This window comes from Drosophila persimilis, unplaced genomic scaffold (assembly GCF_003286085.1).
Source record: "Drosophila persimilis strain 14011-0111.01,24,50 unplaced genomic scaffold, DperRS2 tig00000124-arrow-pilon, whole genome shotgun sequence".
NCBI classification, from domain to species: domain Eukaryota; kingdom Metazoa; phylum Arthropoda; class Insecta; order Diptera; family Drosophilidae; genus Drosophila; species Drosophila persimilis.
Genome location: NW_020825294.1, coordinates 9471618 through 9728170, shown reverse-complemented (window position 1 = coordinate 9728170; position 256553 = coordinate 9471618). Strand labels below are relative to the sequence as shown.

At 41.9% G+C, this 256553-nt stretch overlaps 23 protein-coding genes, 2 long non-coding RNA genes and 2 other non-coding genes across 42 annotated transcripts in view; 14 read left to right on the top strand and 13 right to left on the bottom strand.

The window, feature by feature from the left end:
* Window positions 1–17085: 17085 nt before the first annotated feature.
* Window positions 17086–29008, bottom strand: LOC6596600 (activating transcription factor of chaperone). 2 transcript variants are annotated; one of them, XM_026987975.1, is made up of 5 exons: window positions 28899–29008; window positions 27472–27774; window positions 27300–27410; window positions 18306–18601; window positions 17086–18243 (listed from the first exon to the last, which is right to left on the bottom strand). In XM_026987975.1, exons 2-5 carry the CDS (start codon window positions 27644–27646, stop codon window positions 17644–17646), a joined length of 1182 nt encoding a protein of 393 aa, XP_026843776.1. In that variant the 5' UTR covers window positions 27647–27774; window positions 28899–29008; the 3' UTR covers window positions 17086–17643. The 2 variants fall into 2 exon arrangements, with proteins under 2 accessions (XP_026843776.1, XP_002021715.1); XM_002021679.2 differs by lacking the exons at window positions 27300–27410; window positions 27472–27774; window positions 28899–29008 and adding an exon at window positions 22118–22258.
* Window positions 29009–31412: 2404 nt separating this feature from the next.
* LOC6596596 (putative uncharacterized protein DDB_G0291608) lies at window positions 31413–54446 on the top strand. 3 transcript variants are annotated; one of them, XM_026987997.1, is made up of 12 exons: window positions 31413–31532; window positions 32894–33736; window positions 36593–36699; window positions 39364–39437; window positions 41861–41977; window positions 51164–51293; window positions 51353–51439; window positions 51500–52957; window positions 53021–53624; window positions 53685–53808; window positions 53870–53999; window positions 54064–54446. In XM_026987997.1, exons 2-12 carry the CDS (start codon window positions 33186–33188, stop codon window positions 54195–54197), a joined length of 3516 nt encoding a protein of 1171 aa, XP_026843798.1. In that variant the 5' UTR covers window positions 31413–31532; window positions 32894–33185; the 3' UTR covers window positions 54198–54446. The 3 variants fall into 3 exon arrangements, with proteins under 3 accessions (XP_026843798.1, XP_026843799.1, XP_026843800.1); XM_026987998.1 differs by lacking the exon at window positions 31413–31532 and adding an exon at window positions 31939–32252; XM_026987999.1 differs by lacking the exons at window positions 31413–31532; window positions 32894–33736; window positions 36593–36699; window positions 39364–39437 and adding an exon at window positions 41632–41655.
* LOC6596598 (gustatory and pheromone receptor 39a) lies at window positions 41986–46870 on the bottom strand. Of its 2 annotated transcripts, none has more exons than XM_026988001.1 (4): window positions 45898–46870; window positions 42301–42363; window positions 42142–42231; window positions 41986–42072 (listed from the first exon to the last, which is right to left on the bottom strand). In XM_026988001.1, exons 1-4 carry the CDS (start codon window positions 46804–46806, stop codon window positions 41986–41988), a joined length of 1149 nt encoding a protein of 382 aa, XP_026843802.1. In that variant the 5' UTR covers window positions 46807–46870. The 2 variants fall into 2 exon arrangements, with proteins under 2 accessions (XP_026843802.1, XP_026843801.1); XM_026988000.1 differs by lacking the exon at window positions 45898–46870 and adding an exon at window positions 42440–43395.
* LOC113565404 (gustatory and pheromone receptor 39a-like) lies at window positions 43467–44872 on the bottom strand. The gene has a single exon (XM_026987291.1). The coding sequence runs from the start codon at window positions 44421–44423 to the stop codon at window positions 43467–43469; it is 957 nt and encodes a 318-aa protein (XP_026843092.1). The 5' UTR covers window positions 44424–44872.
* Window positions 46862–47850, bottom strand: LOC113565403 (gustatory and pheromone receptor 39a-like). The gene has a single exon (XM_026987290.1). It carries the CDS (start codon window positions 47848–47850, stop codon window positions 46951–46953), a length of 900 nt encoding a protein of 299 aa, XP_026843091.1. The 3' UTR covers window positions 46862–46950.
* Window positions 54447–55862: 1416 nt separating the features above from the next.
* On the top strand, window positions 55863–59197 carry LOC6596595 (probable cytochrome P450 6t1). 2 transcript variants are annotated; one of them, XM_026987907.1, is made up of 3 exons: window positions 55863–57286; window positions 57350–57637; window positions 59183–59197. In XM_026987907.1, the coding sequence occupies exons 1-2, from the start codon at window positions 55967–55969 to the stop codon at window positions 57629–57631; spliced, it is 1602 nt and encodes a 533-aa protein (XP_026843708.1). In that variant the 5' UTR covers window positions 55863–55966; the 3' UTR covers window positions 57632–57637; window positions 59183–59197. The 2 variants fall into 2 exon arrangements, with proteins under 2 accessions (XP_026843708.1, XP_002021710.1); XM_002021674.2 differs by lacking the exon at window positions 59183–59197 and having other exon boundaries at window positions 55864–57286; window positions 57350–57816.
* Window positions 57996–114258, bottom strand: LOC6596594 (protein FAM102A). 7 transcript variants are annotated; one of them, XM_026987906.1, is made up of 12 exons: window positions 114032–114258; window positions 112943–113029; window positions 75616–75664; window positions 67531–68065; window positions 67156–67467; window positions 66853–67082; window positions 66503–66792; window positions 66348–66430; window positions 62718–63920; window positions 60361–60996; window positions 59376–59581; window positions 57996–59309 (listed from the first exon to the last, which is right to left on the bottom strand). In XM_026987906.1, exons 4-12 carry the CDS (start codon window positions 67704–67706, stop codon window positions 59191–59193), a joined length of 3255 nt encoding a protein of 1084 aa, XP_026843707.1. In that variant the 5' UTR covers window positions 67707–68065; window positions 75616–75664; window positions 112943–113029; window positions 114032–114258; the 3' UTR covers window positions 57996–59190. The 7 variants fall into 7 exon arrangements, with proteins under 7 accessions (XP_026843707.1, XP_026843702.1, XP_026843703.1 ...); XM_026987901.1 differs by lacking the exon at window positions 60361–60996; XM_026987902.1 differs by lacking the exon at window positions 60361–60996 and having other exon boundaries at window positions 62718–63911.
* On the top strand, window positions 94839–95515 carry LOC6596593 (proteasome subunit beta type-3). The gene has a single exon (XM_002021672.2). It carries the CDS (start codon window positions 94873–94875, stop codon window positions 95485–95487), a length of 615 nt encoding a protein of 204 aa, XP_002021708.1. The 5' UTR covers window positions 94839–94872; the 3' UTR covers window positions 95488–95515.
* A 4951-nt stretch (window positions 114259–119209) lies between the features above and the next one.
* On the bottom strand, window positions 119210–119479 carry LOC6596592. The gene is made up of 3 exons (XR_003408684.1): window positions 119461–119479; window positions 119295–119392; window positions 119210–119235 (listed from the first exon to the last, which is right to left on the bottom strand). It is a non-coding gene; the product is annotated as an uncharacterized LOC6596592 (long non-coding RNA).
* Window positions 119480–122731: 3252 nt separating this feature from the next.
* Window positions 122732–123851, top strand: LOC6596589 (ATP synthase mitochondrial F1 complex assembly factor 2). Its single transcript, XM_002021668.2, has 4 exons — window positions 122732–122875; window positions 122960–123267; window positions 123322–123502; window positions 123565–123851. The coding sequence occupies exons 1-4, from the start codon at window positions 122779–122781 to the stop codon at window positions 123813–123815; spliced, it is 837 nt and encodes a 278-aa protein (XP_002021704.1). The 5' UTR covers window positions 122732–122778; the 3' UTR covers window positions 123816–123851.
* Window positions 123852–123895: 44 nt separating this feature from the next.
* Window positions 123896–126494, top strand: LOC6596348. The gene is made up of 3 exons (XM_002021667.2): window positions 123896–124461; window positions 124518–125955; window positions 126014–126494. Exons 1-3 carry the CDS (start codon window positions 123933–123935, stop codon window positions 126066–126068), a joined length of 2022 nt encoding a protein of 673 aa, XP_002021703.2. The 5' UTR covers window positions 123896–123932; the 3' UTR covers window positions 126069–126494.
* Window positions 126495–128313: 1819 nt separating this feature from the next.
* Window positions 128314–132463, bottom strand: LOC6596347 (nuclear hormone receptor FTZ-F1 beta). Its single transcript, XM_026987854.1, has 6 exons — window positions 130601–132463; window positions 130191–130535; window positions 129983–130132; window positions 129135–129237; window positions 128921–129075; window positions 128314–128857 (listed from the first exon to the last, which is right to left on the bottom strand). The coding sequence occupies exons 1-6, from the start codon at window positions 132344–132346 to the stop codon at window positions 128774–128776; spliced, it is 2583 nt and encodes an 860-aa protein (XP_026843655.1). The 5' UTR covers window positions 132347–132463; the 3' UTR covers window positions 128314–128773.
* Window positions 132464–132472: 9 nt separating this feature from the next.
* Window positions 132473–165701, bottom strand: LOC113565544. Of its 2 annotated transcripts, none has more exons than XR_003408663.1 (3): window positions 165635–165701; window positions 164098–164447; window positions 132473–132503 (listed from the first exon to the last, which is right to left on the bottom strand). It is a non-coding gene; the product is annotated as an uncharacterized LOC113565544 (long non-coding RNA). The 2 variants fall into 2 exon arrangements; XR_003408662.1 differs by lacking the exon at window positions 165635–165701 and adding an exon at window positions 165088–165429.
* Window positions 165702–171304: 5603 nt separating this feature from the next.
* Window positions 171305–172375, top strand: LOC113565443 (leucine-rich repeat extensin-like protein 3). Its single transcript, XM_026987424.1, has 2 exons — window positions 171305–171347; window positions 171437–172375. Exons 1-2 carry the CDS (start codon window positions 171345–171347, stop codon window positions 172373–172375), a joined length of 942 nt encoding a protein of 313 aa, XP_026843225.1. The 5' UTR covers window positions 171305–171344.
* A 2963-nt stretch (window positions 172376–175338) lies between these two features.
* On the bottom strand, window positions 175339–186209 carry LOC6596346 (microtubule-associated protein futsch). Its single transcript, XM_026988004.1, has 6 exons — window positions 185923–186209; window positions 185250–185431; window positions 184699–185190; window positions 176728–184634; window positions 176561–176667; window positions 175339–176498 (listed from the first exon to the last, which is right to left on the bottom strand). The coding sequence occupies exons 1-6, from the start codon at window positions 186146–186148 to the stop codon at window positions 176029–176031; spliced, it is 9384 nt and encodes a 3127-aa protein (XP_026843805.1). The 5' UTR covers window positions 186149–186209; the 3' UTR covers window positions 175339–176028.
* A 2120-nt stretch (window positions 186210–188329) lies between these two features.
* LOC6596343 (WD repeat domain phosphoinositide-interacting protein 2) lies at window positions 188330–196197 on the top strand. Its single transcript, XM_026987476.1, has 4 exons — window positions 188330–188599; window positions 194540–195270; window positions 195329–195871; window positions 195931–196197. The coding sequence occupies exons 1-4, from the start codon at window positions 188562–188564 to the stop codon at window positions 196029–196031; spliced, it is 1413 nt and encodes a 470-aa protein (XP_026843277.1). The 5' UTR covers window positions 188330–188561; the 3' UTR covers window positions 196032–196197.
* LOC6596345 lies at window positions 191201–193603 on the top strand. The gene has a single exon (XM_002021664.2). The coding sequence runs from the start codon at window positions 191313–191315 to the stop codon at window positions 193452–193454; it is 2142 nt and encodes a 713-aa protein (XP_002021700.1). The 5' UTR covers window positions 191201–191312; the 3' UTR covers window positions 193455–193603.
* LOC6596344 lies at window positions 194323–194462 on the top strand. Its single transcript, XR_048082.2, has one exon. It is a non-coding gene; the product is annotated as a U4 spliceosomal RNA (small nuclear RNA).
* Window positions 196198–197309: 1112 nt separating the features above from the next.
* Window positions 197310–201245, bottom strand: LOC6596342 (glutamate receptor ionotropic, kainate 2). Of its 3 annotated transcripts, none has more exons than XM_002021662.2 (11): window positions 201170–201245; window positions 200957–201103; window positions 200841–200903; window positions 200574–200777; window positions 200308–200519; window positions 199909–200250; window positions 199415–199846; window positions 199009–199367; window positions 198525–198955; window positions 198198–198466; window positions 197310–198132 (listed from the first exon to the last, which is right to left on the bottom strand). In XM_002021662.2, the coding sequence occupies exons 1-11, from the start codon at window positions 201243–201245 to the stop codon at window positions 197605–197607; spliced, it is 3063 nt and encodes a 1020-aa protein (XP_002021698.2). In that variant the 3' UTR covers window positions 197310–197604. The 3 variants fall into 3 exon arrangements, with proteins under 3 accessions (XP_002021698.2, XP_026843288.1, XP_026843289.1); XM_026987487.1 differs by having other exon boundaries at window positions 200841–200882; window positions 201170–201221; XM_026987488.1 differs by having other exon boundaries at window positions 200841–200873; window positions 201170–201221.
* A 338-nt stretch (window positions 201246–201583) lies between these two features.
* On the bottom strand, window positions 201584–202598 carry LOC6596341 (cilia- and flagella-associated protein 299). Its single transcript, XM_002021661.2, has 2 exons — window positions 202245–202598; window positions 201584–202184 (listed from the first exon to the last, which is right to left on the bottom strand). Exons 1-2 carry the CDS (start codon window positions 202566–202568, stop codon window positions 201792–201794), a joined length of 717 nt encoding a protein of 238 aa, XP_002021697.1. The 5' UTR covers window positions 202569–202598; the 3' UTR covers window positions 201584–201791.
* A 702-nt stretch (window positions 202599–203300) lies between these two features.
* On the top strand, window positions 203301–204477 carry LOC6596340 (cilia- and flagella-associated protein 299). Its single transcript, XM_002021660.2, has 2 exons — window positions 203301–203987; window positions 204051–204477. The coding sequence occupies exons 1-2, from the start codon at window positions 203319–203321 to the stop codon at window positions 204438–204440; spliced, it is 1059 nt and encodes a 352-aa protein (XP_002021696.2). The 5' UTR covers window positions 203301–203318; the 3' UTR covers window positions 204441–204477.
* A 447-nt stretch (window positions 204478–204924) lies between these two features.
* On the top strand, window positions 204925–208619 carry LOC6596339 (glutamate receptor ionotropic, kainate 2). Its single transcript, XM_002021659.2, has 12 exons — window positions 204925–205130; window positions 205187–205336; window positions 205402–205464; window positions 205541–205747; window positions 205804–206021; window positions 206080–206229; window positions 206443–206879; window positions 206940–207117; window positions 207175–207398; window positions 207456–207593; window positions 207657–208087; window positions 208152–208619. Exons 1-12 carry the CDS (start codon window positions 205040–205042, stop codon window positions 208559–208561), a joined length of 2697 nt encoding a protein of 898 aa, XP_002021695.1. The 5' UTR covers window positions 204925–205039; the 3' UTR covers window positions 208562–208619.
* A 786-nt stretch (window positions 208620–209405) lies between these two features.
* Window positions 209406–213588, top strand: LOC6596338 (glutamate receptor ionotropic, kainate 2). Its single transcript, XM_002021658.1, has 13 exons — window positions 209406–209487; window positions 209550–209696; window positions 209754–209816; window positions 210304–210513; window positions 210864–211075; window positions 211136–211294; window positions 211355–211513; window positions 211569–211849; window positions 211909–212098; window positions 212164–212525; window positions 212586–213016; window positions 213087–213343; window positions 213403–213588. The coding sequence occupies exons 1-13, from the start codon at window positions 209406–209408 to the stop codon at window positions 213586–213588; spliced, it is 2739 nt and encodes a 912-aa protein (XP_002021694.1).
* A 1336-nt stretch (window positions 213589–214924) lies between these two features.
* Window positions 214925–215074, top strand: LOC6596337. Its single transcript, XR_048081.2, has one exon. It is a non-coding gene; the product is annotated as a U4 spliceosomal RNA (small nuclear RNA).
* A 19838-nt stretch (window positions 215075–234912) lies between these two features.
* LOC6596336 (coiled-coil domain-containing protein 34) lies at window positions 234913–236286 on the bottom strand. The gene is made up of 2 exons (XM_002021657.2): window positions 236221–236286; window positions 234913–236158 (listed from the first exon to the last, which is right to left on the bottom strand). Exon 2 carries the CDS (start codon window positions 236152–236154, stop codon window positions 235066–235068), a length of 1089 nt encoding a protein of 362 aa, XP_002021693.1. The 5' UTR covers window positions 236155–236158; window positions 236221–236286; the 3' UTR covers window positions 234913–235065.
* Window positions 236287–245268: 8982 nt separating this feature from the next.
* LOC6596335 (vitellogenin-1) lies at window positions 245269–249456 on the bottom strand. 2 transcript variants are annotated; one of them, XM_026987623.1, is made up of 3 exons: window positions 249394–249456; window positions 245893–247219; window positions 245269–245842 (listed from the first exon to the last, which is right to left on the bottom strand). In XM_026987623.1, the coding sequence occupies exons 2-3, from the start codon at window positions 247198–247200 to the stop codon at window positions 245279–245281; spliced, it is 1872 nt and encodes a 623-aa protein (XP_026843424.1). In that variant the 5' UTR covers window positions 247201–247219; window positions 249394–249456; the 3' UTR covers window positions 245269–245278. The 2 variants fall into 2 exon arrangements, with proteins under 2 accessions (XP_026843424.1, XP_002021692.1); XM_002021656.2 differs by having other exon boundaries at window positions 245269–245839.
* Window positions 249457–255435: 5979 nt separating this feature from the next.
* The window catches only part of LOC6596554 (stress response protein nst1), a 4172-nt gene continuing 3054 nt past the window's right edge, over window positions 255436–256553 (top strand). The window contains exon 1 of the mRNA XM_026987654.1: window positions 255436–255494. The gene's annotated coding sequence lies outside the window, so the exon portion shown is untranslated. The remainder of the gene's footprint in view (window positions 255495–256553) is intronic.

Here is a 256553-nt window from a genome sequence, read left to right as displayed (position 1 = left end):
ACGGACTTTGTTGTAATAGAAAACGCGCACTTTGCGGTGCATTTTTCTTCGCTTCTCCTACACTGAGGCGCTGAGTGAAACAAAAGTGTCGCTATTATTTAACGACAACAGCTCCTTGGGCTCTCTCTCTTGGACTCATTGACTATGGACTCTTTGGCGGGTCTTTAAAAGAAATGTTAAGAGAAATGACTACAATGCAATGCATATCACAGCGGTGGTCGTCGCTTGGTGAAGGCAGCGTTAAGTGAGGAGCTGTGTACCGATACTTGCTAACGATAGTTGAAGAACGTTTTTATGAAATATCTTTCAATTTCAAAATATATTTCTATAGAGAAACGTTCTCCATTAACTAATACAAAAAATCGTAAAAAAATAACAGACCAAATCTACTTCGTAACACCGAATTTTTTAAGAAGATAAATTCTCAGGATAATCCTTACAAAAATTGTTCTTAAAGTTATCCTACAGTTTATTTTGAACCTTTTCTCTCCTGTTTAATAGAAGATATTTGTAAAAAGAGAACAGAAAATATTACATACACATTCCATTAAAAGTCTACTTCAAATGTGACGATCTTTAGGAAGCTTTTTTTTTCGCTACAGTTCTTTCGATAGTTTCTTCAAAATTATACCTTTAATCATTGTAATTCGAGCACTCGTGATATATAAAGAATATTCTGTATTCAATCCACTCCCCACAATCGTATTGCTCCCCGTCCATCTCTAGCGCCTTATGGTGGAGCCCCAACCTTCAGCCGCATATAAGGTTATAGGGTTACACTGATGTTATATAATGGCTTTCGGTTATAAAAAGACTTGGGGAAAGGGCAACAGTTTGTCCAATGAGTCGCCGATTTGTCGCCATCGAGCGGGTGGATGGGGATATGGCTTTAAATGCAGATGCCTGCAACATGTTGCTTGCCCCTGCAGTTGACACTGAAAATGCAGCTTCCTTTGTCTGGAGGTACGGTTGACGTGGTCTGCGTTCCAGGGTCTACAGCTCTGGGGGTCTGAGGTCCTTAGCAATGCAACAGCAGCAGGAGCAGCCAGCCAAGCCAGTCAGTCAGCACCTGGTCTTGTATAATATTTATTATGCTTTCTAGTAAATAAAGCATACTTTTGCGCGCCTTTGTGCGTCCCTTCTTGTGCGTTCTTCTTGGCTTGTTGTGTGCCGGGAATGGGGGTGGTCATGGTCTATGGGTTCATGGGGCTCTTAGGTTGCAAGCAGCGTTCGGAACTGCATTTGACAGTGGTTATGTGTCATTGAATTAGATCTGTTGCGAGCCGGCTGGCGGCGGATGGTTTGAGTGACATTTTTCCAGTCTTAAATTTGGGCTAAGACGTTCTGAGGCGTTCAGGTTGATAGATTGACAGGTTGTTTGGTGCAGAATGGGGAAAAAATGGTGGGAAAAATGCCGGCAAGAATGTTGTTTGGATTTCAGTTACATTTTTGTTATCAATAAAATTGGGAAATATTTTTCTGGAGACTGGAGAAATGATCAAAAATACGATATGGTTTGATCTTATTGCTTATTTTCAGTAAATAAGTAGTAGTATGGTAATATTAGTATGATCTTGTCAAACAAAAATATATCTTTTATAGAACATTCAAAATATTATTCTTTATTTTCTTATTATATTATTATTATTATTATTCTCTTTATTATTTCTTTGTTTAAAATTATGAAAATATGAAAATCTTGAAAATTATGGAACTTGAAGAATTTTAACGTCGAACTGCTGACAAATCAACAAATCGTACGAGACCTTTAGGAGGGTCCCGTGGCACGTAATGGGTTAATTTCATGGCAATGATATAATTTATTTCTTGTTTTTTTTTTCTTAGTGAAAAGTTCATAGAATATTCCTTCCAACTATGTAAATAAATATTCGAATTGTAAACTTACATTCACTCAAAATGTATGACACTAGTTATATACTTGGAAGATCCTCAACTTTTCGCACAAGATCTTTCAAAAATATCTCTTCACACTTTTCGCTTTAATAGGGGGCATTTTTTAAACCACATATTTCACACACACGCACATGCGAGTTTTATTCCTTTTTCTTTTTTTTTTAATTTCATTTGATTTTTAATTTATTATTTGTAAATATCAGGAGTGAATATTCCGAGCGATGAACAAATTGCGTTGAACCATAGACCGAAACTGAACGAAACGCACGCCGTGGAGTACCGGAAACGCGGAAGCGATGAGGATGACGGCCACTTGTGGAATGGCTGCAACAGAGAGGCGTCTCTGCCTCTGCCTCGTCGACAGGCGACAGGCGACCCGAGCGCCACGGCCAAAGGCGAATCACAAGCCTCGGCCGAACATTCGTTCCCGAAGTCACGCAACAAGTCGAATGGTTCGGCATGAGGGGGCTGGGGCTGCTCGAGTGCCCGAAGCGAAGCGAACTGGCGAATGGAGACCATTTCAAAAGGCTCAAAGAATGAGTCCACGATTCTGAGTGAGTTTTAATGCGTCGCTTGTGTTTTGTTATTATTTTTCTAAGCAATCGAGTCGGGGGCGGGAGCCTCCACAGGAGAGACCTACGATTGGGGTGGGTTCGTACCAGGGATACCTGGTAATTAGTATTGTGAGATTAACTAAATTCGAACCAAAATAAAATACAAGAACATATCTTTTGGTGGTGGATGAATGTTTCGTTAGCTCAAACTTAGTTTTCAAGTGTTTGAAAAACCACAAGTTTTCGGTTGAATTCATTACCTTTTATCCAGAAAAATCACCATTTTAATGCCTTAATTTTAGATTTAAGCTTCGTATTCTCAGCAATTCCTTTTCCTGCATTTACTAGAACGTCATGCAGAAGTGTTCCTCGGTCGGTTGACATTTCGAACTGGGATCGGCTTAAAAGCTATATAGTTAGTTCTTGTTTAATAAGGGGATTCCTCTCTATTATAAAATAAATGGGTATATTTTAGGCTATTGGAAGTTTATAAAAAAATTATTTTTGTACATTTTATTATATTATTTTTGTTTAGTTTCTAATTTTAATCGTCTCTAACCACATATGAATCGGGAATGCACCTTTGCACTTATGTCATATGTAGGGTATTCCCACGCTGCCCCTTATCACATTACACGTTATCCCAGAGTGAGAGCCAGAGAACGGTGCCCAGACCCAACCCTCACTCGCCCAACGGGGTGGCTTGTGTTTTGGAGTTTCTAGACATGTCATACACCACGTGCTGGGCCCCACAACTCCAGACGCAGGGGGTAGCGGCACAGATCTGCAGGGAGTGTGGGCTGCGTGGTGGGGAGTAGGAAAAGGAATGTGGGTGCCTGATTAGTCCCGCTGACGCATGTTGCCCCATAGCTCGCTCACTGCATTCGACTTGGACCGGCCCGGCCCAGCTCCTTCCTTCCTTTGTTACCAACTCCGATTGAGCGCCCCCGAGTTGTATACTGTTATTATTATTATCGTCTGTTTGTCTACAGCCCTGTTGCTGTTGCTGTTGCTGTTATCACAGTGCTTACGTCCTTATCGGCCGGGTTTTATCTCATCTCATGATAAACTACGAGTATTGTCGACAGATAATATAAAATGTTGCCGAAGCAAAGTTCTTTTGCTTTGCGTTGCTTTGCTTTTCGGAAAGTTGCATGCATGTGCTGCCTGCCTTCCTGCCTGCCCGCCCTTTTTCTATAGAATTTTGTGTGGTTTTTCATATATGGAATATTCTCTTTCGTTTGTTTGATGTGGCTCAAAGGGTTTTTTTCAATATGTAATTGCTGGAATATATAGTAGGGTAACAGGAAGCGATATAGACAGGAAATTTATGGATAGTAAAGGGAGAATGATAGAGAGAAAAGTTATGGATAATAAAAAGAGAATGGAGTGGAATAGAAGCGTTGGAGTATACCAGTTATGGATAGTAAAAGAGAAGAATGGAAGGGAACTGGGATGAAGGATGTTAGTCATTAATAATTACTAAGATAAAATTTTGTACAATCAAAGTACGGAATAATACTGAAATTTAAATAGATAAGAAAAGGACTTATTGATAAATAATAAACAATCTTAAATAACACTGAAATATTACTAGACAAAAAAAAGTTTTTTGGTATTTGATTGAATTCTTTGAGATAATTACATTAAAAACCAAACAAGTTCCATTCTTTATTCTCTAAAACTGAATATTAAATAACACATTAAAATACTGAAACTGTACTTGATAAGAACGAGTATTTTGGTATTTTATTGAAGTCTTAAAGGTTTTAATATTGAATAACGCAGAAAGAAATAAAAGGAGATATCAGTAATTTCCTATAATATTTTTTGTTTAATAAACGTGTACATTCCTACAGTTATACTCTATCTTTGAAGGATAAATCTTTTTATAAGAACCTCTTCCGCTTTATTCCTTAATTTCCGAAGATATCTGAACTCTTAAACTCCCAAGCTAATGTTAGCTCTAGAGGAAGTATTTTTCCATCCCCACCATCCACTTTGGGGGCATAAAAATAAGTCGACTTCAGCCTCAAGTGCAGCACTCCCAATGCAGCAGCACCCCTGCTCCTGTGGCCTATGTACCAGTCCTGCCCGCAAATCCTCTTCAGCCAAGTGTTGCCAAATACAAATTGACAGTTAATATTTTTAAACTGGCAAGTCGATGCAGCACCGACAGAAGCGACAGCAGCGGGTGTAGGGGCAGCGGAACACTGTCGACAAGGACATTATGTAAATCACACGACGGCAAGAGCGCGAGCGTTGGCGTACTCTAGCCCCCAGCAGCAGCCCCCAACAGTAGAGATGTGGAAATAATAAACAGGAAAGAAGAAAAAACAAAAGGAAAGGCTTTCCCAATGAGAGTCGAAGCTGTAGATACTCCTAAAGATGGATTATATCCACGGTAGATATAAGAAAGAAAATGTTCTTTTTGGTATGTAAAATCATAAACGGAAATTTCTTAAGTTCTCTATGGCTTTCTCTGTAAACAAAAAGGCGTACCCACCCATAGTATAAGAAGATCTAATAATAATTCAGATCAAGAGTATATATACTTTTTAGAGACATAAAACCAACCTTATCTGCTTTCCAAACCTCTCCCGAAAGGCATCATACTCTCTCGTTAAAGGTCATACAAAAATATAGAATATAGACAGAGCAGAGTCTCGGAGCCGAAGCACCGAAGGCCGAGGCTGCTGCAGCAATTGCGTGGGCGGTTGCTGCTGCTTACAGTCCTCCTCCACGGGCATAGAGCCTTTTGATTATTTCCCATCCAACAGAAGTTGGATGCAGGCTCTTGTTGTTTCTGGTTCCTCCGCCTCCGCCTCCATCTCCGCCTGCGCCTGCCGCCTGCCTCCTTGTGGCTGTGTCCTGTCCCAGAGTTTTGTCTGCTGCCCTGCCCCATCAACAGTTGGTTCAGGGTCTGCGTTCGGTGTTCGGAGTTCAGGGTCTGCGTTCTGGTTCGGTGTTTCCATCCCCCTTAACATATTAAACCGATCATTGTACTCGACATTGGCATCTCAACACACAAAAAGCCCAAGCAAACAAAATGCTCTAATAAATATTGTATTGAAAGAGTCACATTTAAGAAGTGGCTGGAGAAAGTTCTATAAAGAAGGGTCTGGGATTGTAAAAAAATTTACTAGCAATGGAAAGAGACTTGGAGCAAGCGAAGAAACCTCTTCCTAACTCCCAGAAAATACCCCCCAGAAATACCTATTAAAATAACATACTTACACATTTTCCATACTCCATACACCAATTTATTTCATAATCTCTAATGCCCTGCCATCAGTCCTGGCAACCGCAAATTTTGATTCAATCCCATCCTCCGGGGGGGCCAACGCCTTTAATGCAATCAGAAAAGAGGTCTCTCTACCGAAACACACGACTGGCATATTTAAGCAGCCGGGCAAGAATCTACAGGATCGACTTTAACACGTTTAAGACACAAATTTAATCATGACAAGTCCCGCCCTTCCAAGTAGGTTGCGGGATTTGGGGGAATCGCACCCGCGGTTATTTAAAAAATGCTAAAAACAACGAGAGAAAATATTATAAGGCAATAATAGAATAGAAGGGGGAGCAACTGCTGGTGGGGCTAGACTTATACTCGGAACTGTGCCTGCCCTCTGGGTCTGAGGCCCACCCACGCGGCCTGTCAAATGTCAATAGCAAAAAAGCGCCCTCGACAGCTGCTCCAAGCATCCAAGTCCTGATCACCGCAACACCCCCACACTCCTCTCTCTTTCTCTGGCTTTCGTGGGGGGACTGGCCCAAGGAGAGGTTGGTCATTCAGTTGGCATATTTACATTTATTATGGAGTCCTCCAGCCTGAAGATTGACGTTGTACCCGTACCGCCTGCAATAAATAAGTATTTTCCAACATAATCGGCCGCTGTAATATTTACTCTTCACGAAGGTCCTTTTGGCGGCAGGCAGGAGGGTGTCAATGGGGATATGTTTTGCTGTAAATTGGGGTCAAATTCGGCTGAGGAATGGGCCTGAATTTCGATGATTTTTCGATGGTTTCCAAAGTGATTTCCTGTTGACTTGAAATATGGTATGAGATTTGGGATAAACATATATTTTGATGCGTATTTGTATAGAAAAGATCAGACAACTGTTTTTAAAGGATTTTTTAAATATCAATTATTTGAATTTTGATATAAATCTAGCTTTAAATAAAGATTAATTGGGTAACAATAAATATAATACTTAAGGTATCCGAAAATCCTTAATCTACATATCTCCACATTTTCTTCAATGTTCTCGACATCTTTCCATAAATTCCGTAAATCTACAAAACGGATTGAAAACCCTTTAAATCTCTGTCCAAAGTACGTCCCAAAGGAGTTTCTTTCGGAGGGACTTGAATGCTTGTTAAGTCTCTCCGTCACTCACTGGAAAACGGGGTGGAAAAACAACAAAAAATTGTATAAATAATTATTATTTACACACAGCGTGGCTCTTCTTCTGTAGAGTTCTGGCTCTGTGGCGGGGAAACGAGCGTTTTTATGGCACGCATTTTGATTTAACGAGCCAGAAAGGCATCAGGCAACAGGCAACGGGCAACAGGCAGCAGAACATGTGAAAGGAAGGCTTTTAGTGGGAAGGCTTCTACTGGCACAGTCCCTCCTTTCTGTATGCATCAGTGGCTCTCTGCAGTTGCTAATTGGTGTCATTAAAAAGATGAAGGCGAGTCTTTTAAAAATATACATACATACATATCCATGTATCTTTCCACAAGCAAGAACGTGGCGCATACGTCATGGGGCACCGCCATCGGTGGAAACTGCTTTACAATGTTAATGTAATCAAAGTTGAACTTCCGCCTGATTTGTGATTATGAAAATCATAAACTTTTGCTAAACAAAATACAGAAATTCATTGCAGGTGCACCTTGACAAAAAAGAGCAAACAATTTATGTAAAAAGGTTACTTTACTTGGTAAAAAATTAGCATTTAAATTACGGGAGCAGGGTTCAATGAAGCGCTATTAATTGGAATGTTCTAGCCAGGCGGGAGTCGTCGATGACGTCTGGGGAGCCTGCCTTTGATGGCCTCGCGATTTGCACCTGGGCAAAAAGTGACACAACGGATAATTGTTATTGATGGCGCATTACGAGTCCTTGCCTCCCTCCGTCCCTCCGTCCCTGCGTTCCTGCTTTGGGGCCTGTTGCAGTCGATAAAAGTTTGTGTGTGCTTCAGCCATGGAAATGAATGGCAAATGAGGCTGTTATGTGGCCCTGGACTGTCATGTCTGTCTGTCAGTGGCACACTGTCGACTGGCGGAGAGCGGCACGACCTTAGGCCTGTTAATGAGCGAGAGTCTGCCCAGGATTTATATAATCTGTCTTTTATTAGAATGGAAAAGCTTAAAAATATATCTTGATTATAAGTTTTGGTTGGATTTGTGTTCTTAACATTAAAGAAAATTGACAAAAATGTAGAATACTTCGGTTTTGAAGGTTTTTCAGCTATTTAAGATAGGGTGGGAGCTATATTTTAGTAGTCGTAGATACCTTTAGATACTTTTTAAATCCTTTTCTTCATTTTTAACATCATTGGTTCTTACTTTCAGAATTATGGCTCTAACCTATGTATTTTTAGAATATTATTTTAGAATTTAGGGAGCTATTAGCCAAAGAGCTAGAAATAGAACCGTAGGATTTTCTCTAATAATTTCTCAAGGAGTATGAACATGTAACTAAAGGCTGATTAAAGTTGTAAAGGTTCGGTCTAAGCATCTTCTAGAATTTTTAGAATCTCGTGAATACCTTCTGAAATATCTTTCATATTTTCAACACAATTTCCATATAGAAATATTTATTTTTCAACTTATTTGACGACTGGGAAAAGGCGATTGATTGCTTGATAAATATTTTTCCCTGGATTTCGTCTAATATTTTTTTTTAAAAGACCATTGTTCCCTATTTTATGAAACCACTTTTAAATTATTAGTATGTTTTGATGACCATAGTAATTCATAAATATGTATTCTATAACAGTACTACAGGCCCCATTATTGATCTGCAAAGACTTTTATGCCTGGTATTTTATGGTGCACCAAAAACCATTACCATTCAATCGTGAAAGCCAAAAATTTGACTTCTAATCCACAGGAATAATATGGTATTACGATTTGTCTGCCAGAGATAAGATTCCATTTGTCCTGGCTTACCTTTTCACTCACACACACACACACTGTGACAATGCGTCAAGGCCATCACGCACACATAAACAGATGCCACACACATAATACTTACATAATACACTTAAATCTTTTCAGAGTGGGAGAGGGAGAAGGCAAAGGCAAACAGCAATGCATATTTTAATTTTCGCACACGACAAGGATGACAATGGAGACGAGGCTTGAGAGCAGAGAAAGGGGAAGATGGAGAAATAGTGTTGGAGTTGGAGAGAAAGCGAGAAAGCGGAAATAGAGGAAGAGTGTGTGGGAGAGGCAAGGGAAATACAGAGAGAGATTCAGTTTGCTTGGTGGGGCGGTCGTCTGACTGGCGCCGCTTTGACCAGGCCGCAAATGAGCGACGCCCCTGGCATCACCCCCTCTGGCCAGACGCCCTTTAATCACCCAATCGACACACAACCACACACACACACATACACAACGAAAGAGAGACAGACACACACATATGCACACACAAATGGAGAACAATCTATTTACATTTACACCAAATGTACAAATTTATTTATCGGTGAGGGAAACGAGTGAAAAAAGAGGCGAAGAAAGGGGAGTGCGGCAGAAGAGGGAAGTGTGGAAAGGCAGAGTGGTGGGGCGATAAGCTTGAGGGGGGGCTAAAAGAATGAAAACGCCAAACGACGTCACGCAAAAACTTGTTTGCGTTGGCGACCCAAGCGCGCAAAAGTAGGCAACGTTATCTGCTCTTTTGCGGTGTGTGTGTGTGTGTGTGTTAGAGCACGTGTGTGTGGGTGTAATGTGGGGAAATGGAACATATTTACACACACAAACAGACACACTAGGGTACCGTGTGTTTGCGAGCGTGTGTGGCATGCTGATGAGTTCTGTTTTGTTGTTTTTCTTGAGCAAACTTTAATTGTTTTTGATTTTTCTAAGGATTCAAGTGACGCGAGTTTTATTTCCTTTCCCATACACTTGCGGTAAGAGCGGTTAATATGATTTTGAAGAGATGTTTGCTAAGCAAAGAAAGAAGGAAATGCAAAACCCATAAAGCCTACATATATTGTCTGTGTTTGTTATAAGCTAAGTGTCTACGATTCAAGAGATCGGAGTACTATTTTATATAGATTTCATAGGAAAAGAGAGTCATAAAATTGTTGCCTTTGCAGAGATAATCGAAAGAAACCTAAGGAATTGCCGTTTGAAATATTACTTCCAACACCCGTTACATAACTCAACAAAACCGCATCAAAATCGGACGACTATATCGCATAGTTCCCATAGAAACAATGGCTCTTTAAGAGTATCAAATTCTTCGCTCCCGAAGATGATGTAAGGATATCAAACATATCATCCCATGGATAGGGGGATTGCGTGTCCTTTTTTTTCGTTGAAGCCTTTTCAAATGTTCCAGTTGACAAACAAATCATGTCATAGCGAATCAGAAGAAGAAGGGAGTGATTCAAATGAAATGCTTCTTGCTCTTGGCTAATTAAATGTACATTTGTGGAGCTTCGCCCGAGGGAAAGGGCGGAAAGGGAGGGACGAGTAGGAGGGGAGTACAAAGAGAGAGGAATGTCAAGAGTAGACCCAAACTCTGTCAATTGCAAGGACAAGATTCTTTTGTACAGTACGCAATGCACTGAGAGACAAGCTTCGGGGCAGTACAATCTGCGTCTCCGGTTTCTACGGTCTTTTTCCCCATTTTCAAGCATCTATAAAAATTGTTTGCTGTCCAATATAAGCTGAAAATATAGAGGTCCTATTCGGTTTCGTTATATATATCATCATCATCCTAATGGGATAACTTTTATAGTCAGAAATACGACAATTCGTTGGCAGTGAAATGTTCTTTCACTTTCAGAGTGTTTTTGTTGAATGCCTCTCAGTGTAGCCCGAGCCATGTATGCAATGCACCACTTTCCAGCGCTTACCACTTGAATATGTCCAAACAGCCAATTGCCCAAATGTCACGTACGCGGAGGCACAGGCACAGGTAAAGGTACAGGAGATTCGTGTAAATGTCAAAGATGCGCCCAGCCAGCGAGAGGCACCGCTAATTGTTGCACATGTTGCACACTTCACGGCGTTCTCCCGTTCCCCCGCCATCTATGTACTGTACGACTGCTGTATGCAGTCGGCTTAAAGCCTGCATTTGGTGCATGCCACGGTTCCGGCTCCGGCTCCGGCTCCGACTCCAGCTCCTCTTTGTTTTGTGGCTCATCTGCGTGGCAAATTGAAAATTGCGCTCATTTATTTCATTATTGGAAAAAAGCAGTGGGGAAACGGTTTTGTTTCCCATCCAAATAGCCGTGAAATTGCATTTGATTTTGTCTGTGACCAAAGGGGAGAACGAACGGTACACAGACGATAAGGAAAGTGTTTGAAAAGTGTTGCAATTTTCCCATTGAATCGTTGGTTAAAGTTGATTGGCATTTAAATCATTGATTGATTTGGAATTCAAGGAAAAACGCTAGGAAATGAAGGTTTTTTAGATAGAAAGTATCATATACGGTAGGAAAATGAGATGCTTTAATCTGGTATAGAGGACTATATATGTATACTTTTATCTAGAAACTGCTTAATGGATTTTCCATACTTTAAAACCTTAAAGGCATCATCATTAATAGAGCATTAGCTAATGAAAAGTTATATATCTTTGTTTGAAAGCATCGGATCGGAAATGCATTAAAAAATGCTTAAAATGATGGTTAATAATAGACTTATAATGATTTTTACTGATAACCGATAAAAACATGACCGCAAACACGTCTATTAATGAAGTTAGGACTACATACGATACGTGATAGCTGTTTTTCTTTGATTTTTAATGCAGAATATTTAAATATCTTGGGTATACAAAGATTATTTCTCATACACAATTTTAGTCTATCCAAAAAATATACCCTTGTCCAGCCATTTTGCTCCTCTTACCCCTTTTACCTTTCCCCAAAATTTAAGCCAAAGTAAGGCTGTAACCTTTGCTCAACTCTGATTTCTATAAATATCACATAAACACAAGAAATAATGTGTATTACCACTTGTTTGAATAGTTTTCCCCTCGCCGGGGGAAGAACCCACCCCTGCCATAGCGATGCTACCCCATACCAAGAATTCCATTTGCCGGGGCATAAACATTCCAATTGAATTGAAATTGGCCCGCATTCGTAGCCCGCTTGCCTCTCAACATTGTTTACATACTATTTAACTTTATTTTTACGGGCCACTGAGAGCACGCGAAAGGTGTGTAAACGGGGGAAAAAGGGAACGGAAAATGTGTGAAAATTGGGTGGCGTGCGGGTGGGCAGATAAGCGGCTAAAATAACATTTTCGCACTCTATGCGATTAGATAAGCGCAAAAAATGGGGAAAAAACGAAAATCAAACAATTGCTGGGGTCTCATAAAATTTTCTTGTAATGGAAAGTGGAAATTTGTTATAAACAAAGAAGGAAAAGGAATATCAAATGGAAAGCCAAATGAAATTGCTTCAAATTGAATCTGGCACGGGAGTTCTCTTCCTGCAGCAGCCACTCCACACTCGCAGTGAAACTCCTCCGGGTACTCTGTAATTATGAACATCTAAAGGGAAGCTTTTGTCCCGTGCTGAAAGATAAACCAATTTCTGTTTTGTTTGTTTTTGTGTGTGTGATAATTACATGAGTAATACACATCCTACATCCTACATCCTACTCTGCAAGTGTATTTCTGGGAGTGTATATGTTTTATACCCTTGTAGAGGGTGTTATGATGTTGAATAGTGATTTGTTATGCTGAAAGGGAAGCTTTAAATATTAAATATTGAAATAAATAGACTGATTGCGCGTTATGCAGAAGCGCTCATCAGTCGGATAGGGCTATGTATGCTGCTGTTTCTATAGACACTCGTAATCTAAACAAAACAAATTTGGTGTATGTATTATATTCATGTCATTCTCTCAAAGACTGGCTCAGAAAAATTTCATCAAAATCGGAAACACCTATAATATAGGTCTACCAATCGGCAAACCCCCTGCACACTCGCTTAGCTCTCTCAAGCAATATAAACCTTTTTTCTTTATAATAGAGAGCTATCATAGGAGTAATGTTCCTAAAAAGTGTACTTAATTCTTCGGCCTTTCGAGGCAACCCATTTCTCTCTTATTTCTCTGTAGTTTCTTGCTCAGTTCTATAATGGAATTTATACTAATGGATGCCTAATACGGTTAGCTCATGACCCATGACTCACTCAAGCAATTACATAAGCCACAGCCACTGCCACTGCCACCGAATCCTCCTGCTCCTGTTCCTCCTCCTCCCCGTCCGCACATGCATGAGATTATCTTTTAGAATCGACCGAAAAATAAAAAGCTATGCAAAAAAAGCGTAAATTTATTCCTCACATCATCTCATTAACATGCGCCAAGGGTTAAGCTTCCAATCACCCCCGAAGGATACCAGGCCACGCACAATGCCCGCTCTATGCCACACAATTCCCGTTCTATGCCTCATTATAATTTTGTTAAATGTTATGTAAAGGAGAGTGTCATGTTCCACCTCTCTGGCACACACTTTCTCTCTTGGCGCCTCATTGGCGGACTCTCCAGGGTCCTTGGGGGATTGCCCACTGGCTTCCATTTACAACACACACCCAGGCCAAACCAAGGCACTGACGTTTTGACTTTTAATTGTGTTTTAAAGTGTTAAGGCCACCCACCCAACCCCTCCTGGGGGGGCTAAGGCTTGGGAGGGCGAGATGGGTGATGGGTGACGATGGCTCTTGCACTTGGGTCGCTTTCAGGCCATTTGGCTTTTGATTTAGTTCTCTTGGGCCGTTTGGTCATTTGATGCCTAATTAAATTTAACGATGACGTTGATTTCTCTCTCTCTCTCTCTCGCCCCTCTCCCTCTCTTTATTCCTCCGCCAGCGAATTCTCTGGGGAGACATTGGAACTGGAATACCAGTGGTTTAATATTACAATTCCACTCGAAACCGATTCGGTCGCTAAACGAATGTGCCTGTGTGTGTGAAATTGATATGTAAACCGCAGAAGGGATTTCTGGTAAAGCAGGGAAACTCAATAAAGGAAATTAATGGCAAGATTGATTTTGTGATTGAACATTTCTGGAGTATTTCAATTCTATCGTTAGTGGGATCACTCCTGGTCGTCGATTATCTGGTCAGCCGATTATCTGCCGTCAGCAGCAATATTTTGAATAAAGAAGGATCCCATCGCGCCAATCCCATGCCCCCAATGTAGCGGACGGGATATTCCCGGAAGCTGACAATCATGGGTCGTATACCCGCTTCCTGTGATGAACGACGAACCACCTCCCTACAGTGTATTTTATTGTATGTAATATTGTATTGTATGTTTCATATGTAAGCGTAAGTACGATCTCCTTTGTCAAACTAATGGTTTTAAGGTAGAATAGCACATTGCCTGCTAAATACCATGCGTTCCCACTTTGGGGCAAAGATATGCTGGTAGGGTAGTTTCTTTTCAATGCTCATCCCGAAGATGGCTCCAGTTAGTTTTTCCGTCTCGACGTTGCTTGAGAGAACTCTCACATTCAGAAAATCTTCAAAATTAAGTCTCGACAGACGTATGTGGGGTGGGAGAGCACCGACTTGATGCCTATGATCGGGTTGTGGCATTTTTCCATAGATCTAAAGATGGCCACCTCGTGGGCATAGAACGTCTCTGTTGCAGTATTTCCTCAAGTGTTTCCTTCGCCAGAGCTAGAAATGTCATGTGCTCTTTTAGATGTCGATGAACTGGAGTCGATCTTTGGCTAGGTCGTTCAGATCGTATGCCTTACATTGAGGACGATGAACACGTAGTCCATGGTTAGCTTCTCCTTCAGATGTTGGGCTGTGGCCGGCTCGAGTACTGGGAAGTCGAAAAAATGTACGAAAAATAGAACACCCATTATGCCAGCCACGTCCAGTGTGCCAGTGTTCCCAATAATCAGTTTAAATGGATCCAGAGGCACCTCCATTCGAATCTGACAGGCCTTTGAGCCTTTTGCCGTGGCCCTGCTGAGCGTGGCTTGGAAGTACATACTCCTTGCGGACAAAACAAATCGATGGGCCGGCAGACGCCGATCCTCCACCAGAAATTCCACATCCGAGTACAGTTCGTTCAGGTGAAGACGGCCCATGTCCGCCGACAGGCCTTTGCGGAGGTCGATATTCTTCTTGCACTTCTGTGTATTGGAAACAATTGATAATCTTACGATTTATTCTTCGCTTTTTTCCTCTCTTTATCTCGCTTCAAAGCGTAGACATATAGTCCTTAAAAAGAATACTTTCAATCCTTTCATTAGATATGAAATTTTTGTGGACCCTTGTGGCCCTTTTTGTGGCCACTTCTGACTCTACTTATCTCTCCCAAGGGGAAATCACGAAAGACTTTCTTTCTTTGTTTTTTTGTATGGCATCTAAGAATTTGTATGTTTTCCTGGATTAACAGGTACAAATTTCCCAAAAATTTAATACCCTTCTAAAAGTGGAGTTTTCTTGCAAGGAATTGCTCCTACTTCTATATGTATTCCGAATAGTTACATTTTAATAAGAATCCCAATTTGCCCGCAAATAAATATACAAATAATAGGAAATTCCACCCGAAATAAAGAAAGAAAGAAAGCTCAAACATAACCCTTAACCGCCCATGCCCGCCCATGCTATGTTTGAGTAGGGGTGGAACGAGTTGAAGGACCTGAAACATTCATCAAAAAAATCTCAGTCCCGCCGCCAAACGCGACTCCCAGTCCTGCCCCCAATCCCGTGCGGGAGCGTGTGTGTTTGGCTGTGTGTGTGGGGGAATAGAAAGGATTCCTGGGAGCAGAACGGAGAGCTAATAACAGGATTAACACAATGGAGGAAAATTGAATTTTATGCCAATATACTTACCCGGCGAACGCTTAAAGAGTCACCATCATCCATGGGCTCTACGGAAGATGAAGTATATTCCGTAGAAGGCGACGGCGCGCCGAGCAAACACAAAGTCCCAAACGTAATTTTCACGAATTCATTGAACTGCGTGGAGTGTGAAAAATAACAATTTAGATAAACATTGCGACGGCGACCTCCATGGGCGTCATCGCCGTAGTCGTCGTCGTCGTCGTCTTCGTCGTCGTTCTTGTCGCTGCCACCGCACCGTACACGACGGGGGAGTCGCCACCGATGCGACAACGATGGGGAGAAGAGCAGAGCTCTAGACGACGGCAAACGCATCGACCGTTGACACAGAAATCATATTAATATAAATTAACGATGTGGAAAATTTAGTTTAGTAGTGAAAATGGCGAAAGAGAAGCCCAAAGAAGCTGCCGAGTTGTTTCCTTTCTTGTGTGTTGTGTGTGGCTCTCACGTCGTCGACTCATCAGTCAAAATGTCCAGGGCGCTGCAAATCCCAGAGAGAAGCGAAACCTTCATTCGAATACCCATCCCACACACCCCCACACGAATTTCAATCCCAATCTCAATGCCAGGCATTGAGAAATCGTTTTGTTTTGATTCTATTCTGGCTGCCCGGTGTACAGCATTTTCGAGTGCATCAATCTCCATCTTCAGGCATTTTTCACGTTAATTGGCATTCTCTTGATTTAATTTCAATGCATTTTCCCCTTCCTAAACTCGATTTGAAGCTAATAACTCCCGCATAGACATCGACATCGACGGCGACGGCGACGGCGACAACGACATCGATATAATCATAATCCGATTATGCCCACGTCATCAACGGCATCCACATCCACATGTGGGAGTGCGAGTGCCACGCTCGAGTGGGTAGGAGTTTCGCTGCAAAACTTGTTGATTGCAAATTGATTAAGCAAAGTTCTTTCGATAGCAGAGCTAATGCGCCCTAAAGCCGGCTACAGCTGGAGGGATGTCTTTCGACGGTTTTTCAGGTTGAGTTTTACAGGAAAACTGGAGTGCAGGACATTGAATCTGTAGCTCAAAAGACAAGAGTCCATTATGCACAAGAACAATAAAAAGTGGTTCTATTTGGTATTAGTTGTTGTTGGAGCAAGTTTTAGATTTCTAGCTGAACATTTTTTATGTCATTTCTGGTAGTGTTTGGTCTATGCAGCCGGGAAACTCTAAGCTCTGTAGAACGTGCTGTAATTTTATGGGGAAATAATTTTCCAGTTGTGATGTGTGCCAGAAATCACTCTCATTCTCTTCGCTTAGACCTAAACCTTAGATACAGGGAAGAGCAACGACAAAACAGCTTACAATCTGAATCGTTTCCTTATATTCCATTGCCTATGAAGATATCTTTAAAATAAGCCTTTAAACCAATAAACATAGGCACCTCTAAGAAGTTTCAAGACAAATTTCTATACTTAAAATTAAAATTCTGCTAGAATTCCATTCCATTATTTTCCTTCTTTGTAAGGACTCGTAAAATACTCCCAAAAACATTGATAATGGTTTTGTTTTTTCTTTCTTTTGAAAACCCTTTTGATTTATTGCTGATATATATATTGTATAATATTCTGCATACAGGTATTTATTTGTTAAAAAAAATAAGAAAGATATCTGTTACATTTGTCAAGAAAATGTCCAAGAAAAACGAAAGGAAAACTAATCAAACGAGTACATGCACAGCAGCCACAGCACAGGGGGTTGGCATATACTTTCTTAGGAGACTACACAAAAAGGTTTTCATTTGGGGTGCATTTTTTTCGGTGCAAATTCTTGGTGCCACTGGAAGGCGACACATTGGCCTGTGCTGCTGGGGGATCTTGTTTTGTCGTTGGCGGCCGCACTGGCAGGAGGGGTTTCGGAGTCCACGGGGACTCGTCATGAGTGCCAAAAGGTGCGGGCCAAGACAGACTGCTGGTACTCCTACTACTATTGGGCGTGGGGCTTGGACATTGGATGATTGCTGGTTGTACATAGAAAGTTGTTTGTTTTGTGGTGTTTCGTTCTGGTAATGAGGATGCTTGGTTTTGTGTAACATTTTATAACGATAACTTTGCAAAGGACATTTAAAACTTAGATGGGAGGGATGCCGCCATGCCTAACGTTTGCGCTCCTGGTAGAATTCGCGTATCAACTGCCGCAAGTAGCGCATCTCGCTGCGACGCTCCCTCAGGGTGCGACGCAGACCCTCGTTCTCTTGGGTCAGCTCGTGCTCTTCGCCCAGCACGCTCTCCATTTCGATCTTCTTCTTCTGGCGATAGCGTGTGGCGGCATTCTTGTTCTGCTCTTTCTTCCTGATCTTGCGATCCTCCACGCCGCGTCCGTAGGTGCGAGTGCGTTTCTTGGGAGCAGCCATCGAGGTGTTCTCCATGGAGGTGTAAGCAGGGGATGAGCTGCTGCTGCTTGTCTGCTCTGGCAGCCAGTCATCATCCACATCGGCAATGCTGCCGCTCACTCTGCTGCTGCTGCTGCTGCTGCTACTGCTGCAACCCATCGAAGACGAGGCCTGAGATTCGCAGTCATCGTTCAGCTGCTGCCAGTTGGGGGGCAGCTCCAGCTCCTGCGCTCTCATGTTGACAATGTCATCGATCAACTGGTTCTCCCGGGCAATCTCGCTGCCCGCCACCCAGTGTCCAGCGTTGAAGCTGAACGGCGTGGCCGGTGCAACGGCCGGAATAGCATCAGTGGCATAGTATGGCTATAAAAAGGAGCAAACTTTAGTAAGACTCTCCTGAAGCGTGAATCTATTTTTCAACTTACCTTCTGCTCGACCTTGACGAGTACCGGTGCTGGCGACAGTTCGGGTTGTTGTTTGTATCCATCGAACTGAGGCGGCGACTGTGGCGGCGATTGCGGTGGCGTCAACTGCAGGATCGATGAGGGATCCACGGGCTGGTACTCCTCATCAGCAGCCACAGGCGAAGCTATAGCAGCAGCAAAGTGTGCTTTGGTTGTGGGTATTATCGGCTGTCCGACTGCATCGACTACATTTGGGATGTAGGTGTTTGTCTCATAATCAATGCAGTTCAGATGGGCCTTTTGGTCCAGGAGGCATTCTATAAAAAGATTTGAAGAAACAGATTAGAATATTGTTGTTTTTCTATGAGATTAAGTACCAATTTATGGTAGAACAATTTCCATTTAATTGAATCCGTGTCTCCCTTTGATAACTTGTTTGGAATTCTAATGGTTTGAAGTCTTAATTTAGTATATTCTCCTGCAAATTGGTTTAGTCTTGTTATATACTATATTATTCATATCAATATTCATCAGGTTTCAGTAACAACTTAATTTGTTCTTATTGCACAGAAGATTCTTAGAGATAGTCGTAGATTTTTTGTATTCTACACATTATTCCGATCTTGTTTAACTTTTGTTGATTTTTTGTAAAGACCTATAATCGGTGCAACGTGTAGCCAAACGTGATGAGCGTAATACAGCAGCGCCACTCGGTTGCTTTGGGATCCGTGCCTCTTAATAGTACAGTCAATGATACGTATCTATTATATAAAACACTTTTGGGCGCGGTAGATCGAAACGAGTGAGTCGGGGGTTGGCGCAGCGGGGTTTCCCCTTAGTATAAGGTAATGAAATATGTTCTAAAAGACTAGTGCATCTTAAGGAACACTAGAGAAGAAGTCTAGTTAAATCTTAACGAATCGTTCATTAATCAAGAAACTTCCTTTCCATCTATCTCCTCCTCCGCCCTGGACTGCACTTAAAGAACAACAACTACGTCTTATTTCCCCTTTAAAGAATTGTTGTTTTTCTATAATATTTTTCCATACCCAATTGATGAAACTTATTTCCATTGAAGTGAAGGACGCCAGCGTTCGCTCGTGTCGTTCGGAGCGAACTCTAGTCAACATTTACATATTGATTGTGGCATATTTTCCTTCTCTATGCGTTTGATTGTTTTTATTGATTCCAACTTGAGATGAAGGAAAGATACGACAGGGAGACGTCAAATATTGAACCTAGTTCGACGACATCGTTTTTCATTGTCTGATGACGGCGGAAATTCCAAGTGAGAGTAAGAGTTTTCCAGCGAATAGAGATAGACCTTCGAGAAACTTCAGGGCAACACCTGTTTTGACAAATTGACCGACAGACAGACACCTTGGGCGCCATTCACCTCTCCCTAGACCAGGCATTAGCATAACACGTTTCCCCCATCATCGATCCACAACCGATCTATCTATCTACCTATAGAGCTATCTCCCCCCGTCGGGTGAACAGCTGCGCTTGAATACCTGAAAACCAGAGCAAAAACTGCAACTGCATTAAGAATGCATTTACATAAAAATCTCGTTTTAATTTACAATGCCAGAGCCAGAGACAGAGCCAGAGCAGAGACTCTCGAACTCTCGATTGTGTGGCCACGCCTTGGCTGATTTGAATTTTCATTTCTATTATACGATTTTCTATATGAAAAACATGGGAAATACAAAAACACCCATTGTTGGACCGAAACACGTGGATACTAAGTGCTTCCTTCCATATGGTTAATGGTTCAAATGTCCATAAATAGTTGTTTATGAGAATTGGAAAACAGTATCATAATTGCTTGTCGACTTATAACGCCTTGCTTTCTCAATTAATTAACGAGATTTTCAAATGTTTAAGACACGATCTCGGCCTCGGCCACTGCTCGGTGTGGTATGCAAAAAAAGTTGATTAAAAGCAATAAATATACTAGATAAGTAATTATTTCTATGGCTATTATTTAAATGATCTTTGACGATAAGAGAACTATCAAATCGAGTTTCTAGAACTTAGTTATTATAAATAGGCTACCCAAAAGTATGCTTCATAATCTTACCTAAGGAAGAGACCAATGAAAAACGTTTTTATCGAGGCACACACATGAGTTCTCCGACATTTCCCCGCAACATTACTCTCCTACAACGATCCATGATAATAGTGTGCCCAAGAATAGTTTCTACATCTTCTGCCTCTACATTATTTTCCATTGTTCTGATTGCTACGCCATTTGTTCACAGCTCGTATTTAATAGATAGCTTACTTATATTCTTACTTATAGAGCGATTAGGTCCCGACTACAATGTTGCCATTTGCGGAATATCAAGTAGAACAACGACAGCGGGAGGCAGAGAGACAACTACAATGCCAGTTTTCCCCGACAATCGTTACGAAAAGAATATATATAATAAATTATATACGAACAAATATTAATATTTAATGGGAACGTGATTAGCAAACGTACAACCTTGACGCACAAAAATGCCTTTTGTCTACACAAATAACAAATAAGCCTCTTGGGGAAAACAATATTGGGGGGAAAAATAATGCTAAAATTCCCAGAGAAACTTAGCATTCCCCAAGAGTGAAAATGGAACACCTTTAAGTCTGAAGTCGCTTCCGTGATGATTTTCATACTTTCCCAAATCCTAAATTCGCTTAGTAGGTCAAGGTTATTCGCAAGTTCATAAAGGTTCTGATTGGGGTTATCTCTACGAAAATAAAAGCAGGATTTGTCTAGTTTCGGATGTGAGTCTTGAATGTTTGTCGAGCCCCGAAAACCAAACAAAAAGCCCAAGTGTACACCAGCCTCAATCCCCAATCCCCAAGTCCAGTCATAATATGCAAATGGGTTTTATAAATATTAAACTGAAAGCGTTCGCCGCAGAGAGCGAGAGAGAGAATAAAACAATGAAATGAAGTGCAAAACGAAGCAAGTTGTTGGCGTTAAACCCGCTTGACCGGAAAGTCGTCTCAAAGAGAAGCAGCAGCCTGGAGATGGAGATGGAGCTGTAGCTGGAGCAACCGCTCCAGACTTTGGAGTTGACACCAGAGACAAAGGGGAGTCTGTAAGTCCATCATCGAGAAGAAAGATGTGAAAACACTCTACAGCTCATCTTCATTTCGTAATCGTATCTCTTCGATGTGTCTCCGTCTCCTCCACAAGAGAGATAGTGATGCGAGACGTGGGGTGACAATAATTTTTGATAAGAGCAAGTGCAGCAGTGGGTCAGACTTATGATGAGACCTGAGGCTGAATACGAGTATATGCAAAAATGCCGTCGGCAAGTGGAAGAATGTCTCACGAATGTGCATTAAAACAGGAACTAAGAGCATGAATATGGCAGATCGTTCTGAGGTGAATTTAAAGTGGTATTTGAAGAGCCTTGTGGGATGGAAAGGTGCTTATAAAAAATGTTCCTTATGTACATACCCCATAAGATCTTTTACTGACAGTGATGAATATATAAGATTTCATTCCACATGATCTACAACTTATAACATCTTGTAGTGGTAATTTTATACGAGTAATCGGAAAAGTTCAAACATCGCTATAGTGCGGAGAGATCCCTTACAACATGATACTCCTCTAATTTTAGCGCATTTTATAAAGCATAACCCGCTCTATTTTTATCAGTTTTAAGAAGTATGGAGAAAGACAAATATTGTCGAATGGCAAGTGTTTTCTTGAGCCTGTTTTCCCTTGTATTTGCTTATAGATAATATGCCTATAATAATAAATAGAATAGCACATTCTTTGAGGCATACACATATCATATCATATCAGGGATAGTCTATCAGATACTAACCATAGGCTTGCATAAATATATATGTACTCATCTTCGCGGCAGCAGTGAATCGTTGAGGAAGTGGGGCGTGTGGTGGTGGTGGTGGTGTATTGTGTGGCGTGTCTCAAGTTTCAGTGCAGTACAAAAGTATCAGGCAGTAAAAGAGTAGATAAAAAGTAGCGCAAGAAACGCCTAAAAATGTGGGATGTCTTAGAGCCTAAACTAAACTCAAAATAAATCGATGAAAACCTAAACTAAAATATCAAACAAGTTAGAAAACGAAACCTAAGTTCTAATATTAACGAGAAATGCTGTTTTTATCAGAATGATATTTCGTAATTATCTATTATTTGTATATTTAAATATTTGCAACAGAAAAGGGGGTAGAAAAAATCACAGTGTCAATTTTGAATGTTCAAATCCAAAGTGTTGTCGCAGCACTTAGGCCAGTGTAAATAATATAACGAAAACAGAAAATATATAAAACAAATTTACAAAAAGATCAAGAACTGAAAACACACAAAAAACACGTGGAAAAAAAAATTAAACGTATCTCGAGTGGAGACTGAGTGCTTTTTTCCTATAAGGAATGTCTATCGTCTGTGGATCTGTCGTGTCGTGTCGTCTGGTCTTTTGGTCTCGATTTCCCTTAGGATCCAACTGCTGCCGCAAGATGTGTGTGTGGCTGGATACTCTCGTGGGATCGAATCCTCGTTTTTAGCGTCGCTTCACCAACTTTTGCGAATTGATCACAATTTCACGGTTCCACATGTAGCGGTATCCACAGTGTGGTATCATGCTCACAAAGTCCTTGATTCTCACACTCGAATGGTCAGAGGTTCGGGTCACTCTTCGGGTTCGGGTTCTATACAATCCTGGAGATCAGGCTACATATAGTTGGCTCTGATCGAAGATCCCCTCAAGCGGACACGTTTCGTTTTGTTTGGCGCCGTTTTTGCGGTACCGAATCGATTCACTGTGCTCTCAGATATTTGCTCTGATTTATTCCCGAAATGGAATTCAATTTAAATCAATTTTTCAGATTGTTTTCTCGTCTGTCTGTCTTTTGCGCGTTTTCGAAACGCCAAGACGTGTGCTTTTTGTTGTTATTTTTATGCTTATTCGCTGTTGTTGTTGTTGTTATTATTGTTATTGTCTTTAGGCAGTTTCTTTGTGTGTTGTTTCTCTGTTGTGGTTTTAGGTGGCAGGGGGTGGGTGGGGGCGTGGCTGAATCTGAATCCAAAGCCAAAAGCCGAGAGTTTCGTATTCGGAACGCACGCCGTCTGAGTAACGATTTTCAACTGAACGGCGTTTGCAAAGTGTGCAAGGTTTTGCTTTGGCCAAAGTCGAGACTTCACAGAGAGAGCGAACGAGAGAGAACGATCGAGAAAGAGAGACCCCAAAGAGAGAGAGAGAAATCAGACTGCGGGGAGACAGAGAGCAGAGCCCTGCAATAAGATCAATCTCTGGCTTGTTGTTTTGAGCACGAGATGCTATCAGCGGCAGCAACAGCACCACCACAGGGGCAACCGCTTGTTCACAGCACGAGCCCCAGAGTTTAAGCCTCAGTGGAAGCCGAGGCGATACGATGATGATACGAGGCGAGCCAATGGACTGTGGGACACAGTGGTGCGGGAGTGCACAGAAACTGCTGCCAGCTGGAAGCCCAAAAGACAAGTGAAAGTTGGCGGAGATCTTGTATTATGGCTTTGAATGGTATGCATTTATTCGTTTTCTGGCTGTAAAAAGCGTTAGAACGTGATCATTTACCTCTCAGCATTATATCTGGAGATATGTGAGAGTCAGAACTATTAAAGATTAGTTTTCGGGACCAAATATCGAGTAGAAAATATTTTAAGCTTTAGGAATTTTCTTTACAGGATTTACATATATAAACTTGTTACCTAAAAGCCATATATTTATGTATATGAAAAATCGGACAAGTTCCATTCTGATCAGGATGTTGTGTAATTAACAGATTTCAAGACACTGCAATCTGGCAGCTAAATAGATCAGGATCATTTTTATAGGTTATAAAATCCTTCGTTCTGTCGTTTAAGTTGAAAATCTGGAACATTTCTTCTATAGGATATTGGTCATAGCTTGGAATAAACTTGTTTACAAAAGTCTAAACTTCAAATCTTATATCTCAAAACCTTAAAGTTTTCAAGATTCAATTTACATTTGACCTCTACGAATACCTCTGGACAGTAACTAAAGTAACTTTTTTAGGTCGAGTCGATAAACCAGTTTTCCAGACACTTAATTAAAATGGGTGTGTTTCCATTAGTAAAATGACTACAATGTATAATTCAAATTACTCGGATACTACAGACAAAGTAACCATAAATTAATTAAATCAATTTCTAATTGATCTTAAAAACTGTTTGTTCTCTCAAAGTACTATTAAAATGTTCATTTGTCATTAAATGATACCTATGGAAAGCTATAGAATGATGTATATTTATTTCAAGAATAGAAAGGCTGAACTGAAACGTAATGAAATATCTGTTAAATATAATTTTCTCTTTAGATCCACTTTCAACCACTGTCCATCGACTGGAGGCTCTGTACAGCAATGCATATTATATTATATTACATTATATATGTATGTATGTACGTGTATAGTAAGTACAATATTATTTTGCACATCATTATCAATAATTTACGAGTATAATATACGATCGAAATTCAGTCACCCCTCTTCCGCACAGTCGCCCCCGCTGTACCGTTTAAGAAATCAAATCTATTTGTTTGCCCTACAATTTGAGACCTCACTTCAGGTGGTGGTTGTGTGACGTGCATTGAACTCTGTTTAACCCCCAAGTGCAAGGCAGATAGAGCAGATAGAGGTGCGCTACGAGTGTCTGTTGCCAATGGCAAAAAGTGTTTTATAATATGTTTGAACTTGGAGGAGGTAGATGGAAACGAACAGTGCATTTTGTGTAGCATGAGGAAAGAGGTTTCGCTTCATGTAAATGATGATGTATATGATATATGTCCAAAGTTCAATGACGTTCGGACCTCTCTTTAGCACATGATATCTCTCCCTTCCTTAAGAATGTTATTTATAGGAGCTCCGACCAGGCCAATCCCCAAATAAAGAACACCCTACCCGAAATGGGGGGCACGTCCTCCAGTTAAATGTAAATTTTGCTTAAAACAAAGAAGTTTACTGCTTAAAAATATCATTATTATAATGAGAAAAACCCTCAAAATTTCCATAAGCAAATGTTACAAACAAAAAAATGTATGTACATATATGCGTCAATTGGTTCATTGATCGGGGAGGCTGATAAATCCTTGAACCTCTCGAGAAGTTGTGTTTCTGGTTTGCCAGAAGAATGTTTCAACCTTCAATCCAGCACATTTTTCGAATGGCTTGATGTTGTTTGAACGAAAGAGAGCAAAACGCCCAACAGAATGGTATGCTAGTAGGAAATAGATTATAAATAAATGTAGATTCCTTCCAAAATACATTTTAAGAGCAAAAGAGATCGGATCGAAAAAGAGCGAAAAGTGATCGTCGCAAAGAGTGTACGGAAGAGAGAGCGCGCTCAAGCGATCACTCGCTCAATGCGTGATCGAGCGACACAAAAGCTGATTGCCTCTCTCGCATTGCAGTTGTGGCCATTACAGAGCCCTGGCCCGAGCTTGTGGGCCACGTTTATAAACAATAATTACGATCATGTTAAAAACAACAAAAACCGAGACATACACATATAAGAGTAAAAGCTGACTGGGGCGAAAACCCGATCCGGTTCCACAACTTCACTTGGAACAGAAAAATATCACCTCAGAAATATTTGAAATCTTAATACCATTCGGGGGGAAGATTGCGATTGGCGGGCCCCCGTTTATGTGTGTGCCCTGCCAATGGAATTCAAGAGGCGAAAAGGTATTATATAATATTACATTAAAAACTAAATTAAATATTCAAATTTGTGCATTCAAAATGTGTGCCGTGCCTGTTGGGGGGCCTTGTGTCTACCATTTCTGCAGACAGACGTTCAAAGTTCAACTGAATTTATAATTTGTTTGGATTTTTTGTTTGTTTTTGTTTTGCTATTTTTATACATGTATTATGGATTTCTGTTTCTGTTCAATTTCGATTATTTTATGGTTTCATAATTGCTTTTGGGTTGATAAGACGAGATTCGAGGAAGCTTTCATTAAATGTCCAGCTTGGGAAAATAACAACAAAATATCAATAAATAGTTGAACTATGGGGTATATCTATTATATTTCTGTACTAAAATTATCTGATGGATTTTGTTGTTTCAACATATAAAAGTCGGAAAAGACTCCTTCCTCCGATAAGAGGAGCTTGAATAGCTCGAATTTCTTTGCATTGAGGCTATCAGTATTTTGAGTCTTAATAAATAAATAAAGTATGGGAGAATCCCCGTAATCCAAGACGCTCTTTCGTTGGCGAATTGAATGCTTTTTACGATGAAAGACATTCCAGGGTTATTCAACCTGAAATAAAACCGTTTGTTTGAGTTAAAGGTAAAACAATCCAACTGTTTTCAATATTAGAATGATCTTTGTTTGGCTTAAATTGTTTCTTCCATTTAAGATACGGAAATCTTCCACATACGGACGTGACTTATACGAGAAAATTCAATTCTATTCAATAGAGGTATTCTTTCAAGAAACTACATCTAAAGTCTATGGAGAATCGGCAACAACAGAGTTCCTTATTTAAACTGAATACGAAAAGAATCTACAATTCATGAAAAACAATTTCTTTCAAAATCATACGATTTTTTTTTACCGAATATAAACATCTATGACTTTCTTTAACTTGAACTTCGAAGAAAAAACAATATATTCTATAAATAAACACAGTTGAACTTCTTTAACTTTAGCTTTAACAATTTTGATTTACTTTACCGAATCTATGAAGGGATAGGCTCAAACTTAACCTAAAATCGATTATAATTATAGATACTTAAAATAATATTCAATAGAGATTTCTTAGTACATTATACATCAAGGACTATAATATTCGAAACACATACAAGAGCTCTGTGGGTATTAAATTATAATCTTTGGCAGTAACCTCACAAAAGTACTTAAAATTGCTAAGAAATATTCGACATTCATCAGCAATGAACTTTGATAAGACATTAGTTGCCTTATCAATCCTCTGAAATTCTAATCGATTGCCTTGCAACTTTTTTGCATTTTAAAGACTTGCCTTCATCCTTCAGGTCCAAAAACTCCACAATCAACTCCTCGTTGCCCAATAGATCCAATGAGGCTTCTTCATCCAGCGCCAGACCCTCCTCATCTCCTATCAGTGAAATGCCTAAAAATGCATAAACAGTATTAGGGAGCCGATATTATTGCAGGGTAGAAGAGCAGCGGACCATTTGCAAAGTTGTCATCATAGAGCCACACTCCGTCTGCTGACTCAGTGAGCGCAAACAGATCGGAGGCTTCCGCAGCCGATGTTGGCGACTGGGGCTCCATTTTGTGATCCCAGTACAGCTCCCGCGGTAGATCCAAACTCTCCATTGTCAGGTGAAATGATGATGTGTCCATATTCAGTGTCAAAATCAGATGTCAAACTCGATATACAAATAGATGTTGAATAGATGCAATCCGGTCCGTAGAATGCGAATGGTTGTTGTATCTGTGATTCTTGTTGTTGTGAGGATGCCATGGTGGCGCTGCAATAATATACATTCAATAGATTCAATAATTAGTAAATTTATTTAATGATTTGGCACTAAATGTATGACCTGCACTGTTCAGTGCGCGCGAAACTGATTAAACACCCTTTTAGAACTCATAATCCCTGATTTCGCACTAAAGGTATGATGATGACCCGCACTGTACGAGTGATAAGACCGCCAGACGCTGTAGCACCTCAGAACCCTTTCAGACGAAATAAATAGTTTTCCAAACAGACGCTGACGTCTGAATGCGTAGTCACGCTGATAAGCAGGCGTCGACCCCCCCTCTTGAGTTGCGGTCTGGTCGTCCAAATCTTCGCAATTTCCATGAAATAATGTGAAAATCAAACCTGAACTTAAACTTCAGATTGCACATCATACCTTATCTTGTTGTTTAGGGGACATGTGGAGGGTGAGTAAGTGGTCGGGAAGCCTGCCCTAAGAAGCTGTCTAGAGGGAGTGCTACTGAAAGCGTGCTTGGAGGGAAGGCATTCTTTCAGCGAAAGCCATTTCTGCACTTGTTTGGCAGAGAATTTGAGATTCAGTTCATGCAACCGTGAAAACTGGTTCAGAGGGAAAGTTCCTTGAACAGCAACAATTACAGATAACGAATTCCTTCAATAGAGAGAAATTGCAACAGAGAAAACTTGTTTACGGCGAGAGCTCCTATAACAGCTGGAAAATGTAAACAAAAAAGGAATACAAAAATGCGGAAATAACAAAACTTCCTTATCTTTGAAACCTCATCTCGTATAGCCAATTCCCACTGTAGATGTGACTCATATTTTTGGAGGCTTGTTCACCCCTCGCCTCAAACGCACGTGTTGCAGCAGGATGCAACGCGCGGGGGTGACGGTGACTCAATTCCAGCCAGCGATTGCGTCAGCCAATCTTTTGGCCACTCCATGTGTGTGTGTGTTGCATGCCCCAATGCAATTCCATTGGGCTTTTTGCCACGTCTCTGGCGAAAACAAGAAACCATACAAGCCACACACACAGCGGCAGTAACAACAATATAAATGTGCAAAACCTGTGCGGCAGTGTGTGTGCAGATTTCGGGAAATTGCGAAATGGGTTATGGTTGGATGGATGGGACTTTGATTTTTTGGCGCACTTACGCTTGCTTTTTATACGTTTCCATGTTGTTCTTGTGTTGAGGCACCTAGGTGCTTGTTGTTGTTGCTTGCGCACAAACTATAAAGCCATTTTTACGTCAATATAAATGCTGAGAACTTTTGGAGGAAAAACTGTATCTTTTTGCGTTTCATTGGAACGATAATGACAGATTTAAAGGTGGGAGCGCATCGATATTGGACTTATCGATAAGGCCCTCAGAAATATACCGAAACATACCGCCTCATTTTCAAAATATACCGTAAATATACTGACGAATTCAAGTTCTATTTTACATTCCTCGTTTTTGATATTCCGTCGAATATTACTAGCTATATAGAACATTTAGCCATGCCCACATAATTGTATCCAATTAATGAACCTATTTTCTAATTCACTGGTTTATTTTAAATACTCGCTTTTATTGCATTTTGCGTAAAAAGAGGTTTTAGCGAAATATGTAAGTCAAACAAAAAACAAGTATCGAAATAGGTCAATCAAAACAAACGAAAAAGGAATTGCTTAAGGCTTAATTTTGATATTCCATTGAATAATGCTGACTAACTAAATCTCTCAGCACGGCCCACATAGTTTTATCCCATTGAAGAATCAATTTTCTACAAGATTGGATAGTTTTTAATCCTTGCTTTTATTGCATTTATTGTAAAAAAAGGTTTAAACGAAAAAGTTCAACAAAAAAAGAGTCGCTATATTTCGTGTAAGCCGTAGTATAGGCCTTTGTATACCCTATTTTGTTAATTTTATATGAAAGTATAAATATTAATATGAAGTTAAAACGTAACTAATAAAGACCTTTTCTCAAATTGACATTTTTTAGACATATTCATGTATATGATGAGTGTTTTGTATACATATCTCGATCCTGATACCTATTCTTGGTCTCTTCAAGAAGACAATAAGCTTTAAAATATCGTTGAAATATTGAAAATAATATTAAATAATATTAAAATATATTGAAAATAAATTGTTTTTGCCTGGGATGACAAACATATTCACAATTCTATAACATCCATTTCCCCCAGGGTATGTGTGCATGGAATGAGACTCATTGTTGTCAATCGGGTAAAAGAGGTCCTTACCCGATTCAAGTTCGGTTATCGATACTATCGACTGGTTACGAGTGATGCGCGCCAAATATAACTTTTTTGAATGTGAGCGACAAGGATTTAAATGTTGTCAACCGGGCCATTACCGATTCAACAAATACGACGATTCCCTCAATTTCGATCTTCCGTCGAATATCAGCTATATGGAAGATTTAGCCATGCCCACATAATTGTATCCAATTAATGAACCTTTTTTTCTAATTGACTGGTTTATTTTAAATACTCGCTTTTATTGGATTTGGCGTAAAAAGAGGTTTTAGCGAAAATGGATATTCGACTTATCGATAAGGCCCTCAGAAATATACTGTCTCATTTTCAAAATATACCAAAAATATACTGACGAATTAAAGTTATATTTTACATATTCCTCAATTTTGATATTCCATCGAATAATTCTGGCTAACTAAAACCCTTAGTTTTCAAGATTCAACAAAAAAAAAACCAGTCGCAATGGTTGCCCATCCTGCGTCCATGTTGCGGGACATGCTACAGCAGCATTTATTGAAACGTTTTTTTGAAACGATTTGATACATACATACATATATCGTCTTGAAGAACATTTTTGCGATTTCCATTAGTTCAAAAGAAAATCCCTTGATTCCGTTTCAAAACCGTTTTAGTTACCACAACTGTTTTGATGTATTTGAACCTTTGGAAAAGGGTAGCCAACCACATGAAAAAAAGGTTTATATGGCAATATATCCAATCATATCAACCACCTTCAATTCGTTGACGATCTGTTCGCCTGGTATCGAGTTTCAAAATTTAATTAATTTCTTAATTTCCGCCAGCTTTAGCGATTAACAAAAATGTAGTGCATACTTTTGGGAGCTATGCAAATTGGGGAAAAATAAAAACAATATTAAAAAGGATACTAGATAGTACATACTGTATAGTATTTATCTTAATGCGACTTTATTATATACATATATATACATATGTAATATTAAATGAAAATTATTCCAATGTGATATCATGTATGAAATATATTATGTATAACATTTCTTCTTAGAGTACGGCAAAAGTCTTCAAAAACTGTCAGCCCCAAAAGTAATACACAATAAATTAAAATAAAGGAAATTGTCCACAAATGCCAGCAATCCGAAACTTATACATGAAAAATTTAATAATAAATGTGCACCCATGGATTAAAATCCGCAGGAACCATGTTTGCGACATGTTCGGTGTATATGGTTAGTGACATATGTAAGTCAGAAACCAGAAAATGCAACGCACGATTATTCGCTGCCATCTCTAGCTCACATTTGCGTTTTTGTCATTATTTGGTATTTTTTAGCACATTACTATGCTGTTTATAAGCGCAATCCCAAAACTTGCAGCCCTGGTGGGAGGGCGAGGGCTCGCTCCTCGCATTTTAATTAAATATGTGTTAAATTGCAATTAAACTACGTAATACGTAGAGAGCTTCATTGAGAAACGTGTGCGCCGCGTCATTGCGTGTTCGTCGTGTGTGTGCGTTGTGCGGCTGAGCCCCCAAGTGTTTGCTGAACGGTAGTGCCCGCCCCCAAAACGCTGTGTGCGTGTGTGTGATTGAATATGAAAAACGGAGGCAGAGACAGAGGTCAAAAGTGCACGTTGGCCAAACAAAAAGCTCCTTGTCCCAAAAAAAACAACGCAGTGCACCATTTGTGGGGCAAGGTCATATCGATGGATCAAATCGATCTGAAAATTAAAGTCCGTCAATCGATTTGTTGCATAGAGGAGGAGGAAAGGGAAAACATTTCTGTTAAGGCATTTGTATTGGTGCTGTCCGCTGCCGACGCTGGCGCCCGCAAATATGCTGCCTGCCTGCTCTGTCTCTCACTCGCTCTCTCTGGCAGCACATTCCTATGCTGATAAGACGCGCGTGTGCGAACGAGAGGGAAGTGCGTCAGCTGTTCAATGTTTTGATTGTGTGCAATCGCACAGGTTTGGTTTCCAGAGGCAGCTTCAAACGGTTCTTGCGGGCTGCTCTGCCGCTGCCGTGATCAGTTCTGTTCGTTGTTCGTGAAATGGAAAAGCCCCCATTGCTCCAGCAAGAGCTTCATACGCGATTCATTTGTTAAAATTCGTTGGGCGCGTGCTGACGGGAGAGTTATTCCGCGGAGAACCACAAGCAGCAGCGGAGGTAGAGAAAGAAGCAGAAGCAATTGAAAATTTTCATTATCGGCAATTGCCGCGCGTTGGCGCTACTGACGTTCGTGCTATCCCCTCCACCTCGACTGGTTTATAGTGAGTGTGTTTGTGTGTGTATGATTATTGCTATTATTATTGTGCTTTGTGACGCATATAACGGCAAAAAGCGGGGCGTGTTTACCATTAGAACGTGTATAACAGAGCCAGAGAGAGAGGAAAGCAGTGTTAGGTGTGAAAGCGAGCAAGAAGACAAGTAAGCAGTATCAGGAAGAAAGATGCTGAAGCAGTGTAGAAAGAGGAGTTAACAAGTGTTTATGATACAAGCAGTGTGAAATGAAGAACGTATGTAGAAGTTTGAAAGAAATAAAGCAGTGATAGGAGCTTCGTAGGGGGTAGTTAAGAAGACAAAAAGGCAGAAACCAGAAGAGCAAGCAGTTTGAAAGAGCGTAAATGGAGTAAAGAGTGTAAACAGTGTTAAATATGCTATCTATTAAAAAAGTGTTAAAGTGTCAATCAAATACACGCTTAAAAATAGCAAACAAATCAATGACTTAATCGGAAATTGTTTATAAACCAAAAAGAGCGTTAATTAGCCTTAAAAACAAGAACTAAGAAATATAAATAAAATATAAAAGTGCTAATAAACAAATGAAAATGCGCAGAATATATGAATATAGTATACCCAAGATAAAAACCCATCTATTGCCATCTCTAACCATCTCTTAAACCATTTATAGAGCTATGGAAAGTCCCCAAAACTACGAGCGAGAACCGTTAATTGCTATGAGAAACATTAAAAAACGATTAAGTGTGCCCAAACACAAGCAGTAGAGTCCCAGACAGACACGTTCCACACTAGCCAAAAGAGTGACCAGGACACAGGTTCCACAGCACCGAAAAGTGTACCCAGGTCACAGGCTCCACAGCTAAAAGTCAACCGTGTACCCCCGTTCCACAACATCCACAAACTATAAAAACAGTAAAAGAGAAAGGCTATACCATACCCTCCTCCTGCACTTTTTGCTGAAGATGATGCTGAATAAATACGAGAGCTATCAACGCACAAACCAAATGTTTCCGCATCAACAGCAGCAGCATCAGCTGCAACAACAGATGCAACAACAGATGCAACAACAGCTGCAGCAGCAACAGCAGCAGCAACAGTTGCAGATGCAACAGCAACAGTCGCTGTTTCCACACCTTCAATATGGACCAGGACCCACAGGATGCTCCCCAACCTCAGCGGATCTCACGGCGGCCGCCATACTGAAAGCCGAACGGGAATCGATCCACTCGGGCCAGTTTATGGTCTCACACTTCGAGGCCGAGGAGGCGCAAGATGATCTCGAAGACGACGGCGAGGTGAAGATGCTGGATCCAGAGGATCCCAGCTTGGACAAGCCCGGCTCCCCGGCCAACACCTGTCGCGACGTTCAGCTCTACGTGCCCCAGACAGTGGGCCACCATTTCAATAGCATGGACCAGGAGTGCGATGAGAACAGCATGAGCATGATCACCTCACATCTGGAGATCGAAACTTCACTCACCAAGCTCTTCAAGTGCATGAATCTGGCCTACAGGTGAGTCTTGTCGCCAGGTCTAGACTAGACATTCAATTTTCCCCTCCCACCAACAACACGTGCCACTGGCATAAAAAAAAATCAACGAAATATAGTTTCCCGCTCTGTTGTTTGGTTTCACGCGTACGCCGCGTGATAAAAAAATTGGGCAAAAAAAAACCACGAAAAAAAGCTGTGACAGCTTTGGTCGCATAATCGCGGGACAGCAGCGCTACCGGTGAATGCTCGGGTTACTTTTGGACCCAACTTCGCCTTAATCGCGTTTGTCCGCCGATCCGTCGTCTTCCCAGGTTCGAGGTTCTCCCATTACTGCAGACGTCAACGCAATAATTGCTAAAATACGAGTAATATCACAATAATACGATATCAAAAGTGATACGTAGCACAACAAAGTAATACAGAAACAGAAACCGATCTCACCCCAAAACTGATTCGAGTCGCAGTCAATGTACTCTTGCCACATAACCGCTGAGAACTTCTGGCAGGTGAAAATCCAATGAATGAAAGAAATTCTGAATACGGATATAGAATGGGATTGTAGGTGAGACCATCATTAATTTTAATGGAATAATGTACAACTTCTTTTAAAGAAACTCCTTGGGATGTGTTCTTCTTTTATTCGATTATCTTATTCTTAGTGACAAATATTAGAGGAGATTGTTCAACAAGTATCTGTAACATTTATAAAATTGAATGCTTTTTATACGCAATGCAACATATTGGTAAAAGATATCATTTCAATTCCAATCACCTTTTACGGGTATACAAAGAGTTCTTATAAAATTGAATTAGTTCTCAGTTGCTTTTCCCTTGCATAGTGTATTCGATCCGAATAAGTATAGAATTTCTGTGTCTGGCGACACAGAATGCCGTATCATTTTTGAAATTCCAACGCTTGGGTACACCGTAGAATATTTCTGGTTCATTCAGACCTTTAGTCATCCTCAAACATCGTACGTTCCACCGTCTGTTGGACCTATTTTTAACCCCATGTCCCGCCAAAGTCCCATATTTCGGGTTTCTTTAGCATTGTGTTTGTTTTTTTGTCTGCCATTTGGCATACGAGTATTTTATAGGGCCCTACGTCTCTTATCAGGCAGATAGTACGAATATTGAGCTATAGCGGGGCTTATCAGCAGCGTCCCAGCATTTGCACAGGACTTTTATTCAGGTTTACTTTTGTTTTATTTCGAAACAAACTGCGCTGTGGGGCAATACATTAGATAATGCGCAAAAAAATAAATAAAACTCTTACGCGGGTTGAAAGTATAGTTATTCGAGGGAAACATCGGGAACGGGCCTCCCCAATCGGATAGATTAGTAAACTATAGCCCGTAGGAATCACGGAATCAATGGCTAAGACTGCAGCAGATTAGAGGAGAATCGTAGAAAGACTTAATTAGCATTATGGTGGCCCAAAGAATTCCATATCACAGCCGCTAAATGCTTCAATTAAACGTACGCTCTCAACAGGTTTATTTTTACTAAACGGGGAAGCACGCCAAGTGGCACCAACTGGTGGTTCCACTCCGGGAGTAACTCCAAATATATTTGGTGGTTTTACGAGGCAATTCCATGGCTAGGAGTATCACAAAAACCAGTTCGGAGTGAGGAATGGAAGAGCTTTATTTGAAATTTCACAGGGAATATGGGATGCTCTTTCCTTTTAGTAGGAGAATAATCCATGGATAGTGGTATTAGATCTTTTAATAAATAGTAAATATAAATAGCAAATTAACAGTATCCAAGGAGATATCTTTAACACAATTTTAATCGGTTGAAGTCTGTTATTTGCCATAGAGCAACCAGAGATCTTAGCAGCATCTTGCCCGCACCATGTTTTTGGTGGCTCGAAAACTCGTTTGGCTTTCGGCCCAGACACAACAAAATTTACAATTTCATTAACCCAAAATTAAGTACCCATTCCCCAAAAAAAGGAAAAAAAACAAGTTCAAAGATTTATGTTTTAAAGAGCAGCAGACTGAACAAGAGGGAATATTCGGCTGCTCATCATTCAGGTCGATGACGCAGCATAGACAGTGGAATGGAATTTCCCTCATCACCGAAAACTGGATGTGTGCCAATGCTCTGTGGTTATATCATGTGCTCTCGTACAATACAGGAAGCAACGTCACTAGATAGTGCCGATAGATACAGATACTCGTATCAGAGAGTGGTGTGTCCGTCCCCCACAATGGGTGGTCGGAATGCAGGCTAGCAATTGTTGGGGGTAGAGAACCACTGCAGCTGATGTTTGTTTATTAACTCCTACTGAATGGATGAATCAGCGGCAGCAATAATAATCATAAACAAGCACTCGCAAGTGTCGTATTGATTAGAGGTTGTTTATTAAATTGATATCGATATGTATCCATTAATTGTTTTTCCTCTAGATTAACCTAAAGGCAGGGGTAAATCTTGATTAGAGCAGCGGATTTATGATACTTTTTGCATACTCGTACATACATGTACATATATGCGGAATTGTATAGATAGATTTCGCTTAGATTACAGGGGTTAGGGGTGCATCTATTCATAGACGGCAGTCTTTTTATTTCTATATTATTTATAAACAAATCGATTTGTTTATTGCAAACTGATTATTCAGACAGATATTGAAACCAAAAAGGAAGTGTTTGTTTTATTATTGTTGAAACAGATATCAAAGAGAGAGAGGAAGTTTTGTTTTGTTCCCGATGCAACCACATGTCGTATGAGTAATTTAACCCATTTTTCGATTGGGTTTAACCCAATATTCTGAAGTGTCTCTATCTATTTTGATTGCTGTCAGTGGTTATCAACGATTGTTATTTGCTTTTCTCGAGAATTTTTCTAATCATTTTCCTCTCTTTTCAGTCAAAAACTCACTTCTCCCAAATGGAATCACTTCAAGGGTGTGCGACTCCGTTGGAAGGACAAAATTCGCCTAAACAACGTCATCTGGCGCTGCTGGCATATGCAATGTGAGTAATTTATATTTAGATTTACATATACTTAAGTTAGGAAATATATTTTCAATGTGGAACGAATTTGCGTGGGCTTTGGGCTTTGACGGGGAGAAATAGCAGAAAAAATTAGCCCATAAATAATAAAAAATTGTTTTTAGAATCGGGGGAATCGTGTATAATAAAAGTGTGAAATGCTCAAATAGGGAATTTATTTTTGGATAAATTAGAATGTTTTATTGCTTGAAAATGAAAGCAACAACATTTTAGTTTTACATACCTTTTTCGAAGTTCCCTAAAATTCTATTTCAACACATCCGATCAGTAATCCATATAACATAGTATCATATCAGGAAATTAAAGACCATTTGTAGCCACTGTATGAATAGCTCCCATCCCTTTTTCCTTATCTGCTGCTCTTGATAGTACTCTTGGAAATGTTTTCCTCCAATTACATGGGCTGCGGCCCTCCCCCTTTGACCGCAGTCGACATTGGTAAAATTTTCCAAAATTAATTCTAAACCATTTTAATGTTTGTTTCCTTGAGCAGCACGACACGTGCCAAAAGTTACAACAGCAACAGACAAAAACAAAGCAGTGGAGAGCGAAGCGAAGCAAAGCAGACCAAAGCTAATCAGAGAGGGAGAGCATAGGCGAATGAAGCTTTCAAAGCACAAAGCGATCGCTCTTTATATTGCTCTCTCGTTTCGGCCCACACAATCCAGAGGGCGATGCCTGACAGGGACAGGGATAGGGACAGACATATGAATTACTTTATTTTGTTTGTTTTTTGTTTCGTTGCTGTCTGGAGAGTAGAGTTATCAACTGGTTTAGGGCAGAATCCCACTCCCCAGGCCAGACCAGACCAGACATCATCATTTATTGTCCAAGTACAAGTAGCGTTGCCAGGCGGCGGCCGACCGACCGCCACTGCGTTATCGGGGCCTTGGTCCCGTTATCAAAGTCTGGTCTCTCTTCCCCTCTCGTTTTTGTTGTCATTCCATTTAAATTCTAGTCGTATTTGGCCACTGCTTGATTTGGATCAGCAAAAAACATATGATTCCCGCGCTGATGTCTGGAGCACACTCTGGTCTGGCAATACTCTCAAAGTTTTTCCCGCTTTAGTCAGTCTGAAGTGTGGCGCAGACTACGGCGCTGCCAACGGTGCCGCCCCGTGCCCCGAGCTCTCAAGTGTCTCATTGATTAGCACCTCTGTTGTGCATACAATACATTCCCAACAAACCAAGAAGCCAAACCAAGAAACATTCATAGCAAATATCAGTATTCAGTATCAAAAGTTTACAAGTTCTCAAAAACAGAGCAAAGTCATCTTCGATTTGATTTTCGAAAATTTTCCGTTACATCATTGGAAGTGCGAGCGAGTGAGAGGTGGGCAGCGCGGCTTTACAACCCACAATTGAGAAGAGGGCGACCGATTATCTCTATCGTCGAACCCCAGATGTCGACGACAACGGAACGACAATCGACAGCGACAACGACAGCGACAGCGACGACAAAGGCAAATGGAAAATTTTATGTTTATTTATAAGAAACAACAACCTACAACAAGCCCAGCAACAGATATCATTTAGTACTTGATTCTATATAATTTTCAACCTATAATCTTTATGCTTCATAGCACTAGCAACCGCCAAATTGGGTGACATTGTATTTTCGGTGGAAAGACTTCCGAATTCCCTTTTATTATTTTTTTCAAAATATTCTGATCAGTTTTTCATTGGTTATCTCCCGTTTTACCTAACATTCAGCACATCCAACATTTCATTGACTTACTTCTCGTGACTATAGCTCTTGTGAATATCTTTTAAGTGACTTGACACGATTCCACACACCACAACTCCGGTTAATTTGCAACCTTCTTAAAAGATTTTGCTGGCCAAAAATTAATCTTTTCCCCTAATTTTTGTGTGGCTTTCATAACTGACAAGCCCCACTCTTAGATGTTGTTCTTGTTGCCTTTAAATTTACTGAAACTTGCACTCAGATACGTCAAAGAACTCTAGACATATCATTTAGGAAACACCATTATCTTTGTGGAAAAATTTCTGCTTTTAATAGGGTATCTTTTCTCAGAGATCTAAAAATAAATATAAGTAAAATACTATCACAATGTTTGTTTGGGGTATAAAAATAAAGACAAAATGCCTAAATGATATGTACAATAATTACTGATTATTATGTATGAATATAATCTTAGACAGGAGTAGTTTTTGGGGTTTATTATACATATGCCCTCAGAGATTCCACATATCCAAACCCTTTTAATCATAGCAGGTATCTACAGACTTGGAGCATTCTACGTTCGCTCTTTGCATCTTTTCTACCAAAAATGGGACTGTAAAACTGTTCAGGCCTGTATCTCGTTGATTTAACTTAGTGAATGATATAGATTTAATTGCTGTTTGCTCTGTTGTGAAATGCTTAGATACGTCACATGCCTCCATCCCCCAAAAATACAGAAAGAAGCACCAGAGATACAGATACTCGCGCACACGTTTTGGTGACAGCTTTTTGTCATCATCTCCGGGGGGAATATTCACTATCTCTCCGTAGAATCTTATCAACCTTTTTGTTACATTTGTACTTGTATTGTATTTCATTTTTTCTTTTTTTTTCAATGTATCTCCTGTACTAAACTGTGTTTTTGTGTGTTTTTTGCAGTCATACAAAAGCGTAGAACACCGGTGTGTCAATTCGCATCGCCGCTGGACGTTGACATACATAGTAATCCTCAAGTAAGTAATAGTCATAGTGACATCTGTGGACAGGTGGAGAGTGGATGTTAGTGTCCACAAAACAAGTTGGGGCATGTGTGCAGAATATCAGGTAATCGATAAGGTAAATGGGAGCAAAAAAAACCATAGTGATTGCAAAGAGAGACAGAAGAGAGAAAAAATGTTGCGACTTGTTTTAGTGCTACTTCCAGTACTGTTATTATCCTTAAGAAGGATTGTTCTATTAGGACTTTTATAAATGTGCGATAACTCCAACTTCAAGTGCCCCAATCGACCGCTTAGGAGGTGTTTCCACGTTTTGCACTGCTCTACTTCATGCACTCTTGAGTCCATTCCTTATCACAATCACCCTTAACAGTTTTACTATAGACTACGGCACAATATTTTTCTGTACCGAAGGGCACTTCCGCATGACGCGTCGAACTACTCCTGTCTTCTTCTATTCATATATTTTAGAGCGGTTTCCGGATCCTACTTTTGCCCCTCTCCTGATAATAATATCCCTAAACACTCGTATGGCTTAAATCGCAATATTTTTCTCGACTAATCATTATTAGTTAGCATCTACTGATTATTTTCTTGATTTCTGTTCAAAGCCACGCCGTTTCCTTTGCGCCACAATATTTATAGAAGTAGAGTAAAAGTCGTACGGGCAAGGTCGCACATACAGAAAGTAGAATAAACCAAAAAAATCCAATAGCAAACGAGGAATTTTGAGTTGCGTCCAGCGAAAGTAGCCAAAACGATAAGTACCCGCTGAGCGAAGATTGTACTCGTACACGTACTTTCGGGGGGTACTTATAATGAATCTCAGCCTATAAATAAAAGTGCCTGCCCCGCCGATAGGTTAACGATAGCTAAAAATACATCCCCAATAGCGTACCGCACTGACACTCTTATCACGTGCTGCTGTAGAGAGGGTCCCGGGGGATGGATGGTGGTAGGATGGTTGACTGTTGCTGACGTTGGGGTCCCGGGTCCCAGCTATATCTCTAACCATATCTCTCTCCCAGTCAATGGCGCACGACAATCGTACGACGATCACGCATCAGTCGAGTGATGTCCTCCTATCCTACCCTCGCTGGGGGTCGTGGTTTTGCGATAACTAAATGAGGAGATCCCGAAAGCAGAAATCACCATCCAAAGTCGTGTGCCTGATCAACGTCAGCATTTAGGGGTATTTATGACTGCGGATGATTGGCTTTTGACTGCTAGGAATTTTCAATTTATGATGGATATTATGCCACAGAAACGATCTATTGCGCTTAAATACTTGAGAGCTATATAAAGCGTCGGATTAACGTGAAATCGAGTATTCTGAAGTTTTGATCGACCGAGGAGCTCTGCTCCATGACGCGGGATAGGCATACAAGTTCAAAGTATACGAAATCTAAGGTGTTTAACAAGAACAAAGGATAATCCTACTGCCTCAACAAAAAAGGTTACGATTGGTTGTTTATCTTTTCTTATAACTATCATAGCATTAACCCTTGTTAGACATCCTTCAGATATACCATGAAAACCAACAGCAGTGTTGATCGAGCATTAACTTCCTCGTAGATCAAGAAAACGAGCAGTGCACGAGTATCAGTTTCTTTGCACAGTGTCCCCTCCATTTGTATAATTAGTAGAGATATTGCAAGAGCACCGCACACAAGCCCCTTACAACTGTGTGTAGTAGTATCTGCTAATTAGCTTATCAACACGAGCGTTTCTCTGTTTCGGTTTGGGTTTCGAGTGGGTTACTGCACTCGAAGGCACTGTGCTCTAGAGAGAGGGGCAAAGCCTCGCCGAACACACCCATTTTATAATAACAATTCCCATTGCTGTGATTTCTCGCTGTCGTTGTGTACCTGATACTCGACGATGTTGAACAACATGCAACCTCCTCCCGTACACCTGCCTCCGGTAGTCTTCCCTGGGGTATGTACTTCTCTCTCTGGGCGCGACTTTACCCTGTACCCCCAGTAAAAGATTTATCTTATCTTTGGTTTACAAGCTGTTTTCATTTGGCCAAGTTAGCGAAGAGTTAATAAAACAACGAAAACGTTCGTCAAGAAAGCTCGGCAGTTGAGAATTTTGTGACTGCTTTATGCTGGGGGCTTATTTTCTGTTTGCTTTCTGACAAAACAAATCAGTTTGCAAAAGTACACCTACCTGGGGAGTAGTCAGAATCAGAATCCGAATTGGAATCGAAATTGTTGGGACAATGTGCAAGGTATGTGGGGATTTATTACTTCCATCTTCCGCTCTCTCTCTCTCGCTGTGTCTCTACCTGCGGTTATCTCTGAGACGCTCGCAGATTAGCTTTAATCATTATTAAGTTTAGTACATACGTATTTGACATTTACTTTTGATTAGAAAATTAACAACACATCTATCTTTCTGTCTGTACCCCAAAAAACACACAAACCCGCACACAGACCGTTGTGCTTGAAGGCAAATACTGGAAACGTCATTCGGCCGTAATCAAAGCTGAATACAGAAAATGGCGCAAGAACTATAGATCGAAGGCAACGGGATGCTTAACCTATGATTCGGTAAGTTCTCAGAATTTGTTGATGGACTTTGTGGAGTTTTCCATTTCCTTGAACTGAACGAGTATGACCATGTACGTGAAGATTGCCGTGAAGAGCTGTAATCAATGGAGTACAAATTGTCCATTAACCTCTGGAATAATATTTTTATTGATGCACGAGTGTACCTTGAACAAAGTGCTCTTATCTAGAGCAAAGAATCCATAGGCTGTGAGAATGGGCTGCTGTCGTAGGTTTTTGAGTAAAAACTTTTCAATCTACGAGTGTATTTAGATAAAAGGAAAAAAGTTTACGGAAGAATGTTCCTTATTGCGCTTTGTTCTTACCATTCTATCCAATCCTGTCCCAGTTCTTGGTACCTTGGCCAATATCTTTGCCGTTTTGTTTGCCTGAAAGAAGAGGAATGGAAAATGTATTAGATTTAATGGACTATTCTATAAGAAAGCCTTTAGTTTTAAGTCTCACTTCCACCGTGATGCCGTTTGTGCGCAACATTAGGAACAATATTATCATCCAGGGTACATCCCAAAAGATGGATGTTAAGGCCATTAGTATGTACTGTTGGGGGCCATATTTGCCCTCCAGCACAGTGCTTATAAGAAAGAATGGACCCGCGGGGGAGAGGAGCAGCACCAGCGCCACAATGGGCAGCATAAGGAGACCGAAGCACTCGTTGAGTTCCCCCTCGCACAACGCCAGAAGCTGCTGTCTGCCACGAAGAGCAGAAATCTGTTGCCTGCCATGGAGTGAAAGAATCTGCTGTCTGCCACAGAAAATAGTTGCCACATCTAAGGAGGCTATTCCTTGGCGCAGCTCCTCGTTGTAGTGCGTCAATCCTGCTGCCATGATCTGCTTGAGGCACACAAAAAACACGAGCAGCAGGCAGAGAACCAGGAAGGCATACGTATAGAGCACAACATTTAATGTGAGGGCAATGGAATCCAGCCCCGCATGTCTATAACCATTGATGTGGTTCCCAAAAATGAGACCCGACAGAGCTCCATAGAGTACGAAGTTGTTGCGGAACTTCCGATCCACACTGCCGGCCAAGCACGTCCGATTAATGGTGAGCAGAGACTGCACCAACTCCATATGCCGATGACGCCTGAGGTAGAGGCACACGTAGAGCAACCACAGGACAACGCAGGAGCATCGAAAGATGACCGCCTCATAGAAGTTTCCCGTGCGATTGTAGACCTTCATACGAAAGCGTTCGGGCTGCAGATGCGCATACGCGAGGGCACCCGTTGTCCCAGAGAGAACTACTACGGTATAGACCTGAGCATAGCGCTCACACTCGGGAGTGGCCTGGAGCAGACACCGTTCCGTTTCGAACTGCCAGCACATCATGCCGAGGAATTTCAGGGCCCGGAGATACAGGCGCAGGTCCCGACACACAGACATTTCGCAACAAACTAAAGTAATCAAGGTAGTGGATATAACATTTCAGTGTGGTCTGTCTCGCCATCAAATGTCAATACCTTTGGATTAATTAATTAGCTAGATATGCGTACTGATTCGAGATTAATGGGTGGGGGAGGCACCTTCTACTCACCTCCCTTTGGACATTTGTAGTACCCATCGCGAGCACCAGCAGGGTCACCCAAGGCATGCTCCAGAATACACAAGTCAAAAACATAAAGGCAAAGCGCCATGGCGTACGAAAGAGGCCCTCGAAAAGCGTCGAAATCAGATAGAAAGGACCCGATGGTGTGGTCACTAGCACATATCCGGTTATGGGGAGCAGCAGGAGACCAAAGCAGTCGTGGATGTCCTCATGGCAGAGTCTTATAATCTGATTGTAATCACGGAAATCCTCATAGAACTCACGGCACTCGCGGGACAGCTGGCGACTTCCCAACAACTTTCGATTGTAGCACCTCAAACTGGAGAGGAGTATCCTTTGAAAGCTGACAAACAGGACCACCAGCTGTCCCATGAGCATGTATGAGAATCCATACTGGAAAAGGTAGATGGGAATGGACGTCGGCCGGACCTGCGCCCGCCAGTAGCCATGGCCATAGTTGATCATGCAGAGCACAAAGAGTGTCAGATGGATGCCGTACAAGGAGGATGACTGCGGATCCCTGAAGGCCCGGTTGAGGCGCAGCATTGTCTCCAAGAGACGAGCATAGCGACAGCGTCTCACGTAGAGCATTGTGTAGATCAGAGCTGTGGTCACGTTGCACGTCCGTATGTTGATCAAAGAATAGCAATTCCCCGTTGCATTGTAATTGACCATGAAAAAGTGTTGTGGCATGTAGGTGCAGTACGTTTGGATATTAAGCAGGATCCACAAGACTCCCCACAGATAGAAACGTGCCACGCGCTCTTCCGAAGGCGTCGAGGAGACAACGCATTTGTCGTAGTCGATGTGGAATCGAAAAACTCCCAGCAACCGAAGGGTTCGCAGGTGAGTCCGCAGATCCCCGAACGAGTGCATCCTCATCGAAGTGTGGCAATCAACTGATGAGCAGAGCCAGGAAAGGACTTTACTGTTTTCATTGGATAACTTACTCCAGGGATTGAGTGAATTGAATGAATAATGAATGTGTGTGGAGGGATGATTGAAGTGCACTCACTCAACCTTGAAAATGGAAGGCGAACCTCTTGGGGAAATGTTTGTTTAGTCATGGGCTGAGTCGATTCATTGCATGTGGATATTATTAAGTAAATTAAGAATTCACCTCTTTGCCCACCAAATCAGTGCGTAATGTCATCAGGAGGGCCACCACAATGGGTAGATTCCACAGGAGTGTGACTGCCAGAGGAATCAACAGATGACGCATCCCCACCAGCCTCGCATCGATCTCAAAGACAATCGTTACCATGAAGAACGGTGCTGCTGGTGCAGAGAACAGCAGGAATGCGATAATTATCGTCAGGACAAGTCCAAAGTCAGAGGTCAAACGTTGCTGGCAGACCCAAAGAAGGCGATTCCGTTGCAGCAAGCGGAGGCGACACAAGGTGGTGGGTAGCGGAGCACGCGAATGTACGGCAGCAGTCAGGTCTCGATTGTAGAGGCGCACAAGGCTGGCCACGATCTGCACCAGGCAAGTGTAGAACGCAATAACCAGCGCGATCAGCATATAGCTGAAGGACAGGAAAAAGAACAGCAGAAACGAGTGCAATGGATCGTTGTTACAGTAAAGCATTATCATCATCTGCAGCAGGCCCGTGAGCAGGACCTGGCTCACGAATAGGATGTACAGTCGAAGGAACTGTCTCGAATGGCAGTTCCCCAAGTCCACTCGATTATGGTAGAGCAACACCGACACCAGCGACAGGAAACTTCGACGTCTTAGGTAAAAATATGCGTAGAACAGGGACACCGTTAGGCAGGTGAGTCCATAGTTGGCCACATAATACACATTCCCCACATTAGTGTAGAGGGGGAGCTCGTACACCCGGGGTTGAACAATGGCATGGCCCAGGGCCAGTAGAGCAATGCATTGCGAGCATACAAGTCCTGCCAGTGCCAGGGTTTCATCAGTCCTCGAGGCATGTGTTCTGTATTCACTGTCGTGGGGCTCATGGGTAATGCAGAGGAGACCGAGGCACTTGAGACTGGACAAATACACGCGCAACTCGACACCGAGGGACATGACGGTACATAACGAACTGGCAACACAGGAGGTGCAGGTCCTTCTATGAATAAGGACCCCACAGAACAATCAATAAATAGATTGATCTTGATTTAGCTGCCATTAGTTTTGTGAGCATTCATGACGGTGAAATATTTACCCATTAAATAATTAAGGAATATGGGAGAGGCTCAATAGAAAGCCTCTCTGTGCAGACAGAAAAGGAAAAACTACAAAAACTTCTTCGACAATCGATGCCAACCAGACGCACATGCGAAGAGTGCGAAAGAGAAAACAAAATACATGTCGTGTGCATGCAGTTTTCCCAACAAAACATACCTGTAGAGCCACGCGATTGCTCATGAAGCTGGCGCCACAGGTCATCAATGAGGGAGTCAGCCACACCAGATAGCCCACTATCTGTACACATGGATTTCTGAGGGATGGCACCACCATGGCCAGATATATCACACCAGTCACGTCGAGAGAGGCAAACATCCAAGATAGCCAGGCAATGAAGCCATACACGAGACTGATCTCCACGTTGCACAGCAGGACCAAGCGATCGTGCATGTCCAGGCAGCCGCGAAGTCTCAGGACGTTCGCGGAGCCGAGCTTGGGATCCTGTATCTGTGAGATTATGAGGGAAATCTGCGACTGATTGGAGAGCAGGAGATGCCGCATCAGGTGGACCATGCAGCAGTAGGTGCCCATCGTGAAGCTGGTAACCAAATAGCGGATGGGGAATCCCAGGGCAGTGATCACGAACAGGCGCGTGGCATCCGACAGCCACTCAAGGACGCAGATCTTGACGAAGTTGTACAGGTAGAGCATATTGGAGATGATGATTATCCAGAGGAGACGTTTGGGTAGCTGGAACCGGAGATGTTGCAAGTGTTTCCTGCGATAGAACTCCAGCTTGCGAACGATGCGCAGATGGGGGGCCTGCAGCCAAATGAGCCAGGCATTCTGCACCAGAAGCATTCCCAGGGCCAAGAGCATCACCAGGCGATCAAAGTGATTCCCGGTCTGGGTCATTTCTTCCTTGAAGGCGTGATTCCAGTAGAGCACCATTATGGCGATGCAGCCGATGAGATACGTCTGCACGGCAAAGTGCACCACATAGCAGATGAGGCTGCGACGCAGCCAAAATCTCTGCTTTGAGAGGTTGTAGTCGATGCAGAAGATGCCCAAGTAGCGGCAGATCTTGTAATACACACAAAGTTCCCCAGACGGAGGGTCCTCCATGACGAAGGACGACTGACTAAAGACTGAACGTGGTCGAAGGAGTAGGCCGATGGATAGACCCTAACATTACCTAACATTACCCAAATTGTGTTTTCTTTGGACTGTTTTGATTTCCTGAAAGCCGCAAAGTCAATAGACTGTCAGTCAGGGAAGCGTAGCCCCCCAAGGACTCACCTGATTGGACAAATCGTTAATCATCAATGGGAGGATGAGGTAGACGAGCATTGGCGAGATCCAACAGACAATCCTTGCCAGCTCCTGCATCGAACGAAAGCCCTCCAAGGTGCTCACATAGGCTATCAAAACGCATTCCATGACTTGGTACAAAAAGAGGAACAGCAGCACGCCGCCGTACACTTGCACGAATTCCCCTTGGGACAGCATCAATATCTCATCGTGGAGCCGCAGACACCGAGCCAGGGCTCCTCGAGAGATGCCAGATGGATCCCCCAGGAGCACCTGCAGAAGTTCCCCCTGAACAGCTAGGAGTCTCTGCAGGACACACACCATGCTGCTGTACAAAGTGAACTGAAAATTGGCGCACAACAAACGCAAAGCAAAGGCCAGGAGAGTTAGGATATGGGAGAGCTTCATGCCGGAGAGCCAAATGTTGGAGCCAAATGACCCGATCATCATGGCGTACCAAAGGCACACCGCAACCCACAGGCGGTACACCCATCGAGGCTGTCCCAAGGCGAGAGTGCTCACTTTTAGAAGCCGCATCACCTTGGAGAGTCGACGCAGGAGAGTCACTTGGGCTTGTTGGTGCGCACGGAACCACAGATTGGCCAGGAGTTGGGTAACCGAAACAGTCAGTATCACCGCGTGATCGTAGATGTTTCCCGTCAACGAATTCGTTTGCATGTAGTTCACGGATTCAGCCAATGCTGACACAAAAGCAGACACAAATATCACTGCCACAACGAACTGCAGCCCGTAGGAAACGCAGGTGCCATGAAGCGTATATCTCTGTTGGTGTTGGGAGTAATCCAAGTTTGAGAGGCCCAGATAGCGTTGATAATGGAGGAACTTTAGCAGTTTCATTGTGCTTAATGCGTTAGTTCAACTGCAAGACTGAAAACACCATCCTGCAAGTCCTTAAACTGAAAATTCTACTCGAAAAGAGGCCATTCGCCAGCAATATCTTGTATTGCACATCAGTAAAGCAATTAGTTAATACATCTAGGATATGTGTTGGTATTTCTAATTAATTAAAGAGTTATTGTGGTGGTTTCTCTCTCTCTCTATTATGAAAGGATGGGGTAAGGTGTGCAGAGTGGACGCAAGAGTTCCTGGAGGACTCACCTGATTGCTCACATCGTTGACCATCAATGGCAGGATGAGATACAGGAGCATTGGCGACAGCCAACCGGACATCGTTAATGTCGTCCTAAGGTTAAGGGACCCCTTCAAAGTGCTGACATAAAATATCAAAACACATTGCATCACTTGATATAAAAAGAGGAACAGCAGGACGCCGCCGTAGACTTGCACAAACTCCCTTTGACCGAGCATCAGGATCTCATCGTGGACACGCAAACTTTTGGCCAATGCCTCCAAAGGAATGGGATGTGTGTCCACCAGATTCTGCAGTTCTTCCGCCTGGGCACGGAGCAGTCTCTGCAGGAGACACACCATGCCGCTGTAGCAAGTATATTGGAAATTGGCGGACATGACGCGTAGACCGAAGCCCAGGAGGGTCAAGGCATGGCTGAGCTTTGGCTTTGCTAGCCAAAAACTGGCCGCAAAACTACCCACCATGTAGCCATAGAAAAACCAAGTGCCGACCCACAGGCGGTACATCCGTCGGGGAGTGGAAAGGGCTACGGTATCCACCTGCAGATGCTCCTTAACTTTCGACAGTCGCTGGAGCAGTGCCACTTGGGTCTGCTGCTGCGAACGGAACCACAGATTGGCCAGAAGCTGCGTCACGGAGGCAGTCATCATCACTGCATTATCGAATATATTGCCCGTCATCGAGCCCGTGTTTATGTAGTACAGGGGTTCCGATAAAGCTGCCACCAGGGCGGAAAAGAACGTTCCTGCCACCAGGAACTGTGCGGCATAGGAATACCAGGTGGCATGCAGCCAATAGCCGCGCCCCGCCTCGGAGTAATCGAGGTCCGAGAGCCCCAAGTAGCGTTGGTAGTGCAGAAAGGTCAGCAGAAGCTTCTGCCCCATGGTGACGCGTGTTTTAGGCCTCAATTCGAGCGAAGGACTGAATACTTTTTCGTGGTATGAAGCCACGACAGGCCTGTTTCGAACATCATTAATATCACAAATATTGATTCCAATTCAATAATAACCAAGAGATTTCTATCAGCTACACCTTTGTGGCTTGGATTAATGAGATTTTCTTGGGCTTTTATCAGAGTATAGAGAACCATATCGACTGAAACCGAGTTCTAGTTGGATATCTATATGAGTTACTCAGTGTTTTGATTGCCAAATGAATTAAAACGCCATTTCCTGATAAGTAGTCTATCAGCTTAAGGCATTTCAAAGTTAATTTAACTTTTATCGCCAGGGCTTTAAATGGCGCAAACATTTGGTAAATCCCTAGACAAGCATTTCTATCATTTGAGGAAAGTATATGTGACATTTGAGCAATGGTTATAAGAGCAAGAACCTGTACAGCACTCACCTCTTCGTTCAATGGAGTCACAGATGCACAAACATTGAGTCACGACCTTGATGTGTCCAAAGGTGATGCAGCAGGAGAGTAAAGACAAAAACGACACTTAGATGGAGTTTAAACAGCAAAACGATCTCATCACGGACCTTTAGATGATGGGAGATGATTCTTCTGAGGTTATTTGTGTTTTGTTTGAGAAGTTCCTTTGTCAACTCCCGATTAAACCTCAAAATACAAATAATTCGATATACGAGTGCCAAATAGGGGATTCTAAGAAAGTTACAGATAACTTTATAGATGCAATACGTGCTCCATGTGGAGATTGGTAATCAAAAACTGAAGGTAGCCAGGAGATGGGCAGCCAAGAGGGAACATGTACCTCTGGAGAGACGTTGCACCTCAATTAGGTGGCTCATCTGAGTGTCCTGCATCCCCGTCCTCGAGAAGAACGGCAACAACAGAGTGGCTAGCCTCTGGCAGCTCCATGAAACCACTGAACTTTGATTCTACCAATCGGCAAACAAAATGGAATTGCAAACCCAGAATCTGCCAACGACCTCACAGAATCGATTGTCTATTCTTTGGACATTTATTGCTATTGCCACTGAGAGGTTTCGATAGACAGGAGATCTTTTGTGGGGCAATATATAGATAAACCCTTGATGTTGAACCCTGAAATTAATTTTAAAAAATAAAGGACGTTTTGCACTCACCTCCACCTGCAGTCGAATGCTCCATGCGGGCATTGCAGAGTAAAACATGGTGGGAAATATGCATAGCACAATTGCACCGCATGTCAACAGCTCAAACCACTCCAATGACAATATATAACCAAAGGAGGCTGTGCTCAGCACGATGTAGAGCATCTGCAAGGCCAGGGATCCACCAAAAATGTAGTTGATATCCGTTTCGCAGAGCAAATGGATCTCATCGATCGCGCAGAGACTGCGAGCTAGCTCCCTTTTATTGTTAGACCTTAAAGAACGCTCAATGCGACGACGGTGGGCCATTAGGATCTGTTCCATTCCAAAGATGATGGCCGTGAAGAAGGTGATTAGATAGTTGTAGTACGTGTGTCGCAGGATGAAGGTCCCATAAGGTACCAGACTGACTAATTCTAAGCCCGTAAGTGTGCAGGCATACAACAAACACGACAAGACGATGCCCACGCTGGAGATCAACCACAAGCGGAGGAGCCAGCGTGGGATGGTCACCACTTGATGGCACACTCTGGCCATTTCCTGGAGTCGATTTAGAAGCCGCACCTGGCGACCCTCATGCAGTCTCATCCACACGAGCAACCAAGATATAGACAGGGGCTCCAGGACCTCCAGAACATGGGCAAAGTGGTTGGCCACTCCCGTGTGGGTTGCCTCAAATTTGTGGTCCCAAAAGATGATGAAGACTCTGCAGGTGAACACAACGACGCCTTGCAGTAGCCAAAACTGGAAGAAAGTGCCCCAGTTGGGTCTCAGTTTGCAGCAGTTTCCATTCTGGTCTTCAGTGTCAACGGTTGTAAGGCCCAGGCGACGCTGATACTTCAGCAAGTCGTGCAACGCGTCCCGCATGTGTGTGTGGCAGGATGTCGCACATCAGACTGACGGAACGTCGACAGAAATTATTTATAAAATTAAAGTACACTGGCATATCTCCCAATATCTCTATTGAAACATCAGCTAATTAGTCTGCGGTCTCCTTCCTTTTTTTATCGTTATTTTGTAGAAGAGCGAATTGGACTTTCTGGAATGGTCACCGCTAAACGATAGGAACTTGATGCCCGACGACTGGACTACGGATACATTGTTCTCGGCCATAAATGTACCATTTCCCTTTCCGGACTCAAGAGAAATTGGTAAGACATTAGCCCAGAAATTTATGAATAAATTGTAGCAAATGTCTCATTCTTTCCAGCACGTGGAGCAGGCATTGCGGACTTTATTCAACCCAGTTTGGGGCCATTGCAACCGAATTTAGATGACATCGACATTACCTTCTCAGGTGAGTCGCTGGCTGTTTCTATAAGGAGTATATTTCATGGTTATCCCTTCATTCACTTAGATCTGCTACCCACCACACGCTTGCCACCCGTTCCGGAGGAGGGAACCGATGCGGAGATGCTCAAGAACGATGACTACTGCCTGCCAGCGATTGTGGGTGCACCGCATACCCTCTACTCCCACGTCAGCCTGATGGATGGCGGTGGTGGGGGCGGCGGCGGAGGCGGCGGCAATGTGGATGCCAATATGCTGGAGCTGAACACCCCCATCAATACGATGTCCTACAATGAGTTGGAGCACCGTTTCACGGCTTCACGACAGACGCAACAACAGTCGGCCAACGACTCTCAGTTGATGGGAGACACTTCTGGCTCCGTGTCGGGTCGGATGGTGCATGGTGGCAAGCACTTTGGAGTCCTCAACAGCAACAACGATGGCAGCAATCGGTGCGTGATCAATGGACGCGTGGCCAAGAGCACACAGCGTCCGTTCCGCAGAGAGCCGCACAACTATGACAAGGCTCAGCCGACGCTTCATCAGACTACAATCTATCAGCAGATGCTGGCCGAGCAGCAGAAGAACCAGCAGCATCTTGGTGCAGGCGTTGTGTTGCAGGCGGCCACATATCAGGCAGGGCAACAACAGCAGCAGCAACAACAACAACAACAGCAGCAGCAACAACAACATTTTCCTACGCAACAGCCAAACGCTTTCAACAATCAGAGTTTCCTGAGCAGCTACACGGACAACTACCAACAGCAGCCGCATCAGCAGCAGATCAGCGTGAAGGCGGAACCTCTGCAGACGGATGTGATGTCATTGCTGAACGATGGCGGCGGCGGCGGCGGCTACAACTCGATCGGCTACAAGCCCTATCCTCAGTTCAAGAAGTCCGCCTCGGCAGGGTCATTTCTCAATGTACCGCGACTGCCACAACAACAGCAGCAGCAGCAACAGGGATATCTGCAACAGGACCAGCAGCAGCAAATGCATCAGCAGCAGTCGCTTCCTTTGGGTCTGCAGCTTCTGCAGTTGACTCGCCAACAGCAAGTGAACAACAACCAACAGCAGCAGCAGCAGCAGCAATCCACTGTGGCAAGTTTGTTGCAACAACAGCACCAACAGCAGCAGCAGCAACAACAACAACAGCAACAACAACAGCAGCAACCTCCTGCTGTCAGCACCGCCACATGGGTGACTCCCAACACCGTCTTGCCCAAGGAGATCCATCGCTCCAATAGCCTGCCATTGAATGTGTCGCTAAACAAACTACACGATGCCCGCATCCAGCAGCTCACAGTCCACGAACAGCCCTTTGCCGTGCCCAAATATCACGCCAAGGGAAAGTCCCGTGTGCGCAGCAATTCGATGCACCAGCAGTCGGTGGTGGCTGCTGCCGGAGCAGGTAGCTCGCCTGCCAGCGCCCACAGTTGCAGCAATCTGCTCGTTACACAGCAAATGCAACAAGCCACCAGCGATCCCATGCTCAACAGCACTCTGGCACAGCTCCTGACATCGAGTAAGTGGCCCACAACAAAACGCAGATCCCGTCATTTGCTAATCTGTTTACCCCTGTCTTTAGATACACGCCTGCAGTCAGCGGTGGCAAACAGCTCGCAACAGTCAAGTTCTTCTTCCGGCAGTGCCATAGCCACGACCAGCAACAACAGCTGCACCAACGTGTCGCCGGCTCATTATGCTGCCGCCTCGACGCCATTGTCAGTGCCCGTGCCCGTGCCAGCGCAGCAACACTCACCAAAGAAGTCCGCCTCATTGCCCATGGTGATAGCAGCGCATCCTGCCCAGCACAGTCCTCCGGGTGGCCTCGGTAAAATTCACGGTTTTGGCGGATCCAGCAACCTGAGTCTATCGCCAGACTCGCCGTTTCACGAGTCGCAGGGCTCCCCGCTCTCGCCATCGGCAAAGTATCAGCCAAGGGACACACAGCGCCGTGCCGGCCACATACATGCAGAGCAGAAGCGACGCTATAACATCAAGAATGGCTTCGACACGCTGCATGCGCTCATACCACAGCTGCAGCAGAACCCCAATGCCAAGCTGAGTAAAGCGGCCATGCTGCAGAAGGGAGCGGACCACATAAAGCAGCTGCGACAGGAGCGCAATGTCCTCAAGGACAAGATCGAGGCGCTGCGAATGGAGAGAGATGAGCTGAACAACTCCCTAACGTAAGAAACATCTTGTTTCTATTTTAAATTTAACTAACGATTTCAATTGTATATCTGCAGGCACCTCCACTCGATTCTTCCTGCAAATGGAGCGCCTGTGACCCGGCAGGGCACAGAGCACGTTCGCCAACTCTATGAGATCTATGTGCGATACAATACGATGAACGATTGGAAGTTCTGGATCGTAAGTAGATGGCATGCCTATGCCTATGAATACCTATTTAAATATTCGCTTTCCTTTTTAGTTGGGTCTCATTTTGGAGCCACTGCTTGCCTCATACACCTCAACCGTCTCGAGTGCCAGTCTCGATGAGCTGCGTCGCACCGCCTTCCTCTGGGTGGATCAGCACTGCTCACTTATTGATCTGCGACCCGGTATGCATGTCGCCTCCATCTCTGGCCAAAGAAATCACTGACACATTTATTCCTCCTCTGTTAGCTGTTACGAACAAATTGAAGTACCTATCCATGCACACGGACATTGTGTCGGAGCCGCCCAGCACGTTGCAGGAGGAGGTGGCAAAAGCCCTACAGAACTCAAGTGGCCAGCATCCCAATCTGCATGGCTCCTAACCGTTCCTGCTGCTGCCCGTGATATGAATTTATTTAATTCGGTCTTTTATTTTAAACAAAGAACTTTAACAAATTGTTCGGCTTATTTGCTAGCCAAAGTGCAGCATGCATGAATTGTACAAAATGCGAATTAGGCAGATTTTTATACGAGAGTTTCGGCAGCCAGCGGCAGTTGACGCAGTGCAGCAAATAGTGCCTACAATCTATGACTTAAGAGTAAAATAAACAAACGATTTTACAAGTTTTTGACATGAGCTGTGTTATTATTATATTATTATTATTATCCTGCAAGGATATTTTTTCCGATCCCAGATAGACTCTATCAAATAAGGGATATTTTTCCGAACACAAGAAGCCGTGGCACGCCTAAATTGGCCCAAAAATAGCCGAGAAATCGAAATGGGAATGTTAGAGTCCTTTTCCGAGGATCAAAGATATTTTTCTGAATACATTAAGTCATGGCACGCCCAGATTGTCCCACAAATAAGGGAGAACAAAAGATATATATGACTGGAAGCAATATCCTTGACTCTTGGTCCTTGATAAGGACTCTATAAAATTAGGGACTTTCTTTCGATTACAGAAAGCCATGGCACGTCCTGATTGGCCAACAAATATAGGAGAACAAAATAAATATATGATTGGTGAGGTATAAAATCGAGGATTTTCTTCCGATCACAGGAAGCCGTAGCATGCCAGGATCGGACGACAAATAAAGGGTAAAATAACAATACAAAACTGGCTTTTTGTTGTAATTTACTGTTGTTGTTGTTCTCCATTGTTGTACTACAACAACCCTGAATTTGCGAATGCTCAAATGGCAGAAAATTACAAATTTCAGATCTGGGATACCAGGCGAACAGAAAACAGCAGAAAGCTACTTTAGCGAATGTAAAATGTGTTGCATACTTTTGAGGTATACAAAAAGCTGAGTTGCTTTCTACTGATTTCTGTCGGCCTGGTACCGAGTTTCGAAATTTCCTCGTTGAAGTCCGATTTTATCTGCGTTTTTTCTTTGGCTATATCTCGAGTATTTATGGGCCGATCTGGACGGGTCATGCCTTTTCGTGATCGGGAGGATCCTGCCAACCGATCGGCATCAGAAAAGGACATACATTTTTTCACGATTCTCGTGAAGTCTATTATATGTATCTCGGCTATTTGGCATTCGATCTGGGCGTAGAACGCCTCCCTCCTCTTGATCGGAAGAATGTCCGCCATCGTTTGAACCCTGATTGAGATGAAGGACAATAAGGATATTGCCTTTTTAACGTTGCTTTGTAATACATTTATAGTTAAATCGATATACATAGCTCCACTATTTCTTGTCCGATCTGGATGTGCCACGCCTCCTTGTAACAGGGAGAGTGTCCGCCATCGTTTGGTAGAAAGTAAAATAAGGATATTGCTCTTTCAACGTTATTTCCGCTATACATTTGGGAGAATTTCCTTGATCATCTATAGTCAATAAACTGTAAAACGCATTTCGGTTTTTTGTATGAATTTATTTATACATATATAGTATATGTAGTTGACATTGTCTTTAGCTTGTCAGATAGTGGTGGACTATCAATGCAACTGGAATTAATCTTAGTGCACTTTAGCAGGCGAACACAGTCGCATTTCTGTTCATGTAACACTCGTTATCGTAATCGGCCTGTTGTTGATTGCCGCGGCTGTTGCTGCTATCAAATCAGCTGCAATAAAGCTCCGTTCACTTTAGCGGACGAACACGACCGCAGTTCTGTTCAGCCGTTCCTCACGTCATCATGATACTCGTGATTGGTGTATTGTTCATTGCAGCGGCTGTTGCTGCTATTGGATTACTATTTTTTGTGGTTTTTCCATTGGTGCTTGCTGCTGGTCTGATCATCTTCGGGATCATTTGGCTGTGGCAGCGGCATCACTTCTGCCACTGGCTGCGTCTTGGTGTTCCATACATTCGGGCCACACCCTTTGTGGGGAATGTCTGGAAATTACTGCGCGGTAGCTGCTGCTTCGGTGATCAGTTTCGACAGCTGTATGAGAGCAAAGAAGCTGCTGGCCACGCCTATGTGGGCATACACGTGCTGCACAACCATGCCTTGCTGCTGCGCGACCCGGCTCTGATAAAGCGAATTCTGGTTGAGGACTTTTCCCAGTTCTCGAGCCGTTTCGAGACCACAGACCCTATAGGGGACACGATGGGGGCCCAAAATCTGTTCTTCTCCAAGCACGAGACTTGGCGGGAGACGCACAAGATCTTTGCGCCCTTCTTTGCGGTGAGCAAGGTGCGTCAGATGTACGGTTTGCTGGAGCACATTGGCCAACAACTGGAGGAACACATGGAGGATCAGCTGAATGGGAAATCTGAAATAGAACTGGAAGTAAAGCAGCTGTGTGCTCTCTTCACCACGGACATCATAGCCTCGCTGGCCTTTGGTCTGGAGGCGCACAGCCTGCAAAAGCCCGACGCAGAGTTTCGCCGAATGTGCGTCGAGGTCAACGATCCGCGCCCCAAGCGCCTGCTACATCTGTTTACAATGTTCTTCTTCCCGCGTTTATCGCGAATGGTTCGTACACATCTATACTCCGATGAGTACGAGCGCTTCATGCGCCAGTCAATGGACTTTGTACTGGCCCAACGCGAGAAGAGTGGGGAAAAACGTCACGATTTGATTGACATATTTCTGCAGTTGAAGCGCACCGAGCCGCCGACGAGCATAATTCATCGCCCCGACTTCTTTGTCGCACAGGCTTCGTTTCTACTACTGGCTGGCTTCGATACCTCCTCATCGACGATCACCTTTGCCCTGTACGAGCTAGCCAAGGCGCCAGCGATTCAGAAACGACTGAGGGACGAGCTCAGTGATGCGCTTAGGACAAACCGGCATCAGCCGCTGAACTTCGATTCGGTGAATGGTTTGTCCTACCTTCGACAGGTGGTAGATGAGGTACTGCGGCTGTATCCTCCCACTGCATTCTTGGATCGATGCTGCAATGACGAAAATGGTTATGATCTGTCTGCTTGGAACTGTGGTAGAGCTTTGAAGTTACCTGCAGGCGCACCTGTGTACATCTCAGTGCTGGGACTCCATCGGGATCCAGTGGTACGCTAACTATTAAGCGATCAAAGGATTTGTTTCTATATGCCTAACATAATGCATTTCCAGCACTGGCCAAATCCGAATCAATTCGATCCGGAACACTTCTCGCCGGAGCAACGCGAGCAGCACCATCCAATGACGTATTTGCCCTTTGGTGCCGGTCCCAGGGGCTGCATTGGCACCCTCCTGGGGCAGCTGGAGATTAAAGTGGGACTGCTGCACATCCTCAAGAACTTTCGGGTGGAGCTGTGCGAGAGGACACTGCCGGAGATGGTGTTCGATCCAAAGGCTTTCGTCCTAACCGCAAAGGGGGGAACCTACCTGCGCTTTGTGAAGGATACTCTTTGAATTGAAGTGAATATATATCGTTTTAGTACATTTTTCACTATATTCATTTTTATTATTGGTAATTGAATTTTTTCACATGTTTTTCTGTTCAAACTTTCCGCAAGTTTAGCTCAAAAATGTTCACAAAAATTTGTCAGTTGGGTTGGCCAATGGCTGTTGAGTAAAAGGTACTTTCCACGAGCTAATCTTTGATCTTTAATTAGTATAAGAGATGACGATACCTCTTGAAAATAATGAATATTCAGATTATCAGTTGGGGCGACAGTAAAACTGAGTGTTTTACATTTCCGGGGGCTACATTAAAGAGATATTTTGGGAGGTTCAACAACAACAATTGGCCAACTCAAAATATTCGACAATCATCAACCATGGATTTTGTATTTATTTCTCTGTTGTTTGTACAATTTAAAAAACTAACTCTCGAGGGTTTCGATATCTCGCTTCACTTTTTACAAATTATCAAAAATAACTAAAGCAATTTTACACAGACATTTTTTTGTATCAACATAAACTACAGGCTAACAACTAATTGCATTTTTGTTTTCTCTCCAACCGGAGCCCTTTTTTTGCTCACTATCATACAAAATATGAAACAAAAGAATTCTCTGATCGAAACACGCGGATACTTATACGGATTCAATGACGCAATTTTCTTAATTTAAAATGCTAACTACACGCTAAGAATACCAGTTAGCAAATGTACAACAATTACATATTTCAGGGGTGTGAAAGTAGGGTAAAACTTTGTGAATTATTGTAAAAAAGAATACATACATTCATGTTTGTGTGTGTGTGTGTGTGTGTGTGTCAAAACAAAATGCAAATTAATTTTGTGAAACATTTCACGTATGGAAACTGCTATCATTTTGTTTGATTCGATGATTGATTATTACAATTTGGGATTACACTTTGAAGGTATTTCAATATTATTGTATGTAGACGTGTGTATGGCATGTAGTATGTTTTAGCGGATTACGATTTTAGTTGTTTTGCATTTGAATATACTCTTATATCGAGACTGGATGTCTCTTATGGAAGCAATAAATCAAAAGTTGAATTCATAATTTAGCAAATGAATTAGTTGGATTCTGGATCTCTCCGCTACGTGAATAATTCTGCATGCATATACTCGTATGTAATATATATGTATATGTAAGGTGCAAGCAGCTGTGGTATTTCATTTGATTTTTGGTTTTCCTAATTCTGCCACAACTTTTTGAAACGTGTGTGTGGGCTGGACACTCCACTCGTACCGTACCGTATCGTGTATCGTATATCGAATCGTATATATAGGCATACACAGACACATATACTATATATAGTAGCTATAGATAATTACATTCAATAGTAGTGTAGTGTTTCGACATCATATACCCACATACTGCCCATACATAGCGTATATAGCGTATATATTGTATATATATTATTCTCACTTTTAGGTTGCAAGTAAACGTATTTTGCACACACCTTAAACTAGTACATTTAGTCATGCTTTACTTTACTTTACTTTCTGCTTGCTTAGTTAGTCTTCTAATACATTTTACAAAACAGGGACGCTACTATCTTCTATCCTGCATGACCACCTGCTTGAGGGCGCCCGCCCGGACACTGGACTTCACCTCGTGTCCGCCCAGTGAGGCGGTGCCGTCCCGCGCGATATACAGCTGAAGGCCGGAGGCTGCAGAGGCAACAAATAAAAGAACACATTAGTACCAGCCGCTAGTCTTTCGATTTATCTACTCACTCTCTGCCGACTCCTCCAGCTGATCCAGTTTCGTATCCTTCAATATCTCATCGATTAATGAGTCGGGATTGACGCGCGTCTCCTCCACACGATCCGAAACGCGGGGTCCATCGTCCAGTGCCCCCTTCTTGCGCTTCTCGCCGCTACTTTTCGAGCGATCTAGAGATCCTGTTTCACTTATAACTAACGAGCCGGAACTGGGATTCCTGCAGGAACAAAGCGAAAGATAGTAGAGGTTAATTTGGGTAAATCAAAAGAGCAAGCTTAATTGTAAATAACTAAAATTCGGTGCTCTATTTGGCATTTTGCGGGGAGTAAACAGAACAACAGGCAGAACAGGGTCGTCATACATATGCTTGAAAATATATACATATATCTTTTCTATTGCTGAATATCATAAAACGAAAGTGCCAACAAATGAAGCAGCATTCAATCAAAATAACTGAAAGGTACTCGCATATCATACAGAACGAATAATGAGTTGAGCAAGGCCTAAGAATGTTGGTGAAAAATGGATGTCGGGGGAACAAAACTGTTGGGAAAAGTAGGAAATCATAAAAACGATGAATATTATTGCAGTTAATGGTTTAAATGGATTTGAACATATACTACATGTGCAAAAACATCTAGTTGAACATTTAACAATATATTTTGAGGAATTCTTAAATTATAAATAACCTTTGAAATGAAAATTACATCTAAAATGCACAAAAATATCGGGGATCTATATAGTAATCGTAGCGGAACTTAAACAATTAGCATAGACATATAAAAAGGGAATAATTGGATCTTATGCCAGCACATTTTCCACACACACACACACATCATATCCTTGGTAGAAAGATATCGTAGCATCTAGTGTGGAAAATGCACTGGTTTTTTGGGGCGGGAGAGTAGGAGTGGGAGAAGGAGAGGGATTTGACACCAACTTAAAAGCTAACTTTATGCAAAGGCAATAAAAGCCATAGATCGAATGGGAACCCACATCATGGTGATGCTGGGGCGGCGTATGATCTGTGTGGTGGCCAGCGGCGATAGCGTTGCTCCCGACATGGACATCGTGGTGGCCGAGGACATGGCGGACGCCTCGGCAGCCGCCGCGGAGGTGGACAGCAGCAGGGAGGCCGCTGACGGATTGGAGCGTATGCTGCACGCGTCTGTGGGACTGGCGGCCAGCGAACTGAGGGCATCCGCCGACATGACGTTGCCCAGACGGGGACTGCTGCCATGTCCATTGGGGGATCCCACGCTCATCTGTTGCTGCTGGTGCTGCTGCTGGGGGGAGTAGGAGGCCGGGCCGTCCACAGTGTCCTGGCCGCAGCTCGAGTTGCACTGGAAGGTGATGACTGCCCCGCTGCTGCTGCTGTTGCTGTTGCTTCCGTTCGACGAGGAGGCCGAGTGATTCGAGTGTATGCTCGCGAGGGTGCCGCACGGAGAACAACTGGATCCCAGGACATAGCAACTGGTGGTATTGGCTCCTCCTCCTGCCTGCTGCTGCTGCTGCCTGGTGCTGCCACTCCCCGAACCGGTGGCAATGTTGTTGCTGTTCTGGCAATTGTTGCCGCTGCTGCTGTTGCTGTTGTTGCCGTCGAAGAGGCGACGAGGAACTCCACTGAAGCTTCTGCATTCGTTCGAATATTCGTTTTAGACACACATTTAACATAAAATCATCTTTGCAAACCAAAAGCATGTATTTTCTTGGGCAAAACTTAAACAAACTTAAGAAATCAACCAAATTATTGGCCGATTTGTAATATTTTCTGTATATTTAAGAAGCTTTTGAATTTGATATATGCGTTTTATATATGATAAGAGCGTATTTTTGGCGGGGTATTCGATATATGTAAGTATGTGTATCAGATTTAGTTGTGGCTGTGTTTGTGTTCGGATTCATATTTATTGGAAATTAAATCGAAAAGAAAATTCAAATAAATTCCTTTAAACAGAAATAAGGCCAAGAGATCTCTTACATCAAGTTTAATGCTTTAGAAACTAATATAAATCCATGGTTTCCCATCAATTACATTATTTATATCAACCATTACGACATGAAACCCAAGCGGACACGCGCCAGCAGCATGCCCCACACAGACGCCAGTGCCACACACCAGTCTATCTCTCATTGATATAACCCTGACCTGTCGCCCCTGAATGCTGGTGCCCCCTCAAAATGTCGTACCCAGCATTTAATGCCCCGCCCTGACAATTTACAAGCACTATCCCACATCCCTGTCTGCTCTACGCTCTACGCTCTGCGCTCCACGCTCTGCTTTAAGCTCTGGAGCTGATTCTCTATGCAAATTTATCTGAGATTCGCCTCAAATTGAATTTTAAATTGGGAAAATCTAAGAGCAGAGCAGAGGGTCGCACAAAATTCATACAAATTTCATACAAATAGCCAGCAGAGCAGACCAGAGCAGAGCAGAGCACAGAGGGGGCGTTCAGGTGGCCCTGCACTTGGGCCACATCCTTGTCCCAGATTTCATTTCACTCTGGCTCTGCTGCTGGTGACCTCAAGGGCTTGTCCATGTTCTTGTGGGTGTGGCTGTGGCTGGGGCTGGGGCAGGGGGGTAGAAGAAGGCCATTTCACAGGTAAGGCTAACTAGTTTACACACCATTTAATTGCTTAATGGCAAAGGGAGCAAATGCTTTTTATTTGAATGGTCACTCAAAAGCCTTTTAGTGCAATTTCTTTATGGAATCATAGTTATTAGGGTGAACCGTTTGTATTTTATATCCTGAGCTGTTAGGGTCTTGGGGTTTCTTTTGTTTTTGTGTTGATTAGATCATTAATATCACCGAGGGGCACCAAGGTAAGGGAGGAGTGTGCTTAGAAACCGATTCTCCATAAAAATACAAAATAATTTACAAGTTTTAAGGAATCTGCAGTGTCCCAAAACATGTTATAATCGTTACATCTAACTTAAGTCTAACTTAAAGCCCTTAAGAAGTACTTGAGACCCATAGAAGTATTCTCTGATGATTAGTATAGACGATTGAACGAAACGAAACAAAACAGAACAAAAACAAAACGAAGAAAAAGAGTAACGAGTAAAGAAATAAGAGAGTAACGAGTAACGTAAAAATATGTGAATAATCGCATGTTAAATGGAAACGAGAACAAACGGCTGTGTGCAGAGGGGGCAATACCAAGGACCAGGACGAGGGACAATGACGCTAGAGAAGCATTCTTCTGAGAATTTTTCTAAATTTGTCTCTAGAAATCTAACGAGTAACGAGTAACGATTAACTTTCAACGAGTAACGAGTAACTCATCTGTCTTGCTAGTTTTATGATGTTTTTTTTTCTGATTGTTGATATGAAAATAAAAGCGCGACGAACCTCATTAGCTCGTAGGCAGCATTCGTGGAATGTGGCCGAACGATGTAGGTCTCCTGCGTGGCCAGAGGGGTCGAGGAAGTGCCCTGCAGGATGTTACGCCGATAGGCTCGCTCGAAGGGTGTGCGCGACATAAAGGACACGGAGTTGGCCAACAGTTCCGCTGGGGAATCCACCACGTCGTAGTTGAGCAGACGATTCACATAGCCCAGGGCTGGCTTCTCGGCCGACTGTATCAAGCGCGGGAAAGTTGGCTTCCGTTCGGTGGTGGGCGTGAGGAAGGGATCCGCTTCGATGCGCTCGCTCACAACATCCGGAATGGTGCCCATCGATCGCATCTTCTGTATGGGATAATGCGGGCTCTGCGGACTGTCGTAGCCATCTTGTCCGATGAACTTGGCGTTGCCCACCTTTATGTGATGGCTCTGGTGGGTCTGGTGCTTCACGTACAGCTTCCCCGAGGAGCCATTCGAGGTGGTGGAGTTCTTGCGCAGCCCCGGGCCGAAGTGGTGATGCTGCTGGAAGCGCAGTCGCTCCTCCATCGACTGGTCGTGGATGCGCTGGAACTCCTCGCGGACATCCTGCTCCGAGTAGTCGTCGAAGCAGAGATTATTCAGCGACTTCATCTTGGGTATCTTGGCGTGCTCGGCCAGCTGCTTGAGCCGTCGCGGCGAGTTCCGATCCAGCTCCATGGAGGCCTTGTGGAACTCCATTTCCAGTATCGACAGATTCTCCATGGACTTGATTTTGGCCACCCGCGGTGTGTGGTAGTTCTCCTCCAGCCCCGAGTCATTGTCCCCCGAGTCCTCGTTCATGTACTCGTCCGTGTCGCTGGCCTCTCCGCTGTCGTAATACTGTGTGGTATGTGTGGTGGGTGCTGTCGAGTGGAACTGTGGCTCCACAGGTATCTCTGCCATCGGCGTGTGAAAGTCCTCCAGCTGCAGGGTATTCCCCGTGTTCATAGTGGCATTCGGCGTCGAGTACAGCTGCTCCTCGCTCACATACTCAATGGTGGTGGTGAGGCTCAGGTGTGTCGTGTGATGGTGGTGGCTCGCCGGGGGCACAAGGCCAACCACTGGTGGCTGTTGGTCCTTCTGCTGCCGCTCCTTTTCGTGACCTTTCCGACATTGTGGTATATTCAATTTCATGGCATTTACTGCCCTCTGATTGAGTCTATTGAGTAGAGAAACGGATTTTCTAAAACGACTATAGTTTGTTGTTGATTTTTTCATTTGATTTTGGACGATGATTCGTTGATTCGATTTTTTTTTTTAATTTGTTTTACAAAAATGTTATTTTTTAAGGTATTTATTGCGTTTTGTTAGTTGTTTTTTTTTTTGTTTGTTTGCCATTTACCCCATATTTGTTATTATATACAAATTATATATAGTATTTTTTGGTTAAGAAAAAGAAAGAAAAACAAAAATTGGTGTTAAAACAATTTAGCCAACAAATAATTAAAAATTAAATTAAATTAGTTCCACTAAATAAATAAGTAAATAAATTATAAAAGCTACCATAAAACCAGATTAGAGCGGGGAAAAAACGCCAAGGGATTCAATGTATGACCTTAACCATTATTACCGAATGAATTCAAGTTAATTTTCTTAGAACTAAGTTAGGGATTTCCTATTAAAATTATTACAGAATTAACCAGAGACCTGAAGGTGCCAATGGAATGGGATGAGCGACCACTAAAAGTAGGCTGAATAAAATGCGGTTTTGGGTTAACTTTCCACAACATTTCACGGCAAAGAATCTCCGGATCTCCCACAGTTTTCAAAAACTTTTCTTCACTCAAGGCTGTGGGGCACACAACTTTTTTTTGCAAAGGCCAAAAACCACAAATCTCGGGGGCAAGGCCCACACAGTTGATGAAGTCATCAGAGCTTCATATTCTAGCGAAAAACATTTCTTTGGCTCAACAATTTTCATATTGTGTGCCCTGCCCTCCCTCCCCCCCGGCCAACCCCACCCAAGCCGAACGCTAATCACAGACAACATGCAGCATTTTTGAAATGCAGCCAACATGCATTCTCTGTGCCACACGAGCCACAGTGGCAGTGGCAGTGGCAGCCAGCAGCCAACCAGTCTGGTCACGGAAGCACAAAGGATATTAGAACGCCTCTGCCATGCCACACACGAGTTTGCATGCACTTGCCGTCGTTTGACCTTAAACTTTTGCCATGGGAAATTTGTAGCATGTTGTTGTTTTTGTTTGTGCAGCAGCAGCAGCATCCCGCATCCCCAGCACATTTGCTGGTGGCGGCACATTTACTAACTAGAAATTTGCATAACATAATTGAAGGAAATATCTTCAGACGGAAGAGGCAGAGAGAGAGAGAGAGAGCCCGCAGCTGCAGAGTGGAGTGCAGATGGCCTCCAGTCTATAATGGAACTGTCAGTTAGGATCGCTTCTGTGAAGGTGTGCCCTCAGTGTTGCGGTTAAGCGAAGGGGATAAAGGCATCCGAGAAGAGATTTGGTTACTTCCAGTAGATCTTTTTAGGGAAAATACTATTTATAAAGAGTGCTTATGCAGGAAATGCATAGAAATTCTGTTGATAATAAGAGCTAAGATGATTTCTAAGAAGTTTTAATCAATGAACTAAAGAAAGATAGAAAATACTCTCCTTAGGAGGTAATTAAGCAAAAACTAAGTACTTTTACCCAGAAGGGGTATGTTTTTTGAAGGATTTATTGTTTGAATCTATGAGATATGCCTTGAAAATGCCAAAGGAAGGTGCTATTTGCCTGTAGGAGAAGATATTCTGATATCAGGAGTTGTTTCTGCGCCATTTCTATATATTTTATATCAGATTTTCAATATCTGACAACAGTTAAGGGGTATTCAAAGCACTCCATTACATTACACATTACTTTATCTCTATAGAACTTTATCTTTGACAGCATGAACGATTGATAGATGGACTAAAACAAAATCAAACCAGTCGAAACGTTTTTCGTGGCCCATGAGCCTTGATGATGGATTATGCATAAATTTTGAAGGCTCAAGGGATAACCTTTAACATAATCTATTCTATAAATATCAGTATAATTTTTAGAACTCGAAAAGTACAGTTGATAGCAGTCCTAACATAACTTAACGATAAGAGATTCTAATAACTATTCAATAATCAATAATAAATAAAGAAAAACTCTTGTAAATATAAATACTAGACTAAAAACTAAAGTAAAAGTTACTTTTAATTTGGAAAAATTCAACTAAAATAATATCCTAGTTCAAGTATAGGTGTGTGTATGTGTTTGTGTGGTGGTGTGTGTGTGTGTGTTAAATTTGTTGGAGCTTGTTGTTCCAATAGGTTTTTGGTTTTAGTACACATTTAACGTGCAATTTGGTTAGAGTTAGAGACTCAAAGGTCAAGTCCACAGACTTGTCGCTTGGGTTAAATGGGGTTTTGTTTTTAGACACAGGTTTGTACAGAGAGAGAGAGAGAGATTTAGCTGTAGGCTTTAGCATTTATATAGCGCATAGTTTATATAGTTTACAGATTAGAGAGCAGATTTGGTAGAATCGAAGGCAAAAAAAAAGGAATACAATGAAAAGAAGTCGTAGGCCTTTATACACTTTGTAGCAGAATGTTTGAGAATGGGTTCAGAGTTGATAAACTTACCTAGCGTGCCCCGAGTCGCCCTCGGAACTTTGCCTCGAATGTTGACTGTGCGAAAAACTACTATAACCCGAACCTTTCGACATCTGGACGGAGGGAGGGGCAAGAGCGGATTAGTTAATGGTCCCACTGGTTAATGGTGCAACAGGTACACTCACTTGACTAGTATTACTGGAATTCCTCGAATGACCCATTTCCATGAGGGCGGCAGTGTTGACCGCGTTGCCGCCGACGCCGCCCACTCCCGAGACTCCTGTGGTGCCATAATTATTGCTACCAATGATCCCCAGTCCGCTGAGGGCGTGGGGCAGCGGTGTGATGGCATTTGAGGCAGCGGCGGCGGCATGCTGCTGCAGATTATCCGTGGTAAGCGTCACCGCCGACTCCGAGGACTCCGACAGGCCAGAGTCCGTCACGACGGCCGCAATCAGAGACTGTGGGTCGAGATCTGCAAGAGAATAGTCCCAATATTGATCCGCGATCTGGCATCGTTGGAGGGAGCTCTTACCCTCCTCCTTTGTGGATGAAACGGGTCGCGTTCCCGGCAGCGACTGGTTGCTGGAGACGCCTCCCAGTGTGGCGCCACTGCCGCCCAGGGGAATGGCATTGCCTCCGCTACCACTGCCGATGCTGGGCATCGCCGTGGCCGTTGGCGTTTGCAGACCCACTCCGGTGGCGGCATTCGTCAGATCATCCATGGAGGGCTTCGTCTGTTTGCTCTTCAGACTCGGTGTGGGTCTGCACATAAGGAAAATCAATTAGAAAACCAAGTCCAGGGTGTTTCAGAGCGTCCCAGTGGTGCTGTACTTACGCCTTGAAGAGTATATCACCGCTTAGCATGTGCATTTTGATGCTTACTCTCAGCATGGAGTTGTCGAGACGATGCCGCGAGTCATAGCCCTCGAGGAGGAAGCGACGCGATGTGAGGCCGGCGCCGGCAAATTCGGCAAGATTGAGGTCGATAAAACCTAGCTTATAGTAACTGCGACCGCCCCGTATTTCCTTTCGAATGGAGATGCGCATCAGGCAGGGATCCAGCACGCCCGTCGAGGCATTCGCGCTCATTTTGCAGGGAAACTCGAAGCTGCGGTTCCATTCCACGCGATGGTTTATCACCTCCTCTCTACACAAAGAGGGAAAATTAGTTTAAAGCACGACCTAGATCGAGAGGCTGTGCAGATCTTACCGACTGCTGTACTCCTGAAATGAACCGCCATCCAGCAGACGTATCTTGGCGAAGAGCACCTCATTGACGAGGGCCACCTCGACTAAATCCTGCAGCTGCACTTCCACATTGAACTTGTACTTCTTCTTTTTCATCATAAAGGCCATGCCAGGGGCGCTAGGCCCGAGTAGTGTCATTCAGTTCCCTTCCAATAATCCGTGGCCGTTCACTGCTGCGCCTCCGAATGGATGAAGATGGAAAGCCTTTCGGGCGGCTGCCAAGCACCGCCTCTGGATACCTCTGGGTACTCGGGTTTTGCTCTAAGGATGCCTCCGTTCTTCTTGTTTTCCTCAGAAACTTTTCTTTATCTCTCTGTGTTCTTTGGTGAGTTTTTTTTAGTTTGCTTTGCTTTTAGTTTCCTCTCTTTTTTGTTTACTATTTTTCAATTTCCTTATCCGTGTTTTTCCCTTTTTTCTGGATGCTTACATGCCTGCCATTCTTAGGGTTGCCGGTGGGTGGAGTTGGTGGTGTGGTGGCGCTACTGCTGGGCTCCCAACTGCAGGCAAAAATAACCCAAAAACGAAAGAAAAGCAGTTGTGTAAGCGAGCAGATGTGTGTGTATGTGTGTAGTATGTAGTATATTTTGATTATAAACTCCAGCAACATAACCCATTTTTCATATATTTCTCTGGTACAAGTTATTTTGGTGACCCCAAAAGAGAGTAAAATATCATTTACTTAAATTTAAAAGTTTATTAATACTAAAAGGTAATTTACGGCTGGTTTTCACTGGTGAAGATTCTATGTGGATTGTTGACCAAAAAAGCTAAATTTTAAGCAAAAGTTATGTTGGTGACCCCGACCGAACCTCGAATTAGAGTCTAATTATATTTCTTTGAAGAATTTAAAGTATTGAGTATTTTTAAGTATTGAGTGCCATTTGGTGACCCCGATCGCTCCCTCTTCTAATCATTATTACGTATAAGTTATTTTGTTGACACCCAACTATTGTTAGGCCTAGTTTTTTATGCAAATATTTTGCCAAGAGTCAATACGATATGTAAATCCCGCTGCTCTTTGCCATCCCTCGCTGGAATGCCACTTTGATCATTTAACAAATTGACTGAAATCGTTTAAAGAATGAAACCAACCTGATTGCATATATTTAATTGAGAACTGTGAATATATTGAGAGACAATCTGAGTTCCCAGAATCACACAGAAACAGCCCAGCAGATTAGTCATCAATCTAAAAGAGAACGAAATTCGCAAACTTGAGATGAAACAGAATGCAAACAGCGAAAAGTCGAAACCAGAAAGATGGTGTGGTATCTAGAAATAATCGCACAGACAAAAAGACAAAGAAAAGCCCATGGGTGAGTAATGCGTCACCGATTTGCGTGTATAAATCAAGCGAAACGCTTCTTGAAATCCATTCTGTATTGTATAGCAAATTATACAGCAAATATTTACGCCTAGGGGCAAAGAAATTGAATGGAAATGGAGGTCCTTCCATGCGATTTCCTCCCATTGCGTGTGTTGGTCTTTTTAATTATTTAAGTGTTGTCGCAGCTCAAATATACTATGCATTCCGTATATTTACATGAGTATAGCGATAAAATGATTGACTTTATATTATGGCCTGATATATTCTGATTAAGCGGCCTGAAAAATGTCCAAATGCCGTCATGCGGCATATTTTTAGGCGCCTGCCACAGCAGGAGGAAAATGGATAAAAAATTGAATGTTCGAGGAGTGATTTATGGCTTTTGATGGCTGCCATGATACGAGTGGGGGAACCGTCATGAGCGTCACAAATTCAATGAACCATTTTAGGAGGCATTTGGTGATGTGGTGGGGCTCTGAGGCTCTGGAAATACCTTTAAAGAAAGGTTTTCCCATGAAAGAACACTCCACTTACAGAAGCTTCAGTCCTTGCCATCTTGAATATCAATAATCTCTCCAAACACTCCCTGCTTTCCTTCATTTAGTGCCAGATTTCCTAAGTGATTTGTCATAAACACACTTTCCATAATGCACACCCAGACAGAGGCAGAGACACAGGAAAATCCCCGTCACGCCAATTATGTCCATTACCCACATTAGCCGCACCAATGGCCAACACAAATATGGCCAGAACCAATCAGAAAACACACACAGAAAACCATTAACCCACTTATGCCCTCGGGGGGATTATGCCACTGGACACTGGCCACTGGCCACTGGATACCGTACGAAAAGAAGCAGACAAATCACTGGAAATGTTATTCTAGTAGATTTTCGCCCCTTCTGGGGGCGGCTGGTTTGCCGCCCCAAAAACCGCACCCAAAAGTAATCCCCAGTTTAAACCGAAACTAACAGTTGAGGCAGGGATGGACATGCGGTTGAACGGAGGGCGGACGGACTCGAGGAACATTTCCGCGTGCAGCCAAAAAGCCAAAAGGGATTGCTCGCTGACACGTAAAGCCACTGACTGACCCACTTACCGACTAACAGACTTACAATCGGAGTCCTTTCCTTTGGGAACGGACTTGCAATCCCCTTTCGGCCACGAGAGAAGTGGATTTCGAGCAACTTTTCGCCCAGAGGACACTCCCTGGGAGAACTACGCTTAAAACTTGCAACTTTGTTAAGCGTCTCCTCTTAATGTCCTTTTCATTAAGGCCAAGTGCGTGGGGGGCGATGGGGATGCCTTTTTAATGAGTTCTCTCTGTTGATTTTCCCCGAGGGACTCTTTTCTCTGATGATGAGAAAAGTTTCGACTACGTTAATTGCCAAATTGTTCGTCAATCAAATTTGATTAGACCTTTGTCCAAATGCCAATTAGAGTACACACGAGTGTGCGTGGGGGGAACACAATATGTAAATTAATAAAAGAAAGAAGAAAAAGTAAACAATTTTGATTATGTCACATTGACCTTTACCTTGCCACAGCGCACCCGATTTTAGGGGACAAGGTGGCAGCAGTTGTGGCGGTAATTTATTTATTAACAATGACGCAGCACCAAAACTACTATATAAACATTTATAGGGAAAGAAAAATAGAGAGAGAGGGAGACGTAGAGAGGGCAGAGAGAGAAATTAACAAATATTTTCTTGCAAAATATGCAACAAATGCAAATACGAAAAACATCTTGGGTGCGAGGCTCTTGGCATCGCATTGCAAAACTTGGCAAAAGAACAAAAAACAACAACAATAAAACGGGAAAAAAACAACAAACAGCTGGCGCCAGTCGATGACAAGCGGACTATAAACAAAATGCTCCGATGAAAACATTTTCAATCAGTTCTCCGATCACACTGCAAAGCCATATCTTTATGGCAATTGTAATTAGGAAAACGAAGAGCTCGGTGAGTCGTGCAAGTCCTGGGGGAAAAACTTGTTCAATTAGCAAGAAGGAACTAGAAATAAATTCCAAGAAGTGCCATTTTATGAGAAGCAGACAAATAAAAGCACGGACTCTTAGTGATTTTTGAAAAGGTAGTACAACTAATTAATAATTTAATAATAGTAACATGCATATTCTAGGTATTTTTTAATAATAAGAAAAGCTGTAACTTTCTTTGATATTAAGAAACGGTATAAACTTCTTTAATCTTTTGTTTATATATTAATAATACCCGCTATTACACATTTCTTGCCATTTTCGAATCATCAGAAAAGCTTCAGATTAAATTCTTTAAATTTCTTTGCCACAATTACTTTTAAATAAATTCCACGAAAGGACATTTTACGAGAAATTTTCCTTAAGCAGACAAATAAAACAGCGTACTCCCACCGATTTTTAAAAGGTAAACGATAATATTTAGATAAATATTTTAGGTATCTTTGTGAAGTCCTTTTAATTCTTTTATTATTTTAATAATAAGAAAAAGCTTTAAGTTACTTTGCATTTCAGAAAAGGTATAAACTTCTTTAATAAAACCCGCTATTACACATTTCTTGCCGTTTTCGAATCATCAGAAAACCTTGAGATTTCTTTGAAATGACTCTTAAATAAATTCCAAGAAATGTGCAGAATCTATTAAGTAATCTTGTGCCACTAACCGTAAATGCCAGTCGTGTACATAAATACAGTTACTGCCACTAATTAGACCTTTCCCATAATGATTTTCCCCTGGCCCAATGACTCGGCAGAGTTCAGTGCAATGCTTTCCCATAGAGAGATCCCTTAATTGCCAACTATCTGTGGCACTTGCCATTACAGCATATGTATCTATGTATCTACGTACGCACACATGTGTGTGCGGAGTATCTTTGGCATTTGCCTGGCAATTATATTGCATTGTAGTGCGCTTTTCCTCTATTTGCTTTTCATTTTGCCCCCAGCTAATGCTCAGAGCGAGTGAGTCGCGCTCGTGCCACATTCTGCGTGTGTGGGGGCGTACCGTTGCCTGGAGACGTCTGCCTCTGCTTGGAGGCCAAGTCCATGAACAGCACGGCGGCAATTCTCACAATTAATTCCATCAGATGCATAATGTAATGTGGAGCTACGCTTTAAGTCCACAGCTCCAGACAATGGTGGTGTCTGTGGCACTAATCAGTCCCGTCCCCCGTTAGATGCGACAATCTGATAAGCAGACATCTGACATCTGAAATTGTCAAGCAGCCGGCGACAAAGAAGCAAAATGGGGGTTCACCGAGGGCTGGCAGCGGAATTTACTTAGTTATCTTTTAATTTTTTACTCTGATAAGTCTACAGGTCTGCAATCATCAATAACATTTAATAAATTTAGTCGCAATAAATATTGACAAGTTAAAGGCTTCTTATCGGGGTGCATATATCGATCAAGTTAAGGTTTTGTACTTGTGGGGTTCAAGATTTCGCTGAATGAAGTATTTTCCCACTTTTAGCAGTCGTAAAAAAAGCTGTGGTGTTCCCAGTTTTCCGTGGAGTTAAAATTATAGGAAATATCTAGCTATTTACCAAAATTCATACAAATCGGATAACTTTTAGTGACAATAATAGTAATTTCTTTTAGATCATTCCTATAATTCCCATCCCACCATTCCACAACAAAGTCGTCCAAGTAGCAGGTGTCCCAGAGTTGTTCACACTTGTTCCCGTCCTCATCTTCTCGCACTTCCACTCCCCACACTCCTCATCCCACCCTCGCCCGCCCCTTCATCTCGTATGAGTAGTGTTTCCGTTACCCGATTCCCGAGCTGCAGCTGTTGCACACATGTCGCAATGCTTTTGCATACACGAGGAGCACACACACTCGCTCTGCCCATCGCTGGCTCTCTCTGATCCCCCGAAAGCCTCCTCGCGCATCGCCCTCAAAAATATTCAAGCTCTAATGATGTGTAAAAGTCCAAACAAATAACGGGGATTCTGATCGTATCAGACCGAACAGAGAGAGAGAGAGAGCGATTGCCTTCGGGTGGAGGCAGCACGTAGCATATGGCACAGCATATGCCAAGAGCCACGAGGTCACTCTCCCACTCTCCCGACGGCCGCTCGCCCGACGCCCGACGCCCGATTGCCCGACCAAAGTGTCGGTTGAGTGAGTGAACGAGTGAGAGGGACTGAGTGACTGCGTCCATAAAGATAAGCGCTGTAGGGGGGCGCCTACAGAACCGCACAGCCGATGAGCTAGGGGCCTGGGGGTGGGGGTAGGGGTAGGCCTCCGATGCTCCATCAATGCAAAGTGCAAACATAATCGTATCGTAAATTGGCAAACAAATGAAGTGCCAGATGAAACGGAATACATGTATGTAGAGGGATTCTTTAAAAAGCAGGAAATGGGAATGGAATTCCCATATTTTGTGGCTAAGACTTTTGTTTATTGTTTGAAAAATAAGCTTAATTATTGGAAAATATTTTCAAAACCATTACAGTTTTACCGCGTAGTTTTTTTAATGTTTTGAATGGAGCATAAATAATATTCTTTTAAGATTTAAGCATTCGAAATTAAATCCTGTACGATTTCATGCCACTCTTTTAGTGCTTCCTGGTATAAGAATTCTTTAAATTTATAAGCTTTACATCTAAAAATCTTTCATTTACATCAAACCTATACAAATACACATTTTTAAACATTACCAAAAGTAGAACGAACCGTTAGAGCCCTATAAAGACCCTAACACCCCCCTTAGCTCTTCTATAACACCATTCGTTATATTATTATTTCTCCCCCAAATCATTTATCACTTTCAAACGTATGAATCCTCGAATAGCATCCGAAATAATTATCAAATAATCCTGAAATTCCTCCAAAATAATCTTCAAATAATCATCGAAACTTCCACAAAATAAGCCTCCCTAAAGTATTGTTCTTGCCACAAAATAAACCTCCGTCAATCCGTGAACTTCTGCGAACTGGTTCCACCTCGCAATTCCCTCACTTTGTCAGGCTGTTAAATTCCGATTCCGAAATCCAGTCCACGCCACAGCACAGCAGAAGTTCAAGCCAAAGGCCAACCCGACCACGTGTCTTGATTGAAAAACGGGCGGCGTTGAGTGATTTCTTCGTTCATCTGTGGGACAAAGCGTACGCGATGATAGCAGACACCGCAAAGAGGAGCCCAAAGAGACAGAGAGAGAGAGGGAGAGACGAAAACGAGACGAGACTTGAGTCCCAAGCTGTCACGAGACATTGACCTTGAAGCCAAGTGTTGTAGAAGCCAAGCAGAAGGCAGAAGGCAGCAGGCAGGCAGTGTTAATGGAAACAACCCATTTTAAAGGGAAGTTTTACTTCACACACAAAAATACGAGAGCAGAGAGAGAGAGAGAGAAAAAGCTGTCAATGCAGTTGGAACACCCACTCCTACTCCCACTTTCGCTCGCTCCCTTAACTTTTCGACATTTTTTGTTAGCATGAGAGCTTTGCACGTCACGACCTTTTCTCCCGTGGGAGGTTATATCAATAAACCTATGGCCTTTCGGGGAGCCGAGCCAGGCAATAATATTATATTATTTTTACATGCCAGCGTCCACTCCGAAGAAAAGGTTACGAAAATACCCTTGAATGTAGGCAATGGAACTTTAACGAGCTGTGGCTCCTATTGCACTTCAGGGTCAACTGTACTTCCAATTAAGAGAGAGTGTGCGAAGAGATAGAGAGAGGGGAGAGAGCCATGCACATGGTTTCGAAAGTTTATCCTCATGGACGGATGGACGCCTTCATCTTTCATTTGATTATATAACTTTGTGGCCATTAGACGACAGCATAGCCCACCCACAGGCCGCCTACTCATTAGGGCTGTTCTGCAACGGCCATAAACTACATACCTGCCTCCATCACTCGCCCACAGGAGCCCCCACCCACGCAGCAGCACAGCCACGGACTCACTCCATCACTCACACGTGGCTCTCGCGGCAGACAGCAGCTTGTTGTCGTCGTCGTCGTCGTCGTCATTAAGAGTGCAAACTTAATTTCCCCCACAACTTTTTATACCCTTCAAAAGAGGGCATTATTCTGGGTTTCTGTGTGGCTTTTCAACACAAAGTAGCAACAAAAGGCATTTCCTTGGGTTTGTTTCAATGGAAATTAGTTTCAGTGTATAATTTGCAACTCCAAAGCTCATCTACAGTTTCTTTAACCTTATTCAGTCCAAAAAAGTGTTTACTTCTCAAGATATACCCATCCAAAGCTGTAGATTCATGGATCAATCGAATTCTATCGAAATTAGATGACTATAATACACAGAAACCATAAAAACGAATAGAAGAATCACTTGTTGGCGTAATATTTAGCCTTAACGCGATGTCACGCGTCATGCAGCATAGCCCCTCGGTCGGTCGTGTCATTTGGGACACTTGCACCTTATAATTCAACGAAACTCAACATATTTTAATATCATAATCATAAGAGCAATCCATTTTCAGGGTATTAATCCCTTCGTTCTCAAAGCATGGCCTCCGTTCCCCCCTGATTATATTTCTATCTCTGTTTCTGTTTCTGCTTCTGTTTTTCCCCTACATCTACCATCTCTGATGGAGAAGGATGTGTGTGTGTGTCGCTGAAGTGTTAATGAGGTTACGCCTCCAGAGTGCCATTGCACCTGGTGGCGCTTGGCGCCTGGCGCCTGGCTCCTGGCACCTGGCACCTGGCACCTGGCACTGGGACTGTACCGAGAGTACGGGTAATTGTGTCAACTTACCCGCATTATCAGGCCCCACTAAAAGTCAGTCCTCAGCACGAAAGGCCGCCTGCAAAGAGAATCAGAGGTTGCACGTTAAGTTAGTGTCATCATTAAAAATTGCCGTTGCTCAGAAATGCAAAAAAGCAAAAACCTCAAAGCCCTTTTAAACGTAGGCAAAAATATCAAAGGCTGCAGCTAAGTCCTGACCTACTTTGTACCCCAAAAGTAAAGTGGAGCAAAAACTTGAGTCGAGTACAAAATTGCGCAACAAATGACCCAAGGAGCAGGGCATAAAAAATTGTTGCGCCACCGCCCAAAAGCAAGCTATAAAAACTGTGCAACTCCTTTTATGTGGATTTCTCATTTTGATTTAAGGCCCCGTCGTGGAAACGGCTTTTGGCAGAGGAAAGAGCCTGCCATTGCACATTTTTAACAGCCGGTTGTTATGTTTTCCGAGAGGGGCACAAGAGGGGCCCCGGCAGAGGAAGCCACTCTTTCAGGAAACTATCTTTTTCCTATGCATAAATGTGTAGCCTTTTGTTGAGCTATTAAATTGTTTAGGAGGGAGAAATACTTTAAAAAATATGTATAAATGTGGAGATAATCCCGACATAATTCTAAACAAAAATCCCTTCAAAAACTCCCAAAACAATTGGCTTTACTTGGAGATTTAAACACTTTGCAAAATAGTCAGATGGCAATATTTATGTCTCTAAATTGGCACCAAAAATTTCAGATATTTAAAAACCATTGAAAGAGATTTTAAGAACACCATTTTGTTTTTCTTTTGGGCTGTTTGTAGATTCAGGAACACGCTCCGAATTAAAAGCTAAAGAGCCTATAAGCCCATAAATATTTTGCGCATTCCATTGCCTTTCCGCCTTTTACAGAAGTCACTTTACAAACAAGTGAATGAATGAATGAATGAATGAAACAAGTCGTGTTGCCGCTTCTAATGGCAAAAGCAAACTGAAGCTCCCGGCTTCCCCGCAATAACTTATCAGAAATGTAATAAATGAGTTTCCATTGTACATACATATAATATATAATATATATGGTCGCGTGTATGCGTATATCTGTAACGTAACACACACCCATGGGCCCCCCCGCCCTGCCCACCATACTTTCAAGCTATCGCCAATGTCCAAAAGCAATGTCGACGTCGCGTTTGTTGGCAGGCGACACATCCAACATTCACAACAACGAAAGCATTTAAAACGAAAGTGTTTCACTGTCAAATGTCAGTTTTAGCTTCAGCTTCAGCTCCGGAGACGATAAAAAGAGAGCCAAACGAGAAGTAAAGCTGACAATTTCCACGTAATGTTACAGTGCTAGTGGCAGTGGAGCAGAGAGGAAGTGAAATGTGATGACGATGACATCATAGGAGACACGGAGGCGGGAGAGCCAGAGATTGGAGACCCACAGAAGGGAGACCCGGAGACCCGGAGACCCACAGACGGGAGACCCAGAGACTCACCCCAAGCGTGACTTATGCCTGGGGTTGAAGGCGGGTTCTTTTTATTAGGTATATCACAATGTTATTATCATCTCTCGGGGGAGATATGTATCTAGAGGTGAGCTGTAGATCCAAACTCATCTGATGAACTCAGCTGCGGGTCTCACCTGACACAGGCACAGCCATTGTTCGCCCGATCAGTGACTATATATTTTCCATACCAAAAAAAACACCCAACCACCCACACAAAACAAAAACCACACAACGAAGGCAAACGGCAATAATCGTGTATTTTTATAGTGTGAAAAATTCCAGCAAATCGAACGAATCAAATCGAAACGAATCGAAATGTTTATTGTTTTGCACTAGAGGAGTCGTATCTGATGGATACAACGACTGATAGATAGATAGATAGTTGGATGGATGGATGGATGGATAGATTCCGCTGACGCCATAGGGGCGCTGACATGCAGATATCCAACAGATAAAGATACTATATACTATATACTATATAGATAAATAGCGACAGCTGCTGACAACGTCATTGCTCTCTTGCGAAATGGCTCTGCCTCTGCCCCTGAGCCTCTGACGGAGTAAACAAATGCTGAAGCGAGCTGCTAAACAAATTTATGACGTGGCTCTCCACTGCCAACATTTATTTTTTTGGCCAAAAACCGATGGGGTGTCCGCCGAGTGCTGAAATTAATGTTTATGTTTTTTTTTTCGCAAATTAAGCTCAAAATGAATGGTGGGGGGGGGAATAGTTGGGGAAAAAACCCCCCCCCCCCGGCACACCCCACCCCACCCCGGTGCACTGGCTGTGCGGCAGGTATTTCCAGTGGCACTTGAAAGAGATCTTTTTTGTTGTTGCCTGAATTTCCATGGCAAAAAACGAGAGAAGCAAAAAATCAATGAAATCATGGCCGAGCAAACGATTTTCATGTTTATACGTAATTTGTCAATAATTGGGGGTTTTTTCTCTCTGAATCAGTGGAGGGGAAATGGGGGGCGGGCCTTGGGGCTTTTGAGAATGAAATTGTGTGGAAAAGCAGGATGTTCTTTCAGACGATAATTGGAAAGAAGCTTAGAATGTGGAGAGACGAGAGCATGTCCCCAGCTCTTATTCTCAATCAGCGATCTATAAACGAGGGGATATTGCATTTTCCATTTGAAGATGCATCTGGATCTCAGAGATTATAGGTGATATAGCATTAAACTTAACTTCCACAGAGATATTGGGGATTATAGAGAACGTTACCATCTAAATTTGATGAGAATTTTGTATCTAACATCAGGTTTGATTAAATAGAACCATGGGGTAGTAAAAATCTATCTTTTACTCATATCCGCGCGCTTAAGCGAAGCGAGTGAGCAGGGGGTAGGCGCATAATCGAGGCGAGTGTGCAGGGGGCTTTCCGCCTAGTGTTTCCATAATCATTGCAATCGTGTTAAGATTTTGTAGAGAACTATTTTCTACCCCTACTCTCTACCCCATATACCATTTCCATAGTCGGGATCATGCTCTTTTTTTATAGCAAAAATGAAGTAATAATTCACTCCTCTTCAATATCCAACAAAATCCCACAGAATCGAATAGTTTTTTAGACTTCTTTAAACTGGCAAACTTTTATTCGATTTCTTGCGATTACTTTATATTTCGCCATTACTTTTTTACTCAATTTCAATATAAATTCAATCACTTTCCATCACATTTTCCAATGAAGCTTCAACCCCTTTCAGTTCCTTCGTTTTACATACTTTTTGGGACTGTTTTTCTTTGGAAAATGACTTTGTTTTTCGCTCTGGCGTCGTCATCGGCTGTGGCCCAGTGACACAGACCAGGCCATTTGTGCGCTGGCATTGGGCCAAAACAAAAGCCAGAGCAAAAAAGAAACAGACCCCAAAAAACTTTTAGCCCTAAAAAACAAAAAAAAAAAAAACTGCAGTTGATTACGAGTCGAGGCAGTAGGTAAAAATATTCGTCGTGATGGCTAGCAGGGGAATTTGCATTTATTACAGGCATTCGTACGCCGTATTCTGTGGCAAGATATCTAAAGGTCATCCTGTTTGGGGCAGGGGCAACCCTGAAGCCGCATACATTTTAGCACAATTTCTGTTTTTATTTTTGTTTAAGGCTGCCACTGGTTTTTATTCCTTTTTAATGCATTACAAAATCAGCGAAAAAACAAAGTTACTAAACGCGTTAAGTAGTCGAACAAAAAGCCATAAAAAATCTGGTGCGCAATTTTCATGATGACGCAATGCAGCCCCCCGCTGATGAGAGGCGGGATGGATGGACAGCGCGACAGAGACAGACAGACAGAGAGACAGACAGACAGTGGGCTTCCGTTGACCCTGGTCAATAAACTACAGCCACATGTTCGGAGAATAAACGGAAAAACACTAAAGTGTCAATAATGTGGGCCAAGCGGAAAATCGCCAAAACGGAAACTCGTAGAAAGTATCATAAATATATATCTAAGGATATACGATACACGAGCGCAAATTAATGATTGAAAGCCATCATTGAAGTGACAAAAGAACCTTCGAAAGTGTCCTATATTTCCGAGAAATATATGTACAGGCCATGTCCATGGCTGGAAAGAGTTCGTTCTGCCGCCGAAGAGTAAAGAAAACAGTTCAAGGAAGTTCTTTTGTTTGCCAATTTGTTTTAGTGGAAAACTTGATAAGATACGAGGGCACTAGTCGCCTCAAAGCGAGTGCAATGCTTCTTAGAACAGGAACAAGCCAGTGGGAAAGCAATCAATTACTCATGATATATTCGTTTACCCAAGAGCAAATTACTGTCAGTTATGTGTGTCTATATGTAGATTCATTATCTAGATTTATTACACAGTAGTTTCATTGGTTTTTGGGTGTGGAAAAATGGTAAATAAGTCATCAATGTCCTGGGGGAAGTTATTGCCGTAGGGACCTCCGCCTTTAACCCATTAAATATGGTCGCGCACTATTATGCCCTAAATATGCTATACTTCAAAGCAAAAATATACATAAAATATACCATAATAAAAAACAAAAACAAACTGAAAATATACTAAAAATATTTTAAGAATAATCTAGATAATATAATAATAAATAACAAACTTATAAATACTAAATAATATACTAAGTAATGACAAATATTATACTAATAAATACTAAATAATAGACTAATAAATACTACGCAATACACTAATAAATTTTAAATAATAAACTAATAAATAAAAAATAATATAATAATAAATACAAAATAATACACTAATAAATACTAAAAAATGTACTGATAATTACTAAATAATGCACAAATAAATACTAAATGATATAATAATTAATATAATAATTGATATAATAATTAATATAATAGTTGATATAATAATTAATATAATAATTGATATAATAATTAATATAATAATTGATATAACAAGTAATATAATAATTGATATAATAATTAATATAATAATTAATATACAAATAAGTAGTAAATTATATACTTATAGATACTAAACAATGTATGAAAAAATACCAAGACAATAAACAAAAAAATATACAAAAATAGCACTAAAAATATGCTCAAGGAATAAACTTAAAAAAAATACTAAACATATGCCAAAACAAAACTCGAAATAAATTTAAAAAAAAAATTACCAAAACAACACAAAAAATATAGAAATATAATTCTTTTAAATAAACTATTTGGAATACACACTCGTTTAAGGTAAAAAATATGTAAACATATGGTTTTCCGCCCATGTACTTTCGTTTCGTCAATAAACCAAAAGATCAACGTACCCCAAAAAAAGAGGAAAAAAAAAAACTAAAATCAATCAGATACGAGACTAACGTTAAATGCCGTCTAGTTCCGTCATTGATAACCCCGAAATCTATTTGTATAAACACTTATTATGCCAGATTGTGCCTGCCGACTATAATTAAAGCCCAATAAAATCCCCGGCTCCAAGAGTGTGGCTCTTATCAGCCCTTAGCACACACAGACAAGTCGGTCAGAGGAGCGAATGCCCAGGGCTTTGAGCTTTTATCAGTGGAAGAGACAGATGACAGGGGAAATAGTATTTTCCTATAGGCTTAATCTCTAAAGTTCAGGCGAGCGATCCACTAATGTAAACAAAGTTCTGTGATATCAAAAAAAATTCCGCGTGCGAATAACCATCGCTCAAGTGGCGGTAATACGGGGAGAAATCTCCTGCAAAGGTGCCTCTTAAATTGAAAAACCTTTCAAGCCCGTACTTTGACAAATCCCGCCATTCCACAGTCGCCATTCGCCATTCGCCTGACTAATGCCTATTAAATCCCTGTGCAACGGAAGGTCGTTACATCCGACAGCAGGATTACGTGGAGGAGCTTTGAGTAAACACGACCTTCGAGGCGAAGTCCGGTGCAAAATTACAGTAGAATTAATAGAAATTGCATCGTGCAGAACATCAAAGAGAACCCGGAGCCAAAGCCAAAGCCCAAGCCAAAACAGGCGATAAAAAATACCCTCTCTTTAACGATATGCCATATACACAGGCGGGTTTATTGTTCAGATTTGCCAGCTATAAAAATGTTTTGATATTTGTAGAAAATTAAAACTTATTTCGTAAGCAATAAAATCAAGTGCAGAAATTATATGATCCGCAATATGAAAGGAACTGAACTCTTGGGCGTATTATTCCGTAAAATGGGAACTTGCGAAATACATTTATGATCGGAATGATACACCAGATATCCGGAATAGGAATAAGGAAAGTGGAATTTTTCGGGTTTATTTTTCATATTCAAATTTTGTATAATTATTATTTTTTGTATTTTATTTATTTTACTTTTTATTTTATTATATTTCTATTATTTTTTTATTTTATTATATTTCTATTATTTTTTTATTTTATTATATATTTTTTATTTTGTTTTATTTATTTTATTTTTTTCATAATCATAATCATAATCATTTCAAATATTGATTATTATTAAATAAATGCTGTTCTCTGGACACAAAGTATTAGTTTATACGATTTACTTGACAGTTTACAATCTACAATCCAAAAGAAGCCCTAAAAATGTTACTCTTTGAATCAAAAAAGATCTCAAATCTAAGATATTCTGTTGTCAAAATCGTCTTTCTATTCCCTGAACCTCTTGATAGGGTATTCTGCTGTTTCAAAAACGAGTTAAAAAGGTGCCGTCTGACATTTCTTTTAATGCATTATTTATGCCCCCCATCCGTGCTGAGTGTCCTGTTGTGCAAGCTTCTGTTTCTATTTGTGTTCCATCCATCCGACTGATGTCCTGAAGGGGGAGCAGTTCTTGGGGGTGGAGTTCAGGAGCTGTCTGTTGTCTTTGCGGAGGAGTTCTAGTGCTCTGCACGGGGGGATGGGATGTTTTAGGGGCTGTGGGGCTCTTTTTTTTCTATATAAAGACCTTGCACCTTTGCGTGTCTATGAGCACGGCGTGCGACCCTGCACTAACTGCATTTTAATTGTGCCCTGAAACTGATTGTCGGCGCTAATGACGCTGAGAACATGAGAGACCAGCGAAACAGGGAAAATCGTAACAGAAAGCCACTGCGGGAAAGGAAAAATCAATGAAAAATAGAGAGGAGAGGACAGAAGAGAAGAGTGAAGAGGAGTAATATTACGGATGAATGGGCAAACACACGCCACACACAATTTCACTTTCAATTTTCAGGCTATTTTCAAGGCAATTTCCGTTTTAGATTGCGCCCCGCCCCCGTCTCCGGGCTCCACAAAAAAGGTCACAAATATCATTGAAAAAATAAGCAACTACAAATCCAAATCGAAATTTGCATAAACATCCGCCTGGGCGACTTTTGTCAGAGGTCTAGCTGTAGCATGCAACCGAATTAATTTTCGAAATCTAAAACTAAGCTTTTCTATTGTATGGAGGGGCGGATCCAGGTATAGAGGGGTATAGGGGTGTACGGGGTGTACGGGGGGGTTCTTGGACTCCTCGTAATTATTACTTTTATTCTCTTGTTTTTACTGTTTTTTACTGCCGCTGTTGCCGTCGGACGTGACTGGAATTGTAAATTGAAATGCTTTTGATTTTGCTTTTTGTGTGTGTTGAATTGCAGTCCGAAAAAACAGCAAGGCACGTCTGCAATTTAATGCGAGAAGCTCTTGCCCCCCAGCCAGCCAGCAGTGGAATGTTGTCGTCTGTTGAATGCCCCTCAGGAGAGGCACACGGCGGAGTGGACTCTGTCCACAGCTTCTGTTTGTAAATGGATTCTAAGGGGACACATATGTGCACGGAGGCACAATTTATGTGAAAGGATTGCCACATTCCTGTGTCCGTTCTTTGTGCGTGGGCTCCACACGCGCTCCTGGTGGGTGTTTTCTGTGTTTTCTGTGTGTATCCCGCATGAAAAGCGAAAATCTAGAGCAGCACTGAGGAAGTGGAAATGGAAGTGGAAGTGCCTCGTAAAGTCAAAGTCGAATGCACGTATTGAAAGAAATACCTTATGGAATAAAGAGCTGCTGCTGCTGCTGCAGCACATGGAAGTGCATAATGTTGCCAGAAGGGGAATGCATGAAAGGAGTTCAGTAAACCCAATGAAAGCGACAATCCATAAAGGAAAGTACCAGCCAGACGAGAGATGGAATGAATGGAGAGTGTTTAGGGAGGGGAGATCCAAGAAAGGTTACGCGTGGGACTTGCAGACAAAGAAGGGATTGCTCAAGGAGGACTATTAAAGGTAATATGCAACAAAGACGGGTGTCTTCATCGTCTGAAACATGTTCCAACTACTTTTATGAATAGTTTTGCACAGGAAATAACCCCCAAACAGGAAATATTTTTTAATTCACATTTTTCGCATCACTTTTCACATTTAAATCTACCCTAAAATCCCCCAAAACTCATTCTATTAATCTCTTTTTAAAACTATCTCCTTACACCATTTATATTTTGTCGTACACGAGCTCCGTACACAAAAAACTTCTGCAAATACCACAGGGAAACAAACAATTTACCATTTCATGGGCCTTTCATCTCTGCCAGCCCCCAGCCCTCAGCCCCCAGCCCCCAGCCCCCAGCTCCCAAGTGGCGACAGCACCTGTCCCTTGTCCCTTGTCCCCAGCGGCGAACGGGAAACTTTTTTCCTGCCTCACAAAACAAATTGTTTAACTTGTGCAAATATTTTTCTCGTGTCTGACAAGAAGATGGCATTCTCCGAGCGAGCAATGCAATTGCCAGGCCACCAGACTAGAGAAAACTATGGTTCCCTGGGGTTTCCTAAGGCATTGACTCTTACAGATATTTCGGGACTAATTACTGACCTCAAAACAATAATTAACAATTGCCAGAAAACAATAATAAACTCTTGTGTGGTGTGTGCATATCATTAGCAAATGCCAAGCGGAGCGTGAAGGTTTTCACTCCAAAAATAAACAGCAAGAAAGTATGGGTAGAAGAGACTGCTTCTAGGGAATAGAATGTACGATATAGCTATCATATCTGGGATTTCCAATGTTCTTTTTAGGGATTACAGGGAATACATACCTTAGCTATTGTGTCCACCATTCTTTGACTTCCCTTTTAGCCGAAAGACAGCCCTTACAGACTCTGATTGAATGCTGATCAAAAATACAGACATAATACTTCGAAGAGGCTTTCCGTTTCCCCCCTTAAGCATCTGTAAAAATCATAATACCCTCCCTCAAAGGGTATTTACACATGTCTCAAGTGTAGTACATTTTTTTTACGACTCCCACAATTTTCGGCAAAAAGTCTTTGTGTGAATTATGGCCTGGCAACAAAAGTAGCAAAAAAGTAAAACAAAAGGTCGACTCATGCACCGGAACGGTGTCTGCACCCCGTGCCACCCACCTGCCGCCTACTCACAGAGACATAGATACAGATATTTTATGTATTTGTTTTTGTATTATTAATTAGTCTCTCGAATGAGTCACGTAAGCGATATGATTATCGTGTACTAAAAATGAAATTTGTTCTGTGTGAAACGCGATAATAAAAGCAAAAGCGAAATTTTTTCGATGGTTCTGTGTCTCTTTTGCCCAGATAAAAAATGGTGCTAAAAATGAGGAAATGTCAAATAAATTGGTACTTCCATGACTCATTCCGGGGTCGCTTGATAAAGAAATTGTGTACGAAACAATTATCTACACGTGTCGCTGTGTAATATTGCCTCCCCAGAGATTCCCTGGCATTCCTCTAGAGATTAATTGAGAAGAGAAGACAGCTTCCTTCCTGCTTAGATGCTTTGAGCTTTGGAGAATTATCTGTAGAGATTCTTGTGGTTTTGCACTTCCTCCCCAAAGGTTCAATTGAACTCAATGGAAATCATTAGAAATTAAAGGGGTTTACCTTTCCGTAATTAAATTTTCAACTCGTTTTTGGCGTGTTCCAATATTTGGAATCGCTTTTTTCCAGCATTAAACCACCAAAAAAAAGGTCATATAACCCTGATCCCTCTTTTTATCTCGATCCCAAGTTTTGTATTCATTTTTCATTGGAACACAACTTTAAAAAGAAAAATAGTTACTCAAAAAAGAGTTTTTTTAAAGAATCTTTTCATTAAAATTCCAATCAAAGAATCTTTCTATTACAACTATTTCCATTGCTCCTTTTGGTAATACCATTTGCGATTAAACAGTGAATCACATCACTGTAAGTCATTTGCTTAGCAAGACCAATGCTCCACATTATGTGGCATGGTTCCCCCGCCCCCATCGCGATGCCATCGCGGGGCAATCTTCGTCATCAGTCAACTATTTTCCAAGTGCCCCACCACCAGCTCTAATCTGGGCGTTCAAGTGCGAACGGAGCGCGTATTATGATTCAGATTAAAAACAAGCGATCGATCATTATGTGGTGCTAAACAAGAGACCCAGAGACCCATCAGGCAGGGGCCCCTCTGCCTCTCTTTAAAGTGGGGCGGGCGTGACTCAGTCCTTCAGCCGTTGCAAATTGTATTTTCTTTTATGGCCAGCACATGTGTCGCCCCCCCAGAGAACCAATTAGAGGGAAAAACTACTCGCAGATAAGGGACAGAGCACTCCAGCAACAAACGAGACCCGTTCCAGATCGTAACTCAAATGCAAATGTTTGCAGTTGTTAAAATTAAATTCATAAGCAAATATACGTCACACGGCCTTGTCTGACCTTCAAGTGGGTCGCAACCGAATAGAGACGGGAGGCAGGAGACAGGAGACAGTAGATAGAGTTGCATATATTTGTACGACAGATAAAAGTAAAAACTATTTACTTGAGATGATGAAATGCCAGTTGGTTGCACTCCTCCAGCTTACACTTTTACGATGGAATAAATTGCACTTGGCTTACCTGCAACGAAAGAAGGGGGAAAAACATTTATGAAAATCATATAAAATATAGTTAATTTTCATGGAAAAAGAGACCCTTTTCCAAGAGGCAAGACGTCGTTATTCGAGTTGCTTCACGCATGAAAACCCCACCAAAAAGCACTCGAAAAATACTCAAAAAATATACAGAAAATAAAATAAAAATAGAGTAGTCTAAATTTGTGGGTTGGGAGCTTGAGATACCCCCGAAGAACCAAACCAAATTATAATTTATTCGGGAATCAAAAAGCTTTCTAATATTTTGGCTGTACCAACCTCCGATTTATACCCCTTATACCACTCGCACACCTTCGCAAAGCTTCGGCAATGAAGCGAATGACATTGGTACGCTGTACAAGTGTCCCCTAAGCGAAAGGGCACAAACGATTCGCTACGGGATACCTACAGATAGGAAACGGAGCTTATGGAAACCCAGAGATCTATATCTAAAACCTAGGAAAACTCCTGCCTTGCCTATGTCTTAGACTTGTGCCACTCACCGAGTCATAGAGCCTCTAAACACAACCGTGCAATGCCACATCTTCTTTGCCTCGTAGCTTTATAGTCGTTGCTTAAGGGCATTGTGGCTCTTACAGAGAAGGTGGGGTGGAGTAGAGCAGAGTAGAGCACACAAAACACAGCTGGTACTTGCGACCTGGTCATTCATTCCATTGTCTTTTGTCATCATTGTCTTTGACGAGTATGAGCACGATGATGTGTCAAGTGGTGTGGACTGCAATCATCCGTAAATATGCACAAAGTACGGCTAGGGCTACGAGTACAGGAGTATGTATATATTTGTTTTATACGAGTTATTTCTTACAACAACAAGGCGTTTTTACACAGAAGCTGTTGATGTAATGCATTGTTTTGTACTTGAAGTCGGTCTTTGTTTGCCTGGAGATACAGATACTCGCGCAGTGACATATTGTACAACATTTACATGGCATATATGTATGTATCTCTCTGGATATATACTCGTACAAGTATATGGATTGTAATGTGAGCAATAAACGCAGCCAGAGATTGACAGCGGCAGCGGCCACATCTCTTTATTGTGGTTTCTCCATGTGGGCAAGATCTTCGGTTTAAAGATCTCTGTAGGAAAAACCTGCATACAGATACAAATTATTACTAATATTCCAAGTGGAATAAGCTCTAGTGATTTCATGGACAGATTTCTATATCAATATTGCCCACATTTCCATTTGAATTAAGTATTTTCAAGCACTCTCAAATGTTTGAAATTAAATCGTGGCTAGGCTTTGTTTTTCAATAAAAAAAAAAATACCCCCAAATAAAAGATTCCCCGCTAAGATCCCTTAAGTTCTTTACTTAGAAATACTTAATCGAAATATATTCCCTAACTTAGTATTTCCCTCGAAAACACCTTTAAATACCCGACTAATCTGATCAAAAGCCACAAGGAACCTTCAATAATTGCACAAAAATTAAAAATAAATTTCGCCGACTTTTTCTTGGAATTTTCGCATACTAACCCTCTCGATAAGGCACCTCGTAATCATGCGAATTAAGAGCTCAAACAAAAGTTCCTATATGGTATATTGTATTTAGTGTGTGTTTCTCTGTGTATTTCGGGAAGGGAAGGTCATAAAATCTGTAGAAACAGCTGGTTTCGCGGCGGATGTTTGCCTGGAAATCAATGTTAAAAGTTGGGGAATTTCTGTGTATAAACGAACCGCATTTATCGGAGGAGCCCTTGGGTATATTTACCCATATACCAGAGCGAATATTTGCGCAGTTGTTGCACTTTGAAGTTTAAATTTAAATGTGGTAGCTTTTTTTGTATCTTTTTCCCAGTCTTAAAGTTCAATAACTTTGCGGAGAGGCTTCCGCCGAGGCATTAAAGTGCTGCCATTAGTCCAATAATTTGCTACCATCTCAAGCCCCTGTCTGGGGCTACCACTTCCACTTCCCCTACCGCTTTATCTTCATCTTTTTTTGGCTACTCTTTGGGGCATCAATCACGGATAGGCATGCCACTCGTAGAGCTGTCTTCATGTCTCTGGCCTTTTCGAACCGATCGCCCGACCTGACGTGTAATATATTCATTATCGTTCATTATTCAAGGTGTTTACATAGCGGTTCTTTCTGCTTTACCCACATATCATCCTCTCTATCTATCTCTATTTCTGTTTCTGTTTCTATTTCTCGAGTAATGCCTTTCGGGTCGTCTCATTATCTTTTGTTTTGCTTTTTGTACATTTTTCAAGTGCAAGTTTATGGGGCGGTGTAATAAATAGAAATTATTTGATAATGGAAGGTACTCTTGGACTCTGCCGATAGGTGAATGCGGTGGTAATGGCAGAGGCGATAAGAACGATGAGAACCCGGTCTGATGGGAGGGCAGCGCTATAGGATCCGCTATTTCCAAAGATCTCCTTGGAATGTCTCCCTGCCTTTCTGTAGAATATTTTAACCCTTTTTCCTCAGCTGGAAACCCTAAGCCAACTCCAATTTCCTTGCCTCTTCAGCATTTTTCTCTCATTACTGCAGCTGCCCTCAAAATGATATAACCATATTTTAATATTGTGCATAAAAAACGTTTACCATTCGAAAAAACTACAACAAAAGTTTAAAAAAAGAGTAAATGACACAAAAGACTTTCAAAAAATGCAAAAGCAAATAAAAGTAAGATTACGAAATGCCCAAGCGACCTCTGGAAAGGCGCTGGAAAAACATACCTCTCGAATGAGGGGAAAAACTCGTCTAATTGCTGGGCGTTTAGGCCCCAGAGTAAAAGATAAACTTTTACCAACACCCGAGGGCCCGAGGGCCCGTGCCCGTGCCCGTACCCGAGCCCGTTCCTTCCTAATGGATGATGCGCGGAGACCCCAAAGCAGAAAAAGATCATTAATAAAAGGGGAGGCGGACCAAGCACAGGTCCATTCAAAAATAATGAATCTTTGGCTTCATTTGATTCGCGCTTTGACACAGTTTTTTCAGTGGGAGGGGAGGGAGACTCACTTGAGTGATTTCAATCAAACGGTGGACCCCGACCCCGGCCCGTCCCGTGCATTATCTTCAATTACTCAAACAACAACAGCAGAAAATATATTGCAGAATCTGGCAAATGATTGACACAAAACATGTTATGTCACAGGGGCGCAGGGGGCGCAGCGAGGAGGGGGCTGGGGGGCTAAGCGGTGGATATATGTCAAGAGAGGCGACTCCCAGTCTCTGAGATTAAGCATACGCCATGTGTGCGGTCTGAATGACTGACTTTTCAATGGAAGCGACTGTCGACAGTCGACTGTCGTATGGCGGCTGGAGGCTGCCTCGTGTCGCAATTAGAATTTATCGCATTTGGTGTCGCATTTGTGCTGTTGCCATGTTGGGGGATATCCACAGCAACAGCCCCCAAAGTGGATCCAGCTTACGTTACGTTTTTCTGGCTGCCTCAAGTCCGGTTCTCTCTCTCCCTCTCCCTCTCTGTAGATAGCCATTCAAGTTACGCCATAATCACACATGCTATACATGTGTTTAAGTGCACTCTTGAGCGTTACTTTTTCGTAATACCCGTAGTATATTTTTTGTATTCCCCTTTGCTTTATTTTTCATCATATTTTAATTGCTCCGCGGACAAATCACGAGTAAATAAATCATTGCTTTGGCACTTTTCAAGAGCACTTCTCCGTGAATATGATAAAAACACAAAAGCGGAATTGAAAAAACTTTTGGAAATATAATTGGTATACAGTTTTTGATAGAAATAAAGTCCCATATTCTTTCATATAATTTTCGTTGAATGAGAATCGATAGAGAAGTGTAGCACTCGAACGAAATGTTTGCAGATTTTGAGTTCCGGCTTTGAGTGAATGTTTCATTGTTAGAGGCACTTCTAACATCCACTTCTTAAATCCTTAAAAGTAAATTTTTCTGTAGTATTTGTTCTCCCATGCGCTTCAAAATGATTGTTTGAGGGGGGAAATTTTTTTTGAATAGTTTTTTTTTTGAAAGAAGCCGAAATATCACTTCCTTTTATTTTTTCTTCGCCCCTTAATAGTATTTCGATCAAATCTAATAGATTTTTCTGATATTTTCTGGATTTATTTCTGTTATAATTGCGGTATTTTTTCTGGTACTTCCTTGGTATCTATCATTTATTTTTTTATATATATTTTTATATATTTTTATATATTTTTATATATTTTTATATTTTTTTATATACATTTTTATATACATTTTTATATTTTTTTCTATATATATTTTATATATATATATTCTGGTATTATGGTATACGATGAAAAGCGCTTCCTAGTGCGACTTTTCCGTAAAATCCCAAGGACACACTGCCCCCAAGAACTGTAGGGCCTAGAATACACAGAAAATCCATTCACAAATCTTTACGATCTCCAATTGTTTCAATATTTATTTAACTTGTGCAACGAATAAATTTTGCATTCCCGTTCCCATTTCCATTTTCGCATTGAAAATGGCTTGATTGATTTTCAACAAAGGAGAAATTCCTCAATCTTTTATTTATTTTCAATTTTCGCTTGGAAAAGCGATGTACTGAAAAGCGGTCGAACATATAAATTTCCTTGTTGTCCGAAAAAGAGAGAATTTATTGCGCCTCTGGCGCTGCTGCTGCTGCTGCTGGCGTCCGTCAGAAGTAATAAATAATTAATATTCTTACTCAACAAGCAATTAAATGTTTTTGTGGCACAAACGCAGAAAACAAAGCCAAAAAGAGTCTAACGTAATTTGCTTGAATGCAAATACAATTTTAATATTTATTTCCACATCCAATCCCCCGACAACCCGATGGATTCTGATGAGTTTTGCCAAATACGTAAAGTAAAGGTTTATGCCAAATGCAAAAAGTGTTCGTTCAATGCAATAAAATCCCCCCTATAAAGAGGCAGCGAGTGAAGCGGAGATGAAAGATACGTATCGCTGGATGATATATACATATGTATCCATATATATTGTATATCGTATATTTCTCAACCCGCACGCGTGTATGCCAATGCGAGTCATTGAACGTCGGTGCAAATGACTTCATCATTGAAGTAACTGACAGATACGTATCTCCCCCTCTCTCTCGCTTAGTGTTTTTTGTACATATATCTACATAGATGTAGGAGTGTGTGTGAGTATCATATGGATAGATAAGTCTCCTTCGCCCTCCCTCCCGATGCTCGTTTGAATCAATGTAAGCTCTGAATGACGCTGTCTATTGAATGAAGTGAAATGAAATGAAATATTCGCTCGTTCTCATGACTCTCGAATGAGTATTCGCAAAACACATGTCACCGAGTGTCTGCATCAGCAATACCAGCAACAACTATTTTACGGGGTACTTTATGTGGCACTTGGCCAGGCCAACATCATCAGGTTGACTGAACTCTTTTACAGAGTGTGCAAAGGGAGTGGAGCTCCAGGACCTTAGGGATGTGCCCAGGCAGTGCTTTGAACCAGGAGTGGTGAACCCCCAGTCGGTCATCTTTTGTGGGAATTAGCTAGTTTTCTTTTTTTGCATGCTCTTCACTCAGACACTTGGAAAGGTTAAATACAGCACTAATATATGGCTGGGAAATATATCATTAAAATAAAAGGTGTCCTGAGTGGATAGTGCGTGTTTTAGCTGTTGGATATTCTTTCAGGAATCTTGGTTGAGGGAGTAAACGCACATCATATGTCCTCAAATCCCAAAACAGGTTTAAATGTTAGTTTTTAATTTGGAATTATTTTTTTTCGTTTTACTAATGTGGGGAAATGGACAAGCTTCGCTTGGTATTTAATGCTTGTGGTATTTTTTTGTATTTACATACATAGTATTTTTGCTAATTTTGTTGTTTGGTATTTGTCTAGTATTTACTAGAAATTTTCTGAAATTTCCTATATACACACATATGTTTAGGATTTCCTAGTATTAATCTAGTATTCTTCTAATATTCTTCTAGTATTCTTTTAGTATTCTGCTAGTATTCTTCTAGTAATCTTCTACTATTATTCTAGTATTATTGTACTATTACTCTGGTGTTCTTCTAGTATTCTTCTAGTATTTTTTAAGTATTTTTCTAGCAATCTTATTGTATTCTTATAGTATTATTCTAATAGTATTTTAGAATTAATCTAGTATTTTTCTGGTATTCTTCGAGTATTCTTCAAATATTCTTCTAATATTATGCTATTATTCTCCTAGTATTTATATAGTATTTTTCTAGTATTATTGTGGTATTCTTTTAGTATTCTTCTGGTATTTTTCTAGAATTCCTTTGGTATTCTTCTAGTATTCTTCTGGTTTTCTTCTAGTATTGTTCGAAAATTCTTTTAGTATTATTCTATTATTCTTCTAATAATCTTCTAGTATTCATCCAGTATTATTCTAGTACTTTTCTAGTATTCTTCTAGTCTTTAATGATATTTACCAATGTATCCTTATAGTCCTTGTCAGTAACTCAACTGTTTTCAATTACAATCCCAAATAAAGTTCCTTATAATGGCTTCCAAATCACTTTCACCCCTATCAACCATCAAATCCTGGCACCGTCACACGCCCATGATTTTCTGCACTCTAGTACTCACAATCTTTTTACACATCAGATGAAATGGTAGAAGAAAAAAAGAAAAACTACTGAGAAATGAACGCAGTGGCAGCAGAAGCAGTATTTGGTGTAAAAAATAGTTCGCGTGCTGATGCCACATTTCAATTTCGTTTTCATGCACAACCTTACACTTATTTTTCTTTCTTTATAATATTTTTTCACTACCACGCTTTTATTTTAATTATATTCTGTGTTTGGTCGGTGGTAGTCCCCCGAGAGGAGGAGGAGAGGGAGATGCAGAGGCGGGGGCAGGGGCAGGGGCGTTTGTTACTTTAGTGAACATGTAAAGGCTTTATTTATAATTGGCTTGCACTTTTGTGTTCAGTTTTTCAGTGCCTGTCTGAACAAGTTTTCCTTTTCACTGTTTCGTGGAAAATGAACTTTTAAATAATACATTGACTAATTGCATTTAATAAATATTGCAATCCCCTCTGTCCGCCTCGCCTCTAACGAGCGAGAGATCTCATTAGCCTGAAAGTATTTTTGTTTTTATTTTTGGTTAAAATTAATCCACTTCGTTTGTACGAAAATTAATATCCCTCTTTTCGGTTTTAATTATCGTATGATGCGTTAATTTTACTCATTCTCTTTGTCTCTTTCGCTTGTTTTCTACCATTAATTCTTGGTTTTATTTTTTGCACTTTGCGTGTGGAGGCATTTTTAATTTCCCTAGGCCCAGCCCCACTTTTTTCTTTTTTCTTTTTACTTTTTACGTAATTTACTTAATTTTCGTAGCCCCGAAAATGTTTATACGTCTAGACGAGGGCCTCCTCACTCCATCTCTCGCTCTCTTTATCTCTCTCTGTGGTATTGTTATGGTATTTATGCGGTCATTGTTTCTGTTCGGGGAATCTTCAAAAGGAGGCTCCTTAGATGGTGTGAGGTAATTAAATGCGAATGAGATTCTCTTCTCTGACCATTTGAGTGATAAATATTTAGGGGATGTGTGGCTGAGAGATGGGAAAAGTTTTGGGGAATTATATTTTGTTTTTGTTTTATGGTATTTACTGAAATTTATATTTTTCTGCTATTTACTAGTATCTTTTGTATTGTTAAAATATGAAATAGTATTTTTCAGGTATTTACTGGTAATAACTGTTATTTTCTTGCATTAACTAGTATTTTTCTGGTATTAAGTATTATTTTTTGCTATTTACTAGTATTTTCTGGTATTAACTAGTATTTTTCTTGTATTAAGGATTATTTTTCGGGTATTAACTATTATTTTAATGGATCAGAGTAGTATTTTCTGGCATAAGCTAGTATTTTTCTGGTATTAACTAGTATTTGTCTGGTATCAACTAGTATTTTTCTGGTATTAGCTGGTATTTTCTTGTATTAACTAGTATTAGCTGGTATTTTCTTGTATTAACTAGTATTTGCTTGTATTAACTAGTGTTTTATAATATTAACTAGAATTGTTATGGTATTAACTAGTTTTTATGATGTTAACTAGAATTTTTCTGTGCCTAAGTAGTATTTTTCTGGTATTAACTAATATTTTCTGTTACCAACTAGTATTTTTCTGGTACAACCCAGTATATTATTGTATTAACTAGTATTTTTCTGGTCTTAGCTAGTATTTTATATCAACTAGTACTTTTCTGGTACAACCCATATTTTATTGTATTGACTAGTATTTTTCTGGTATTAACTAGTATTTTCTGGTATTTACTAGCAGTTTCTTTTATTTACTTGTGTTTTTCTGATATTAACTAGTATTTTTCTATGTATTTTATGTATTTTTTGAACTAATCATCATAGTGTGGCTTTACTTCAAATGAAGTAAGTCATGAAATCTTTGTCAAAAATATTTGGCAATGAAAAGCGAATTCTTAATTTGTTTTAATTGAATTTCCGTTAGTATTTTTCAAGCTTTCAAAGGATAATCAGTCCTAGAAGAGCCGAAATGTCGTTCGGTGGCTGTGTTCTGGCAATGCAGGGCAATGAATGCGTGGCCATTGCCACAGACCATCGCCTGGGATGCGGCTCTAACCCGGGTCAGAGGATTGCCGGGGATTTCAAGAAGGTCTTCAAGGTGGGACCCCGCATGTTTTTGGGTCTGACCGGATTCCTCGCCGACGTCAATACAGTGTGGGATCGCCTGCAGTACCGACAAAATCTGTACGAAATCAAGGAGAGCTGTGAGATGACGCCCGAGGCATTTACCACCATGCTGTCGAATCTGCTCTACGAGCACCGCTTCGGGCCCTACCACGTGCAGGCCGTGGTGGCAGCACTCGATCCGCTTGCCCTGCGGCCGTACATTTGCAGCGTCGATCTCATCGGAGCGCCCACCAAAAAGGATTCCTTTGTGTTCTGCGGCAGCTGCGACAAACAGCTGTGTGGCATGTGCGAAACACTCTGGACGCCGAACCTAGACCCCGAGCAACTTTTTCTAACGATGTCGCAGACCCTGACACATGCCTTCGACAGGAATATCACATGTGGCTGGGGCGCCACAGTCTTTGTGCTGGACAAGGACAAGATCATGGAGCGTGTGATTGATGTGCGCAAGGATTAGATCAGGGGGTGGTGGAGACATTAAAAATATTTCAAATGATAAAGAAATACTTTTAATTGTATCTGCAAGGTACAGATTGGGGTTAAAGCGAAAACTGCTCCATCAGCTCCCAGCGAAACACGTGTTTTCTCCCTCCCCCAACTCCCCATTAATTTAGGAATTTAAACTCGAAACCTCAATTCCAATTTGCAAGAGACTCCCTCTTCATTCCATCAGCGCATACAAAAATTGCAACATTGCATAAAAAACACGACTTAAAAGACGATGAAGATCCAACGAAAGTAAGTAATCGTACGATACTATATTTTTTGCGATATTGGGTCAGCAAATATTTGCAATTACAATTGATTTTTTGGACAACAAAAAGGCACGGTGGCATGGCCCACAAAAAATTGACACAGAATTTCAAAATCTATGTGAAAATATTGGGCAAAAAGAAAATTAATATGATTGTAAAGAGACGAACGCGAGAGACAGACCGAAAGATGATTATTAGTGCAAAGCAAATTGCGGCTTTTTGTTGTGAAGCGAAACCAAAAGTGGAGAAATAGGGAGAAGGCAAGGAGAGGCGGAAGTGGGGAGGGAACTTGGACAACTTATTGGCCCAAAAATAGTCGAAATAAAGCGAGTGGTGTGTGAAACCGTTTACAATGTGGCAACACGACAGAGATCTCCGACAAGACTATGGCACGGTCTTAATTTCCATTAATTTATATCATTATTTTTATTATTTTTACAAGCAAAACTAAAGGCAAACCTTTTTGGCAGCCAGAAGAAAGTATAGCAATCACGAAATTCATGGCCTCTTCACTCACTTTCATTCATGAAATGAAGTTGTCTTCTTGTTGAATCTTACAACAAATTAATTGCCATTTTGTGGCACTGCCGCTGCCCCTGTCGCTGACAATTGTTTCAACTTTCTACAGATTTTCACTCGAACAAGAGAAATACTTTGGAGTTTTATGGTACTTTTGAAACTTGTTCTGTCGCTGAAAAGATTTCGCCCCAAAGGAAAATCGAAAACCGAAAAGAAAAAGAAGACAGAGATTAAAGCGTATCATTTTTACGATTAGTTCCTTAAACATCGCAGAGATGGGAATACCATCGGAAGAAGCAGAAGCTTTGGCGTTTAATTTTAGAAAACTGACATCATAATAAATTTCGGAACACAGACGACAGGCAGTGCTGTCTGTGCACACAGATATTCCAAAACAGAACGACAAAACTGTTCCAAAGTGGATTTATGATCGGGGAGCACAAATGTCTCTTGGTTAGGTTCGAAATTGGGAGCGGAACGAGGAGCCCCATAAGTGCTGAGTGGCTGAAGGATTTAGTTGATGTTTTCCCATAATTTTGCTTGCCGATGCTTGTTAATTAAAATCCAATCAGATCGGGTGGAATTTTCACAGTTCTTTCGGCTTCGGCACGGAAGTGGCATAAAATAAAAGCGCATTTCACTCCAAAGGAATGTTCTCAGATACTTCCTCGGTGGACAGATATATTCTATATTTATTTCTGGAATAGATGAGTAAGCGGGAAAAACCAGAGAGTGTTTGTGAAAAGAGGAAAGAGTGGGTTGAATGCATTAATGAAAGGCAAATTTGATGGGAAATTAAATATATATTTCTATGGAAATGGCATGCAATTCTTTGGAAAATATAATGGAAAGACATATTTTGGAATAATTTAATGTAATGTAATATTAAATTAATTTATAATCAAAAAGTCTTTTCAATAGATCCCAAGAAGAGTACAAGAAATGTATAGAAATTAGATTTAATTGAATCTCATAATTCCTTATATTTTAACCGCTCTACCATCCCAAATAATACCTATATTTTCATGAATAATCTTCATAAACATATTTTCAACAGCTCAATAAATATTTACAAATGTCTTTCACATCAACAAGGCACCAAATATTTGCTTGAACCCAAGAGTTTACTTAGCAAATATTTAAAATACAAATTCCAGCGATGAAACGCTAATCTGTGGATCATTCTAGATATATCCCATACCCAATTCTTACTTATTAATTATTTAATTAGAATAATCTTCGACCCAGACTGGTTTCGAGATGTATTTCCTTTACAGAACCTCACACGTAACCATGAAAACTGCCGCGACTCTGAGTTCAGACGGTAATTTGCATATAAAAACGTTTTCAATTTGCATTTTGAAGAGTTGTTAAACGAGTAATTGAGTAAATTGAGGTGTAAAGACATATTTAAGCGGTAAATGCAGGTATTTATTGAGATTTTCCATTGGATAAGCACTAGAGGATGATATAAGATGACGTATTCTTTGTTTTCGAAGAGGAAATTCAGGGAAATTGTAAGAGGAAATGCAATCCAAGCCAAAAGCATGTCTTTTCTCCCACAATTCTTTCCGGGAAATATGGTTTTCTCTTCCATTAAGACACGTTGTTTTGTCTAGCTTATAGAGAAGTTTCCCCATGTTCCATATAAACGCTGCTCCCCAAAATTCCTGCATGGTTTAAGGATTATCTCAATTTATGAACCATTTTCCATGTTTCCAGTTAATGTTCTATAAAGGAAGCCCCCCTCTATCACATTTTAGCTTCAATAAAATTCCAAAACATTTCCATCTTCACACCTTTTAATCTTCTCCCGAAAACCCACATTTCCACCCACTCGCTTCGCCCCAGTGCCCCCAATGGAGGCCATCAGGGAAATTTTGATGAAGCAGCTAATAAATTTAACTGCCTGTCAAAGTCAGGGTAAAAGTTTTGCGGGCACCACTTGGGGCCTGCCCCACTCCGTCGAATCATAACAAATTATAAACAAATAAAAGAACTGTGCCAAAATCCACACCTGAGAAAACGCTTTCCACCGCACCTACATTCGAGAAAGGGCATGAAATCTTAGGAAGTCGAAGCATTGAATGCTCTTGGGCGATTAATCTATGATGATTATGGTACGATATAGTGATCTGATTTGATTGGAATATAGCTAAAAGTATGAAGAAATATTTGAAATTACAAATATCTTTGGAAACAAAAGAGTTTTTCCTATAAATACCACTTTTAATGACGGTGTTTTCTATGAAACCTACATGATTTGGTCCTCGGATCTGAATGGTTTTAAAAATAAGCTTTATTACAAGTATTTAAATCATATAAATTCCTAAGTGAAGCATTAATTTATTTATTATAACCCAACAATTTCTACCTCAATCTTTCAGAATAAATACTAACTTCTCTGTCACCAAAATCCCCTAAAAATCGTCATACCCCTCCTTTATAAAAACATGAAAACAGGGAACTATTTGATGTGAAAAAAGTGCGTGGCGCACATTTATAAGGCGCCAAAAGCAAAAGCCCAAAAACAAAGACAAATATCTCTCTCTCCACCGACTTTTCCGCCGTCTCCTCCGTTTCCTCCTACATCTCCATCCAAACTCTGCTTTGCTGTGCTTCCGTTTTGGCATTAATTTGTGTAATTTTGTTGACATTTCTGTCGTTTCCGCCAAAGTGACTTTGGCTCCAGTTTCTCAGCTCCAGCTCCAGTTCCAGCGCCAGCGCCAGCTCCAGCCACAACACAACTTTGGCTGCGTCTCGGCGTGGCTCCGTCTCGATGTGAATATATTTGCACTTAGAGTTTGCCGCCAACTTGTTTGCCAGCCGTGCTGTTAGTTTTTGGTGGCAGTGCGAGTGCCACCGCTGCCTGATTAATTTGCTTTATCGGCTGTGCCTCTCGGCTGCTCCGCTCATAATGGAGCGCGTGTCCAAAAGACCAGAGAAAAAAACCACAATAAATACCAAAGCCATAGTCAAAGTCAACCATTTGGCAATTTATTTGAATTTGTTGCTGCTTTTGTTGCAAGAATTTTATGGGCTTGAGATTGGGAGCATGTGTGTGCTTCTGCGGACGGAGTCGAGGCTAGGGGATGTCCGAGCCGAGTGCTAAACAATGAATGTTAAACAAGATCTCAATGCTGGGAATGTTCAGGGCTGTGGCATCAATTCAGGGGTTTTATTGGTCCAAGAATTAGATGGAATGTTGGTTGGAGGAGTTCTTGATTTTTTCTTGATTAAATACCATAAAAATAGCGACGGAAACCTTTTCAAAAATGTTGGAACATTTTTTAAGCATTTTTAGAAGCGGAATGTTCATTATATTATCTCGGAATATGGCTTTTTAAAGCTACTAATTGGTATAATATTTGACAAAAGGCTAAACAGAACTCTCCAGCCATATCGGACAGCTTTTAAACGGGTTCCTTGGGCCCTAAAAGAGTCCTAAAACGGAACTCTGGATTTCTTCAATCTACCTTTTCGAAAGGTACCCTCTAAAATACCTCATCTAAGGGTCGTATTCGAGAGATTATTTCATCTGAGGGCTGTAAAAAATATTTAAACCTCTCATAGAACACTTTTATGGCACTTTCCCTCCACCTAAGCCCCTAGGTACCCCTACCCCCTGCACAATTAATCTGCAGCTAGTTTACACCCCTGCCCTCTGCACGGGAACGATAATTATTACTTAAGGGCGTCATCTAAAATGCAGAAGCTCTCGACTAACTTTATTATGATGAATGACCACTAAAGAGGGGGCGAAAGTTGTATCTGGGGGTGGGAGGTGGGTGTATATCCTGCAGATATTCCAAGTATTCTATTACTGGGGGTCCCTTCCCCGCGGCACCCACCCACCCACTCCTGGTGGAACTTCTGCAACTGCAACTGCCACTGCAAATAATTGCCGAGGAACGAGCGACGAGTCGAGTGCAAACAGTGTGCATAAATAAATAAATAAAAGCCCACTCTGCAGAAACAAAGTTTCGCTGGCTCTGGGGGCTGTTGGGGTTCTCTATTTTCTATTCATTCTAGGGACGGGGGCATTTGGGTGTTTTGGGGTTTTTGTCAGACTTTCCACACGAACAAACTCATCAGCAGAAATGCTTTCCGGCAGCTTTTCTCCTCCCCCTCCAAGCCCTAAGCCCCAAGTGCAGCCAGAAACCCCCCCCCCCCCCCCCCCCCCCCCTCGACTGGGAGCCCCACAACAAGTGGATGGAAACCGAAATGCGGAAGCGCTTTAATTTAGAAAAATACTCTCGTACTGTGTCGTTTTCAGTCGGTTCTGTTTTTTAGTTGGGTTTTATTTTAATTTTGTTTTTAGTTTTGTTGGTTAAAGAAAATAGAAAACTACACTGCCGCCGTTCCCACGACAAACAATTGAAATTGACAATTGACAATGCAACAGGAAAGGCACGCTATCCTCCTCCGCCTCCTCCTCCTCCACCGCCTTGAGGGGTCGAAACTGTTGATACCCTAAAATATACATCGTTTTACACAGAAAGAGGAGAGGATAGAGTCATGGTGCTACTTTAATCAAATTTTAATGAGTTTAATAGAAGGAAAAACATGAAATTACAGCTCATAGATTTTTGGTTGGAATATTTTTCAAAGCCAAAGAACTTTTTCTGTACAATATTCCCATAAGCGAAAGGACAATGAAAAATTAACTGCAATTTATATCGATTTAGCATGAAAAGTACAATCGTGTAAGAGAATTTCTCTTGAAATCTATGTTTTCTTAGTCGTGTGAATAGTTACAAAAAATAAAATGTATATTTTTGTATTAATTATTATTAATTATTAAGAACTCAGTTGTTGGTGATTTTCAATGCCCAAAAATAAATTAAAGCTAATCGAATAGCTACAAAAGGATACATTTGCATAGGATAAGGATAAATACATCCCCAAAATATACCAAAATACGTATATTCTGCCATTTCCAAGTTCCCAAACCCCTCTTTAAACTAATAATACCCCTTCCCTCTCCTAAAACTGGAACATTTGCATAGAATAAGGATAAATACATCCCCAAAATATACAAAAATTCGTATATTCTTCCATTTCTAAGTTCCCAAAGCCCCACTTTACACTCATATTACCCCTTCCCTCTCCCAAAACTGGAACATTTTCATGGGAAAATTATAAATACTGCTCCAAAATATACCAAAATTCGTATATTCTTCCATTTCCAAGATCCCAAACGTCTCTGAATACCCCTTCCCTCTCTCAAAACTGGAACGCAATTGCAGCTTGCGACAGTTGCGACAGCAGCAGAGAGCAGAGAGCTGAGAGCAGAGGAAACACAGTGGCGGGCATTGTGATGGCCAGACGATCCAGTGTGAAGGCTGTGCTCTTTATACCTCCCCCCTGCTCTGCGCTCCCGAAAAAAACCCCCGACTTAACCGAAAGACTGCATTTTGGGGCTACCACAGTTGGCTGCAGGCGGGGATTATGCCCCCCTGCAAATCATTCGCCACGCTATGCATTTTAAAAGGGGCACCACTCGAGGGGCATCGCGAGGCAACAAATCAACGACAAAAATGATTTAAGAATGTCGCTGTATTTCATCGGTTCACGTTATGCATACGAAAACACACAGTGGACGGTGGATGGTGGACGGAGGATGGGAAACCTTGGCCCTGACTTTTGGATCCACAAAAAAGAGGCTTTGTTTTCGATTTTTTGGGCTTTTTTTGGGAATTTCAAAAGCAATAGGGAATTTCTGAAACTAACTTTTTTGATAGTCATCAAAAGGTGAGAGAAAAAAGATTAAAATTAAGAAAGAGTTCAAGGTTACTGGAACTTATATGAAGGTTATTCTGCACTAAAAACTAACTAATTTCTAACAATTACAGGAGCTATAAATGGCTAATAAATGTGTTTCACACTTGAAAACAATTTAGTTTTAACATTATTTTGTTGTAAAACACTTGTGTTTTTAGTTCTATCATAAAGAGAAAATGTGTGTTAAAAGCGAATGGAAAGGTGTTTTAAAAGAGTTGAAAAACACCACAGAACCTATAAAAACTTAAGAAAATACAAAATTAGGTTTTCCATTTCAGTTTTCAATTTTTTAAAGGTTCCACGATTTAACACATTTTTCAAGCACCTTTTTTGCGATTTTTCTTTTAAAATTTATGTAAATTTTTTAATTTTATTTAAAATCCTAAAAATAGATGAGTCTGGCCATCCAGCAAACGAGTACAGGGATTTCCATACAACCAAAATTCCCTATAAAAAAAACCACAAAAAAACTGAACCTCATTCAATTGGGGGCTCATTAGTTGGGGGCGTTCGTGACTGATAGACAGTGGAGTCGCCGCCAGGCAGAAACGAAACGAAAGACGCGACACGCACCCAAAAAAAAAACAAAGTCTTTGCAAAAAAAAAAAATAAAGATCTTTGCACAAGCTCCAAGAGTGAGGGAAAGAGAGGGGGAGAGAGGGGGAGAAACATTTTTTGGTTGGTCTATTTTTTAAATGTTTTTTCTACGCGTTTCGAATGGGAAATGAACTCCAGGCAAAACGCGATGCGACCTGCATTTTCGTCCCCCACGAGTGAAGGCCCATTCCATTCCATTCCATGCCGTTCCATTCCGTTCCAGGGAATGAAGTCATTTTTTTGCGGCCTGGCCTTTAACCCTTTGCCTGGGACATGGCATGAAAATTAATAACAATTCATTTGGTCAAATTAACCGCAAAAGTTTCCCATTTGCTGTTTCCTGACATTCCTGACAGTCGATGCCACATCGCACGCTGAGTTTTCTTTTTTCATTGTAATCAAAGTCCAATTGCGTTTAAATTCCAGTCTGAGAAACTAAGTGGAGCCCTCCCCTGCCGCCTCCCCTCCCCAAAACGAGTTTTGGCTCGGGGACAGACGATTTGCCCGGCTCTGAAGGCAAGGCAGCGTGAAAAATGATTGAATTACAGCAGCCACAGGCCAGGCCACAGAGGCCTCGGGCCCAGAATCGAGAGTAGAGAGAAATACTAGACTGCAGAGAGGGCGAGAGATGGAGAGAGAGTGCGTGAGGGAGAGGGGTATGGCTCTAAGGCCGGACACAGGCCAAAGACAACGCCAAAACATCGCCAATGCGGAGCTTAAGATCCACAACTGGTTTGTGCCATGTTTTCTTCTCTTTTCACTTTATATCTATTTTAGTTTTTAATTTTGATTGCGAGACGCGTAAGAGAGTAGCTTTGGGAGGCTCGGAGGCCTGTAGGGTTCGGCCTTGAAGGTAGGTTCTGTATCCTACACAAAGTAAGGGATATCTTATAAGTAGGAATTAAATAAGGAGCGAAATTTGAAGAATTATAAGGGATATTGGTTTTTTACAGAGGGATATTCCCTTTTCTCTGAGATTTTGTGGAAGAAGTTCGGTTTTTCCTTGTCTTGGATGATAGACTTGATCTTTTAGAAGAATATAGCTTGCAATTTATAAATATTTACTCCCCTGAACATTTCTTTACGAATGAACTAAAAAACTTTGTATGTTCTCCCCAAAAAAGGAAATTTTCTCTCCAAAAATTATTTCTTTCTAAAAATTCGAATTCCTATAAATACTTACACACTCCACAATCAATTGAAGCCCAATGAAAACCCAATGACGCTTCACGAGTAAACCATGACGCAACAACAACAACAAAAACAATCGCTTTGGGGCGCAGCAGCTCCCATTGGGGGCATTTCCCCATGTTCGCGTAGGGTATTCTCGGACTCGCAATGTAATTCTCCCATCGTAAAGTAATATCCAATTAAACCAGGCAGCCAGCCCTATCATCAACAGTCCACTTGAAACATACCCGCAATCAGAAATCAGAGCTTAAGAACGAGCTCCTCGCCCCGCAGCAGGCAACAAAAAAAATAATAATAAAAATGTAAGCCCGACTTTTTCTGAACTTAATTAAAAGGCAGCAGCAGCAGCAGCAGTGGCAGTGGCTCTCGCTACTCCTCCAGCGAAATCCCCAAGAGCCGTAGAGGAAATCCCCGTCGCGGGTGCAGAGGCGACGACACAAATAGCATTGGAGAGTGGGGGGAGGGGGGCCACGGGGCGGCTGTTATTAAAGGGGAAACGGATCTGGCAGGAGGTGGGGGGACACAGCATCAAACGTCCTTGAGTCCACAGTCAAACATTCCAATACATCTATGGGCATATACGGGTGTGTGTGTGTGTACACACACACACACAGACGACAAAATTCCGCCGCTGCCTCATCTTTTGCTGCTGCACTTGTCACAGCCACGCCCCAAATCACTGTGCACTCGTGCCGCCCCTCTCTCTTCGTCAAGCGTTTCCCCCTTCAATCCGTCTCTCTCTCTCACTCTCTTCTCTCTTCGTCTCCGTTGCATCCATCAGACACTTGAAATGCACTTAAAAGGCAAAAGCAAAAGCAAAAGCAATGCAAAAAAAGGAAAAACCAGAAAGGAAGATGAAAATGTACGCTACCGAAGCAGAGGATACCCTCTAAGAGATGCCCTCTTGCTGCTCTCTCTTGAAGGCATACTCCCTACAGATGTACAGGGTACAAATGAAAACTTGAAACAAGCCTTGTGTGCACACACACACAATATAATATCAAGTGACAGCGGCAGCCACAAGAGCCGCCAAAAACCGCATGAGACACCTGTGTATCCCACTGTGCGCCGCCTTTGCCTCAAACCTCCTCCCCCGCAGTGCCCCGTAGTCCTCCGTAGCCCTCTGAGTCTGCAACAGATGCTGATTAACATTTTGGGCTGGTCTTTGTCTGCTTTAATGAGCGGCTCCCTGGTTTTTAAGCTAAAACACCTTTTGGCGGTTGTCGAAAATCCTTTTTTCTTATAGAGAACCTTCAAGGCATTCCCCCCGTAGTTTGTGTAAATTTACACATTGTTAATAAATGAATAAAATTCAATGTTAAATACAAATATTTATGTTTCATAAACAGGAAACATTTGCGCAAAACCAAAGCAAAACAAAATTAAGATTGAATGAATGAAGAAACGAATTGGGCAATTGAAACGGTATAACCTCCAAAAGAGAGGATGGCGATGGGGGCACAAAAGAACCGCTAAACAGTTGCCACAACAAAAGCGAAAGACAGCAAAACGGAGAGGCGGAAAAACAGTGGCAGCACTGAAGAGAGGGAAAACCGAAACGGAACTTGTTTTCCCAAAGAGAGAGAGCGAGAGAGCGAGAGAGAGGGAGAGAGAAGATCTCACCGAGAATTTCTCACACTTAAAACGGCAAAAATGTCGTAAGTGGAAAAGTGTACAATGCAAAGAGGTGGCATACGAGCGGAGAGGTGCAAAAGAGGGGGTGGGGGGCAGAGTGCACCCATGGTGAGAAAAGTCTTGTGCCATTGTCTGCGTCGTCTGTTGTCGTTGAATATTTAGTTGTCCCATTAACGGATACGCCAGAATCGACCTAGTGACGTCTTTGGCATGACAAAGGCAATGAAACCCAAGTAACAGTTGGCGCAGGCCCCAAACACCCAGCCGCCCCACACCAAAGCCCATGAACTCTAACCAGAAAATACACGAGCACTCGCACCAGAGGAGTGCTGCTAAGGAGGGGAGTCCCAGGGGAACAATGGGGCTGCCAATAAATCAGAAGCAGATATCAGAGGTGTCCACCCAGCGGTGGGTTTCCCCAGGAGCTGCGAGGAGAGCCAAAAGAAGCGGGAAGTCTACTAAGTACACTAAACTCCTAAAGGGGAAAGCCAGGAGCCACGAAGAGTGCTGTGAAGGAGGGGAATCCCCGAGAAGTTCTTAAAAGGCACTACCATTGGGTCCCCCCAAGAAGCAGATATCATGAGTGCCCTGACTCTTTATCTCTCGCCAACAAACCCAGAAAATGTACCACAAAGACGTTCTCAACAGTGATCTTCAAGCGAGGAAACCCTGCAGCTATCAGAACTACTTTGAAGGGAGGAAAACCATAGGAATTCTTACGAATACCCCACCAAAACTCACCTTAAGACAAAAGCTACTCGTATTTCTGTGCAAAGCTGATTAAAACTCAAGTTAACAATCAATTAGCAAACATTTACTTAGAGCCATGTACGTGTATGTCCATAAAATTCAACTAAAAATACGCGCATTTACGACTAAAAACTGATTAAAATTTACAGTCCACCGACCAAACCTATCACAATTCGTTCTTATCGATGTCTTTTTGCACTTGAGTTCACTTTTAGTCAGAGGGAGGACATTCTCTTCCACGAAAAGCTGGTTTTATAGGACCGTCGTGTGTACTTTCGAAAAAGATAAAGAAAATTGCAATTAATGAAAGAGCAGCGCGACTCCGAAGAACAAGAGAAATCAAACAATGGCTATAAAATAAACGAAAACGACTAGAAATTGTTGGTATGACAGGTTTCCAGACTGCTGATAAAGAAGGAGAGATAAGGAATGAACGTAGGGTACACCCCTCTCTCCCTCCCTCTCTGTTGCTAATATATAAGCGGGTAAATTGTTTAATTGTAAAACATATAAAAAACATTTTGAAGAGGAGAAAGAAAGGCAAAGGAAAGGCCCTCCTAATCTTTCCAGAGATAAGACCAAGAGCCTCCTCCTTTGCCGAGAAAACACACTCAAAAATTAATCCAACGAAAACCAAAACACAACAACAACTCGAAACGACCTTGGCTAATAAAAAACAATGCACAATCGGATTTTAAATTTGTTAAAATAACCAACCAACAATAAAGCGTCCGGCATGCAAATTTACTTTTGGCCGCTGTGCTCATTAAGACAAAAACAAAAAGAAGTTCAAACAAATTTTGTATGTTAAATAAACATAAACTTTAACTTGAACGTTAAATAGAGCATAGACACCATAGGGGGGCGGATACCATAGCGGATCCCCTACATTAGTGGTATATTTAGACGATCCAAAACTTCGTTGGATCATCCGGGCTATCAAACATCTTTTTAGAACTCCCATACCCCTTCAAGAGAGAGTATTACATTCCATATATGGATATAACAGAAACACTAAAACTTGTTTTTTTGGGGGCGAGTGCAAAAGCACCCGAAAACCCCAGAGACAATCAAACGGAATTCGAATTTCAAATCACATGCAAATTAGTTCAAGAAAAAAAGAAACAGCAACAGAAACGAGAAACAGAGCGTAAAACAGAGCCCGCAATAGAGGAAGGGCAGCCAAAGAGCACGCCGGATAATCAATAATTAGTGAATCAATCCAAAAAATACAACTTATGAATAGATCTCTCAGAGCCAAGAGTTTTCAAATTGTAAAGAATCGGAAATCAAATGAAATGAAAGTCAATTTGAGATATTTTTGCTATAAATAAATATTAGAAATCCAAAATGGGGCTATCTATCGATGCATTAAAACCCTTTTGAAGGGAGAAAACTATATGTTTTTTAAGGTTTTCCTCTTTAAAATTATAATATTTTTGGTGCCAAGAATGTAAGTAATCTTTTATCTATTATTATCAATCTATTAGTCATCTATTTTATAGGAAAATGTATTTAAAGGCGAGACCTATTCAAATAAAATCCTGACTCTTAAATACTCTCATGTAAGTTGTATTTTTATAGAGCCCTAATGAAGGCCCTAAGATCCAGAGACCTTAGATCTTTCGATATTCCCTTAGATATTTCCATTAAAAATTCTGTTAAGCTTCGAAGAACGTCGGCTTGCCAACCGTTTTCCTTATCCCCTTATAATTTTCTTATTACACAATAACAAAATAAATTTCCGCTCCATTTATATGTCACATAAGAATGATAAAAGCTTTCATAGTAAAGCATTACATGACTCACAAAATGATTTTTTATTTATAAGAAAGAAATACATTTCATGGAACTGAGGAAAAGGGAACTTCTCAATGAATAAGAACGGAAGTACATGAAAAGATCTTAATGGCACATTAATTACAAGTAAATAAGTTATTTTAAGAACTTAAATCGGAACATGGAAACTTCGGATGTACAGTTTATAAGAGGATCACCTTTTAGATGTTTGTACAAAATGGTCAAGGATAAGAAAATAACTCTTTAAAGATAAAATGCCTTTAGCATTATTTGAGCAAACTTAAACCTGAAAACATTAATTTAATTAACCTATTTTTAAAACATCTAAAATATATACGTAAAATAAACGAATTTATCTAATAGCAGCTATTAAACAGCAGAGCTGAAGGGCCTAGTAGCCAGTGCTCGAATAGGTTTTTTTTTAAATTAAATTAAATGAAATAAGCAACAAAATTCCCTAGATTTAAATCTATTTTCGCAGGATTTTGTAGAGAAATTCGAGATAGGAAACTATTTCGAGCATCTTAAAAAATCCATGGCCCAATATGGTTTCAAAGTTTATAAACCTTCAGGCAAGGAAAAGTAAAACATGATAAAAATGAAAGAAATACCCCCTAGCCCCTCTTTTATTTCTAAGAAAAAGTTCTTGAAGCCGCCCGAAAAAGCCCCACAAAGACCGCCTGATGAAATAACTGCCAACTAAAATAAAAATGATATAATAGTGGTGGTGGTGGTTCCCCCCCGCCTTTCTGGGCCGGAACCAGAGGCCCAAGCACGCGTCCCCCTTCCTCCGCCTTCGCCACCGCCTCGGCAACCACTGACCACCCGCGCATATCTCCCGTCCTTCCCAGCCCACAAGCGAAGCGTAACGGCGCCGAGAAGCGGAAGAAGCAGCCGAAGAAACAGAAGAAGAAAACAGAAGCCAGCCCCTCTGCCGCTCTGCCGCTCTCTCCCTCCCACTCTTCAGCCCACTCTCGGCGGATCTTCCTCTCTCCCTCTCCCACTCTTTGAAAGTAAATTTTTATCAACCGCAAAAGCCTAAAAATAAACTGAAATCAACACAAAAATGCAATGAAATACGAAAAAAACACGAAAGGAAATCAAAGTTCGCAGAGAACGAAGTTTTTTATACCCTGGAAGAGGGGAGGATATAAGGAAAAAGCTAACGATACCCTGGAAAGGCAATAATGTGTAATCTAGATATTTAGATTCCTCTCCACTTCAACTCCACTTTTCAATATATTCCCCGAATATTTATTTAATTATTTATTTCATTCTTCCTTCGCTATGGGCCAGTCCTTTCCCCTAAACCCACAACACCCTCTCTCTCTATCTCTCTCTCTCTCCCTCCAAAAAAAATACCAAAACCAAACCGAGAAAAAAGGCGGCAAGGAAATGTGCAAATATGCAAATTAGAGGCGAGTGTAGGACTTGGGAGAGTGGCGTGGCTGCGGCTGTGGCAGTGGCTCCCCGTCTTTCTGTCTGTCTTGTAGTGCAGTGTAAACGGTCTTAAAGTTCAGTGCCCCCCCTTTTTTTAGGGAATGATGTAAACTTTTGAAGGGGAGAGGATGGGGAATGGGGAGATTATCCAACGAAACGTAACAAAAAAACAATGGGGAAGGAGACGGCAGGGGAGGAGGAATGTTGACCCACAAACAAAAATAATTGATTTTACTGCGGATACCACAAGACCCCTACGGAAGGCCCCCCCCTGCTATCTTTTCTTGTTCGAAATTCTCTTTTTTTTTTTGTTTTTGGTTGTTTTTTTTTAATGTAATTTACATGTCAACCCCCGAAAGTTGTTCCACCTGTCCTGTGGGGCACACGAGGCATGTGGCACGCGTCAATTCCAGGAACCAAACGAGGCGTGTCGCCCACAGGTGAGTCGAGAGAGAGTGGAGTGGAGTGGTGTGGCACATGGGGGGGGGGGGGGACACATCGAGAAGAAAAACTCATTTGACGCGTGGCCGGCACACGATGGAAAAACTCAACTAATTTGCTGTTTAAACATCACAAAGTTGTTGTAGAAAATCAATAAGTTGTTGGTTCCTTTAGTTGTTTTGTAGTTGTTTGGGGTTTGGGGTGGTTTCGGAGTGGTTCATAGGAGCTTATGGATGGTTCGGTAGTGCCTTTGGGTGGGTTTCCTTGATGGTCAGGAAATGCCAAGTGACTTGTTTTTGCCTTTGAGGCACAGAGACGCAAAAGCAGAGAGGCAGAAAGCAGAAAGAAGGAAAAATGTAACATTTATACGGAAGTCGGAAACACTTTTTCCACATGCCACAAGCAAAAGATGATGTGTGTTCGGGGCGTACATAATGATGATGATAGCCGAACGATTAATGTAGGTCTTGGGCGATAATGAAAGAGTGCCCTACTCTGAGAAAGAGCAGCCCCTAAAGGGTTAGACTTAGAAATGAATGAATGGGGAAAAATATATTTAGAAAGAGGTGATAAAGAGGACAAGAGATTGGTTTAAAAAGAGATTAGGATCATTCTTTAGGGAAATCTTGAGATACGTAAAGACGGGGAATAAATTATTTTTAATACATTTCTTATACTTCTTAGTACAAGCTTTCTCTTAGGGAAAATAGCTCGAAAAATCTATCAAATCATTTCTATATAAAAACTACCTTTCATATTTGAATCTAAACATTTCCTCGATCTACATTTCTTTGAATTGAAACATTCCTTGCTTTCGAAATACATTTCGCTGTAGATTTGCATATTAATAAATAAATAAATATATATTTTTCTGCCAAACAATCGACAGAAAAGAAAGCCACTTGTGCAATTATCATAACAATCCACGCCCACGCACATGGCCCGCGTTCCGTACCGCACTTTATATTTATATTTTATATTTTTATTTCACTTTTTTGGGGTCCATCACAAATCAAGAAATACAAAAGTTTCACAAGAAAACTAAGCTTTTCTGCAACAACAAAAAAAAAGAGGAAGAAAGAAAGAAAGCAAATATCCAACAAGTATCTGTATCTGTATCTTTTCTTTATAGAGGAGACATGTTCCAGCTGTTCTTTTGTGTATTTCTGTGTCTGCTTCTCACTCTTTTGTATCTCGTTTGGGCTTTTGGCAAGTTTCTTTCAGCGAAGGCGCTTTGAACTTGAATTGCGCACAAATACAGATACAGATGCAGCTACACAGTGAGAGATACTCAGATACATTGGATACATTGCGGGCTCATAAAATGGGAATTGTTTGGGTGTTTGCTTTCCATCTTCTAACGCGACATTCAAATCGCCAAATGCCGTCCAACTGGTTCGGTGAGCTCTCCCTCCTCCTCCTCCTCCTCTCTCTCTCTCCCCGCCTCTCTTTCTCTCTGTGTGTGTGTGTGTATTTCCTATAGATCTTTCTTCTCTCGTTCCTTCTGGCCCTAACTAGCCCTGGGAATTGGGTTGGCTCTCCTCCGAGTACTTTGAACCCCCGCTCATTAGTCGAAAAAGTAAAGGCAAAGGAATTAATACTCGTACTGCAAGCTTTGTTCAATCAAAAGTATCTGTATCTGGTGTAATGGCAATTCTCGTTTGTCATTTGAGCATTTTAGAGCAAAATAATTAAGCAATTTAATTGCAAAAAATGAACGGAATCGGAATCGGATCCAAGGCTGAAACCATGTCCACAAATTGATATTTTCCGGCAAAAAGCGACAAAATTCTTGGGTAAGGTTTAGGCCTTAAGACCTATAGATATCATTAAAATTACTACGGCTACTGTTAGTGCCACTGTCCTTCTTCCTAGATGAAGGTCCAGCTCTTTAAACCAATTCTATCTCCAAAAATCATTCCCCTACCTCACACGCTTTATATTTCCAATCTAAACCACATTATATATCTAAATCCCAACCTAAATTTCTATTTAATATAATAAAATATACTTTAAACCCAAAAACTCTCTTCATATCTGTAGAATCTGTATCTGTATCTGGTAGTGGTGGCACCCAACCCACATATGCAATGTGAAAAATATGAATCTAATTGAATGCATCCTCATTAGAACCCGCGCACCATCATTACGAGCATCCCATCCTCTCCTCTCCTCCTCCACCACCAGACGGACTCCCATCCCCTCCCCTCCCCACCCTTCCCGAGCGAGCAATTTCAGGGTTGCCATCCCTCTGATTGGCGCTGATTTGCTTTGATTTGATTATGGCAAACATTTTTCGCACTTGACAACCGTTTTGGGTGCACGAAAATTGAAATGCTGATGCTCGTTGCCTCGTACTCGCCTCGCACTTCCATGGAATTGCTCGTTTCAGGCTTAGGGGCTCAGACAGGGCCCCAAGGCAAAAGGGCCCTGGCCGTGGCCGTGGCCGTGGAGCAGGCAAAGAACCCATCGAAGGGCTCTAGAGCAGATGAGGCATCCCACTGCTACTCTATTTTTAGCCAACTCTCTCGTCCGTTGAACATATTTTACAGGTTAAGCCAGGACTGAGTGCCTCATCGCATATGTGACGCGCGGATTCGCTTTGCGGATTTGGCAGGCATAACAAATTAGCCTCCGCATCTCGTAAGATCCATGGGTCCCCCGGGATGGGGGTTTGAATATAAATTTGGACGTTAACAGCGATACGAAAAGGTGGGGGAGTGCACAAAAAGATGATATAATGCGTATTTAATGATACAACTGATTACAAAACCGTGGGAGTGTGGATAATAAAGGTCATTGAAACAGAAATAATTTATCTGTATACCTAAACTTTCCACCTTTATTTTATACTTGAGAACCTTCCCAACAATCATACGAGTATATGTAATATTTCTATCGTGCGCTGCACTTCCTCTCTCGTTTGGCAAGACCCATTATTAGCCTTCCCCCTCGCATACATGTAATCACAATTACAGTTATCTTTTTGCAAAAACTCACCTTGTATTTCGAAAGAGACGAAACACGAACAATGTTCACACAAAATTCCCGTTTTGTGGGCAGCAACGTTGTCGCTACGAGCAGCAGCTGATTGAATGGCGAGGGCGAAACGTAGACAAACAGAAATCAAATATTAAAACACACTACTTTTTGTATTTTGCACAAACAAACAAACAAACAAAAACAACAGCAGCAGCAAACAACAACAGTACGAGCGGGATGCAAATTAAAAATGCAATGCGATAGAAACAGCAACAAGAAACGAAAGAAATCTGGATCGCCGAAGCGTTGATGCCCTTGCAAAACTATTGTTCCTCTCGTAGTGAATAATTTCCATCGAAAAAGAGAGGCAGACAAACAGAGCCGTTTGTTTCATGAATTTTGTATACTCAATAGACCAGGAAATGCCTCCTTCTTTCAGATGTGCAAACTGTTAATCAAAATAGGTGTACTGTTTCTGCAAGGGCAGCGACTACGTCAGTGGGCAGGCAGTCCCCGTTCGACTTCTCAATGAGCATAAAAATCGAACTAGGTGGCAGCGCTGATTCTGCTCTCTCTCTCTCGCTCTTTCCCCTTTGGGCGTCGTATGTACGCTTTGTTGTTGTTTTTGCATAGTATTTTAGTCACATTTTGTTGTGTTCAAAAAAAGTTAGATTGTTGTTGATAAAAATTTCAACAATTGCCAAAATATAAGATTTCGGCCACACGCTTCTCTTGCTGCCGTTGTTGTTGTTGCTGGGTTTTCCACTTCCACTTTGCGTTTCGTGCGGGGAGAGAGAGGGAGAGGCTGGCAGAATGAATGAAAGAGAGTGAGTGTGTGAGTGAGAGAGTGGCAGATGAACACCCTGCGTCCCCCCCTGCAACGAAAACGCAATTTGGTTTTTCCTGCTTCGCACTTGTTAAAATTTTCGGGCCAAACTCATTTGCATAGTATAGAATTCTAGGCTCGTTTCAGATGTCAGCACTTTAATTAACATTTTTCTGGTGAAAAGGCTCGGCCCAACACCAACGCACGGACACACTGAGACACAAAAACACACGCACGTAAAACGACGCCGTGCTGCGACGCTGGATTCAGCTGCTTCTTACCAAAAAGGCCACAAAACCCCGGACTCGCTGGGCTTTCTTATGTTTTTGTCACTGTATTTGATTTCACTTGGCTCTTGTTTGATTGTTTAATTGGCCACAGAAACGATTTATTCATGTGCCACCCACGCACGCCCGACGACCAAGTTGGGGAATGTTCATACGTTTTATTTGTTGCAATATCTTAAAATGTTTTGCGGGAAACATCAACTTCCGTAAAAAATTCGACACTGCTTCGTCGTTTCTTCGGTCGCGGGGGAAATTTTAGTGAGAGAAAAATTTGCGTTTCCACCAGAAAGATACCGTCCGACCCTCCGAAATATACCGACATATACCGTCTCGTTTTAAAAATATACCGTAAATATACTGACGAAGTCAAGTTCTGTTATACATATTACTCGTTTTTGATATTCCGTCGATTATTACTAGCTATATAGAACATTTAGCCATGCCCACATAATTTTATACAATTGATGAATCAATTTTCTATTTAACTGGTATAATCTTAATACTTGCTTTTATTTTATTTTGCGTAAAAAGAGGTTTTAGCGAAATAAGTCAAACAAAGGACAAGTAGCGAAAAAGGTCAATCAAAACAGGCGAAAACGGAAATTGCTCAATTTTGATATTCCATTGAATAATGCTGACTAACTAAATCTCTCAGCACGGCCCACATAGTTTTATCCCATTTTCTACAAGATTGGATATTTTTTAATCCTTGCTTTTATTGTATTTATTGTAAAAAATAGGTTTAAACGAAAAAGTTCAACAAAAAAAGAAGCCGTAGTAATTTTATTTGTTAATTTGTTAATTTGTTAATTTTATATGAGAGTATAAATATTGATATGAAGATAAAACGTAACTAATAAAAACCTTTTCTCAAATTGACATTTTTTAGACATATTCATGTATATGATGAGTGATGAGTATTTGATCTCGATCCTGATACCTATTCTTGGTCTCTGCAAGAAGACAATAAGCTTAAAAATATCGTTGATGTATTTAAAATAAATAACATTAAATAATATTGAATAATATTAAAATATATTGAAAATAAATTGTTTTTGCCTGGGATGACAAACATATTCACAATTCTATAACATCCATTTCCCCCAGGGTATGTGTGCATGGAATGGGACTCATTGTTGTCAACCGGTTATTACAGATTCTACCCGATTCAAATAAATACCAAAATATACGGTCTCATTTTCAAAATATACCGAGTGGTGCGCGCCAAATCTAACTTTTTTGAATGTGAGCGACAAGGATTTAAATGTTGTCAACCGGGCCATTACCGATTCAACAAATACGACGATTCCCTCAATTTTGATCTTCCGTCGAATATCAGCTATATAGAACAGTTAGCCATGCCCACATAATTTTATCCCATTGATGAATAAATTTTCTACAAGATTGGATAAATTTTAATCCTTGCTTTTATTGTATTTATTGTAAATAGTTCAACAAAAAAAACAGTCGCTATGTTGCGTGTAAGCCCTAGTCTAGGCCTTTGTATACCTAAAGGGGCCTAGGGGGCGGAGGCGTTGTTGGCAACGCAGTTGGCGAGGAGTCGTAGCTTCTATCATGGCGAACAACCAGCAAATCGTCCGTGCTCATTTCACCCTCTTACACATACTTTTAGGGCTTTAAAATCTACTGGCTACTCTTCCGATTTCAGCGCTTATATTGATTGATTGGCGTTATCTAACGTTATAGCATCTGCGTGGAAGGTTTCCGGGTGATAATTGCGTTTACTTTTTATCGCCAAGGCCACCAGAGCCATTCGAATACATTGAAGACTAAAGACTGAGACTAAAACTACTAAGCACAAACAATTTATTAATAATATAATATAATAATATAATTCTAATAATATAATAATAATATAATAAAATAATGGAGTAATATTGAAGTCCGATTTTAGTCCTGGAACTTTTCGCACATTTGGCAAAGCAGTTCCAGATTTCTGTGGAAGAGACATTAGAGATCATATTAGATTTGTTAGAATGTTAGAAAAAGATAGATAGACTTACAATGCTCTTTTGGAAAAATCGCATGTGCTGCATATCAGTTGGGTGCACTTATTGCACGATGCACTGCATTTTGTGCAGGTGAACTCCGCGCAGGTGCTGCATGTAAGTTTGTCTGCATGGCAGCAGAGTGTTACAGCAGCGTTGGATGGCGGTATACTTTTAGCCTTAGGCTTCTTTTTTAGCGCATACTGTTTTGATTGTATGTTGTTATAGAAATTTACACGATTTTGACTGCTGGTCCAATTGGAAGTTATTTCATTGGGAAATAACTCGGTTATTTCGTCAACAAGTTGGCGAGACTTTGACATGGATAACTTTACATTTTGTTCAGAATAAAACGCCGTTATAGCTTTTCTGATTAACTTCCTGTCTCCAGGCGTCAAAGGCTCCTTTTTCACTTTTTTTAAAACGGATGTACATTTTGATTTTAGGAGAATCCCGTAAACGTTTATAATCAACTCCACCGTCCGCACTGACGACACGCTGGCTACGTCGTGCCTTGGGGTTACGATACCACTCCATTCTCCTATTTCGGAATCTGAGCCAGAGTCGTCTTTTGGTGGCGGTTTAGGTGTGGGAGGCATTCTTTCGATATAATGATCTGGACTTATGGAGGGAGTTTGTGGAGGCGGACTATTAGGCTTTGGTGAAAAATTATTTGGCTTCGGCGGAAAATTTGGTGGCTTTGGCGGACAATTTGGTGGCTTTGCTGGAAAATTTGGAGGCTTTGGTGGACTTTCGTGTTCGTGTTCATACGTTTCCTTCTTTCTTTTTGCATCTCCTTCTTCCTTTGTAGTCCACTCCCAAATTGTGCATGTTACTTTCATCTTGGTGGCGCAAAGGTAAGCGAAGAAACAAGTTGATAGTGGGGTCACTTTACACGATAGCTGTAAGCTAAACACAAACACACCCACGCTTTCAAAAGAGGCCGGCCGCCAGCTATTCCTGCGATTTTGGATAAACAATTCAACTCTATTCACAAACTGCGAGAAGACCTGCCTCCTTACCTGCTTTTCAATTGTGCCGTTAGCCTATCGAAGTGAGTGTTATTTGATAATTTGTTTAAAATCTAACTTGGGACGCCACCAATAATGTCCCGTTAACGGCTGTTTCTGGACACATATGTGTCCGTCCCATTTGTGTTTTCTAGTGATCTGTGCGCGGTAAAGCCGCAAAGCTTTTCCTCCCACGCTGTCGCTGGTGGCTAGCTCTTTCTCCGGCTCGCGCCCATCGTACTCGAAAGGATGGCACTCGACGAAGATGTGATGGCGTCCTTCACCACCACCCATATAGCTTGGTATATAGGGCAGCATACATAAATTTACCGGATTTTCTTTTCAGATCCTGCCATTTCAATTCTTTTAAGTCCGTTGTCACTATGTACTGTAGCTTCAAACAAATTATACATTCCTTCAACGCGGTAAAACCGTTGAACCAACCGCTAGTAGTGATTAAAAGAGCCATTCGGCATGTCGAGCGACCAGGGCACGTCGAAGAGCTCAAACGTGGAAAAATAGACCTACTATCAAACCTTTCGGTTTTTACTGGTCAGCCATTTGTACTCATCTTCGATGAGTACCACATCCCACTGCTCTTGACTGTATTTCCACCACGCTGGAAAGTGCTAGCAATAGCTGGCTTCAAAGTGGACGGAACTAGCTTCCGTTTCATTTACTTGCGTGTGGTGCCCATAGCTCAAGCACTTCCGATTGATGGTGCCCGTTCTAAACTGGGCTTAAAAAAAATAAACGCGGCCTTAAGTATCGTCCTGCAAAGGACTGTGGATATGGGCCTAGCAGACAACCTAATGGCTGTTGTCTGCGATGGTTGCCCAGCCAATGGGCTAGCCGTCTCAAATGCCAATTGGAACTTTCCAGCTTTGTGGGATTTCCCCCATCTAGATAGGATTTTTTACAACAGCAAAAAAGCGCCCTTCTCCGATATCATTCTTAGAAATTTATACAATTCGAGCTTCACGCCAACGAATTGGAGGGACGTCTTTGATAATTTGCCAGATTATCACCCAATAGTCCCCACGGAGTATCATGATTATTATACAACAGAGCTATTCAACATCAGATTGATGGTTGACAAATTTTTTTTGGTTCCGCGCGCAAGCCCATTGTAGCTAAGGGACATAAATTCCAATAAGCTCGAAGCAATGGGTTTCATCATTAAAAGGCTTGCGGCGGACATTGTAGATTATGCATCCCACATTAGCCAGCCTAATGAATTTCAAGAGGATGCACTCTATTTTATAGCCCGCTTAGTCGGCACTCTAGCTCTATTAGCTCAAGGAACCGCGTAGAAAATCTCTTTTTCAAAGTTTTACTTAATTTGCAAGTTGGCTGGAAGCCCTAGGTCCTGTCGAAGTACAAATTCGACGATTAATATTACATTTATTGTTAATAACTTCATACTTTCAGACACCCCGACGATCGATGCCCCGCCCTAAAAGTAAATATAGTGGATTAGGCCTATTGGGGATACCACTTAAAAAAAAACGCGCCAAAAACTCGACCTCTTGGGTGGTTGTGGAATGAGTTTATTACCATAAATAAATAAATCCGGTCCCGCAAGATTGCTGAAAGCGTTGGCCAGCTCAACCTTTAACTGAGCTCCGACGTAGCTCTATCTGGTCCGACGTACACGGATCCCCATGCCTCTCCGACCATACTCCGCTAAAAACTTGACTGCTGTTTCGTTAACGGGATAGCCAGATGCTAGCAACTTCGCCATAAAAGCAGGATTTGCCTCAGGGAATATATGTAGAAGGCTTGACTTCTTCCGTGCTTATTTGTTTCGGTTTTGTTTCCTTGTCCGCGTACTTTGCAAAGGCGTAGAAGGTTACCGGAGAAAATAACTTTCCCAATCTGTCAATGGTCGAGAATTAGCCAAAAATGTGTCATACAATTGGTGGTACTTATACTTACTTTGCCTATTCATGCTGAAACTCTTCGGGCGAATCATCCTCTTCCGCTTTTGGCAACTTGTCCTTCGTTCGTTGGGGACAAGCGCGTACCTTAAACTGGTGTCGCCTTCGGACCTTGGGTCCTTGTAGAAGGCATTGTGGTAGTAGTAGCCTGGCATACTCATCCATAGTCTTTCGCTCCATCTTCATCCGCAGCTTGGTCGCGGCATATGCCACCTCATATGGCATAGCCGGCAGGTTCTCTATTGCATTTTTAAAGTCTTTAATTTCTAAGCGGTCTAGCGGTCTTAAGTCTAGTTACTTAATTTCTTCGATGGAGCCATTAAAGCTCGATTTTTGGTTCGGTGCGCGAAAATATCCGAGGCACGGCCATCGCAGAGCAGGGCGGCCGATGCAAAGCTGTGGGAAGGTGGAGTAGAATATTGTTAGTTTAAGAATTTGGGCAGATATCGTGTCTTTCCACTCACCTGGTTGATGGGACACTGAAAGTCTCCTGGCCGCTTGCAGCAGTCGGCCTCATCGTGGACATTGTCACAGTTGTCACTGGTGGTACCATCGCAGATCAGAGTCTTGTCTCTGCCCTCGGTTGACTGTCAGCTGAACTGCTCCGCCGGGCAGTCCTTTCGTCACAGCGCCAGAAGGCGGATATACTGTCGTTCTTTATGTCACTACTCCCGCCACTTAAAATTATCTGTCCGGATAGACGCCGTAGTTCTCCTTGCCCTCCAGTAGCATCAGAGCATCAGAATCTGGCACGAGCATACGTCGTGAATACTGCGTGTCATACCCCGCTGGCCATGCAGATGTGGAAACACTTTGTGCGACTGTGCAGACAGGTGTGATTGCGCTCCTCTCCAGTCCGGTCTTATCGTCCGACACAAATCTCCCGAAGGCAGAGACCAGCGAGATGTGCATGGAAGCACGGATTTTTCTGTAAAGGGGGAACAGGAGATTACAAAGGTCCAAAGGTGTCCAAATATTGGTTGCTTACTAACATCGATACGCATGGGATATCGGACTGTTCGTGTAAGACCAGAGTCGTGACTTCTTCCAGGTCCACATGCTCATTGCCATCGACTCGGGCCCGAATGATGGCCTGATGGCTGCTGATATCTGTCCAGAAGAGCAGACGCTTCGAGGCTTCGGCGAGTTCGCCCAGGAAGCTATAAGAGGCAACGTTTTAGAACACAGCTGAATAGGGAGAGAGAGCTCCACCTGGGCACGGATAATCTTGCCGGACACCGGCAGCAGCTAATTCGGGCAGTCCGTCGTAGCTGGGAGGGATGCAGGCCACGTCCTTAGCGAGGCTGCGGCTCTGGCCAGTCTTGATCAAAGTCCCCGGTGCTCCAGTCGCTCCAGTAGTCCTAGCCATCCAGTAGAGGAATGTGAGCTCCCGGTTATGGTTGCAGCTCGGATTCGTCCATCGTGGCGCGGCTTATGGAGTCCGAGGCGACTCTGTTCAAGTACATGCACCCGCGACGCGTCTCGAGGACGAGGGAACGCGGCTTCTCCACCCCCCTTCCACAAAGCACGACGGCTGCCATCCACGCGGGTGATCTCGATGAGATGAGCCTCCGCATCGGACCGACGCGAGAACATGCCCCATTCCACACGTTTTTCCATCGCACCAGACGCCAGAATCCTGAAGAACCCGGTGTCCAGATGCCGTCCAGGGTCTGTTCTTTTTCCTCCTTTTTCAATTGTTTTCCTATGAAATTCGTCTTCTGGTGGCTGAGGCAGGGAGTAGTGGGCCACAACTGCGCCAAAGGGCGCCGCTGGTCGTTTCGGCATCGCTGCAGACTCTGTGGCTCGACTTTAACTGTAAATGCGAAGAAGGTGGAAAGCACGGAATAGCCGTGGAACAGCGGCGGTTTTTGGGAGTGCCCTGTGACATCAGGACTTACTGTCATTTGAAGCCACTGTAGGCAGACGCACAAAGCACTTATGTTCACACAACAGTAGCATAAACAAACGAGTATCATTCCAATTGCTCAATTCTTTATTCCGACGAATATTACTAGCTATATAGAACATATAGCCATGCCCACATAATTTTATACGATTGCTGAATCAATTTTCTACAAGATTGGATAGTTTTTTATCCTTGCTTTTATTGTATTTATTGTAATCAGGGTTAAACGAAAAAGTCCAACCAAAAAAGAATCGCAATGTTGCTGGTATTTGAAGACGTGATGCGTGTATAGCCTTTGTACACCCTATTTCGCTAATTTTATATGAAGATCAAACGTAATTTATTAAGACCTTTTCTCAAATTGATATGTTTTTAACTTATTCATGTGGCTTATTAGTATCTTGTATATATTTATCTCGATCCTGAGCCTTGGAAGACAAACGTATTCACAATTCTATAACATCCATTTGCCACAGGGTATGTGTGCATGGAATTAGCAACATTTGTGCATGGAGTTAGCAACATTTGTGTATGGAATGGGACTCATTGTTGCAATAGCGAAACTGCGGCGAATCGGGTATTGCCTATATTTCAAGCTATATAGATTTGCCCACTTGGCTTTATCCCATAGATAAATGCATTTTCTACAAGATTGCTTCTTTTAATTACCTTTATGTATTTTATTTTGACCAAAAAACGGTTTTCAAGTAAATGTTGCCGCAACTTTTGTGTATGGAATGCGCAACATTTGTGTATGGAATGAGACTCATTGTTGCTAAAGCGAACTGCGGCGAATTGCGGCGAATTCAAATTTTCTCATATTCTTTGTTCCGTTGAATAATACTATCTATATGGAATATTTAGCCATGCCCACTCAATTTTGCACGATTGATGAATCAATTCTATATTTGATTGGCCTATTCAAAAAACTTGCATTTATTGGGTTTTTATATAAAATTGAAAATGAAATTAATAGATGACAAAAATACCATTTAGCACTAAAAAACACCACATGGGAGCGCGGCGAAAACCAGTTTCTACAGTATATACGGTCTCACTTGAAAAATATACCGAGTGGTGCGCGCCAAATCGAACGTTTTGAATGTGAGCGACAAGGACTTAAATGTTGTCAACCGGGCCTTTATCTATGCCCACATAATTTTTTACGATTAATGAATCAATTTTCTACACAATTGGTTAGTTTTTAGTCCTTGCTTTTATTGTATTTTGACTACAGCAAGGATTAAACAAAAAAAGTCAACAAAAAAACAGGGGAAAAATGACATTGTGGCGGGGAAAAGTCCCTCCACGAAGAGAGGATTTCCCATCACAAAACAGAGAGCAAGTCCCACAAAAGTCCCTATTCAATTTATGTATTATACCTTCATCTCGATTTAGTCTTCAAAATATATTTAAAGGTATATAACGTATATATATTTCGGACTCATGCTGCTAAAAACATGTTGCAATGAATGTGCGATAAGTGCGATACAATCTATCGCACATTTTTATCGAACGTGTTGCGACAAAAAGACGCCAGGTGGCACTGTACAATTATTTTTAAAATTTCAGGCCCTCTATCGGGCCTGTCACTTATCACTTGCCTCCCAGAGTGTCAGAGGTCCCAAAAGTCAAGTTCCTGGGGCTGGTGATGTTTGTGAGTAATAATATGTACTTCTTGTCGATCAGAAGGCGGCACTCTAGTTCTTATTTAATTTCGTACCCACAAAATAGATTTAAATAATATTATATTTCGATATTTAAATAAATATTCGTTTTACAGTACTGATTAGACAGAGCCATTTACCAACACTCGACAAGAGACCACTAAAATCGACTTGAAACGCTTTAAAAACGCTTATTTTAAATAGAAATGAATAGAAAACTAATGTTAAGTGCCTTGAGAGCAGTACGAGTGAGTACCTCCAACAAATGGCAAGTGCCCGCCTTGACGACAGTGCGACAATACGGTAAGTAACAGCAAACACTTTTGGACCATGCATTCTACCGAAATATTTCATAACAGAGCCGGCAATGGCAATCTTTCTTTGCAGCTGCGCCGCCAAAAAGATTCTACAAGAAGACCTCTGTGCTGTACACTGATGGTGGCTACGAGGTGGTGCTGGATCACAGGAAACTAAAGACACCAAAGGGCGCTCCCTTCACCGTCAAGAGCGAACCGCTGGCCATTGCCGTGGCCACGGAATTCGACAGCCAAAGGGATCACATCGAGCGGTCGCGCATGCACCTGTCGGCCCTGTGCTTCACGGCCATCGATAATCCCAATAATCTGAACAAACTGGATATGGTCAACTATCTCTTAAACTATATGCCCACCGATACGGTGCTCTTTCAATATGATGTAAGATTCAGGCAGAGCATTCCAAGAATATAGCTAACATTTGACTGCTTGCAGGATGAGCGAGATCTTAAGGAACTGCAGAAAAACGAATGGGATCCAGTGATTGAGTGGTTCAATCAGCGCTTCGAGACGAATCTACAGAAAACCATGAACATAACACCGCCGACAATTACCGATGAGGATCGAGTGAAGGTGGCCAAACATTTCCAATCCTACAGCTTGGACACACTGCATGGTAAGCAGTGCCCCCTGCAAACATTGTATTCTATATGCATTGAAATATCTTCTTTCCCTTAGGCTTCGTATATGCTGTGGATACGTTGAAATCCATTATTTTGGCCTGTGCTGTCATAGAGCAGATGCTGCCCGTGGAAAAGGCAGTGGCACTGTCCCGGCTGGAGGAGGAGTATCAGATCAAGTTCTGGGGACGCGTCGAATGGTCCCACGATCTGAGCCAACAGGAACTGCAGGCGCGTCTGGCCGCATCAGTCCTCTTTATACAGCTCAATTGTTCCGAGAACTTTGTTAAAGAAAAGCTGATACTGTAAAGCAGAGCTGAAGTAAAAACTAGTAGTAACCCTGTATTTATAATTCTCATTATTTCGATAACCAGCAAGGCCCAAATTTGTAAATTCATTCGTCCCGTTTTCTGTCTGATTTGTGGAATGTGCCTAGAAACTCACACACACATGGCGGTCTCCAATCACCGCCTTCATCCCAGCGATGAGGAATATGAAGAGTATAGCCATATGTTGAGAGGCATCAAAACCACCGATGATCTCCACAGGACCTATAAACCCGAGGAAATACCTCCGAAACCAACTTCCATCTTGAGAAACAGACAAACCGAAGTTTCTTTCAATCAAAACGATGACAAAGCTGCTGCAGAATGTAATCACAACACTGGCAAACACATAAAGTTGCAGCCTGTCGACGTTAGCACAATCATAGGACCAAGCTATAGTATATTGGATTTAACTTTAAACTGGGAACTGAGACGAGATGTAGGTTCTACAACAACCATCAAAGCCGTTCAGGAGCTCTACTCCTGTAAGAGATCCTTAAGCAGCTCAAGCCTCGAGGAAAGCCCACAAACGGGTGTGGCGAATGATAAACGCATTGCCTCCGGGCGAAGTAACTGGTTAAAATGTAGTAAATATTCGAATAGCGAGTGCAAGGAGAATAAGTGCAAAGGTGAGTAGAACAATGATAGTAGATCTAAAGTACACCCTATTAAACACCTCCAATAGCTGCTTGTAAGCGCAAAAAGGCATGTTATGCCACCGTTAGCTATGCGGACCCAGAGCAAAGCTATGCCGAATCAGAACGAAACCAGTACTATCCCGAGTCGCAACAAAGCCAGGTCTATCCTCAGTCGGAACAAAGCCAGGTCTATCCCCAGTCGGAACAAAGCCAGGTCTATCCCCAGTCGCAACAAAGCCAGGTCTATCCTCAGTCGGAACAAAGCCAGGTCTACCCCAAGTCGGAGCAAAGCCAGGTCTACCCCGAGTCGGAACAAAGCCAAGTCTATGCTAAAGAGGAAAAAAGCTGTAGCTTTCACGAATCGAAACCAAACCATGGCTCCCCCAAATTGAAACAAAATCCTGTCTATCCCGAATCGCAAGAAAACTCTTACTACCCCGAGTCGGAAGCATGTCATAGGTCGCCCAATCGTGTGTCACCAAAGCAAGGCTCATCCAAATTCCAGCAAAATTCAGTCTATTCCGAATCCAAGCAAAGCCGTTGCTCTGCCGAATCGGACAGAAAAACTGACCATTACAACATGAAAAGTACTTCAACATTCAACACAAGCAATGGCACTGATTATACCGATGAATCATGCCTCAGAACTCAGGCTTATGATCGCCATGCCCAATCTCCACGGTGCGAAAGTTCACGGGACTCCCATAAGTTTGAGGAAGAGCAGCGGATGACAGATTGCAGTAGGCAATCTCATAAGAGGGGTACAGACGCTGCTAGTCATTTAGGGTCTTCGAATTATTCCTGCCCATCCCCCTGCCCCATTCCACTTGTTCCCAGGACGAATAGCAGCTGTCACGGTGCACCAACGAATGAAAATTCTTTGCATGGAGACGCCATGGAGAGTTGCGGAACAGCAAAGACCAGAGGCATGAAGAGGCCTGCAAATTCTTGCAGTGGTTCTTCCATGTCTGGCACTCCCTCCGCGGCATGCTCGTTGGATGACGGTCAAAATGAAAACTCTGCCTGCAACTGTGTGGATATTGAGAGCTTCCTCGCAAATTGCAAGAAACACCCGGCACAATGCTGCGATCCATGTGAGGGCTGCTGTCCCGTATTCTCACCTCCTTACATGAGACCCTGCGCACCTTCTTGCAGCCCCCCAGAGCCCCCCTGCATCAGCAACGAATGCTTCTGCATGGGCTATGTGCATGATATGCTGGAGGATCGATCCGTCTACGCTGTATCCTATCGGCCGGTTATGTGTTGCGGCAACAATTTCAAACATTCTTCCAATGGGAATAGTTGCCTCTGCTCAGACCTGCCGCTGGGCGGTGGTTGCGGACCCTGCAGCAATGTCTGTCCCCCCAGTCCATGTTGCTTTTCAGCGGAATCGCCCTCATGCTGCGGTGCCTCTTGTCCGGGTGTCTGTCCACCCGCTTGCGGCGGTTGTCCGGTAAGCTGCTTGTATCCACTGGCACGACTCAGGTGAGCAAATCGACAATGATTTTTGAACTCCTTTTAATATGAAAATAACTCTCCTTAGTCCGGGCTATTGTAACTCCTATCCCTGTGGTGGATGCAATGCATATTGCATTTAACAGGCATCGCTTCATGGCTCTCTAGAGTCCAGATTGTGGCAGCGAATCCCCTCTTGTTATGGAAAGATATAGAATACCTATGGCAATGAAAGCGTTTTATAGATACTTAGACTTAAACGGAAATAATGGTACACACGTCCGGGAATATAATGCCGTTTATATCAATGTTGTTTCGGATATGGATTCCATGTAGGCGTTCCTCATTATCTTGAGGGAAGAGTGCTCCCAGGAAACAAAGTCTTAGTTTTCCTAGAGGCATTCTTTGCATACATACTTTCCATCGCCGGACTGTCTCCAGTCTTCCTTGTCCGAAAAATCATGGGCCATCTCCTGCTACTTCCAGGCAATTCAAGATTTACATCCTACAGCAGAGTTCAACATGTAAATATCCCATTTCTACCGCATAATAAATTCACAAATAACAAATCTCACATTTACACGATTTAATTGTCGCACTTTTTGTAGTGTGATCGTTTGTTTTTTTTTTTGTTTTTTATTACAAAATATTGCATTGACAATTTACGCTTAATTGTTGTTGGTTTTGTTCCATTCTTGAATTTCCATTGTGTTCCATTCAAAACAGAGTATGAAATGATATATTTACTATGGGATGAGTTAATGGATATAGCAAAAACGAAACATCAGACACACAAGTAAAACTCTGCTTAATTTATGCTTAATTTTGAGCACACTTTTCACTAGTTAAGCGGAATACTTAAGTAGAAAAATATCTGTCATCGTATCAGAACGCTCCTAAATCCGCCCTTCCTGTTTTTGTGGATTTTGTTTGAGTTTGTTTTTGCTAGTGGAAATTACAAATTAAATTTGATTTGATTTTTCGCTTAAATAATTGCATTTAACTATGGGTAAACATTGTATTGATATTTAGTTGGAGCATTTCTTTCATTATTAAATTAACATTTAACTATTTTTTGTAGTTTTTTAGTTTTTGTTTACATTTACGGACAGCAGCAGGAAACAAGGGCAGAAGATCTGTTTTTTTCACCATTTTTCTAAGGGAAATGTAATCGTGATTTTCGATTAAATGAAATTTCTTTTGGAATAACAATTTGGGATTTTTGTTTAAATTAAAATTAATTAAAGTCAGTAAAAAGTAGAATCTCCATGGAAAACAATTTCTGGAGGTTTTACGATTAATAAGTTATTAAAAATCATACAAAAAAGATATGAACAAATTTTTGATATAGCAAAATCGTAATCAAGTTTATCCCCTTCTTCAGGCTTCTTCTGCCCTTGACTTTTAAGTATGTAGTTTTACGGATTGGTTCGCTCTTTTCTCTTCTTCTTCTGGTAGACATTAAATTGGAATTACATTGGTTTCTCCTGTTCTGTTCTTTTGTTTTGTTTTTTTTTTCTGGTGGGTTGGGGGTCTGGAAGTACTTTTACAGTTAACATACACACACGCACACACATAGACATATATGTACATACATATGCCGGGAGGGGCTATACATATATCTAACTAGCTAAGATATATGCAAAAATAATTAATTAATGTAGTTTTTTTTATCGCTTTTATATATGTTTTAAATCCTGTTGCAGGATTTGCTTCAGCTATTTAAGTAAGGATTACACAAATAATAATAATAGCTATTAATTAATGGAGAAACTAATGCAGAATTATAATGGAAAATATAAATTTGATTTATGTAGTTATGGGGGAGGGGGGGGTAGGGGGGCAGGGCCGTTTGTGTGTTGATTTTTTTATGCAACATATAGCATCACTGGAATAGTCTGTTTGCCAAGCTGCAGGCCGGGCTGCGGCATGGCATTTTTCGAGTGGTCTTTTCATCTTCAAGTATGTATATAGTTTTGCGGCCATATCTGGCTGCAGACATATGTTTATGACATATATCCAAATATATATATATATATATATGTATATACCAATAGTTTATAAGTAGACATGTGTGAAATTGCACTAAAACTAAATGCTACAACATTTAAAAATTGGACATCCAAATGGATGGACTCCATTTACATACAAATAGAGATATACATATATACTCGTACTATATATATATTTATCGAAAATTCTAGCAGCTCTCCTTCTATCAAACCAAATCGGTTTTGGCATTTTTTTGTTTTGTTTTTTTTTTGTTCATTTATAAAATAGTTTTATATAAGGTTTTATGTATGTATAAAAAAAGTCGCTAGCTGCTTAAACTAAATTTAATTTGATTTTGCATTTGTTGTTTCTGCCTTTTTTGTTTTTTTTGTTTTGTTTATACGTAGTAATTTTTTAAATAAATTTTCTTAGTCTTTTCATTTTCCATTGTGTGCTTTAGTTTACTCTATACATAAGTCATCGGTATATATATCATTCATATATAGCGAAAAACGTTATATAATTGTTTCTTTTCTTCTTACTGGAAACTCAAAAGCCAGCAACAGACAGGGCAACGCGCGCGGGGCGGTCCTCCCGCCCTTCCAGCACATGGCATTCATCAAACGAGTATATCAAAATATGTATAGTTCGTGTATAAAAATTTGGCAATTTTTGCGCATAGTTTCGGGTCAATGCTTGGGAGGGGTCGCGGATCGGATCCCGTCTGCGGCGACGACTGCTGTTGCGGCTTTGGGTTTTTAGGCACATGTTTTCAGAGCTTATAGGTAGAGCACTTAACCCTACAATAGATATATCTAATACTAAATATGTAAAACTTTGTCGCCGTCAACAATTGTCAATGTTCTCCGCGCAACAGCTCCATCAGCAAATTGAAGTCAGCTCCATCGCGTGTCTTGATCGTCAGCATTTCCTTGCCCAGCTGTTCGGAGGGAGTTTCATTAGATCTTTTGTACTTTTAGGGGCATTCCAAGCAAGCACTCACCTGACATGTGCGCTGCAGGTCGGGTATACGCAGCAGCAGCTCTCCAAACTTGGAAGGCGTATCCGGATAGTGGGCCAGCGTATAGGCCTGCAGGCCCTGCAATGCCTTCTCCTGGCACTCCCGCACTTTCACCGCCTCATGCAGCTCTGAGGTGTCTAGATAGTGTATGGGGTATTAGATCAGGGTTTACTTGGACCTCCTCTTGGAGTCTTACCTGACTGCAGCAGCACTATCACCTTCATGGCAACATATTCGTAGCGGTCCACGCGCAGACGCCTCAAATGGTCCGTCAGATTGAGCATGCGTTCGATGCAGGTCTATAAGGAATCAAATTTTATAATGGGGATTACTTTTATGGGTTTAATGTGACCTAAAGAAAAACTACTCATACTGGGAGAAAAGAGGGGATAAAAAGTTAAAAGAGAATTAACAAAAGAAGATGCATTTAAATGATATTTCCTAAGACTTTTAATGATTTCGGAATCATAAAAGGAAACATTAAGAATGAAAACATCCAGAAATTGTGGGAATTTCCATAAGATTTCGTTAATAAGATGAAATGTCCGAAAATAAATAAATTAAACAGATTACTGAATTGAAACTCTGATTGATTGAACAATAGAAAGCAAGAGCATCTCCGTGGGAGCATTTTTTGGATTAAAAGAGCTTTAATTTGGGTATAAAATGAAGCAACACAAAATGTAATTTTTATAATGAATGGTAAATAGTTCGTACTTTAAGAAAATAAAGACTCAAGTACAAGACTGTAACGAGTATGAGAAATTATATTTATACAATGGAAAACCCCACTAAATCTCTCCAAACAGTAATTATTTAGTGATATATTGATTTTATAGTTACAAATGTCAGTAGTGCCTCTGTTTAACTTATTTCTATGACTCATATTTCACGCAGATTATTTATATAGATTTTTTAAGGGGCTTTAGTTTATTTAAAAACCTTTCAAGATATTTTTATACCATAAAATATTCACGAAATGAAATACAACTTCCCGAAAGTAATAGCATAAATTTATTTATTTATAGTAAAACCAAAACACACCTGAAGCCCATTCGTTTTGGCCTGTGATAGTGTTATCTTTCTGCCTTGGGACATCTTTATCTCCCCGGGCGTATCAATCGAACGGAAACAGCAGGAGAAGAGCAACAGTTCGCACCACGAATTGATCAGCAAACAGATTTGATCATCGATCTGAAAAGAGTTATTATAGTGCTCCGATCTATTCCGAAAGTAGACGACAGTTACACACCGAAATGTTCTTAAAGAGCGGCAGACTCTTGCACCATTTGACAATCTTGTAGAGACGATGATCGGCCACATTGCAGAGATGAGCAATCAGATCGGGATTGGCATTCTCCCCGTTGGACGAGAGACCGGCACTGGCCAGCAGTGGGTTGGTCAATTGCTGCTGCTGGTGCTGATGCGGCTGTTGCTGCTGCTGCTGCTGTTGGTGGTTCTGGTGTGCCGTTGAGGCGGCAGACGACGACGATGATGATGAGGAGCTGCCACCAGAGGCAAAGGCGGACAATGGCTGATTGATGCGGGCCAGCTCTGCATCGGTGTACTGCCAAAGATGTTCAACATCCATGATTTCCTGTTGCCAAAAAAAGAGATCCATTAATCGGGGAACATCTAAGGAAAGTCTCCTTGAAAACCCACCTGCAATAGCGTTGGAATACTGCTCGCTCTTAATGTCTTCGCCTCGGATTCCTCTGTTTTGATGGATGCTCCTCCCAGACTGGGACTCGCCGGCAGGGATGTCGACCCTGAAAAGCCATTCATCTGCTGCTGGAGTCTCTGCTGTTGATGCTGGTGCTGATGATGCTGCTGGTGCTGGTGCTGATGATTGGCCACTGAAGCTACCGCAGCGGCTGCCACCGCCTGATCCGGACTCAAGAGCGGACTCAACATCGAATTGGGCAGCGTGTAGGAGCATTGATAGGTGGAGCGACCGCCACGGGTGCGATCCTCGCGTATGGCCTCCAGTTTCATGCCCTTCTGCAGGCACTTCTCGAACCGACAGGCAGGGCACTTTTTGCGCGTGGAAATGCTCACCTGGCAGGGTCCCCCACGGACGCACACGTAGTTCTTGCGATTCTGGACGGTGCGCTTGAAGAAACCCTTGCAGGACTCGCAGGAGAAGATGCCATAGTGGAAGCCACTGATCTTGTCCCCACAGATCGGGCAGGGGGAGTTGATCAGCTGCTGGCGGGAGATCCCGGCCGGGGAGGCGGGCAGCGAGCCCGATCCTAGCGGATCCATGGCACTGGAAGCCGAGTCCATGCTGAGATTTTGTGCCGACTCCTGGCTCGATCCACCCGTTGAGGAGGCCTCCGCTTTGAGCGGCCTGTACAGCATACCATGATGATGCACGCCGTTCCCGTAGCTGCTTCCGGCTCCTCCGTTTCCTGCCGCGGATCCGCTGCCGGGATACATGGATCCCGCCGGTGGGGCATGCCGCGCCTGAATCGGCGAGTGCGTCGGACTGAACTCCGAGCTGTAGCTGTAGCAACTGCTGTGCGAGGCGTCGCTGTTGTTGCGACTCAGCGACGGCGTGTACGGTGCATGCCGCGACGTCAGCGGCGACTGCGACGGTGAGCTGTGGGTGTAGACGGAATGTATGGCAGAGTCGGGACTGGGATTCGCTGGCAGCGGCAGGTGTCCCCCACTGTTCGACTTGTTGCGGGTCGTCAGCAGCGGGGAGTTGTTGTCCCCCAGGGGGGGCTCATACTTGAGATTGATCGGATCGCTCTGGGTGGGCGCCAGCTTCAGTTTCGCGGGACCGTTGCAGCTGGACACCGGATAGGCGTTGCTTCGCGGATGATGCTGCAGCTCTCCGGCAATGTTCTCCAGCTCCGTTTTGATCGGCTGCATCGTGGGGCAGGTGGTGGACGCCGCCTGAATGGGCGTCGACGTGCTGCACACCTCACTCTTGATCACCGTCTCCGTTTCCATCAGCTCTGCCCCTCCTCCGCCACAGCTGCCTCCGTTCTCCTCGGGTTCGCTCAGTTCCCCCTCCCAGGACATGGGTCGGGGTCCGTTCTTATCCGCCGCCCGCCGGCGCACCTTCAGGTTCTCGATATTCGTGAGCTCCGCCTCGGAGTCCGACTCTTCCTCCGCGGTGTGTGGCTGCCCACTGAGGGGTATCCTCAGGCTGCCATGATTATAGTTGGCGATGACCGGCACCAGATTGCCATTCGGCGTGGGAAGCTCCTCTAATTCACATTTAATGTTCGTCACGGACACATTGTGACGCGACGGCGTCGCCGATCCTGTCGTCGTCGTCATCGTCATCGCGCTGCTGTTGCTGCTGCTGGTGCACATGTTCACGGGTAGTTGGTAGCTGCCTGTGCCCCCGATTGGGGCACTCTGCTGCTCGGCCTTAATGCTAGACATATTCGGCATGGCTGCTGCAATTTTAATGGATTTCGGGGGGCGGTTTCCTTCCTTCCGTCCTTCCTTATCAAAATATTCTATGTATCAAAAAGACTTTTGTTTCTCAATTGTGCAATTTGTAAAAATTGGAGAGATGTCGTTGATGCAGTTCCATTGTGTTGTAAAACTGCAAAAATAAAGGAAGAGAATGTTTGTTAATTTATTTATTTTATTTTATAATTAATGATAATTCTAGTTGGTTTATATTTCAGATAATTATCAGAAATCATACAGTTGGGTGCTGTTTTAAATAGCAGAAGAGTTAAATTTACTGAAATGTATTATTTTTGAACAGATTTATAGGAAAATTGTATAATATTATCACGATTTCTCTTTAATTTCAGAAAATTAAACGTTTTTGTCGAGGCACACAAACAAAATTATGGCTATATCGACTCTTTGTAATCTGTACACTCTCCATAATCCATGAGTATTCTTCTAATTTTTATCAATTTAAAGAAAACAACGCAAGTTGAAACAAGTTTTTTAAGTATCAATATTAATAGTTTCAGCGGCTCTGAAATTAAATTTAGATTTAATTGCCTCATAGTTTTGGCAAAACCCCCATTTATGCTAATTAAATAAAAGGTTCTCCAACCTCTTGGCAATGAGTCATTTTCTGACTCTCCGCCCCCCCTCGAGATTTGCTTAGCAACAGGCACAAAGAGATACACTACTTTTTTAGGATCTGTGAATAAACCCCGACGACAACAATAGGGTCAATGCTACCAATTATCCATCCACAGCTATATCCACCCACCCTGAAGCGACCTTGGCCCGAGCCCCGAGCCCCGAGCCAGAGCATCCAACGAACGGGGCCACTTATGTTAATTGAGGTTATGCCGTGGCAGAGCACACGAACACTCTCGTCCACAATCCCGCTATGCGAGCGCTCTCTCTCTCCCTCTCCCTCTCTCTTTCCCTTTTGCGTGTATTCATTCATTTCTTATCAGCAGCTCTCCCTTCTCTCTCTCTCTCTCACCCAACCATTGTTTCGCTCTCTTGTTTGGTCTCCCACTTGAACAATAGCTTAAGCAATACACAACTATGGGCAATGGGCAACGGCCAGCCCAACGAAAAATGTCAACGACCCAACAATGGGAGGGGGGCGATGGATAGGGAAGTGGAGAGCGAGATATGGAGAGGGCGCTGAAGAGCGAGGGAGATGGGAGGGCGACCAAAAAACGAAAGAGGCGCAAAAGCCGATGGAATTATAATAAATTTAAGGTACATTAACCCAACGCCGGTACGCAGCTGGGGGGGGGAGCGATCGGAGAAGTTCTTTGGACATGCTGTATGGCCTGGCAGATGGTGGAGAGGGCCAAGGGCGCGGCAACACCTGGTAACGAAGGGGTGCGGGCGGGTGCCGTACTAAGTGCAGGGGTGTAGGCAAGGGGGATTTTGGAGTTCTTATTTGAAAAAGAATTTCTGCAAAAGCAAAAAGTCCTGAGCATGCGATAAAAAGTCTGCTTTTGGCTGATTAAATCCTCCCTGAAATAAAACATTTGTCCACATTTGTATGCACTTAAAGCCCCTCCCCCTCTCTTAACAATCTGCCTGCATCCCCAACGACAAACCTTTTCAGAGGCGTATACACAATTACCGCTAAAGATGATTTTCAATTTGCACAAGAATCAATAGTTTAAGGAAATTACAGAATCCGTCGAAGAACGAACCCGTACGACCCCTAAATGGGGAAAAAAAATCTTTGTTTAGGCAAGCCATTGCATGCAAAGAAACAGACAGAAACAGACAGCGAAGACAGAAAGAGAGAGCGGCGGCAGAGAGCGAGAGAGAGGGAGAGAGAGACCAAGATGGAGACGGAAACGGTGAGAGAAAGAACGAGTAAGAAACGACGCGCAGAACGGGCAAAGGACGACCTTCAAATAATGTTGAAATTTGTACGCAAACGACCTTGCATACAACAACAACCACGACAACGTCGGCGTCGGCGACAGCAACGGCGACGGCGGAGACGACGACGAAGCAAAACCACGAAGAAGACGACGAAGGCAGCGCACACACATACACAAAGACGCAACACATGCGCGGACAGCAGTCGAACGCCGCGGGGGAGACAAGCCGAAGAGCGGAGAGCGTGCAAAGCATGCGTCAGTTTTTTTTGTTCTTTTTTTACACCCATTGAGAAGGTATAATGTTTTCGAGAAGATTTCGGCAGTACAGAAATGAAGCGATCTAATGGAGAGTATTGTATTCCTACTATTCCTACATACATACAATATCCGAAGTCATTTGAAGAACTTTTGCGGGAACGAAGAATCCAATAGGGTATCAAAAGTTCCATGCTATTCTTCCATTCCGCTGTTTTGTTCTTTTTTTTGGGTTAAGAAAGAAGAACAGAAATAATCATAGGCAGGACAGAGATAGATAGAGAGAGAGAGAGGCACCGAGAGAATTTAGCAGAAAAGAAAATAAACAAAAATTGTTTTATATTAAACTCTCTCTCTCTCTCTCTCTGTCTGGCTATCTTCCTCACTCAAATCAAGAACAATATTGTTCTCAGCTGCAGTTGTGTGGGTGAGAGCGTGTGTGCTCGCAAGAGAGAGAGAGAGAGAGAGAGAGAGAGAGAGAGAGAGCAGAGTGGTCAGCATTTGGTTTATTGCTGATTTTCAAGTTCTTTCTTTTCGGCTGAAATACGCTGGAGGGGGGACTTTGGGAGGGGGCATCGCACCGCACCGCACCGCACTCAAGGGCCGACAAATGCAGCCAAGCGATTTTTGATGATTCCTTTTCCGCCTCTACTCTACTCTTCTTCTCTTCTCCCTTGTATTCGTTCTGTTTCTGGTTTTTGTCTGGATAGAACTGTACCCACACATGCAAATTAAACAATAGCGGTAGCGGATTGTGTTTTTAAAAAGTTTTTATTTTACTTCGAACTTCACTGATATAGATTTAAGTAGAGGGTCACAAAGGAATTCCGGGCAAGGGATTGCGCGATCTTAATATTGAGCTAGACTTTGCGGTGTCGCTGCTGGATCAAGACTGATTTGAACTTTCTGATCTTTGCATCGTTGATCCCTTTCGGGAATCGTTTTTCTATAAACATTTCAATTGATTTCGCCATCCCGAGTATTGGATTTCGTCATCCAAAGAGAGAACTGTAAAAGGCCTAAAGTGCAGGATCTGCAGAAAGCCGGGAGTGAGATTGTTTATGAGAAGCCGGGTGTGGGCAAACATTGGTTTTCCATTTAGGCGAGTGTCAAAGATTGGGGTTGCGGCGGGGGCGCTTGAGATTGTACATCTTAGAAATCAATTAGGCGGAGGCCCAAGATTGAAATTGTTTTCGTTTTGGAAAGCCAAAGATTGTTTACAACTCGTATAAGAGCTCAATGGAATTGGGTACGTTAACTCCCCCCATTCTTAAATGTTTCGTCCCGATACATTTTGAAGTTCTGATAGAGCTCTAATTTCTTCTGACAGTATTTGAATGTTGCTTTCCACTATTTCTTCTGACGGTATTCTTATTGATTTAATAAGTACACATTTGGTTAATTTATAGCCGAAGTAAAATAACATTAACAATATCAAAATGATTAAAAATAATGTTGTTAATGGTAAGGCCGTATTACCTAATGTTATAAGGGGATTTAAAATATTAACATTATCAAAAGAAAATTGCTTATCATTCGATTGTATATAATCGACTAATTCAAAATCGCTATATCTATGATGCGATATATATTTTAGAATTTTACCCTTATCATTTATGTGGGTTATATTATTTATTACAATTGTGTTGTTGAATATAAGGAGATACGATCCTAACAAAGTAGTATTGTCTACGATATTTTTGCCTGAAACTAATATGGCACCATCCTGAATGATGTCTATTTCTTTGTTTTTTTCCCTTTTTTTAGTGCAGTTGGCTTTAAAGCCATTAAGTAAATTGGTGAAACAGGTACTCTTTAAATTTATTTGTGCGTAATTGTTAAAAGTTTCACTTTTAAAATTATTCATTAAATAGTATTTCTCCTTACATTCACAAACTTTTTCACTTATAACTAACATTCCATCATTTTGTGAGATGGCTCTTGCATGGTAAAACTTGCAAATATCTTTAATTTGAGGATATTTTATGTAAATGATTATTAAATCTGCATTTCGAATTATTTTAACCGTTGCAATGTCCAACAGATCAGACAGTTCAACATTATGTTTTTCATGCTTATAAATGTCCTCTATTTCGTTTTTATTTAAAATTTTTGTATTGAAAATGTTTACTTTTAAGAGGGTTATGGTATCAACTAAATTTAGTAGGTCAAAAGTTATTAATTTTAAACGATGCTTTCTCAGTATCGTTTCTTCATTGAAGATGACATTCTTTAATGAATTTGATAGCAATTCAATTTCTTTGAAAAATTTGGAATTTATTACAAATTGTTTATTATTATTTTCAGTTAATTCATTTACTTTATTTTGTATTTTCAAAAAGTCGTCATGATCAGGGCTGCCTGCTATCCATTTCCAAATGGTACCTAATTCATTTATTCCCCTTTCTTTCCGTTTTGGAACTAATTCTGAAATCATTAATTTTAATAGACTTAAGTCCATTGATATTTCCCACTCATCGTCTGAATTAATTGATTTGTTGACATATTTGGATTCTTTATCAATTATCTCTCTATAAAAACTCAAATTAGTAATATGGAAAAGTTCAGCGTATGTTTCATAAGTGTAAACGTCTCTGTCGTCTTTGAGCAATAGATAGTCACTATGCGTATAGTCAATTACTTCCGCAGTCGTCAATATAACAAAAGTCAGTATTAGTATATTCGCATACATTTTCTGGAAAAAATATTTAATATTTGATGTTATCTTTATGTATAATTCTGTTTCTATTGTTGATTATAATTTTATTCGGTCGATTTTCCTTAACTACCTGCTTTTTGTATCGGGATTGTAGTTTATTTCTTTCCCCGAATTTCTTTTCATAGACTACTTCTCCTATTTTATAATCTTTTTCTCTTCTATCTTTGTTATGTATCTTAAGCATTTTGGTCTGAGCTTCCTTAAGTAATATTGGATTATGTTTGTGTTCTATTTTGTTATACAATATGTCATATGGCATTTGATTGGTCGTTGAATGTATCGTCAGGTTATATTTCAGTGCCGCCCTTATTATTATTTCTGAATAATCTGTTAGATTTAGTTCATCCTTGATGCACCGCGCTATTTCTGTTAGTGTGGAATGTACCCTTTCTACCTGACCATTTGAGGTGCTGTGTCTGGGATCAGCATAATAAATAGTTAAGTTACTTCTTTGTATGAATGATCTAAATTGTGCTGAAGTAAAGCTTGGTTCGTTGTCAGTCATTAATGATGTTGCTAACGGAAAGTGTTGTAAAATTTCCATTACCTTATTTTCAATGTTTAATTTACTTTGAATTTCCTTGACCACCAAGTATTTGGAATAAGAATCTATACAAGTTATGAATGTTAGGTTTTGGGCATAGTATATGTCTAAGTGTAATTGATCTCCTTCTTTTGCTGGAATGGGAGCTTCCCCAATTGGAATTTTTACAGGGTGTCTCTGATATTTGTTTTTGTTACAGATCTCACAATTTTTTATATATTCTTTTAATTTTTTGTGCAGGTTTGGCCAATAATACAGCTTAGTTATTTGTTTGTAATTTTCGTCTAGTCCTCTATGGGCTCTGCAATGTGTTTCTTCTATAATTATAGCTTTATCTTCTGAATTTACTACATCTTGAAGGAACTTTCTCGTGAAGAGAAATTTATTTATGAAGTTTTCCTTTAGCTTATTTTGGATAAGGTATAAATCTTCTAAAGTGCAGTGTATTCCTGTGGTTAAGTGAGGCTGAATAAATTCTTTTAAAATGATTAGCAGATTGTCAACCGTATCAAATTCAATAATATGTCGGGTATTTTCATAAACTCTTACTAACTCATGAACTGTGAATCTCCCTTGCGCTAATAGTAGCTGCTGTTTAAATTGGTTTAGAGGCTTGCTAGTCTCTTGAATGACGTTTTCGAAACTACTCTCTGCTGAATGCTGAGTATTTATGTCTGATTCTGATTCTGTCTGGTCGACATCACTATCTGTCATATGATTTATTTTAATCCGAGATAACGCGTCCGCTACTACGTTAGTTGAGCCTGGCTTATAAATGATTTTTGGTGTGAAACTTTCTATGAAGTAATACCAACGTTTCATTTCAACATTTGGATTTTTTTGCGACATTGCAAAGGACAAAGGTTGGTGATCTGTATGTATTTCAATTCCACTCACTCCGTATAAATAATTTCGCAAATTTTTTAATGCCCATACAATAGCTAATAATTCTTTTTTATTAGTAGCATATAATTGCTCGGTTTTACTTAAAGTTTTAGAAATAAATGTTATGGGATTCCCATCTTGCGACAAAACTGCACCTATTGCTATGTCCGATGCATCTGTGGTTAATGTGAATTTTTTATTGTAATCTGGTTGTACTAATTCAATATGTGCTATTAAACTGTCCTTTAAATTATTAAATGCTCCAATTGCTGGTTCATCCAGCTGTATTAATGCTTTCTTGGATGCCCTTCGTGAAACTTTCCCATTTACTCCGCTCAGATATTTTGTTAAAGGTTTGGCAATTGTGGCATAATTTCGGACAAATTTTCTGTAATACCCTGTTAGTCCTAAGAAGCTACGTAGCTCTCTGATATTTTTAGGAATTGGATAGTTTTGTATTGTGGAGATTTTGTCTGGATCTGTTTTAATGATATTTTGGGAAACAATGTATCCCAGAAATTTGGTTTCCAATTGAAAGAATTTAGACTTTTCTAGTGAAATTTTCATGTTAGCGTTTTGCAATATCTGAATTATATGAATTAGATCTTTATAATGTTGTTCTATAGTTTTTGAAAATATTATTATATCGTCCATATAAACGTGACAAGTTTTCCCAACTTGTTCTCTAAGTATATCGTCCATTGCCCTTTGGAAAATTCTGGGAGCGTTCGTCAATCCCATAGGCATTCTTAGAAATTCATATTTGCCGTTATTTATGGAAAAAGATGTTTTTTCAATATCTGATTCCCTCATTAAAATCTGATAGAAACCTGACTCTAAATCAATGGCCGAGAAATATTTTGCTTTACCTAAATTGGCAAGGATTACTGAAGGATCTTGCATAGGGTATCTATCCGGTATAGTGTTTTCATTAAGTTTCTTAAAGTCTATTACTAATCTATGCTTAGGAGTTCCGTCCTTATTTACTCCCTTCTTTGGTACTACTATTACCGGTGAATTATATGGGCTTTTACTAGGTCTGATTATACCTTCATCTAACATTTTACTTATTTCGTTATTAACGAAATCGTTAACCGAATAAGCGTATGGATACTGCTTGCCATATACCGGTCTATCGTGTTCAGTGTTAATCTCTCCTTTTATATCCGTTCTGAACGGTAACTGTAAATTTATATTGGCATGGTCTTCTTCGATGATAGATACCATTTTCTCTCTGAGATTTTCTAAATTGTCCTCTTTGTAGGTTATTGTGTTATACAATTTCATTTTTTTCAATTCAGAATTTGCATAATTTTGAATGTCGGATATTTCTACGACGGCGCGTTCAGGATTTTTGCATCCCAAACTTTTAAATTGTTCATTGTCGGATAATTCAACGACGGCGTGTTCAGGATTCTTTAATCCCAAACTATTCGAACTTTTAGTGTCGGATAATTCAACGACGGCGGGTTCAGGATATTTGAATCCCAAACTATTGACGGATAATTCTTCGTCGGCGTGCTCAGGATTTTTTGATCCCAAGCTATATAAACTTCCTTCTACCTTTACTGAATCGCTTTTCATTTCTTTTTCTTCTTCAAAATATTTTTTTATTATATATTCCTTCAACGGAAGGATGGTTTTTCCTTCTATAAAGGTTAATTTGTTTAAAGAAAGGACCTCGTCATATATTAGTTTCTCCTCATTGTCTTTATAACTTAAAGTCCCCTTTCCTGTATCAATAACCGCTCCGATTTTCTTTAATAGGTTAAATCCTATTAGTAAATCTGCCTCCATTCCATCTATTTCATAAAACACTTGCTTTGTGTTGAAAATAGTTATATTATGGAAATATTTAATTATTGAAAACCCATTCACTGTAGCAACTTTCTTATAGATTGGTAATTCTTTTTTATTGTCGTAAATTCCTTTTTTTATATAACAGGAAGTTGCTCCCGTATCTATCAAAACTTTTAATTCTCTGTTTATTTTTTTGTCTACTCTTTTTAGGTAGGGCAGACCTACTTCGGGGGCTGATCTAAAAAATGATCCTCCTCAATGTTATTTATCCTCATTGCTTTATTAGCCGGTTGTTCCGACATTTCGTTTAGCTTTCGTTTCTGCGCTTGATTGTCGTTAGACTGATTATTCGGTACTACGTTTGCCCTAAAATGCTGGGCTTGGCTATAATTGTTATAATTGTTATTATTTCTCCTATAATAACCGTTAGTATTCTCCCGATAGTTTCTATTGTTATTATTTCCCCTGAATTGATTGCTGTTCTGTCGGTTCCGGATTTGTATAGATTCGTCTACCTCCATTGGTTCTGGGGCCTGATTTTGTTGTCTATTACCCAAGAAATAGGGTTGTCCCCAAGACATGTTATTCCTCTGCAAATCCCTTTTTTGGTCGAATGGTGAACTGTTAGTCCTAGGTTGTCGTTGGTTGAATCTTAAGGTATTAAAATTATTATTCCCTGAATTTCTGGGACCGCTGAATTGGTAGGCAAATTGGGCCCGAATGTTATTAGATTGCAATTCCTGTACCTTTGCTAAGGCATTCGGTAAATCTGGGGGATTCAATGAAAATAGGATTTCAGCAATGCCGCCGTTTAGGCCAGTGACAAAAATGCGTAAGGCATTGTCTCTAATTTTTTTATTTGATTCTTTGGTGATCTCACTGTCCTTTCCGTGAGTCATTATTGTCTTATTTATTAACAAGGTCATTTTCTTGTTAACCTCGTTATAGAAATCTATAATTGAAAGGTTCCCTTGTCGGAGAACGCTTAATTCCTGTTCTATTATGTAAATAGGTCTCTTGTCACTGTAAACAAAGTCAAGCCGTGAAAGTATGGCATCAAAATTTAGAACTGTCCCGTGGTTGGTCAGTGCGTCATGTGCTGGTCCTGTTATTTTGTTTCTCAAAATTGTTAATGCAATATAATATTGCTTACTTCCTTTCTTATATAACTTCACTGCAGTTTCTGCAGCTTCCCTCCATCCTACATATTGGTTTAATCCACCATTAAAAATTGGTAGGGATTCTATTACCTTCAATGTGGTGTCGTCTCTTATTGTCTCGTCTATTGTTTCTGCCTGATAATCCGATACCTGATCGGATTTAGTTTCTATTTGTTGTTTTAAATTTACAATTTGCTCTTGTACTTGTGAAATTTGAAGTGCTATCAATTGTTTGACCAGATCTGCTGTGAGATCGGTCCTTGCTTGAGAGTTAATCATTTTTAGTTTTTCAAAATCTAAAGTTAGCTGATCCACTTTTAATTTTTCTTATATGTTAGTTTTTATAATCTTATATATCCTAATTGAACTTATATATTTATTAATACAACTCTTGCTCACGAAATATCCGGTAGGGGTCGTCCTTCTTAGTTTGGCAGATCTTCGAACGGGTCTTCCTTCTTAAATTTCTTTGCTCAGCTGGGTCTTCTGGGGGTCTTCCTTCTTTGGCTTCGCTAATCGTTTCACTTTCTTTGTATTTTGGTTTTGTCGGTTTTGTTGGTTTTGTTTTTTAAAAACTTTGGGTTTCTTTGGTTTTTTTTGTATTTACGAATTGCCTTGATTAGCTTTTTGTTTTATTTGTATTTTGCGTTGTATTTGTATTTGTATTTGTATTTGTATTTGTATTTGTATTTGTTTTTGCACACCCTAAGCTCCGGTTTGTTTCCTTTTTATCTCACTTTTTTTTATCTATATCACACAGTCACTCCGCGTTTTTAATTTTGAAGGATTTATTCCATTAATTAATTGTCCTTCGGGTTTCGGCACGACGCAACACTTTTATCATTCGGTGTTTTTTATACAACGTCGCCCCACGTTGGGCGCCAATTAAACAATAGCGGTAGCGGATTGTGTTTTTAAAAAGTTTTTATTTTACTTCGAACTTCACTGATATAGATTTAAGTAGAGGGTCACAAAGGAATTCCGGGCAAGGGATTGCGCGATCTTAATATTGAGCTAGACTTTGCGGTGTCGCTGCTGGATCAAGACTGATTTGAACTTTCTGATCTTTGCATCGTTGATCCCTTTCGGGAATCGTTTTTCTATAAACATTTCAATTGATTTCGCCATCCCGAGTATTGGATTTCGTCATCCAAAGAGAGAACTGTAAAAGGCCTAAAGTGCAGGATCTGCAGAAAGCCGGGAGTGAGATTGTTTATGAGAAGCCGGGTGTGGGCAAACATTGGTTTTCCATTTAGGCGAGTGTCAAAGATTGGGGTTGCGGCGGGGGCGCTTGAGATTGTACATCTTAGAAATCAATTAGGCGGAGGCCCAAGATTGAAATTGTTTTCGTTTTGGAAAGCCAAAGATTGTTTACAACTCGTATAAGAGCTCAATGGAATTGGGTACGTTAACTTGCACACATGTCCCCGCATTGGAGTACGAGTGCGAGTACTTTCAGGCGGAAGTGTTATTGTTCTTGCAGTACGGCGTCGTGTCCACGTGTGTGTGCGTGTGTATCTGTGGGGGTAACGGTCCCCATGGTTGGATGGAATGCAAATTGAATGGACGACGATGTCGTTGGGTTTGGCCTTGGATGGGGCACAAAATGAAATCCGTACAATGCGGCGGACACTGAAGCTGCAGTTCCCCTGGGAGACCGGACCACATTTTGTGGTACAAAATTTATGCAAAACGACAACAGGATCCCCTTAACCATTTTTGATATTTTAATGTTTCTTTCTATGTAAAACATTCCGATCTCTCTCACCTCTTGACGCGCTCTAGCTCTTTCCATCTGTCCAACACCATCGACTTCCCAACACTATCTTGATATTTGCAACACTCCCACTTAAATTTACATGAGACCTTCGCGCGCTCGCCCGCTTATCGTTCGGCCGAGTATGAGATCAGTGTACCCTCCAGGGCATACTTTCAACTGTGCATTTTTTAGCCATGATCTAATTACGCTTACTTAATAGTTTTGTGTTCTTTTGGTGCCCGGCAATTAGCATTCCCATTCCCCCACTCCACGGACTTCTTGTAGCGCCGCCTATCGCATTACGGGCTGGGGGAGCCATGACATATTACGACAAGAACTGCATACCAAGAGATATTTCGAGTTGCTCGATTGCATTGTTGCATTGTTGCCTGTTTGCAATTTGACAAGCCCCTGAAATAAACCGAAAACGGCATACCACAGAGCCAGAACCGAGCACTGCAGAGGGCAAGGGGGAGGCGAAGGCGAAGGCGGGCGTGGAGTTTAGTTCGGTTGAGGCCAAGAGTCTGATGACCGAGAACCCGCTCTATAGACAGACAACCGGGTTGGGCCTCCATCCCAGAGTACGAGTACGAGTATGTATAGTACATGACTCCGACATTGCCGTCTGTCGTTTATCGATTTTTATCAGGCTTTTGACTTTGACAGGCCATCGAAAGCAACTTCAGCGATACACAGAAAAAAAAAGACTCCCTCTCTCTCGCTCCGCTTTACTCCGCTCTAAGCTTTGGCAAAAAGGGGTTGACCTTCAGAGTTCTTTTTGTTTTTCGTTCTGCGGAAATGCGCCCCCTAAAAAAGAGTCTATCGCGCTCCCTCCTGTCTGTCTGTCTATGAGAGAGCTATCTGTGGATGGAAATCCATGTCAATAATATTCATGACATTGACATGCTTTGTGGGGCATAATGCCCAAACGACAATGCCGCACACACCCCCAGTCCCCCAGTACCCAGTCCCAGTCCCAGGGTATTTTTTTTTGTTTGGTGGTGGATTGTTCCTCGCGCTGCATGGAAGTTTTGGCTCAGTGAATGGGGAACTTCGTTTCAATTATGCGTAACATGAAAGCGTAAAGAGAGAGAGAGAGAGTGGAGCTGAGTGGAGGAGGGTTTTTTCTTCGGCTTTTGGGGATATGTTTACGGTTAACGACTGCAGGCAGGCACCCCCACAAAAGGCGCAGAGGGTTGCTGATAGGGTGCTCTAATTGGGGACAAACGCATCCCCTATTGAATGGGCAAGCAAGTGCTTGGGCTCTCGGGCTATCGGGTTCAAAATTCTGTTAGCTTTGGGTGTACGTGCGTGACTGGCGAAGAGGAGGTTTGTGATTAATTCCCTAGAGGATGTTTTGGGTCGAACAAAGCCGGAAGCAAAACCGTTTCATTTTGGGAAAAAGCTATGCAAGCTATGAGAATTTCCATATATTTAAACAGGATCACTGATGTTTATTATGTAGAAATGGATCATAATTGAACCTCAAAAGTGACCTTCTTTATTGGGAGTCGCTAAAAATGTAAATAAGGGAACCTTTTTACCGAATTATCATGGAAAATTAATATTTTTCACCACAAGAAACCTTTAAAGATGAGGAAAGGCTGAACTTTTGCCAAGATTCTTTATAGCAATACGAAACATATTTGAAAATAGAGGATAATATTGAACTTTTCTTGAAATTCTGTGTAAAACATTTTAGTATAATAGAAAACGAAGAGGTTCTATCTCAATTCTTTGTAAAAGTACAAGAAATCTTTGAATATTATTGAAAACTAGGCGAAAGACCCTCCACACTCTTTTCACTAGTGCGCCAACCCCCGTCTCACTCGCTTTGCCCGCTCGCGCGGATATGAGTAAAATATCGGACGACGACGATGAACCAAAACTTGTTGACATATTGAATAGAGAAATAAAGATTTTGGTACCACAAACCCATGAAAATAGAAGAAAACGTTGAACTTCTAACAGAATTCTCGGGAAACTGAAGAAAATCAACCACAATTCAGTGTTAAAACCACCGAAAACCTTTAAAAATCGAAGAAAACCTTACATTTCTAGACGTAAAGCTTCAAAGATAAAAAAAAGAAACTTCTGCCATGAAACTTGAGAATAACAAACGGAGGAACGACACCTGTGAATGCAGTTCAAATGCAATCTGGAAAAGTAATTATTTGCAAAATACCTTTCGAAAATACCTTTGCAGAATCCGCTATAAACACATATGTACATATTTACATAACTGCCGCCCCCACACCCCCAACAACAGAGTCGCAGAAATTACTAGTGTAAATCCCATCAAATGTTGGAAGTACATTCCACGGCACAGCACACGAAAACATTATGTATAATCCTTAATGCTTGCATAAGAGACAGAGAGGGGCCACCAGAAGGCCAATTTGAACAGCAGAAAATATGCAACATGCTTCCACAGGCAGAGTCAGATACAGATACAGATTCCAGATTCACTTACGAGGTGTGTGTGTTGCGCTGTGTGCCTCTAACACCTTTCGCCAATTGCAAACAAAGACACCAGACCCCAGAGCCCAGGCCCGATCCGGGTTATGTCTATGGCTATAACACTATAACTGGGGGATACAGAGAGGAGTAAGAGAAGCAGAAGCAGATACAGATACAAAGAGAAGTACGAGAGCCACAGAGACCCAGGGAAATACTATGGGAGTCCAACAATTGTAAATTGCATTACCTGGCCAAAACAGGGGGCAACACACATTTTTCCAGTGTTTTGTCTCTCTCTCCGTGAGTGTTGCGAGCATTTTGATTAATCACCTCGACCCAAACAGGCAGAGTGGGGGGATCAGTGAGAGAATGAGGGGAATGGTGGGGGGAGGGGGAAAAGCATAGGCATGTCATTAGCATAATGTGCAACAGAAGTTGCCTTATGGAAAATGGCAAACAAATTGCAAAACATTGTGCAGCACGAAAAAATACAACAAAAAAAAAAAACAAAAAGCCAACAGGTTAGACATGTCATAGATACGGCACCATACAGTACAGTGCGTAATAGCAGTGTAAGGGCACGGGAATTTAAATAACCTCAGATCTAGAGGGTGAGTTATAGAAATGGATACATTTTTAAGAACTTAAAACTACTTGAAATAAAATCAATGATGAAAACAGTGAAATCGTTCTAATTCGATTATAAATTTAAACTTTTCTGGTCTAGAATCTTCCTTCCTTGTCCCTTAAACGTGTCACGCGTCGTGCAGCAGCGCCACACGGTCGGTGTTCACTGTATTCAGCCTGCGGTAGGCGTGTAATAAGCTTCTTCGACAAGTAAACCAACATTCTGCAATCATAGAAGGTCCCTAGAACCTCTAAAAATACATCTATCCAATCATAAATCATATCAATCGTATCCTTAACTCCAACACCATAATACTCTTAACCTATAAAAGTTTCGAAAATAATATATTTTCATAATTGTTTCATTTAAAGATCTTTTCCACCGTTTTTTCACCTATGAAACCCACCGTATCTGTACATATTTCTCTATATTCTATTCACACACGACAGCACACATATGACATTAGCCCATAAAGACCCGGATTGAAAACTGCGTGGTCGTTGTGTTGTCAACCAATGGCCACGTTAGAGTTTCCTCCTAATGCCATTTGCGGGCATTTAAGCTATGGAAAATTATAAATTATAAAAATAATGTGTGGCGCAAATGTTATATCCCATACATACACATTCATATGTACATATGTATGTATGAATGTTTTTTTGTATGCGCAGACATTTGAAAGAACTTGATTTTCAACAGGTGCGTCGTCAGGTCTCGTCTCTTGTCTGGCCATCGGGCATCGAGCAGCGAGCAGCAAGCAGCGAGCAGCGAGCATCGATATGGCCACCGTTTCGCTCGTTTTCACAGAAACCAACAGCAACAACACAGAATGAGGAAAAACCGGTAAAAGAGTGCCAAGAAGTGCACTGGAAAAACTACTTTGCAGACGAATTCGACAGCTCTTAATGATCGCCAGTCACGTGTTAACGTTGAAATTAACGTTGTCCATCATTCGATGATTGAAAAAAGACGTTGGTGAAACGTAGTAATTATTTCGGAGAGCGGATTTCAAGTGGATTGCCAGTCACATGTCAACGTTGAAGGATGCAAATCAGCGCAGCTTCTTTCATTTAAGAATGAAAATAAGAAGTTAGATTAACTTTGGAAGGAGTAACAATAGAAATTCTTTCGGAGAGTGAATCAGCTGGTGCACTTCAAATGATTGCCAGTCACATGTTAACGCTGAAAGATGAAAGACTTCTTTCTTTAAGAATGTTGATAAAAAGTTACTGGAAGGAGTAAAAATATAAACTCTCTCAGAGAGCGAATGTGATTGCCAGTCACGTGTTAACGTTGAAGGATGCAGGTCAGATACCTCTTTCATTTAAGAATGGTGATAAAAATAGTAATTCTTTCAGAGAGCGAATCAGCTGTTGCACTTAAAGTGATTACCAGTCACATGTAAACGTTGGCTAGTACATGTCCCAACAGGAGAGATCATCTTCCATTGAAGGATAAGAGGATAAGAGGTGTATGTACTTTGAAAGGAGCAAAGATCATTGCCAAAGATGACAGTCACACGTAAGCGTGGAATCAGAGAGAAATTGTCTTAAAAATTAAGGATTATCCGTTGATTCTTAGAGATTTCCCTAATCAAATCCCCTTCTAATGGTGCTAAAAGGTGAGCTGGGGTTCTCTTATTCTGCCAGTGCATTTTTGCACAAACAATAACCAAATAAAACGAACAAGTTTTGTCGCACAGTCGCAGGCAAGAAAACCAGAAGAAAACTTTGTCAACGTCTCTCGCAAGCCGTGTCTCGAGTGTCGTGTGTGTGTTGCAGGCCAGCAAAGCCACTAAAGCCAGCAAAAGCCAGCAATCTAAGCAATCTAACGACCCAGACACACTCCACGGACTGTGCAACTGCAACTGCAGCCTACTGCATGTCCCGCCCCACAGCCTGCACCACAGCCTGCCCCATCGAACCAGCCACCGATCCACCTTCCAGACGGCAATTTCGGGGCGTTGCAATCCACAGGCTTCAGGTCTTCAGGTCTCTCCAGTCTTCGGTTGTCGTCTGCATAACAATTATGGGTTTACCGTTCGACAAACAGGAAATGTTACGCTTGCGCACTTTTTTTATTCTTTTTTAATTTTCTTTAAGGTTTTTTTTTGCATTTTTAATGGCTGGAGACACTCCCTGACAATTGCATGTGCAGAACTTTGGTATCGCCTTTTGATGATTCCACCTCTTTTCCTGTAGTGATGCCTTCTCTTTTTCTCTGATTGTGCCTTCTCTTTTCCACCAACGATCCTTCTTTTTCTACCTCTGATGATTCCTTCTCTGTTCTTCAAACGATTCTTCCACCTCTTTGCTTGCAAAGATTCCTTTTCCTTCCCACCAAAGATTCCCCGCTTTCTCTCTGGGAATGATTCCTACTCTTTCTCTCTGGGGATGATTCTTTCTCTGTCCCTCCAATGATTCCCTGTTTTCTGTATGTCATCATTTCGTTGGGGTCTTTATCAGGTTCGCGGGGCCTTCAACCCATCGTCGGAGTTCCGATTGCGCGGCAGGCACTATCAATATCAACAAAAGATAACAAACATGAAATGGGAGAGGATCGGGAACGTGAGCGAGAGAGCGGGAGGGAACGAGGCAACAAAACACCAGACTTCTCACAAAAGTTTATTTATAAAAATTTGTTTTTGTTTTGGTCTTTTTTCTTTTGAACTTGTTTCCAGCTGTTCCTGCGATTGCCGCCGCGCCTCAAGGTCGTTTCTTCTAAATAAAAGTACAAACGATTGCGGTTTTTATATAATACGACTATAAGAAAAATCAATTCCCGGATCAACAAATACTTTGCCCCGCGACAGCCACTTCTCTTCAAAGTTCTATATACGATCGTAAATCACGGGGCATTCTCGATCTTGATATCACAAACTGGTTTAAATATCGCCAATTTCTTATATAATAAACACATTTTGGCAAACTAATGGCAGACTTTTTTTAGTTTAATTAATATAAAATATGCAAAAATATAACTACAAAAATTAATATGTAGATACGAAACAAGTTTAAAGTCTCACAAGACTTTTTTTTTGCAATTATCATAAAAAAAAGGTGCAAAAAAAAAAAACCAGCATCATAGAAAAATAGTTCAGTTTTATGTTCAGTTGAGACTTTCCCATGACGAGAGATCTCGAGCTGTGGGCTTCTGGCCACCGATTTGGTCTGATGATCAGAGAGGATCTACACTGAGGGAAAACACCCATGAGAAGAGTCTAGTTATCGAATCTAATCTGTAGAATTTCGATTATCTCTAAAGAAAGATCTGAACTCTAGAAAATTAAGTTATTATTTCTGATATGTGTGCCTCGACAGAAACGTTGGCACTGCTTTTGGCGATATTTTCTTGATTTTCTTATAGTTTTTGCTTGAAATCATCATTTCTTTCCTAATAGAATAACATTCCGCTTTGTAATCTACAACTAATCTCTCAAATACCTTTCCTTTTTTCCCTCCATATAAATTGTTTTCTCTTCGTTAGAGTTTTTCTTTTCAGTGTATTTGCATTGCACTGTGCCTGCCATTTGCCACGCATCAAAAAAAGCACCAACAGCAGCAGCACCAGCAAAAAGAAGGCCTGAAGAGTAGGCCTCTTAAACAGAGTCATTAAAATGTTGGTAGCTCCTCTGGGAGGCTTCTCTGCTCAGCGGCGCATGCAAAGCAGCATGCAGCCAGGCAGGCCCCCCCGCACTGTCCGGCCCCTGAGACCGGAGGAACTGCTCCTCCTCAGGAGCAGGTTGCTCGATTGACCAGAGAGCCAGGCCCCAAAGCTGAAAGTTACAGAAATGGCACTGGGGGAAAATAAATATGAAGATATTCGAGGGAAAAAGAGGTCTTAGAGAGCAATAGGAAATTCGTATAATAATCGTTAAAAATTTATAGAAATGGATGTCTTAGTTATTCCTGGAAAAATTGGATGTTATTTTGCATAAAGAATCTCTCTTTTTTACTGGCATTGCAACGAATAAGTTGCTGTCTTAAAGCAGACTTTGAACGGATGATAATAAAGGAGCACTGTCCGCTTAGAGATCGGCTGGGAAGCCATCCAAAATATTCATTGTTTCTTAAATTATAAGTTCAAAAATCCTCAAGGAAAATACTTAAAGACCATCTGAAAATTTGCGTTTTTTCTGTTATTCCCTAAAAATCGACTCGAATTCCCTCCACAACTCCTGCCCAAAATCTTTCTTCCAGTGTAATCTCCGGGGCACCAGCACCTCCATGCAGACCGACCGCCCACCATCGACGCAACGCACTGGAAAGCGTCTCGCGCATTGACTTCTTTTACTCTTTCTAAGCCCCGGACTCCAAGTTGGAATCGCTTTTAGTATTATATTTTTTTGCTCCTCTTTTTTCGATTTTGGCTTTTCTTGTTCTCTTGGAACTCGTTTCAGCAGAGCTCCGACTCTGGCTCTGGCTCCGGCTGCTGCTGCTGGGTGGGCATAATGCAGGTCTCGTTGTTGCCCCTGGGCTCTGCCTCTGCCTTTGCCGCTGACTGCGACTTGGACTCTTGCCTCCGACTGCAACTGCGACTGCGAGTGCCACTTCGTCTCTGCGTGCGTTTAATTAATATCAAAAGCCAACTCGCGGCGACGCGTACGTGCAAAATACAAGTATACGGCTGTCGATGCTTACTAACAACAACAAAAAGTGGAGAATATACTGTACAGAAAAAAATATAATATAAAAACTGCAAGCTTGAAAAAACTGCACGCTTAAACAAGAAAAGAAGGCTAGCTGTAGGGGTTTGCAGCTGTTGGAATACCCTTCCTATAACAGTTCCTGTAATAGGGCTTATATTTTGTTGATATTTAAAGGAAATACTTGAAACTAAAGATAAGTGAGTTTTGGTGGGTTTATCTTTAAAAATATAAATGTTTTCCATACAAAGAGCGGATTTTTGAGAGATTTTTTCTCATGTCAGCTATAAGATATAGTCAGCCAAATTTGATATAATTTTGTTTAGATACTGAGTGGCAAGCACCTGCGCCTGCGCATGAACCAACCAACCATCGGCTCACTCGCTTCCGCAGTGAGCAAAATATCGGAAGGCGGCGACGACCCGACACTAAAAGATTAGATTTAATAGAGATTAATTTATAAAGAAACACGCATTTTCTATAATTTATCTTTAAACACAGAAAGGGTTTTCCCCCAAAGAATTGTTTTATGACCGATTGTTCTTGTGTTATCTGTATTATATAATCTTCCTTATTCCGATTTATATGCTGTTTGCATCTAAAATAAAGATTTGCTCAATGTTTCACCGTGGCAGCCTTCAAATTCATAGCTTAATATCCAAATATCACCATATCGATGGTTTTATTCAAGTTGTTCAAAGAGCTCGAGAAGAGCACCTTTCTGCATGGCAAACCCGTTCACGCAACCATAATACCCTCTTCTAGAGTACCAGAAATACAAATACAAAAAAAGCCACAAAAAATAGTCTCTGGCAAGTTGTTTTGGGACAAGGTTGTTGCCGATCGAATGCAGCTGAGTGGCGTGTTGCTGGTTGGCTTTTGTTGCTGTTGCTGTTGCTGTCGCAGTTGCTGTTGTGTTAACTGCAATTTGGTTGCATGCGTGTTGGCATTCGGCTTTTGGCCAAGTTAGATGGCAGACTATTGGTTAGTTTTGGTTCGTTTCGATTTTGGCATGGCTTTGGCTTTGGCTCGGAGTCTTGGAGTTGATCAAACTGTTTTTGGCAGGTTGCAATTTATTAAGTGTTATTGTGTAATCGATAAACTGGAACGATTGCCTCGGATTGCAACTGATCCGAACGCCGAGGCGAGCTAGACGCAAGGCATTCATGTAGTCTTAGCGAATAATTAACCAAGAATTGGGCACTTTGAAAGTTCCTTTCGGCAGATATAAATGACGTTTAGTGGGCAACATAGGGGAATGTTAGGTTGAGAGAGTTCTTTGAGGTTGTAGATCAAAGAAGATCTTTTATAAGGAAAGTTGAGGTTTTTTGAGGAGACGGCTCTTAAGCATTTATAGCTTTTTTCGTAAGCCTTTCAATCGAAAAAGAGAGAGAAATGGCATCTCAATCATTGAGAGAAAGCAAGACAACTACATATCCATAGAAACTGTTAGGTTAGGCATTTCTTTCGAGGCAGAAAGAAAGAAGGAGACAGCTCTATATTGCTTAAAAGATTAAGCATCCAGTCTCTTCTCAAAATATTACTGAAATCAAAGTACAGAGACACAGAAATCTCTATCGACACTCCAAAAAGGACGGAGAGATGACTATTTATCAAATACAATATCCGAATCGATAGAGAAAGAGAAGCAAAAGCAAAACTGTCTATATCCACAAATACTGTTAATTTCCATCCACAAAACCAAGTACCGTTGCTCCATTTGCCTTGGCCCTGTGCCCAAATGCACTTCTCTCTCGCTCTCTTATCTATTTGCTGGGCTCACTGTCCCCCTCTCTCCCTCTAGTAAGCTCTCTCTTGCTCCTTTGTACACGGCTGGGATGGTCTCTCTCGCTTTGTCAACAGCTGCATGTCGGCGCACGGTGCTCCCCAAACTTCTTCTGCTGTCGTGTGCATCTCTTCCTCTCTCTCTCGCTCTATCCCAGCATGTGTCTCTTTCTCGCTTTGTCGCTGCGAGTGCATTTTCAGCTGCTCCTCTTTTTTCCACTTCGTTTTTTTTTTCCACTTTACTATTACATTTTTCGGGCAAGGTCATCAGCGAGACAAAGTCAATGGCCGCCAATGACCTCTTCTTCGGCTGTCTCGCTCGCTTGCGCTGTCTCTGTCTCGCTCTCTCTTTCGCTTTGGCCTGTTCTTCAGCTCCTCTGCTTTCTCGTGCTTCTTCGGCGTCGTCGCCGTCCCCGTCGTGGACTGTTGCTGCCGCCTCATTTTACAACTTGTTCTTGGCATTGGCCACACACCAGAAGGAGAAGAAAAAGCAGAGGCAGAGGTAGCAGCAGCAGCAGCAGAAGAGGGGGCAGTACCATACATAGGTGTGGCGGAAAGAGGGGCGGCAAGGTGTGCGGTGGGAGAGAGGTACACTTCTTGTAGGTGTGTGGCGGGGTAGGTGCGTGAAGAGCGGCGGTAAGCAAAGCCAGTCAGCATGACGTGTTACTTTTTATTGCTGTTGCTGCTGCTGCTGCCGATGTTCTTTATGCTGGCTCGCTCTCTCTCTCTCTTTCACTTGAATTTCTCTTTTATAGTTTCCTCTTTATTTGCTTTTGTTTGAGAGTTGGTCGCTTGATACCCTTCAAGGGTATGGTGAAGGGTATGATTCGCACAGCATTCGTTAAGGACTGAAGCATTTTCGACCTTATAGAATAATAGAATATTATCAAAGGGATAGTCATAAAATATTTCGAATCGGTAGGAAGAGAGAGTTGTTGGGTCTAAAAATATTTATATGCCACAACTTTCTTTCTTTTCTCAATATTATCCAAATCTTAGGACCATGTAACAATGCTAAAGGGTATCCATCAGTTCGACACTTCCTGTCCAGCCTTTCCTTCTTGTTTTTTTTATGACTTGGCAACAAGTCTTTGTCGTTTCTTCGTATACTTCTTCTGCTGCTCCTGGTTCTCCTGCTGCTGCTGCTGCTTCTTCTTATGCTGCTGTTTCTTCTTCCTTACTCCCTCTTCTTCTTCTTTAGTTCTGCCAATGTTTGAACGTCTTTGGCCTTTCTTTTGTCAGCTCCTCCTCTCCCCATATATTGCTCTTTGTGTGTCTTCCCTCCTACCCACCGCTTCTCTTCTCTTCACTTCTCTTCTCTTCGCTTCTTTCTCTTCTTTCTGTGTTTTAGTTTAGTTATTCTTTATGTCTTTGCTGCCTGCCTCTGTTGTCCCGCAAATGTGTCCAATGATCTCTTTCGTTCTTTGAGCCGATTTTTATTGTCTTTTGTTGTCGTTGCCCCGTTCGTTCTTCTCTGGAGTGGAGTTCTACAACCTCCGGCCATGGACATGGGCATCCACATCCATCCACCGAACCAGCCATCCTCCTCTCTCTCTCCATCTCTGCCTCCTCGCCTTCCACTACTTTTTTTCTTCTTTTCTTTATAAATTGCGCCTGTCAATTGTCATTGTCACCCGATGGCGCTGGCTGTTTCCCAAAGTTTGACAACTCTGTTCGACAATTGATGGCAGAGTTGCACAGGTGGTTGCTTTTCGATTGGAAGAAATACTGCTCTCCCTGTAATAAATATCCGATTTGGTTGATTTTTACAGAATTTATCAATAATGGGTGTGTCTACAACTATTCAAAGTTTCAGCTGGATATCTTTTAAGTAGTGGCTATCACAGATTTTATCCCGTTTGTGGGTTTGGATGGAACTTTTGAAAAAGCGGAAAACACAAATAATCTTGATAATAATCACAGAAATCTTTATGAAAAGTTTGATTACTGTACCTCTCTTAGACCCAAAGATATAGGTGTTTTTTAGGAGGTTCTTCACCATCTTTCAACATTTCCAAGCCCCCACTCAACGACGACTCTGCTTCATATCCCCAGCCAGAAATAAATGTATTTATGCACATATATGTATGTATGTATGTACATGGCGATGAGACGCCATAATAAGCAACGCTTCAAAATATATGTTTTCTCAGGTCCTAAATTAAACGAATGTCCTTCAAAACGGGCCACCACTCCATCACATTAAAGATCGCTAACAAAAGGCATTGCCAGACGGGCACAGAACAGCAGAGCAGAAGGAAAGACGAAGCGAACAGAGAGAATCGCAGGGCTCTCGCCTTTAATCAAAACAAATCCAATTCGTGGATAGAAGAGAATCCTCGTGTGCAGGGGGGGCACGCCGTACCAGACAATGCCATAAAAAAGGGCACAAAAGTGTGGCAACGCGCGAAAACTCAACAAAACACACGGGGAGGAACGAGCGACAGGTATACGAGGAGGCACACACAGACAGAGGGAGAGACACAGCCAGAGAGACGCTTAAAGGAGCGTTTCGTACATAATTTCAAGGATTTATGTCTTATTCAGGCGCTTTTAGACCCGAGCCGAACCGAACCCGAAGTAGGGGCTCACAGATGCGTATTAAGGTCCGAAAAAAGGAGAACGACAAGCCTGTTTTTACTTTTTGAGCGGTTTGTTTTGATCTTCATTGTGTATAAACGAGTCGTTTTTGCGTTCGGTTGAGGTCTGGAGGTCAAGCTAAATGAATATGACTGCAAGTCTAAAGAGGGGATAATTGAAGTGATTTACTTTCCAGTCAAAGCAGTGGACGTTGCTGATTAAAATTGGGACTCTGATTTTAAAGATGTAAATAAAAAATAGCTCTGTAAATATAACTTTTAAAAGGAGATCAGTAGTTTCTGTATGGAATAATTACTCATAAAATTAAAGCTCTTTATGTCTCGATGTCTATGAAATTCTGTACAATAAATTCTGTAGTAGGTCCAGGAATAGCCTGCCTTTCGGGGAAACTTTCTCTGTACATCTGCCACGTTTTTTTTGATTAATTTCATCATAGTTTTGTATGAGCTCATTTTCGGCATTTCATTATTTATGATCTACCATTAAAATCTTTATCAAAATAAGTAGCACTCTGAATAAAACTCGAAAGGTTTCACAGCCTTCTCCCCCGTGGAACAGGTGTTTATCAAATAACTTTGTTGACTTATCTCTCGAAATGTTTGCTCGATTTAGCCGGCACTCGAGTATTACCCCAGACACACATCCACAAATCACGAGACTCTCTGGCTAACAAGATTCCCCAGACCAAAAGAAACACGACAGAAACGACAGATAAATCAAGCGGAATATCCATTACATTATAGATACCTTCGGAGCTTGAGCGCACAAAATATAATGATTCATTGGGCCCGAAAACGTGGCCGAGGGGCAGGCACACACATAGAGAATTCTATTTTATATACAACGACATTTCAAGGTCGTTGCTTGACTTTCCTATAGAGAGGGAGAGGCAGGGAGGTAGGAATATTCTTTGTACCCGCGACGTTACGAGACCCGGGGGAGAATCGCTCTTTGCTTCTTTTTTTTTCTTCGTATTTTTTGCGATTCTCGAGTGTATTTCCTGTTTGAAATGTGCTAATTTCTTTTATATATACAATACTCAAATTCTGATTATTATTTCTTTCGTTTGCACGCTTTTTTGTTGAAATTATATGCCCCCCGATAGAGATGTTGCGTCTTGCGGGAGAGAGATTGAATGGATATAATAAATAACCGGGCGTTGTCAACCTGTTCCGCGTCTCTTGACGGGGTTCTACAGACGACTATGTATGTATTGACTGATTAGGAAAATTTTGGATTTCAAATTCTGTGGTGTCTTTTTCCTTTTTCCTTACCTCTCATTTTTTTTTAATTGGAGGTATTTCGAGATAGAATATGGGACAGTTCCACAGAACTAGAACTACATAAAGGTGATTCCTTGTCCAAAAATAGTGACCCAATGGGCAAATTACAGTCCTCTCAAGGGGTATTCGTTATACGGAAAATCGTACTATAGATTTTTGCAGAATTATAGCATTGCAGTGTTCTGTTTTATAGAAAAATTCGATGTATGGAAGTTCATAATAAAGAAGTTCGAACTGTGACAATACTTTCGTCTAAATATTATAATTTTATAGAAAATATTGGAATATTAGTAGTTCTGTTATTATTTATTGATAGAGAAAAAAATAACAGAAAGTCACTCCTACAACTGCGTTTGTTTTTTGTTCCAATATTTAAAAGGAACTGAATCAAAGGCTCTGTAATATCGGTCCAAATTTGATTCAGTATCATATCCTGGCTTAAAATTGATAGATCTTAAAGAAGGCATTGCTCTGTGAGAATGTATCGTAGCTTCATAAAACCTTAAGAATACTCCAACTATTTTCATGCCCATTCCCCCCACCAGAAATCGTTTAATAAACCTACTTCCAATCAGCGATCAACAGGCTATCAACACTAGTCATCTTACAACACACCCACCGCATTAATAACTCGAGAGTTCCCTTTTGGCCGCAGTGGCAGTGGCAGTGGCCAACGGCCGACGGGCAGCGGCCAGCCATCAACAGCTACGGCCCTTGTGTCAGTCACTCCGTCAATTAACGAGAAAACCAGCTCACAGAACCCCCAAAGTTGTGTTTTCTTGTTTTTATTTATTTATAACACTTGAAGGTCAGCTAATAAATCCCACAAAAACCACGCTTAAAGGAGCTACGCTTTCATACAATCAGGAGGGGGGCAAGCGGAGCAGGAGGGGATCAAAATTTATGACCATTAGCGGATTTAATTTATGCAAAGAATGAAAAGAATAACTTTGATGATGAATAAGAGAGAACACGCAGAAGATGCAGAACACAAGCAAAACCGATAAAAATCTCATCAAATTAAGGCAAAACGATAAAAATTGATTGGGCGCATGGGGCTCCACTTCAACTCCACTCCAGACGCACCAAAACGCTTTACAAGGTTTCCCCTTGGTGTCAGATCTAGTTTCAGCTTCAGCTCCAGCTCCAGTACCAGCTCCAGGTCTAGTCTCGAAATTTGAGCTTCAGATACAACCTCATCTACAATACATCTATGAAGACCGACTTGAAAGATCATTTTATAGGAAATATAATAGCTACAGGTGATATTTCCAATGTGGAATAAACAGAACATGAGCAGAACATATTGTATTTCGAAAGAGAAGGAGTTTTAAATGCTCTCAAAGAAAATTTAGTTTGGTTTGAAATCTTTTGCTCTAAAACTACTTAATCAGGATGATTTTTTAAAGAAAATTATCAAAAAGCATTATAAATAAATCTACAAAAAATCAGTTGCGTATCTTTTGAATTGTGGATGCTACAACGAATTTAAAAAGATAGTTTGTTCCCAAAACTTGATCTTCATTGAGCTCAGAGAAGAGTTTACTTCCCAGAATTGGGTCCGTAGCTCTTAAAGTTTTCCCGATCAAGGGTTTCATATGCTTCATGGAAGGTTTTCCTTTACCTTCACTCATGGGATATACCTTTCTTATAGAGGGTATTCCTAAAAGCATTTTAGAAACCAATTCTAATGCTTCGCTAAAGCTAAGGCCGAGCCTCTGATCTCTCCCAAGAGCCAGGGGGAAACATTGAACTGGGACTCTCCCTTCTTCTGCCTTGTTCTTTTGCACCTTCTTCTGCGTGTGCTTCTGCTGATATTTATGATTCTCCTTCTCCGTTCTTCCTTCGCCCGTTCGTCGTCGGAAGACTAATCACTCGAAAATTGCCGCCAGCTATCGGAATCAGCCTCTGCGACTGCGAGACGCTGGAGACTTTGGGCTCCAGTTTGGATTTTTGCTTTGGTTTTGGTCCTCTCTTTTGGGCTGGTGGTTCGGTTGATTGGTTCCACTCCGTCCACCCATGCACTCCCTGCTCCCCTTTCCGCCTACCGTCGACGACCACTCTGCTCCCTGCTTTCCTCCGTCCTGCTCTGAGCCCCAGCCGAAAAGAAACGTGTTTCTTCCTGTTTCAGGTTTCTTTTGGGTTCTCTTTTTTAGTATTCTCTTTTTATTTTGTAAAGTTTTGTTTGAGTGACGCTTCATACAGTACTTGCACGACTGCGACTGCGAGTACGAGCAGTATGACGCATGCATGACGTTTCCAGAGGCCTAAATTTGGGGGCTTGGGTTGGGGTTCGGTTCCGCGTGTGGATGTGGAGGCAAGCCTTTGTTTTTGGGGCTGTCAATTATCTGTTCGCAGCAGTGATACACGGCCAAAGCTGTCTTATCATTGATACACTGCTGCAGAGCTGTCTTAACAGTAATACCTGAATATATCGCATAGCATACAATGTTGCTGCATAACGGCATTTGTAAAATTTGACAGCAACGACAGAATTTGACAGAAAGTCGTTTCCCCATGGCGTTTCTTCGAACGTGGGGCGACGTGAATTTTAATATCATAGATTGATGGCTAAGAAATTCTTTTTGTATGCATTTTCGAAGCCATTATATAGATCGTGCACCATTTCCGTACCAATTTGGTTAGAAATTTGTATAATCGGAATGTACCCTCGCCTATATCGAATATTATTGGGACACAATGTCATATTATTGCTATTTAAAACATTAAAGATATCGAAAACAACTTTTTTGTGGTTAAAAATGTGTTTAACCTTATTTATTGCTTAATATTTAAGGCTAATAATATTTGTAGGGGTATTTTAGGTAAATCTCTTAATCGGAAAGGTTTTAAAAAATTCTAACAAAAAGTTGTATATATTTGGAAAGAGTTTTAAACGAATTTCACAACAGTTATGGTTCCAAATTTGATTTTGAAACGTTTCTGGAGTAACTTTTAATTTAATCTCCCAAATTTGATTCCACAGAGTACCAAACTAGTATTATTGGTTATATCCGTAAAATTAAATCGGATAAACCACTATAGGTTTCCTATAAATGTACTCTAGGCACGTGCAAGTCCCTTCCTCTAACCAAATATCATGAAAGCGATATGAAAATACTTCCAGTAGTACCCCCCCTGAGGATTTCTGTTGCCAAACCAAAGTTCAATTTCGAGTCGAAAAAAGGCTTCCAATTGTTACACAACCATCGGCAGCAGCAGCAGCAGCAGCAACCAGCAGCAGCAGCGGCAATAGTTGGTTGCAACTGCAACTGCAGCAGCAACAACATTTAGGCAACATGTTTTTGTTTTGTTGCACCATGCCATGGCCCCTGCCACACAGCAGAAATCAAAACAAAAAACAAAATAAAAAGCGCCAGGCAAAGCACAAGAAATTGGCCAAAACGATCATGTTTATATAGACACATAGAAACGGAAAAAAGCGCCAGCGAATGTCGGGGCAACAACGGGCTACACACCACACTCCATAGACCATGGACCATAGACGATAGACCACAGTTATGGCAATTGGCAAAGTTGGCAGTTGGCGAAAAATCAAGCAAAAACAACAGCCACAAAACAGCAACAAAACAGCAACAGACGGCCAAAAGGCAACGGGCAAGCTGCAGCCAGCAGTACGGAAAAGTAAAGGATAAGCTGGAAAGCAACGAATTCCCATATACTCTTCGTGTTTTGGGTAATTCTAGGAGGGTTTAAGATATATTTGGGTAACAAAACGGCACTTGAAATAATCGATTGACATGAAAAACCCCTCGGAACGCAACGTTTTTGTCGAGGCCCATGTACCATCCTCTCTGGGGAAGGGCATCAAAAGCATTAAATGGCAAAAGCAACAATGTTGCGCTTTTCAAAGAGGCTGCAGAGACACTCCAGCAACTCTTCCTCTCTGTCTGCCAGTTAACAGAGACAAAGAGAGACAGAAAGAGAGAGAGAGGGAGAGCAAAGCTCTTCTTCTTTTGAGGTTACCAACAAGGTAAACCTGCTGCCATGTTTATTGTATCTTTTATTTTGATCTCTCTCGCCCCATAGAGACAATAGAACAAAGCGCCAAAGCATTCTTGATGTTTGCTAGAAAGAACAACTATGGAGGAGGTGGAGGAGGAGGAGGAGGAGGAGCAGGCGGAGGTCAATGTTGCAATTGTTAACTGCTAATTAGCCAAGTCACAGTCCGAGTTACAGCCACAAAGGAGAGGTAGATGCCGGAGCCATGTAACAATTTATGTTTCTGTAAGTGGGGGGTGTGCGAGTACTACGCCTCGAGGCATCAATTCCGAGAACCGGTTAACAGCTGGCCACCAGGCCATCGAATGAAACGAAAAATATGATGTGGTTTCCTCTGTTTCGTGGCAGTTCAAGATCGACATGAGATATGGCTAGACTTCAATTACGATCACCACTAGACGTCCTACAGTACATGAACGGGCCAAAAACGTACATTTATATTAATATTTAATGGTTTTCATAAGCAAAGGTATGCTTTTTTATCTTTGAGTTTGTTACTCCAAAAGATATTGATAAAATTGTATGACAAACGATGGAGATTATATAGCTTCAAAAAGTGCCATAGAAAACTTGTATGATATCCACTGATTTTCGAAATCACAAATCACTCCATTAAATCACAAGTACCCATAAGATCGATAACAAATCGAGTCTTCCTTTATCGATTTATTAAATTTATGCCCTCGAAAATTTCCCTATACATATTGCTCTATTATTTCTGCCTTTACATACAAATTTATTTTTAATCGATTATTATATTTATTCCCACTAATATTTCTCTATACATATTTTTCTATTATTTCTCCTTTTACATAAAAAATGCTAGCATTAATCGATTCCAAATCGATACTTCCTCTATCGATTTATAATATCTACCCCTAGAACATTTCCCTATACATATTTCTCCTTTTACATACAAAATGCCGGCATTAATCGATTAAAAAGCGATACTTCCTCTATCGATTTATAATATTTACCTTCTCCAACATTTCCCTATACATATTTCTGTATTATTTCCACCATTATATAAAAATGCTAGCATTAATCGACTAAAAATCGATACTTCCTTATCGATTTATCATATTTATCCTCTGCAAGTACTCTTACTTTACTTGTGTACATTTTCACCATAAATCTGTTGCACGCCTCAGTTGCCCCATTACCGCCACATTAAAATCCCCATCCCATTCGGGAGTTGCAGCTCCTCCAGCAGCTTCTGCGCCACATGCCCCCCTGCGCTGCCCCACATCACACCTGCATTTAGCTGGAGTTATGACAACAAAAGCTGTAAATTAACATTCGGGGCCGCACACACACCTAAAAGGAGTTCAAGAACATAAACAAGCAGCAGACGATGCCAACGGACAGCCCAGCCGCCAACCGACAACCGCCAGAGCCAATCAACTTACAAAATTCGCGGTTAACCTTCCTCCAGGGAGACTGAGAGGGGGATCGAGGGAGAAAAGAGTCGCAGCAGCAGTCGATGATAAAAGTAAAGACCACCGCACATAAACCCAGTTTACGAAATGAAAAGGCACAGAAAACACAGAGAGAAAAACTGCAACACCAGCAGACATCCCATCGCACTATGGGATACCCTATAGTCAGGTGTTTGTACATGATCTAAGAAGAATTAGAATTAATAATTAGTCTCAGAACGAGAGGAAATACATGACAATACTTGAAAATATAAATTCTTTGGTTTTCTTTATCCAATCGAAATGATATTCGGAAGATTGGTTGTGAATATCATCATATACAGCTCTAGTAAATGGTAGTCCTATATCTTGAAAACTTTTGGATGTTACAACTCTTCTTCTATAGATGCAGGAATGAAAGAAGGGTCTGGAAATCACAGAAAAAGAGGAATAGCAGTTGAGATGTTCTTTGTTTTTTGATTGCTTTTTACATCCCATCGAATACCATGCCACTCTAGAGTCCCCTTGGTTTCCAGGGTATTGAAACGCGAAAAAAGAACAGCCAATAAACACAAAAACCGCAAGCCGACGTAGTCAAAATAATAATGAGCCCCTCCAACATTTAAAATGGTTTATGAGACAGACAGACGGTTTGCTGCTCCAAACCGATCCACCGATCCGCCGATCCACCAGTCCGCAGTCGGAGTCTCAGTCTCAGTCTCTCAAGCCTTTTCTCAGCCTCAGCCTCAACCTCAACCTCATCGTCATCGCCGTACACCTACGGTGGTGCCCCAAAGAGTCTTTGGCGAGTCTTTGATTTTTCTGGGTCAAGCTACACGCGAAAGCGGCAAAAGGAGAAGAAGAAATGTGTGCAAGTGTGTGTGTGTGTGTGTGTGTGGTAGAGTTCAAAACGTGCCTGGGTAATATTGTTCAAAAGACATGCATTGGCCCCAACAGTACTCTCCAAAATCAGCAATGCCCTGCCCCCTGCCCCGATTTGCCCTCCGCGATCTGCTCTGCTTTTTCTTTCAGAAACAATTTCCGGTGCTGGCCTACGGTGGGTCTCGGGTATGGTTCGGTTTTCGGGCTGCAATTGCACTTCCAAAATGAGTGACTCAGCCGCTACGCCAACGGTTCGAAACTGGGAGCCAGGGAGCCAAAGCCAGGGACAGGGACAGAGCCCCCCAGCACTTTGTTCCACCCCTCCCCCCCCCCCCCCCTGCCGTTATATATGTATGTGTATGAAAGTAGTTCAAGTGACCAACGGCGCCGTTACATTTCACTGCTTATGAATTGAAGTGGTTACCGTCCAGCCACTCGGAGCCGAACCTCAGTCAGCTTACCCCCCACCCTCGCCCTGTCTTACACTCCTCTCCACCCACTCCTCTTCATTCCTGTACAGTCGAGGCGTTAATTAAATTGTTTTGATTTTCGGATTGGAGTCACTGCCGCCTCAAGTGTGTGCATTATGGAGCGAAAAAGAGGGGAGTTATAGAAGGAAGCCTTGCTGCTATGGATAAAAGAGAGTTCTAATATTGGATTGAGATGTCTTTCAGTTATAACTGAGAAAGAATACTCGGTAGAAGGTAAACAGGTGACAGTATAACAACAGAGCAATGCAGGATGCGATGGGAGAGGGAATAGCACTTTTTCTATCCTGTTCCAGCATAAAAATACTGTAAAGCGCTATCGAAACACAAAATGACGGCGAGTGAGAGAGGAGGACGCAGAGGGTACGCAGGGCACTCTTTTTCATGCTTAAAATTCTAATTAACTTTACCCGTAAAAGGTACCAGAGAGGAGAGAATGGATAAAATCGCAATGATAACTGCACATTCGAAACATTTCTGCGAAGCGACTTCCCATTCACAGATTATACCAATTGCGACTTTGCACTTACCATTTTAAAAGTTAATAATTATTATATTCCAATTGTCCGCTTTTGGTTCAGTCTAAAAGATTCTTCTTCGTGGTGGATTTTCCCTAAACGATTTTCCGTTGCTGATAAGACTTTTTGTTGTTGTTTTTGTGGGTCCGGCACCAAGGCCAGAACGCTTTTTGATTAGTTTAATATGTAATTGATTATTGTTTGCACCACATTTTTTTATTAAACACTAAACATTTTTTATTAAATATTTTTACGTAGAAAATTTGTGTAGATTCCTTTTTGCACAATGGGGGTTTTGGGTGGCGTGGATTTTCCGAAAATTATTGCACGAGAAAATTGCAGTCGCAGCGTTGATTTTTCACCTGTGAATTAATAACGGTAAATTACTCACTCGCACTGGTACACTGGTATAGGTGGAGGGGAGGGTGAACGAGAACGAGCAGCAAATGGACAATAAAATAAACAAACTGCAACTACACTGTGCGCGAAGAGAGAGGAACAGAGAGGGAGAAAGAGACGGTCTTGCAAAACTTGTTGAAGTTGCAGTTGCAGTTTTTTCTGCACACACACCATTCCCAATAAGAACTTACACACATACACACACAGAACCACGCAGCAGCAGCTTTCTTTGTGTGTGTTTGTGTCTGAGAGCAGCGACTTTCTTTAGGAGTATTTCCGGGCAAGAGAGAGCGAGCGAGCGAGCGTGGTGTCGACGGTTTTTTTTTTTAAATTTTATTTGTACAACTTTTTGTTTCTGAAGAGAATACACAACTCAAGAAATTTTAAATAAAATCGGGTGCTAGGGTATCACTAGTTTGACCACCAAAACGTTCTTTTCTCTTTTTGCACTTGCTTGCTTTCTTCGACTTTGCCACTGTTGCTGTTCTGCCGCGGTCGCAGTCGCTGCTCTGCCCTCGGCTTGGTTTTTATTTTACACCACACGACAGCAGCTCTCTCGCTCACGCTCACGCTCCAGCACCGCTCTTGTTGCGTTTTCCTCACCTTTTGCAGAGTTTATTGACATTTTCAGCGTTTGCTTTGTGCGCTGCTTTCTTTCTCTGCCCAGAGCTGCGCTCTTCTCTTATCTGCGCTCTCTTTCCAGCGCCCGTTCTAGCTCTCCTGCTCTATCACTCTATGAGTGCGTGTGTGTGCTTGTGTATGTGTGTGTGTCTCTCACTCTGCCGCTTAACACTTGCTTTTTTGTTTACAATAAAGAATAACCTTCAATTTTATCTTATTGCGCGCCCGTCATTCGCTATATTTGTTTTACTCTTCTTTCAGCCCCGATTTTGGTTTGGACTTTCATATGCAATTGGAATAAAACCTGTGCTTTTTGGCCATTTTCATTGCACTTTTGTTTGCGGTATGGGATTTTTGTTTAATACCATTTAACTTCAACGTTTTGGTTTATTTATTTGTTGGGAAATTCCCAGACACTTCACTTTTCTGTGCCATGTAAAAGGCTGTTTGCATTATCATGAATATACTTTTAATATTTCCGGATACAGATCTTTTTCGCCCGCTTTCGTATTTTTTTAATTTTGTTTACCTGGGAGTTACAAATGTGCAACGGAATCGGGCGAAACGTGCGCTCCGCTAGAACTACCCGCGATTTTTGATTTTGTTTTCCACTTTTGTTCGCAAGGCCGTTTAACATTGCTTCCCCCCACCACCCCGGCCAGTGTGACCGCGGAATTATCGAACTGATATACCGTCCGACCCTCATAAATATACCAAAATATACCATCTCATTTTAAAAGTATACCGTCAATATACTGACGAAGTCAAGTTCTGTTATACATATTACTCGTTTATGATATTCCGTTGAATATTACTAGCTATATAGAACATATAGCCATGCCCACATAATTTTATACGATTAATGAATCAATTTTCTACAAGATTGGATAGTTTTTTATCCTTGCTTTTATTGTATTTATTGTAATCAGGGTTAAACGAAAAAGTCCAACCAAAAAAGAATCGCAATGTTGCTGGTATTTGAAGACGTGATGCGTGTATAGCCCTTTGTACACCCTATTTCGCTAATTTTATATGAAGATCAAACGTAATTTATTAAGACCTTTTCTCAAATTGATATGTTTTTAACTTATTCATGTGGCTTATTAGTATCTTGTATATATTTATCTCGATCCTGAGCCTTGGAAGACAAACGTATTCACAATTCTATAACATCCATTTGCCACAGGGTATGTGTGCATGGAATTAGCAACATTTGTGCATGGAGTTAGCAACATTTGTGTATGGAATGGGACTCATTGTTGCAATAGCGAAACTGCGGCGAATCGGGTATTGCCTATATTTCAAGCTATATAGATTTGCCCACTTGGCTTTATCCCATAGATAAATGCATTTTCTACAAGATTGCTTCTTTTAATTACCTTTATGTATTTTATTTTGACCAAAAAACGGTTTTCAAGTAAATGTTGCCGCAACTTTTGTGTATGGAATGCGCAACATTTGTGTATGGAATGAGACTCATTGTTGCTAAAGCGAACTGCGGCGAATTGCGGCGAATTCAAATTTTCTCATATTCTTTGTTCCGTTGAATAATACTATCTATATAGAATATTTAGCCATGCCCACTCAATTTTGCACGATTGATGAATCAATTCTATACTTGATTGGCCTATTCAAAAAACTTGCATTTATTGGGTTTTTATATAAAATTGAAAATGAAATTAATAGATGACAAAAATACCATTTAGCACTAAAAAACACCACATGGGAGCGCGGCGAAACCCAGTTTCTACAGTATATACGGTCTCACTTGAAAAATATACCGAGTGGTGCGCGCCAAATCGAACGTTTTGAATGTGAGCGACAAGGACTTAAATGTTGTCAACCGGGCCTTTATCTATGCCCACATAATTTTTTACGATTAATGAATCAATTTTATCCAAGATTAGTTACTTTAAAGTATTATTTTTGCATTGTGTTGTGTCGAAAACAAGGTTTAAACATAAAAGGTCACGTAAGTGAGTATGGAATGTCGTATACCATATTTCTTTAATTTATTATAAAGATACTGTTTTTCAATCTGTCATAAAACGTCTTAGTAAAGACCTCTTCTCAGATTAATATGTTTTTGACATATTCATGCATACGATTAGTGTCTGTGAATAAATCTCGATCCCGATACCTATTCTTAGTCTCTGTAAGAAGACAATAAGCTGCAAAATATCGTTGAAATAGCTTTCAAACAGAGAGTTTCTGCATATATTGACATGACAAAGATTTTCTCAATTCTATAATATCAAAAAATCCCAAACAAAAGAGAGCAAGTCCCACCAAACTTGAGCGCCAAATATAAATATTTTGAAAGTGAATGGCCGAAAATGATTTAAAAGCAATCCATTGGAATAAATGCACGTAAGTACGATTTGAGAGCGAAAATTCAATGCGTGTTTAAATATAAATATACTGTTATATACAGTAAGCGGTCACCCTAAACCCGGCAACGTCACAAGCCTGATGATAAAATATACCTTAATATACCAAAAACAGGTTCAAATAATCTGTTATATACTAAAAGATCTATGAAATATACTTTTCTACACCGATACACCATAAATATACAGAATAACTTAATAATAAAAATGCTCCCAGGTCTTCCATTAATTTTTTGCATTAGCATCAGAAAACAAGAAATCGACAAATTATTTTAAGTTTGATACGCAATTATGTTATTGGACATGTTTAAATATATAATATTTATACGCCATAAAAATACCCTAAAGCTATACCAAAACAATTCATGGCTGCACTGAAGAGTTCTGCTATAAAAATTCGAGTTCGAATTTTCGAAGATTGTGCTTTAGCCGTCAGCATTCGTCAGCATACAAATTTCAAATTTAAAAACCTGTGTTAGCGCGAAAAAAGCTGCTACCAGTATAAGCGACTTTTCCTAGACAAAGGCTATTATTATTATTAATTTTAACTAATCCACTGATTTTGCTAATTTATTAATTGTCTAGTTTCTTTTATGCCTCTATCTTCAAACTTTTATTGTGTTCAAAAAGATCGAAAATTGAAGATCTTAGGCTGTGCCACATTGTTGATTCAGTTACCAAGCCATTAATGGCTGCTTTGCCAGCGGATCTACTACATTATTTATTAGGAAACATTGGGAATGATAAATTGCTGGCTTATGTAAATGAGAATGGCCTGCAATCCTCTATGTAAATTGCATATTATTAATAATTCTGGGCACACACCAGCACCAACACAAAAACTAAACCCAAATTGGTTTATATTTGTTGTATATTTTGAATATGGTTAGCTAATTGGTTAATTAAGTTGGACCGAAGATAATCATTTTTATGCAAGCCATTTCGGGGCTTTGTGACGTTTTAATTGGTATATCGAGTATCTAAAACGGATGACGCCTCTTTGGCTTATTTGCCTCCTTTTATCCGCTCACACACCCATCCACTCCGCCGCATTGACCGATGGGTGCCCCATAAGTGGGCTAAGCAAATTCGCGACAGCGATCCGCATGAACTCATTTCGCTGTAAGTGAATATGCTTTCAAATGAATGGCCTGCGTAAATGCATTAAACATTAACAAATACCCGTGCATGCAAGCGAGCAGATCATGCCATGATTAGGTTTTATACAACAAAATTAACAACGAAAAGAAGAAAAGAAAGAAAACGCTTTGTCACATTTTCGTGTTGTGTCTGGGGCGTCGTCTCTGAAGGTCACAGTAGCAGCATCGCATCAATGGATGGTTATACGAAAAAATCAATTCAAAATACAAATATATGTCAAACAATCAAAATTCATGGAAACGATAACGCGGGGAGAACGAAGTGGAGATGCCCTTCCAAGAGGCCATTTTTAAAACATTGTTCAGAAAAGGGAATTTTCTGGCAGAAAAAAGAAGCTCATAAGCTTGTAAAAGCTTCCGATTTAAATATATACAAAAAATTCAAAACTAATCAAATTGCTTTTACAAATTATTTAAGGAGGGTTTCGATAAGAGATAATGATGATTGTTATGAGAATCTTTCGATCTGGATGATCTTATCTCATAAAGCTTCTCGTAAGGCCTCGATCCATCTTTGTATCCGTTAAAAACAAACCATTTTCCCTAGAAAGATCAGATTTATACAAGAAGAAAATAAATCTCAAAATATGTCGACACAAACAGAACATCCTATAGGTAGGGGAAATACTGAGGGAAAATAGACATGAGAAATAGATTTGTATGTCTCACCATTTTCGTTTCCGGCTATAGTACCCCTTGAAAGGGCATTTCAAACATCTGCCACCTCATGATTGAGTAAAAGTTCACACAATAAAATATAAAATTAAGAAAAAACAACTCCCCCAAAGAGAAAATAGTGCGTGCCAAAGCGAAATGATTGAAATTGATGTCGCAAATAAAATAACAATTAAAAAAGTGGCATACAAACGTCGATTAGGTTGCATTGAGTTGATGTCTTCATGCGGGATATTACATACTACACTGGGCTGGACCGGCCAGACCCAGACCCAGACCCATCGACCGTGTGGCCGACCCTAAATCATATTCAAATTAATTAAATGACGGCCGTTTGCCGGCGGCCAGGGCAGGCAGCAGGCAGCAGACAGCAGCTGTTTCATTAGTTCATTAGTTTACAAGTTCAGTGAGATTAAAAATAGTAACGTCTGTGGCCAAGTCCTTGAGTTTTTTTTGGACAAGCTCGAGCGCATCGTCGGCATCCAAGCATGTAGTTTGGGCCATTAGCACCGGCTAATAGTTAAATCAGATGAATTTCCACTAACCAAATCCAGTCCGAGCTTAGAGAGAGAGGGAGAGCCAGAGAGGTTAAACTTTGACATTTGGATTTTCGGGCCCTTAAATTTGTTGTGTACACACTTGCCCCCACATCACATCGATTGGATGCAAATGAGTGTTGGCGTGTCCGTGTCCGTGCTGGCTCGAGTTGCCCTATTGACATTGCAAAACCCCCACCCCATTCCCCATCCCCCATCCGATAGCGGTACGCGATAGCAGGTGAGCGGCGGACCTACCTCTACGCACACGCACACGGACACGCCGCGCATGCGCTGAAGCCGGTAGCGAAAGATGGCGATAGAGAGATGTGGAGAGAGCGCGATTGTTAACCCTTAGGAGGAGTTGTGGGGTATTTTGGAGACATTATTATGCTTATTAACTGATGGGTACAGAACAAATGCCCTTGGGTATGTTGAAAACCACTTCTGACCCATCATAAAACTTCATTGTGAATGGATCTTTATATTAAAATACTCGTACTATCTATATACGCGATGTATGATAGCATATATGTATGTACTTTTCTTTGGAATTGATTTTGTTGACAACAAAAATGGGACGAATCGGACAGCATCTGGTGGAAACCCCACCCTGGGGAAGTCACACATATCATATCATACCAAATGTACCCCTAAATGTGTGTAGAGGATATGGTATAGATAACGGCACTCAAATACGTACTAATTTGGTTATAATTATCCACTTAAAATACCAATTACCTCTTAGTATCAGAGAATTCTTAATACAAATCGGTTTGGAATATTGATATAAAGCGCAGAATATATTTCTCACTTTTTACCTGAGCATACTCGTATTTATTAAATAAATATCTTTAATTATGCGATCGGTTCATATGTAAGCTATTCAATAAAAACAACAACAAAAATATATGAGCTGCTATCCCTAAATAGATGTGGATAAATTTGAATATTATGTACTATTATGATGTGGTTAAATTGTTAAAAATGTATGAAATAAGAGAATCGCGATAATTTTGCGATATTCTGCGTGCCAAATCTTTGATAATTTCCGATAGCAATCGATTAAAATTAAAACTCTCCTAAGGATCTCCAAAGTGTTGTAGAAACAATTAGCTACAAAATTAATTTAAATAAATTAAACAAAATCATGTGATTTGATGCACGTTTACACGCCCATTGGGGGGTTAATGATCGCTCTCATCTTCTCATAACGTTTTTTTCCGCCTCTTCTTTGACAAGCTACGAAGAAGCCGAAGATCGACCGTCAAAAACGAAGAGACCGAACAAACAGTTGGCCGAAACCGAAACACACACATCTTTGGGCCAAGTCTGAACTTGGTTTTTTGGTATAAAAGTGCCGGCCCATCTGCAGTGGGTCATCATTCAGCTTCAGTGTCTCTTGGCCAAAGCTTCCCCCTCAACCCCACAAAATCCAACGAACTTTGGAGACCCTCCGTTCCAACAAATCAACAACAATGGTGAGTAGTACTCCATCGCACATCGATCAAGACTGGGGCTTCACCTCCGACTTGGACACACGGATTGCTAATCGGCTGATCTCTTCCAGAAACTCTTCGTGTTTGCTGTGTGCGCCATCGCTGTGGTTGCGGCCGATGTCTCCCATCTGAATCTGGGCGGTGGTGGCAGTGGCTACTCGTACAACAAGCCCTCGCCGTCGTTCAACATCCCATCCGCGCCAGCTCCAGCTCCTGAGTACCTGCCGCCTGTCCAGGATTTCCCCGCCCCGGCACCCGCCCCTCAGTACACGGCCCCCGCACCCGTCCAACAGTACTCCGCGCCAGCACCCGCCCCTCAGTACTCGGCCCCCGCACCCGTCCAACAGTACTCCGCGCCAGCTCCAGCTCCTGAGTACCTGCCTCCTGTCCAGGATTTCCCCGCACCGGCACCCGCCCCTCAGTACTCGGCCCCCGCACCCGCCCCTCAGTACTCCGCGCCAGCACCCGCACCACAGTACTCTGCCCCCGCACCCGTCCAACAGTACTCCGCGCCAGCTCCAGCTCCTGAGTACCTGCCACCTGTCCAGGATTTCCCCGCCCCGGCCCCTCAGTACTCGGCCCCCGCACCCGTCCAACAGTACTCCGCGCCAGCACCCGCCCCTCAGTACTCGGCCCCCGCACCCGTCCAACAGTACTCCGCGCCAGCTCCAGCTCCTGAGTACCTGCCTCCTGTCCAGGATTTCCCCGCACCGGCACCGGCCCCTCAGTACTCGGCCCCCGCACCCGTCCAACAGTACTCCGCGCCAGCACCCGCCCCTCAGTACTCGGCCCCCGCACCCGTCCAACAGTACTCCGCGCCAGCTCCAGCTCCTGAGTACCTGCCTCCTGTCCAGGATTTCCCCGCTCCGGCACCCGCCCCTCAGTACTCGGCCCCCGCGCCAGGACCAGTCTTCTCCGCTCCCGCGCCAGGACCAGTCTTCTCCGCTCCCGTGGAGCAGCAGTCGTCTGGCTACCAGTACAATGTGCCCGCCAAGCGTTTCCGCTTCTAGGCGATCAGTGATCAGTGATCAGTGATCTCCACAGCCATTCACGGGAGGGGAGGATCGACTCGCCCGCTTGTTAAATTAACAAGCGGCCTTCCCTCCCTCTTCATTGTTGTTGATTATTTGTTGTTACGCAAAGTTCCCGTTGAGATTTTTTAGCTAATAAATAAAATACAAAAATATTAAAATGTAAAAGCCAAAGAGTGTGAAATTGCGAATCGAACCACTCGAGTGAGTGTTATGCGATACCCTCTCCATTGCCTATAGATATTTAAATTTACCGCCATAAAAATCGTCATAAAATTCGCATAAGTATTGGCCGAAATAAAAGTCGACCAACAACAATGATGATTACACAAAGATGACCTTAGGTGTAGGCCATAACCACACAGCATTGGCAATCGTTACGGGACGAGAGCTCTCATCGAGATCTCACTTAAGAGAGTACGAGTGTTTGCAACGTTCAATGGCACTCGATGCAACAGATCATAGATCTTGAACGCCCTCTAGTATGGTGTTTTCAGGTCCATCTATACAGTTTTAGGGGATTAACCGAAAGAGGAACCTTCAAAAACCCCTCGAATCGATCTATAAAATGTAGGTGGATTTGTTGTGATCCCTCGAATCGATCTATAATATCAAATCAGAAGCTCATCTAATGGATGTTTGCAATTTGACTGTCGAATTTTTGTTTCTCTCCAATGAGGGGACCTTCAAAACCAGAAGTCAAACCCATATTTGCCAATTTGCAAGTACTCAATGCAGTGCCGACTATGATCTTTACGAGGCCGCCAATAGTTTTTTTTTTGCACTGAAGCAAATATTACTTATACCGTGGAACATTGTACTTAGCACCTAAGAAGTAAATATTCAACAGATGGGTTGGGTATTATGGAAACTGCAAGCAATAATATAATGCAGACTGCATTATAAAGAAGGTTAAATAATAATAGCCGGAATATGGATATGGAAATAAATATATCATATTTATAGATTACAATGTGGAGAAAAGTATACTTAAAATCTCGATGCATGAGGCAACTGGATTTTACGGTCCACTGGCTTTTAATAATTAATCTGACTATGTTAATTCATCAAACTAGTACAGATGTAAAAATATTTCATAATTAGTCGAAGATAAAACTAGTATACAAAATTCCAGGTCTCTTAGCACCTTTAAGTGGTGCACCCAGATGTTTTCTTTCAAATAGTATATGAGATATACATAGTATGTACTGTACAAATGGCTCTTTGTGTATGAATATTATGAATATGAATATTAAAAAGTGTGCTTCATAGGAGAGAATTTCAAAATGTCGGAAATAATTTGAAAATTGATTTTGGTATTCTATTAAACATAAATTTTGCCACATCACATAATAATGCCATTAAGCAAATAACTTTTTCAGCTCAGCTCTGATTTATATTGTCTCCTCTATGCAAATATAGCTATATATTTTTATGCTAATGCCACCGCTATAATGCACTACGGAGCAGATGTTAAATTTCCAAAGTTTTCACCTTTTTTTTGGCAAACATTTCGGAGTGCGAATTTTTATGCGACTTTCTAAAGCCGATTAAATAACCTTCAACACAGCTGTCAAACCATGGGACAAGTCGAGTAATATTTAAATTTTAAAACATTTTAGGAATGTGTTTGGGTGGTTGCGGTGGGAGACCAATTAGGGGGAACTTTAAGAACTGAGCCTTTAGAAAACGAGAATAGAGAACCTAATTTCTAAATGCCCATTTAGAAATAATTTCCAACGCCATCAAAATCTCCGCTTCATTTTGATAACTTAATGAAAAGAAATTCTAGCCAATGGGAATATAAAACCTGTTTTCTTTTTCCTCTACAATTACTTGTCGCCAAGTACTTATGCCAAAATAAATCTTGGTTAATGCCACAAATTCTTAAACGACCTTTAACGAGTATACTAACACTTTAGTAGCCTCAACAAAAAACCCCGAGAGATCCGACTTATTGTCACAGCAAAAAAAAAACCATAAGTTCATTTTGGATTGGCAATAAATCCAGCGATGAGATTGAGGAATTTTTTGTTATGCTATGAATAGAAAAAGCCCCTTTAAAGGAGTGTTTTTAGGATGTGCCAGTCATAAAGAAACATCCCAAAATGAAGTATATTCCTTTCTTATGTAGAGAATTGCAGTCGATCTTCCATATAGCGAATCTCAAACGGAATTCGTTACACGGAAAATTCATAGTATAAAAATCATTCTTAAAGAATATAGCAGCAATATTGCAGTGTTCTGAAAACAATTCGTTATATATAAAATTGCGTTGTATGGAAGTTCGTAATAAAATATCAACAATTGTATATTGGAGTACAAATTAAAAATAAATACAAAAACAAAACAAAAAACTACCGAAAAAATAGGAACAAAAGTATAACCCAAACATAATTTTAAGTGCGTACTAGTGGGGACTGCTAAATGGATAGGTATAAGATTAACCAGTATTTAAAGTACATATTAATAAATTAGTGACTATATCCAAAACAGATATATTTATAATACTTTCTGAAGTCGCAAAGGAAAAAGAATGCTAAAAAGGTACTTTAAACCCATTAAGTGCCAATGGGTATTTAAATATTTAAAGGATGAAACTTCAAGAATTTTATCGACAAACTGGTGAAAGATACCGAAGTAATTATTATTTTTAAATAAAGAGGAAAAGATGGTTCTACGAGTAGAATTTTTAAACAGCATAACTTTACGGGGTTTACCTACAAAAAATTCCCCTCTGAAAATATAATTTTATAGCGGACTGAAAAATGCAAGCGCAATCGTGTTATGGTACCAAAGGCAAAAATATCAGGCAAATCGCACGGTTCGTTGAGGATCGGCCCCTGATGGGTTGCACAAAAAGAAACAGTTCTATATATATAGTTATATTTTGTAACTAATGATAAATAGTTTTATTTTTGTTGTTATATTAATACACGGTTGTCGGTTGTCCTCTTTGATTCTAGTATACCATGATGATGTTTTTCTGTTTTCTGTTTAAGGAAAATTTAATTTGTATAACATACAGCAACCACACATTTTATCGTATCATTTGTTTAGTTAATCGTTAGGTTAATCACTATAATTAGTTTACAATGTCAATTGCGTTACAAAGATTGCGTTTTGTATATATGTATATCCATCTATAGCCTATGATTTTCTCGTATGATTCCATTTATTTATTATGTATATTTTGTAGGTGTTTTTTAGTTTTTAATGGTATGTATCATATTTAACTTAGTGGATCGAATAATATACAGCTAAATTTAAAATACTAGACGTAGTTGATGGTTTCTCTAAGAGCACAGAAAGTAATGACGCGCAAGGGGGAAATAAATTAAATTGGAAATTGGATTGGAAATTGTGAAGAGAATTTTCAATTTCCAGGCTAAAAAAAAATTGAACGAAACGAACGTACAAGTTGAAAAGACAGGAAACTCTTCTCCTGGGGTCATATGACCATTTATATTGTTTAGGTTTTAGGATTCAATTTCCAATAAGTGGCCTAAAGCAGAGGTTAGGCTGCCTCCAACATCTTCCTCTATACACGTGTGTACTATATCGTCCCTTCCTTACAGGCTACATTTATGTACAATATCTCTCGTTTATTTTTAGGCGCCCAGCGGCGCTTGTTATGTGTCGTAGTCGTCCTGCTGGGAGCTAAAGTAGCTCACCAAGCCACTGAACTCTCCCACAGCCGGGCCGCTGGCCACTGGCGGCGGTCCACTGGTGTCGTGCGCCGAGCCAGAATCCTCTTCTGCAATGACCGCTGGCGAGCCAACAGCTCGCGCAGCGGCCGCCTCAACCACGCCCACGGCCATTGGGGACTTGGCTATGGGGGGATATGCCTCCAGGGTCGTCAGTTTCTTGCTCGTTATCACCGATGGCGGTGGTGGCTGCGGCTGCGGCTTGTGGCCTATTAATTCCGCGGGTGGCGGTGCCGGAGCGGGAGCTGGGGACTTGCCACGCGTCAAAGCGGACACCGAGTGATTTGTGGGCGTCACGGGGGGTGGTGCACTAACTATCACCGAACTGGGGGCTGCATGGGCGGGTGGAGTGGTCAACGGAGGCGGCGGATAGTAGCCATACGGTGGATAGCCGCCTAGAAAGACACACAGAGATTAGATAACCTTCTGGGCGTCAGAGCCACTTCCATCTACTTACGTGCTCCTGCCACATAATCCACGGAGCCGGGACGCATATTACCAGGGGGTCCTGGGGGTCCAACACGAGGCGGATAATTGGGATTGCCATAAATGGGAGGACCTCGGCTAGAAAATACAATGGAAATGATCACAAGATTCCTGCATTGAGAGCTCGAAAGCACTAACCTGTAGGGATTCAGATGAGGAGAGGCATGTCTCGCTGGGGGCGGTCCTGAGCCGTAGACTCCTCCCAGTGGCGGGCCACCATGATGTTCCGCTCCGTGCATGTACGGGGGACGCGTATTGGGCGGCGCCCCACTGCTGGCTGTCGACGTGGGCGGTGGCGCTCCCCGCAGCGGTGGCGGCTGTCCATAGGTGGGACGCATGGCTGAGTGGGGTGGCGGCAAGCCGGGTGGCATTTGCGGACGCAGCAGATGACGTGGTGGACCCGGCGACGAGGCAGGGCCTACCCCAGATGATGGCGAACGAGATCCCGGTGCAGATGTGGGCGGCGGAAGCGGTTGCCCGTAGAAACGAGCCAGTTCCGCGCTGCTGGGATACATCCCGGTGGGGGGACCGCGTACATGCGGATGGGCTGACAGATGCGTGGGCATTCGCGTGATCACCGAGGCCTGCGAAGAGGCGGCAACTGTTGTGGGAGGAGGCCCGTCTTCATGGGGTTTAAATAGCTGCGCACTGGGCACTCCCTTAATCTTGTCCACGGGAGGAGCCGGTATTCCGGGTGTCGTCGAGGCAGCCGTGACGGCCGCTGCAGTCTGTTGCTTCTGCAGTTGATCCCGCAGAGGCGTCACCTTTTTCCGGCGTCCACGGGGCTTGCTATCCACTGGAGGAGGAGGCCCAGCCGCCTGGGGCTCGGGGGCACGCACTGCAGCCTGTTGCGTGGCCACAGTGGCCTGATGCATCAGATGGGCCGCTGCAGCCGAGGGCATGGACATGACTAGTGGCAAATGCTGAGTAGAAGGCGGTGGCGGTGGATAGTTCCCGCGACCCAGGGGCTGGCCGAGGGGAGCGGACAGGGCGTTCTGCAGCAGCTGCATGGCCTGTGGGGGCGGCACCGTCTGCGAGAGATGACGCTGCAGCATGGGATGCATCCCGTGTGGCGGCGGCAGCAGGGATGCAGGTGGCCCGTGCTGTCCGGGCCCCGGAAACTGATGACGCAGCAGAGGCGGATGCATGGTGGGCATGGGCAGACGCTTCCGATGCGGCTCCTGCAGTCCCGACGGCGGGGCCGCAGCGGCATGAGGAGCTGGCGGAATCGGGGCCGCCTCTGGGGGGGCGGACACTTTGCTAGCCTTCGCCTTGGCGGGTGTCGTGCGCAGCACCTCCTCGGGGCCGGGCAGCTCTCTGGCTGCCGCTGCACTGAACTGCTCCTCCTCTTCGACCATCCGGGCAATGGCATCCTCCATGTCCTCGGGCAGATCGGCGTCGTCCAGCATCATCTCGGCATCGTCCAGCTCCTCCTCCTCCTTGTCGTCCAGGTCGCCAATCGCCTCGCCCTTGCGCTGCAGATAGTCAATGTCCAGGACTTTGGCCTGACGGATCACCGACAGCGGCACTGTGGACAGGGAATCCCCACCAGCTGGGCCCTTGCTGGGCGTTCGCTTCTCCGGTCCGCCGCCGGGGGGCACCTGTCCTGGAGCCGCTCCCTTGATGGGCGTCAGGCGGGGCGTGGCCGCCAGCTTGGCTCCTTCGGCGTTCTTTTCGGCCAGCATCCGTTTGATCTCCTCCTGCTTCTGGATGAACTTCTGTCGCTCCTCGGGCGGTGTGTCGGGACGATGGACCCCCGGCTTGATGCCGCCGTCCGAGCTGTCGTCGTCAAAGTCCTCGATGTAGGCATAGCGACGTCCTCGCGTGCGTGTCCTCTCATCTGAAGCGGCTCCCTCGTCCTCGTCGGAGGAGGGCGGCTTCTTCTTCTTGGACTTGCCTTTGCCCTTGCCCGTCTGGACGGTGGAGGCACTGGGCTTCAGTGGCTGTGAGCGTGGCTGCTTGCCCGAGCCCTTGCCGGAGGTCGGTGCCCCTTCGTCGTCGTCCTCATCCTCTTCCTCCGGCTCGCTTTCGCTTATGTCATCGTCGGAGTACTCCAAACGCTTCGGTTTCTTTGCCGGCTGCACGGGCTTCTTCAGTTTCGGGGATTTTCTGGCTATTCCCGCGGCCGAGCTGCAGCTCTTTTTGTTGGTTTTCTTCTTTTTGGATGGATGCCAGGCCCCATCTTCGCTCTCGCTGGTGGTGTCGTCGCACAGATCCGCACTGTCCATGTTTTCGGTGAGCTCTGAGCCATTGTCCTCGTCGTCGTCCGTCTCGGTTTCCGTGTAGTCGGAGTCCTCCTTCTTTTTCTTCTTGGACTTGGGCTTCTTTTGCTCCTCTTCGCTTTCGTCGCTCTCCTCCACCACGAATTTGCGATCCTTGCGGCGCTCTCGAGCGGCTCTTCTGGCCGCCTTCCGCTGCTTCTTGCCGCCCCTCGGTCGTCTGTACATCTCCAGGCTGGAGTCCGAGTCATCGGAGGCCGACTGGGAGGTGTCCTCGTCGGTGTAACTGGAGGTCTTGAAGTCCTCATCGCTGCCATGATCCTCCTCGGAGCTCACATCGAGTGTAGTCAGCTTTCTGGGTTTCTTTTTCGCTGGCGGCTGCTTCGATTTGCTGCGCTTGAGAGGAACTTCATCGTCGTCGTCAGAGCTGCTGCTGGATTTAGCTGCTTTTTCCTCCTTTACGGAGGCAGGAGCCTTCTCCTCGGGCTCCTCCTCATCCTCTGGCAAGTCATCACGTCGCGCCTTCTCCTTGTCCGCCTCGATAATGGTGGAAATGTCTTTGCCACGGCCAAGATTACCCGCTCCGGCCGCCTCATCCATTTCCTTTTTGAGGGCAGAATTGATCAGATCATCGTACTCGTTGAGGCGATAGCTGACATTGATCTGCCGTCGCTTGCGCAGCTTGTAGATGGGCTCGTCGTCCGAGTCCGAGAAGCTGCTGCTGTTGCTGCTCGAACCAGAGCCGGAGGCACTGCCACCGGACTGGCTCTTGCCGGCGCCGCTGCTGCAGTCCGAGTCGCCTCCACGGCGTCGTCTTGTGCCGCGTTTGGCCGCCTTGCGATTGCTGCGCCCGTCGCCGCGTCGTCTCTTGGGTTTGTCCGCCTTGCTCTGCTTGCTGGCCACCTCGTCGCGATCATCATCATCGTCGTCGTCGTCATCGTCGTGGCCCACCGCCTTGGAGGCCTCACGATCTTCGGCCAGCTTCACGGCCTCGCGCTCCTGTCGCTCTCGCTCGGCCACCTCAGCCAGACGCTTCTCCTGCTGCTTGTGCGCCACCATCTGATCGAAACGCTGGAGCTGCTGCTCCAAGGCCACAATGAGATGCTCCTGCTGGCAGGGCGGACAATGCCAGTCGCCCTCGGGGATGTAAAACAGCACCGGGGACAGGCAGGAGCAGTGATAGCCCTTGTTGCAGTCCGGCGTATCGCAGAGGAGTATCCATTCGGGATGGTCCGATTTGCCGCACTCGTTGCATGCCTCGTCCGCATCGTAGTCCTCTTCGTTTTCCTTGCGCACTGTGCGGGCACGCTTCATGGGCACCACCTGGGACTCATCTTCCAGCTCCGACTCCGGGGAGAATTCATGATCCGAACGGAAGAGCGGAGACCCAGGGTCCGTGTCGTAGTGCGGTGGTTCCTCTTCCTCCTCCTCGCTGTCCGCCTGTTGATCCGAGTCCGAGGACCAACCGTCTTTGCCCGGCAGCTTCTTTTTCTTCTTTTTAGCCTCCTCCGCTTCGCTGGCCTCGGATGACTCGTCCTCCTCCTCCTCGCTCCTCGAAGGCTCTGGGACCGTAGGATCTGTTTCTTTTTGGGCCTTCTTTTTCTTCTTGAGCTCCTGCTTCATGGACCGCAGGGCCACTTCCTCCTGCTTGCGGCGCTCGGCCTCCTCCTTGATCTTCTGCTGGGCAATGCGTCGCGACTGACGCACTGGCGTCTCAGAGTCGACGCATTCAATGATGTTCGTGGTGTCCACATCTCGCTTCTTGCGCGGACCACGTCCACGTCCCACTGGCTTCGCAGATGCTGGCTCTTCTTCCTTGGTTTCGCTGACTTTTGACTCACTTTCCAGGGGATCCATATCGTTGCATTCCTCATTTAAGGGGTCGTCTGGTTCCGGGAGTGCCTGCTCTTTGAGGGGTTCCTCTTTGAGGGGCTTTTTCGGTGAGGGTTCCTGCTCTTTGAGGGGTTTTTTAGGAAGAGGTTCCTCCTTTTTCACTGCAGTTTCTGTTTTTATTTGAGTCTTCAATTTGGTAGCCACTTTGGGGAGCTCTTCAGTATCCTCATCATCCTGCTCTTCGTCGGATTCGTGCTTCACTTCTGGCTTTGCTTCTGGCATGGGTTTCTCCTTGGCTCCTCCGCCGCGCGTTCGTTTGGGTTGCGGCAGTTCGGAATAAACGACTGCTGCCCCACCCCGACGCCCTGAACGACGAGCAGAGCCTTCAGGAGGGGAGGAACTCTCCTTTGAGGGCAGCGGCGGCGTTGTCTCTTTGACTGGAAGACTTTGTGGTGGCGATGGGGTCTTCTCTTTGATCTGGGCTGGCACTGGATCCTTTTCTTTCTCTTGCACTGCCACTGGTGTCTTCTCTTTCACCTGTGCTGGGACTGAAATTTTTTCTTTGACATCGGCTGGGGTTGGCGACCTCTCCTTGACTGCCGGTAGCGTTGGAGGAGCCTTCACCATTGTTGGCGGTGCCACTGGAGCCTCTATGATTGGGATCTTCTCGTTTGCTGGTGGCGGTGACGTTTCCTTCGCCGAGGCTCGTGCTGGCGACACAGACCTTTTCTTAGCGGGTGGCGGTGCCTTCTCCTTTGCTGCTGGCGGCGAAGGAGCCTTCTCCTTGGAAGGAGAGGGTAGCACACCCTTATCCTTGACTGTGTCTGTCGCCAAAGCTTCGTCTGTCTCTTTGGCTGGCGGAGACTTTTCTTTAGATGGAGGCAGCACCAAAGGTCTCTTCGTGGCTGGTGGCGGAGACGGATCCCTCTGCTTGATAGGTGGTTCTGACACAATCTTCTCCTTGACTGGAAGAGAAGGCGATGGAAGCTTTTGGTTGGTTTGGAGATGCTTTTCCTTGGCTCGTGCCGTCTGATCCGCTTCTTCCTCGATGTCCTGCTCGTTGTTGCGTTTCAATTTCTCGCTAACAGCCGGGGGTGCCTCGCTGCCCGATGATTCCTTGGAATCCTTGGCATCCTCGCTGCTGCGACGCTTGCGTTGACGCTCTTCCAGGACAGCAAGTGGCGGCGGTGCAGGTACGGGAGGAACTGTGGGCGCTACTGTTTCGCTATTCGTACGCTTCCTGGGTATGGCCTCCTCGTCGCTCTCCTCCTGCCGCATCTGCGTGAGCAGGTTCTTCTTCAGTGGCTTTGTTATCGGCGATTTCTTGGGATGACTGAAGGATGGGGCGGCTGGAGTAGCTTCTCTAATAGGCGGTGGCATGCTCTCCGGCAGAGTCATAGTCGTCGGCGCCGGTTCTGTGGGCTTATCGAGCACCTTGTCGGGCTCCTTTTCTGGCAATTTTTCGGGCAGGAACTCTGGCACCTTTTCGGGCGTTTTCTTGAGTTTCTTTTCGATAATCTCGGCGAGAGTTGGCTTCTGTTTGGTCACGGGTGCCTTCTCCAAGTGCCTCTTGGGAGCTATAATCTTGCGTCGACTGCGTGGATCTTCTTCGCCGCTGGAGGAGGTCGTCTCCTCGACCAGTGTCTTTTGGGCCTCAAATTTGCGACGTGCCTCCACATTTGAGCTCTTGGGGCGCATCTTAATGCGTTTTCCCCCCACATCCAGATCATCCAGGGCATCAGCATCTTCCTCCTCGGGCTGCTGGGCATCCACTTCGCTTTCGGAGGTGGATGGTCGGACGGGAGCGGGCACAAAGTCATTGAGACGTCGCTTGCGGTTGGGCAGAACAGACGACGGCTTGATATTGGTTGATAGAGCGAGTTTAGGTACAGATTCTACAGCTGGAGCTTCCCCTGTCAGAGATTTGCCTTCATTGTTAGGATTAGGGATTGGGGCCTTGGAAGTGCTAGGCAAATCACTTTGTATATTTTCGGATGGCTTTTCTTTATCGTGAGAGCCATTATTGCTAGTTTCGGACTTCTTTTCGGTTGTAGCCGGTTCGGAAAGGGGTTTAGGCGGCTCTTTCAGGAGCATAACCGATTCGGGGATGGTTTTAGGCTGCTCTTTGGGAGGCATAACCGCTTCGGCGACACTTTTAGACTGCTCTGTGGGCATAACTGTTTCGGCTACGATCTTAGTCTGCTCCTTGGGCGGCAATGTGGAATTATTGTCTTTTGGAAAGGTTTTTCTGCTGTTTAGAGGCAGAGTCCCATCAACCGTTTCCTTAACCGGTTCTGGGGATGTTTCCTCAGCCTTTATGGACTTTTCAGTATCAGTTTTGTATAGGCTAGTGGCTGCAGGGGCAACAGATTCCTTCTCGTTGCTAGTTTTCACTTTGGAATCATCTGAAATCTTCTTGGAATCCTCCACAAAGGTTTTTAAATCACTTTTAACCGTTTCGCAATCTTTCTCAACCTGTTTTTCCCCATCTATGGCTTCATTTTCGGTTTGTTTTGCATTGCTTTGTTCCGTTTTATTCGAAATAGCGTTTGCACAGCTTTTAATAGCTTCAGAAGTGGTTCTAACTGTTTCAGGGCTGCTTTTAGGCGTTTCAGAGCTGCTCTTAACCGTTTTAGCACTGCTTTGAATCGTTTCAGGGCTGCTTTTAATCGTTTCAGGGCTGCTTTTAACATTTTCAACACAGATTTTGGCCAATTCTAAGCTGCTTTTAGCCGATTCCTTATCAGTTAATAAAGGTTTAACGACTTTGGAGACCTCAATTTCTGTTGGAACTGGCCCATTATCGTTAGCAATTGCTTCAGGTTGAGTTTCCTTGGTTTCATTAGCGTTTGAGCTGCCTTTAGGACTCTTAATGACTTCCACAGACCCTTTGCTGCATGCCGAAGCTTCTTTCTCTGGAGTTGACTCATTTTCCGAGTGATTTTCCAACTCTTTTTCAATTGTATTATTCGCTTTGCTTTCTTTAATGTCATCTTTTAGTGTTGTTGCATTTTCTTCGATTGCTTTGGAGATTTTCTCATTCGTTTCAATCACTTTGATCTTGTAGTCTGGCTGTTCTGTGCTTGCTGCTTCCTGGGGCTCTTCATCCCCAGCTTCTTCTGAGATTTCCTTTGTTTCGTTGTCCGTTTTGGCTGCTGCCTCCTCTGCGGTTTGGGGCTCCTCCTTGCGGTCACTGCCGTTGCGTGGTGGTGTTCCCTCTCTGGTGCTGGTGCCTTCTCTCTCCCCGTTGGTCTTCTCCTCGTTTAGACTATCGAAAATGCTTCGTTTCGCTTCCTGCTTTGGTGTTTGCTTAATGGGACTCAGCTTCAGGCAGCCGGGTTCACCGAAAAAAAATGTGGCCTTTGGCTCAGAATGCGTTGGTGGGGACGCCGCTGTCGCCGCCGCTGGATCTTCCGCAGGAGCTTCGTTTTTGCCATTTCCCACGAGACACTCGGCGCCACTGCCCATGCCCATGACATGGATGACAGCCTCCTCGATGGTTTCACTCAGCTCCAGTACATTGTCGTCCGTTTCGTGATCGAAATTGTTTAGGAAAATGCCATCGTTCGGGTAGGGAGTGGCATCACAGTCGCTGCCTGATCCCTGGCCGCTCACCGTCATGGTGGGCTCTTCAATGGCTTCGCCCACTTCGTCCTCGTCTTCTTCTTCGTCATCCTCTTCGATATCCGCTGCAGCACTGTCGATATCGTCATCATCATCATCATCTCCACTGCCCTCCTCTTCTTCGGCCTCATCCAGTTCCGAGTCGTCATCTTCCTCCTCCTCGCCCGATTCGGCATCGTTTTCATCCTTTGTGCTTTCGTAGCGGCTTGGTTTTTTGATGCGTTTGGTGTCCAACAATGTGGGCCGATGTTTCTTTTGTTGCTCCTCCAGCGATTCTGTGGGACTGCGCTCCACATCCTCAATGGAACGTTTCTTGGCAGGAGCGGGTGAGCAGCTGCCTCCCAGTTTTGTTTGTGTGATGAGCAGTGGCTGAAAAACAAAACGAACATAGAATAAGGTATTGCCGATTCAAGGCACTATCTAATATACTTACCTTGACCCTTTTGGCCTTTTGTTCGTCTTGATCGGGAGAGCGCAGTTTGATCTTCAAATTGGGCACCAATTTCGCTGGCTCCTGCTTGATTTGTGGCTTCGCCTGCTCCTCGTCCTCTTCCTCTCCCTCGCCTTCATTGTCGTCCTCTTCTTCCTTCTCCTCGGGTGGTGGGGGCTTGGCAGGGCAACTATTACTGCTGCTCGTGTCCTCATCCGCCTCGCCAATATCCTTGGAGGGCAGCACCACCTCATTGCCACGCAGCCTGGCTATTAGATTCACAAATTCATCCCTATTGGTGGCCACCACCTGCCAGATCTCCTCATCCAGATGCTCCTGATAGATGCGCAGATTGCAGTCATCATCCTGGGTCAACCAGTAGGCGTGCCCCAGTCGATCACGACCAATAGGCTCCGATCGCAGGGTATTGGAATTCTGCGTGAGTATGTGGGCACGAAATTTGACATTGCGCTCGAATTGGCTCTCCAGGAGTTCCTAAAAATGGTAAGAAATTTTAGATATATGGTATATTGAGGGGTGGGGATTGATCTTACCCGAAATATCCTTAGTTTGACTTTTAGGCTCGAGTTTTTATAGCCAAAACGTTCGATTTCCCAGGCATCTTGGAGAGAATATCCGAAACAGAATTTACTGAGCGCCGATTCCCAGCTCTTCTCGTGCACCGTTTTGCGGGTCTTTCGCAGGAGTTTGATATGCAAATCCTTCAGTTCAGGAACTTTAATATGATTACAAATGTATTATTTATTATTCATTTAATTCTCTTATTTGTTTGTGCAACTCTGCAACGATTTCTCTTTCATTCACAAATGCAACACTGCAGCTCGCTCTCTTTTACTGTTCTCACCTCTCTCTCTCACTCTCTGTTTTACTAATGCACTTACTTCACCGCGATCTCGCTCTTACTGCTTTACTAATGCAATTACTACACAAACACACGAATTACAGCTCTCTCTTTCAATGAGTGTTGTCAAAAGAGAGAGCAAAAATTAGCTGGTATTTCCCAAGCAATTACAAATTATGGACAACACACAAATTTCTCATGAAAAGCCACCTCAAATTTATGCAGCTTTTATATAACTTGACTAATAAAGTTTTTCCTTTTGTTAAATTTAATTTTTAGAAGCAAAAACGCTGATTCAATTCTGCTCTCGTTCTCTCTCACAAACACACATAACACTTGACACTCACTCACACACTTGCACTCACCTTCATCGTTGTTTGTCAACCACTCCTGCAAATGCTTAAAATTCGGCAAAATCAGGCCCAAATCTTTGGCGAATTTTTGCAAAAACGCACAAATTACTGCAAAGTCAGGATCATTTGCACATGAATGCAGTGTAGTGCTCAGGGCATCCTCATCTTTACATTCCTCTGTTATTGCCTCTGTTGGTATTGTGGTCGCCGCTGCAGCCGTAGCTGAGGACGCCGCCATTTTTCATGCGTCCCCGAAACGGACCGAGAAAATTTCTTGTAGCACACGAAAGAAATCTTTGGGTATATACTACACGGATAAAATCGAATTATTTACACTAAAATGACATGGCATTTGTCTAAGTTTTAAGCGTTTTTATTGCACATCACTGTATTGCATCAATTTGTCATATTTGTGAATCCAAATTTGTCCTTTTACATATTAAATTCGTGCTTTAAAACAAAAGAAAACAATTCGGTCGCTCTTCAACAGTGTGACCGCGGACTTATCGACAAAATATACTGTCCGACCCTCAGAAATATAGCAAAATAATGCGTTTAATTTAAAAAATATGCCATAAATATACTGACGAGTTCAAGTTCTATTATACATATTCCTTGTTATTGATATTCCGTGGAATATTACTAGATATATTGCACATTTAGCCATGCGCACATAATTTTATACGATTGATGAATTAATTTTCTACTTAACTGGCCTATTCTTAATACTTGCTTTTATTGGATTTCTATATGCCGTCGAAAATGAAATTTAATAGATTGATTCGGTCGCAAACTCTTTAACAGTGTGACCGCCGACTTATCAATCAAATTTACCTCAGAAATATACCCAAATATAGGGTCTCATTTTCAAAATATACCTTAAATATACCGATGAAAAACCGAACTGAGCCCACTTAAATTCCCATCTATTTAAACTGGATAACAACTTGAGTTAAGCCGCTGAAAATGATAAAAATAATAATAGCAGTAATTACTCTTGTAGATCCATCCTATCCATTATCTTTACTTAAGCAAAAGATCACGGCATCTTTCACCTGAACTGCGCTAAAATTCATCAAGATTAATAATTTTCGTAGAGTTTATCGATAAGCTTATTTTAAGTACTCTTATTTATTGAATTGTGTCTAAAATAAGGTCTAAACTAAAAAGGTCAACAAAAAATTGAATTAAAAAACGTAAGTAAAACGATTGAAACGGAAGTGTATATGGAATGAGTCTAGTGTTGTGTTGCTCATGAGTGAGTGAATAAAAAAGAGTTGTTCACTTAAGTGAGCAACTGAACATGTTCCTTCGAAACTGTTATTTTTTGTTCACTTGTTCATTTTTGCTGACTTGTTCTCTACTCACTTTTTGAGCAATTTTGCTCCTCATAGGGCATTTTGCGCTCTGGCAGTTGTTGCTCATATTTGCTTTTACTTCACACTTCTTGTATCACCGGCAAAACTGTTTATTCTTTTGAAAATGCAGTATGTCGCTAATTCGATACTTCGAAAGTATAGTGCAATTTGGAAACATAGAAATTTTTTTGTTGTTATAAATGTTTGGTTAAAAATGAAATGTAACGTATTTTATTTGTGTTAAAATCTATGGTGCTTACTGATCTGTGCGTGAACAGTGAGCAAGTGAGCATGTGAGCAATCTAAGTGCGCGCGTGAGCATGCGAGCAGTCTAAGTGAGCACGTGAGCAATATGAGTGAGTTTACTCACTTACTAATAAAGAACAAGTGAACATGCTCACCAAAATGAGCAATTTTTTCCCAACGCTAAATGAGTCTCATTGTTGCTACCAGCGCTGCCACAAACGATGCTGCCAGGTGGCAGCACAAATAAATGCGAAAGTTGGCAGGTCTGCAAAGATAGCCAGCTCCAATAATGTGCGTGTTTTTGGGGTATATAATATATTTTGCTTTATTGTAGGTATATTTCCGGTATATCGGTGTATAATGGTATAGTTAATAAATTTCATCAATCCATTAAATTTAATTTGTAAAGATATATTAAGGAAGATAGGATATAGAAAGATTGTTTATTTTTTTGTATTAGCTGTCTCAAATGCTTCCCTGCATCATTTATTCCACTGACTAGCAATTAAATCTTTGTCACTCATTAACTTTGAAACAATTCCAATTTGGCGCCAATAGAGGGGCTATAAATCTGAGGGTGAATTTGCTTGCCGTTTTGACACCATGTTTAGCTCACACACCTTGCATACTTTTATATTTAGTGTAGTATTTTTGAGTATATTCTAGTACTTTTTACTCACCCTCTTGTCCAATACACCATTGTTTAAATCGTGCAGAGAGTTAGCAGCCCCAATAATGTGTGTGTGTTTGTTGATTTGTTGATAGAAAAAAAAAACAACAGTCGCTGTAAAGACAAACAAAGACAACGCCACCAGAAAACGAATTTTAATTGCTAAAAAATCAGATCCGAAGCACTACGCAGTTCCATCTGCCTGCGTACTGGTGATTGTGTGCGTGTGTTTTTTCGTGTATTTCCGCTGTTGAGAAAGTGCAATAAATCTGGACATAATAAGCTCTAGTGAAAGTGTTGTATCCCCAAAAAACCAGAAAGATATACAGATACAGATAGAGATATATAATCAGCAAAGGGAAGAATCAGCAAAAACGATGGCCACATATCAAATGAATTTCAATCAGGACTTTACGTAAGTTATTATAATAAATTACCATTTGACAAGACAAAAAGCCTTGGGGCTCCAAGAAAGAAGGTCACTATGGCGAAAAAATAAGAAAAACAAAATACAAACAGCTCTTTACAAATCGAAAAAAAAGACACCAAGGCAAAACACAGCTGCTCGTGTGAGCGGGGGATGTTAGTTTAGAGGGGGACGGTGCAATTGATGTCTTTGTATGACACTTACTGAAGCTACTGGACTAGTTTTTGGTGAACTAGTGATTTTATTAAAGTGGTTACCATATTACACTACACATTTTTACTGAAATTGTAAAAAATATTTGAATAACGTTTCAACATAAATCTATGATTTAGTGAGTGTCATACGAGCATTAATAGCTCAACTGTAACTGCTCTGATATCTGTGTATATGTGTATGTCATTCTTTATTTATTTTAGCGTGTGCGGGCGTAATTTGCATTTGTGTTTGTAGTTTATTGGAACATGCAAACAAGCAGTTCTAATAAGAACGACATGCATATTATGAAATACAGTTAAAGCATGAAGTGTGACGAGGAGGGAAGGGCACATTTCACTAAACAACAAAACAGGGAAAAGTTTTGAACTGAAGATTCTCCAGCTTGAATCTCTGTACTCTCCAATTTGGTAGCTTAGTGTACCAAACAAACACACACACGTACAGCCATACACAATGGCACATATTCACCTATACCCCATAAATGCGCAACAGCTGATGTCTCGCATTGCCTTATAAATAATGTATACAGCCTCACAAATCTTTGTGTGTCGTCTGGCAAGCTTAATTAACCAGTTTTTAGCACTCAGTGCGATTATTTTCGCTCAGCTGATGTCATTAGAATAATTCACTCACACATACATACATATGTACCTCTGTACACCTGTATTTTAGTGCCGTTACTTTAGAGCAACCATTCGGGTCTCGTTTCGTTTTGAAATGCCGTTAGTTTTGGGCAACTACTTTGATTTCGTTCAAGATTTTTGCTCTGTTTTTGCTTTTAATTTCCGTTTGTCCATCTGCCTCCCCTCCACACATTGCACCAACGACGCACCCAAAAGCAGAAAGCAGAGAATGCAAAGAACAACAGCAATCAATATTTCCACTTATGGCGAAAATGCAAAAAAAAGCACACACTCAAAGCGAAATTGCAACAATAAAAACAAGGCCAGCAATGGATGCGATGCGATGCGCGTCATAAAGCGGGGAACAAAGGCACTCTAGGCGGTAGACAAGAAAGAGACAGCTAGCTCAGCGCTTTCTAATCAGAAACAAATCAATTAGCTTCGTGCCCCTGGGCGAGGGTGAATGTACCGCTATAGAAAAAAGTAAATCAAATAAAAATAGAAAATACAATTGCAATCGAGCGGGCACTTCCTTTGACTTTTGTTTCAACCACAAGTTCAAGGGGAAACATTCACAATCTAAGGGGAACGAATGCACTGATACCCTATGTGCATGAGAGATAAAACGCAAAATAATTTTTCGTAGCCGTCTTTCGACACGTCTCCCGGCTATTAGTCATAGAACTGATGCTCTATTTGTGACAAAATCCATCAAAATTTGGTCATTCTGCTGCAGCTCAACTGCACACATTCCTCTTGCTCTCAGTGCATGCTTTTCCCATAATGCCATCTCTCTTTGTAGTTAGTTATCAAAGTCTAATGTCGTATGGCCATAAGTACAGCTAAATAAAATGTCTGTTTAAATTGCCTTCCCCTCTGCGTTACAAACATCTCATAGAACTCAGAGGCATATTTTTTGCTAGATGTAGACAACTGATAACTCTGTACGCTAAAAACACGTGATGTAACAGTGCCTTGTTATTGTTTGTGGCAGCTGCAAAGTCGGGAGGTAGTCAATATTTTTGTTGTTCTGTGTTCATTTGATTGCATTTTCCATTTTGTTCAGGTTTTTGATTCTTTTTTTTTTTTAATGCGAATGAACTGTAATCCACCTTTGACTGCTGACTGATACAGAATTTTATGGATTCCCATTAAGCTCTTTTAACTTAAATTTTTTTTCTTAATGATGCGTCATTGTTAAATATATAAACAAATATGATATGTACATATGTACGTATTTTTTCGGTTAATCATTGTGATTGTTAGTAAACAACAAGAAAAGATCGCGAAAACAACAAATAAACAACAACTAAGACCTTAACGCTATCGCATTGCTCAGTGGTATGCCAGGGGGGTAGTGGCGGGGGCCCACAACAAGGCCAGACGCAACCTTGGTCCCCATTTTAGCAACTACGATGACGGCTACGCCTTTGGCGGGAAACTAGTTTTGATAGGCAAAACAAAACAAAACCCAAAAAATCACCCGAGCGGGCACGTGTTGCGCTCTCAGAGCGAGATATAGCCTAGCTTATCGCCCAAAACGTGCTCTAAATACAAATACATAGCACATAATGTGCCAATTCTCTGGTATTCAAGAACAACAGCACGCAAGAGAAGAATTATGTCCAACTCTGGTTCAAATTTGGCGCTCAATATCAGTGCTAAAAAATAACCAACTAAAATGTACTAACGCGTATGAAGCGCTTTCCAACACTTAAAAAGTGCATAGGAAACAACAACAAAGCGCTGACATTGAAAAAAGCGATAATTTAACAATAATTGGGTGCAATTTAAAGCGAGAGAAGTTACAGAGAGCGAGAGAGCGATAGTGTGAATGGGGAAAAATCAATTTTCCGTTTACAATGGAGCAGCGTGCGAATTTCCTTGCACTCACCCTTCTCGACGCCCTGGAAGATGAGAACGAGGCGGACATCTTGTCGATGCTGGACAGGAATTTGATAAATGCTGGGATTGTGCCCTGCGACCGAGGACTGGCACCGCTCCACTATGTGTGTGGCATGCGGAACGAGGAGCTGGCACGCCGCATACTCGAGAAGTTTCTGGAGTGCCCTGATTTGGATGTGGATGCTTTGTGCGATGGCCAGACAACGGCCCTGCATATAGCCAGCATTTATGGACGAGCGGATCTGGTGCGGATGCTGCTGCAGCGAGGGGCACGCGTCGATCTGGCGGATGATGAGAACAAGCTGCCCGTGCACTATGCTATCGAGGAGTGCCACTTCGAGGTGCTGCAACTGCTGCGGGATCACATCTATCGCGAGAAACAGAAACAGAAGAACAGCCTGAGGCTGCAGTTGCCTCATCACCAGGCGGCCACCACCACGCCCAATCAGATCCTTAAGTACAACTATGATGTGACGTCGCCTTATTACATTAACATCACCCACAGGCGACAGAAGCCGCAGCCCAAGTTTCCAGACATCGCGGACAGTGCCACACTGCCGGACGAGGAATCGGTGAATCTCTTCTCCCTCACGGAGGCCCATCTCACGCAGCTGATTCAAAGCCAATACCGCGAAGATCCAGATCATCCAAAGCGCCGTTCCATCATTGAGAGCTGGCGCGAGAAGGTGGAGCGCTCCAGAGCGCGTCAATCGCTGATGCACAAGTATGACAAGCATGTGGAGGCTATAGTGGAGGAAGCACTGGCCCATGATGACTTCAACTACGAGCGGCACATGCAAAAGAAGCTGCGCGAGGAGGATAGCCTCGAAATGGAAATGGAGCTGCAGCAGCAGCAGATCGACGATGCATCAGCGCCAAATCGACAGGTCTTCCAGAAGCTGGTGGAGCAGGTATCCCAGGCGCAGGTCATAGAGCCCGAACCGGACAACAGTTTTGTCACAGCCAAGGGGGAAGAGGAGCTGCTCGTAAACTCCCCTCGACCCACGGACGAGTACTTTCTGCAGATCAAAGAGGCCTATGTTCACACGGATGATGAGAATGGTTTGGTCTTCTACGAAGCAAAGTTCCTGCAGAATGATGAGAACCGAACCAAGAGATTTGTAGAGCGAGTCACTCAACAGCAGCAGCAGCAGCAGCTGGACAGCACAGTCAGCACAAATCTCACACTGCCATTGGACTACGAGACGGATGCTCTGCGACAAGAACTCACGCAATTGGGTGCTCCTGTGGGTCCCATAACCAAGACCACAAAAAGGCTGTACATCAAACAATTGATCAAGTATAGAAGGAACACGGATGCCTTGCTTGCTGCTCAGAAGCATGCGCAGGAATCCCAGATCAGGTATTCGGTGGAGTTGCACCGGACCCTCCGTTCGCCGGAGGATTTCGAGCGAATTAGCGAGTTTATGCCACAAGAAGCGGCCTCATCGGAGCACTTTGCCACGGCGCCTGTTATCAAGAAAACCCTGCGAGAGGGCCACCTCAAACAGAGCTTCATCTACATGCTGATTGATCCGCGGATCTCCCGAAACCTACCAGGGGAGAGCACTTTCCTGGACAAATTCAGCATCTGGCAGCGATTTCTCGACTCTATCTTCTATGTGGGAAAGGGCAAATCCTCGCGGCCCTATGCACACCTGTACGATGCCATGCGCCAGCACACGCGCCTCAATCAGAAGAGGGAAAATGGTCGGGAACGAACAGAGAGGGCAGAAAGAAAGGGAGGATTTCGCACTCTGCAGCCGGATGTGTTCAAGTCTCCGCCTGCGGGAGATGCCAAACTTGGCAGCAAGAAGCTGGAGCGGATACTGGAGATTTGGCAGAGCGAAAGTGGCGTGGTATGCCTTCATGTGTTCCACAACATAATGCCCATTGATGCGTATACGCGAGAAGCCTCTATTATAGATGCCATGGGCTTGGGTCATCTTACAAATCTGAAGCGGGGCGATTACTACGGACCCGCTCAGTCCTGGACCATGAAACAGAGAAAACATTTGGGCATTGCCCTGCTCTACAAAGCGATGCATATCTACCTGGCCGAGGGCGAGTCCCAGTTGTCGCCCAGCGATTTAATATGATTCGATTAGAATAGGTTCTAAACTAAGTACTAAACTAGGTACTAAGTACGTACAAAGTGCAAAATGTGCAGCTTGATCTCACTTATGGGCATAGTTTTAATTCAAAGAAAAAAAGAAGCAAATAAATAAAATATAGAAATTGGGTCAACAGAAAATTCAAAAGGTAGAAATTTGGGTCATTGGTGGTATTTTCTGGAAAAAATGTACTAAAACATGCCTAGCGCCTCAGCGTTATAGTGCCGTCTCACTCTTACTTGTAGTTGTTCGGTGCGCTCAACAGGCTTGCCGCATACCCTGGGTTCAAATCCCACTGGGCTCCAATGGTTGTTAAATTTTATTCATATTTTTAAATTTTTCTCCTTTTTTATGAAGAATTTTTCAATTTCCATTGATATTTTCTTAGAGTTCTTCTTCTTAGAGTTCAAACAGAGTTTGAAATGCTATAATTGATGTAAATGAAACACATAGAAAATAATGCAACAAAATTGGTTCCTGATCGAATGATCATTATTTTCCATACATGATTTTTGGTGTTATTTTGGCTTACATTATATCAAGCGAAAACATTTCTGAGTTAATCAATGCATTAAGTGCAGCTGCTGCCTGTCTACTCAAACAACACCGGACTGCACACAAAACCTCCCTTAACTTCGAATCTCACACCCCTTAAAATCTCAAGTAAGGGATGCAGCTGCAACAACAAAACTGCAGTGGCCACAACAACAGTACAGTAGCCCAAAAGCATGCAGTGTTTTTTGGGCAGCCCGAAAATGCGTAACTGTTTGCTGGAGGTTTTCGTGGCCTTAGAATTCCCAACCAGTTCTGGCTGCGCCGGCATGGAGAAAGCAATGATTTCGAGTGTCAGGTTATCTTTGCGCAGTGGCAATACCGTAACCGATGAAGTTCTACTGAGGTGCGGTTATTGCTAGTTGAAAACTTTAACCAATACCCCGCCATGGGGACGTGAAATACCGTCCACTACGGCAATTTTTGCAAGCCCGAGAGGGCTAATTATCCAATACATATGAAAACTAAATTTAAGACTATGAAAGATCATATTTTAATGGTCAATCTGCACTTTACAGCTCCCTGTCCGTCTTGAGCCCCGCGGGCCTGAGGCTCTACTCGATAGCCGGACAGGACAAGGTTGAGGAGATCTTTGCCAAGGACAATACAGAGCAGATACGGATTGTAGAGCGTTTGTTCAATAGCTCGCTGGTGGTGCTGGTCACCTCCCAGAAACCCAATTGCCTCAAGATGCTGCACTTCAAGAAGAAGCAGGACATTTGCAATTGCTTCTATCCATCTGAGATCCTGTGCGTGCGGATGAATCGCCAGCGATTAATTGTCTGTTTGGCGGAGAGCATACACATCCACGACATACGCGACATGAAGATCCTGCATTCCATCGAGAACATAGCGCCCAATGAGCTGGGGCTCTGTGCCCTGTCTCTGAACTCACATTTGGCCTTCCCCGTCTGCCAGTCCAGCGGAGAGCTGCGCATCTTCAATGCGAATAAGCTGAGGACGGGGATGACCATCAAAGCCCACGACACGCCCCTCTCAGCGCTGACATTCTCGCCCAGTGGAGCGCTGCTGGCTACCGCCTCGGAGCGGGGCACTGTGATACGCGTGTTTTGTGTGAAGAATGGCCAGAGGGTGCAGGAGTTTCGGCGAGGAGTGAGCTGTGTGCGGATTGCTTCCCTGGTCTTTGCGGCGAGCGGGGATTTCCTGTGCGCCTCCTCCAACACGGAGACGGTACACATCTTTAAGATTGATGCGCGAGCCGTGGAGTCTGTGGAACTAAAGGCAATTGGTGAGTGAAACGATTAAATCTCCATGATTGCTTCAAGACTAAACTTTGTTTCTTTCAGCGGAAGTTGCTGCCAAATCGGACAAAGCCTCCAAGGAATCTGCGGCCTCGGCTCCGCCAGATACGGAAGAGGCCACTGCGACGCCCGTTGCCAGTTGGGGAGGAATGTTCTCCAAGGCGGTATCATCGCTGCTTCACTCGACGCAGGTCAGCGACGTCCTGGCCCAAGACCGATCCTTTGCCACAGTTGTGCTGGCTCAGGCGGGACTCAAGCACATCTGTGCCCTGACGCGAGTACAGAAGGAGCTGCGTCTGCTGATAGCCTGCGAGGATGGTTTCCTCTACGTTCACGAGTTCAATGCAGAGCGAGGAGGTTCCTGCAAGCTGCTAGCGGTCCATGATCTGAGGGGAGCCCTGGAGGATGTCATCGAGTTGCAGCTGAGCGAGAGTGTGCTGAAGATGCAGGCCAAGCCCGTGACCACACCTCAATCGCTGACGCTGCTCAAGAGCTGTGCGGCCAGTGTGCTCATTGAGAATCCCGATCCCATGCCGGATAACAGCTATGCGAGCATTCTCAGAGGAGATCAGGCGGATGCCATGTCAGGTGAGGGTTAGCAATAATTTCAACCAGGAAAACCTTATCCTATTTGTGTATCTCCTCAGATTCCGCCAAATTCCGAAAACTCTGCGATGCCATCGACACTCCAACGAAGCTCTACGATGAGCGACAATTTCCGCCCGTCGCCATTGCGGCCAAAGATTGACCAAAACGCCGCAGTTCCATAGACATGGTCTTTGTAGAAAAACCATAGAAATATCGACCCCAAAAACAATATAAGAACCCTTAGAAAAGTTGTCCAAAAAAATATATGAAAAATGTACTTTTAAGTTCTGCTAAAAAGCAAAATCAACAAAAAGGAAATACTCCAAACAAGAAAATTTAACAAAAAAAGTATTTTTATTTATATACTAACTGTAAGAATTAATCCTCTTTAATTTCCAATCGATTTTGTATATAAATATATCTTTAACTATAGAAACTTCCCATAATTGTTAACAAATTTATATCTTGGCTTTCTCATTCCGGGAATATCTCCATTTGTCCAAGTGTTCTCATAGATTCTCTCTAATGCAGTTATCCAAACTCTGTATTTTTGTATGATATATAAATATATATATATTTAGTGATATAACAAATTATTATAGTAATAGTAAAGACTTAGCAAATTGTGCGATAGAAGCTCAACAGAAAATCCAAAAAAAAAAAACTAAAAACAAAATTACAGGAGGAAACAAAGCAACAAATAATGTACCTTACAAAACTGAATGAAACACTAAACGTATTCAATTAGCTTTGCAAATAATTAATATAACAATTAAATGTTTAACAAACATAAACGTAAATTATAAATATACAAACATAAACTCGGAGCAGCGTAATGTCAATGAAAAATCTTAAGTATTTTAAATATTATTCATTATTGAAACAATAGTTATAATTTATGAACTTTAGGCATGTCATGACATAATTTAATATCTTATTCGATTTGCAATTAATGAAAAAAGCAATTAAAAAAAGATTAAAGCAATTTATTTATGCCCAAAATAATTTAAATTAATTTAATTAAATGAAAAAATTATAAAATACAAAAAAAGAAAAAAAAAGATAAAAACAAATAGAAAAAAATTTAAAAACCTGAAAAAAACAAATAAAAATTACAAAAACCCCTAAAACAATTGTGTGATTTGTTAATTAACTCAAGATAACTGAAGATAAATAATAAGTAAGAGGAAAGGTCTCTGTAGTGATACTTCTTTAAGAAATAATAGCTAAGAAATCATTATATACTGTATATGCATATTGTAGAACCTTTATGAGGTGTTGAAAAATCTTTTATATCACTAAGGACAGGCAGTTCTACAATCGAAAATTGATAAAATTTCCGTATATTTTATATGTCGTTCTGGAAGGTTATAGAGATTTCGATAGAGACTTTTAAAAGGCATTTTAAAAACATTTTACGATTCAAGAATTTCCGCTGGGATCCATTGAAACTTTATTATTAACAAGGGGAATATTTAAATGCTTTTCCTTGGATTAAAGAAGGATTGTAGTAAGAATATTATGCAAATTTTTAAATTTGTAGGGCATTATAGTAAAAATACTTGTTAAAAACATTTAGTGTAGGGCTATAGTCTTGGGAATAATGTTACTGGATCCCGTCTAACAATAAGATTTAGGTTTATTTATGGGTTGAAAGAGTATTGCGATACGAAACATGACTGGAAATAGTTGTAAAAAGTACTAATGATGCGAATTGTATGCCATTTAAGGTCTTAAGGTACACCATTACTCAATTTGCTGGCGCGTTGGTTCTTAGATGGTTCCATCTGATGGTCCTGATCCATCTCCTCCTGATTATGATGATGGTGATGGCGGTGATGGTGATGATGATGATGATGTCGATGGTGTGGTTGCTCTGGCAGTGGTATAACCTCTGGCTCTTCTTCGGGTTCCAGAACTTCATCCATTTGCGTTGACTTATCCACTTTCCAGACAATTTCCGGTGGAGGAGTTTTCTGGGATTTCAGTGAGAACATGGAGCCTATTTTCTTCAGCTTATTATGAACCGAAGCCTCAATATCGGGATCGGCCAAGCTCTTAAGGCTCTTCATGGATAATGGCTTCGATGTCGACGAGGGCTTAGAACGACTTGAACGGGATTTACCGGATTTTGAAGAAGAGCTAGAACTGGAGGATGAGGATGAGCTGCCGGAACCAGAGCTGGTGTGCACTGGCTTTGTGGTAATCCAAATTTTCATTGCAAAAAAAACTTCCGATCGTAAGGCTTCCTTGAGAGAGATCTGTTTTGGGAAAAGATTTTAATCAAACAGAATTCTGATTTCAAAATATATTAAATATGACTTACCTTCTCTTCAATGGCCACAGATTTCACATTCCAAAAGAATTCCGTGCATCCTAGAACCATAGCCGAGAGCAGACCTAATCCCAGGACCAGGAATACACCGCCCACATTCTCCAGACCCAATTCGGGGGTGTCGCCCCCACCATCCTCGCTCTTCTCACAGCTGCCGCCGCCATGCATCTCCTTCCACCACTTGCGCTTCAGCTCCGCCAGGTTGCCCAGCTCTCCCAGCTTCAGGACTGCTCCACTGATCTGCTTGCGATACGGAGAATCTATGGAAGAAATATGGATGTAAAGTCTATCATCTTCTGCTGGTGATAGTGGACTTACTAAAAGGCATTGCAATGCCATAGCTTTTATAGTCCAACCAGCCACCGATCTGCACAAGATCGCACTTTCTCTCTACATTGTACTCCAAAGTGGTGGACTCCATCATGAAGGCATAGAGATTCTTTCCCTTCTGCACCCTCTCAACACCTTCGTCATTTGTTTTGGTAAATACCGATGGACTGGCACTCTCCATGGCGGTCCACATTTTTTGATATGTCGTAAAGTTAGAGTCGCGAAAGAAACCCAAAGTGGAGCCGCCCAGCATGGCACCATATTTGATCTTGGTCTGGGCAGCCAGATCCTCGGCGTTACTGATGGAGTTACCCTGGCGAGAGTTGGTCAGAAAGGCAGCCAAATTGGCTGTATAGGAGTTCAACATCATGAGAGCAAAGAACCACCACATTCCAGTCACTAAACGGGTTGAGGCAGCCCTAAAAAGGATCATCATATTAATGAAAATCCCTGTTAAGAAGCTCACACCTACTTGGGCAATATATCGCAGCCTTGTCCCATCAACGATCCAATCGACAGCCACGTGGTGTTCATTATCGTCCAAATATTCTCAACTTCCTCGGGTTCCTTGCAGGGATGCGGATTCTCCCAGTCGTCGGGCGCCATACGGGCCAGAGCGAAGAGCAGCAGCGATATAAACAAATATGCCGAACCCATATAGATCCACACATCCAAGGAGAAGGGCGACAGGAATGAGAATAGATCGGTGGGTGGTATGGGCGGCTTTGAGAACAGTATGCTGATGCCCAGGGTCATAAAGGGTGGCGTAAAATCCACAGCCTGACGTCTGGATGAGGTCATTGTCAGATCACAGATGCCCAGATCAGCATTCTGGGAAGAAGATGGTTAAAATAAATAGTTTATAATTATAAACTCACCCCATCGATTAGTTGCCTAACAATGCCATCCCACAGTTGTGTGGTTGGATTGCGGGATCCATATCTGCCATCGGGTGACATACGGAATTCGTACTTAAAATTTAGCATTTGAGCGATGGCATCTATGAGATCTATGGAGTAGCCCTCGTATCGGGCGTTTCCATAGAGCACCTCACCCTCCTCGGGTTCTTTTAGAGTGAGAAAGGGCGCTCCCAAACGGGAGGATATAATAAAGGTTTTGTTGGACAACTTTTGACCCACTCGCTTTTCGCTTTCCTCATCATCGTTGAGGATATCCAAACCATTGACGGGATCCCAGGTGGCCAGATCCAAATATCCACCGGCATTCACTTCCATGAAGCGTAAGGTGAAGAAGCTTCGCTGGCCGTACTCATTAAAATCAATGCGACCCGTCGAGGCCTCATCAGACCGCTAAAAAATATAGATCTTTCAAGAGAGAATATCTTTGATGGGTTCAACATATATTCTCTTACCGCTTTCATAAACTCTATAATACGTCTACCATGGGGCCAGGACTTTTTCCTTTTGCATTCCACCTCAGGGGCTGTCAGTTCTTCGAGAATTCCCAGTTCCGTCAAACCCTTGGAGAACAGCCAGACTGCATCGTTGAGGAGTATCATCAGTGTCTTAACCCGACCTGGATCTACTTTGTAGTATCGTCCGTCTCTTTTCTCATGCTCTTCCCAATCGTGTACCACATTCTTGATGTGAAAATCTGTGGGATCCATCAGACGAACTGTCGTTATGTTTGCATCCACGCCAGAGAGTTCACCGAAGTCCATAGTGTGTGTGTCCAGAAGGGGTATGAAGACACTCTGCAAAGAATATAGTCGTTACTAGGTTCTATAATACATCTTTCTATCTAACTCCACCTGATATTCCCCCAACATTTTCAGTTCGTTTGCCTGTTGCAAGAGGCTCAATAGATTCGAGGGCGAACAGTGCACAATCAAACAATTATCTGTGGATAGTTTAATTTCCTTTAAAAATGGTCTGTAGTCCTCATCTGGACCAAGCTGTTTCATTGTAGTGGGCATGTTGCTGGGTTCACCGATTTGTAAAATATCCTGCAATTGTTGGAGCTCTAAAAGAGAGAACAAATTTAGATAATCATTTTACATAAAGAGGTTCTAGATACCCCTATCCGATTCATAGATAATCGTAAAACTTCGCCAGCCAAAACTCTGTACTATTTCTGCAAATCCTTGGGATAGCAATAGGTTATCGGGATGTACATTCAGGGTCATGGTGGAGTGCTGGCGATCTGGTATGGACTCATTGGGCAGCCAATCGTAGACAATGTGGGGTATGTCTAGGGTATTGCAAATCGAGGCAATAATATCTAAAAGAGATTCAAAAAATATTGTATTTTCTTGAATTTTGGATAAGTTGTTTCTGTATTTACCCGAACTACTGCCTGTACTGGGTCCAAAAATGGCTATAACCCCTTGGGAAATCAAATTGCAAACTGAAAGCAGACCGATTACAGAGAATACTTCGAGAAATTTCATTATTTCTTACCCATCTTTTCCATAATAAAACTATCATCCGTATTGGCATACACCACAGTCGGAACAAGTTCTATATTTCGTTCCAATATATTTGCCCGATCCACTGCTGTGCGAAATGCAATTTCTGCTTCATCCTTGTCCGATGTAAAGATGCTGCCTAGAAAATGAACGCAAAAATGTACGCAGCCCTTGAGACAGTGACCCAATTTCGTGCGAAACTTACCCACCATAAACTGCTGTCTAGCTCTGGCTAATGACAACAGAATCAGCACTAAATATATATTAAATAATGACCACATTTTATGAACTAGAGCTTTGGGTTTTCCATTTGAAGTAGGAGATTAGGAAAATGGTTTTTTCGCCTGATGATGTAAAACTTGCAGCGCGAAAATATTTCGACACAATATGCAAACTGTGTTGCTCGGAGGTCTGCAATGCAATGAGAGCTAAATCCGAATCGGATTCGGAATTAGAGCTATGCTAAAATTAAAAGCAGTTCAGCGGATATACACGAGAGAGAGAGAGCACCCTCTGGGGTTTGTTTTGCTCAACATATTCTAAACAATTACGGATCATAGGGATCTTAAAGAGAAAGAGTGATCTACTTGGATCGTGGCCAATAAAGTGTTGTCTCTCATTGAGATAAATATTTCATGTTTTAATGCTCGTACTACATTTAGACTTAAATTTGAAAATTGTCGCGAAATTTTGACAGATCATCAGTTCTGGATGATGGTTCTTCCGGTGTGAAGGTAGTGCTTCGGAAATTCCACAGTTTTCGGCAGCAAATTGTTCTTAGATTTGTCTTTGAAAACGCTTTTAAGTTCGATCTTCTGCTTCAAAGCTTATACCTTCTTGCGTACTAGATGGTCGTAGAACACCACATATCCTAATTTGGGAGAGTAAACCATCGATCTTTTGGCATTTCTCGAATACAAATTAACCTGGCCACCGACTGTGATAATCTTATGATCGCCCTTGTGCATAAACAACAGACCAAAATGATGATCGTGCATCACCAAATAGTTATCGCTGTGCGTATACTTGACCATATTGTAGCGTGCATTCGAATAGCTCAAATGATGGGCCATGGGCCTCACACGACAACGGCCCTCAAAGACGCACTTCCAGTCAATTTTCTTGGTATCGCTGCCGCCCATGCGCCAACTGCTGTCCAGATCTATGTAACCAGAGATCTCATAACCATCACTGGATATATATGAAGTAAACACTATGGTCTGTGAAGAGCCATCATCATTTATCTTAGCAAATATGTCTAAGTAACACCGCGCACTTACCGATAAATACTTATTCAAATTGGGTACTTCGCGTCGCTTAAACTCTAGCAGCACTGGATCATTGTTCGAGGGTGACATAAAGTCGCCCAACAGCCCCATCGCGGTAGTCTTTGGTCTGATGGCCTGTTCGGCAATAAGCACACGTCTATCGAACTCATCGTTGTCGTAGGGGACCTTGGTGGTGCGGTATCCCAGCTGTACAATAGATTTGATGATCTTTTGGTTGCTCAGAAAACGTTCATCGTCTGCAGTGGCAAAGGAGTTGATGTAATCATTGTATGTATCGAAATCTAAGACACTAAAGTCCACTTGATGACTGCCCATTTCGTGGTGTAAGAAGTGTTCAGTGTTTTTGGGTGGATTTTGGTGTACTTATTTTTTAGTTTATTGTTGTGTGTTTAACTGTTGTAGTGTTTCTGTTTGTTGTAGTGTTTTTTGTGATATTGTGTATTTTTGATGGAAAAATCCGAGACTATATGCCTAATATAGATGTACCTGGACAGTAGGAAGCGAACCTCAACCAATCCAAACCATTTGCATGCGGTAACTCTAAGCTGAGGTTTCTCTTTGGCTATGCGTCATGCGGCAGCGCCCCTCATTCTTCATTTATTCATTTTCATTCCAATGAAAATTGTAAATGGAAAGGGTTTTCCCTTACATTTGATCAAAATATATTTCATATTTGAATTAAATATTAATTTTACTGGCGATTAATTGCACTATGTTTGTATTTGGCTGTGTTTCCTTTTACTACGCCACAAATCTCTGAGTATATGGCTATAAGTGTGGGGCGTCTTGCGGCAGCGCCCCTCGGTCTGCACTTTTTCCTGGGATCCTGCGGGTAACAACCTTTATCTTGGTTTAATATTATAATATTTCCCTTTACATCTCTATTTGATATGAACATATCTGAGATCTGGGCGGCATGGGAATAGTCGTATCCCCTCTGTTGTTCTTTTTATATTACATCTTATACCAGTACTTCATCAAATATTATCCCCTATATCGTTATTTCTACACTAGTTTTCATCAACAAATATCTTTATTGAAATCAACAAAATCCAGAGCAAAACCATGTCTTACGACAGTTCAACGTCCACACCTGATGGATGGGGTGGACCCCGGCCGAGTTTTACATTGTCTGTCGGTAGTCGCTCCCTTGGAGCGCCCATGCCTAGCCTGGCCTCAGTTTTTGGTAGTGACTCACACTGGTATAATATGGTTACTTTAAGCGGATCTCGTTCCGGCAGCAGTTCAAGGGGAACAGTTGGAAAATCCATCCCTAGTTGGATATCTGGCCTGCGTTCGAAACGGCCAAGTATAACTCGCTTGATCCAGAAAAATTACGAAAATGCTGTAGATTTCAGATCAGTAGAGAGCAAACTTGATATCAGCACCCTATCTCACATTTCTCTTCCAATGGAAAAGCCAAGCGAAACGTTGGCCAAAAAAGAAAGGCTAATGGCGGAAACTGTAGCCAAATACGACTATGAAGACTATCTAAATACGTTTGTCAAGTTGGAGGACAGAAGGTACTTGACAAGTGAACGGGTCATGCAGATGTTAGTGCCGTTTAGAGTCATTCCCGGGAAGATTTTGTTGAGCGAATCCAAGTTTCAGATGGAACAAGCAAAAGGTCCTCTGGGGGCTCACTATATTCTCACGCAGAATACTATTGCCAATGATCCACTGGCCATAGCACTGGCCGAGCGCGAGAAACTCAATGCCGTTAAAGAGATTTCGGTAAGAGTATTCGGATTATTAATAATATATATTACAAAATTATATTCCAAAATTCCGACCTAGAGCATTATATTTATAAGCACTCGTGACTCCAAGGGCTTTAGCATATCTGGCTATATTGACTATGAACAGAGTTTACGGCACTGCAAGTTGGGCTATTCTTCGGCACACGATTGGGTCAATATTTTTGCCGGTAATAAGCGTCTCGAGCCGAACGAAAACGACCTGAGTTTCATCACATGGAAGACGGGCAAAGTCTTTTACAATAATTCGGATAATTACAAGATTATTCCGGACGCCATGAAGGGTTTGTGTTTCCAGCACAAGGGCGATGGTTGTGTGATTCTTATTGAAAAGCGCATGACTGAGGATAATCCAAAGTGCAGTTTTGTGGAATCAGCAAAAAATGGTTCGATCATTATCTATGATCATAAAATAAGGCGAAAAAATTGATGTGACATTAATCGAAATGCAATGAGTTTTATTTTTATGATCTGTTTATTTAAATTACTCTGGACAGCTGTTTGGAGATCATATCAAACCTCTTGGTAGATCAAAAAGGCTACCATAAACCAAAACAATATCAAGAACATCATAATATTTGGCACACACAATCGCGAAGAAGAGCCTCGGACAAAACAAAATAATCGAGCAGCAATAGATCAGAGCACAACCAGACTAGACCAGACTGGCTGATGCCGCCTACGTCACCGACAAGCGTCATAAAGAATCTCAGGAGAGCATAAAAGAAACCATACGTATATCTAGTAAAGTTCAGAGAGAACTGGAGAGAGTGTTCCCCATTCACGACCAACATTCAAAGGGGACCGTCAGTAGGCGTTTAAAGCGCTCCAAGACTGGATGCTGCCGTCGCGTTGAAATAAATTCACAAAAATATATTTTAAAAATTCTACTTTACGTAATTTTGTGTGTGTTTTGGTTTGTGTGTGCCGTCTATATGTAGTTGAGTATTGAAAAAACGAAATGGCCGCTGCATTTAGAAAATTCAATTAGTTTCGAGTGTTTTTGTTTTTGGAAGCCAAAAAAGTAAAATGCATTTCTGTCCAGTCTACATTTATGCCTTTGTATTATTCAAAACGATTTTGGCCCTGGGTGGCGATGGTCGTAATGAAATCACAGTGGGTAGGTCTTCAGTCATTCATTCGAATGATTTATTCAATCATTTCCATTCTGTTTAGGTGCCATTTTCTATGAAAATGAAAAGGAAATCGAACTCAGTTTCGATCAGGCATTTCGTGAGGTCAATAATTTGAAATTCGCGGAACTGCGTTTTGTCACTATCAAGCGATATATGCCATCGAATGATAGTTTCCTGCTACAACAGATTAGTGAGTATCGATCTTGAAGAGAACATGGCCATCGTAAACTTATGAGAAATTCATCTTCCGTGTAGCTTGTGAACTGATTTCCAATGGCGTTGCGGCTATTTTCGGACCAAGTTCAAAGGCAGCTAGTGGTACGTTCACGTTTCTCTCTAAGGCTGAAGACATATGTTCTATTCTGGTTGTTCTCTTTTCTTTTTGTTGTTGTAGATATTGTGGCGCAAATTGCAAACACGACCGGCATTCCACATATAGAATACGATCTGAAACTGGAGGCTACGCGTCAGGAGCATTTAAATCATCAGATGTCTGTGAATGTGGCACCCACCTTGTCCGTTCTATCGCGTGCCTACTTTGAGATCATCAAAACGAACTATGAATGGCGCACCTTTACACTCATCTACGAAACGCCAGAGGGTGAGCTATACCATCAATCAGATACCCTTTAATCTCTCATTCTGTATCTCTTATAGGTCTAGCACGCCTACAAGATCTTATGAACATTCATGCTCTTAACAGCGACTACGTAAAGCTCAGAAATCTGGCAGACTATGCAGGGGACTATCGAGTCTTATGGAAAGAGGCAGATGAGACCTTCCATGAACATCGCATCATATTGGATTGTGAGCCGGGAACATTGAAGGAATTACTCAAGATCTCTGTGGACTTTAAGTTACAGGGACCTTTTAGGGTAGCCTATCCATTGGAAAAATATCAGTATCTATTATTAAAAATTATGATATTTCTAGAACTGGTTCCTCACACATCTGAATACGCATAGTTCTGGATTAAAGGATATTTATAATGAAGATTTCAAGGCAAATATCACATCAGTGCGTTTGAAAATCGTGGATCCCAATCCCTTTGAGAGGAAAAAGACCCGCATTAGCAGAGTGGATGTAAGTTTGTACGCTTTTTCAAAACGGACTGAAAGAAGCGCGTAGATCCGAAAATTTTGGTTTTTTTACTCGCTCACTCATTATTGAATTTTCTGGTAGAGAGAAAGAGAAAGCAACAAACAAATCTTGTCAGTTTTTATCCGCAGTGCTCGCACTCGGTTCAGTTTGTATGTAAAGACATCAAAAATCCTCTCTCACATATTCTATCCTTAGCAAATACTGGGAAACCAAACGATGCTACCCATACTCATCTACGATGCTGTTGTGCTGTTTGCCAATTCGGCCAGGAATATTATAGCTGCCATGCAGCCCTATCATCCACCAAATAGACACTGTGGCAGTCCAAATCCTTGGATGCTGGGACCCTTTATAGTCAATGAAATGAAAACAATATCGGAGGATGATGTGGAGCCGCATTTCAAGACGGAAAACATGAAACTAGATGAAAACGGACAGCGTACACAGTTCAATCTGGAGATCTACAAGCCCACTGTGAACGAGCCTTTGATGGTCTGGACACCGGATAATGGGATAAAGAGGCGTCACATTAGTCTGGATCTAGGGGACTCGGGTTCTACACAGGATTTCTCGGTGCAAAGGAAGGTCTACACTGTTGTTACGCACTATGAAGAGCCATATTTTATGATGAAGTATGAAGCCAAAGCAGTCTGTGGATGTTTTTTCAAGTGTTTTCTACTTCTTTCTTTTAGGGAAGATCATGAGAACTTCAGAGGTCGCGAAAAATACGAAGGCTATGCTGTGGATCTCATCAGTAAATTGTCAGAGCTTTTGGAATTTGATTATGAGTTTATGATTGTCAATGGCAATGGCAAATACAATTCAGAGACCAAGCAATGGGATGGCATTATAAGAAAACTAATAGATCACGTGGGTAACAAAAAGAAAACTATAGAAATTTGTTCTTAATTTGAGTTCCAACCACAGCATGCCCAAATAGGAGTCTGCGACTTGACCATCACCCAACTTCGACGCTCTGTGGTGGACTTTACGGTTCCCTTTATGCAGTTGGGGATCAGTATACTGCACTACAAGAGTCCTCCAGAGCCAAAGAACCAATTTGCCTTCCTAGAACCCTTTGCTGTGGAGGTCTGGATCTACATGATCTTTGCACAGCTGGTGATGACTTTGGCTTTTGTGTTGATAGCCAGGTGAGAGTCCTTATGAGATCGGCTTGTATGCCTTATAATTCAAAGTTCTTTTTGTAGACTTTCCTATCGCGAATGGTTGCCACCAAATCCGGCCATCCCGGACCCCGATGAATTGGAAAATATATGGAATGTAAACAACTCCACGTGGCTTATGGTGGGATCTATCATGCAACAGGGTTGCGATATACTCCCCAGGTTGGACATGGTATTCTAAAGAAAAAAGATCATAAGATGATCATTATTTTGTTTTATTTTCAGAGGCCCTCACATGCGAATTCTCACGGGAATGTGGTGGTTCTTTGCTTTGATGATGCTCAGTACCTACACGGCTAATTTGGCTGCCTTTTTGACCAGTAATAAATGGCAGAGTACCATCAAAGATTTACAGGGTCTCATTGAACAGGATGAAGTGAAGTACGGCAGCATGCGTGGTGGCAGTACTTCGCTGTTCTTTTCGGAATCGAATGAGACCGACTATCAGAGGGCCTGGAATCAAATGAAGGACTTTAATCCATCGGCATTCACCACCACCAACAAAGAGGGTGTCGCACGAGTACGAAAGGAAAAGGGCTCCTATGCTTTTTTGATGGAGACTACCAGCCTTACCTATAATATTGAAAGGAACTGCGATTTGACACAGATTGGCGAACAGATTGGAGAGAAACATTATGGTTTGGCAGTGCCATTGGGTAAGGATTTATCTAGCTTAAACTATACAGAAATTTATTTGTACATTCCCTGACTTCGATTTAGGAGCTGACTATCGCACTAACCTAAGTGTTTCCATACTTCAATTGAGCGAGAAGGGTGAGCTCTACAAAATGAAGAACAAGTGGTGGAAGAACCACAACGTTACCTGCGACACCTTCCATGAGGTGGACGGGGATGAGCTATCGATTATCGAGCTGGGCGGTGTATTCCTTGTACTAGCTGGAGGCGTGCTCACTGGCGTGATTTTGGGCATATTTGAGTTCCTCTGGAATGTCCAGCATGTGGCTGTTGAGGAACGTGTCACACCCTGGCAGGCACTGAAAGCGGAACTCATCTTTGCCCTCAAATTTTGGGTGCCCAAGAAACCCCTAAGAATATCCGGTAGCAGCGAGAAATCCTCCTCTCGAAGATCATCTGGCTCTAAGAAGAGTCGCAGCAAGACGGGCAGTTAGGAAAACAAAACATAAACTGTGTAATAACATTTAAAGTTGAATTAAAATTATTTCTTGAACGTGAAACTGAAGAGAAGTCCACAAGGAAATTGGGCAATCTATGGTTTTGGTCGCTTTGATTTATGCATATACATATGTACATATATATTTTGTGCTATATTTATAGAGACTTTTTGTGGACTACTTACTTAGAGGGTGTTTTAGGGGTATATAAGACTAGATCGGAGGCTTTTATGTAGATCTCAAATATGGTTTTAGAGAGCTTAAGAGCTTATTAAAAGTATCTGAAACTCAGGAAATATTTCAGTCTAAGGGTATAAAATATTCGACTCTCTTACTGCTTTTTTGTGGTACCCTACTTAGCCGGCTATGGGGGCGTCCGGTTAGCCTAATTTTAGAGAACATTTAGTTTTCATTTATTGGTCCATTTCCAGCTACAGATGATGCCCAGGGTCTGCCTGGTCGATACAGAGCGTTTCTCTCTCTCTTTTTTTTTGTGATGCGTGTTATCCATAAAACAAATGGCTCCTTCCACCCACGATTGTTGTTGCTCTCCCAGATAGAGAGAGAGAGAGAGAGAGAGCGAGAGAGAGGGATCGTAGACAGCTCCATAAAATTTCATTTTTTGTGCTTCTTTCTCAGTGCCTTGCGAGCAGTACCCCGGCACGGATCCGGACCAGTTTTCGTTTTTTTTTGTCAATCTATACTTATTTTTTACGCCCGATTGGCAAAAATTTCGAGCATTTTCCTAGAGTATTTCGTGAAGTGAATTGGAACACTGGGATATCGAGTCTTAAATATTTATCATATCGATATAATGCTTAACTTTAGATGACACATCGTGATGTCTGTCATACAGTTCCTAGTGCTAGTGGCTCTATTTTGTTCCAGCAACGCCAATGATGAGGCTTTGGTGGTGAAAATTGGTTGGTAGACCTGCACATATGAGTCTTGTATATAGTAAATATGTAAAATAATGTTCATTCAGGGGCCATTTTCTTCGATACGGAAATGAAGCTCGCTGAAGCATTTGATGTGGCCGTGGAAGAAGTGAATGCCGTAAATCCTAACCTACGATTTGAACCCATCAAACATTATATGACAATTGATGACAGCATTGTCTTACAGGATCTTTGTAAGTAGTTTCCAATCTTCGTTAAGGATTGTATATATATGTTTGAACATTTTTTAGCTTGCGAATTGATTGGAAATGGTGTCGCTGCTATTTTTGGACCAAGTTCAAAGACGAACAGCGGTAAGTTCTTCTGTTTTTTCCTTTTTCCGGGCCATAGTTAAATTATTTTTAAACAAAAATCATATGCTCTAGCGTCATAAAATAATGTCTAGCCATATACATATATGTATAAATCCATAAAGATTAGAGAGCAAGAGAGAGGGAGAGAGGGAGAGTCTTCTAAAGGCTCGTCCCATTATGCCGCCAACCTCGTTAATGATTCTTCAGAATATCCAAACACACTCTCACATAAAAATCGGGCCACGCAGCATCCAAAAGATCCAAATAATTTTGCAGTAAATAAAAGACTTTTGAACCGATGCCAAGAATACATTTCCCCCTCTCGATTGTCGTTTGGTTTGTGTTGTGCTCTTTGTGTTTTGCTCAGCACTTTCATTGTAGGTTTTGTTAGTTCCCCAGATCATTCTAAACAAAAATATACACACTCTCTCTCTCTCTCTCTCTATATATATATGTATATCTCTTGTTATCGTGCTCTCTTTTGCAGATATTGTTGAGGTTTTGTGTAATATGACGGGTATACCACATCTGCAGTTCGATTGGCATCCCCAGCAGTCGTTTAGGGAGAGACTCAACCATCAGATGACTGTCAATGTGGCACCAATGGAACTGATGCTATCGAATGCCTTTTCGGATATTTTGGGCAGCAAGCCCTTCGATTGGAAGTCCTTTACCATTGCCTATGAGAAGAGTACTCGTGAGTATTGTCACTCTATTATATAAAAAAGTTGTTGGTCCGATATTTTACTTTAAGCAAGTGAGCCGGGGGTTGGCGTACAAGCGAAGCGAGTGCGCAGGGGACTTATTTTAAGTTTATGTTCTTATTGTTAACTATGTATATTATTAGGTTGTCTTTTCAGTGTTAAAACCTTACTAAATTCTTTAAACGTCTCATCTAAAAACTCTTACACTCTACTGAAATTTTGTTCTCTACTATAACATTAAATATCCGCAATAGCATTCCCAACATCTTAGATATCTCTGGAATCTTATCATCAATAGTATGTTAGCTTTTCCCAATCAATACCTACCCCCTTCCTCCCTTAGACCTCAATCGCCTGCAGCACATCTTTGCCTGGAAACAGCTTCATAAAACGGGTATCAAAATGCAGGAATTCCAGCGAGGTGACGACTATCGCATACTCTGGAAAAGAATCAATAATGCCCGAGAAAAGTTTGTGCTATTGGATTGTCCCTCCGATATTCTGGTGGATGTAGTAAATGCCTCTATAGACTTCAATATGACAGGGTCTTTCAATGTGAGTATCCTTGATATACAACAATAAATGATTGATTTTTGATGATTTCTTCTTTCGCAGAATCTATTCCTAACCAATCTGGATACCCATGTTAGTGGCATAGATCGTTTCTATTCCAGAGAGTTTACAGTGACAGTGGCAGCTGTAAGACTACGAACATATATTCCACCGCCAGTTCATGATGAAATTGACGTATTCGACAACGAAGTGGATACTAGGGTAGGTCCTCAGTATAAAAGTGACTTTAATTGGTTCGTAAATTAATCTTTTTTTATAAAGTTTGATTCTCTAGGAACGCAGCTCGTCTATGATGCTGTGGTTCTATTCTACAATGCTCTCCTGGATATGAGTCAACGATCAGGTTTCTATATGCCACAGTTTAGCTGCGGCCATGGCTTTTGGCAACCAGGACCACATGTAGTACAGAAAATGAAGGAGGTAGATGAGAGCACATCAAAATCCAATCAATAACTAATCTTAAATGATGTTTCAGCTCACACCGAAGCAAATAAAGCCTCCCTTCAAGACCCAACGTCTGAAGATCAATGCGAATGGCCAGCGTGAAGATTTCAATTTGGAAGTGTACAATCCTCTCATCGATCGCGTGACCCACATTTGGAATAAAGATTTTCAGCTTGTGGATATTGAAAAAATAAAGGAGAACTCCAGTCAGGCGGTGAAGCAGAGACGTCTGGAGAACAAAGAGGATTTCTCGCAGAAACCCGTGCGGTTTACAGTGGCCACTCGTGTGGGTAAGCCGTACTTTAGCTGGCGGTAAGTAAGCCCTAAATATTCTAGCTATGTCATTTATATATTTCTACACCTTTTTTCAGAGACGAACCCGAAGGCGTTCACTATGAAGGCAATGAACGTTTTGAGGGCTATGCCGTGGATTTAATATATAAATTGGCAGAGGAATGCAAATTCGATTTCGATTTCGAACCTGTTAGGGATAATAAATATGGTAGCTATGATGCGGCAACCGATGAATGGGATGGCATCATACGACAGCTGATTGACAATGTAAGACAATGACAGCATCTATGCTTGAAAGATACACAGCACAATTTCCACTCCTCTCATTCTAGAATGCTCAAATAGGTATCTGTGACTTGACCATTACCCAGGCACGTCGTTCAGTTGTGGATTTCACTGTACCCTTCATGCAATTGGGCATCAGCATTCTGTCGTACAAGGAGCCGCCACCCAAGGCGGATATTTATGGCTTCCTCAATCCGTATGGTGTGGAGGTTTGGCTTTATGTAATGATTGCCATGATGATCACATCCATGGCCATGATTTTGGCAGGACGCATGGATCATGGATCATGGGAACCTCCGACGGAGAATGGCAATCATGAGCTGGTGCGTCACAATATCTGGAATATGCATAATACCATGTGGCTGGTGTTGGGTTCTATACTAACGCAAGGCTGTGATCTGTTGCCAAGGTAAGTAAATCGGAATACATTTATTTTTCTTATATATATATACATTTTTTTTTTTTTCAGGGGCCTTCCCATGCGTCTGCTGACCGCTTTCTGGTGGATCTTTGCCCTGCTTATATCTCAAACATATATCGCAAAACTGGCTGCCTTTATAACCTCTTCGAAGTTGTCGGGGAATATAGCCTCCCTGCATGACCTTATTGACCAAAATAAGGTACAGTTCGGGACCATACGCGGTGGAGCCACATCCGTTTACTTTTCCGAATCTAACGACACGGAGAATCGCATGGCCTGGAACAAGATGTTGTCTTTTAAGCCAGATGCCTTCACCAAAAACAACGAAGAAGGTGTGGATCGGGTAAAACTAAGCCGTGGAGCCTATGCCTTTCTCATGGAGACCACCAATCTGCAGTACTATGTGCAGAGGAATTGTGAGCTAACACAAATTGGAGAGAGTTTTGGCGAGAAGCATTACGGCATAGCAGTGCCATTGAGTGAGTGTTGAATGTACCTACCTGCATTTCTCCACGGGAATTCTATATATTTTTTCTATTGCCTCTATAGATGCCAATTTTCGATCGAATCTCAGTGTGGGGATACTCAAGCTCAGCGAACAGGGTGTTCTCTACAATTTGAGGAACAAATGGTTCAATAGCAATGAAAGCACTTGTGTCGAGGACTCGACCATCGATGATGGACAATTCGATATGGATTCTGTGGGTGGACTTTTCGTAGTGCTCATTGTGGGCCTATTTATTGCATTTCTCATTGGCATAGCAGAGTTCCTGTGGCATGTCCATCGCATTGCTGTGAAAGAGATGGTTTGTACTTTTATAAATATGTCCTTCGAATATGATGATTTATAGTTCTACATTTATAGATACCCACCAAGTTGGCTTTGAAAGCAGAGATTAACTTTCTCTTACGCTTCTGGCTGACTAGGAAGCCTTTGCACACCTATCGCCAGAGTCGAGACTCGACCTCCACGGGCTACTCCTCCCTGCAACAGTTATCGAGTGCCTCTAACGAAAAAAAGAGGAAAAAGACAAAGAAAAGAGCGGAGTAGTAAATGGATGGAAAGGCTTGCAAACATTCAGTGAAATATGTATATAGAATAGAGATAGGATACTATAGAGCTAAGCTTTGAAGGGAAACCATGATATAATTTAAAAGAAAACAAATGTGTATCATTATGGAATTTATTCTACTGGCTTTGTGTTTGTGGCAGAGTGGATAAAGTAGTAGATGTAGGAGGAGTTATTATTACAAGCTAAGGTCGTTCGAGAGCCGTGTGGATCGTGAGATCGGTAGCGTATACTGTTATCCTGGGTGCTAACATCGCTGTTGCTCTGTTTCAGCTGCTGCCCTAAACACCTTGTACTCTGTGATTCCTGCTATTTCGAATCTCCGGCGTAATTTCCAACCAATTCCCTTCCAAAAACAGCGTTTTATTAAAACAATGGCAGGGACATTCAAGGCAGACAACAGCAGCTTTGTAATCCGCACTCATTAACATTCCCGACAGCCAATTGCCACCCACAAATTTGGGCATCTTAAGGGCCCATAGACCCGTCAACTACCGGGACATAATTAACCCTTATTTGTACATTTTATTGCCTGCACCATAAAAGAGCCATTTAAATTACAAAGCGCAATACAAAAACCTTTGGCCATTCAGCCATTTGGCAGGCCCGGCCCGGATCGGCGTCGAGTCGAGTGCTGGCATTCAGGGTCCAGGACCCCATAAAGGCCGCGAAATTGTCTGAGGTGGAATGCTGATTGTTGAGTGGCATTTAACTTTAAGGAAATTTTCGACGGTCGAGGTCTGGCTGCTGTTGCCTTAAAGCAGCTTACAATTTACAGTTTGGCCACCGCCGCACAGTGGGCCAAGCCGCTTAACTGCCATAATCCAAGTATCTGGCCAGAACGCAGCAGCAGCAGCAGCATCAGTAGACCCACACTTGACCCTTTCACAGCTACTCCTCTTTCTCCTCTCTTCTTTCCCATCCCAACCCATTCATTGCCCTTTTCTGTTTTCTCGTTTTTTTTATGTTGCGGGACCCATCAATGTTGAATGGGAGTGCGTGTCTGATGCGGGCAATGGTCATCATCGAAGTGGTTTCGGCAGGAAGAATTTGCTTGTTAGGTCATAAAAATTCAATACCTAAGGGGGGAAACTAGTGGCCAGACCTTGATAAAGCTTCGCAAAAATCTGCTCTGACTCTCTGAGTGTAATTGGAACTGGTGGTGGCTTGTTTAAGGGTCAACTGGTTTTGGAAGCCACCACCCCAAAGCTTGACCAGTTTTTGCAACCCTTTTTGATGGATGCACTTCTATAATTCCCAATAGGTTAAAGCTCCCTTCATGTACATATAGATTGTGCATTTGTCCAACTCTTTACCAGCCTTGTGCAGTGGCAATACCGCAAGCAATGAAGCTTCAACTGAGCTGCGATTATTGCTAGTTGAAAACTTTAGCCAATAACTCGCCCTCTGTTCGGTTCCGCAATGTTCTGATACAGTGAGGCAATTTTTTTAAGGTCCCAAAAGGGCCGAATTATGAATACATTTCAAGACGGATAAGCTTTAGAGCTAAAGGATGGTATTCCATTAGAAACCATTAGGGCAACAGCTCTGCTAGCACTCCAGGTTAACAGCCTGTTATGGCTCTCTGTCAAAGAGCCTGTGGCCGCTGCCGCAGGTGTACATATCACACGGCTCTCGAGCGGCCATAGCTTGTAAGCTAGATATTATTAAGCATCAAAACCCAATGTGAACAGCCATGAAAATATACATACAGTAAATAGCTTTATCTGCCGTTTTAAAAAAGTATAGGATTAATATTATTATGACCAATTATTCTGCTAATAATATCCGTAAATTGTCCGACATAAATCGCATTCGCATTCTTTCAATCATTCCAACCCAACACCCTCAGAATCCAGCTTATTCATTAGGTGGGGATCAACGCACGAGTGGCTCACAAATCATTTAATATAGACATTCCTCGCATCTCTGTCAAAAGTGACATGGTCCCACAAGCTTATTAACCCTTGTCAGGGAAATGCCTTCGGGCCAAAAAAAATCCACTAAACGGATGTTGGCCATCAAACAACAACAAAAACTACAACACCCCATAACCCCCCACACACAGGCAGAGAAAAAAAAGCCATAAAAAACAGACGCAGTCGATTGCCTCATCGACGGAGCGGAAACAATTGACTCGATTACACGGCAAACAAAAACAACTTGCCAACATAAACATGACAGACCAATAAAAGCAACAACAGGACTCCACTAGGACACAAAAGGATACAACAGAAAAAGGGCAGCCAACCCCGGAAAAAGAGGAAATACTCATTCTATCAAATAAACGGAAGGTTCGAGGGCCGAAGACCGTGATACCCTAAGATAACCAGTTGTCTTATAGGAGCCCAAGTTTGATTGATGCCAGAAGGTTTTTTTTTTTATTATAACTGGTTTATATTTTCTATAAGCGATATCCTATATCTTTATCCTGTATTATTCTGTGTATCTACATATATCCTACGTCTTCCAATCTTGGCGGCTTTGATTTATACTCTTTTGAATGCCGATAGCTTAAAATCTGAGGCCCAAATTTAGCATTGAACCATATATTTGATTTGAAATTGATGTTGTTAATTAAATACATAGGTATGATAAAGTAAAAGTTATTAGGGGAAAGCTCTTTGCGCACTCACTTCCCTCGTTTGCCAATCCCCGACTCACTGACCCATTCTCTCCGTCCTGAGATTGGGACCCACGCAATTCCGACATGCTCACACGCACATTGGATCTTTTTAGATTCGTCACATGTTCATTTTGCATTACTATTTGGCATGTTCTTTGCTTTTTTAGATCGACGGCCCACATATTAGATAGGACCTCAAATATCATTGCAAACCTCTAATCAAAATCAAAGCACCCTCTTCTAGGGTATGACCAGAGGAATAACAATGTTGCAAGTGTAAAGAGTGCGTGTGAAGGGATGTCCGATGGCATTGGGTTTTTTGTTTCGTGTTTTGGGGCTTGGGGTTTTGGATTGACCTCAGCCAGAGAGAGAGAGAGAGCTCGAGCTCACTTCTTTGGTTGATTTTTTTATCCGACATCTTTTTGAGCATGCTTTGATTTGAATAAATGTGTGTGTTGACTCCACTGCACTGCCGTTATTTTGATTTCGTTGTCGAATTGTTTGCTGCTGCTGCGAGTGAGTGCCTTAAACCGCATTGTAGAATTTTCGTTATTGTTAGATATGCCACACAATTTGAAAAACGTTTTGGCAAAAAAAACCACAAATTGTTTTATTATCTGTGTGGCAGCATTCTTTTTTTAATGGTATATAAAATTTTAATTGTTATTTATTGGGAGGCGATGGATGGGTGTGGAATCCAGTTGTTGTTGGGTTAATTGGTTGCTCAGCTGGTGACCAAAAAGGGGGTGCAAATATTTGTATATGCAGTGAAGTGCATTCACTAAATTAAATTTCAACAATTATTCGATCTAGTAAACAGGGAATACTCTTTTGTTGGTGAAACATTGATTCATTTTGTTCATGGTTTTACATGTTGAGTTAATTCAGTTAATTAAATTAATTTTTAGATTTTAATTGGTAATTATGGAAAGTAATATAACAGGCAGGATGGAAAGATAAAACGTATACGCCTCGTATCAATCATACACTTTCAGAGAAAGTGTAGGAGTAGGCACAAAATTTCGATGGATTTTTGAATCAGTATTCCGCCAATGGTGTACGGTGCACACCCACACAAATCTCCGCCGGAAAGTGCAGTTCTAGGCATCCACAATGCATTTTAAACAACAAGTTGTCGAGAGGTCCGGCCGCAACACTGCCCGATAATTGTTGCTCTGGGGCAGCAGAAGAGAGCCAATATGTTGGCTTGTATTTTCGTGAGGAGCACGGGCGACTCGAATGTGGCGTGGGTGTGTGCCTGGGAGCTGGTGAAATTTCGGGAAATTCAACCAGCTAACCAGCAGAAAGCAAGCTGGCAAATAAAAACAGAGCCAAAACACAGCACGACGTAGGAGGTGGAGCCCGCCCCGGGGCCTACAGGACGGCGGAAGCTGAGGCTGGCTCCTGTTCGTGAGGCTCAGGCTCAGGCAGAGGTACAAATTCAATATGGCGTCACAGAGGAAGTGCCACAGACGCACAGTGCATGTGCATTTGTGTAGGAGGAGGAGGTGGGGGGTCCATGTGCATGTCCATGTGCATGTGTGTGTGCTCTCTCATTGAACCAACAGCTTGTGGCGTCAATTTGTGGACATTATTGTTTCATGACTGCCAACTGGTTGGGCGGGTGCAACGTGCAACGTGCAACGTGCCACACATGATACGAAAAGCGAGGCCTAAGCAAACCTACCCGGAAAACTCGCCACAATCACAGGATAACAGTTTTCCATGGGATCTGTTGCGGGGGGCGGGAATCCATCTATTGTTATTTGATGCAGCTGCAACTGCAACAACAGTAGCTGTGTGCCACTGTGCCACACAACTGTGATCTCATTTTTCGATTATTTACGCGTAGATTTGTGTGTTAAATTTGTGCCAAAAATTAATTGCGAAGCGCGGTTTTCTGGTTCTCTTTTTGGAATGCCAGCCAGAAGAATGTCCATTCGACGGCAGATTCGGGGCCGCCGAGATAATTATGCCCCAATTAGTGTTTGGTTGTTCGAATGGGAAATCAATTACGGAGATATTCAAGATGAAAATTGTTAAATTGTTATAGAATTTTGCGGACCCTAACATAGCTGGATTGCCGAAATAGCTCGAAAATATATGAATATGTTTTGGGGTTGGCTATTCTTCCTTTTCTGCCAAACATATAATCAAAATTATTCTACCTTCTATAAGAGTATACAAATGTTAACAAAATGTGTATACAATATTTCCGCTTAATCATATTTCAAAGAACTATACATAAATTCTACTAATTATCCAAACATATATGTTGCATTTTATTGTTTCTGGACTCTATGTTTAAAATTGCTAAAATAAATGGAAAATAGTTGCTTTTCCTTTTTGGATTTGAATAAATGCAATGAATTTTCAGCAGCTAGAAAAATCATGGCATATGCCTAATGTTCTATCAGAGAGTTGATAGAGTTTGTGTCCGCTGAATGTATGTTTCCCATGTGGACCCTATTTCCTGAGCACGGCATAAATCAACTGCCAGCGTGAGCCTTTCTTAGCTCCTAGAAATCCTAAAAACTTCTCTTCAAACACTAAAGCCCCAACCAATATCCGTCTGCAAATGAGTGTAGAGGAACAACCAGTTGAAATGCCCAACTGCTGGACATTTACAAACGTATTAATTGATTTTCATTCTCTCAATGTTGGGCAGGAGAATCCGCCCGTCTGTCCTAGCCCCTGTCCTCCTCTGTAGCTGACCCCTGTCCTGCCCTCTGTTGGCCTGTAAAGTTGATTTGATTTTGAATTCAATGTCAAATGCGTGTCTTGACTGCCGTTCTCGAATTTGTGAAAGTTTCGATTGGGGGAATGGAAAGTACGAAGTAGCATCCAGGGGCAACCACAACCCTAGACCGTAAATGACATTCGAGAAACTTGAAAATCGTCTGACGCAGATATTTTTCTTTCCGTTTAATGAAAATTTCATTTTTGTCTCTAGACCTAGATCTTTTCTTTTTCCATTGCAACTTTTAACTTGTCGGATGGTTTTCTGTTTTTCTGGCTGGCTTTTCATTTGCAGTTGCTGTAGAAAATTGCATTCAAGCTGCCTTTAAACATTTTCTTTATTGAATCTTTATTTTCTGAAGAGCATTTTGAAATATTTTTTATGATATTTATGTGGTTTTGTAGTTGAAAACTCTAATGTTACATTGGAAATTTGCTTGCTAAAATATTAGTTTATTAAATTGTAAACTGCATTTAAGAAAGTCTAAAAACTCTTTAAGTTTTTGGAGAATATTCTGCTATATTAAATTTATATTAAATTTTACTTTATTAAATTTACATAATTAAATTTCCAATTAATAAACCAATACAAAATCACATAAAGTCCAATTACGTTTTGCATAATAAATAAAATACCCAACAGCCAAACAATTTTTTCGCTTTTAAAAATAAAGTGAGTCCAGCATTTTTAGCTATTTTATTTTTATAATTAATTCATGTAAATATAAATAACCTTAGCTAATCTATAAAATAAATTTCGTAAAGTCTCGGGCAACATATCAACTGTTTGTCTCTTGCAGAACTAAAATGCTTCGTAGTAATCGTTATTTGTCTCACATTTGGTTGAAAGGGAAATTATTGTAGGGGAAATTCTCCCTTGTGGAGCAAGTGTGGTGAGTTTTCCTTTGGCCTAGGTTGCCAGGCAGCGGCTTTTCCATGTAAGTCAGTAGACAATTTATAGAGACATTAATACTGATTTTGTTTTGGAATATAAAATGGGGAGAAGAATGTTTGTGTAGAAATTTAGGTACAAAATGTATGGCCAAGATTAAGTTGAAATGACTTTGAGTTTCTTTATTCTAAGACAAGGTAATGCAACTTTTTTGATATAAGATATCAACAGGTGTAGAACAGAGAGAAGAAGGGAAGTAATAGTTATATAAAACGTACTATTTTAGCTTAAAAATAAACAATTCTTTTATACCCAATTACTTTAGTCGAGTACACCTATTCAAAATGTCGTACACGTAACTTCCACCTGTAATAAAATGCCGAAAAAATTGAGTTTCTCTTAAAGATACACTTCACAATAATTTCTAGCTTAATAAAACGATTTCTGAATAATAACTTAAAGCGGAATAAAACAATTTTCAAGTTTAGCTTCAATGTCAAGACAACATGTTGTATACGTAATTTTCTCGGATAATAAAACTGGGGAAAATGGCAAATGGAAAGCGTGATTCAGCCAGCTGTAATGATTCCCAACACACAACAAGAAATTCATGTAAGAAAAAAAAGCAGAAAGAAAAAACGAAGAAAAAGCCAAGAACAGACACTCGCAGGAAAAATTCGATTCCGACAGCCGAAGACACGAAGAAACGAACAAGCCGTATGCGCCCAATGCGAAGACATTGAAAATTGGAAAATATACGCCTACCAGAACATGCGATAGGCTGTTCCCGTTAAATAATAAATAAATACGCGACGCACCCACACCCACACCCACACCCACACCGACACCAAAACCCGACAGCCACACACCCATCCGGTTGTAATGCGCATTGGAGTCTCCAATAAGTATGCTATGGAAAACAAATGCTTGACATGACTTATGAGGAAGTCAGACAGCCACTGAAGGAGCACCAGTGAGAAGGAGGACTCGTCGCCGAGATGAGGCCTAAGTATTGTTTGTGGTAAGGGTGGCTGGCTATATAGAGGTCCCTACTCTATGTATCTCCTATATATATGTTGTGATATTTTTCCTTCTTTTTCTTTTATTGTTTCCCGGCGACTGCGCATATTTTCCTTCTATTCATATACTTTTCCTTTCTTTTCTTTTTTTTTTTGATTTTTATTTTTCCCACTTTGCTCTCATTTCCATTTTTTTTGTTCTGTTTGTTGTTGTACCTTCAGTGAGAATGGGTCGTTATCTTTCAATTGGTTGGCGATTGCTTGGAGTTGGGAGTGCAAAGAACTCACCTCATAAAAGGTATTATATTCGTGGTTCTCGAAACGTTTGGGAGCTTTGATATAAATTTTGTGGAATTAATGGCATGATTTTTACATAACTGCCATAACTAATTTTTACATAGCCTAAACAGGGGAATCAATGAACATGCTTTGAAATAACATCAACCCAAAAAAAATATGCTCTGAGAATCGAATTTGATTTAACTATTTATACGCATAGATGTGACACCCGAGAATGGAAATGGTAGAAAATAAATACGGGGTTTCACTTAAATTTTAACATTTAGATGAAAATATTTGATCTAAATATATTTCCCGCTATAAATATATATATTTAGTATTTAAATTAAGTATTTCCTACAAATTTGATAGTACATTTATTTTAAAGTGTTTTATATTTAAATTAAATGTAGACTTTATTTATTCTATTCAAATTAAAGTGAAATTGATTTAATTTCATAGTGATTGTATTTCAAAATAAAATATGTAAATTAAATATGGGTGTGTAATTTTTCTCTCTGTGTTTCCGTTTTGAGATACAGTTCACGTGGGGGAAGACTTTGACAAGCCTTAGCCACCGGATTGATATTTTTTCGCACAAGTAATACATTATTTTGCTAAAGAAATGCCCCGTTTTTTAAACAAAATCAATTTTTCCATTACACGATCCTGCTGGAAATAACGTAAGCCCTTTTTGTAATAGAGTTGCATTCCGCGCACCTCTCGTCACGCATTTTGCGTTGCAGCTTGCCATTATGCTACCGGTCTGTGATTAACGTGGCTGTAATACCCACTAAGTGCATGCTTTTGACTTTGCTTCCATACGTTTCAAAGTCATTAGGTGGGAATGCAACCCCTTTCATACAATATATACTTATGCATATACCGTGTACATAGATACGAGTACGAGTACTATTAGTACCTATGCGGGTATGTGTGTATGCAGGGACGAAGCGTGGTCATTATGCGGCTGGTTATTTTCCACATTTCATGGCTCAAGTGCTTATTTGAGCACACCATCGGGGGTCGGTAGTCCTAGAGCCCTATAGGGCCGGACGCCTTCGAGTTTCGAGTTTGTTTTCCGTTCGTTTTTTTAGCTTTTCCCAAGAAGCACTTAAAAATCGACACGGTATGCTGTTATTTGTTATTTGCCGTTTGAAAAAATTGCTTACTTGCAGTTGGTCTTCGTCTCTCAACCCCAAACACCACACCCCCCACCATCTAGTATCTGCAGTTTTCAATCAGCCTAATGACAGAGGCAGTACGAATTTGCTTTTTAATTAAAGGAAAATACCATTCAACATTGTCGAAGAGCAGACACTCGAAAAAGTCCAACTATTCGCAAACTTGAACAAACAGCAAACAGAGAGGAATACACTCGTACAGACAGCGATAAAGAGATACAAATGGAGAGGGAATAGAGGGATAGAGTCATAATAACAATAATGAACAAGTTTGCCACTTCATTTTGAATGGTACGGCAACGTTGTGATAGCTACTTAGTGCCAATATTAAAATCCAGAGCCACAATATCCAATGCCAAATTGCAATCCAAAAAGATAAACAGCAACAGTAGACAACTGCAGTAGCGGCAGAGGATCGGAGAGGAGTACCAGGGGGCAGCCGGTCCTGTAAGAAGCTATGCAGTGGAAAACCCAAGTTAATCAGCATTTATGGAAGATTTTACAAAAACTTTTGATACTCTACATGGATACACGTCAAAGGTAAAGGGTACTATCAAAAGTTTGACGAGTTGGTGAATAAGTGGATGTGGGAAAGTATTTATATGATATTGGAAATGACTTTCCTTAAGGCATAAGGCATAGGCTGCAATGGTCCTACAATAAATAAACCTGTATGTATCTTGAGCTATTACTAGCTGTTACTATTTTATATCGTAAGAAAAAAAGATGCCGAACAAAAAAACTATAGACTCCCTTGTGCTCGGACAGTGTTAACGTATTTATATTCTATATTTCTATAAATTGTGCAAGTTCAGCTTTTGGCATTTGCCAGATTTAAGTGTATCTTAAAAACTTCTTGCCATTTTTTGAAATATTTCCCTTTTTCCATTCTGAAAGGGCATTCAAGTATCCTTCTTGAATATAACAATTTCCCATGGACTCCCGTTTTCCGGTATTCCTTTTTGGAAGTAAATAATTTCATATTTTTATGCTGAAGCATTTATTTGCTTAGCTCACTGGCTGTTTTGGCTGTTTGGTTGCTTTGGTTGTAATCTGCCAAATGTACTGGTACTCCCACAGAGAGATGCCTCCTCCGCCACTCGAGCTAATGACACTTTATGTGGCCAGGAGTACTTCAGTCCTTCGGCCAGGACTGCCAGACCACTGGCTGTCCTGCTGCTCCAGTTTGGTGTCTGGTTAATGTGCTTTATGCCCCTTGTGTCTGTGGCAAGCTCTCCCTCAGGGCCCAAAGGCGTAAGCCCCAAGAGGCGCTTAGGTCTGTGGATGACCCTTGAATGCGGTTTCTATTTTTGTTTTTTTTTCTGCAAATTTTGTAAACATATATATTGATGTATCTGTAGTGTCTGTGGTCAAGTGCTGATTATATTGAGTGTTGCAAATGTTGAAATTGTTGCCTCTCTGTTTAACCTATTGTTAAACTCCATTTGTGCGCCTATCGTTTTGCATCTACGCGGTAAGTGGCTCGTGCCTTGAATCGTGGGTGAGGCGTGTCCGGTGTTTTTGCAATTTTAAACACTTCCGCCGCACAATTCAAGAAGAAAATAAATTAAAAAATTTAACTCCAACTCCCACTCCCACAGAGCCAGACCCCAAGACCATTTGTTGTCCGCACATAAAACTTTACCATTCGGTTGTCTGACTGTCTGTCTGCCTTTCTGTGTGTCTGTCTGGGCAATAAACAGGAACAAATTTACGCGCTGCTAACATGCAACTTGTGGCTTGTAACTTGAGTCAAGGTTTTTCTTTGGGAGCATGCATACGTACATATACAATAAAACCTGCAGCTGGCATTTTCTGCCCCATCTTTTTGTTCCACCCAAGAAGCAATTTCATATTATTGTTCCACTCGAGCAACTTTGTAATTGAAATCAAAGTGTGTAAACGGAGTCCCAAATCAAATCACATGAACACCACTTCCAGCAAAAAACCCTTCCTTCCTGCCATCCATCCATCCATTGATCCCCCATTGAACTAAGAGGACAATGGCGGCATGCATACTCGTGTGCGAAAGAGTTGGCCATTTCTTTTGATTAAAGTTGGCCAACAATTAAACAGTAAATGTGTAACTGCGACTGTGACTGTAACTGGAAACTTTTTGTGAGAATTGCTGAAAAGTGTTTGCCATTTGATATGGTTTCTGGACTATCCTTTCACTTGATTGGGTTTCCGTTTTGTGGGGGGAGGCTAAACAATGACTAAGGGGCGTGTGTTCAACTTTGTTCTATTGATTCTCAATTGTTCTATTGTTCAGATACTTTAATTGTTGAGCCAAATGTAGCTGATGTGGATTTACTAAAGGATTTTTAACACAGAGATCAATGGTTATTTGTTCATAAATGTTTATTAATTTAAGAAATAATTGCCTTGATAAATATTGGTCTATTCTGATCTTTAAAGCCAAGGGAAACCCTTTTGGGGTTGCTCCGTCCCATTTAAGATTCAATCAAATTTTAATCGAAAATTAATCAAAGCCCAAATTTGATTTTAATTCCTAATTGAACCTTGAAATCGATGTGCAAAAAATGTGCTTGACAAAATGCTCCTGTCGCATTGAGGGCATTAATTAATTTCATATTCATTAGAAAATCTATAATTTATTTGAAAATAATTTGAGCAACACAGCATGCAAAATGGAAGGGAAATCATCTTAATAGTAAATCTCAAATCAATTTGCCCCAAAATGCTGTTACATGCACGCATATATATATATATATATATATATAAATATATATATTTACATATAGAGAGAGGCACGTGCAATTGAGCAAACTATAATCACAGGAATTTATCTAAAGCAGGCAGTAAGCGGAGGCTGGAGTACGAGGGAATTTACATGAACTTTGGTGCACATTCGGTGTATCTGAATCTGACCATCTTGCCACTGTAGGCGGCCCACAGAGATGCCTCACATGGATATAGGCGGCTCAGGAACTGCAATTGAAGACATTTGTCATGCCCCTGACGGAACAGACGGGGCAGAGGACGAGGAGACGATGACGGGAGGCCTAAGCAACTTGGTTAATTATAATGGGTGCGGCTTTCTAGTGGGGGGGAGTACAGTGATTAAGGGGCATATACTCGTGGCAGCAGGCTGGGGGATAGCAGGAGGCTGGCTGCCAGCAAATTGCAATTCCAAGAGAGACGACGACGACGACGCACCGGAAGGAAGTGTAAAATTCAAATATGACAAATGACATGAACTTAAGCGGCTCCTGCCAGAGAGCCACAGCCAGAGGCAGTAACGGTGCGCAGGGGGTACGCACTCCCCCAAGATTTATTGTATGGTCGGTTTATGGAAATTATTAATATCGTAATATCTGGGCATAATTTGGTAGATACTCCATACCGGGCAGGACTCCTGTGCAAGTCCTTGATGGGGCCTTAATTAGTATTTTGTAATTTATCAATTTGTATGCTGGTCAGACCCAAAACAAATATTTTGATGACCTTTAGATTATTTAACGATGTGTTTTTCACTGAAGTAATAGAACTGTTTCCATTCACAGCATTTTCATTGATTTATAAACAGTAGTTTCGACTTGGAACTACAAAAGTTCTCCACAAAACAGTCAAATTTGTGTGTGCCATCGGTTTTTCCAGTAAAACCATCGGTAAAAAATATATCGTACATCTGTAGAGGTCCAGGAAATTGTTCAGCTGCTAAATTGAAAAGAGCACATCTGGAAAATGGAATGGAATGGAGTCTGAGAGAATCAGATGCAGACGACAATTGCATTGATTAATATTTGATAGTCAAGGACTCCCTTTGGTTGCATAATGCCAGACGCCAAATTGGCTTACGCAAGCTCTAGGAGTTGTGTAAGCCAATTGTACAGAAAATTAGCATTGAATTCCACACAGGGAAATGAAGGGGAAAACTCGTTTAGGTTCAAACCAACTTTAAGGAAGGCCCAAGCCAAATAGTTTCTTGTTAATCGATGCCTTTCCTGGGCCTCCAGGGACCCAAGTACCTTCCAATCAGTGGCCTGTGAGTCTTGGAGATACCACAAGTTTCTCTATAATTGAGATGCCAATGGGATGCCACCAGCGGAGTTTGAGGACAATCCAACATGGCAGCAGCGTTTCGAATTGCTTTGACCAGGTTGCGGTTTCACACAGAGAAACGTCACACACACACACATGACCTCCTCCGATTCGATTGTAATCCCAGGAGCGCCTCTGGCAAACAAACGCAGATTATAGGGCAAAGAAAAGCAACAGAAAAACAGTAGAGGCAAGCCACAGAAAACCTATAGAAAAACTACAGAGAAAAAACTGGCAACACGATAACAATAAAAAGTGGCTGCTGACACAAAAAAAAACAAAAAAAAAAAAAAAACAAATAGAATAGGAACACGACGACAGCTCTAAAAACAATTTGACATTTGGCCAAAGAGCGAACGAGAGACCCTCCGACAATGGGCATAAAAAATTAGTGGGTCTGGCCAGAAGCGAGAGAGAAACTCACGTTATCATCCTAACGCCATCATCGAGCGACCTGACGGACGTTGTCAACACCCAACACAAGGACATGGCTCAGTAGAGGAGTAGAGTAGAGTAGTGCAAGACAGAAGTCCTGCAGTCACACAGGAGTCAAATGAACAAGCCGCCTATAAGCTGGCAAAAACGAAATCAAATTCTTGGCAAAGCGACAAGCTTTGTGGCCATAATAATACGTGACCTGTCTGCTTCTGGGCCATGGTTGCGCCATGGTTTCCATTTCTTAAAGTCAGCAAATGATTTGCTTACCAAAAGGCGGAAAGTGAAGGACCAAAAAAGCAGTGTAAACTTGAAATGGAGAAGAGAAGTGTGGTCCGTCCGTGTGTGCGGGGGTTTACTTACAAATTGATGTGAACTTTTTCACATGTTTCCTTCCACATAAAACTAACACACGCAGGCCATTCATCATCTTCGGCAGGAGGCGGCAGGAACGGCAGGAACGGCGCTGAATATTCCATTTTCCTAAGGACTTCTCCTACTGCTGGCCACTAAGAACCAAATGGGATAAAAGATACATTTTTATAGACGTGTGTGTATGGGATTTTTGTGTGTTAGTTTACAAGTTGCAGCCTAAGGCTATTTGGCTTGTATAAAGTTTTTTGGGCCAGTGGATAGGAAGTGCACAGATAGCAAAGTGGTTCGGAAAAGCCTGTAAACTATGTAAATACGTTCTGATGGTAAAATAGTATAGCAAATTTAATGTTTAAGAAAGAAACGATGGACAAATGTATGGGTTTCCGAGTGGGTTACAAATTAATGATGTCAAGAAATGATTACTAGTTCTGTACGAAAGAAGAGTTTTTCGGTTCTTAATCTTAAGCTGCGCCATTTTGTTTGTTTTTTTTTGCGGGAGAAACGACCACTGAGTACCACGATAAGTTTGATAATTACTATGGGAACTCTGCTGAACATCCTGGAATCTCAGTTGAGGTCACTACATCCGATCGAGAGGGAAAGTGGGAGATGGGATCAGTGGTTTCCATTTTGACTGATCACTTGGTTATGAGAAAGCTTTCCGCAAGATAGGAGCTGCTTTGAACCCTTAAACCACTGTAGCTAGCCTTTCGGCTAGCATGCCGGGCACCGACAGGCCCCAGACTTATGGCTATCGTAATATGAATGGCAGGAAAGCACACACACACACACAGAAAATGTGTAGCCCGAAAATATTGTCTAAGTGAAAAAGTTTTCACATATGATTTATTTATTTGATGTGCCTGTGCAGACCCCTAGAGAGGGATAGCAAGCAAATTATAAAGATGGTTATCGCATCCTGGCGATTAGTTATTGGATCATTTACTCATTGATTGATGGTTAGGTGAGGCACTGGGCCTGTAATTGGAGAATCGGGCAGGACGGGCAGATGGCACTGAATAATGGAAACCATTATGTAATGATCCTATTTTGGGCAACCTGTTGGGGGACCGGAAAGTAGAACTTTTTTCACCGCATTTGTAAGTTGATTTAAAGCCATGACACTACCCACCCACCCGCATGCTGACAAATTTTATTTCCGCCAAAGTCACGCACCAGGGAACCCCACTCTGAGCACCCAGCCGCTGCGACCCACATTTTGACACAGGGGGGGGAAGGAATGAACCCGACAAGCAGCTAGCTGGGCTCCTTTCCGGGCAAACATTTATGCGAATTGTCTTTTGTGCGCTTCATTTCGCATAAACAAATCTCGACCGTTGTATATTTATACCGGAAACGTGCAAATAACGCCCCAGGGACTAGGCAAAGTGGAGTTCTCTTCACGTTTCGCCATGTTCCAGTGGGATCCGGGGGGTTTTCTGTGCCATATTGTCACCATTGTTGTGGCCGGGGCTCCTGCCACCTGCGTCGCTCAGATTTTTGTTTTGTAATGCCCTCCTTCGTTTCCTATACCCTCCCTGGAAGCTCTCCAGTTTTCCTCCTTTTTTTATTTCGTTTGCTCTCTGTCTCTCCGCGTTTTTTCATCAACTAACTACGGTAGAGCTGGGGAAAAAATTTACTTGACGTTTCCGTTGCAGTAAAAACACATGGCCAAAATACAAATAAACAAACATGAATGGCAATGAATGGGAAAGTACTTTAGGGATGAAGCGAATTTGGGATACTCTTTGGAAGGTTCTTTGGAGGATCGGAAGATTTGCTTAAAAACGGGAATATTCATAGATCAAAGAAGTAAAGTGTAAGGAAGGGCAACCTATACAGTGGATGAGGTAATGGTAAGGAGTTCTTCGTTTCCATGGATGCAATTTGTTTTCAAATATATAGCTTATTCAACTGGGTCATTAAATAAAGGAGGGTGCAGTAGAAATTCTCTTCTAAGAAGTTAAAATCTCGAGAGAGATGTCCTGCATACTTCTCCCCCAGTCAGGGTATACACGTAGTCGTTGGTTTATACTTTTTATAGTCTACTTTTGGGCGTTTCGCGCTTTTGTGTGCCCCACTGCGAGTGTTGTGTCCCCACTATGAGTGTGTGTGTGAGAGTGTGTCGTGTGTCGCACCAATGTTTGTGTGTGAGTGCACGGTAGCTTAGTGCGGTTGAATGGATGGTTGGATGTTTGGTTTGTTGCTTGGGTTGGCTTTTGTGTGCGCCTATTGTCAAATTGAATTGTAATAGACACGTTTTTGCAAAAGCCAAGTGTGAGAGTGCCAGTGCGCCCGCATTTGTGTGATTGTTCGTATCCATGTATGGGATTGTTGGCGGCTGTATGGGTGTCTGCATCTGTAGGAGTATGGAGTGTGGTTTCCCTGACACTTTATATTTACAGCTGCGCTCCGTCACGCTCGACCAGAACTGGGCCTGGGAGCCAGTGGCCCCTGCCATCCCACCAACCTGAGGCCCAGACTAGACCTCCTCCAACCAGAGCTACGACCAGACCCTGACTAGAATTGCCAGTAGCCGTAGTCCGTAGGACTTAATTTTATGCATACGAAACCGTATGCGGCGTCTTTCGTGCTCATAAAAAAATATTATTGCATACATTTAGGCGGTGGCTCCAGTGGCACTACCATTGCACGGCCTGGCCTCCACTGTCTGACTGCCGTCCTCCGCATTTGCATTTTCTTATTTAAATGTCGACTTTTAAACGACGACAAATTGTTTTGACGTTGTGTCGCTTTTTGATTTTAAAAAATGCTAAGAGACAACAAGTTGAAAAGCCCCTGGTTGTCGTCTATATACGACTGTATATCTGTCCATATGTCCCCGGGTCTGTCGTGTGTGTAGCGAGTGGAAAATGGGTTTTTTGTGTTTCGGTTAAAGGCTTAAAAGCCTGGCCTGCAGCTCTTTGTGCGGACAAAGAAAATGCATAAGAAAAATTTGCTGGTGTAAGAAAATATGTTGAAAATTTGTAGCAAAGAGGAAAATTAATTTTAAAAATATTTTACCATGTGAAACATCTATTTGAAATTGTATTAAAATGTTAAACAAAAGAAACAGTATTAGGGTAAAGTGATTAGAGTGTGCCCGAGGAGGAATTTGTAACTGAAATGGGAATAGAAAATGATAGACTATTTGTTTAAAGCTACGCCTAAAGATCAATCAATATTAATTAAAATAAGCAAGAATTACTAAACGCTAACTTGCTCTAAAATCCGGGCTCACTTTATCTCCCGACAACCCAAAAGCCATTCTAATTTATATCCAATTCCCGCATAAAATATTCTCGCTACAAAATAACATTATACGGGTCCAAAAACTATGCAAATTTTATGCAGCGACAAATCCACACTGACAGACCAAATTTCTCAAATATTCCTTGCCCAATTAGAGTTCAATTTTTCGATGAATTACGCCCGGACGACGCCGCTCTGCACCACTGCCCTGCCTACGTGCAATTTACAGGCCCATATTTTAGCCCAATTAAAATGAAACTGAAATCCGAAAAGCGTAAAAACAGTAAACAACATTGTCACTTAATTTAATCACATTTATAAAAACCACTAATTGACTTTTGAACGTTAATGCTCGAGCACCATTGAAAATGCCAGGACACACACACACACACACACACACGGATGCCTCCACATGGTCACTGAATGAGGGATAGTTCAGGTTCAGAAAGGGCCAGGGTATAGGGCCGGGGGGGTGTAACAAAATGTTGCCATAATTGGTATTTTTGATATGGACACAAATTTTCGTTTCGGAGGTCATAACCTTCTGGCACTCTTTGTTCTCTTTTCCAACCCCTGCTCTTAGGGTATGTGTTTTTGGGGCTAATTAAATTATTATTTCCCACAAAATGTCGGTTCGTGGGTAGGAATCAACATCTACATACACATATACATATGTATACCCATATGCATACAGGCATAGTTTTGAACACAGATGAGGCGAAGCAAATAGCACTTAAGACTATACCTTTTGCTAATATGACATCTTCTTTTTATCCACACACAAAAACTAATTAATGTAATTTTGTTTACAGTTTTGATGTTTCATATATTCTTAAATTTAACAGCACTTTGGTTTAATTTTTGGCAATATCTAGCCGTCATTTGGGCCATGCGGCTTCGCTTTCAAGGCTAAAAAATTATGGACACAATTCATTCGTGTATTTATCACAGAATTTCATGTCCTCCAAATATATATGTAGGAAAATATTGTAACCCAAATAAAATATTTTAGTCGTCGAAAGCTCAATTAATTAACTCGATATGTTGTGCTCTGAAGCTAATTAATTGATTTCCGTACTGCTATCAAGTGAGTGAGTAAATGCCATTTTATAAGTACATCTGTTCATGAAAGAGGCACTCCTCTTTGATGGACAAAAATTGGATTTGTGTGAGCAGCTTGAATAGAACATATGTACATATATTCTCCAATAAATACCAAAATCGTTGGGTATTAATGTCCATTAAAAACAAAATTCTTGAGTGGCAATATCTCACACAATACCTGAAAAATATTGATAATATCCTTGACAAAAATATTCAATTAAAATACTCCTGTAACTTTTTACAAGTTTTGTCAATATAAATATGACACAATATTTGATTTGCACGTATTTTCTTTGCCAATTTGTGTCTCTCGACTGCCTTGGCTGTCAACCACTCTTGCCGCCGCTCTGTTTTGGCCTATTCTGGCAATTTATTTTAATTAATATTCAGGCAGTTAGCTGTAGCTACTCGGATGTAAGCTTGAAAACAAATCGGTGTGATTTAGGGCCAATGCTGTGGCTGCTAATTGCCACTAGAAAAATGTCATGACAGAGTGACTAAGCTGAATGGGGGATTGGGATTGTGATCACAAAACAGTAGTTGACATATATAGTAGTCGTTGCCATGTTATCGAAAACATCGCGAACCAAAGCGATTCGGGCGTATTCGGGCATGGAAAAGCGAGGGGAGATCTATTAAATGGTGGAACCTTTTGATTTCGAATTGAGATAGATGATCATTGAAATTATAGATGTCTAAAAAAATATATTATTTTTATATTGTATATTCATAAAAACACAGCTATTCTCAAGCCTCTTTAACATTTTTGATCATTACGAATCCTGCCCTCAGTCAGACTCGAATCACCCTGAATCACTAAGAACCGAATGCGAGCATTGCGGAGTGAGCGAGAAAAAAAAACCGAAAGTTTTGGATGCAACACAGCGAAAATTACTATAACTGCTTCATTATTTTCGAATACCGAATCCCACCGAATTGATTCAGTTGCCTGTTCAGGCAGGGCTCTATCCTATATCTCCTAACTTTCATAGCGCATCTCTTGCAGATTTTCAGATGTAGCCTCAACCATTGACACTTCATATATTTTTTTACCGACTGCACATTTCGTTTATTTTTCACACGCTATCAGCTTTCAATGAATTTTCATTTATTAAAACAAGTCTCTTTCTCTCTCTCCTCTCTCTTCGCTCCTTCTTGCTCTCTGCTTTCTGCACCTCTTCCCCTACAACTTGTATGTTTTTCTTTCTTTTTCCAGCTCAATGTTCCGTCACACACTCGAACCATGTCTCTGGGTTATTCATCATGACTTTACGTGCATGGGTGTATGGGTGTATGGGTGGGATTGCTTTTGTGTATGTGTGCGTGCGTGTGTGTGTTTACATATGTCTGGGTGTGTGTTAACACGCAGAATGTCAGTGTTTTCTCCTTTTCGTCCTCACCACCCACCACCCACCACTCACCTTGCACTGCCGATTGCCAATCAATGTTTGCGCAAAAATATTTGCCTCTCTCCTTTTTTCCACACTCTTAGCCAGATCTCTCTTCCTGGGGATTGTCTTTATACCCAGTAGCATGTAAAGTGTATTTGGGTTAGGGCCTACAAAAATACTGACAAATCACAGAAATTTGCTAATTAGTACAACACTAATAATGGACACCCTCTGTCAGTTAGAACATTAAGGCTAGGGAAGTCTGCTTTGGTTCAACTGGAGCACTCCTAGAGAAACTGTGGCACTTACACTTTCAGAATCCCATGTTGTCCACTGAATAATAGGTATCTCATTTGTCGATGTAACCCGGCTTTATCGTTCTCTTTTTTTTTGTTCGTATATTCTCGATAAATCTGTCTAGGCTTGAAATGCACGCCATGCCGCTCAATTGCAGTGGATTAAATTATTAAAAAATGGTCGGGGCAAGCAAACAGGAAAGAGCGAAATATCAAAAATATACCCCGCATCGAGTGGACAGGCCTGGATCGCATATCCCAGCTGCGAGGTGGGTTAAAAAGTGCGTGACGAGACTTTAATTTGATTAACATTTAAATTATCCGTGAGCTGATGAACAGGAGCCGGGCAATGAAAATATAATTATATCATTACTTGCCGCAAAATATATAATGCCTTGGCCTGGCCGTCTGTCAATTTCCATCCCGTAGCCCATTCAATTTCCACGCTTCTTCAAGCTTGAAATTTATCCACAGAAAAACAGGAAGAACGAAAGAAGAAACTAAATCGCTTAAGGGCCAAGTGGCCCTCGGGCCAACCGAAGCACAAATAATAATACAATGTTTTTTTGTTCCTTGCACGCCATTTTCATATTAAATAAGTTTGTATATATTTCCTGCTCTGACCAGCAGCTCGTTCTACCCTCCGTCCCGTTACGTTCCCTTCGTTTCGATTGTTTCACCTGAGCGACAGGTGGAAAAGTTCACAGCGCTTTAGCTGTCTCTTTAAACTCCTCAACGGAAGAGAGAAAGGACAAAAAACCAAGAGCAAAACACTGGCCCAACTTGGGGCATTTAATTAAGCATAAATCAGCCCGGGGCTAGCATGAGGATCTGCATTGGAACTTGCTTTATGAACTTGAGAGATGTCAGTGTTGCGGATTGCAGCCAATAAAACGATGAGACTTGGCCTAAAAAATGGATTTATTTACCCATCAAGGGGAAAAAGCAATACTCTTGGTAGTCATAGAGGGGAAATGAGATAATTTGGTCGAGATTCAGACAAAGATCTTCAAAATGTTTCATATTGATATTTTTCTTTGAAGGAGAAGTGACTTATCCACTTAAATCCTTTTAGTAGGGCACCATGCAGTGACTTTAAACAGATGCTTGATCCGCTCGAATCCCTAGCCATATAACCCCCATTCCAAAATAACCTTCACTAAGCCACATGCAAACCCAAAACTATTCCATAGACAAGAGGGGCTAAGGAGGTAGCCTCTTCAATGAAATTCAAAATCAAAAGGCCTCAAAGGTGTTGGCTACACACGAGTATATGGCAGCTGTATGTGTGTGCAGCTGTGTGTCCTCGTTGGACCGTCAAAGTAGACATCCAATGCAAACGCCCAGAAGGATACTACTCGCAGTTCTGAGAGCGTCATGCTGCGAAAAGGACACACTGATGCTGGATGCCGGCTGATGATGCCCATGAATGCTTGCTTGCGTATGTTTTGATTTGAAGTGTTTGTGTGCATAGTAGGGGGGATTATTCGAGTGGAGTGTGTGCTGATGTAACTTCTAACATTTCTCCCACAAAGATCTCCTTTGTGGGTTTGTGGGGCTTAGTGGGTGCTCATTAATGGCATGCTATGGTGTGCGTGTTGGAGTGTAGTGGCGGGGAATTACAAGTAAAATTGACCTTTAGTGTGCTTTGATTTTAATGCTGCTAATGAGTTAGCGATTGTCAGTAAAGGATACTTTTAAACCACATACTAAACATAGATTTCGCTGCAATAAATGCTGTTTTGAACCTCAATATATACTAGTGTATGAAACAAAGATTTTGCTTGTATCTTCACAATACTCAATCGACCCACTCATTCGGATTTACATAGATATCAGAGATTGTGCCACGCAGCGACTTGAAGCCCTGATTGAGAGGCACTGGCTTTGGTCGCTGCGACACGTTCTGAATCCATTTTTCGAAGGCCTCATCCGCTTTCTTGAGGCGCAAAAGGTTCTCTTGATGGAGCTTTTGAGCCTCCCTTTGCTGCTGCTGACGACGCTTCTCGGCCTGCTTGACTTTTTCCAATTCCCACTCCTGCAGACGCCTCTGGGCGGCGGCATCAAGACGTGGAGCTGCAGCAGAATTATTCTTGTTCTTGGGACCATTCGGGGCGGCTTTCATGGATGATTTGGACGTCGACTGCTGCTGGGACTTTTGCCAGCACCATTGCTTATAGCGCTCCTTGGCCAGCCGTTGACGTTCGGCTGCCTTTTGCAGGCGATCCTCCTCCTTCTGGAGTTCGGCCTCATGCTTGTAATGGTGTTGTGCGCGCTTCGCCGATAGCCAAGTGTCGTAGGCCTCTTTGACCGGACGCTCCAGCTTCAGGACCTTGATCGTCTGGCTGTATGTGGGAGAGTATGCCCCCGAATCGGTATCGGATCTCGATTGAAGTTTGAGCGAAGGAATGTATGGATTGTTATCAATTGTTGAACTGCACATCGAAGTGGTGGAGTCTTTTTCCAGCATTAACTCCTCCTCCATTGTGATAGGCATTGCCTCTTCATATTGCGACGAATTTGAAGAACTTGCACTCTCATTTTCCTGCGGAAAACAGATTGCTTGCGTTTCCGTTTCATTGGTTCTCTGCGAACAGTAGCATAGTGTGGACCCATCCGTTTCGTCCATGAAATTGGCGTCACAGGACGAAAGGGAACTGTCCACATAACGTAATGTGCGGGGATTCCCAATGGCAGGAACGAGTTTGCCATCGTCATAGGTTTTGATGAAGGTTCTGGAGGATTTGGCACCTAGGAGCTGTGCATCTGTACCGTGTTCTTCTGCATTCCCTTGGGGGCTTTGACTCTCTAGAGCTTTGGGGCGATTGCCACTGAATATCTCGCAATTAATCAGAACGCCCTGGTTATTCAGGCGACCCAGAAAGGCCATGGTTCTAGCAGCATTGGAAGGCGAATGGGGTGTTATTGTAGGATTATGATAGGTCAGATCACTTACGTTATTATAATCAAAAACTATTTGAATACGTAGTCTTTGGGGAGACTATTTTATGAAACCCTGAAAAGGAATATCTGTTTGTTGTGGCGTGTTTTGATGTGTGTTTCTGTGTTGCTAACGATAGACTGGAGAAATGCTGTAAAACATTTCAATAGTATACTGTGACAGCAAAACAAACGATTGCTTGGTAACTGAAATAAATGCTCTTTTAAGTGTGATGCGTAGTGTGCTTTTTAAATTTCTGGCCAATTTTTTCCGAGCCAAATTTGAGGTTGGGTTAAAATAAAATTATTTATAAAGAAAGCACAAGTTACCCTGATATACCTCCATAGGTGTCAAGTTTATGTCAATGCATCAATAAGTCATCTATTTTTTTCTTTTTGTTCTTTTTGTTGTATAAAAAGCCGTTTACTTTTTATTTCGTCAACGAAAATGTTTTCGTTTTGAAAACGTAGAAATCTTGCGGAATGTAAAAACGGGAGCGCCAATTTATGTGATTTTGTAAAAGTGAAAAATGTTCTCCATGAAGGTAGACTAGCCCTTTTTTTGTATCACTTTTGGGACTAGGAAGGAAGTATATTGCTGTTTTTTTGTTTTTTGGACTCATATATATATATCCAGGATTTTTCAGCTGTGTATGTAGATGTGGAAGCTTTCATCACGATCGTAGCTTTTAATCATTTTCTTAATGCCCAAGGATGCTTCAATCTCAGTCGTATCACACGAAAATCTTGCTCAATTATTTCTCTCACAGCATCGATCTTCTGTGGCACAACTAAATATTTTGGACAGCCTTCTCAGAAATCGTTCTGCAACAAAGGACTTCCACATCCAACTTATCTACGCTGACGGACATTATATGTTATTTTGAGGAATGTGTTATGTAGAGGGATCATAGGATGCCATAAATTCAAGACCTGACTGAATCTGATTCTTCTGACTTGATCTAGAATCTTTTCACAGAGAAATCAGTAAATGTCGAAAATTATGCGAATTTGGGGGGAATTTTCTATATGAACCCCAAAATTTGTTGCTCAGGATTCGCTCCTTCATCCACCTTCAAAGTCGTAAAGTTTGGCAAAAAGAACAATTGTTGGGGCCAACAATTTTGAATTGCTTTGACTGTTTTTTCGGCTGATTTTTAGATTTCATTTTCTATTAATATACAATTTAGCGATTTTTTGCTATTATACGGCTGTGCCCCAAAGAAAGGGAGGGGGAGGCCTCGCACAATTTGATTGCCGTTGCAGTTGCCGCTGTTGCTGTTGCTGGTTGCCGCTTTTACATTCTAATCGAAATTTTTTATTGTTCAAAGTCACGAAATGTGTGCGACGCGACGCCACGCTGCAACGATGACGACAACAATGGCGGCCGCGCCGGCAACAACGGTTGTAACGGTGGTAGAGGCAGCAGTATCAGCGGCAGCGGCAGCGGCAGCGGCTTCGAGGTAATGTCAGTTATTTGACAGCACCGACAGTCGAGTGCAATGGCGGCTCAGACATGCAAGAGGTTGGAAAGCCTTCCTTCGTCTCGCCGCAGTAGCCACAGAACTGGCTCCACTCCACAGTAGTCGTGATGTCTGAAAGCTAAGCCAAAAATGTGCCACTTAACCGAGCGGGCATAAATGCTCTCCTACCACTCCTGACACCCCCATTGCCACACACACTGCCTGAAACCGCATGCAAAAAATACGAAAATTGTGGAAAGAAATTGTCGACTATGCAGATACTCACTAAAACGTAATTGAAAAGGGAGCAAAAAAGTGTTTAAATTTTGAAATTAAAATTATAACTTAAATATTTATATTAAAATTAAAAAATTTAATTTAAAATTAATAAAACCTGGGTCACAGACGATTTAATTTAAAATTTAAAAAAAATTTGTATTTGTATGCAATGCAGATTTTTTTCCATCTTCTTGGGCAAGCTCTTATAGTCTCTATGCTTTGAGGGCTCATACGGAGCCAATTTTTGTTTGACTAAAGCCTCCTCTTGAAGCTATCTTCTAGTACTATATACCCTTTAGATAGCAAGTACCTGGCACAAAAAAAGACCATGTAGGCAGCAGGCAGCAGACATCGTTGGCAATGCAACCGACATTATTTTATAATTTACAAACAAGTCGCACGCCGCCGACGACGATGATGACGACGACGTCTGCAACACGGTTTACCTTTATCGAGAACAGACGCAGATGGAAATTCCTGACCACCCCTAAGCCCCCCTGGAATCAACATGAAGTTCCATTAGTTTTTGGATGTATTAAACAAATGCAGTTCATCGATAGAAATTGAAATTACTGACCTGTCGATAAAGTGGCCCTTTGGATGGATAATTTTATAGCATATTCGCATACGTATATCATTATTTATGGAGTGGAGTGGAGTTCTAACTTTGGGAACTTAATTTAATGAAAAATCATATGCCGTTTCCCTGTTGAATTGTGTCAGCAATACTTTGAAATAGAATGTTCTTTCTAAACACTTTTTTACATGAACTAAAATTCATTTTGATATTTTTAATCGGCTTTTCAAGACAAAGTATAACAAATTACAACGTGAAATGTAGACGTGGTTTAATATTTTTCCGATCCGTGTTCTGCCCACCGTAATCACCTGCCCATTCAGTATTAGTATCAGAAACGATGAGGGGCAATCAAAATGCAAAATTACATGAGAACAAATTAAGAAAAGTAAGTAAATATAGTATGCATGAGAGCATGTATTATTCCCTTAAGCGGTGGTTGTATTTGGTCTTTAGATAACTCCCATAACCCTTCTAAAAGTATGCCAAAGTGTATATTTTATCCCTCACCACAGATTGAGGCAGATTCTCAATTAAGTTGGAAACTTTTCCAGCACTGTGCTTTCACTTTCAGGTCGAAACGTGCAATTAATAAGCAATCCACAGGACAGGACAGGGCAGGACCTCCGACTTTCCGAGGGGTACAACAAGTCAGTCGTCAGTCAGGGAGTCAGTAAAGGCAAAGACGTCTAGAATATGACTTATTTAAGTCCGGGAGCCGCGTGTTAATAACTTTTCCATGCAAACTTTTCCACCCATGTGAGTGGAGTGTCCTTCACATGATTTTCCTTCTGCGTTCCTTCAGCCGCTGCTGCTGCGTGCGGCAACCAGATTAAAGTGACAGACAGGGGAGGCACGGCTACGCAGGTGAAATAACAAAAGGTGCTTAAGTCCTTGTAAGTGTTTAAGTCGTCTAAGGACGAACGCCGACCGACGACCGACGGATGGGAAGGTGCGTGTTTATAGCGCTGTGAAATGAACATTTTGCAGGTGATTTAACAGTTATTAGATTTTTCAACCCACATTTTTTAGCCTACCGGGGGCTTACAGCTACAGCCTATCATCATTCCCTTTGGGAAATCTTCCTGCCTTTACTGAAAAGTTTCTTTTTATTTGATTGCGACAAACATTCGCATCTCATGAGACAACAGACAAAATGTCAAAAGACATTTTTGTGCAAAACAATTGCCAGGGCACGAAAAACTTTTGTGCACTCGCACAACTTTTCCTCAACTATGTGCCTGATTAAATAAAGATTTTTCCTAGCTTTTGGAAAAGTTGGTCAAGTGGGAGAAGCGTCCATGTATCCATGTTGCATAAGTAAATATGCAAAATTGCCATCAAAGTAGTGTTTATACCTTCTTTTGGCAATTGTTGTTGGATATCTTGCAACATCTCCAAAGGGACTCCACACCCAGAACAGCTAAGGAGCCGCTTTGCTTGCGCACAAGTTCGGGATTTATTTTGTTAGGAAATATGAAAAACTTTTCTTAGCAGCGAAGGATTAAGAAGGAAAGCTTGAAAGGAGTTACTGAAGAGCTGATTGAATTTTAGTTAAATTTTCCATATAAATGGAATTTAGGCTATACCCTGAAGTGGATTGTTCCTATAACCGTTTTTTCCTAAAACCGATTTTATATTGATTTTCGAGAATATTCTTCACTCGCAAACTATTATATTATATGTCATCTGAAGCTTTAAACATGATCATGTTAAATGAATCCCCCTCCACTTCTCCAGGCGCACGAAAAGCTGCTCGGAAGTCACTCTTAAATCTTTTCTCTCAAAAATGTTGCTCTAATTCTGAAGCAGACACGCAGAGGAGCAATAGAGCAGCATGAAATTAGCTTAGAGAAGAGGAACAAGGCTATACACAAAGCCGCTCTTAAGCTGTTTCTCTACTTTTTGAGTGAGCTTTTGCTCGCAGTAGAAGCAGAAGGGAAGAGCAACAATAGAGCAGCTTCGATTGAGCCTAAAGCAAAGAATCAATGGATCAGCATTAGAATGAGCGGGAGAAAGGGGAGACAAAATAAGCTTTCGCTCTTCTTTCCAAGTAAGCTGGCCAGTACTAACGGAGCAGCAAGCACGAGAGAGAGAGATAAGAGAACAGATTTGCGACTTGTTGGCGCAAGCTTTTGTTACTCATCCGGCTCCGCATTATTTATGTGATAAAAAGAAGTGAAGTTAAATAAAGGTAACGATAATGCCAGAGGGCTCCTATATTTGTTACCTTCGGTAACGTGAACGAAGCTGCTCTCAAACAATGAGTTATATTAAGAGAGAGTACCTACAGTTTGAGGAGAGAAAAAGAGATTTTTCGATGATGAAAAACGATTAAATCACACACACGATTCCTATGCCAAAGGGTAAGCTCCAAGGTATCCCCTTAAGCCTTTGCCTAATTATGCAAGTCATAATTGTTCAAATTGAATAAGAAACAAAACTCCCTGCTCATAAATATGCATTTTATTTGACGGCTTTAAATAAATTTAGCAAATACCCGGAGAGAAAGACCGCTAAGAGAGTATGCCACCCTAAGAGACCGAGCAACTTTGGCACAATTCTTAATTAGCTTTATGAGTTTTCCAGTTTTCCACTATGTCCGTCGGCCACCTGTCTCAATTCCCATGCGTGCGGTCAGCCAGGTGTCCTAGGACCCGGGCCTAGGCCAAAAACTGACTGAACTTTTTTTTGTTTCCAACTGAGAAAATATTATGCGAAAAATTATATTAAAACTTTGTCGAGTGAGTGGAGGCCTTTGTTAAACTTTTCACTGTAGCAGGCAGCATGTGGGAATCGGAGTCCGCGCCAAAGAAGTGAGTGGAAGTTCAGGAAGGAGTCCGAGGAAAGACCTATCAATAGCAATGGCAACAATGGCCAATTTGTAGCAAGGTTCTTGAGGCGCATAAATTAAACCTTCGCCCTCTAATTGGACCAGTCCATCCAGTCCTCCTGTCGCTCCTTCCTTCTGCATAGAAATGACGAGGACGACGACGATGGCGACACTTGAAATCAAAATTCATGACCGAAGGTGCGGGGAGAAAGTCCAGGGCGGGGGGTTTGCACGTGGGACTTTGTACCGGTGGTGTTTTAATCTTGGAATATATTCCTAAAGACTTTTGGGTCTGAAAAGTGCTTGGCCATCGCTTTTTTCCCCTCAAGAAGCGCCGCTGGAAAACGCATCGTGTAACAGCAGAAGAGTACTAGCACGAGTGCGAGTGCGAGTGTATGGGAGGGAAAATTGTAGGGAAATGTCCGCAGCTTGTTTGCATTGGGCGTAGAGCGAAAAGGCAGCAAGGCGTAACATGCGATAAAATTGAGTTGGAAACGTGTTTCAAATCTAAAATTAACAAACTGTCGGAGAGAGTCAGTCGCCGGAGAGTCCGTCCCGTGCCCGACTAAATGTCCTGCGACGCAGAGCCTAGTCCTGCATGTAAATGACTTTTTAATGATGCCCTACAGTCCGTCTCGGCTACATTGAAATCCTCTTGCTGGCAGTACTCCATCTCCATCTGCACCCCATCCCCAATGTCCCCTCCATGCAGGTCTCATTCGAGTGTCATACCCTGTAGGTCGGCCCCTGCCTAATTGCTGACATAATTTCCCCCTGTTTTTCATGTTTCTCCTGGTTTTTTTTCCCTTCAGCACTTTAATAGTTTTCTTTTTTCGCGCCATGTTTCCCCGGGTATTGGTTTCATGTAAATGTGGAGCGCCTGATTAGCGCTAGTCATGAATTTCAATTTGCCTCTTAATTAATTGTTGTTTGAAAATTCTTTCGCGTGCTAATGGCTGTCCCTGTCCAGGACGAGTATATCTGCTTAAAATTGTTCCATAATTGACTTGACAATTGTTCGAGAGTGAAGGATAATTGCAGTCACTGGGATTCCCTGGTAATTATTACAAGCACCATTGTAATGTGAAGAGAAAGTTCAATGTGGAATTAATTGGAGCAATACAAGGAATGAGGGAGGTTCGTTTTCAAAAGTATTTCAAGCATTTGAAGGAAGTACGAATTTTGTAGAGCAACGTATCACTACAATCCAATCAACACACACTGATATATAAACACTGGTTATCCTGTTACAATTTCCACTTTGTCTATGCAACATATTCGCCGCAACATTATCATCAACCATTTGAAAAGTCAATTTATACAATTGTACCAACAAATAGGGTTTAACCAATTTTGTAAACCAATACGGTACAAAAAAGATGGGTGGGTGGCTGGCAAATAACAATTTGCTGAGGAAAAACACCAGAGTGGAGAAGCTCCGAAGCTCGGACAACTGCAGAGGACAGGAAAACTCAATAAGATTTCAATTGTTGTTCCGGTCGATGATGGCATCGTCGGATGGGAGGAGGAGCAAAAGAGTGCTCTGCCCATTTTCATTAGACTTTCAACACTGGCACTGGCACTGGCACTTGTGTGAGTGTGGGTGTGTGGGTGGGACGGTGTGTGTTGTAAAGTCACAAAATTATATTGTTCAAAATAAAATAAAGCATGTTTTCGGTAGAGCTTCAAGTGGGAGAAGAGAAGTCTAGAGATTTGGGGAGTGCAAAACCCGAAATGCAAACAAACAAAGCCAAAGGCCTAAAGTTCATTTGCACAATTTCCCAGCTCTTGGCCGTAGTTCGTAGTAGCTGTAGTATAGTACTGCCCCTGAAATACACTCCATTCCTCCCCCGCCTTTGGCCAAAGTCAAAGGCCGTGTGCGCACAGGCCTTAGCAAACAAAAAGACCAAAAAGACGTTGGCAATCCTTTTGATGAGGTCAACGTTGGTTTGGTTTCCTGTCCACACATACACGCACACAGTCGCCCACACGCCTCTCATATGCGAGTGGACAGTGGAACGAGATGTTCCATAAGTGCGGCAGATCTATTTCTCTATGTACCCTGCTTTCTAGGGACTCTTCAAAGCAGGATATAGCAGGTAAATCTAAAGACTAAGGGCGCTGCTCCATGCCGCGTGACACCCAAAATTTAATCAGAAGATACGTCTCTGTAGTTCTGTCTAGATCCCAACACACTGTGCCATTTGACCAGGCCGAATGCTTACTTTTCTATGTGTTTGTGTGTGCTACAGATAGAGAGATGAGAATGATGATGATGATGGTGATGGCGATGGCGAGGAGAGAGGCAGTCTGTCGATGGATGATGTCTGGGCAATAGAGGCAAGCGGTGTATTGAGGCCGACGCATTGGCAGGATTAAATTTGGAAGGTATTGAAGCATGTTATTCGTCATCAATGTAGTTTGCACTAACTAGTTTGTGTTGCTGCTGCTGGTGCTGCTGGCTTCTACTGTTGCTGTAGCCGAGCAGAGCTGTTTGTTTTCATCTTCTTAATGCTGTTGTTGCTTTTGCATGGCATGTTATTGTTGTCAGAGAGAGAGGGAGAGAGAGTCGATAGTGGAAGACCAGAGAGTGGGTGTCTCAGAGTCTCCGTCGTCGTTTCCTTGTTGTTTGCATTGTTTACGCACTTTCGCCTTGATATTATTGTAGTGTGCATTTCGGCTTGATAGTCACATGACCAGGAACAAGGAGTAATGGCCAGATTGAACAGCCACCACCACACCAGCGTCGCACCCGCACCCAACCCCCCGATTCTACTCAATTGACTGGGAGTAAAGCTGAATGCATGATTGGACTTCGTGGTTGTGGCAATATCCGAGGATATCTGGTCATGTCAAGAAATAGAGTTAGATGTTTGGATAGATAGATGGATAGATAGATAGATAGATAGATAGATAGATAGATAGATAGATAGATAGATAGATAGATAGATAGATAGATAGATAGATAGATAGACAGTTAGTTAAATAGGGGTTCAATCTTCTGTGTACTGATTGATTTTTTAGATTTATCTTTTCGTTTCAGAATAAATGCTGGTAATTTTTATATCTTTTGTTTCTATCCCCGGCTCAAACGCTGCGCTTGCTCGCGCTGATATGAGCAAAATATCGGAGCGACAAGGCTCTACCTCTAGATTTCTGAAGAATATCTGAATGCCATCAAAATAATCTTTGTATCTTCAAGTGTGCCTTCCATCTTTCTTGTTCCTTTCTTTTGGTTTTTTCCGTGTTCTAATCCACTTTATTCTCTCCTTTTCTTTGGCAATTGTTCAATGCCTCGCACATCACTCATCATCATCGCGCATGGGGAGTCTGCTGCCTCTCTCCCTGCCCCTACGATTCCCACCTCCTGGTTATTGATCACTCGACATCAGTGTGATAAATATCTGGTCGGTTCATTGTCTGAGCATAAACCCCGTACACACCGATTGCTCCAATGACCCCAAGCGACACCCCCTATCCTTTGCACATGTCTTTGTCTTATGCTGAATGGTCGTCGGGTTCCCGTCCCCTGGTTTTCTCCATTGCATTATTTATGGGCACAGCAAGCGGCCCTCTCGAGGGATTGGAGGGCTTTCATTGTTTTAACCACTAAACACGAGGCGATTTATCTTTCGACTGGCACTTCCTTTTTTTTCACCTTTTATCTCAGGATGAAAGATAGTGAAAGATGATTCTTTTCTTATGCAAAAAAAGGGGGGCCTGGAGGAGCGGGTTCTTCCAGGATTCTGTGAAGTCTAATAATGGAGTTTTTTTTGTTATCTTATGATTAAGATAGTGCCTCTAGAATTGTTTTATGATCAGTAGCCTAAGCTCCATTTTGAATTTTTGTATTTTTTTTAGAGATCTAAGGAAACGAAGGAATTTTGTTCTTCAATTTTTATATATTTTTTAAATTATTTTTTTACTGCACCCATGGTTGAGGATTTATATACAGCTTTGAGATTGTGCCACGCAACGAGTCGAAGCCCTGGTTCATTGGCACCGGCTTGGGCTTCGTGTGGACGGTGCTGAACCACTTCTTAATCGCCATTTCGGACTGTCTCTGGCGATGGAATAGATCCTCTTCGTGCTTAATCTTCGCCAGTTGTTCCTCCTGGCGCTTGGACCTCTGCATCTGGATCTTCTTCAGACGCCAGTTTTCAAGCTCCAGATTGATCTCCTCCTTGGATATATTGCGAACTGGTTTGGCAGCGGCGACCACTGTTATGGGATTACTCTTCAGCGAAAAGCTGGCATTGAGAGCCGCTACCTGTATGTGATTCTGAACGCGTTGTGCCTCCTCCTCACGTTTCTTGTTTTTCAGCCACATCTGGTAGACCATCTGTGATATTTCCTTACGCTGAGCCGCGTAAAAATCCCTGGCGGCGCGTTCTTCCATCTGTCGGTACTGCTGCTCCTTGCGCTGCCTTCGCTTGCATGCCAGCCAGTCGTCGTAGGTCCAGGCCCAGGGCTTCACATTTTCCTGCTGGAACCATTAGGATTAGAATGGGAAATTCGTTGGGGAGTGGATCGTACCTTAAGATGATTTTCTTCCTGAGACCTTGGGGAGTTTGGTGTTCCCTTCTGCGATATGGGACTCCTTATGTTTGTGGGAGTATCGCCATCCTCATTCTCAGGAACTGATGCGACCGATGTTGAAGTGCGCAGATGAGATTTATGCATCAAATTCAAAAGTTTTTTCCTGGTGCGGAGCTCATCAGATGTCGGATCGAGAAGTGACCGCTTCTTTTTGGATATACATGAATCCGGGGACGATTCAAATATTGATATATGGACATCTGACGACCGTTGTCTCGTCATGCGATATCCCCCAGGAGATGCGTCATCAGAGGAAGCGCATTCAGATATTGGTGAAAGGGAAATCATGAGATCGTTATTCATGTCCTCACCATACGATGACAGTGGAGAAAAATTAAAATTCGGTGATTCCTTAGTTTTCATGAGTTTCGATCCATTAAACCCTTCATCCGTCGATGTCGACTTGCAGCTCTCCGACGATTGCTTCTTCCTATTCATACGAGGATCTTTGTTTAAAGTACCACCTGACGATGATGAAGATTGAGGAATCCGGGTCTGCAAGGATTGGTTGGCCTTTATGCGGCTAATTCCACGAAAGACCGCTTTTGAATATGGAGAGGACATCGGTTTCTGCATCACTGGTGATCGCTTCATGTTCATGCGAGAGTCCTTATTACATGTCCGACCTGGCGATAAAGAAGACGAAGATTTGCGGGTTTTCTTCTTGAGGTTACTACCAGACGATGATGAGGCTGGAGATTTGCGGGTCTTCCCCGATCGCTTAATCTTCTTTGGAAGATTCCCATACGGAGATGGTTGGGATTTGTGGATCTCTGATCGCTTAATTATTCGGAAGGTTTTTCCAGGCGTTGATGAGGCTGAAGAATTTTTGGTATCCAGCGATCGCTTGACGCTTTTACGAGGATTCCCACACGATGGTGAGGACCCTGGGGAACCCGTTTTTATCTTCTTTATGCGCTTCTTCTTCACCTCTTTACCCGATGATGATAATGGAGACGATTTTTGGATCTTAACGCTCAAACTATGATCCTTGTGAAAGTCCTCCTTAGGCCGCCTTTTCTTCCTTCCAATGCGATCAGATTTTGGGGTCAATTGGAATGTACATCCGGATATGGTCGGTGATCTTTGCGAAGTTCCCCCCTTAAATCGATCAGATAGTATGTCAGATTTTTCAGAATGACACTTCCCCTTTGCTGTCTTCAACTGAGTCGTTTTTATCCCCTTGGTGAGTTCACTGAAGGGAATAAAGTATCCCTTGGCATTGACTCCGCCATGGAATGCCATTTCCCGAGTATTTCAATTCCTGTAGGGTAGGGGAAATTAATTTCTGTCTGTTTTTGGGGTTTCATTGATTGATGAATGATATGCTACTTGGTAACAGGTTTCCAAATTATATGGAGGCAGGGGGTTCAGATGGGGGATATGGGACTACGTTGTTGTTGGGACTACGGCTCCGCTAGTTTTGTGGTGGATTTTCAAAAGTTTGATGGGTCTCCTATAGTCGGTACTTTACAACTTTAGCCACTCTGCTGTTTGTGCTTGTTGTTTTCTTTGTGCCTGAATTGCTGTTGTGACCTGTCGCTGCTTCCGATTCTCATATAAGCCGCCTATCAATGCGGCTCCATAAAATATTTGCCATGGCACTCAGTGAGGGGGAGAGAGGCTGAGCGACCGACAGGTATTCACACAATTAAACCGGCAGCCATGCCAATCGCCAATCGCCCTTTTGCATATGCAACGAGCAAATTTTAATTACAATGGCCAAAAGCAGAGAAGAGCAGAGCAGAGGCAGGGGCAGGTCCAGAGCCAGAGCCGATCCTACCCGTGTGCTCGGAAAAACAACAACAGAACAGGGGACAGGACAATATATAAAGAATACCTTGACGATGGCGATGGCGGCTGCGGACGGTGTAAACCTCAGTTGCCGACACATCAGTAAATGGCGGCGGCCCATTGACATTTCCGCTGATTACTTTATGGCCAAACACATGTACAGACCCACACACACACACACACAGCCGCGACACACATTCATACGACAGGGAGGCCAATGCATAACGCTCCGACGCCTGTCCCAACATGACATGACATTTCAACGCCCCACCCGCAGAGCCACTGCCCCAGAACCCATCCTTCCATCAGATCTGCCCCCCTCTCCTGCATAGACTCGTCTGCATCTCTCGAATGGGGATCTCTTGGTTATGGGTCCCTCCTGCAACCTTGGCGGGAGGGTATAATTACTTTGTAATGATGCTTGTACTTGCACTAACGTGAGCCATGGCTGTGGAGTGCGGTTATATGGTCTTTATAGTTTTTAAGGATATTTGGATTCGATTTTAATTAATCGGAAAAAACATATATACATAATTTATGATCAAAAAAGTTTATTTATAGTTTATTTATTCAAAGGATCTATTTCAGATAAAAAAGATATATATTTATTCGTCGAGTTAGATATCTTTTAAAAAATTTTTAGGAACTTATTAGCGATTACAATTTGTGTTTAATCATCATAAAAATACATTTAGTTGTAGTTTTTACACAAAAAAATTATAAAGGAATATTTTCCCTTTTAAAACACAAAAATAATTCACACATAAAAACTCCCTTCCCAATGATAGGCACGTTGCCGTCTGCTAAAGTAAAATTAGGGTATCAAGCTCTCTAATTAGGGTATCATCAGATCCTGTTCATGAATCCTGTGGCTGAGTGGCTGTGGCTATGGCTGGGGCACACAAACACAGAGATGCACCCGTGGACACGGAGCCGAATGCCGAAAATCTCCCAAATTTAATGACAGACTAATTATGCGTGCAAATGGTTTATAAATATTTTATAATGTCCGGGTGACCCTGACTTCAAGGCAGCAGAATACCTGCTGGTCCCCCCGCCCCCACCACACTTGTCCGTTCATTGTATGCCATTTGGCTTTTCCATTGTGCGTGAGTGGGGGTGTGTGTGTGTATCTGTGCTTTGCGCATCGCTGATTGCATTGCGGTTTTACGACTTCATTATTGTTAATTATACGCCACGTTACCAGCCTCCTGCCCCTACTCCTTCTCCTCCTTCATGGTCCTGGTCCTAACCGAAACGAACCGAACCACAGTGGAAATTCCTATATGCCCTCGCCGCACTACCCACAATGCCCAACTGTCAAATATTTCATTGTGTATATATCCACAAAAATATGACATTGCGGGCACCGAGCACCACGAAACCTAATTGGAAAGTGGAGGGGAAAGTCCTGGACATACATGTATTGCGACTGCGATTACTAATTTTCCCCCCCACCATGGGAGTGCAGTCTATGAATTATGGCTTGGAAAATGAAGGTAATGAGGAAATCTTATTAGTTTATGTTTTGTTTTTGTGATCAGTAAAGAGGGGATAAATATTACGATCACAATTTGGGGACTGCAGAGGCTTGAAAACAAGTTACCCATGAAACTATCTACAAACTGTACTTTTTATACTCACCTGATAATTTATGTAATTTTATTTCATACAAATATATTTTTTAGCTGCGATGTTACCGTGTCAAAAACGGGTATTGAGCTTGTATCCAAATGTGTTCCACTATATATTTTTATGTTTTAAATAATGTTTTCTGAATCACTTCTAGGTTAAGCAAGGCCTACTGCCTCGACTGTTTCAAAGCAGCAACCGAAAATTTCGGTTTTTTTACTCGCTCACTTTGTATTGGATTTTCTGGTGGAGAAAAAGAGAAAGAAACAAGGAAATTTGGTTTTTGAGGATCCGAATCAGATTGAAAGAGGATAAAGGAGCATAAAGCATAAGGAGGCTTGAGTATAGCTATGATTTAATGAATACTTTGGATTCATGCAGGGCACTCCTTCCTCTACTATTTTACATTAGTTTGAACATTGCCGTGTGCTATTTTTAAGTAGAATTTTCAGTCTAATTGAGCTTTAATTAATTACTTAACTAAAAGTGTGCAAATATTTGTAATATACAAAACGGAATTCCATTTATTTAATGGGAAAAAAACATTAAAATAAATTAGTTTAATGAAAACCTGTTGATGGGGGAGCCAAGGAGCCGAAGGATATTTACCAGAAAATCAGCAACAGAATTCAGATGCTCAAGGACGATACTAATTAAGTGCCTTTGCGATGCATGAAACGGAATCACAATAATGTCATGGCTCTCTCTCACTCACACCCACACTCGTTCCATATCGTAAGGCTGGCATTAAATGTCATAAGCCTTGAAAATGATAATGCATAAATGTTAACAAATTTCACAGCCATGCCAGGCCTTCAACCTCTTCAGATTTGAGCATTAAATTCATTTCACATGCACGACAATAGACAGACGACAATGGATGCGACTTCTAGTAGGCCTGGTCCTGGTCCTGCCACTGGTCCTGCGTCTGGCTCCTCCTCCTTCTCGTTTCGTGCTGCTGCTGATGCCAAGATTTTGATTTGAAAATTGTAAATGCGGTCACGTATGTTATTATATCAAATATCTTTCATGGTTATGTTTATACGCTTACATTTGTTGCAGCCAAATGTATCGTACCGTCCCCTTCCTCCCGTTCTCCTCCCATTTTGCCACTCAACAAATTGACTTTTGAAACTGTCGCACATGGAATACATCCATACATACATATAAATACGTATTACGTCTACGTATATGAAACGATATATTCTCTGGCATCATTATGTGTAAAATTTGAATTTATATTGAATTTTTCGTCCTTGCCGTTCTACACTCTGCTCTGGGATTATAATTAAATCATTTTACGGCATTTGATTTCCTTAAAGGCTAATCATAAGGAGAAAGCCTATTTGTGGGGCTCTTTTGCGTTGAATGCGGATTAAAGTCGGCTAGCCTGTTGGCCTGGCAGCATTGGAATTGATTGCTAAATAGCTGACGAAAGGTTAAATGGAGTTATTTGATTGGGGGAAACCAAAGATGATTGGTGAGATGTTGGGCAAAAGGAGAAAGTGAATCTGATAGCCCTTTGGCTGTTCTGATTCAGAATATAACGAAACTAAGGTTCAGTTTTTGCTCATTTAAATATTTACCTTAATTTTTTTGCACTCATTTATTTGTACAAATTTTTTGTGCAATATAATTCCCGAATAAACGTCTAGTTTCTTCCTTTTTCTCACAAATAAATTTCCTTTTATTTTAGTGCCTCTCCATCTGCGTGGCAACTACTTGATGCTCCAACTGTGTGCCACAAGTGAGTGCTGAAACTGCTACAACCGTGTGCCAAAAGGCAATGATAAAACCGCTCGAAACTTGCCGCAAGTCAACGCTAAAACTGCCCTCCAAATTGTGCCACAAGCCAGAGCTAAAATTTTAAAGTCAGATAAGCCCCAACAAGCAGCAACCAGCAACCAGCAACCAGCCACCAGCAACTCACTTACTTAACCTTTCGAAGGAACAGGAGCCCGGAGCCAGGAGCAATCTCATGTCAATCCCTCGAGAAACCTGTGGAGAAATGTGCCTATCATTGCTGCATGTCAATGTATCTGGCGAAATGTATCTTTCACGCTCAATTTATTTGTAATGGTGTTGAAAGCAGCCGCAGCAGCAGCAGCAGCAGTCGTAGTCGTAGCACGGAGCTTCCTCTGTGGGGAAAAGCCAGAACATGGCTAGGACTTAAAGCCATTTGGAGGTGGAGATGAGGGAAAAAATGCGTGGTGGCTATGGCACATTAGTGGCACCACCGAACAAAAATCCCCAAATCATAAACCGACGGACGACGGGGCAACTTTTCGCGAACGCATTTTTCATGTCGGAATCATGTTGGGGTCTATGGGAAAATTGTTGTCCCCCGAGAGGGCAGGGACTTACAAATGAAATAGCCGCATGTGTATCCTCCTAATGAAATAAACATGTTTATTAGATACAAATGCGTATCAGCAAGGGGGCTCTGCTTTTTGCTTTTTTACGGGTTTTTTCTTACTTTTTTTTTGCTGGTCCGCAGTGCGTATGATTAATATTAAGTGTAGCTGCCGGTACACACCTGTCCGCTTTGTAATTAATTGAATTATTTTTCTCAGGACGTGCCAAAAGGCATTACGCAGAAGGCAAAAAGGATCATGATGATGGGAAAGTGCTCAAAAGGAAAGGCCATAACGAAAGGCATTATAAATTCAAAGGGCATCAAAAATAGCGGAAATGCAATTAAAATTGTGCAAGTTTTCCACCCACCCACACAGCCAGCACAGCACAGCACAGCTATCACGTGGACCTGCTTCTGGGGTGGCGGGTAGGCGTTGGTCTGTGAGTGTGGCTAAGCACAAATTACCAACAGCTACTTGGGCGGCAGTGAAAAAAAGAGAGAGCTCCAGAGCCAGAGCCAGGACTTGCAACGGAATGCTGCAAGCGAAATGAGAGCTCTATTATGCTTAATTAAGCTTCTTTCCTGCTCTTGGAGGGCACTAAAGTTCCCTAGGGCAAGGGACACAGGCACAGGACACAGGACACAGGACACAGGCGGGTTAACTGAGGAGGCATCAAGTGCAATTGGCTAAATTATAGGAAAGAAATGACTGATGGAGAGAGGTCTACTACTGCTACTACTACTGCCTACAAGAGCTACTTGTTAGTTAGATATTGTTCTTTTCTTCATTTGGAAAGAGTCCGAAAAGTGGCTTAAAATTAATTGGAAACTATAGAAAGAATGAGGCAAGGAGCTCATAGCTATTTCTAGCTCTAATTTTTTAGTTTTAATAGCTGTAATCTTTTCTTGGGATTTATCATTTTTATGCTTCCTCCTAAGCTCTAGTATTGTTTACTCATCCACCGGTTGAATGACGAGTACCTTCCGCTTAGCGACTTCATTTAATTAGCCTCAAAACATACTCTGGAAAACTTTTGCAACGCTTAGAAGTGTTTACAACCCAATTGAAAACATGCAAATCGCCTTAAACTATTAAAATTAATCCATTAAAAAATAAGCAAAAAATACAGCTGCAGTGGCGAGAGAGAGGCGGAGGAAGGGAGGCACAGGTAAACGTGTATCCATTCAGTATTCAGTATTCAGTGCGGGGAATGCTAATGAGGTTAATGTTTGCATTGAACCCAAAAAATGGCAGAAGCCAGAAGAGGGACCCCTGGTCCTAACTTCATCATCATCATCATCGTCCTCTGCTCCTCTCTATTCTGGCTGCCATCATAAGCGCATCGCATCCGTGGGATTCCAGAAATGTGTGTGTGGTTGTATTCCTGGAAAAAGTTCAGACTGCGAGTCCAACAACTGGGGGTTGGTAGGACTTGAAGAGACCAACTAATCAAGGTAATGAAATCAGTTTTATTTTCGCTTATTTTTCCCTTTTTTCAATGCAAATAAAAAAAAAACATAAGGGGGAGCGGAGGAGTGTTTGCCACGGAACCCTCTCCGTTGTTGTCTGGCCGAAGGACTCCCTTCAGAATCTCGTTCTGTCTGTCTGTTTGTGAGGCTGTTTATATTAGAAATTAAAAGTATTAAAAATGCCAAAGGTATGCAAATCATTGCAGAACAAGGGGATGTAGCAGTTAGAAGATTAAAGAACTAGGCATATTAAAGGGGTAGGGATTGCGCCCTCCACGGGATAACCTTTGAAGTAGAAACCTACTATACACATTTGCCAATCATTAAAGACTTTACTTTCGTCTAAATTAGTTGCCACTACACAGCCATCAATCTCCACTTGTCACTTGCTTGCCTTGCCCCATGTGTCCTGTCCATTCATGAGGCTGAAACTTTCGAAACCACTAAAAAGTTGCAATAAAGTCCCCAAGTTGTTGCAACAATCTGATGAAGCTACGATACGAGTTGGCTAAACTTGCTGTTGCTGCTTGCTGATCTACTCTTCAGGCATTTCCGCTCTTGTGAAAATATTAATTACCAAAATTTCCACACACACACAGAGAGAGAGGGGGAGGGAGAGATAGAAATTTCCATAGGTTTCTGGTCTATGCTTTTTAGGGGGAAAATCTTGTCAGCAATTCAATTAGTGGCCGCTTGCATTTATCTTATTTAAATGCAGAACGAGAGACGGAGAGAGAGAGAAAGGGCGAAGAGTGTATGGGTATCTATATGTGTGTGTATGTGTGAGAGTGTCGTTATGGCAACGACAACGACTACGACAAGGAGTCGAAGGACTCCTCGCTACGAACACTCGTGACTTATGCACTGACGCAACCAATTATGGCTTAGGGGCAAAACTGTAACTGCAACCGTCTCGCCACCTTCTGTCCTTCGACATTTCCTCCCTTTCCTCTCAGCCCACACACACACGCACACATGTGCATACTTTTGTGGCTGGCTGTGTCTGCTGTGTGTCTGCGCACTTATACTCTCGTAAGGGCTTTGCCATTGCCGCCTCCGAAACTATGTCAAATGAAATTTCATGCTCTGCGACACTGAAATTTTGATTGTTTTCGAGTGTGGGATCCCGGCATCACCATCTTCGGCAGCGTACTATACTTTTTTTTTGTGATAGGAGGTGGCAGGATCCCCTGGCTTCAGCAGCAATATTTCACCAGCAATTGTTGAAAAGTTTCTTAATTAAATATGACACGGCACCTGGGTGGCAGAGATGCCTGTGCCTGTGCCTGTGTCGGTGTGTGTGCCCCTGGCCAGTGCTAATTGATGTTGAGAGACGCTTGCAAGTCTGTTGTTGACATCGAGAGCGCGAAATGCTGCGATAAAGATTTAGGACAAAGTCGGGGAAAAGATTTGGAAAGTCGGTGAATGAAGAAGGGCTTAACAATCCAGGCTTTATGTCCATGAAAAATTGAATCAAATTTAAAGCTTTCAGGAAGGAAATAGTCCCCATTGCCATGTAAACATCTTGGAATGATAGTGACACCAAAAGTCGATTGTATTTAAGTGTCGAGTAGAAAATTAAGAGATGCCTATATCTTAGGACCTCCTATGATCAATGAATATAATTTTAAAGTTTCCTCTGAACAACTTTCCTTCTCTATTCTCCATTGAGGAACCTTTCTCTATGATACTGCGAGCTCTTCTCCATGGCAGGACTTCTCTCAAGCGACTACCTTCATTTGCAAATATTTTCCGCTTCATTTGGGACCCGGTTTTTGTGGTTAAATTAAAGTCAGCCACTTGTAAGAGAAGCACCAAACATTCAACTGTCGAAACTTTCTCGTGCTCGTTCTCGTTCTCGGCCATAAGTCAATTAAGTAAATTGGCTTACTTAGAGGTTGACTCTTGCTAAAGGTTGTCGCTGTCCCCAACTCCACCTCCGACTTTGTCTGGGTCTGCTTTTCTCCGAGGGCGGGGAGGTGGAGATGGAGTTACTTATCTGATTTGTTTGTGGTTCGGTTTTGCACTTCATTTTTGTGCGTGAGGTGCCACAAGGCAGTGCACCAAGGATCCATCAAGAAGAGATTGCCGAAGATAGTTGACTTTTCAATTCCTGTCAAGGTTTGCTGACATTTTAATTAGATAAAAAGTTGTGGATCGCAGCAGGCATGTAAGCAACACTCCCTCTACCCCCGACATAAAGACCATATATTACAGTAGGGGGAAAATTAGAAAAGCTGAGCATTCGAGCTTAGATTGGGCTAACAGGATGCAATAGGATTCACTGGTGAGTCATGGTGAGCTATGTAGAATAGCTGCAAGATTTTTGTTGGAAGATCCTGAGCTCCCTTTGCCTGTCTACTGCCAAGTTTTACCCTGTGACTGTGATTCCGTATTTATTTAACATTGTGTTCCATTTGGCAAATAGGCAGGAATTAATCAGTTCAATTTGATGCTTCATTGACTGAAAATACAATACAATATCCCGCGTACCGTTCGAGTGCGAGTATTCATAGAGTTAATTAAATTTGCGGCTGGTGAAAGTGAAATGTAACGACACTCGTTGGCGGGCATACGGAATTGTTATGATTGTAAATAACATTTTAAATATATATTCGTATCGAAAATTTCGACCCCCTCCCCCCGACCGTGCTCTCTGACGGTCAGCGGTCGCTAGGGTGGCGGTCTCTGGTTTCTCTGGATTCTCTGGTCACACATGGCGTATGAAATATGCCCCGCATTGGCCACAGGTAAAATTGTCACGTTTTTAATTAAACGTGCGCCGCCCCAGTAGAACCAACAAAACGTACGAATAATCAATGCCATTGGCACTGCCAATAGTCCGTGCGCGCAACAAAACAAAATTAAATTATAATTACACAAAAAAAAAAAAATTGAAAAATAAAAGTAATGCAAAAAATGAAAAGTTATTTCGAGTGCGTGCCTGAAATCCTGTAATTGACGCGGCGCCAGGATATCATATAACACACCATACCACCAGAATGGCTGGACAACCTGTTGCAAGTCCTTGGGCGTTGCAAAATGTATTGCAAATCCCTAGAAATAGAATATTTAAATCAATTGATAGGAAAAGTTGGGGGCTTTAAAGGGAGAGAGAGATAGACCGGAATCCTTTGAATTTAATTGATGAAATTGTAAGCAAATTCTAGATATTCTTTATTCGTAAAATTATGTTCTTCCTTGATCTTTTGCAGATTTGTATTGATTTTCTTTGTGTTTATGATACCCCAAACCACTCCTAAAGTTGAAATAGATTTTGAAATCTCTTCCTCCAATGGGAATCATTAATTCATCCAAAACTTTTCCCCTTGTTTTGTATCCTTGT

Excerpts from the sequence above, each read along its gene's own strand:
- LOC6596600 (XM_026987975.1), bottom strand. The coding sequence starts at position 27,646 with ATGGACACATCATCATTTCACCTGACAATGGAGAGTTTGGATCTACCG. Across the intron at positions 27,411-27,471 it reads TGATGACAACTTTGCAAATG|GCATTTCACTGATAGGAGAT; the intron begins GTCCGCTGCTCT and ends ATGCATTTTTAG. Across the intron at positions 18,244-18,305 it reads TCGTCAAGGTCGAGCAGAAG|CCATACTATGCCACTGATGC; the intron begins GTAAGTTGAAAA and ends TCCTTTTTATAG.
- LOC6596596 (XM_026987997.1), top strand. The coding sequence starts at position 33,186 with ATGATGCTGAATAAATACGAGAGCTATCAACGCACAAACCAAATGTTT. Across the intron at positions 53,625-53,684 it reads GAGCTGAACAACTCCCTAAC|GCACCTCCACTCGATTCTTC; the intron begins GTAAGAAACATC and ends GTATATCTGCAG. Across the intron at positions 54,000-54,063 it reads ACTTATTGATCTGCGACCCG|CTGTTACGAACAAATTGAAG; the intron begins GTATGCATGTCG and ends CTCCTCTGTTAG.
- LOC6596598 (XM_026988000.1), bottom strand. The coding sequence starts at position 43,378 with ATGTCTGTGTGTCGGGACCTGCGCCTGTATCTCCGGGCCCTGAAATTC. Across the intron at positions 42,364-42,439 it reads CAAACGGCATCACGGTGGAA|GCAAACAAAACGGCAAAGAT; the intron begins GTGAGACTTAAA and ends CTCTTCTTTCAG. Across the intron at positions 42,073-42,141 it reads ATAAGAGCACTTTGTTCAAG|CTCTTCACGGCAATCTTCAC; the intron begins GTACACTCGTGC and ends CATTGATTACAG.
- LOC113565404 (XM_026987291.1), bottom strand. The coding sequence starts at position 44,423 with ATGAGGATGCACTCGTTCGGGGATCTGCGGACTCACCTGCGAACCCTT.
- LOC113565403 (XM_026987290.1), bottom strand. The coding sequence starts at position 47,850 with ATGAAACTGCTAAAGTTCCTCCATTATCAACGCTATCTGGGCCTCTCA.
- LOC6596595 (XM_026987907.1), top strand. The coding sequence starts at position 55,967 with ATGATACTCGTGATTGGTGTATTGTTCATTGCAGCGGCTGTTGCTGCT. Across the intron at positions 57,287-57,349 it reads GACTCCATCGGGATCCAGTG|CACTGGCCAAATCCGAATCA; the intron begins GTACGCTAACTA and ends ATGCATTTCCAG.
- LOC6596594 (XM_026987906.1), bottom strand. The coding sequence starts at position 67,706 with ATGACACTACTCGGGCCTAGCGCCCCTGGCATGGCCTTTATGATGAAA. Across the intron at positions 66,431-66,502 it reads ATTCCAGTAATACTAGTCAA|ATGTCGAAAGGTTCGGGTTA; the intron begins GTGAGTGTACCT and ends CCCTCCGTCCAG. Across the intron at positions 59,310-59,375 it reads GCTGGAGGAGTCGGCAGAGA|CCTCCGGCCTTCAGCTGTAT; the intron begins GTGAGTAGATAA and ends TTGCCTCTGCAG.
- LOC6596593 (XM_002021672.2), top strand. The coding sequence starts at position 94,873 with ATGTCGTTCGGTGGCTGTGTTCTGGCAATGCAGGGCAATGAATGCGTG.
- LOC6596589 (XM_002021668.2), top strand. The coding sequence starts at position 122,779 with ATGAATAGAAAACTAATGTTAAGTGCCTTGAGAGCAGTACGAGTGAGT. Across the intron at positions 122,876-122,959 it reads GACGACAGTGCGACAATACG|CTGCGCCGCCAAAAAGATTC; the intron begins GTAAGTAACAGC and ends CTTTCTTTGCAG. Across the intron at positions 123,503-123,564 it reads CAGCTTGGACACACTGCATG|GCTTCGTATATGCTGTGGAT; the intron begins GTAAGCAGTGCC and ends TCTTTCCCTTAG.
- LOC6596348 (XM_002021667.2), top strand. The coding sequence starts at position 123,933 with ATGTGCCTAGAAACTCACACACACATGGCGGTCTCCAATCACCGCCTT. Across the intron at positions 124,462-124,517 it reads CAAGGAGAATAAGTGCAAAG|CTGCTTGTAAGCGCAAAAAG; the intron begins GTGAGTAGAACA and ends CACCTCCAATAG. Across the intron at positions 125,956-126,013 it reads TATCCACTGGCACGACTCAG|TCCGGGCTATTGTAACTCCT; the intron begins GTGAGCAAATCG and ends AACTCTCCTTAG.
- LOC6596347 (XM_026987854.1), bottom strand. The coding sequence starts at position 132,346 with ATGCCGAATATGTCTAGCATTAAGGCCGAGCAGCAGAGTGCCCCAATC. Across the intron at positions 130,536-130,600 it reads GTATTCCAACGCTATTGCAG|GAAATCATGGATGTTGAACA; the intron begins GTGGGTTTTCAA and ends TTTTGGCAACAG. Across the intron at positions 129,076-129,134 it reads GATAGTGCTGCTGCAGTCAG|ACACCTCAGAGCTGCATGAG; the intron begins GTAAGACTCCAA and ends TACACTATCTAG.
- LOC6596346 (XM_026988004.1), bottom strand. The coding sequence starts at position 186,148 with ATGGCGGCGTCCTCAGCTACGGCTGCAGCGGCGACCACAATACCAACA. Across the intron at positions 185,432-185,922 it reads GTTGACAAACAACGATGAAG|TTCCTGAACTGAAGGATTTG; the intron begins GTGAGTGCAAGT and ends ATCATATTAAAG. Across the intron at positions 184,635-184,698 it reads AAAAGGCCAAAAGGGTCAAG|CCACTGCTCATCACACAAAC; the intron begins GTAAGTATATTA and ends TTTGTTTTTCAG.
- LOC6596343 (XM_026987476.1), top strand. The coding sequence starts at position 188,562 with ATGGCCACATATCAAATGAATTTCAATCAGGACTTTAC. Across the intron at positions 195,271-195,328 it reads TGTGGAACTAAAGGCAATTG|CGGAAGTTGCTGCCAAATCG; the intron begins GTGAGTGAAACG and ends TGTTTCTTTCAG. Across the intron at positions 195,872-195,930 it reads TCAGGCGGATGCCATGTCAG|ATTCCGCCAAATTCCGAAAA; the intron begins GTGAGGGTTAGC and ends GTATCTCCTCAG.
- LOC6596345 (XM_002021664.2), top strand. The coding sequence starts at position 191,313 with ATGGAGCAGCGTGCGAATTTCCTTGCACTCACCCTTCTCGACGCCCTG.
- LOC6596342 (XM_002021662.2), bottom strand. The coding sequence starts at position 201,245 with ATGTGGTCATTATTTAATATATATTTAGTGCTGATTCTGTTGTCATTA. Across the intron at positions 200,778-200,840 it reads CAGTACAGGCAGTAGTTCGG|ATATTATTGCCTCGATTTGC; the intron begins GTAAATACAGAA and ends AATCTCTTTTAG. Across the intron at positions 198,133-198,197 it reads CTGTGGCCATTGAAGAGAAG|ATCTCTCTCAAGGAAGCCTT; the intron begins GTAAGTCATATT and ends TTCCCAAAACAG.
- LOC6596341 (XM_002021661.2), bottom strand. The coding sequence starts at position 202,568 with ATGGGCAGTCATCAAGTGGACTTTAGTGTCTTAGATTTCGATACATAC. Across the intron at positions 202,185-202,244 it reads ATTTGAATAAGTATTTATCG|ACCATAGTGTTTACTTCATA; the intron begins GTAAGTGCGCGG and ends GGCTCTTCACAG.
- LOC6596340 (XM_002021660.2), top strand. The coding sequence starts at position 203,319 with ATGTCTTACGACAGTTCAACGTCCACACCTGATGGATGGGGTGGACCC. Across the intron at positions 203,988-204,050 it reads ATGCCGTTAAAGAGATTTCG|AGCATTATATTTATAAGCAC; the intron begins GTAAGAGTATTC and ends ATTCCGACCTAG.
- LOC6596339 (XM_002021659.2), top strand. The coding sequence starts at position 205,040 with ATGCATTTCTGTCCAGTCTACATTTATGCCTTTGTATTATTCAAAACG. Across the intron at positions 206,022-206,079 it reads AGTTACAGGGACCTTTTAGG|AACTGGTTCCTCACACATCT; the intron begins GTAGCCTATCCA and ends TGATATTTCTAG. Across the intron at positions 206,880-206,939 it reads GAGCCATATTTTATGATGAA|GGAAGATCATGAGAACTTCA; the intron begins GTATGAAGCCAA and ends TCTTTCTTTTAG.
- LOC6596338 (XM_002021658.1), top strand. The coding sequence starts at position 209,406 with ATGTCTGTCATACAGTTCCTAGTGCTAGTGGCTCTATTTTGTTCCAGC. Across the intron at positions 209,697-209,753 it reads CATTGTCTTACAGGATCTTT|CTTGCGAATTGATTGGAAAT; the intron begins GTAAGTAGTTTC and ends AACATTTTTTAG. Across the intron at positions 213,017-213,086 it reads CGGCATAGCAGTGCCATTGA|ATGCCAATTTTCGATCGAAT; the intron begins GTGAGTGTTGAA and ends TTGCCTCTATAG.
- LOC6596336 (XM_002021657.2), bottom strand. The coding sequence starts at position 236,154 with ATGGCCTTTCTGGGTCGCCTGAATAACCAGGGCGTTCTGATTAATTGC.
- LOC6596335 (XM_026987623.1), bottom strand. The coding sequence starts at position 247,200 with ATGGCATTCCATGGCGGAGTCAATGCCAAGGGATACTTTATTCCCTTC. Across the intron at positions 245,843-245,892 it reads AGGAAGAAAATCATCTTAAG|CAGGAAAATGTGAAGCCCTG; the intron begins GTACGATCCACT and ends TAATGGTTCCAG.